The sequence below is a fragment of the Solea solea genome, chromosome 6 (genome assembly GCF_958295425.1).
Source record: "Solea solea chromosome 6, fSolSol10.1, whole genome shotgun sequence".
Classification (NCBI taxonomy): Eukaryota; Metazoa; Chordata; class Actinopteri; order Pleuronectiformes; family Soleidae; genus Solea; species Solea solea.
In genome coordinates, this window is record NC_081139.1 from 7,767,611 (window position 1) to 8,055,968 (window position 288,358).

At 39.5% G+C, this 288,358-nt stretch overlaps 1 protein-coding gene and 1 long non-coding RNA gene across 5 annotated transcripts; both read right to left on the reverse strand.

Moving 5' to 3' along the window:
* Positions 1-1,277: 1,277 nt before the first annotated feature.
* On the reverse strand, positions 1,278-76,760 carry LOC131461094 (uncharacterized). 2 transcript variants are annotated; one of them, XR_009240441.1, is made up of 3 exons: positions 76,377-76,760; positions 55,910-56,054; positions 1,278-3,700 (listed from the first exon to the last, which is right to left on the reverse strand). It is a non-coding gene; the product is annotated as an uncharacterized LOC131461094 (long non-coding RNA). The 2 variants fall into 2 exon arrangements; XR_009240442.1 differs by lacking the exon at positions 1,278-3,700 and adding an exon at positions 47,677-47,732.
* Positions 76,761-80,155: 3,395 nt separating this feature from the next.
* LOC131461224 (cadherin-22-like) lies at positions 80,156-225,379 on the reverse strand. 3 transcript variants are annotated; one of them, XM_058632306.1, is made up of 17 exons: positions 225,037-225,379; positions 220,236-220,352; positions 219,770-219,902; positions 203,950-204,039; positions 177,865-177,988; positions 142,828-143,849; positions 132,090-132,384; positions 121,147-121,266; positions 117,778-117,945; positions 114,362-114,543; positions 113,738-113,994; positions 111,287-111,423; positions 102,718-102,839; positions 89,939-90,056; positions 87,467-87,616; positions 87,076-87,177; positions 80,156-82,657 (listed from the first exon to the last, which is right to left on the reverse strand). In XM_058632306.1, exons 6-17 carry the CDS (start codon positions 143,062-143,064, stop codon positions 82,128-82,130), a joined length of 2,418 nt encoding a protein of 805 aa, XP_058488289.1. In that variant the 5' UTR covers positions 143,065-143,849; positions 177,865-177,988; positions 203,950-204,039; positions 219,770-219,902; positions 220,236-220,352; positions 225,037-225,379; the 3' UTR covers positions 80,156-82,127. The 3 variants fall into 3 exon arrangements, with proteins under 3 accessions (XP_058488289.1, XP_058488290.1, XP_058488288.1); XM_058632307.1 differs by lacking the exons at positions 219,770-219,902; positions 220,236-220,352; XM_058632305.1 differs by lacking the exons at positions 219,770-219,902; positions 220,236-220,352; positions 225,037-225,379 and adding an exon at positions 219,249-219,496.
* Between the last annotated feature and the right edge of the window lie 62,979 nt (positions 225,380-288,358).

The window sequence follows — 288,358 nt, forward strand, 5'->3', positions numbered from 1 at the left end:
GGTTTGACAAATTATCTGAAACATGAAAATTATGCAAATGTAAAATTATGCAACTGAGTTTGACATGTCACATCATAAAATACCCATCAGTGTAGTTGCTTAGTGACAATAACACTGCATGAAAGTGTCTTTACTTCAGCAGATGCTCAGTATTAACCGTAGTTATATATGGCTACAAACTTGAAAAACAGGTGTATATTTAAGTGTTGTGATTTAATGAGCACAGCACGGGGGGGGGGGGGGGGGGGGGGAGGGAAACACACCAGGAAAATTATAGTTTACGTGAATATTTTGGATTTTTGTAAGAATTATGGCTTAATTCAAAGACTATATTCACCACTACCACCACGACCGCCCCCATGTCTCATGTCCTTCACGGCGTCCTGACACCAGTGTGGCAACCACTGATTAAAGCTGTAACCACCAGTAATACAAGAGTTGACTATCAAGTGCTTGGAGGCCATGACATATGGCAAATTAGGTAAAACATGATGAAAATACTTTTCAATCTGCATAATAATTGAAGAAAAAAGAGATAAAAGTAATTGATGTCACCTCGCATCTGTGATGCGAGGTGACGCCACAAATGCACGCCACATTGCGCCACAAATGCACAATGTCTCACATACTCATTATTACAGAATTATTAAAGAGGTCCTCGTGAAAGCTGTCAGATGAATGTGTATAAGTTCTTTTCCCGGTCACTGTAAATACCCATTCTTGTAACATCACTATAGTGTTTTTTTCTTTTCTTTTTTTTTTACCAATTAAAACCGACGTGGAAAGGACACCTTTATGACGAGGGTGTTGGATCAGTGCCGTAAAGAACAAATATCACCTTATTTCAATAATTCATGTGATGAATAATGGAATATGCATGACCTCTTAATACAGCGGGTATTCATGAGCTCCTTCACTTCGGTCTTTTCTGCTTCTGCAAATGACAGTGAGAGGTGTCTTCTTATATCGCACGACCATGTACAGACATAGATCATTTATAATATGGATCCCGGCGAGCAGCTTGATGACGAGATAATCCTCGTACCTGATCAAACATCAACGTCCACCGTTTCTTAAGTCGGGCTTTACTAAATAGACCCATTGTGCTTTATGTCGAGGGAATCAATTTCAGAGCGTTTCATGGCCGACTGCCCCTCTTTCACTTCATACGTAAGAGGCACAACATCATTTTTTCTCTTTCAAATGTGATTTGAAACATGAGGCAGAATAATGATGGGCATATGTCTAAAAAACAAAAAAAGAAGTGATGAGGAAACCAAAATAATGCAACTGCAATAATATGCAATGCATGACAGTCTTTGAAACATAAGTCTTTAATTATTTCAATTATGAAGACAACCACATACATACAGTTAACTTAGTTATCTTTGGAGAAGTAAATAAGGAGAAATTCACTATTTCAGTGTACTGTGCATGTACTGCACATAAAAGCAGGTCAACTTTATTCACAAGTCAACGCAAACGCTTCCAATTCGACCCTGACTAAAGTCGAAGTGGTCCCAAAGGGACCTGAATATATACAGTATGTGGTGTGTTTCTTTATTTGTATACATATTTATGTATACTTGTCTGTATACAGTAGGAGTATAACACCAACACTAGACACTGTAACCTACACAGAATTATATTCACTTTTAGCAAACTCTAATGGCAGCTTCAGTCCAAGAGTGAGACATTCGGATTCAGCTGTCATGCAAATCATTTGTTAACTTCTGTCTGGAATTAGTCACAAAACTTACTTTACTTCAATTATAATATAACAATGGTTTAATTCATTTTTATGTGGGGATTCTATTGTATCAAGTCTTGATCTATATGAATGTGTGTGTGTGTGTGTGTGCCTGTTTATAAGTAGAGCAAGGTGGGGGTGCAGCAGTCAGGCATATAAAGAGACCACCTTTGGGAGCTGCAGTCTCCCTGATGGATGGCCTACCCACAATACAACATGCACCCTCGTGTAATACCACCAACCCAGCTGCTCGTAACCCATGTTCCACTGGGCTTCACTGAAATAAAACACATTCTCATCTCTAAACCTGGGGCTGCTGCATATTTAAGTTTAGATATGGAAAACTATCTCTACGGCACAGCCAGTAGTGGTAATATATATACGTATTTGTTGCTGAAATACAGATTTTTATTCCGAATGAAACCGTGAACTTCGGCGTTTTGCAAATGAAACGTATTACAAAGAGAAAGAGTCCCCTTGTTAGACGCCGTAAGGTAGGATTCTGTAGGAGTGTGAACAAGGCGGCTGGTGTGGTGGTGGATATACTGCGTGCACAGGCTGAAGACAAAGGATTTCCATTAGCTTAACAGTGGCATTCAGAACAATTTCCCCCGGTTTTATTGTTACAATGTATAACCTACGAGCGGACCTATATATTAACTTTTATAATGAGCACTGGAAATATAGGAAAATCACAAGCATCATAGGCAGTGGCCACAAGGACGTGATGAGCAACACAGACTGAAAAGAACCGTCGGAGTAATTAGTCTGCACCAAACAGGAGGCCCACTTGTTACAGGTCATTAACAACTATGAAATGTATAATGTATTTGCATCCCTGTGCCAGAGCCTTTAATTTGTCCGCACACATTTGTGCTTATGTACGTCAGAATTTAGGTTTTGTACAGATTACTTCTAATGATGCAGCACTTTAGAGGTAGAACACGTGAAATATATGAAAACAACACCACAGTTCAGTCACGAAGGTTACACTGAAACAATACAAGCATGCAGTTCAGGCTTCGTGTTGTTATTATTATACGTGTTCATTTTATTTTTTTTATCTAATTTTGCTTTTTTCCTCATTAGGTCTTATGAGTGTTATTACATTACATGTCATTTAGCAGAAGCTTTTATCCAAAGCGACTTATAAGGGGTGGAGTTGAACTTGCGACCATGAAGTCTTTGCACACAGGGTCTTAAACACTGGCAGTCTTAACCACTGAGCCATTACACCATACAAATGCTGCGTTTTAGTAAATGCATCGGGGGCACATCAACATATAATCTGAAATGACTGAGCTACACAGAGTATTTTTTCAGAATCATTCATCAATAATACCATAATAACCTTTCCGCAAAATTTAAATCAAGGGATTTGAGAGAGAACATGTGTGCCATAACCAGCAGCTTTGAGCAATCAGATCACATGGCGGTTCAGAGAGAGTACATGCTCTTGTTGGTAGTTGGTCTCCACATTCCCTGCTTCAAGGTCAATTCCAGTGCTAGAGCATAGGTAAAAACATCTTATAAAAACACCCTTAATCTCAAAATGTGACTATGTAATAACATGTAAAAGGGAACTACATGAAATCAACTGTACTCTATCAAAAAGAAGAGGTGTTTAACAATCAACACGATTAACATTCAACACAACAAAATGCACTAAAATGTAAAAAATCCTATAAATGGTCAAAATAGTTACAGCACTGAGGAGGTGATGATGTAATCTGTCCACCAGGAATGGGGCAAATCTAAGTGAGGATCTGCAATTGTCCTAACATTTAGTACACATTACATACTGTACCTGTGTGACTGACATCGGCATTAAGTCTGTCACACGTAAAATTCACCTTGCATTATCATCAACATGCTGCAGAGAAACCGGTGTCGAGATGCAATGGGGAGGTTGCTGCCTCACACCTCAGCCGCTGAAGGATCCACACTTTTCTGCAAAAAAAAAAAAAGAGAGATTCTGCACAAGCAAAATAAAAAAAGGTATAAAGGTAAGTGTGTGTGGGTGTACTGATAGTACACATTCTTATACAGATTGACAGCGCTTGTTCTACTGGATGTGAATAATTGCCTGTTATTAAAGAGACCAAATTAAATTGTATATTAGATGTACTGGAGATACTGAAAGCCTATTATTTTTACCAAAGAATGTCTAAGAATTGCTGAAGTGTTGTGTAACTGAAAACTTACTTAACATGTAGTGAAAATGTTTAAATAGATGTAACAGTCTGTAAAATAATGGGATGGCTCTCTGTGGTCAAGGGCAACAGCAGGTATAGAGGTACACCATTATATAATGGTACATATAATGGTCTCTGGGTGAAGTGTTGACTATTTTGTCATTTTCTGAATTGCAGAACTATTTTTACCTTATTATGATCATAATGGGGGAAATTCAGTGCTTGCATGATGCACATCGGAACAACACCTTTATACAATGTTCGAAAACCAAACTGTCAGCACAAAGCTGCACTGTGATTATTGACATTATTACAAATAGTATGTAACACTAATGCCATTAACATTAACATGAGTACAGAGGGTTACTCTCGCTTTCTCTCTGCTTCAATTCCTGGTCCTTCACTTCCTTGTTGCTCCTTTTTGTCTGTGGATTAGTTATAACATGTTCGTTTGAATATGCTTTTCATTAAATCTTAATCTGAGGTCATATTACACTTTTTCTCTGCCTCTGAATGAATGAAGAGGCAAACACAGCCATTACATTTTCTAACAATGCTTTTTCATTAAACAAGTGGATAAACAGTCAAGGACACACAAATAAATTCTACTTTACTTCTCTGCAAACCATGGGGGATGTTGTATTTGTACATTTTGTACAGGAAGTTGAACTTGTTGAACTTGCGACCATGATGTCTTTTGCACACAGGGTACCGGTCTTAACCACTGAGCTACCCCACCCCTTAACCATGATCCAGATGTGTTTATTAAACCCTACAATTATTTTGTGTATTTTTGTCATGGGAGAGAGATTGATGTTGTGAATGAAACACACATTATTTCTCTAGCCCTAAATAAATGTTTCTGTGCCTGAAACTAACCAAATCTAACTTATCAGAAACATGAGCTCACGTGTATCTGTGGTTTGCAGAAATGTACATTCTCAACATATGACTGGTTTTTGTAAGAATTTACATTTTGATGGATTTTCCTGATAAAGTTCAGATGATAGTTATTATGTTACTAAAGAAAAGAAACGAACAATCTATTTTTTTTATAGTAAACATATTTGCTGTTGTCGAAGTAAACAGAAACAAGATAGTTTGAGACAGGGTTGGACGCAACGATAGATGAGAAAGTGACATGGCATTATTTGAATGTTTACTTATCACTTTCAAGTTTAAAAGCCCCTTTGAAATATACCTCAAAGGTTAATCTTGAAGTTTGTCTTCCCTCAGTAAAAGTACATACTGCATCTCTGTTGCCCTTGCTTTAGAATATTTAAATTCCCACAACTTCACTTTACAGAGTTTGTTGCTCAAGTTCTAAAATATCTAATCAGAGATTTACAAAGTGGGAAGGGGGGGGGGCATAAAAAAGGGAATTAAATCTATTTCATTAAAGTCACTGACCCAAATAGAATTAACCAGTGGCCTGGAGGAACCAAGTATGCATGAACCTTCAAATATTAGGAGGATACTCAGTGCTCTGAAGGTGGCAGAGAGCACGGAAAACAAAGACGGGCTGAAGAGTAACATTGTTGGTTAGTTTCCCCTGACTTTAAATTCACCTGTTGGTGTTACATTTTCTGATATTAACTAGATTAAATAATGAGAATACTCTTTAATATTCAGATTTTAACCTGGTTAAATAATCAGATGAAGACAATTCTGATATTAATTGGATGAAATAATCAGAATACTGATTATCTTTCATATTCTGAAACTAACCGGATTAAATTATCAATATGATATGACTATGTTTTAAATTCTGATATTAACCAGATTAAATAATCAGAATTCTATTTTAATATTCAGATTTTAACCTGATTAAATAGTCAGATGAAGGCAATAATCGGAATACCGACAATGTTTAACATTCAAATACTAACCAGATTAAATAACCAGAATACTTTGTGTCATATTCTGATATTAATTGGATAAAATAATCAGAATACTGATCATGTTTCATATTCTGATACTAACGGCATTAAATTATCATAATGACTGTGTTTTAAATTCGGATTTTAACCTGATTAAATCATCAGATGACAACAATCTGATTACCCACAATGTTTTTTTTAACATTCTCATATAACCATATTAAATAATCTGAATAAGACAATCATGAGAATACCGATTGTGTTTAACATTCTCATACTAACAATATTAAATAATAAGAATACTTGTTTAATATTCTGATATTAACCAGACCCAAAATAAAATAAATAAATAAAATACTCGTACATTTTTTCAAGAAATGGGAACAAGAAAGCACTCCATTATTTTCACTATGATTTATTAATAATTAAATATATGCAAAGTGTTTTACACCGTGGTTAGTTTGTGCACGATAACATTGCATCTTATTTATCATTTTTTGCTTTCTCTACTGATCGCTCTTTGAGTTAATTGATGACCTTGGCATGTCTTTCCTCTTGGCCACTGTCTGATCAGAGAAAATGGCAAAATCATTATTAGTGAGATCAGTCGCTCCTCTGCTCCTATTCACCACTATTCATCACATCAAGACTTAATTGGATTGCTAATTGATGTGTAGAAACCCATGTAATTGCACTAAAAGGCACTTTTCTGCTGGCCTACTATTCGCTAAGGGGGTGGAGTACACTCAAGCTTCCAGGCATACAACCCATCCAACACGGTCACATGGTCAAATATGTGACATCTTACCACACACAAACAGCCCATCTGCATCAAGGTTTGATGTGTTGTGTGTTCAGATATGAATTCACTATAATACCATGGTTGTTACGAGTGGTTATCATTGATGTCTATCATCTCAAAATCTGTTTGGCTATTCTCCTCTGACCTCTGGCATTAACAAGGCATTTTAGCCGCTCACCGAATATTTTCTTTTTTGGACCGTTCTCTGTAAACCCCAGAGATGGTTGTGAGTCAGAAGCCTTGTAGATGAGCAGTTCCTGAAATACACAGAGCAGTCTGTCTGGTACCAACAACCATTCTACATGCATCCATTTATTATCTACTGCTTTGTCTTCCACACGAGGGCCACAGAGCTGCAGGAGACCAAATCCCAGAGTCTCAGCTGACATGCAAAAGGCTGTGTACACCCTGGACAGATCACCAGTCCATCGCAGGGCCAACACACAGAGCTGACACTCTGAACAATAACATTCACGCTTACATTCACACATACGGTCAGATTGGAGCAGGGGTGTCAAACTCAAATGACCTGGGGCCAATGAGCATCTAGTCTGGTCAAGAGGAGGCCGGTCTAGGGAAGAAAAAGGCAAGAACTTGAAATTAAAACACAATATACCAAGATATTCATAATGATATTTTGCAGAATTTCAAAGTAAAAGTGCTAATTTTGATATGGGATGATCTATTTCATAATAAAAGCATTTTTATGATGCAAAATAAATCTCTCTCTCTCTATCTCTCTCACTTTATATACATACATATATATATATATATACATACATATATATCTCAAAAACAGATAAATACATTTAAAAATCACAATAATGATGTTGTCATCTGTAATTAAAACATCAAACAAGCTTATATGTGTGATTTAATTCAGTGTTGAATGTAATACATACAATAATGTGATAATTATGACCAAATTGAAAACATTGCTAGCAAACATATTTAGTTTTATATTGTTTAGTTTTAGTTTTATATTTTTATATATGTCTTATATACCTGCATGTTTTTTGGACTGAGGGAAGAAACCGGAGTACCTGGGTAAAACAAAGGGAGAACATACAAACGTCATGCAGAAAGGCCCTTGTTTGGACTGGGTTATGAACCCGGGTCTTTTTGTTTAAATGCAGAGTTGGTTTGATTGGATTGACCGATATTATGCCTTAACAAGCAGTTGAACTTGAAGTTCACAAGTGTGCCTAAAAAGTGGCCAGTGAGGGTATGTATCGTTACCCTCTGACACACAAGGGACTGTGCTCTGTGAGAATTCTACCAGTTAACTGAGGGCATGCATTTAAAATGAACACAGTCAATCAACCATGTAATGAACCACTCATTAACGAGTGGTCCTTTTCACAAGTCAAATTTTTTTTTCTAAGTCCGCTCTGTGACATTATCTATGACACAGAGATGTGGAAGTTGCAATTTATTTATGCTTCAAAAACAGCTGGAGGGTTTACAAGATTTTCAAATTAAAAAAGTTGAGTTTGTTCCCTGTTGGCATTGAAATGTTTGTATTTATTTTCTTCCATTGAATATGTTCATCTTATCACAATATAAAATTCACACAGCATTTTCCTGGCTTTGTACTTCATTATGTATGATTTAGGTTTGCACGTGGTGAGATACAGATAATCAATCACGGAATGGTTAGGGAAGATGGCAGCCAGGTAATGGCATTCATTTGGTATTTCAGCTAATTAGTTGTGAAACCAGAATTAATTTATTTACTACCTTCTTTCTCTTTCTAAAATTAGACACAAATGTCATTTTCTCTGCAACCACCGCTACTTTCAGTGAAATGTAGAGAGGCGACAGAAGGAAGGGAGACAAATCTAGGGAGAGAGACAGACACCGGCGACGCGACTGTGCAGATGTTACATAAATGTCAACATTGGCTTCCATCTCCAATCTAGCGAAAATCACATCATCAAATATTTGCTAGAGCCGTGGATTTTCCTCTGTGTGTCAGTTCTCACCCAGTCACTTCTTGTCAGTGTCAGACTTAACAAGGCAGGCAAACTGCACAGAGCCAGCGGACTGTCAGGTGCAGCATATCGACACCTCATGGGGCAAAAAAGTCAATCTGTGCTGACAAATGCTCACTGCTGCAGTGCCAGTCTGGTTGAACCCCAGGCATCTGAAATGGCAGGGAGGACAAACCACAAGTCTGCAGAGGAAAATTAGAACAAACTGTCAGACCAACCATGAAACTGTCTCTATGCAGGAATTTGAGAAGGTGACCCCCCCCCCTTGTGCAGTGTAGGCATTTTGTTTTGACTTCTGTCCCTTTACTTTCTGTCAGTGTTTTGTTTGCCACGGGTTACAGAGCAGGGACCTCTTGACCCATAGCGAGTTGGCTGCAAGGTGCCATTCGGAAAGTGTCTGCCATGGCAAATCACACTAAACAGGGGCTTTGTCTCTATTGTCAGATCCACATTCCTGCCAAATCAGGAGCTAAGTCACACCTGATATTCATGTTTTGGTCATGTCATGTCAGTTTTTAAATCAGAGGTTCATGGACATCATCTGCAGCCAGGCTTCGATTGAATGTTTTATTATTTTCCTCTCAATGGGAATAGAATTTACAAAATTGACATCATGTGCTGTTGAAGAGCTGAAACCGAATTGAGCCAATTCACTTCTCAAGAAAATATTTGTTGATGAAATAAATCAAGTCAGAAGTAGGCTGCTTACATCCTACTAACGCAAGTCCATTTTATATACAGTCTATGAATAAGCAAAGGAGTGACCATATAATAATATTATATATTATACAGCAGTCAGAGGGTGCATTAACACACACATGAGATCTGCACATGAAAGCACAAGCACCTGCAATTTAACAAACATCTAAAAATAAATGTATTCTAGCGAAGATGATCAAATCAAGAGGGTTTGGATAGTCATAAGATTATAAAGGTACCTGAGTTGCCATTTCAGTGACTGGGTTATGGCAGCAAGACTTATTGTTCTAGAGGCCATTCTTGTGATCTTCCATGTTGAGAAAGCTGGCAGTGATTTGGAGGGAGGACACATCAAATCAGGCAGACAACTGAGGTCAAAATGAACCCGGACCATTCTATAAAAGTATGACATTTATGGAAACAATACAGACAAAGTACACTCCAGCTCTATGAACGTGTATGAATTCCTCCAGCTGCATGCTCTGCTCATTTCACAGTTCAGTGATTTAGAGATAAAGGTAAAATTAGTTTTCCTTGATTGGGCAGTAAGTGGACTGATCTTGCATCTTTCCTCAGGTGCTCTAGTCGAGCTTCCTCAAGATAAACCAAATGTGAAATGTGCTATTTACACACAAATGTCAGTCACATCTAATTGTCACAACCGTATTGCAGATATATGTGCTTATAGTTTCACACATAGATGATTTTGTGTACATTTCATAATTTGAAACAAGGACAAAAAAACATAACAAACCTGTGATAACTGCCTATCCAGTGTGCATTCATATGAAAAAAAACCTATGGGAATAGTGTCCACAACAACATAGTATGGAAGGTATGATGATTTGCTATTCAATCACAACTACATGACTGGAGCAAGTGAAGTATTGAGAGGGAGGTCACTGTTGCCTTGTGGGAGATTGTTGCTGAGGAGTACAAGAGTGCTGCATTCTCAGCTTACATTAGCGCACACCTACACATGCCATTCTCTTTGGGACAAGGCGACGCATACACAAAGCATTCACTTCTGCACAATGGGACTGCTAACCCTCTCTCATCTTGTCCTTCTCACTCGATTCCTCCCTCCCTCCCTCCCTCTGCTGCCACATCCTCTTCTTGCCTCTTCTGCTCAACCTTTGCTTGTGTGACAGCGGCAGACAATAGTTTGTTAAACATTTACAGGAGTTCCACCTATTAATTAGCAAGAGTTCTCGAGGCCTTTGATCCCATGTCCCGTCGCTGTGGATGGCTTCTTGCTCTTTGAAGGTGGCTGTGATGGAAAAGCTGCTTTCATCTACCCAAATCCTTTGGCGCTTGCTGTGTGACTCAGCTTACCTCACCACAGGCCTCTCAGGGGGAAAGACCTGCCCCTACAGTTGTGCACTCTGCTTTGCCGCAGCAGTGGAGTTTGTGTGTGGTAGATACTAGACAGGGAATCTGTGTGCAGCAATGGCACATTTTTAAGGATGCGTTGATTGCCCACAGCTCTTCACATGGCGAGGGTGTCAGAGGTCAAGTCTTCCAGCTTTATGTGAACATTTTAACCTTCTTGTGCAAGCAATGCACAACATATTCACTTGTATTACAAGGTCCATCTGTTGTATATACCTCGAAGCGCCTGCCCTCTCTCACCCTCACAGTCTGCGTCTCAAAGACTACACTGCAGGAGTATGCACCTGTGATTAATAAGGGATACTTGAAAAGGGACTGGGGCATTAGTTAGATTAATTAGTTCATGAGATCAATATAAAAGTGGATGAATAATGAATGAAAGAAAATGTATTCGTTCAGCACGAGGACTTACTGCTAACAGTCGAATGTGAGCGGTTGTGCAAAAATATCTTTGGCATGAGCAGAAGTACAGAACATGTCACACAAAACACTTTTTTGAGCGTGCTGCAAGTCTGCAACACTGGGACAAATTGTTGAAATATTGAATTCAGATGGCTTCTCTTTCAATATTCCTCTTATCATGCAAATGCTACACTTCCCCAGGTGCACTGAGTGGCACAATGCAGGATAAAAGGGAATAGAACTTATTATTTTTTCTCTATTTTTCAAAGGCACATTGTAAGCTGCACAATAGGGGTGAACTGCACCATTTACAAATCAGTTAAGCCTTGAGGGAAATCTACTGTTGGATGACATTGAAGTTGAAAATGTAGAGTGAGGTGGATGCTCTGCAAACCATACATCTGAGTAGTTGTACCGTGCATTAATTTAACGGGGAGTATGTCCCCCTGTGCACAAAGCTAGAGCAGATGCCTCAGAGAAGCTGCTACTGACAGATATCAATTTTTAGATTTGACTACAATGAGGGAGACAGAGATATATGAAATTCAAACATAATCCATGCCAGTTTAGAAGTAGTGCATCGATTCTGTCTGCAAGACTGTGTTTTATCCTCTGTCAAATAGTGGTTTTGCCCACTAAGCTCTTTCAAGATGATGTTACTCACAATTGGGGCTGTGTGCTCAGTCTGATGCAAAATCAAAGCAGATTATATTCAATGCTCTAGCTGACAAAAGTGAGTTTGTTAATGTGGACTGCTTATGAACCCATATGTGTGTGTGTGTGTGTGTGTGTGTGTGTGTGTACAATAGTAGGCTGGTGCCATGGGTTTTGAGTAGTGGAAGCAGTCATTTCAACTTTCCATGACATTGGAACATTGTGTTTTTCCTGCAGAATTGCAGTGTGCAAGTCAAAATTACACTAAACCTGTTGTGCCATTGCACATGTTTGGATTTGATTCAACCATTTTTAGACTAACTTTCACACTGTGGGCTTATGACGATTCCTCTGTTCAGTTTTCTTTAGAACATATTACATTGTTGGTTGATTAGCAGAGCAATTAAATCCCACTGCATGTAACCACAGTCATAAGTTATGGTGTATTATTCATCAGCATGAGAATAGAAACAAAATACTTTTTTGTTGTAGTTGTTTCTCTTTAATATTTTATTTATTGTATCACATACTGCATGATATTCCATACTCCTCTTCCTGCCCTTGTGTAGTGAGTCAACTGTAGCAGTAGCCATGGCAATAATGATAGCACATAATTAGGGTCTCATATCCCATAGTTCCTTCCATAATTACAGTCTCCAAACCCAAAATCTCAATTTGCATGTTTCTCAGTATGAGAGAAACTCATTAATTGTAGACAATAAGGATTAGGAGAATGCAAAGTCTAACTGTAATGCTGGAGCCAAAACTGAATAGGTCTTTCTGTTTGCTGTAGCACAGACATCGTCATTAGCCCCACCTTCTTGAAGTTAATTGTGATGAAGAATGTGCAGATGTAACTTGGATGTCTCTATCCAAAAAGCTGAATATATTCAGTGAAGCATTCCCATGCTGTGTTTATGTGTTGACTTTTCGTTTGATGAGTTGACCTCATTTGGCCACCCTTTTTTCTTGCCCACGATTACATCTGTGCTCTCCATATAAATGTAGCTCGGGGACGCACACAATACAACATATTACGTCCACCCCATGCTTGTAAGACAGACCAAGAAGTGCAGTGATGTAAATTGACAACGTGTAGACTGTGCACCCACATGTGTAACCAGATCAGGTAGAGGGGGTTGCAGCTCCACAAAGATGGATGTTGCTTGTACCAAAGAGTGTCCCAGAGGAGAAAACATTTATTATCCTGAATTTTTCTTTCAGATCATTTCTCAAATTAAATAAGTAGGGTGCTGCTGCAATACTGGCTATAGAGAAAATGGGTGAAATATTAATCAGGAAAAACTCTATTACCAGGACAGGAATTAATGTAGGAGGAAGTTGTGGCATGATGAATGGATAAATGAAACATGGACAAAAAAAAAGGACAAAAGCTTTATAAGAAAAAAATGCAGAACCAAGTAAACCATGACAAGCGCAGTCAGCAAATCCCAATGTGAGTGTCCACATACTCCCTCAAGAGTTACTACTCCATTTATTTACAACTGCCTGTGGGAACACAAGCAGATAAACAACTACAGCTGTCCTATGAGAGTCAGAGTCTGGTGCCACAGCCAGGGCCTAACCGAATGATTCTGAAATGCATGATCAAACACACTGTTTGTAACTCTATTGCATGTAAGTACCAGACACACACAAATGCATGGACAGCAAAGCGAAGCAAAACCCCTCCCTGTCTAGCGCTTAATTTCCAACCTGACAAATACGCGTACTCAGCCTTCCAGAAAGCCTCCCTCTCCACAGATGGAAATAACACTTTCTCCTCTGAAGTATAATAGCAACATCTGTCTGTGGTTAATATGTTTTTGATAAACTTCCATCAGGAGATATCTACACTGGATAAATAAAAAAAATAAAAAAAGTAAAATGAATGAGCCGTTTATTTGGGATTATACATTCAGCAGACACTTTATTAGGTCCACAGGACTCCTAATAAAGGGGCAACAGTGGCACCTGGTGTGGTCTTCTGCTGCTATAGCCCATCTGCTTCAATGTTGTGCGCCTTGGTATGCAGATGGTCCTCTGCATGCCTTGGTTGTAATAAGTGGTTATTTGTTGCTGCTGCATTATCACCGTCGACTTTGTATTATTTCAAACCAGTCTGGCCAGTCTCCTCTGACATTTGGCATCAACAAGGCATTTTCACCTAGAGAACTGCTGCTCACTGGATATTTTCTCTTTTCCAGACCATTATCTGTAAACCTTAGAAATGGCTGTGTGAAAATCCCAGTAGATCAGCAGTTTGTGAAATACTCAGACCAATCTGTCTGGCACCAACAATTAATCAATTAAATCATTCTGATGCCTAGTTTAAACTTCCGCAGGTCATCTTGTGCATATCGACTTGACTAAGGCCCCCCTTTTACTCCTGACATTGCAATGCGCTTTATGTGATCAGACAGAGCTTCACCACATGGTATTAACACTGGTGTCCACACTAAGGTCAAATTTCTATCTAATCACGGTCATTCCCCCCTTATGTCACCTCCCCCCTCCTTTTCGCTGCTTTCACATTTTGCCAGCAACATATTTCCGCTCACGCCGTTGTTGTGGGTGGAGCGGAGACGCATCAGAGACTCGTTGCATTTACACATCTGTTCAATGTGGTCACAATACATCTCTGACCACCTCCCAAAGTGGTTTGGAAGATCAGAAAACAATCCCTCCTTGGGTGTATTTACACCTGTACTTACATGTGGTCAGGTGCTATCCAATTGCAATCCGATCACAGAAAACGCATTTTAATGTCAGGTGTAAAGGGGGCCTGAGTTGCAGCCATGTAATTGGCTGATTATTTACATTAACAAGCAGTTGATTAGATGCACTGTACCTAATAAAGTGGCAAGTGAATGCAGGGGTATTTTAAGACTTACAGTGCTTCAAAAGCCCAGGGGTGGTTGTGAGTTTGTTGATATTTTCACCACAAAGACTCAGCAGAAGAGGCAGCATCAGCATCCTTATCTTCATAATTGAACATAAAAACATTTATCAATTTACCTTTAGCTCTACAACTTTGAGGGCATTATAATAACCCACAACACCACAATAGCATAGAAACACAAAAGTGTATTTGTTCCATATTGCGGGGTTATCTACACTGCTCCTGAACAGATGTCTCTGATCCCCTACAGACTACCCTCCCATTATGCATTGCCAATGCAAGATCTGAAATTGTTATTGTGTGTATCCCACAACTTAACATTGGGGAACAGGGACAAAATTGGATTAAATTGATAATCTAGAAGCCTGTTTTAGCATGCATTGAAGGATATATTCAAGAGGGTGGCAGTAGATTGTTCAAACAGATGGACTGGCTTGTATGAATGTGCCTTTTATTCTACTCTTCAAATTCTGGGAAAGAAATCATACGATATGGAAATCATGTTAAATTTGTTCTGTGTGAACCTGTGGATGAAAGATTGTGCAGTTCCATTAGAGCACTGGCTGACAGTAGCATTGACAGTATGCAATTAGAAAATGACACATACAGGAGTATGTGGTTGTCGTAAAGTGGCTTTCAGTAAAAAGAGGTGACACGTTTGGCAACTGCTGGTATGTGTAGGTCCTTTTTGGAAAAATGAACCACCGTATTTATTATTTACCGACTTCATTGTGACAGTGTGCAGAATATGCAATAAACAAGAAGCATTTAGAAAAGGTCAACTTAAGTTGGAGCTAAAGGATGAATACAATAATAATAATAATAATTCATTGGGAAAATGGATAAATCACCAAATGAAATGGCATATTTGGCTCTTTGCATACTTTTCCTTGATTGTGCAGAAGTGCAGAAGGAGTAACAAACGTGGTTACAGCAGTAAATCTACTCTAGAGGAATCTAAAATGTTGCGTGTGCGTTCAAAATTAGCTTTCACTGTCAACTATTAATGATAAGCTAAACAACAAATAAACATTATTATCATTATTCTTGTTATTATTATTCACCGTCACACTGTGGACATTATTTCTAGACATTGTCACTGTCGAGAAGTAATGATAATGTTCATATTTTATCTTTCAGACACCACCTACATTTCTTCAGACGCTGTCTTTTTACCGCCAGTTAATTATTTTGTAGCATTTACACAGAGGTGGGGATTCAGATCATGTTGGATTTGTGCTCAGCTTTGGGTTAAGAATTTGATTACTTGGAATTTAAAAGAAAACACTTAACATTGATGACTTGCTGGGGATTCATTTGGACTTTAGCCTAATGACTTAATTCTCCCCAAGTTCACAGCAGAAAGATCTTGGTCGGCAGGAGCAGCATTTAGAGAATGGCATGGAATGAAAACCTAATTTTGCTTGCACTTTTTTTGGAACAAATGGCTGTAACTTCATGTTCAAGTATCTAGAGGGTAGATTTTATGGTGAGAAAAAGAGAAGCGGGTGATTTATATAAGTATTACAGCGATGATGTTGACATTCTATTAAGTTCAAGTGACACAAAAGTGACTCTCGCATATCTTGTATTTCTGAGAGGGCTGTGTGGGATTCAATCTTATTACAGAAAGTGCTGCTTATCAACTACAAAATTAAAAAAAAGAAAGAAGAGAAAACGATAATAATAATAAAAACGGCTGTTTGAGAGCAAGGGTGTGAAAATGTGTTATGTTGCAGTGGAGTATTAACCTAAGCATATTTTGTTTCTGTCAAAACCAATCAAAGCTTCAGGTTGTGAACCCTGCAAGATTATACAGCAAACCTGAAATGATTCCCCTTACACAACTTCAAAGAAAGTGGTACAAATTACATATGACATATTCTCCCAAAGTAATTGTCAAAAGGAATATTGTGAAGCAGGGTGCAAAGAAATTATCTTCCCTGCAGTCTTTTTTCGGGAGACTGGATTTGAGTGTTGATGCGGAGAGAGAACTAAGTAGTCTGGTTAAAAAAAAGCACCCCAAGAGACATTAAAAATGAGAAGAAAAAGATAGAAAGGGAGAGGAGTAGTATTACAAATCAAAGTTTAAAAACATTAAAAAAAAGAAGTCTCCCATTGGGCCCTTTAAACACCGTTGTCATTCTAAGTTTGTTTACCCAAATGTCTGTCAATGTCAAAGTATTCCAGAGCTGCAGGACTAGACAGCTGTGAATTGAAGCAGTAAAAGAGGGCCTTATTGATCATACCTGTCTATGCTAGGGGACAACTGAGCTGAAAACATCCAATGTGTAGTGGATGAGTGCATCCTCGCTGAGCAGCATAGGTCACATTGTGATGCCAGTCCAATTTCTTGTGGTAGAAGCTTGGGTGATTCCTCATGTTGTTTTATTAATGTTGCCACTGGCAACACTACTTTTTATTTCTATTGTTGTGTGTAATTCCAAAGGTAGCTACATGCTTCATTATCACTGTGACAACAAAGCCTATTAGCTGCCATGTGTTTCTGTTGTGGTGACAATACCACAACTGGTGTGTGTGCGTGTGTATTTGTTTTAAATGAAGCTCTGGCATAAGTTAAGTCAGGAAAACGACACTGATGCCTGCTTTGATCATTATTTCATTATCATACTTCCTGCTTTCAGAACCTCTCAAGAATCTCACGGTTAGCTGTCCATCAGCTGGTCTCGGCAGCCCCAATAGCTCTGCAATGCGCCAAACTCGTAAGCCAATCATATTTTCTGTCTGCCATAGTTATTTAATTCTGCTGTCTCATAAGGTCAACTCTCACCACTGTCTGGACTTCAGAGATTTTCCAAGCCACTGCTTCTGTCTTCGCTCAGATATCTCCCTTCTTATGTCCAAGTGCTAAAGACTCCTTTAAGTCTGTCGCTACACTATTCTGTTCAGTTAACATATTCATCTCTTCAATCTGTAATACATTCCATTTCATTCACTCTCCTGATTGAACTGCCTGTTTCGGGTACACCATCATAACTGTGGGGTGTGTTTGATTGTTGTAACTGCCCGTTGGTTGAGCTCTTTACCTTATATGATAGTACAGGTTACTTGTCCCGGACCCTAAGTTATGGTCTGTGAGAGTGTACCAACAGCAGACCTCCTTTGACGCGATGCTAACAACTGCAAAACCCACACAATTGTTTCGCCTCTGAAATTGGATCAATACCACTTGGACAGGGAGTTTAGAAGCATACTGCAGTGATTGCTTGTGTTTTCTGTGGACATTCTTTGTCTTTTCCCACAACTGTTAAGGCCACCCACTGGTTCGATTCCCAGCCTGGGACCTTTTTGTGTGGAGCTTGCATCTTCTCCCTGTGTCTGTGTGGGATTCGTCCGAGCTCTCCGGTCTCCTCCCACCATCAAAACATGCATTGAATGTTGGACACATTTGGTCAGGTTGGTTGCTCAGTCGCAGCGGCTCTGATCAACCCTCCATGTGACCTCGTCATTTCTTGGTGCAATTTCAGTTTTATAATGATAATAATAATAATAATAATAATAATAGTACTAAAATAACTTAGACAAATCCTTTCCTTCTCACTGCAGTTGTCAAAGATTGTAAAAATGTAACTGCTTTCTACAGTATGCTATTGTGTAACTGAATGTAGATTCATATTCAACATATTCTTTAACACAGGTTCCAAAGCCTTTCAGCCACCAACCCGGAAAATAATGGTGCCAGGGACTCAAAACCTTCATTATCCCCAGGGGTGGTTTAAGCCTGAAAAGGAGATTGATTTTTGCAAGTTCACACAAAAATCACCTTTGTGCACATGTAACGTCGTTTTAGTGGCACTGTAAATGGACCTACTGCCACTGATGCTGTTACTAATCTGTCATTATCACCACAGGGTCCGTGTGGGGATAAAACTAATTGGGTGGCTGATTAGTTTCAAGGTTTAATTTGAAGTTTAACTAATTTACCAACCAAAGCGTTCAAAAAGGTAAGGTATATAAAAGAAATAGTCGATAGTATAAGGTTGCTTGAAATGATAATACTCACACAAAGTTCTACTCACATTTAGGCACTATGTTTGCACCTCTAATGGTTTGCCCTGTTTGATTATACACAAAAGCAATAGCTTTACCAAGGTGCAGACGGTCCCACTATTTACAACCTCAAAAACCTCTGGTCTTCTTGGGCAGTTATGACAGCAAGGTGAATTGCAATAAATGAAAGAATTGGTCAATTACCCCTCAATTTATAGTTGTCTTTGATTGGGTGGATCAGTAGCAGCTGCTCAGTGCAGGTGGCACACTGCTAGGGCTGCCGACTAAAGACTCCACCTGGATTGTTTTACATTTTTGGCACAGAAGACGGACCCCAACATAGAGTTTACCTCAAACCTCAAAACGAGCCATTTTGAACATACTGCAAAGAATACTCCTACTGCAGGAACCTGCATATTACAAAATGTATAAATATGCTTTGCTGCTTTTGAGACTTCAGTCAAAAATATGGCAAACTAGTTTAGATGCTTAACAACAGTTACACCATTTCCTACTCAAAATTGTCCCAATCCTTCATCAAATCATGACCCTTTAAAATGTTCACTCGGAAGTTTACTGAATGAAAAGAAGTAATAACTGTAATAAATGATGCAGTTATTACATTTGGCATATGTTGCCATTGCCAATATTTGATGGCAGGGTAGCTGTGTTCAACAGATTGGCTACACAGGCTGATTTCTGATTTTTTTCTTCGGCACACAATGTGACAGAACATCTTTTTCTTTTTTTTTTTGACACAAGTCAATAGTCAGCTCCATCAAAATAGTGTGATTGTATTCAGTTTTGGCATCTTTGCTGCTTGACCTGCTCTTTGACTGACAGTTGCTGTCCTATCAGGTGACCACGGCCAAGTGACACTTATACTCGCAGGGTGAGTGAAACAGGTCTGCTCACAGCTGTTATTGATGACTATAGAATCATTATTTTCCCTCATCAGTGTGTTGACCGAGAAAAAAAAGAGACTGTAAAGCTCCTCCAGTGTCCAAAATACCTAGAGCCACAAATCAGATTATGGATAATCCTCTGATTTAGCTTTAAAAGCAAATGTAAATTTAATGCAAGTGGGAGAACTTGACCCTGAAGGCAGTGTGACTGCTATCTTTGACAAGCTTCCAAGCCAAATGACTATGTTACTCTTGATTTAATTTTTTTTGTTTCACTACAGTAAGTGACAGGACTTTTTTGTGTCTCCCCTACTCTATTTCCTTGTGTCTCATTTGCATAATGCCTGATGAAATTGAGTTATCAGTTTGTAGCAATCTAATTGTATTTTTGAGGAAAAGAAAAACAGTGAGCTATACAGCGTTGTAAGAAGTACTGATTTAGAAAATTAGGTAATGGTTCTTTGAAAGCCCATTTCAATAAAGATCCCACCACCGAGGTCCAACGTTAGGATTTTAGGAATCTAATTTCTACTAGAAATTAGGAACGCTTAGGATTCTGCAAGCAGAAGTAATAAATCATCCTCCAAACTTATTTTGACCACATACTTGAATTCTTTTTTTTGAAAACTGTGGGCCTGGCAAAGGCAGCCAATGCAGTGACCTCCCCTCTATCTCTGCCTCCCACGCCTCTTCTGTCTGAAGAGTTGCAATGGAAGATAACTGCAGTGGCTTTGAACGAGGACATGATGTTATTAGTAGTGGTAATACAACGCTCTTGACATGCACATAATTGTCTTTGGCATAATGTAAAATCATCACAACCCAATGTCAGGAGTTCTCATTTCCAGCAAATCGAAAGTTGAGTTCAATTACAAAAAGTAAAACTTTGATTAATTACAGTCTGTTACCATCGCTGGAGGGGGTGAGGTGGAGTAGTCGGCAGCTTTCAGAGAAGCCATCAATTTGCCTTCAAATGGAAGTTTTAAATTCAAAGCTTCCGTTTTTAATGCATGTTCACGTCAGAAAAGGAATGTCTCTCCTTGCAAGGAAGTGTGTGATATTACTCTGTCACTCTAAGTTCCGGTTATCATTTCCTCTCAACCGTCCACACTGGAAGAACATAATGGCCCTTGTCTCATCTCCTCAGCCTTCGATCCGCCTTATTATGCCCCCGCCCATAAACCCCCCACCCCCACCCTTCTCGCAAAAAAAATGGCATTCTGTTTTTCCTTGGCTTCACAATGAATAAAATGCATACTTTTAAACTCAAGGGCATCTCAGCCTAGTTTTGAATACCAAGATCCCTCTGTTACAAAATGAATATCAGTCCACAGTTGAATCTCAATCCACTTCTGGAGGGTAGGGTAGGCAATCTTATCCTGATGGGAGTCCTCTCTTTAGGGCGAATACTGTTAGCTCCACCATTGATAATGTTAACTGCTTGAGCCAAGTTTAAATGGCCCATAAAATGTACTTACTAATTGATGCAGTGTAAAGGGCATACAGCACTGGCAGGGACTCAGCCAGAATGAGAATAGGCCAGTTTAATTTATAAAACCACATTTAGGGAGGTGGTAGCACAGAATTTTACATGATGATGAATTGTCCTTGTACACTGAGATTCTTAACTTACAATAACATTTATTTACAATAGAGCAAAGGCACTGAGTGTATTTACTTAGTGCTTATGCTGTGGTGCCAGACGGTTTTGCAACTGTAAATGTAACACAGAAATACAGTTTAATATCAATTTACCAATTTCTACTGATTTGATACCTCCGATGGCCTTTTCTGATGGCCAGGACAGTTACATGAAACATAATCTCTACTGAATATTTCCCAGATGTGCACTCAGTGTGCTACAATGACAATGTGCTGTGATAGCAATGGAAAGAGATAGGATGACAGACAGAGTGACTGGTTGGTTAATTGGTTGATTGGAGTGGGAGCTGCATTCCACAGCTACAGTGTTCAGTCTTTTGTGGTGTTAATAAAACACATTTTACAGCCTGTGGCAAGAAGTGGCCTTTTTGTGGTTTTTTTTTTGGTTGGATCTCTTTCCAGAGGTAAAGGAGGAGCATGGCAGTGTCTACAGTGGGGTGGGCTACGCTACACAACTGGCCTTCATAGCCAGCCAGTGTATATGTATGGAAACATTAATATGACTTTATTACATGTCATCAACTTTGTTCTTTTTCTCCAAACTTCGTGCCTTTCCTCTCTCTCTCTGTGTCCTCATCGTGCAGGCTGCAGGATCCAGATCCAGTTTCAAGGCTAATATTATTATTATTTCATTAGCAGTAGTAGTATTGCCATCATTATTATGCTATGATTAAAATTTATATCAGTTTAATTTTTATCAACAATCTATGCTACTGCGTGCATACATGACATTGTAGTACTATAAACATGTCATAAATGATTCAGAATTGTCCTGTCTAAACTTCATACAACTGTTATATATCTGCTCCTGGTCTCTCTCCTCTGTCCCTCGTTCCCTTCCTTGCAATGCCAGGCTTTTGTGAATATCTTTACTTATTCCCAACCTAAAATAAAACTCCATCACACTATGTCCATCATGCAACTTCAGCCCTCTTGCGTTCCTTTTTACTTACGCAGCGCTCAAGGTAATTCATGGGAATGATATTAACATTATTAATTTTGTGCTCACATTAAACCTATTTTGTGGCCACAAATTAGTATTTTGTGCTCATGTTATATCTATTTTGTGGCGACTACTGAGAGTTTTTTTCCCCCCATGTCATTTTCTGGGGCTCCGTTAATCATGAGCAGCTTAAGCAAAAATTCACATTTCTGACACTGAAAAATCAGTTAAGTAAACCTAATGAGTTTGATCGCCCGATCACAAATCTTATTACACAAACTGTTGAGGTCTCAAGAAAGAGTAAAAATTGATATGTTTCTTTACTTGCTGTCTGATATATAACATCTCACACAATTAATTGGAATGAACCACAGAATGTATTCCATAGACATTGTGATTCCTGGAGAGAAATGGAATTACTCAGACACAAAAGCAAAGGTGCATCCTTTGCAAGCGAGCCCAGTTTCATCTCAGTCTGAATAATGCACTCGACCACAGAGATGAGATTTCCTTCTTAGCTACAAAACCACAAGCTGAGCTTGTTTCAGTTGATTCAGACAGGCTATTGAAGGTCATCATTCCTCATTTCCATTTTAATTCAAAAAACTCATCTTGCTGTTGAGCTCTTCATACTAAAATCAATTTCTAATTGTCACTTATTTCAATAGATTTTGACTTTGGTGATGATAATAATAATGATATATATAAAAAAATCGGCTTTTCATGCCGTCCTCTATCAAGTAGAGATTTTGTAATTTTGAGCCACCTCACAGAAATTATGGCTGAATAGTTTTGTCACTAATTATACATGCAAACACAAACAAACTCACACATGCCAAAATGTAGATCATGGCAAAGTGCTGACACTACTGCTGTTGGGTTTGATAGTTCAGCCAAATGACAAATGAGAAATATGACAGTGTTCTTGGACAAGCATGCAAATTAGTTTTGTTCCTAAATAGAATGGCATATTTGCCAGCCAAATACAACATTATATTCCAAATGGATATCTAGTTTCATTAATCACGTTTGGTTAAACATTCATTTGGTGTCTGTACGGAGAAAGTATTTGATACATAGTTCACATTAGCTCATAAAGTGCCACTAGGAACAAAACAAAGGTAATAGGCACAATTTTGGAACTTTTCTGAACTTTTTCATCACATCTCATATAGTCAACTAATTACCATAGCCATTTATTACATTCTGACATCTTCCAGCACTAATTAAATACAACAGCTGGACGGGTTCCCAAAACAGAGGCTCAATTGCAATAACAACACATAGAATGTGACATCACTCCTGCTCAAAACAACAGGAGCCTATACAGTATATACAAATGTAACATGTGTTTTCTGACATGTTGTTCGGGGGAATGTTGTGTATTGCACCTTTATTATTAATTTTTCATTAGTGTGATGCCATCTTTCTCTGCTGGTATTTCTTAAGAGAAATAAGATAAGATAGTCCTTTATTTGTCCCGCAGTGGGGAAATTTACTACTGCTTAAACTTACCCTCTTAGAGGCTTCTTATACGTGTAAAGGATGCAGCAAAACCTCAAAACTGGGGGTGGAAAAACAACTTTCAACTTTCAAAAGAACAACTCGTAAAAAATGAGTGTGTACTGCACAGAAAATGGTCACTGCTTCTAATTTGCAGTCGTGATCATTGTGCTTGTAGAGCATTAGAAACTAGACCAACTAATTGCTATACATTTGTTAATAATATTTTGATAAAAAGGTGTGGATACATTGTCATATGTAGACAGGAGTGGCAATTTCCCGCAGCCGCTAGAATGTTATGTTAGTTGTGTGCATGTCAGGGAGACTCAGCGGACCCCGTCTGATATGGTAATTACACTAAATGGAGCTGGGGTTTTATGTTGTTGTTGATTTTTTTTTTTTTTTTCCTTAGAAGATAAACAAGTCTTCATTCACATACTGGAGAAAGTGAAAGACGTGCCTGCAGAGACAGTAACATTGCTAGATTTCCATAACCTCCAAGACAGGCTTTGTGTAGTAACACAAAGGTTGATTGATTACCTCTAAATGTATTTTGTCGCAGCGGTACAAGTATTCCAGGCCATATAGCAGCTAACCTTCAGTCGGCTGAGAGCAACAATTAACTGTTGTCAGGAAGACAAAAAAAAGAAAGAAATGCGGGTTAACAACAATCTTACTTGCAATTTGTGGAGCCTCTTCTTTAGACAATAAACAGTGTTTCATCAGATTATCGTTCATTGCTGTTTATCCCCAATGTGAAATGTCTTTGTGTCATGTCCCCTTCCTATACATTTAAAATAATGTATTTCATGTGACCCTATGCCACTTTATCAGAGTGTCTTTTTTTTGTATTATTTAATGACTGGCAAAGGTACAGGTTGGCAAAATGAACCGTTGAACCTATATGAACTGCATTATTGTGTGATTTATGGGGAAATGTACTTAATTGAAGTGAGTAAAATAACTTAAATCTGTTAAGTAATTCCAATTTTCAAACAGAACAAAATTATGTAGAATTTAGTTGAAAATGTCATTACAGTGAATATTACAGTCATGTAAGAAGTACTTAATATTTTCATGACTGTTTGTTTTTTTTATATGAATGTAATCACGTAACATTTACTTCATATTTTCATGATGGGTAAGGTTAGTAGTATGTACATTTTACTTGATCCTGACAAGTCAGTTTTACTCAAAATTACAGAATTACAATTTACTTATAAATTGAGTGCAAATTGTTACAAAGATTTGTTTTAAGTAGGTTATTTGAGTGTGTAGCTGTGCATCTAATTCCAGAACCGTGGTAAATTTAAATCTTAGATCTGTATTTGATATTTTCATCTTATGCATGTGGCTTCTTCTTTTTTTTTTAACCTTCTTTGCTCAAGCTCAAAATGCTATAGTCTGCTCCTTATCTCTCTGTACAAATTATGTCAAATGTATTTGTCTGTTTGAATTGTGAGTGCTGACAAAATGTGGTGTTACATGTTGCTTAGTGACAAAAGGCCCAATGGAAAACTATATATATTTAAGTTATATTTTGGTAGTGCACACTACAGTAGGTTTGTAACTGCTGCAGCGTGTCAGATATAAAATGTGGAAGATTCAGACTGGCGGCTCTTCCTTAACTGTACTCTTGATGTGAAGACAAAATAAAGGGTCAGGAAAATGCTTTGTTCTGCTGAGGAGGATATAATGTGTCATATATGGTGGGTGTATGAGAAAATTGCCAGAGCAACACTTTTCTCATCTCCTCAACCCCTGAAGCTGTGGCACATGGAAAATGTTCAGAAGGAATTCCATATCAAGTAAGGACAGTGTCAGTACTCTCTGAAGCTTCTCATGAAAACCCCATATGCACACAAAGAGCTGTAGGCTCCCAATGAGACCAGCAATTTCACACACTTGGTCTCTCAGTTGCACGGGATAAAGATGCAAGAAACACTTCATTTCAACTTAAAAAATAGAAAAATAAATAAAAGTGATAGCAAGTTCCGAGACTGATTTTTAAACTTTGTATTTATTTGGATTATAGGTTTTGCAGGCAGATGGCAGCTTTCAGCACAGTTGACATTAAAATTGTTTTCGGGAACCATGCTCAGGTTCAAAATCAATATAACACTTTTCATACAAATATAAATTGTAGCACAAAGTGTTTTACACATTAAATTCAAGTGCCCACCACATTATAGACAGAGACATACAGAGACAAACAGACACACACCAAAACAGCAACACGGTGTTCGGGTGACAACACACACAATGCTATGGTGCCAACAAAAAAGACAAGAGGCAAAAGAGATAAGACACAAAGCTGTCAGGAAATGCCATTATCAACACAAATTAACACAAACATTGAGGGATTTAACCTCAAGAAGCATACAAGGAAATCACTTAAATAGCTTTTATTATTATACATTATTGCACTTTACAGGCCAAACAGAGGCCATTGATGTTAGTCAGTGTTTAGTATGGTTTCAATAGCAGTTTTAGGTAGGCTATGTTGTTTTCGCACTTAAGGTGGGACATTACACAAAAAGTAACCATGGTAATAAATGACATCATCAACTACCCTGTGTTATCTCCCCAAAGGCAATCTCATTATCATGTAGTGTATGAAAAATATTACATAAAAAAAATAAAACAACTGGCATTTAAAGGATTCAAATGCTGAAAATGCATCTTTTAAGCAGTGTATTTCAAAATGACCATAGGCCATGTTTCATGTTTACATCGGAAATTTAAAGTGACATAATTCCTTCCTTAGTGTTCTGTCAAACTCTTCAAACTTCTTCATCCACCTGGCTGTCCTACTTTTTCTTTGCCATCCTCTTCCTTTGGATACACTCCTGTACTTCCTTGTTCCCCCACCAAGTTTCCTTATCTTCTTTCTTGGCGGTTTCCCTCACCATGTTTGCTGTACTTTCCTAGTCGCCTCTAAGAGGCTGTTCCAACTCTTCCCTGAACTCTGCACAACATTCTTCCTTTTTCAGCTGCCACCATTTAATCCTTGGCTTCACCTTCACACGCTCCATCTTCTTCACTGCCTTTTCACAAAATCTATGACCATCTGTCCTTCTGCATTTCTCTCCTTAACCCCATCCAACACCTCCTCATCACCTCTGTCGCCTTCACCAACAAGCCAATTGCAGTCACTACTCACTCTCCCCGGGGAACATTCTTTACCACTTTATCCAGCTTACTCCCGAACTTGCCTTTCTTGTCTAACTGACAACCAACTTGCGGGGCAGTTAACAGCTTGAATCCACCTCCAATGCGCTTTGCTGCCCTTCCACCTGGTCTCTTACCCTCCTCTCTCATCATATCAGCCAGCTCTCTCCCTTTTGCCAGCTGTAGTCCCGACATTTAAAGTCCCTCCTCTTACCTCGACACTCCTATCCTTCCTTCTGTCTCGCTGTTTCTCCCACACACTGGTGTGACAAGTGATTATTGTGATCGATCACTGAACATGTTCACAATTTAATCTCATGCACTTCGCAGTAGCAACGATGCACTGTCACGCAGAGCTGAAGGATAAGGTTCTTCAGACTACACTATTTACTTTTATTTACATGGCTTCAGATAGCGTTTTGCTACACTGACACTGTTCAGCATTATCCAGTCTTTTGAAAATTCTGGAGACCATCCACACGAAAGGCAACATGAAGCAGTTCATGGGTTCTCTTTTAAAGTGTTTCACGCTTGGTAATATTTTTGCTAATGCTATCATATATTACTGTGCCATCTCCCTCAGGCCAGGTTTTTGTTGGTTATCTGCTTTCCACTGCCTTAAAATAGCAATTTTCCAACAATGACCTACCTTCTTTTTAGAAAAACATATCCATGAGCACTCTGATGGGCACAGCAGTGTTTGTGTTCCACAAATAATTCCAACAATAATGACAACTGTGTTGATCTATTAATAAGCAAAGACACTTGTGTTGTCCCTTTGTGCTGGGTATAAGCTCCAACCCTATCTGAACACACAAATAACCAACTAATCTTCTTAGCCAGCAATGGAGATTACACAAACTAAGATTTGAATCGTTCATTCCAAGAAGGGGTATTATAAGCAAAATTAGTAAAACTAAAATGTGAGTCTTTAGTTCTTATGCAATATGCTGAAATGTGATAGTGGCAGCTAGAAGGCAGGTGGAAAATGACAGAATGCCCTGAAAACATTCTGCAAGGGCAAAGAGGATGACATTCAGCATCTCACTCACACCTCACCCACCCTCAAGCACCCAACAATTGGCTCCATCTTCAAGAGTAACAGAGCACCTTAGTTGCAGGCACTGGCATATGTTTATTCTGAGTATCCTGTTTCCCAGTCAGAGCTACACCATTGCCAGCCAAATTCCTTTATGTGTTAAAACTGGCGGAAACTGGTACAACAAAAGTCAATGCATACACTGTATGGACCTATACATCTATTCCAAGTGGGTCGCAGACATGAACACAAATCCACTCGGGCAAAAAATGTCAAGCTCATATCTCCAACCAATTCACAAGTCCAAACCCCCGCGCAATTATGGACAAGAAAAACAACAACAGAATAAATAAATAATGAATAAAAACAGCAGACCAAAACAGATACAACTAGACTGATCACCCTAATTAGCAAACATGTGTATGCTATATAGTATTTAGATACTAGATAATTAGTATTTATGTCAGTCCAGAAATGAACCATTGCGTTTCATCTCAGATGATGAAAAGAACAGAATTGAATAAAAAGTTGTATATGCTCTTCCAAACATGTTTTCATCTGCCAAACTGATTTTTCTTGTTAGGAGTTGTATGTGTGTCTTGTGTGGTTTTGTTTGTCTTTTCACAGGCAAAACAATAAAAGCTAAGGATATTTAGGTATTATTAATGACTTTTGAGACACCACCTGAGCCAGATAACTTGAGGTGGTGCTGTGCTCAGTAGCTAATTTATTTGCTCACTTTAGGTTGCCAGTGCAAATTTGGCACTCTTTTATTGCTGGCAGACTCACTTACTCATCATTTGCTGCTATTCAACATGTTGAGGTGACTCTTGATGCATTCACACTGAAATGTCCACCCAACATCCACCTAGTTTGGTCACCTAATGCAATCCTGGCAGGCTGTAATGACGAGTATGGAAAGTCTAGATTTACTGAGCTAATGGGCAAGAACTTATTTCAGGACTGCTTTGACTCATGCTTCCAAATTGCTTTTTATTTGAAAAATCTTTAACATAAAAAGTCAAACTGTCTTACTCGATTACAGTCTTTGCACTGAATGTAAAACTCAACTACAGCATAGTTCATTATTACTTGTCAGCCACCACATAAAACTCAAAACCCAAGATCGCCAAAATAAATATGTTCACAAACACTTTCCATGTGAGCACTCATGTAATATATGGCTAATCTGTTCATCTCTAAAGAAGAGGTTGTTGGGCAGTTAGTTTGGTAAAGTGTGGTTTACTCATGCTGTCATTAAATAATTGCTTTTAAATTCCCAGTGTGACCTTAGTTGCTCATTGTATTACACAATCAATTAGAACTTAAACAGAATTGCATGAAAATTGCAAAGTAGAAAGCGTGCACACAATAGCCATTATATCATTTGTATAAATTAGAAGTATTGATTATTTGAGGGTATAAATTCTGTATAGTATGAAAAAAAATAAAAGAATTACAGTGCATTATTTCATCTGATCAGTTAAGTTTGCTTCCTCCCGTTAAGTGTTGCACTGAAACTGAAACAAATAGACAAATGTGAGGCCAGAATCATGTTTATATCATGGAGGTAGCATTACAGAGTTGATAGAGTTATGAGTTTAATAGAATAGAATAGAATAGAAATACTTTATTCATCCCCAAGGGGAAATTGTTTAACTGATAAACTGCAAAATAGATCACGACCTGTGAGAATGGATGTCTCTGTATCTACGCTGTGGCACTCTGCAATATGAATACCAGCCGTATTTACAGCCGAGCCAGATTCTTTGGCAGTTTTCACATGTAAGGTTTCAGTCTAACTTGTGTAGAGAGAAGCGAGTTGTATGAGTACTTTGATAACTGCAGGATATTCTTCTCCCTTGGCAAAACCTTGTTTTTCAGGAGAGACCCAGCATTCCCTAGTGAATGGTGCAAATAAGTATCTCTCTAGCTTCTGCAAAGCTGTTTGCTTGTAGTGTTCTGGCAGGGAAATAGAGAAGTAGGCTAGAGGTCATCTCAGCCATATCGCTGACAGAAATGTTCAGAAATAGAGAGATAAAGGAAAATGGAGGGACTGAAATCTTGGGGGGGGGGAGCTCTCTATATATCCAACCAAATAATGGATAATTCTTTATTCTTTGAATAAGTTTGCACATTTCATTATCAGGGCCTTACGGTCATATTTTATTCCTTAACACTGGAGTGCTTCACCACAATGTTTTATGTTGACCCAATATCATTTTTTGTGGTCCTAATTGCCAGTTGGCTTGGTATGAGACATTTCTGAGGTCAGTTGGAGATCATGAGCATAGGCAGTCCAGTATTACTTTTATTGACACATATATATAGATATAGATATAGATAAATATATGTATATACTGTATGTATGTCATTCATTAGCATTACATGTTGCATTAGAGCACTAACAATTTAGACTTCATGGGGTACACACACCCCTGGCTTTCTGGGAGACGGAAAATTTAACTATGGGTCGTACACAGGAATCACAGCCCATAGGTACGTTTTTAAAATAGGCGCCCCCTAGCGGTAGTATGAGTAGCTTCGATGAGTTTTCCACTGGTAGTTCGCTTAGAGTTTAAAGCGTACTTTAGTGTGGTTGACATGGTTTTGAGTCCCACGGCCGTGTCTTTTTTAGTCCTAACCCGAACTTCACTCCGTCTGTGGGAAATGAAAAAAGCCAGTGCGCTACACAACATAGCTATGGGTCGTATTCAGGGGCGGACCAAAACAACCCATAGTTACGTTTCAGGTGGAGGACTAACCTGAATGTACAGTACGAGTTCGTTTATGTCATAGTGAATATCCTTGTGAGCCACTGTAAGCTGCTATGGTGTAATGACATGTATGATCAAAGTGATTCAACCACATTAGCTTTTGTTCCTCTCTCCCTGGTGTTTTTGGATGTTTTGTGCAGTTGCCATGGCACCACAGTTGAGACAATTACAGTATCTAAAGTCCTGCCATATTGGAAAAGAGACTGAATCATTCCCCCCTATTCACTCTCAACAACCTCAACAGCGTCAGTCCTTTCTTCAGACCATGTTTCCCCAGGCTACCGCTTCATATATAATAAAAGATTAAAGAAGAGAAAAATTGCTCCTTGTATTTTTAATTGAAGGTGTGTTGGCAGGTACTATTGTTGGTCAGTGTTACTCACTAACTTATTTTGCTCTGCAGAGTACTGAGATTTAGGTTCTGAGATTTAGACCAAATTAAGGTCTGCAAAAGCAATCAAACAGACCTTAATATGTACTCCCCACATTATCTACTAGAAGGAAACAGGGTGAGGGAGTGTGATGGACTGAGCTGGTGAGAATATTTCACGTCACCAGTTTGTTCACACATTTCTGAAATAGGGTGACAAACAGGCGAATGCCGTTTGTGAACAGGCAGATTGTGACAGGATTTCTGTCAGGGCTGGCAATTGTAATTAGCCGAGTAGAGCGGAGAGGCTGAGAGTGAGCAACACTTACTCTATAAGGGTCACCAGGTCAATGATACCTTCCACCATGCACATAGAGTACAGTACAGCACACACATGCAAAACAACACACACACAGTCACAGTTGACATTTGAGCAGATTCCATTACAATTCTCCTTGTTTTGAATGGATGTCTTGGATGTAAAGTGCGTAGAACTTGTAGTGTCTCACATTTAATACATTTATTGTATCCAAAAGCATTCCCATAACGCTGTAAACAAAGTACTTTTGCCGTGTTTTAAGCCTGTGGTTTCCCTTTGTAATTCAACTGTCAAGGAATCTGAATTGACAAAAATGCATGACAACACATGACCGTTTACATTGTTTAGTCCGTGTGCTCTGTTGTGTAAAATTATACTTTTGGGCCCAAATGTCACTGGTCTCATGAGAAACTCATAAATGTGAATTCGCTAAAGCTGCTACTGTGACGTTGAACAGGGTTTATGCATGAACTATACACAAACACATACACACAGTCCCAGCTGACATTTGGACAAATTACTTCACTAATTTTCTTCTAGCGGATATCGACGTCTTGGATACAAACACACACGCATACATACACAGTGACATGTAGCATTAGTGTTTTTTCTCAGATACAGAAAATCACATCCCCATGTATGTGGGGCCCGAGACTGGAGAAAGTGCACATGAGTCACCAGACCCTGCATGACCGCATGCCCCTACAATTTGAACCTGAGGGACTCTGTGTGTTCAACCCCTCCCAACACACACACACACGCACACGCACACACACACACACAAAACTGCTCACTCAGCTGGGCCGCCGCCTTGCCTGCCCTAACTCCAACAAACTGATACCCTTTAAAGGCTGCCTCAGGCAAGGCCAGTTTACATATATCTAAGTCGACAGGCGAGCCATGCAGGAAGAAACAAGCGCGATGACCCACATTTTATTCAACAATTTGTTGCTTTTGTCCTGAAGATATTAATATATATGTGACAGTACATGACTTGATTATGATCATTAAGTTAATGAAATATCTGTTTTTATTTACAGTATTCCTGAATTTAATGGGTTTTTTTTTTGCAGCAGCAGCAGTTAATACTGTTTTGTTTGAATTCTCAATTCATTCTCTGAATTAACATTGTTATCCGTCCATCCATGGAATAATACTGGCACAAAATAAGAGAGACAGAGAAGAAAAAAAAGCATTTATTTAATTGAGCTGTGGTTGTCTTAACCTAAAAACAAGATTACGGAGAAAAAGGTTTGACCAGTCATTCTTTTTTATTATTATTTTTATTACTGAAATTAAAATGTTCTGTCAGTGTTTAACTGCAGAGGCTGCCAGAACATTGCTGCCAATGCAACAAGCCAGTACAGAAGAAAGGTGACCTGCATATGAAAGGGTTACATCTGTCCCATGTTTTGTTCAGTGTGGGTTCTAGGCTGATTTCCATCTTCAGATACGTTAAGTGTTGATTTATGTGTGAAATCCATGCAGACAAAAGTGCAGTCAAAAATACAAATAAAGCTATGTAACCAAACTATTTGTTCAGTTATTGTTTTGTCTGTTTATTTTACAATGGTAAAAATAACCACTTTGTCAGTTAAGTATTGGGAGGAGTAACTCTCACCAGACCAAATAAATACACACTTTTTAATACAGTCCGCAACTTACAGATACCCGACATGTATTGTGTCATTCGTCGAGATTTACTGTGTAATTTAAAGAAATGATTTATACTGTAAGTGCTTGTACTTAGTGACTACCTATGGGGTATTTAGGGGAAATGGGTATTAAATTATAGCACAACCTTTTCTATACAATATTCACACATGTTGATATTTAAAGACTTTGCATTTCGTTCTCTGCAAACCCTTGTACCTTTTAGCGTTTTATCCACAAACCCAATATGGACTTATTTTCCACCTTGATATTTGTATATGATAATCTGATAATGTAGCCGGAGGTTATGCTTTTAACATAACATCGTAATTACTGAAGTTAAACTGCAGCGTCTATGCCACTATTAGATAGTCATAGCTTCTTGGGCATGGAATGGTTGAGGATAGTTTATTTGATGGACATTTTATCTTTTGTGTTAATTAGGGGTAGATTTGGAAACAGACTATCAGGTTAATTACAGTCACATCCATTAAGATGCACAAATGTACTTTAATTGTTGTTCAGTGTCATTATCTGCAACAATATAGAGGAATTAATTGGATTTCACCTTTGGCTTAATGACCTGTCTGCAAGAGATTTTATTTGGGCTTGCAGCTCCAGACACTGCTGTCTGGTTGTAGTCGATCTCCCATTAATGTTCGTGCTTTGTCGCCGCAGTAATTGGCAATACCTCCACCGCGCAAACACCTATCTAATTTGGAAAGCTACCCACAGCTTGTAAAGACATCTAAGAGAATTTAAAATTTGATTCTGTTCTCATTTAAAGCTTAGCGATATCATTAAATCTAGTTGCTTTAAAGTGACATTTATAATCATATGATCAAGGTTGTGGCTATGTAGTCATTGCAATATATTACAGATTGAATGGTTAGTAATTGAGCCTTGCCTCAAGGTGTACATTTTTTACTGGTGTAATGTGTACACAGCTATTGAAACAATGATCTGTAAAGCATGCGCTCACATTGTCGCTCAGCATTCTTACTGTGGACACTCATAGACGTAATACATTCCTTCTCCCCCTTACCCAAACCTTAACAGTCACAATTAAATGTCAAACTCTAACCCTTAATCTAAACCTAACCTCAAAACCAGGTTTTAACCACCCAAAAGCCCTTTGAAGCTGTGAGGACCAGACAATGTTCTCCCTTTCCCCAAATGTCAGGTTTCTATGTTATTTGGTCCTCTCAAAGATACACATAAGAACACACCAAATATACCCGCAAATTTATAGCTAAATAACATAATCCGCTATTTGTTTGCTCTATATGAGACAAAGTTTTTTCCATTTTCTTGGAAAATAGGGGACTATAGAGGACTGTTCAATGTATCCAGGAGCCCCCAAGAGTCTTCAAATTATAAAAGCTTTATAATGTTGTTGTTTTTTTGTACCATGCACTTCACAGCTGCCATAACATCATATGCATTCTGAGCAAAACTGAGTTGAGGTTGAAAGAAAATTTAAAGAATCTCATCTGTCACAGTCATATAATAACAATCTAGAGTGGTATTTCACTTGAGGTATTTGGGATAAGACAACTTTTGTCAGTATGTTAACCCTTAGTGTATATTACACACCTCTTATGTGTTGTAGAGTCAAAGTTATGATTCATTTTATATTGCATTTCTAGCGGTGATATAAAGTAGTGCAGAAGTCACAAAATTAGATCATTTTTCTTTTCTTTTTGTATACGAGCCAAGAGAATGTGAACTGTGACGCATTTCCAAATTTCACAAATTCAATCCGATTTTAAACATTTTTAAACTTTTTGCTCAGGTGTGTTTATATAGTTGGTGAAAATGAAGGTTTTATTTTGTCAGATTGCCTAGGTTGTGCTGAAAAAAAGGATATAACGCACTCTATGTTGCACATTCCTATAGCCTCTGTATGTTTAAACAATCTGTTTCAACGGCAGTTGTACACAATACGCACCCTGGATGATGATAAAAAAAAAAATTGATAAATAGGTTATTGCTGTTAGTAGGGGGATTGACTGTGATAGGTTGTGTTGTGTTGGTATGCTTTTGTGTGTATTTGTGAGTTTACTCAGTGTCCACCTACTTAAGGTCCTCCTTCTAGTTCTCTGCACTGTGAGGTTGGTTACCAATTAGGGACTAGAGGGATATATGCTGCAGGGAGCATCACTCAAGGGCGCTGTGTAACCAAGGTGGCAGTGTGTGCTGCATGAGCCAAGTAGGTGTAGCTTCTCTAGTAAGAAGTGTATTTTATTTCATCCTTAATTACTGGTTTTACTGAATGGACTAATATCCTTTCTCCTGTTGTGTCACTGCAGACATATTGGCTTCTTCCTCTTGAAGAAGCTGGTTTTTGGTTGATTCATTTGCTTTTGTTAATAAATACGTAACAATATATGTTACTCTTCCCCTCATCCCTTAGACCTTGGGGACGAAACAGTGGCTAAAACCCTCCTAATTGGTTCAGATCTATTCCCCTTTAAAACCGAGAGGAGCATTTTTTTCTGTCATATCTCTTAAAAAAGAAGTGGGACTGAGAAATAGCTAATTACATATGAATATACAATTATACTAATAAAGCCATGCACTTCTTGTCCTTTAAATTGAAATTAATAATCCGTTAAATTTCTATAACTTAACACCACAAGCTGGATAATAAAACCGGGAGGAATTATTGTGTCAGCATCATATTATGTACTGTACTGTCGTTTGAAATACTAATAATGTGAAATCCCTGCCAGTCTGCCTGTGTTCACTAATGACATTCCATCGTCATATCAATGTAAAGATCATTTATATGTTGTCCAGGTTAGAAAAGAACGACCTTTAACAACTCCTCAGACAAGGGTGGTTGAGAAATTGGAGATTAATCACCATATCTTTCGTCTTAATCATGAATTCACTGTCAGGGTGATGTATGAGCTTTGTAATAGGATTGGGTGGAGAGAGCTTCATACTGAGTGGTTATAAACTCACATTTCAAGACACACCGTCAAAAAGAAGAAAAAAAACATCCTGGAAAAGAGTGAAAAAATACAGAAACATGCCCGAAGGAAACGAGATTCAACTACTCAAAGACTTTATAATTGAAACTGACCCAAAGAGGACGATCCAGTGTGCAAGATCCAAGCCTGGATAAATAAGGTTTGCATCAGGATATCCAAAGGTGCATCTGGTATAAAACCTTTGCTAAATCAAATATGCCGATCTATAGACCCTTTTCCACCAACATTTCCAGGAACCTTTATTACCAGGAACTTATGATACCATGGAGAAAAGAATGGTGTTTCAAATTCCATTTTTTTTTTTTTTGTCCCAATCAGAGTGTTGACGATGATTTACAGCCAAAACATAAAACATTTTGTGTTTGTTTCTCAAAACCTGTTTCTTTTTAATAAACAGGAAAATGCTATAAAACGATTACAAGACGTGTGGAGGGGGGTTGCAATGGAGCTTCAGTGGGACAGTGTGTAAATCAAGCTTCAAAATAGTTTTTATGTTCGCTCTGAGCTGCAGTAGCTGAGTGACTGTGTGTGTGTGTGTGAGAGAAACCTGCTCTGGTTGCAGACAGACTGTGATGTGATTTTTCCCCCCTCGTCCTTATAATTTATCGTGCTTGATGTGCATAGGAGGGTGTGTCATAGTTTGCCTCAGAATGATTTGCACTTTCGTCCCATCCGGTGTGCAAAGACCTTTAGAACAATATGTGTTTCCAAAAGTCAAACACCAGAATAACACCAGAAAGATTTTTCACTATTCGCATTTTTGAAAAAAGAGTTTTTAGAGGGGTCTGAATACTCACTAAATCCACCCATCAAGTATTCTTCAGCACACAGCCCCTGTCCCTGATTGCATGTAGGTACTTCTTTTGGTGAAAGTTTGGTGTCAAGAGAAAGTTTTTCCTTGGGTCATTTCAGTGGAAACACACCATGTTTTTTTTTTTTTTAAATACCGGGTAAATGAGAAAAGTTACTTTGGTGGAGGGATAAGGTCAAATGGTAGTAGATGATCCACTGTGGCGACCCCTAAAGGGGGAAACCGAAAGAAGAAAATACAAGCAAATGTGTGTCAGAGTCATACATAGAACTGTACTTGATTAATACAGAATGTAATCATATTAGACAGGCAGCCAAAGTGAGATGTGAATTAGACCTATAGTCTCCTGTAACAACTGCTACATTTGTATTTGTGCACAAAGGGAAGATTAAAGGACAAAGAATGTTCACCAGCACTGTTATTAAGCATACAGCAAACATAACCAGTACGATTGAGGTCTTTAAACAAAGTCTGCAATTTGTGACAAAATCTCTATTTTACAGTTCAAAGTTTTTGGCAAGTGTTTATTTACTGTTGGCTGTGTTCTTCTTGTTTTTTTTTGTCGTTTCCCTGAATAATGTCACTTATCATGGGAATTCAGATCTTGACATAACCAATTTTTCAGCCCACATAGCCTGTAACTTCCAATTCCTTGGCTCTGCAATTTGAAGCGGCTCCTCATTGCAAGCAAAACAAAAGAAGAAAAACTAATGAGTGTTATCGTGGACACGAATAGCTATGTAATGTGTTCATTTTTCCATCAAAGTCTTTTCTCTGCAAAAGAAAACATACAGATTAACTGTTGAAGGTGGTATTGGTTCTTAGGCGAACTGAAGAAAAACCCTTTAGAATCAAAAGGCATACAGCATGGTTGTCATAAATTATATTGTACTGTATTGTATTACACATTGAAATATTGTCATGGAGTCAAAGGAATATTCGGGGCTCTGAGCAGCTTCCTCAAAATTTGTGAATGTCCCATTTTCAGCTCACATTCATATGTAAATTGGTAGTTGCAAGTAAATGGGGTAATGCTTGTAACTCCATGATACACTTTCAAATACAACACTCTATAAACATGAGGCAGTGCAGCATGTTTGACTACTTTAACAAAGCAAATATTTGCTGTTCCAAACCGAACCACAACCTCCTTGGTGAAGCCTCCAAGTTCCAATGCTGATTGAAATTCATCTGAATGTAACACTTGTTATGTTTCAAACACTAGCTATTTACTCATGACAATGTTGACATTACTTTTTAAGAATGTCTAATCCCTGCTAAATAATCCCACAGACAATGTTAGTCAAGCCTCAGTCAGTCCAACCCATTCTTGAGCTTTAAACAAGGGATAATGACGTAAGTAAGTGTATTGTAAAATATGTTTAAAAAAGAAGGCCCTGTCCTCTGGGGGTGATGTAAGAAGGACACACTCTCTCCTCCAACAACTCTCCACTCTCCACATCCACATGGAAACGGCATGAAACATAAATGATCTTTTTCTTTGCCGTTTTCAGAAAGTTCCCCCGTAAACACGGCATTGTTTCAGGAAATATCCCAAACCCCAAAAACAACTCAAAACACTGTAGTACATATGCCAGCACTGTAAGTTGTACTGTAACGTTACACCGAAAACAGAGAGGAAGACGTTGTTGTACATTACAGATATAATAACAGAAACAGAGACCGATTGAACTGGGCCATGGGAAAGAAAGGGAAATAAGGTTTGTTTGAATACAGTTAAATTTCATGTTGTTGCCGTGTGCATAATTTAGCAACTTTACAGAATACTTTCCGAGAAGGAAATGCACATTTCTGCTGCACAAGTGAGATCCATCTAAATAATCTGTATTGTTTATTCACGTAAAAATAGACTTTTCAACACTTGTATAAAATCGTTAATCGTGTTCTAGTGACATCTAGCATCTTTTCATTGACATTAGTTGTTAAAACTATCAAACAATCTCCAAACACAAGACAATGAATGACAGCGCAAGAGAGAGCTGGGAACATGATGTCATCGTTTTCCTGAAGTAGCGTATTCTCTGTCTACACAGAAACGTGAGGTTGGCGTTTTGAGAATTCCCCCTCTGGTTTCAGGTCCCCTAAAACGCAGTTTCCGTGTGGATGGAACCCCTCCCCAACAAAAAAGTATGCGTATTCACCTAAACCCTCTCTGACTGAATGACCCCTAATATCATTACGAGTCAATAAGTGTCAGTATCAATAAACAGTTATCACAGATATCACCAGATAGAATCATTGCAATGCCTATCCCTGTATAATAACACATGTCCATTCCAGTCCATAAAGTTTATAATACAGTTTAATCCTACTACCTTTATTGCATCGCAAGTGTACCCTCCCTATGAGAAATGAAGTAAAGATGAAACATCTTCTATTTTGTCTCTGCTTAGCATTTCTATCAAGATTATACTGCCAAAGCCTGAGGACCCAAAGGGAAAATGGAAGGAATTTAGACAGGACTTGCACATGGACGCAAAATCAACACACTTAGGTTTTGTTGAATACGAAATAACTCATATATTGGGTATCTTTATGCACATGCACACCTTTGAAACCTGATCTGAATACTGAAGGTTTAGAATAATACTAGATTGATATAGCAGTTCACCGTGCCTGTCTGTTCTCAGATCACTTTTAAAATGATGAGAATCTATTGTAATTAAATGCAATGACCTCACTTAGTAATAACAGTAAAGGTAGAGGTATATCAAGCTGTCGCACCAAATACTTTTGATGAAATAAATAATCATCAAGGAGTAATCTGACTGACAGCATTAGAAATTAGTCTTTGTCAGTGTTTTTTTTTTTTTCTTTTTTGGTAACACAACTGGCTTTGCAGGGACCCCAACCTTTGTAGATTACTTGGTAATTATAAAAGGCAAGGCACTGTTGAAATAACATTATTATGACAGTACTGCATAAAGAAATACTCCACATTGCAAAACCAGAAAGTGAAACAGTGGAATCAATGGGAGATTAGCACAGATCATAACACGCTAACTTATTTCAAATTGTTTACCAAAAATGTTTTATGTTTTAACACCTATGACGAGTAATGCATGTCCCACAAATTGTATTATTAGAGTCGTCAATTTTTAACTCACTGAACTAAATGCAATTTCTCAGGACACCTTGATCCCGTACTATATATATATGTATATATATGTATGTGTATATATATACATATATATATATATATATATATATATATATATATATATACATATATATATATCCCTGTCAAGCTGGTAAAGGAGACAGTTTCCAGGTGACTGTGAAAAGGGTAACCAATTCTGCAAGGACACTTCTCACGTCCATTCAAAGTTGATAACCTCTGCCTTAATGATCCTGTCAGGGTCATTCAAATTAAAGACCCGTGGGAAGCTAAATTAGAACGAATTGAGATATAATCCCAAAATGCTGCAGACTTCATCAACTAGAGGCCAGTGATATATCTCTGTTAAATGTATTTTATGTGAGAATGACAGAGCTTTCCAAAGACAAACCTTTTATCTGTCACTGTTCAAGGTTAAAGCCAATAGAGCCATAGAAATCAGAATTGGAAAAGAGGGCATTTGTACATGCGCTTGGGTTTTTCGCATATCTGAAATGTTATAGATGATCAGTGTCATTATGACTGATGAGGCGGCACTTTCAGTATTCAAAATGCGAGGATTAGGTGAGAATGACTTTCATTTCCTCCCCAGATAGCATCTTTTCTGTAGCTTGCACATGTAGATGAGGTGGACGGAGACTTTTATAGGGTGACCTGCAGCCAAGTTCAGCATCGACCACACTACTTAAAATAAAGGGTAAAAGAAATGGCTGTACAACGGTGGGGCCTGGTATGTAAATTACAGATTAATAAATAGGTACATAGAAAATGTACTGCAATTACTGCTGGAATTGCATAATAATTTTTATATTACATGATAGTTGATTCAACTATTCAACAGAGGAAACTCTGGGAAACTTTTGCGTGTCTGTCTTTTTAATTCATCAACCACAGCTCATCCAATCAACTTGGCAGGTATATTGCTGGAGACACAAGGAAATGTAGTGTTGACTTTGATTTATTAAGAGATTAGAGATTGTGTATTTGCCTTGCAATCCATTCTCTCCTGCTTTATCCGCCAAATGAGGGACACAAGAAGAGCTGGAGTCAATCAGCTGACATAGGGTGCGAGCTGATTGACAGGTCGCCAGTCAATTCTACATTTTGTACAAGAAAAAATAAATATCAATTGCTCAGGCAGTTGACAGAGAAATAACTTTAGAGGTTTTAGGGGGAAAAAAAGCCAGACATTGTCTTGTTCCAGCCTCTCAAAAAGGAGTATTTACTGCCGGGTTTTGAAACAAAACCAGACATTTGTCATCGTCCTGAACTCTGGGAACCTGTGGCTTTTGTCTGTCTTTTTTCTCTAATGTATTGACAGTTTGTAGTCTAAACAATATATCGCTTGACTGAAAAGTACAAATGTGTCATGCTGGCAAAGGAAAAGATGACCCTGTCATCTAAAACTTGCTGCACTGGCCGACTTTCTGTTATCTGCCCTTTGCAGTTTTGAAGTGATTAGTGATTATGAGTCATTATCTGGATCGTGTTGTCAAAGTAATGAAGCTGGTTTTCACACATGTTGACTTGATTAAGTGATCTGGATGTCTATGCACTGGGCCACTGGTTAAACGGCTACATTCAGTGTTCAACTGAATTGGTAAGGCGGCAGCTTTTTCTTTTCTTTTCTTTTTATATTCAAAATGATGTCAAGGCAATTGTGAAATCAGATCCATCATATACTTATAACTTAATTTAATTGCAAATATTCTCCCACTCAGTGCTTTCTGCACTCAGCATGTTTATTTTTTTTTTTTTAACTAATATATTTCTAGCTGGCTGACTAAGCAATACGTTGGGGTTTTACTAATACATTCTGTCAAGTGAAACCAGTAGATCTGTTTAATACTCTATGCTATACCAGGGATAAGAAAGTATTTCTTATTTCCCAGTCGTCCTTGCCTCAGTAGATAATCAAAACATGCTGAGCAATTGAGGAAACTGCAACAGGCGCATGTACTAATCATTCTAACTGGTATGGGACAGTCCAATACTTTTCCCATTTTCATTAGATGAGGGAAAACCTCAGAAATGATATAAATAAATCTGAAAGTGTCACAGAAGAGTTAAAACAACAACCTCATTGTGGCATTTGGCATGATTTTAAAATATGTACATGCATTAAAACATGAAAAAAATTTTTTTTAATGAATAACGTCTACTTGGACACCGAGAAAGAACTTGCAGATAGCCAGGTGGGTGTATATGTGGCATATTGCTATTATGAATGAATGATTTTCTGCTGAGGATACAGATCTGCACGTGCACAAGGTGGTGGCACACAAGCACAGGTTCAATAACCGCACCATGTAGCTTTGTTAAGGATGCTTTTACTGCCTTGCTTGAATCCAACAGTATTCACACAACAGCACATTATGTGCCGTAACTCTTAAGGTACAGTAACCTGTCACTTGCAGAACATAACTTAGCCAGGCCCAACAGGACACGATATATAGAACATCTTCAGACATAACACAGCAAGAACCCTTCACTGAATGATAGGTGCGTGATCCTCGGTTGGTGAAACCTCTACCTCAGGCATCTTCCGATCGTTCTTGAACCGACATTCAACCTGCATTTAACTGATGAGGATGTTTTTCCAAAAAACAAAGGATTAAACAAGGACAAAATAAATCAGTATAGTGACTGAAAACAAAATGAAAGTGACAAAACCATCATCAGTCAGACAACGTCTAGAATGGGAGGCTATTTCACAGACTAGGGGCAGCAACAGTACAAGTCCCTTCTAAACACTCTATAAATTAGAGAATGGTACTGACAGGGGCTATTGAATGACCGACTGTAGCACATGGTTACGAGATCAGTTGTGTACAGTTGTGAGAAGCAAGACCATTGAAAGCTTCAAAGAGAAACAGTAGAATTTTAGTCCGATAGTCCCACGTACAAGTAGTTACAGTAATCTTATCTGACGGAGATGAAGGCGTGAATGACAGTTTCGAAGTCTGTCATGGATGAGCATCATTTTAATTTGGCTATGATTCATAAATGATAAAAGACCCCAGCCAATGGGGGCCACCACATCCAGTGTACTCCAAATGTCGGTCCCTAGCCTGAATAAAAGCGTGACCCTTTAATAACACAATACAGGTTAGTGTTAGTCTGTGCAATTTGTCATTGTTCTGTTAAACAGTTTGTTGCTTATTGAAATCAAATGAATCACATACCCCAAACAATGGGATGTGTTACATGCTGGTGAATGGTAATTGTCAATTATACCAATCAAAATCCAATTGTCCAAGCACAAATCTTGCATTATTGAATTCGAATCTAATGTTCTCACTGAGGCTGACCCATTATCAGATTACATGATCCTCTGTCGCTACACGTCCTACCCCCATGTGGAAAGCAGAAAATAACAATGTAATTAAGACAGTTCTGTTAATCAGATAAAAGGGAAAAGCAGACTGAGAATTAATGGTTCCAGTTTTGACATAGAGGATCCTGTCCAATCACAGAGGTCGGCTCAAGCAGCCTGGTAAACATTTTTCAAGGATGCATGACCACGCTTGCATTCATTCTCAGTGAAAACACTTTTTTTTTTTCCAGTGGGTGCTGCAGGCTTGCCAAAAGAAATGACTTTGATGTCAGTGGCAATGTCAAAAGCTTGAATTAAATGATATCCCCAAACATCTTTATTTATAAACAATATAGTCAGCATTCAGACACTTACAAGACACTGGGGCCAGCAGGCAGTGGCCTAATCAGCCAAGCAGAAAAAGTCATTCCTCTCCAATGCCTGCAGATTACGTGTTCACCCAGGAGTCATGTTTAAAGATTTATCCAACCGCAATGAGAGTGCAGCCAGGTTTATACCTACAGTATATCCTCTGCATCATAACCCCAAGTCTATGACCACAGGTCAGGTATGAGCAACTTTTGCCCCATCAAAGGCAACTTCATTTTTTTATTTGAAAAGTTGCTATTGATGTTTAGCTTTGTTATTAGGTTAAATTCACAAGACATTTCTTGATAGGGTAGTTTTTGATGGATGCTAGCCAGCATGAAATAGTGGTATGCTCCATGGATGGCCTTGAAACTGGACCAAATTTCAGAATTTTGAGTTAAGCTCAGTCCAGGTAGTTACATAAATGCTTCAAAAACAGTGACAGAAAAATGCCACAATATAGTAGATGATGAAATACTGATGAGCTTGCAGTTGAATCAATTAGAGATGATTGACAAGTTTGTTAAGTTAAAGCTTAAAAGTCTTTCAGCACTAATATGAAGTTTGTTACATGTACAGGCTTTAAGTACAAAACTGATCAAACGTAAAGCTAAAACCTAAAGCTTTTCAATAAGCATTAAACAGTACTGAGTAAGTGCATCTAGTGTGCATTTCTTCAAAAAACAAGTTCAGCAAACGTCCCCAGATTTGTTTCCTGACCAAACCTGCCACAAGGGAAAGGAGGTAATGAGTTTGCAAGGAATATCATACACGGAAAAGTTACTGAGTACCAATCTTTATCTGTTTTATTCAAAATAGGTACTTACTCGATTAGCCCAGAGTAAAAAATAAAGTGTATATTTACAATAATTTAGCATGTACAGAGTTCATATACATGTCTTAGTGATAGTGATAACTGGATCTGGTGTTCAGATCCAGTTATCACACACTCAGTGCGCTGATATTGCCTTAGTGTGCCAATTGGATAAAGTGGACTTTTAACAGAACAATATTTGGGCTTGCAAGTGCTTTGGTTCAGGATTTATAGTTTTATCACAGTTGAAACTTATTTTCACTCAGCTTGCAGCATCACTGCAGAATGCATCACACTTTATTGCACTTTAACCTATTACCTTTGGGACTGTTGAACTATTTCTTGACATTTCTTTCACAGCACTATTCTAATCTGCCTAAATGAAGAGCACATTACTTTAAACTACAGTATATAGTATACTGTGAATGACTAGATGGTTGTTCTATAACAGAGCAAGTGAAAGTCTGTGGCCGCCACACTTCAATTTATCTGTTTGGCTTCGGACAAACACTCAAATTGACCTCTAACTCAAACACACTGCTATCCTGTTGGATGTTGCTAAAGCCTTGGCTTAATTCACAGTTGATAAGTAAAGAGCAAGAAAGCTGATGCTGCTGCTGCGGCTTTGGCAGTGCCACTAGTTGGAAGAGTACAGACAGCACACTCATTTCTCTGACATTGTTTAGATTTTGCTGATAGCATGAAAGGGGTTTGTGACAAGGAAGTGATTATATTTAAATAACTGTTCTCACTAATAAAGGGGGGTAATGCTGTGTCTGTGTGTGATCACGAGTAATATACTTTTAATATACAAAACACTTTTAAAGCATTATTGTCCGACTTTTAACCTTGGTCCTTACAGAGTAGGTCACAAGTTGGGGGAAAATGAAGGTCACTTTAAACATATAGCACACACTGACCGGGTCTATGGCCAACAGCACAGAAGGACGACCAACTGTGATGGTACCTCAGTTGTGTTGGGGAAAGCCATCTTACCTCTAACTTGAACTAATAACTCAGAAATGAGGTTCTGCCTCATAGTACCAGACTTTGGACTGAACAACACACATATACATACACAGAGATGCATGTCAGAGGACTTTGGACGTTTTCCATCAACCCTTACCCTACCCTCAACCATCATGACTACACACACACTATAACACTATGCCATCAGGAGTGCAAAAGTTACAAAAGGATTCATGACATTTCTGATGAATATGGAGAAGTCTTGGATATAGAAAAAAATAAAATGTAATGTCTTACATTTAGCTGTTGCATAAACTGCATTAAATGTGAATTTAGAAGTATTGCCAATATGCTTGAATAAAGTACTTTTGAAACAATGCCAATTTTAGGGTCCAGCATGTAAGAATTAGTAATATCTAATGGTGAGACTAAGTGATTATGCAAGTGTACAGATATGCTAATGATATTTAATTTCTGCCACTAAACCCTCCTCAATGTTACACGCAGCACTTTTAAAAATACATAAAGAGGTTTTACACTCGCACACAGAGCACAGGCTGAAGTGATGTTGAGGCTCCACCATTTGTACCATCAAATGTGCTTTTTGCTAGTGTGGATGATGACAGAGACTATATATCAAAATGCATTGCCAGTTGGGTTTTGTTTTGCAGTTTTATGATACTGTAAGATACACTGGCAAAGTGCAATTTGTATGTGGTATGGTGTTTCACGCACTGGTACTTCACCTTGCAGAATTCCAAACTTAATGAGCCTTGGTCTTTCTCTTTGAACATTTTGAACAAACCTCCAACTACAGCCACTGCTTCTGCCGCAGAGAAGGAGTACATTATAATTTGCCATTTAAAAACACTGGGAAGAAGGAGGAAGTCCTAATTGCTTTGTGAGATTACCCCTCTGAAGCAAACCAGGAGAAGACAGATCACTTGGCTGATAGGGACCAAAGGTGTAATGACAGGTGCTGTTGACTGAGCTGGGCTAGTCCCCTATCCCATTCACATTATCAGCCTATCAAGATAGGAAAGCAATTTCCCAGCCTTTCATTTCATAAGCTATGCATATCAATGCTCCATTAATCAAATGATAAAGTTCCTAAAATCCACCCATGCAACACATCCTTCTCTGGCCCTTTCAGGTAGTGTATACAATCAGGACTCAACTCAACTTTATTGGAATACACTGGTAATATTTCCCTGGAAAAATAGATTTTACGTGCAAATACTTGAAAGTATAATGACACATTTCTGCAAATAATTATTCCATGTAATCTGCATGTGGGTAAACAGTATGTTGTTGCAAAATGACCTGATTGATTATTCAGTAACTTTCAGTTTCAACTGTAATTGATCAATTGCATGAGAGTGAACACTGGAAACGCACAAGATGAAGATTGACAGATTATAAAATCACCACATTATGAAAAATCATCACATTTTCTCCTCTTCACTGACTGTTAAAAATGGTTGAAGCCCGATAACGGTGCCTGAGTTGAAAGAAAAGATGGAACAGTGTCCCTCAGCTATTTCACGGCTGGATAGTATGACAGGTAACTAGTGAATGGTATGATTGATTGCCACTTTGTTAAACAAAGCAATTAAGCAGGAGAGTAGAGGAGTTGCTGCCGTGGAACACAGAATGGCTTAAATAACAGCAAACACTGGAAAGACCTGAGCAAGAACTAATTAAAATGGATGATGGAAGAATATGCCTAAACGATTATGACTTGTCGAAAAAGTTATACTTGCAGATGGAGAATGCCACTTTGCACATGCATTTGGCGCGTATCAAGACTTTGGATCCCAGTAAATAAGATTATATACGTCTAAATGAAGTCTGCAATGGACTGATGACCTGTCCAGGGTGTATACCGTGTGTAATCCTGGGTTCTTCTAGGATCAGCGGTTACAATTAAGCGGGCTATGGTTATGACAAAAACATGGGGAGAGCATCTTTATGGAGAGTGCATTTAATCGCCTTTCACCACATCACTCTTATCTTAACCATATTATAAAACAGGATGTCCCATGTAATATAGTCTCTGATCCACATGAAGTAAAGAAAACACCCTTACACCCTGCATCTCATCTGATGTCAGCTGATATTGGTTCCTGCTCAGATGACCTGAAAGAATAAGTGGTATATGGATGACTAGATTATTCTTTACTTGCACAATATATACATTTGAAAGTTTAAGGATTTCATCTCTCACTTGAGAAAGGTTGTTTCCCCCCAAATTATCTAGGTGATTTTGTTTTTTCCATAAAGTGTAGAGGACTGGAAGGGAAAGCAAACAGACGGAGCGAGCAATTAAATTAGGAGGAGACTATCGTGTCTGTGATGTGCACAAACAACACCTTTTTTCTTTATATCAACAATGACACGGACACAGCACTTTTGCAAATTAAAAGCGTGTCCCATCGCTATACTTTTCAATCTGGGCAAGTTAAACATGACAACAGGAGTTCCATTTGCAAGTAGACTGCCTCACACACCACAATGCCCTTTTGAGACCTGGTATTAAAATCCCATCTGAGAGATTTGATAATAAGTGGACAGCTTTAAGTTTATCAGTTCACACATTTGGAATTAGAATGGATTCTGAAGGTGTTTCCTGTGACCACTTGTGATTGGATTTCACAACTCCAATCTACATGCAAATTCAAACTAATTTCTGTTTGCAATAACCAAATATTGTTTGTATCTAGTCTGACGGTATAGTACAGCTCAGTGTCAGTGTCGGCACACGCAAGAGAGCAGAGGAGGGGCCCAGTGAATCCATGTGCTGCACACGGATCTAAAAAGATATATTACTTGTAAAAAAAGTATTATGTGGTGGTTATTGGTAATATAGCAGAGGCCACATATGAATCAGTGTATGGGCACTGTGACGTTTCTATTTATAGTGAAAACGTGGCAAGTCAGAGGATGTCTGCTGCGTCAGCGAGCCTTCAACATGGCACATGACACATTTATGTTCACACACTGCACCTGTGAATATACTGATCAGATCTCAGTTCCGCCTCGATGCATTTTGGGTGCATTTACACCTGTACTTAGAGCTTTTCACCTGCGATTATTACTAAGGATGAAATGCGATACTGTGCATGATCATGGAATAACTCAATATTGTTGATGTGTCCTTCAACCTTCAAGATTTTTGTTTTTGGAGCCACATAAAGGACTCCACGTTTTAGATTAAAAAAAAAATACCATGACCTACTAAAGCTTCTTCATTTTGGTTCTGTTCAATGGGAACTCTGAGGCACACACCCCAACACCTTGTGTGCTGGGGTGTGGGTACAACAACATTAGACATGTAATAGGTGTGAGAGCCAGCACATTGTCCATTGACATTACTTAGAAGTGGAGCACAACACTTAATAGACCTTGTTTAGTTTCCCTTGCTCGAAGCTATTGATTTGATTTTACCTTTGGGTGTCCCTTCCCCTCCCCTGCTCACTACCAGCTACCCTAGTGCTGAAGGAGCTCTTACAATAAGTGATTTAGGAATTGCATAATGGAGAGAGTTTAATGAAGGCTCCCAGTCACGTTGGGAGGTTAACATTACTTAATTAAACAGACAGGGTTGGGGTGTCCACAGAGACAAAAGAAATGTAGGCAGATAAAAATGACAAACTACAGTACAAGAGGTTCAAATTAAGATGGGATCTGATTTTGACCAGTCAAGGAAGATGATAATTTACGTGCTGCTAATAAAGCTACAGTCCATGATAGTGTAATTGGGGATAATGATGTCTACCTATCTACATTCCACATCCATGCGTGATATATTATGAGTTAACAAATGATTAAAAATGTTGAGGAATCCTCATACCCTCCTCGTTTCCACACACTAACCTTTTTTTTTTTTTTTAGTACATCTAAGACAGCAAATGTGCAGTATTTATACATATAATTGGTCTTTCATATTGACTTGTTGGGAGTTGTGAAAGGCAGAGATTACAGGCTTAGCAAGGTCTCAAACCTTTCCAGGAGCACAGGGGATTACGAAGCAAAGATTATATACTGTCTTAAATAAAAGTCACCTCCCTGTTCCTATTTTTATATCTGCAGGGTAAAAACGTCTAACTTTTCAGGACAGCATGGCTGGGTTTAATAAATAACATGCACCACAGACACTAAAGAGAAACCCAAATTTGCAAACCTCAACCAAATTTAAAATAATTTAACATTTGGCAAATAATAATTAATGGATGGACATTGTGCAGACTAGAACAAGCAAAAGAAATAAAACAAATCTGCCAAAACCAAAAGTGTTTTTTAATTGAACATCTGCTGCAAAACACAAAATAAAACTACTGATATTGAAAATCATTGCTGTTTTAATGACATTTAAGGACAATAATGTATTGGGAATAACAAAACAGCTCTTTGTCTGTGTTTTATATAATCAATCCTATGCTACACGTCACACATGAAGGCTTTACACACAAGATCTGCAGAATTTAAGTCTATAAAATATAAAATCTAGTGGAACACATTTCAATAGACAACCTGGTCAGAGCAAAAAAAAAAAATCACCCTAAAAACATTCTGTGCAAAATTGCTATGAGAAATCCAGTCATTTTGAATCAAAACCTCATTAAAATAGTGTTGCTGATGGATTCACTGTGCCATGTAAGGGGTGCAGATGTCATGAAGAGGCTCATATTAAAAGGGAAGCTTTTTTGTATTACAATGCCTCTGACATGGCAACCTTCTATAGCTCACCACCCACAGCCTGGAGCCCAGTGCCAGTGATTCAGACTCTGCTGTTTCATCAGTCATCGTGTCTAAAAGCACCATTGTAAGTAGGGGCCCACACTGTCACAGGAAATATTGTGTGGAAGCAGAAGAGAAGGCGAGGGCAGGAACACCACTATGCCCTTAATGCATTTCTATGATTAGAGAAGAAAAACAGAGAGGAAAAAAGAGAAAAGTACACAAATGCATCCATGTCCCCAAAGGAACTACTTAAAAACGAGGGGAGGAAAATGTGCCGGGAAGGAGTGATGAGGAAAAAATGCATAACCCAGGGTTAGAGACAGAAGACAGAGGTATGTCCTCAAAGTCATTAATTGCCTGTGTGGATGGGTGCATCCTTCAAACCCATTTCTTTATCCATGCGCTTGCCTCGCTTGTTCTCACCCCTCCTTCCATGAAAACATTTAGCCAAAGGTTTAGCTAGAACCTAAAACTATTAAAGCCGCGCAGCTTCAGTGAGTAGCCAGACTAAAGAGAAGTGACAACATGTCCCAGGGGAAGGTTGACAACAGAGGACAAAGGAAGACAAGGAGAGAAACGGAGAAAGCAAAAGGGAGGCAGAAAGCAGATGGAAAAGAACAAAAGGAAGAGAGGATTAAAGTAAGATGAGGTAGAAACACAGATTCAAGGTGGTCGGGAATGAGCACCACAGGTTAGAAAAATATTAGAAGGACAGTAAATGAGAGTATTATTGCCCCATGGTCAAACAAGATATTTAGGATAATTACACCACTTTACACTGATATGGTTTTAAGCCAGTATATTTAAACCTTACTACTCACTAAAGTTATTAATTGAAAAACCCAAATGTCACATCATTGGTGAGTTTTACCAAAGGCACACCAGACTTAGAAAAAGGTCCCTTCCACATAATGCAAATCCCAGTTAAGTATTAGTCTGTTTTAGGAAGTCAGAATTGTTTTTATATCAAATTGCTGTGCTGACAATGCAGCTTGATGTTTCCAAATCAGAAACCCTGTGTATCGTGAGGTCCAGACTCACCTTTAAAAAAAAGGCAACACCGCCTTCAGATCAGAGGACATGGTACAATACAGCACTGTCAGAGCTGAACAGAAAGGAGGCATTAATGGGACAACAAAGGCCTACAAGAGGAGGATTGAGGGCCAGCTGTCTCATAACAACACACAGAGGATGTGGCAGGGGATACAACATCTCACAAACTACAGAGGCAGTATGGATAGCACTGTGAATGCTGATGCCTGCTTGGCTGAAAAGCTGAACCACTTCATCGCTCAGTTTGAGGTTAACAGCCCAGCACCTCTCTCATGCATTTAATTGATTTTAGCTCTACCTTCACCACCATCATTCCAGACATCTTGGGCAGTAAACTGTTGGACCTGGAACTCTCCTTCTCCTTCTCCATCTGCATTTGGATTAAAGATTTAAGACTGACTTACTGTCCTCAGAGCGTCAAACTTTTCCCCCACACATCCGCTGCCTCTGAGCACCGGAGAGCCTCAAGGCTGTGTGCTGAGTCCGCTGTCTGTACACTCATGACTGTATGCCCACCCACTTGCCCAACATCATCATTAAATTTGCTGATGACACAACTGTTGTTGGGCTCATCTCGGGTGAAGGAAAGTTCAAGTGCAGAGACTGTCAGTGTGGTGTGCAGGAAATAACATTACCTTTACCACAACTAAGGCAAAAGAAGTAACCCTGGACTATAGGACTAAGCATGACTCAGATGTAAAAAGTGGAGAGTGTCTACAGTTCCTCGTTGTCTACATTTTCAAGGACTTTCCCTTGTCAATCAACCCACCGTGATTGTAAAGAAAGCTTGACAGAGACGCCACGTCCTGAGAGTACAGCGGAGAAAAAAACGTGGAGAGGAGACATCTGGTCACCTTCTGCCGAGCAGCCTTTGAGCATGTTTAAAGTGTTGTATGTAGGCTGCTCAGCAGCACACAAAAAGGCACGACACTTTCAAGTGAAAAAAAATCATTGGCTGCCCACTGCCCACTGCCCTCCCTGGACCACATTGCCACTTTTTGCTTCCTCAAAAGAGCTCAGAACATAATCACACTTTCCATTCCAGTCACTTTATGTATGAACTGCTGCCAAAACAAGCACCTCCAGATTCAAAAATGGTATACTCTTAACTCAAACATACATCTGTCATAAACTATTCTTTTTTTAGCTCAGTCCTATAAACAACACTGCTGTTATAACTATGCACCTTATTGTATTATCTTCATACTTAAATGCACAGATGTCCTTTTTAATCTATTTCTCCTTTTTTTATATATGTGGTCATTTTCTTACTCACTGTTTATTATTTTTGATGTCCTTTATGTCATATATAATATACAGTATAACACATATAATTAATATTGGTTCACCAACAATTTCTCATTAAAGGATAACTTATATCAATAGTTTACCAAAAAACACATCTATATTGAATTATGGATAACCTTTATGATGATGCGTATTTTATTTAGGTGTCAATTACCTACCATTATAAGGAACATTAAACGTTAATTTCACACTGTAACAACATTTGTGTTTGGATTGTTTCCTTATAAAGCCTTACGATGCAAGTCCACAAACGAGTATTGCTCCGTTTTTTTTTTCATGGTCACTTTTGGCTCATAGATTGGTTAGCTTTTTCAAGGGTGGCTGATTGTGTAACTGCCTACTCAAGCAGAAGTAGCACAACTAGTAAACATATTGGGAAAGAAATGTAGAAAAGTTGGAAACTTGGAAATCAATTAAGGGAGACCTTCATTTTCAGTAATGCTAGACACAAACAGGCAAGAAAACAATGTACTGACAATGTAAATGCCTTTGAGATGAGTTTGTTCTGTGGTTTTTGTCTTTGTGGGCATGTTCGTTGGGCTTTAAATATCAAGAATATCACCATGAATATCATGAATAAGACACTAGATGGCTCCAATAATATAGACGCTGATTTCCATGTTATTAATCACTTCACTGATGCATTGTAAGACATTGGCTCATGCGTATACATCCCAGCAACACAATATTCACCACCTAAAACAAAAAATAAGTATGCATAGAAAACTGAAACATATTCTCTCAATTCACCAGCTCTGCACAGTCACGCAGGGCTGATTACCATTGTCAGGGGACTGCAGACTCAACACTTTTTCACTTCCAAAGTTAGTGCAGCTCTGTTGGGCATTATGGATAGCGCTCATGCTGAACTCTCCCTACCTACCATGGTGACATAAACTAAGTATGGTTCTCATCCTCTAAGAAATTAAAGGCCTGTGTTCAGCAACGTAACATGAACACCACGTTGGAGACATGTATGCATGCAGAGAGAGGCTGCACACATCACCATGCTGTAAAATGTGTTCATTCCACCGTAACACAGATACAGCTACGACACAAGGATGTAGTTTTATTGTTTACATGCACGTCTCTTTAAATGTACATGACTTTTCCCTGTACAAGTCATTTCAACAAAGATTAATGTAACCTACAAAAAGCCATATACGGTCCTGGTTGAATGACTTGAATCCTATCAATCACTCTTGAAAGCTGCATGAAGGAGAAAGACGTGTGAGACTGGCAGACGGTTAACCATGGAATTCACTTTTACTGACATTTAGAGGCTTGCAATTTTCCACAGCAATTGAGTTGATTGTGTCACACTCGTGTCACGTCTCTCTTGTAATCCCCGTTTGCAAAGTTTCCTTTAACGAAACTTGATGCAAAATGCCTGGTTTCGAGTTCTGTGGAGTGACCAAAATGGCGTACTCAGTGCACTTTTAACTTGGCAAATAGAGACTGTACTGTAATAATTACACTACTAATGAGTAAAAAGTCTTGTTGCCTGGTGGTAGGGCTCAAGGCAGTTGAAATGCATTGCAACACCACACATTTTGGTGGCAAAAACTCTCACAAAACTGAAATTAATTTTCTCCCTCTTTTGTTCCCAATTAGGATGTTTTCCAGAGCATGTTAATGACTTTTGACAACCATTGCTGGAATCTCTCTGCCCCTGCGCTGCCCAAAAGGTCATTTCCTGGTAGTATAGGGATATGTTCAGAAAATTTCATGGATTTTCATGAATGTCAACTTTGAAGGCTCAAGGGTTCTGGTTCATCAGCCTGGCCAGCAGTCATAAAGAGGGGGAGAGGATCGGGTCATTGGCAGCCTCCGACTTAACAGGATATGTATCAGACTTGGAGACACAAACTACCCTGATAGGAATAGTAGTCACTTACGGAGTTGGGCGGGGTGCGGGGGGGTGGCAGCGATTCCATTGCTCTTTTACCCAGTTCTGGATTCCCTGCAGCATGAATTAACATTTTATATTCATAGCGGAATGTAAGTTGCTCTGGCACTGCTGAGGGCTCAGTGAACTCTCAAAAACTTGGCAAGCTCTGCCGGTTCCTACGCTGGCATTTATAATTAGCCATCCACATCCACATGCAGCCTGTGGGACACTGAATATCTATTTTATTATTATTATTATTATTACCGAGACAATAGGATGTATTACCTTTTCCCCTGAGTGCTGAGTAATTCTTATTTTTCATATGAAAATATGGCTGTGGCGTGTGTATATATATGTATATGAAAAGGGAAAGCGAGTCAGTAATGGCAGAACACCCTCGAACCTGTCAAACCGCACAATGTAATTGTTCATTAAATTAATTAAAATGACTGTACCCTTACAGCCAGCTCGGCTTTAAGTCACATTATAATATATAAAACTATCTTACCTGAAATTACAGAGTACAGAGTGATTTCCGTTTTGACGTTAATTTAGTGGGACTAATGAAATAACTAGCTAGTGCCACAATTGATTTTGATCGTGTTTTTTTTTTTTTTATCATTATTATTTATGCTATCATGGCAGCAAATGTGTCTGAGAAAAGTAATTATTTCTTCATGTTTTCCATGTAATTCCTTGTAAAGTTTCATGTAGAGGCTGACTTTTATATATCTTCTCTATCTTGCCTAATTACCATGAACTATTACCAAACCTGGAACCTTTGATACAGTGTCTTCATGCAGCAGTGTGGTGTGTATGGGTGCAGACACGGCACACCTACATGCATGAATACATGACCTCTGCTGAAGTCAAAGCAGTTACTCTGTTGGGGGGTTTGTTTGTGTGTGTGTGTGTGGGGGGGGGGGGGGGACTTGATGACACGCTCCATATCGCAAACAATGTCGTTAGGAACAAACAAGTCCTGCCTCCCCCATCATTGATTGGGAAGATAATTGTTGCCCAATTTGCATAAGAACCGATCGGGGTCTTGAGCAAATAAACACATGCATAATGCCACTGATGCGTAATTAAAGGTGAAGAGTTATTGATAATTAACCAGTGACCTTCACAAATGTCAATCAGATCTTCTGTTATCCTCTGATCAGAGAACAAAAGCAACAAAAGCGAGAGAAACAGCAGATTGTCCCTAGACTTGCACGAGTTTGATCTTGGGATCTCTTTAACGTTTCAGTGATATTTAATAATTGATTAGATACACATGAGTGGTAATAGTTCCCTTTAGAGTGCATATTTTTGTGTGTAATGCAGTTACAATCCCTTATCACCCAATAGGTCTTCGGCTTTTTGGGTGAACACAGGTTTACTTGATCAAAAGTACCAGTACAAAAAAAAAAAAAGAAGAAGAAAAATCCAGTTTTTAACTCTGTTCAATTTCATGATTTCATGAACTAACCTTCATTGATTCAGGACTGCCTCTCTCCAGCTGGCATCAATCCATCACCAGTGCTGGTTGAGCAGAATGTAATACAGCCACCCAGTAGACGCGCTGCATACCTGCTTCTGCTTGCACTCCTCCGCTCTCCTCCCCTTGTCATTTCCTGTTTGAAAGACAGATTATATTGGCCCTCTCTCAACACGCAAAGCCCACACCCCTCAGCTGCATCATAACAAGCTGTAAATGAACTCAAACGCTGCCATCAACTGAAGAGCAAACTGAAAACAGACATGAGCTTGTTCTCCTGTCTTACTCTTTTTTTCTCTTCTCTAGTTTTTTTTTTTCCCCCACCATGGGCAAGGAGTGGGATTTATTGTTTTAATAAAACAACCATAATTCTTCTCTTTCTATATCTACCAGCAACATATTTATGGAATCGTGAATTACTCCACCAAACATTGTGCCAGTAAAGCCAGAGTTATGAGGACATCATTGCACATCACCACAGATGTATCATTGTAATGAAAAATGACCACACCAGGCAAGGCTGCACCGCTCTTCCACATGGGTAAACTGTCACGTGCACACAGTACAGGGCGACAAGCGCAAAAAAAAAAGCTCGGTTTTGCTGTACGTTGTTGCTCATGTTGTACATTCAACAGTCAACGCAGACATCAGTCATCGCTGCTGTGTTTCCCTCTACAGCCTCCCAGACAACGCAACAGGTCCTCAATAACAATACCTGCCAATAGCGGCTCATTTAATAAAAAAGTCATTTGAGTTGTGCTTCTTATGTGGCTAAATAGACTCTTTAAAACAATATCAAAGTAGACATAAAATTCATCGACATAGGAGACGAGGAAAGAGGAATTTCAAAACAGCATTTCAGTTACAGTCGAATCCCAGCGGTGAGAGCAGACTCTTCATAGATCCTCTCTGATGTCAAGTGTCTTTGACATTTCGCACAGGAAAATAAACGAGTTATCAACACATTTACGCTGACTTTTATGGCAACGTTTGCCCTGGTCCTTCTAAAGATTAATGAATGTGTTTATTATCAACAGGTAATCAGTGTTGCCTTTCTAAAGGGTACTGTCAATAATGTATGAAAGAAAGATTCATTCTTGTGGAAGCCACTCTGTCGAGTCAGTCCGACCCATTTTCAAGGCCAAAGACGAATCTTATATCCCCTTCAAATGTACTGCTGTGCTGCAGTGCAGTGCTTTTGAAATCAATTACATAACATTTATTAATATCTCTTTTGATCCATGTGGTATCTTTATGAGCTGCTATATATACTAATGAGAAGACTATTAAGTATAGTCTCTACTTGACTGTAACTAAGCTGCTTGGGATCAAACTGTCCTTTGTTACTCTTAAAGCAGGCTTATTATGTAAAGTAAAAAGTGAAGTCAAGTGTTATTATTGCTTTCATTTGTTAAAGATAAACCAGGAGAAAACTTAAACGCTAGACTTTCAATTAATCTGGCTAATGTGATTTGGGATTAAATGTTAGTGTTGAATCTATAGCACCAAGTCACACATTGACAAGATGCTAACATTTTCATTAGTCCGGATTTAGTTGCTCTACACTTCCTGTTACATTTAGAAGTGGTTTCTAATTCCGTATGCAAAGCTCTTGATGATAGGGACCTTTTTTAAACTTCTTTACCTATTTGACTGCAATAAACCTGCAATCATCTGCTTCAAATGTTTACTAGATGTTCCCACCAACAGCCAGAAGAAAATGCTGTCATCTATATCATCATTATTTGGAACACATAACTTATATCAAAGAGGATAATTGTACAATATTTTTTTTAGAAAGCGCTGACCTCTATCCTTTATCAATTGTGATTTATTTTCCATCTTAACTAAACATTAATTATAGCATTGTACATGCAATCTGTGTGCTGCAAAGCGCTTTGAGTTGCATTTCTTCAATGGCTTTTCTCTGAAGGTGCTTTACAATTATTATCATCATTATTATAGGTACCAGGGGAGGTACCAGAGGGTAAAAATATGTCATTACATAATACATAATACACTGCATATTTGTCATTACATATTTTTCACAGGTTTCTATACTGTATTCTGAGCTATAGCTCCATTTACAATGTATAAATAGCCTATCTGAGGTTAACAAATGGATAATTAATCCTTAAGTAACGATTCAAAGAGCAGGGAGAGCATATTTTTATGTCACTTCTCTATAATAATGTTGCATAGTATAATGTTATAGTAATGTAAAATTATTCTGGAACTGTTGGGGTGTATTATATAGCCATGCTCAGTGCTGATGATCTTCATATGGATCATCAATATTAGTTCAACATTAACATTTAGAATACAAAACGTAAAAAAAAGAAAGGGGCTATGCTTGCAGTTTTACCCCATGCTGTCCTCCTTTCCTGACACATCCTCCCCCAAATCTGCTTACTCATCTTGGAAGATCAGCTCAAGGTCTTTTGCTGCCATAACCTCCATTGCCATTATGAGCCTCCAACCCCTCTTTTACATTTACATTTACATTCAGTCATTTGGCAAATGCATTTATCCAAAGAGACTTTTGACTGATCAACAGATTATGTAATAGAAAACATTAATTAAAAGCTACAATGCAATCAGAGTTATTCATTAGAGTGAGAGACCATCGGGGGAGTGACATAAGTACTAGGTAAGTTAAAGAAGGTTATGGTGCCGGGTAAGACAATGCTGAAGACTATTAGGGTTTGTTATTTAGTCTTACCTAAAGAGATTGAGTGCACAGATTGCCTTGTGTGCAGGGAGAGCAGTGCAAGACAGCGTTCAATGGAGGAATGCAGTGGTCAAAACGACAGAATAACAGAGTTCAAGTACATTGGTATAGACCCAAATGTGACTTTATAGTCAAGGGTCACTGACTTCATTTTGATTTGGCCTGCCATTGGCAGCCAGTGGAGGCTGATGAGCAGCAGAGTGACATGTGCCCTTTTAGGTTGTTAAAGACCAGCCAGGCAGCTGCATTCTGGATCATTTGCACAGAAGTCAAGGCGGTATATAACTATGGTAAAGGGTTGGGTAGTGTACTGAGTCAGGTAAGGCCTGATCTTTCTGAACAAGAGATAAAGTTGGTTGTCTTTAGCATGCAAGTGGATGATTGGACTCATGATTGTGTAAATTACACAGAGAATGGTCCCCATTACTGAGCCTTGGGGGACTCCACTGGTAAAAGGGGTGGGGCGAGCACCCCATGAGGTAAAATTTGAACCAGAAGAGCACATACCCTGAGATACCTATGTCAGAGTTATGGCAGGTCCAGGACAGTGGGCTGACCACCAGTTCTTCTGTTTTCTTTTTATTTTAGGTTAATTTTGCCTTTCTCATGACTGGTTCAAGGCACTATCCAACTTCTGTTCATGCTGTATTATGACCACTCCTATGGTGTTGTACTTTATTTCACTGTTTCAAGATTCTCCCTTGACCTTTTAAAGACCAGCAGGTGCATGTCTCTGTGGGAACCTGTGCAAATGTGTTGGAACCTGGGCAGTTCTTGTGATACTATGCTGGTGTTTTGGGATTTGTGTGTGTTTTCAGTTTTGCATCATTTTGTTTTTGCAGCGTGTTTCTGTCGATGCATGTGTCTTGGCTTTCTGCAGATCATTTTTCTTTTGCAGCGCATTTCTCACGTTGCATTTGTTTTTGTTTTTGTTTGTGCTTTTGAATCTTTGTGAGCATGCAGCTTGTTTCTCCGTCTGCAACTATTTAAATATTTTTCTCCCTCCATTTGATGAATTCAAGTGAATATAATTAACCATATAAGCAGAAGATGACACACCATGCAAACTGTGCATGACATTATCTGAATCTTGGCCGAAGCTGTTCGACATACAGATGCTCTGCAGCTGTATGGTCAGCAGAATGACCAGGCAGCTAAAGGATCCCAGTTCATTCTGTGAAACTTTAAGCCTCGTCTTCCCATTTCTGCAAGCTTTTGCTAGTAACTCACTCTATTATAATGCTAGACATGTCAATCAGAGCTCTGAGACAGAACACTCATCTCCCAAGGAGATTATATGTCATCAGAGGATGGTGGAACTTGCAAATCCCCTTTCCTTTCATTGCTCCTGTTAAGGGCCAAAGGAGTAGCCTTCATCTTCTCCTCTGTGATTAAAGTGGGAGATGGAGTGTATTTGGGCAGCACATAGAGAGGCTCATTACAATGCGCTAGCATGTTGTTGGAAATCACCCTGGCCAGGAGCTGTAATCCAGAATGTGCTTAATGAGGGGCCACCCAGGCTCTTCATAGGCCCAGGGAGTCAGTGAGACCTGGAGGGAAGAAAGAAGGGAGGGCGAGGAGAGAGAGGGGGAGAGAGAGAGAGAAAAACAGATTTCTGCACCATCTTATTAATCTACAGTGATTGAAAAATGATAATAATAGAGCTCACCACTGATATTTCAGCCTCTCTGTTCTTTGCTGCCTTTGCTTTAATGAGATTCAAGTAAGATGCCTGTGAGTGTTAGTGTGCCAGCAACTTGTAAACAAAAGACACTGCAGGAGAGGGTCTAATGATCTGTTACATAGAATGGGAGAATGCTAAAGAGACAATTGGAAACGTTTTATATGAGTCAAGGACTATAGATAGCGTATTTAAATGTTGTGCAAAATATGTGGTTTTATTTTAAAATACTGTACGTGTTTGTTTTTTTCAAAATAAAAAGTAGGTAGAAGGTAACATAAAAACACTAGAAGTCATGGCGACACTATACCTCCATCTGTGTGCCCAACTAACAAGGATTGATATGTATAAAGGGATGTGTTTCAGACATGAATGCAGCCACAACTGTCAAGGAAGGTCACACGTTAAATGAGAGAAAGTTGTCTGGTAGGAATTACCCAGAAATACCCAGAGGCAGAGAGTGTGTTGTTGCTCCAATCGCCTCAGACATCTGCCAGTCTATCATTAGAAATTGCAGGGCATAATAATCATAATTATAATAATAATAATAATAGTGGTAATAGTAATGCCATTGCTGCCGTTTCTACTACCTCCACATTGTGCCTAGCTGGTTTCACTGTTTTGACCCACTGGATGGCCCCCAGTAGGCATATCACAAATCATTCTTAATTATTGATAAACCAATTTCAAGTTAAAAGAGAAATAAGGCATGCACATGGGTGCAACAGCCAAGCACAATAATAAATCTGATGCAGTTTATTCTTACTCTAACATCAAATGAGGAATGCTGATCTTTTATAGTTTAATGTGGCTTGAAATATTGAAAACAGTATGAAAAATAATGGACCAGTGTGTTGTTTTGTCAATTTAACAAGCCATAACAATCCAGGGTGGTCAAGCTACATTCATAATATCTCATACTGATTGCTGATACACTATATAACCTGTACTAAACATGATTCATTTCCCCCAAGCCCCCTACACACACACCAAAAACGTGCATTGCACAATTCAAAAAATATAACAATGTCTTTTTTCATCGTAACATTAACATCAAAGGATAAGCAAAATAATATTTTCAGGAAACAAAATAGTCCTGATTTAAAGAGATTTCACACCCAAGTAAGTCCCAAGCTTCCAGTGTTATAACTATCTGTGGAACAATAGACTGATACATAATTGAGAGAAAATGAGTTTTTCCTCTGTCTTGTTTTCTCAATACATCTCCCCACAGGAGGACCTGCATACATATCTCTCAATCCCCTTATTTTGAGGGTCTTTTCAATTAATTTACTTAATATATTTTCATCCCCTGGCTTCCATCTAGTCACAAGGAACTGCCTCCTTGTTGCCGGGAGACCAGCAGTATTATCACAGTCATTCATCCTCACTCCGCTCTCTTGGGTCAGTATGTGACCAGAGTACTGTGCATATAGCTTGTTGAGTAGTGACATACTGCTTGCCATTTTCAAGCCACAAATTAGCAGAAACATTTTGTTTTCCGAACAATTAGTGTTTAGAGCTAAAGGTGGGCGTTAAAGATGACTGCAGGCAAAGGTAAACACCGGATTAATGGTAATCCATGTATTTTGACATCATTATGCAACAATTTTAATGTTCTGCAACTGCATAGGACTACTGCGTTGTGTGCTCACCACCATTGCTCTTGTTCTTCCTGGTTGTATCAAGGGTTTCAGATTTTCTTCCAGAAGCTTGAGGAAAAAACACCCACACTTCCCAGACATGACATGGGGGACAACACTTTGATTTGTGGCCATGAAATATTCATTTGTGCGCACGAAACACTAATGCATGGCCAGGAAATAAGCATAACATGCGCACAAAATATGAAATTGTGGTCATTTGTTGGTTTAGTGTCATTCCGATCAACAACTCGGCAGCTGGGTAAGCAAATGGAGTGCACCCTCGCTTGAAACTGTGACACTATACACTCGGACACAGTGGTAATTTAACTCTTTAAGTGTTGATTTAACACTGCAAAATTTACCGTGTAATGTTCATCAAAAAGAGTGGGCAAAACTACAGTGATCTACACTGGCAGTACCGTCTACAGCGTAAACTGCCATGAAACTCACCTGACGTGTTTCCTTTGTCTACTTATACTTTTTCACTACACCACTCAGTGTAAAAAAAAATATGCTTTTATATAATATTTATTTGTAAAAATTGTCACTAACGTCACTATAATGCAGTGTAGTGTCATAAAAAATTCTGTAAATGTCACAGTGGTACAGTACATGATACTACACCGCTCAGCTTGAGAAAGATATGCTTTTACAAAATATCATTTTAATAAAAATATGTCTTGCGTGTGTGTTTCAACAATGTTTCGTTTATATGTTATGGATCACGGAAGTTCGAATCTGTGAATATCTTTCAAACGTTACTTAACTTCAGTAATAATGATTTCTTGTAATTTCAGTTTTTTAAGAATATCTTTGTAACTCCTTCCCAACCTTAAATAAACCTCAATCACACTATCTCTGTCCATCGTGCAGCTTCAGCCCTCTTGCACCTTTTTACTTAGGCAGCTCTCAAGGAAATTCATGGGAATGATATTAATATTATTAATTAGTATTTCGTGCACATGTTATACCTATTCCGTGGCCATAAATTACAGGGTTTTTTTTCCCTGATGTCATGTCTGCAGCTCTGTAGTTCTCTCTAAGAAAGAAGAAAACTATCAGAGCAAGAGAAATAACTGGGACGAAGGGATAATGAGGGTTACAACATATTCAGTGCACGCATGTCAGAAAATGTGCTAGTTGAGTTGCTGACGTGACACTGAGTGACATTTAATTTGAGATGTTCACATTTTGTACTAGTAGACAAGCAAGTGTATAGAAATCGACATAATAAGAAACATGGCCTTTCTGTTTTGTTTCCCGTGTTGCTTTTGTAGAAGCAGAGGCCGTGTATATAGATTATGCTCAGACGCTAACAATCAGCCACGTGTTCAATTGGCACTTCCATACAACAGAGATGCATCAGATGTTAAGAGACACTCAGGCTCGCACAAATGGCGTAATTATACCACTGCAAATGTTTGAGATGCTGAGGTGCTGTATCTCGCAGTAACACTAGTGAGAGACACGAGGAGCAGTGGGGCTTATTCTGAGCAATGGATTAGATCGTCTTTAGCCCGTACATGCGTTGCTATTAGGCTACTAAAAGGTAACGCAGGTAACGTGGCTGTAGCTACTGCAGCAAAGTGTTACTAAATGGATGTCCTTTGTTTGAATGAGCACAACTGTTAAAGTACTGGCTAGTCAGCTGCGTGAAGCAGTTCTCTTTTCTGCAAATAGCAGACGTCTGTCAGTCATAACGTGTGTAAGATTTTCTTTTCCTCTTTTACTCATTGTTGAAGCCACACCTCTGCGTACCACTGCAACCTAAAGCTTGGTAATAAAGTTGTCAGGCTTAAAGCTGGTTGTAGTGTTTTACTGGGGTGCACAAGGGCGTAGGTTTGCAATGTTGACAATATTTGGAGAAAAGCCAGATTGTCCTTACCAATATTAGAGACAGAGCAATGTGTATGTGTGTGGGAATGCTGTGAGAGGAGACCGACAGGGAGCGAGCGAGCGGATTTTACGAGCATCACTGAATGCATCACAGTGTTAAGTCTCTCCCCTCTTAACATATTATATATTAGAAACTTAGAAAATAGAAAATAGTGTTTGAGAACCTGTGAAGAAATTGTGACTAATGTTCTTATGATTCAAAAAAAAAGTTCAAAATACTGAATATACCTCCGCTAAGTTATCACCATCCATTCTGTTATCTCGCTCACTGAGCTGGTGTACGTTCAGTGACACAGCTACAGCATCCAACCATGTACAATGTAAGAGGAAAACAGAGTATTCTCGTGACAAAAAAGGTTTGAGAGAGAAACAATAATAAAAAATGAAAATAAAAAAAAAGTCCATGTAACAAAACAACTCAGAACTTAAACTGTAGACCTAAAGAATTAGGTGTAATAAAGTGGCTCTTAAACTTCTTATACCAAGTAACACCTGAGAAAATATTGAGCTCTCGAAGTAACACCATTATTGCCAACGTTAAAATATAGTGTGGTGTAAATAGGCCGAGCAAAGTCGGCTACAGACTTTTCACAGGAGGCAGATTTATTCCCAATAAGATCATTATTTGCTCCCTCTTCATCATCCTCCTCTTCCTCACATATACTTTAGACACTGGTATAGTGAAATTAGATTAAGATGGAGCGAGAGATAAAGTGACTTTTTATTATTATTTTTGTTATTTGTTTAATTTTCTATACAGAATTCCTCAGCTCCACTCTGAGTACATACCCTGGTTTATACAGTAGAACAGTACCACCAGAGTTTCCACAGTTGGTATTAAGTTAAGTTAAGTCAAGTGCCTGAATGTGTTACCTTCAACACTGTTGCTGCAAATGTAGTTAAAAAGTATTGGTCAAGCATCCTACTTATATCTCCCTGTTTATTCCTTGTTGATTGCTTTACAATGTCTCTGAAAAGCGGCATAATATGAAATCTTTGCCTCTGATGTATGAATTGGCAGGTAAGAGTATTTGTCGCCACACAGAGTCAGTTAAATAAAGTCGTGATATAAGATAACATAATATCAACCAGAAGTTACATTCCTCTTGACCTCTTTAGGGACCAGATTCACTGTTCAGAACAGAGTGCTTTTCAGAAATTGAGTGAAATTATCTCTGTGCCGCAGAACCATAAAAACACAGGGGGGGGGGCATGGAGCGACTGGTGGCTGGATGCCAGGTGAAGCTCTCCTGAGAGGACCATGGGCAAAGTGGCAAAATGATCCAGCCAAAGAGCTTTGTTGTGATAAATCAGATTCACAACCCTATTTTAAGTCATCTATAAATCTCACTGAGGGTGGGTGTGGGGGGGGGGGGGGGGTAAATGAGCTAGGGAGCCATGGAGACCTCATGTAGGCAGGAAATGAGCAAGTTACTGCATTGGGTGAGCACACTCTAATGACTATTATTTATTTCTGCTGTCGTCCTGGTCCTGGATTCTCATCTGCCGCAGATCTGCCAACCAAAATGAGAAGATCATCGGGGATGGGAGAGAAAGATGGAGAGAGACGGGCAGGAAATGTGAGGCAATTACCGTGTTTGTTAATTGCGCTTCTCATGGCAATCACAGGTCCCTGGGAAACAAATACAACAATGGTGATGCTGAATGCTGGAGGTACATTTCTGGGGATTCTGTTGTGGCAAAAGATGAATTTGGCAGTATTTCATATGCCAGCACTTGTAATGCAATTATTCACAGGATTTAATCTTGGCTGCACCTTGAAAGTCATACTGCAATGGATTCCTGCTGTACAGCAGATGATCCATCAGCCGAACATAAAGAAATCCATTTACATTATAAAGCAACAGCTTCCTTTACAGTTTATGGGGAAACCAGTAAACTAGTGATGTATTGTCAGTGTATAAGTGGTCAGTCACCTCTACAGGCCATAATTAGAAGTAATATTTACCGGACTGAACTTGTTTGAGGCTGGGAATGATGGGACACAGACAGACTTTATACATACAGCGATAGCCGACTGTGGTCATACATCTCTCCTGCAAGACCCTCGTGCCTCCCGTCATTAAATACATGCACAATTAGGGGATTTTTAAATTAATGAAATCATGTGGAGGACACTTGCTAATGAAGCACACAGTTTATGGTAATGATTGGTACTTGTCCATAATTTAACTAAGCCCTCTGCTTTGACAAGCATATTATTGATTGCCTGTGCAGAATGTACCAGGTCCACTCTATCTGAGTCAAGGTTCATTATTTCATTTTATTAATTTTTTGCAAGCATCTACTTTTTTTCTCCCTCTCTCTCTCTCTTTAGTCATAGAAAATGCTTAATGATTTGTTTATCTGTTTTATCAGTGCATAGAGGAGAGCCAACTTACTTACAGTTGCAGCTGGCTTTAATAAAAATTAATGATGTACGAACACTTATAATTAATAGTGTAGCATATCTGCCTTTCAACACCACCTTACTCAGCAAAGAGCAAATACATGAATATGCTGGTTGCTCCGATGTATATATAAACGTGTGAAAATGCATTGTTGCATTAACACTGGTTACACAGTTTCTCTTTATTATTCATTTTATATGGTAACCCTTTACAATAGGTTTACCATATAAAGTAGGCTAATTAACCATTAAGTAATCATTAGGTAATAAATGATTTGTTAACCGTTTTTCTCTGGCCAGACATCTGATGTAAGATGGTTGTGTTATCTCATGGTTTGCGGAGACAAAATCAAACTAAACAGTAACTCTCAAAAGTGAACACAAGTCTACAGACCAGGTAGAAAAAAATGTTTTTCTTTTCATTTTTTTTTCTCCACTATCTTGTGCCATATCAATAATTCACTTATTTGAGACAAGCTGATATTTGACAAGTTTTACTTTGTCCTGTGCAAGCAGCTATTCCGCAGCAACAAGATGGGGATCAGGGTTCATCTTAGAGTTTAGTGGAAAAGTGACCTTCTATTGCATCAAACCAAAGCAAGCTATAGTGGCACTAGGTCTAGTCATGGTGTTTCCAACAATGTCATGGCACTATCCTCCTCCAGACACCAACATTTACCCAGAATTGTAATTGCTGTGGATTAATATAAATTACCTGTTATCAAGGTCGTGCTCTCCATTCGGAGCCACAGGCAATCGCTTGCATTGTGTTGCAACACCCCAGCTTGAAAAAGGCTGACTGTTTGGGTGCCCAAAAATCTGCACAGCTGTTAAAACCGTCCCTGCAAGAAACTCATCAATTTTAGCTGCAGAGGTTTTAAATTGTTATATGCTTTAATTACGTGGGAAAACCATTTGAAGTTACCACAACAGTCGTACCACTTTCGTATTCATCTTGGTCAATTTCTATCATCGACTACAGAGGTTGCATCAGTCATTTATTTCTCTTCACCAAAACAGCTGAGTGCCCAAAATAAATATGACACTACCCATCACCACGTCAAGTCGCCAGCAATGGTCCCTAGGCAACCATATTAACAACACAGTCGTGTTGCAGAGTGTCAAACAAGAAGGGAATTATGCTTACACACACATTCCAATGTATACATTTTTTCTTGATTGATGTATTGTGAATAAATCACTCTGTAAATCTGGAGCTGCAATTTCTTTTCTTTCTTTCTTTCATTGTGGTCATACCATTTGAGGATTGGAGAATTGTGTTTTCCATTGCAGGTTACCAAATCTCTCTCAAAGCAAAGGGATTAGGGGTTCAGGTTTAGTGGTTGACTCAAAATGTCCTTTATAATTGTATCATACAATTATAGACCACCTACAATTATATACCACCTATATAGTACCTTCTTTATATAATTATATAATCCATGTATGTCTTTATTTAAAGGTTTCTGTACAACATGTGTAAAGAAAAATTACTCCATTTTAGGCGTCCAGCTCCAAGAAGCAGTGGTCGGGTGTTTATACAACACCTTTCTATTGCTCTACACTGTAATTCTGCTGTTCGCACATTCATGTATTATTGCATCTATATGCAACCCTTTTCTGTGACCACACATCATTCATACTTAATCACACGCTGCCAGCACAGCCACCAGGAGCCATTTGGGGTTAGTTGTCTTGCCTGGGGACACATTGGCATGTAGATTAGAAGAGAGAGGGATTGTCGAACACAGCCACGACTGTCCATGACATACATGAGTAAAATGGATGCTGCAATATTTTTTCTGCTCGCAGACATCTCAGTGAAGAATTCTTTCCACAACAATTCACTACACACTTGAACATTGTTCAGTCTTTGTTGAAGGACTGAGATAAAAACTATATAAAAAGCGACCGCAACGACAGAGTCGCTGGCCTCCAATATGCTGTACTCTTTTTTTACTCTCTTTTGTACTACTTTGAATGCACTACAGCACGCTGAAGGGCCAACACCACTTATATGAATGTGAAAGCCATTGGTCAGGTTTGTTCTCCTTATAAGAAACATGCACAGGTGCAAAGTTTGGTTGGAAATGCTTTTAACAGATGAAGATAAACAGCTACAATAAGGGAAGTGGTATAGAGTTGTTGGCCTGTTGCTGTAGATGATATTCTTTTTAATGAACTAATCCAATATTTTGAAAGGGCACCAGACTGTGTGAATGAATGTGAACCGCAACAACTCACATCAGCAGATGAACACAATGACATTTGTTGTAGTTGGCACATTCATCTTTATTCTTTGATGGAATTAGAATTTGATGGCATTGATTATACTGGTGTATTTCCCCCAACGGCAGTGACTGCACCAATGTGTCAGATTTATTTATTCTTTAGTTAATAATTGAGAACTTAATTAGCAGCTGACTAAAGGAGGCTCTGAAGTTAACACTCAGTTTGATGGATACATTTGCTGCTGGACAATTTGAATATTCAAATGCTTTCTGCATTCAGGTCACAATATATCACTATCTAGTCTCATTTCTATAACATGTTTTACCTCATTTTTTGAAATCGTATTCATGGCCTGATAACCATTAAATGAGTCTGAGAGAGAGAACAAATCAGGTGTCTCTAGTCTGTCCCTCCTAATAATGGAATAAAAATGACCAGTCATTTCTGTCTTAACAAACTAAATGATTCACTGGAGTACCTGTCACTCAGCAACCTCTCTACCTGCACAGTTCTTTATGATAATGTTGGTGATCCAGACAGGATGGACTGGTCCCTCCAACGCTCTCTCTCCTCCACTAAGCTTCAAGCAGTGTGTGTTTTCAGGTTACAGCTTTTAAGTCAGAGGTATTGCAACCTTTTCTAGACTCCTTCTATTCCTGATTTTTATTTTCTCCCCCCTCCCGGCACCTGTATTCATGGATGACTTTTGGGACTTCAACAAATAAATAACAACTCATAGATGCTGCCATTTTTTAGCAAAAGAGATAGGTGCTTGTGATTGTTTTATTTGACTCTCTTACTGACAGATAATTTGACGTATTTACTTTTACAGTATATAGTTCATTGATTCATTGTCTACCACCTTATGCTCCACATGAGTGTCACTCACAGCCGATCCCAGTAGACATAGGACAAAAAGCGAGTCCTTCGCAGTGCCAACACAGAGACAAACAACCATTCGCTCTCACACTTACCATCAATTTAGACTGTGTTTTTGGGAGGAAAACCAGAGGACCGAAGAAAAAAAAACCCACAAGCCAACAACTACTCCACTGTGTGGAATCCACAGAGTCCCTCACCTCTATCAGGCTACACAAAATCCTCCTATTGAAAATATGATTTGAAAGCCTTGAGCTGAAAAAGCTTGTCAAGAGAAACCCAAGAAATAAGAGTTGGCAGCATTTTGTTCTTGGCTGAAACTGAGGCCATAAATGCCATAAACACACTTCTTGTACAATATGTCTTGACAGCAAACCACTTGGTATTTAATAGGTCAAGTGGAATTTTTAATCAGCATTAGGTGACTCATCACGACACAAACAAGACAAGTGGAGGCTCAGACAATTCAGTTTCACTCATTATTCTGCAATCGCTATTCACGTGCGTTTACAAAGCAAATTGTGGTTGCAAACGGACAGATACAGTACAACAGTCATTTTTGGAAGTGTATTCAATGGCGATGCAGACCAAAATGACTGCTGAATGTCAGTTGCACTTGTGCATAAAAAAAATATATACAAATTCTCCCATGTCTGGGATGATGTTAGCTCCATTTGATGTATCTGCAATGACCTCATTATTTCTTTTACAAAAAGAGAATAGATCAAAATGTAGAGAAGGGGATTGTAAGGACACACAGGACTGAGTAATAACCTTGCCAGTGGCATTCATATCTGTATTTAAGTGTGTGTGTGTGTGTATGTGTGTGTAGTGAATGCATACTGGGGCAAGCACTTGGTTTGCATGGGAAGGGGTGGCCAGCTGTGACAACTAGAGAACTTCCCAGTGTCTGCCACACACACACACACACACACACACACACGAAGACAAGACCACAATGAAGCACATGCACATCGTGTAAAGAGAGGTTGTGGCTTTGTCACCATGGGGTCTGTCCTGTGTCCTCCAAATCACTTAGCATACAACTCAATAGGAAACCCTTTAGTCAATTCTGTAATTAAATGTTTCAAGGATATTGAAGGCAATTTCAAAGAAAAGCGAGCTTGTGTGGTCTGTGTTAAATGGGCATCAAAACAAATTCACCTGATAAAAAATCTTCTCCTAAAACTCCCAATGTGAAATGTGAAAAAAAAACAAATTTTTAAATGAAAACAAAAACGCCTTTCATCCATGTGCCGCAGTGTAAATATTGCTTATCACAGTGGAGCGGTGACCACATTTCATGCAGCGCAGCACTGGAAATGTAAAATGATAATTTTATTATTTCCACATCACAATCTCACAGTCTCCAAGTAAGTAGAAGCCACTACATTGCTGTAAATATTACATGAGCCAGGTCATTGAGAAAGTAATTGGCTTTTAGAGTTGGCTGATACTGCTTCACTGTCTCAGCCCAGATTTATAATGTTGACTTACAGTACAAGACAGAGAGGGTAATCACTGAGACAGTTTATCCTAAAGCTCCATCTGTCTCTCACCCTCTGACATTGAGTGCGATTGTTTTGGGGCAAAACAGGTGTCAACCTTAATCAGCTTGGAACGCTTCAAGGATAAAGAAAAAAAAAAGGCCAAAAAGAAAGTAGATCAAGTGAGAAACTAATGCTTCATTCTAAAGGCATTTTGTTGTGTTTCCTTTTCATCTCATTCTAATTCATCTTGTCCAGGCTCCCATTTTGCTCTCTACAGGTTTAAGCTGAAATTAAATTGATTTGCATCAGGAAAGGAGATTTACAGTATAAAAGGTAAAACAGAAGATAAAAAAAGGACTTAACTCTTCTGGGGCTGGATTGGGTATGAGTCACAAGAGGAAATGAACAAAGCCAGAAAGAAAGAATAAAATGCAATTATGCAGCTTCAATAAACCCATAATTCTAGAACATACAAAAATACCCAAATAGATGGTTCACAATATTTCACTCAACACATCTACGGGGGCTCATTCAAAGACGTCATAAGCCGTACAACACCACAACTTGTCTGATCAACGGTGTTGGAAATGAGAAGAAATTAGAAATTCAAATAAATAAAATTTAAAAAAAACCAGAAATGATAATGTTTCTAACCCTGGTGACAGCCTCCACTTTCTAACTGTTATTACTTATTACATTTATTCTATTATCATGGTAATCTGTAGCAGCCGTCAATAATGGATTTTATAATTATTCTGTTATTTGTTATAGGTCTGTTCTGGGTGCTATTCTGAGGTGAGATTGCTTCTAATTTTGATACATCTGGGCCTAAGATTTCCCAAATGTTGAATATGAATACATGTTCATTAGAAAAAGTCAATCAAAGCAGTTAAATTAGTTTTGCTTCAAACTGTTTTCCGACTATGATCACATAGTTTGTTGGATAAATGAAGGTGTTTTCTTTTTCTACAGTTTGATGAACTTTGTTAATAGCTCGCTCTCAGAATAACATGGCAGTCTCCATATTTTTTCCCCTCTGTTATGTCTGAGGAATCAACTCAACTCAGTGAGAAAAGATGTGAGCGTGTTCACTGGATTCATATTCAAAGACCTGCCGCTGTTTCTCTCCATTAAGGCCTCTCTTCTTCCCAGCAATTCAGTTAGTAATGTATGAAGCCATGTTTGCTGACTCCCCTCAATGCTGAAATGTCAGAGGTAAGTAGAAAGAGGAATGACTAGGAAAAAGCAATTCTTATAGTAGCCTACACCATTTAAAGCAGCACTGCATTATACCTACACATAGGCAAACCAAATACACATTTTATATTTTTCTTATTCCTCAAAACTGGTGAAAAGCATTTGCTTTTGCACTTTTGTGTTTAAGATCAATTGATACAAGAAACACAAGGGCTATTCTGAGACCAGTTCATGTGATCACCTCTAGTGCGTCACAGAGAAAACCATTAAACATGTTTATGCCATATCAATGACAGCATCCCAGCATGCTAGTTATATAGTTTGTAAGCTATTTACATACATGTTTCCTTAATGTCATGGAAACAGGTTAGTCCCACTATCAAGCTAGTTTTAGTCAGACTAACATACCTGGATAATGCAATTCGTAGTGGTGTTGTGCGCACTTGTGCGTTGTGCGTGTATATATGTATATATATATATATACACACATACATATATATATATATATATATATATATATATATATATATATATATATATATATACACATACATATATATATACACACACATATATATATATATATATATATATATATATATATACACACACACACACACACACATATATACATATATAAAAACACCGAAGTACAAAGGTCCCTGCAGCGATCATTTTCTCAAAGGTAAGTGAATGCAATTATGGTGTTCTTGTAATCACAGCATCTTTGATATCTTATTGTAATCATTTTGACACGTTGGACCAACGTGGTAAACTCAATTATTGCGAATGGTTTACAGTTGTTTATTAGCTTGTTCCCATTCGCTAAGTGTTGTCTGTGGGTTATTTGAACGTGATATCCTGTGTAATTGTTTTATGAGATCTGTCTGAGGTCTACTGACACAGTTTAGCAATCGTCCTAATTCTGTTATAAGTGCATTGATGACTGCATGATTTGTTGATTACTGTGCGCTGTCCTAATTCATTAAACATAATAATAGTATTCAAGAACGATAGATTTACCAACACAGTGCACAAATTATATTACAGATTTTAGCAATGTTGACCCTTTCTTCCGGTCAATGTGTTGCCATAACTGTCATAATATTTACTTATTGACACTGAATATAATGACTCCTTCTCCCCTCCATCTTCTCACACTCCAGACACCAAGAAGCACAAAAGAGGGAAAGACACAGGGAGAGATGAGCAGCACATGAAGACACTGACTTCAACACCTATTCCAAATTGGATACGGTTATAATGACATCATGTCTACAGAATGGTACAAACTTCTCTCATTTCCAGCAGCTGTTCTAACACTTGTGAACATGAAAATGAACCTCCACCATTGATTTGCTTGGTTGTATCTTGATTATCTCAGTTCTCACTGCAAACAGAATATTAATCAACATCCAGTTTTATCCATCATTGAAATAATGACGCTGACGTAATTACATTTACTTTTAGTTTTATTTTGCATGAGACCATTGTGATAAGTCAATCATACATATTTCTTGGAAATGGCTGTGGAAGCGAGCACTAACTAATAGCAGGTATTACAGAAACGGCAGGGAACATGATCATGAATGCTATGCACACATTTGCTCATCATGAAATGTATATATTGTGAACAGAAAATTGTAAGGACCCCATGTATAAAGTGGGAAACACTGAGTTGCATGTGTTGAATAAAACATTTCAGGTTTCTACTTTGTTCAGGTGCATTCCACATGTGACGTTCATAAATGAGGTGTGTCAAACTTAAGACAATGTACTGTGTTTTACGGATTCCAGATTTGTACTGTGGTCTGTCTTTATGGAGCACAGGCAGCCCACAGTAACAGCCTGTTTTTAGATGGTTTGCTGGCATCCTGTGATATATGTATGCAGACATCAACCAAAGTCGAGCTGAGGCCGACACTTTAACGTTTTTCTTCTTACCTTCATTTTTCTTCGGCTGTTAGTCGATTTAAAGATTTTTCAGACGCCAGTTCAACAGTGTTTCAACTGTTATGTGGGACACAATATTATTTTTTTCTCTCCAGGTCCCGGTGAAGTCACATGACATGAAAACATAACAGTTGGACAGCATAAAAATGCATGCCATACTTAAGTCATCATGTTTTTACTCTGAACGGACCATCATTTAAATCAGGATGTTTCAATCCTGGTCCTGGGGACCAAATGCCCTGCATGTTTTTAGATGTTTCCCTGTTCCAACACACCTGATCAAGAATATGGGTTTCAGACAACTGGCCAGAAGATTATGTCCATATGATGAACAGTATGGTTACATACATGGTTATGTAATACGTGTATAGGGTCAAACGTCAACCACATTGAGAGCCAAATTGTGACTTGTCCATGTCAAGCAAAGCAAAACAAAACAAATCAGAAACATTCACACCGTGAGCTCCAGTTCTGCAGTCTTACTATTTATTTAATTAAATATGATATGATCTCCTCCTTTTTTTTTTCTTAATTAAAGGACTTGTCCATTGTTCAACCACTGAACTGACCACACCTTAATTAGGTTGTCTCTTATTAATGCAGGCACATGTGATTTGTAATGAAAAAGTGAGGCTAAAGCGGACGCTGCCTCTCTCGTGTGTGCTCTTGAAGTAGCTCCTTCACAACCCCTTTTCCGCAGAAATGACCTTATAACATCATCTGAATGACAATTAATCGTAACAGCACTGGTTGCACCAGTGACATTCATATCTATGCCAGTGCCTTTCCTAACAACAATGCTTATTTGAGTCAAACAACAAAAGTCAGTGACATATTGTACGTTAGTTTTCCTTTATCTTCACAGCATCTGTCGTGCCAAATGCCATTTTATGGACGATTTTTAATCACGAGTGTGAAATCAAAGTGTTGGCAAGCTTATCAAAGTGGCAGTACAAGGCTGTTTATCACAGCTCTGTTACCATTTACTGGAGTTTATCTTGCATAGTTATTGTATATTGAATGCCAATTCTAGTGATTAGTCATTTTTGTTCACTAGCTCATATTCCTAGGGCCACTATAAAGGTTTGAATAGTCAATCATGAGGGAGAGAGCATAAAACCCCCTTAAGTGTCCAAAAATAAATCTCTCTACACAAATTTAATCCAATACAACAAAAACAAGATGATTTACAGAGTCAGTCTGCAAATGCAGGCTTTGAAGACAAATTTTGAGAAGCACAATGGGGCAGCTCTACGCTTGCCCTTGTGGAGTTTGGTGCCTTGTCAATCCTGAGCTGAATTACGATGCCTATTTAGAGGACAATTGATCCAAGAGGGGCAAGAAATGGTGGAGGAAAGTGGTAGAATCATCTGCATGGAGTGATATATGCTCTTCTGGTGTCTCCTGCCCATTACTGAGGCTAATACAGTACGGCTTGAGGCACAAGAGACTCTATCTACCTCCCTGAGGGAAAATAAGTTCATGCTTGAAACACATCGCAGTGCAGAGAGCAGCTCCCTGGTAACCCTATTAATGCAATGATAAATCTTAAATGTGAACATCTCAGATGAACGGTTGCATGTTGTTTTATGCGATAACATTTTGCTAGTAGATATAGATATAGATATATACTATATAGGGCTTCTTTGCGAGTTGCTGGCTAAATGGCTGGATTAAGAATATAGGTATAAGCACTTTGTGTTGCAGGTTTCAGATGAGAAGCTGCAGAGTTGTTTCTCAATTGAAGTTCTTGTTGTTATTTAATTATTTTCTATTATTTTTTTTAAACTAGAATATAGTGGAGTGGAGTGGAGTGTATGTCTTGTATGTGTATGAGTCGGGTGACCAGGTGTACCACACAGCATTTCCTTCCCTTGCCCGACATATTAAGATGATGTTCCGCATTTAATCGGATCTATACTGATGCCTTTCTAAAAGTAACTGCATACATCTGATCTATTGACTGTAAAAAAAAAAAAAACAGGGCAGCTGTCACTGCTGAGCTGCTAGATTGATGTCAATCAACCTTAAACACCCTCCCTCTTGTTGAGGGAAAGGTTGGAGTCAGTCACAAATTATACAGATTTTTTATAACAATTTTCAGGGAGAAATATGATGGTAAATACAGCAAAAAAAAAGAAAAGAGGAAGATACAGGGACAACAAAGCACAGGGAAACTACTCACAACTGGCTAAAGCAACTGAAAGACATTTTTGAGAGTGTTTTGCCTTTTCTGATTGATTTTCTGAGACATTTTTTGAAGTACAGTTGTGTGTATAGTCATACAGTTCAATGGATTGTGGAGGAAATAAAAAAAGATATAGAACATTAATGAAAACTCACCCCATATGAAACTGAAAAGTATTCCTTCAGACTTCATTGCCTTCATCACAGGCTTCTTGGTGGATGTCTTCATCTCAGAAGTAACCACTTATTTTTATGTCCTGTCACTCTCTTTCGGCTAGCTTTGCTAGCTTAAATGCTAACGAGTTATCATAAAGTACGGTAGCTTAAATGCTAACGAGTTAGCATACAGTCGGCTAGCTTAAATGCTAACGAGTTAGCATAAAGTTCGCCAGCATAGCAGAAGTGAATTCCTATGTCTTCTGGTAAACCCCAATGTAGTTCCTCTGCAATGTGTTTTTCCTTGTCCGTCTTCATTCATGGGTGACACGCAGCGTCTTGAAGCAGCAGTGACAGTAACAGGCAGCAGTAACCGTGAGGAGCCTCCAGCAACGGCTGCATATGAAGTAGCCATGTGTTTTCTCGGTGAGGAGGAGCTGATTGGCCGAAACACCCTAACAAGAAATCGGTTCACTGCAATGAACAACCGTAGTTCAAATACAAAGTTTATGGTTTTAATACCCACAGTACTGTGATTTGAAGCATGTAGTGGCTTCTTCGAAACTTCAACTTGCATCATTTTGAAATTTTAACACAAAAATCCCTAATTTTGTGAAAAACAATCTAGTTTCTTTATATACTTGGTCTGTGCTGGGCTGACTTGTTGCCATGGTGGGTCACAAATATGGCAATATGAAATAAAATATTATTTTATATTAAAAAAAATTATAAAAAAGAGTGAGCAGTTAGGAAAATGTAAAACCGAATTCTGCCTTCACTGTCACAACAGCTGTGAAATGATGCACTCCATTGGACCCACTCAGCATGCATGTCAACAGACTATGCAGGACCAGCGTTCCTCACTTTGTACCGTGAGGCCTCAGTGTGATGTTCTCCTTTATTTGAAGTGACAGAGATGCTGCAGAGGCAAACTCAAAAGTAGTAATGGAGACAGCGTCAAATCAATTGTGTGCCACACTGGCAATGTGCAGTGAGTTATACAGGAGTCACCGCTGACCTCTAAATCAGGTACACACACTTCACACTGACTGCTACAAAACTAAGAGCAGGTGCAGTTTTATTAGTGTCTCAATCTTCCTCAGATCTCCACAACTAGTGGTGGCTGGTGTCAGAAGTACCTTGAGGGCAACAAGTATAGTACCTGTAAAAGTTAGTGAGGAGTGTTTTATTGTTGGAACCAATAGACTCTTAAAAATGCCAAGATTCCTCAAACACTCTTCTTTCAGTCAGTTTCCTTGTCTTTGTAACTGATCAAACACACACACACACACACACACACACACGGACGCTGCATATCCTTCTCCTCACACACAGGCACACACGTGTTCCCAGTGAATAGCAAACCTTACATTTAATAACACCTTCGGACCACAGATAATGTCACTTAAAGCTGCAGTCTGTAACTTTTAATTGCTGTGGAAATAATACACAACTTATATGGACATCCTGGGGTTGTGTGTTTGTCGGTCACATATTCAGGCTTTAAAAAAATTGGGTTTTCTTCTTCGTCTTCATTTAGTAAACGTTATGATTTATTTTATATCACATTTTTAGTAAGTGATATTAAGTAGCAATAATTGTGCAGAAGTCACAAAATGAGACCGTTATTCTTTCATTTTTTATTTAAATGAACGTCCGTTCATTTAAAACTATTGTTAGCTGAGTTCACACGATGCTGATTAAAGCTCCACACAGCTCCACACAACTCTGTGTTTCTCAGGATAGCAGAGACTCAGTTAAACAGATTAAGACGTCATCAAAAATCCCACTTGATCACATGACAAATCTTGGGACCCTGGGGCAGTTGCATATGGTTTGCCTTTGCTGCTTTGTTCCTTGTCTGAGAAAACGTCCCAGGTTTTCTTGGGAGCAGTGCTTTGCAGACACTTTGTGTTTCTCATTATTTATCTAACCCTGCCCTGCGTGCAGTGTTGATTCAGTTTGGATGTGCGCGGCGGCTTTGGACACTTTTTAATCTCTGAGACAAGCGTGGGCGCTTGTGTAATTACACGTTGTACTACAATATAACTTGCTGTACAGTGACACCATGACGGGCATTTCAATACGGACACAGCTGAACCGGACAGTTATAAAACTGAAAGGTTGGGCATTAATGCACAAAGTCCTTATCTGATTAAGGACCTTTATACTGTACGTGTACCTTGTTTCACTGGTTGCTCCGGCACTCGGACATTGTTGATACATTGCAGGAGCTTCTGAGCTGAAAGTATCTGACCAGTCCAGTCTTGTCTGGAGGAAATGAAATAGCCGGGAGGATCGAGCCACTCAGACCAACAAAAAGAAGAAAAAAGCCATTTTGGGGACCTCTGAATTGAAAGTAAATGAATGGTCCAGTCATATGTGGAGGAGCTGCAATAGCCAGAGAGACTGAACCACACTAACCAAAAACCCCTTTGGGAGAAAAGAACAACCAAAACGGATAAAATCTGTAAAGGGCTGCTGCTTTCAAGTGGGATATTTGGAAGTTTTGATCACATCAAGATATATCCTTGTTAGAAGACAGTCCTGAGTTATATAATGAATTGAAATCATCTTTCTCAATAAAAACTTTTATTGATGCCTTCGTAAAACCATGTCTGTCACTACAGATACTACAGTCTGTCACAGTCTGTCCACATTATTGTGTCCTTCTGTGAGCCATTAGACAGCGTCTGATCCTGCACCAGGACCCTTCTGGCTCATCTAACGTTTGGAATTAAGGGAAAGGGGTAACTGGCTGTTTCCATCAGGGCCTATGTGATTTGCCTGAGGGGGCAATAACCCAATCAATACCCTCTTAACTTTTGTGTTTTTAGTCAATCTTGGCACTGTCACCGTAAACTAAAAATGTCCCATTTTTGAGAATCCACAGTTTGCCTTTTTTCTGTCAAGATTGCATTTTGTCTCTGTAGGTTTCCTCCTACAAGCTTAGCAGACCTGTGTGTGTTAGTCCAGTATAGACTGGACTGTCTGCACAGTGTGGCCTCACTATGTCTGCATGTCGGCTCTGTGGAGAAAATGTATGTTTCTTACTAAGTGAACAGATGGCCATTTTTGCACAATATATTATTGCTAAATCCTCACAGAAATGTGCTGTTACAGCAAAAAAAAAAAAAAGGCATTACCATCATCCAAGCAGGGGATAAAGTCCTTGTCTGGGCAAAGGTGTCACTTTGAGAAAAACAAAACACTAACATTATTCTCTAACTAAGTGAATTGTATATTTATTTGTTTCTTTCTGAAAAGTTAGCTATCTTCCTAGAGAAGTGCCAATCACGAAGCATCCAACTGCATAACTAATGATGGAGTTTGGAGTTTGGCGGGTGGGAAGCCGGTGGGTATTCCAATCAGGGCGGTCACTCATCGATGACATTTTCTCCGACAGTGACAGAGAGTTTAACTGAAGGCCTGTCGCACAGAAAAGAGATATTTCTACTTCTTCCCGTGAACATGCGCTGACTTTGCACTGGATTAGTCACATGACCGGACCTCACCTCACTCATGCTGACGTGTCGCACACCACCACCGTAATGATGTCAACCATTAGTTTGTGACCTGCGGTTTTGTTGTGAGTTTTTTGCAATCTAGCGCCAACGTGCTGATGTGGTAAATCAAGTGGGAAGACAGATCGTTTTTTACTCACTGTAGACACAAACATATTTCTTTGTGTAACCAGTGGAGTCACCCCATTGGTTATTAAAGAGGAAACACTTTCAGACTTCAATTTACAGACGCAAAACAACCTCAAATCTTTTTTAATATACAGTCAATCATATTCACCCAGACCATGATGCCATTTGCTGGTCCATTCGCAAATGCAGTGAGGCTAAAGGCGATGATTAATAATGGATGGCTAAATCATCTCTTGGCAAAGTTACATGAATACATACATACATACACTCAAGCAACGCAGCTCAATAACAGAGTATGTTGTAAACTGATAAAGGAGCTAATGCAAAAAAGGATTTAAACTGTGAAATCAGTTTAAGTTCCAGCTTTAACTTACAGTAATTACTCCTCATATATTTATTCAATTACACTTATCGGGAAATTATCCAAGTTGCTGGAACTTCAGCTCAGTGAGAGAACACCAACAGTCTGTCAGATTATTTGTGTTTGAAACACAGTTCAATGTCAGTTCTCTGCAAACAATTAGTGGATACTAGTGACACATTTAAAAAAAAAAAAAAAGCCAGTTATGAAAGCGATTGAATATGAAAGGCCCTGCACGACTGTCCGTTGTAGCGGCAGATCATAAAGATGATAGCGACTTCATACGCTTCAACATCCTCTAGTAGTCTGACAGAAGGCAGAGAGGGGAAGTCACAGTGAGAGGGGGAGACTTTCTCTGGCCTGTACTTCTGTCTGTTTGTTTCCGTCCTATTCTCTGAATCCAGCCCTGGTGTAAACACAGGATTATTCATAACTAAGGTGACATGTGACACAAATGGATCATGGCTTTACTTTCTCCACGTAAACCACAGAGTGTTACACTGAGATGTAAGGTGTTTTTTAACCAAAAAATTAAGTATTTATTCATTTAAATCTTTTTTTTTTTCTTTTTCATTTTCAATACATTTTCAAGTTAAGGTCAACATTGAATAATTTGTGGACAACAGTTGGATCAGACCAGTCCATTAATCACATATTATCCTCAAACCACTCCCGCTTAATTAGACACAAAACATTATGTTGTTATTCCCCAAAAGGAAAGAAAAAAATATCAAAAGCATAAACAAACATCTTAGGATATAAAATGAATGAATGCACACAGATACACACACACACACACCCACACACACGCATCTGGAATGAAGATTGGCTGTCTGCGGGACAAAGCTGGCCAGCGGCCAATTCCATGAAACTGTCATTTTGATTAGTCTTAAATCACTGCTGCAGTTTGTGCCTTATTGCCTTACAAATGGCCGTGGAGAGGATAAGAAAAGAAATTGTTAACACACAGTTGTCTGCAGTTTGTGACCTTCAAAAAACATTCTTAATAAATCACCAAAATACAGCAAAAGTATGTCAGCCTCAACCATTCAGCGCTGAATGCTTTGCTTTTCATTATCAGCCTTAAGTTGGTTATTTTACAAAACTGGTCATAGAAAATAAATACAAATATTTTCCAGAATGTCATTTCTTCACGACCCAGACGGCACTTCTGCGACAGCGGGAGTTGAGTCCTCTGCCCCCAAGAGTCCTTTCTTTGTTCTTTGTTGTCTCTCACTCCGACTGTCATGGCGTCCTCCTCTCTTCCCGTTTTCTTCAGCACTTCGACAGAGTCCACTGTTACAAACCCACGACCATGGCGTGAATAAATAAATAAATATATAAAAACAAATAAATACATAAATATTCCCCTCCTTAAATAAATACATGTTTGTCATGTTTGACTTTTTTCTTCTTCTTCTTTTTTTTTAAACTCTCTAAACCTTGAAAACAGTCTTACAGCTTAAAATAAGGATTCTCTTTAATGGGAGATGAAATAAAAGACGGTCGTCTCCTCACACGTTTTGGTGAGTGATTAGCTTTCCATCAAAAAAAATCGGAGTTCAAACTTTGACACTGGTAACTTTCTTTCAAAGAAATAAAGAAGCTGTGCTCTGTTTTGAGTACACAGTGCTGGCTCTGATAATCTCGATAGAGTGCCAGGGGGTAACAAGAGGAGGCAGAGAATGAGAAGAAGGAGAGGGGGTTCATATGTCTCTCAGCAGGGGAGAAGCTATGCTAGGATCCTTCCTCCTCAGGGTTTCCTGGAGCGTAGTACCCTGCCAGTTGCCTGAAACGTGGTCCCCAGTCGCTGAGGTAGGAGAAATCCTGCTCTGACGTGGTGGACAGCGTGTGGATGGAGCTGAGTGAGAGCGCCGGGGAACTGGTGCCCTCAAAGGCATACGTCTGAAAGGAGTCATATGGCGGGACTGACAGGTCAGCATCAGCCTGCTCCACTTTCTTTCGGATATAGCCTTTAAATAGGGAGAAGTCCGCCATCGCTGCCGTAGCTCCCTCCGCACCTCCAGCCGCTCGGCTCGCTTGTACCCACTGTGGCAGCGAGCGAATGTCCGCGCCGGATTCACAGTTCTTGGCCTCTGGGAAATCATAGAGGTTCCTCAGGGCACTCATGTCGTACGCCTGTGTATCCTGCTCCCCTCCGCCCTCGTCATTGTACTTGATGACGTTATCCCTCATGTCCTCCTCATCCTCTGCCATCCTCTGGCCTTTCCTGTGGCGTTTCAGGGTCAGGATCAACAAGACGAGGACTGATGGAGAAGGACAGAAAGCAAGACACAGTCATTTCCAGATTAAATATGCACATGCCAATTGAACAATAATAGTCATAAGAACAAATCCTCATGGGTTTATACTAACAGCATAAATGTATGTCTATGTCATACTGATGAAACAGAAGCCAGAGGAAAGGCAGGATCTTATTTAACAGATATTAGAATTGAAACAACTGGAAATCTGCAGCTTTTACTCTCATTTTGCACAGACGTGGATTAAGAGTTGTTAGGCTGAGTTAAAAGAGGATTACAGCAATATGGTACGCCTCTTTAAGTGGCTAAGTATAAGGGGCATTCTGTAATTATTATATTGATATTTTCTATCTATATTAGTATAATTTCCCCATTTTCCTCTCATTACAATTGCCATTATTTCTGTTCTTGGTTGTTTTAGGTTTTACTTATTTTTATTTTCCTTGAAGTATGCGACATATTTCATCCAAGGTATTAACATCATTAATATTTTCATGTGCGCACACGGTTCGACACATGAAGCATGAACCCCGCGTGACGGATTTGCAAGACGTGTCCGTGAAAGAATACCACTGAAACTTAGTTTCACCTCTCAGGGCCAAAGCACAGCAGGGGAAGATAATAAATGATTACGTTTTACATTAGAAATGCATGAACATTGATTTTTCACAAACCCGATTGCTTTGCCCAGAAAATATGATTCAAACAGTCTAACGGAGACCAATCTGTATATCAATACTCATCCAAGTTGAATGAAACTTTGTGGTGATCCCATCACTGCCTAAAACAAGAGGCAGTCATAAAAACATAGGAAAAGAGGAAAACAAAGGGTGTCTGCGTGGATAAATCATTACAGCTTACATATTTTAATTGATACTAACATCTCTGATTACACAGAGCACATTTTCTTCCACTTTATCCTTCACATGAGGGTCGCGGGGGGTGACATAGGGCGGAAGGCGGGGTCACACACTGGACAGTTCGCCAGTCTATCGCAGGGTCACAGAACCGTGTTCCTGCAAAGGTTAAAGGTTAACCACTACACCAACCGTGTGGCCTGAGTTTTATCAAAATAGAGTGAACCTCTCTCTTATCAAAACATGACTATGGAAGAACAAGGGGAGACGAAAACTCCACACAGAAACAATAATAATATAATATCCCATTCAGTTCATGTGCTTATTTATTTATAATAGCTAACTGAATGAGGGGCTGGTGTCTGTTTTAATGGATAATCCATACACGTGCAGAAAGATGCTTAAATCTGTCAGGATTTTTATTGGTTCATTGACTGACAGCAGGATTTAGTTGTGGTGGCCGGTCAGCTATGGACACACTGTGCAACCACACAGAATCCCCTTCATCTTGAACAACACAATTTCAAAAAAAGATGCCAGTGGAGGGACATTTAGATAGATCATTAAGCAGTGGGTACCATGCATCTTCTGGAACAGATAGCCTGTTACCTAAAACAAATGCCTACAAGCCCAGATAGATAAAAAGACTATCAATTACACTGGGACCATGCAGTGTTTTCCAAGACAGCATGGATTGTTTGATGCTCTGAATCCTCTCGTAAGTCAGAGTGAATAAATGTCGAGCATTGTGTCCTGTGTACGTAAAAACGTGCACATTTAAGCACCCATTGCTTATTAGCATGCACAGTAAAGCCCACAGACAAACTCTCAAAGTCACCGTGAAAGGATATGACTGTAAAACACCGTTTTCGCCTTTGCTTTCTTTTGCTTCCAAGGTGCAAACAAAAAGCACAACATCTGCACAAATGACTTGTTGCTGCTCCCGGTAATTGCCTTCATGTGTAAATGGCCCAAAACTAACTGGCGGAGTGAAAACACCCGATGTGTTCCTTTCCTGAACAGCTGTGCCATCCTTGAGAGCCATGCTGATCTTGAATGGGGATTGTACGCAGTATATCTGACAGATAATGTTGAGTCATTCTTCTCTCACACTGTTTGCTTGGCTCCAGTAGGAAAAGAGGGTGTCGGTAACTGTTGTGCTTATGCACCTCCGCCATGAATGGGGCAAACTAATTGCCACTGGGTGGAGAAAAAAAACAGTCATGCTTTGCAGTAAACTGCTGCGCACGCTGCCGTGCATACTAAACAAGCAGTAAGACAATTACTCTAAATTCACTCTAACGAGGAGTAGGAGGTAACAGGAGGTAGAAAGCGTCATTTTATGAACTCTGTCATTTCCTACAAATCAGCTGCTGCAGCCGTGTTCCCCGACAACACCGGTGTCATTACCTATTACATGTACAGATGCTTGAACTGTAAGCCATCGGAAACCTATTTAACTTGGAAATTAGCATGCCGCTGGCAGTCTTACTACAACACTATGTACAGATCTTACCTATGTAGACAACCACATATGCTAACCCCCCCCCCTTTACATACAAAGCTGGTCCCCATGTGTACAGATGTTGTGAAAAGTGTTCCAGACAAGATGGTTAATTTACCCTGAGGCTGTGACGGTTGCCCCCACCCAGGAGTTCATCACAAGCAGATGGGAGGTAATTGGAATGGATGCATGCAGATGCTGCGGCGCAATGGAATGAATTCATCACATCAGGTCTATAAATGAACTGATGGAGGGACTGTTTGTTTGTAAGGTAATTAGGCAGAAATTTGTTTTCATTTTTCTCATCATCCAACAATTGATGTAATAGAGGTGGTCCGGCCTCTTGAGAGATGGAGCGCTGGCTGGCTGGTTAGGTAGTCTGTGTGTGTGTGTGTGTGAAAGAAGACAAGGTAGATGGTATGCAGTAATGTGCTTAGAGAGAATGGATGGCATTGCAGTTAATAGGAGAAGAATGATTCACCCAAGCAGGTGGATGTGTGCTAAGCATGCACGAGTAGACACAGTATTAAATTTGTTAATTTGGCGTGCGCGCGTGTGTCTGTGTGGGTATGTGTTAAGCAAAGAAGGAACAGGAAAGAACTGTGCAATGTGCAGTCGATAAGATGAGATTGCTGCCACATGCCGGGCTGCTGTCTGTTATTCGCGCCACACGATAGCTGTGAAAACACTGCTCACGCTCCCTGATTCCAGCACCTGCAGTCAGGAGAATTTACTGACCACATTATGACTGGCAGAAGCCAAGTGCTCTGACTTAGCCTGTACTCCACTGCTTGATGAAGCGCGTTCAGTCAATTTTCGACCAATCTCTATCATTCTCTCCAAGTGGAGTGGGCTTAGCACTGATTAGAGTCACTGACACTATTAGAATCGTAGCATCATTTGATTGCTGGACCCAGTGGCACAAAATATAACATGGCAATCGCTCACGGCCTTTAGCATGAGCACAATGTTCATCGTCTTCCTGAGTTAAAAAAGAAAACTCTCTACTTAGTTCTTTCAGGGGATCTGTCCCAGGATGTCAACGTCGAGACACACGGCAAACACGGTCTTTTTTTTACAGGCAGCTGGTTGCCTCGAATTTGTACATAGCATTTTCGTAGAGGCTTTTTCAAAAAGCATGATGAATAAATTATGCTCCGCTTTTAAAGTTCACTCCAGTAGATGGTTCGGTCAACGGAGACCGCATTTTTAACAACTCTCATTAGTATCGCTCTTAAAAGACACAGACAGGAACGCTGGGCACATTTACAACTGAGCACTGCCACACAGTCCATCATTCCCCGCCCGCGTAATGTAAAATGTGCAGCGGCAGGAGCGGAGGAGACAAAACAACATGACGGCAATGTCTTTTCGCGCTGTCACCGAGGAGTGGGCTGCTAAGATGTACAGAGGGGAAGAAGGGGAAGCTAACTCATAAAATTTTCAAACATGACAATACCAAACCTCTTCAGTCTCTGAGAGGGTGAACGTGTGCGTGCATGTGGATGTTGTGTGCATGCGTGTGCATGTCTTGTGTATAAAAATCAAAGAATGTCTGGAAAGCTTAAAGCCCGCTGTTCCATGGGGACGTGGATGCTGAGGCAGCTCTTTTCTCTATTTGTGCTCTTGCACCACTCTCCTCCCCCCTCCCCTCCCTCTACCTTACTCCCATTCATTTAATCTCTGTCTCTGTTTGTAGAATCAAAGTGGCTGGGTGTCATTTCCAGGCATCATCTATCCTCCTGTACTTAAACGAAGGCCTCTCATAAATGCAGTAACAAAATATTCAACAAGAAAGCCACTCAAAGAGATCAAAAATAGATTGTACTTGTTTTAAGCCACTCAGTCTTTGGTTGTCTTCCACTGCACGTGCAAGCCCATTCATGAAATATAGATTACTTCTAAATGCAGTCGGTCCATTAAAAGTCACAAGTTTCATTGCATAACTTTACGAGTGAGAGTCATAGCCTCAGGTACATCCTTCAGACGGTACTTCTCTGTGTTGAACACACACATCCATCCATCCATCCATCCATCCATGAGTGCATCCATCCGCTTACCAATAAGGATGAGCATGCAGACCAGTAGTGCTATAAGTGCCCCAGGGCTGAGCGCAGCACTCATTACATAGGCTGTGGCGTTGCAGGATTGGATGGCTCCCTCTGTGTAGAAGAACAATAAATAAATAAATAAATAAATCTCTTCAGATTCAACAAAAGCATTTCCATGGTCAGGTTAGTTTTAGAGAAATAAATCATTTTAACATGCATATGTTATTTCCCCCCTGCTTGGATTTGTGACAATGTGATATCTCATTTATTTATTTATTTTTTTTCCTTTTTTCCAAAAAAACTAAACGACATATAAACTGAGAAACAGACAAAAACAATGCCACTTGGAAAAAAGGCATGACAGTCACAGTAACAGTGCAGGTTCTCTAGTAGTTCTCACCTGTGTCACAGCCACAGACATGAATGGTCAGCGTGCCTGTGGAGCTGAGGGAGGGAGGCCCACTGTCGACCACCAAGATGGGGAGGAAATACACATTTTGCTCATGCCGGTTGAAGCCTGACCTCTGGGTCCGGATGCCAGCTGTGTTGTCTGGGTGGAAAGTGGAGAATTGCCTTGGTGACTTAATGTTTCAAGCAGAAACAAAAAAAGGGTGTGTGTGTGTGTACTTCTATTTGTTACCTCTAAAGGACTTTTTCTGGCATAAACACTGACCTTGTCAGAAACTCATAGATTTGAATTGTGGTTGGGTTAAGGTTAAGCTTTAGCTGACATTAACTGGTGGTGAGAAAAGGTTTTGGTTACACTGTTCAGATGAATGGAAGTCAATGCAGCTGTACAAATCTGTGTGCTTTGCCAAACTGCTCTAAAATTGAGAGCTTTCGCCATCCTTTATGTGTCAAATAAGTAGAGAACAATATTGCGTTGATCATGCAGAACTATTTGACATACCTAAAATGTCAGGAAAAACCGTGCTTACATAAAACGTGATATTTGACAAAGAAGTGTGTTTGACATTTGATTTAGAACATCTGTGGAAAGAACTTATTCAACAATTGATCAAAAGTGTCCGTGTTGGGAAACAAAAAAAAAAAGAAGTCAGAATGAATCATGGTAAATAATGTAGTTCAAGGACACTAAACTCGGAAGTGCCTAGCTTTTGTGGCTTTCTTTTCACGTGGCAAATAAAAACATGGGAGAGGAAAATGAGTGAGAGAGGAGCCGTTTGAATTAAACCTCACTGGTATGAGACGTCTGCGAGAGACATAGATGAATGTAACAAAGAACACAAGAGGAGGCTTTGACAAATCGAGCCGGAGCGGCTTCGTGGAGAGACTTACATGGTGGATACCAAGCAATCCATCTCCAGAACATATATCACCATTACCCATATCACTCTAGAACTCCTCTGGCACATGCAGAACAATCTTCATATTACCGTTTATGTACTGGCCCTCTGTGCCCCTACGTCTGTCATTTTGACTGTGACATAGCATTGACTTCAGCGGCTGTCTGCTTCAGAAAAAAACATCCTCTCTGACTAAAGACAGTGGCTTAGTTGGCCATTATTTACAGATATGTAAATTATATTGCTGACCTTTTTCACCTTTATATTGCACTGCATTTTCCAAGTAATGGGGGGGGGGGGGGGGGCGGCTTTTCATCCTTGTGTGTCAAGGCTTGGAGACAGAACACGATGTGAGGCCATGATAAGGAAAATAAGTGACGGATTGAAAGTGACAGGTTGACAAATGTGTCCATGAAAAGAGACACCAGAGTGGAGGGAAAGAGCGATAGGAGAATAAGAAGGCTGTGTAGGGGTTTTGTGTCTTTCAAATAAAGAAATAAAAAATAGAAATAGGATACTAATACAGACAATAATAGGAACTACATATACGTGTGTGTGTGTGTGTGTGTCTTGGTTTATTTGTTTATCCATTCATGTGAGAGGAACATCAGCAGAACCGCCCTGCCTCCACACAGTGACATTTCCTGAGTGCAGGCTGCTCCCGTGACATTTGCTTGGTGTCACATCGATCTTGATTAACCAGATGTCACATTTACTTAGGTAAACATTGCTAAACATGGAATGTGCACGTATGTTCGGCAACAATGCAGACACGCATCTAAAAAAAACAAAAAAAAAAAACAGCAAATATTCTTCCCGACAAAGCAAAGTCATCTCTAGTGGACAATGATGACAGTTTTCCCTGTGCAGATATACGAAAATACAAAAAATACTAGTGTGTTCCGAGAGGTGATTTACTTAAAGGATAATTTAAAGCATTGCAATTCACAGTATTCAGCAGTCACTCTTTTTCAAAAAAAAAAAAAAAACTGTGATCTATCTTATGTCAAATCCATCGGCCATCTGGCATCTGAATGAGATAAATAGGATAGTGAAATTACTGGAGAGCATTTTTGATGGGTAATTAGACATTTTTGTAGCAGCAGTATTTTAAACCAAGTCATTTTTACTTTGAGGTCTACATTTGCAAAGAATGCCCTGAAGCATTTAACCCCGAGTCTCACACTGCCAATCACTCTGGGGAATGTGGAGATCACATAAACTCTTCCATCTTTATGTGCTTTATCATGATGCTGAATAAGTGTCAGTCAAACTCCGTCTTGCTGTAAGTATGCACATTTATAAAATGTGCACAGTATACGAATAAATAAAAATAGGGAGCCTAAACCCGAAGTTACATATTGCCAATGCACACAATGCAAACCTGCTCAGGCTTTGCCAGAGGCGCCATTCAACCTGTTGTAAGTCGATGTACGATGAAAATACTCTTGGAGACATAATTTGAAGGTTAAAATCCAACATCCCGTGATGCTGAGAAGGCAATAACACCACACAAATACGGTCATTTATACACATCACCACAAAGTAGACCAGTAATCTCTCACCTTTAACATCCCAGAGGGTGAAGTGTCGATTGCTAGATGCCTCGGGGGCCAGGGTGAAGTAGAAACGATGTCCAGATTGTGGTTCGTCTCTATCGACCACACTGATGGTGTGAATTAGCTAAGAGAGGAAACAAAAGTGGTGGAAAAGGACAATTAAGTATGAAAAAAAAAAAAAAAAAAAAACATAGCTTAGATTTTCTATACTATAGATATACTATAGATATGAAACACAGGCAAAGGGCATTTCAAGTGCCCTTTTCATGAGGGAGAGTGTGAGGTGGAGTGAATATACTTGGATGTAACATGGAGGGGTTTCTATGGAAGTGCAGTTTAAAGGGGGTAGAGTTTCAAAGAGATAAAAAAGAAAGAGGAAAAATCTTTGTCCAGAGAGCTAGCACGGCAATACAGAAACATCTTTATGTTTGAAATGCAGAATATTATGAAATGCCTTTTTCTGAAAAAGCTTTTTCTATATAGAAAAGGGCAGAGTATATGTGAGGCTGCAACTAAGAAGGAGCAAAATGAAAGAGAGGAGAAAGACAGGGACAAAGGGGGGAGGGGGGGTGGTATATTTCTCCTATCTAATAAAGTAATGCACATTCATAGATGAAACTGAACTGTGATCCGATTTCAAGCACTTTGTGTGGACACAATAACACGAGATATGATTCACTGTGAGGTGAACGGCTTCAAATGGTCCCCAAAGATCATTTCACCTTAACACGGGGTCTCTCAGTGAACAATCCCTCCTCCTATTACCATCATTATTCTGCAACCAACATTCACATCATAATGGTCATTGATGCTTCATCTGTCGGCACAATAGTATAGTCCCTTTCATTATTTCCTTCATATTTCTTTATGAAAAAACAGCTAATATAAAACAGTACATATTTGAAAAGAAACCTACAGTATGGATGTTTTCTTTCTCATGTAAATCCTCCAGAGCCAGAATCACTAAGTTTTTGAGCAGGTCTATTACTCCGATTGGCTTCAGGCTATCGAGACAGCTTACACAACAACAATAAAGTATAGGTGAGCGACTGGGCAGAGTGTGAGGAGAAAGCAGACAAATTCCCTCATACTAGTCCTGGTATTTATAGTGAATTTATGTGTCGTCGAACGTCCATAAACTGTGTAAGCCTCGACTAGGAAATGCTTTATTATATTAGTATTAGTGTTATAATGACAGACAGCATGCAGTCACAATGCTTTATTTATTTATTGCCAGAGACCTCAACGTTTTTGTCTAGATACCACATACTGTTAATGCTAATAATGATAATTTTACTTTCTACTACTGCAATTATTTAAGTATCATTTTGAGCCTTTGAGCCACATGCATAATCTGGTTCCCATGACTTGAGAGGACATTACATTGCCTTACATTCATTTCCAGGAGACTTACTGTAACCATAAGGAAGACAAGTTCCCATTGTGTGACTGGGGACTCAGTCCACTCGCTCTATATTCACTGTTATGACTTTTCCTCTGATTCCTTGTTCTTAGCATCTCCTCCAAAGTACTCTCCTAATAATCCCCTCCTTTCTGGAAAAAAAGGTGTCTCGCATTTGTCATTCAACTGCAGACCAATGATTCAAAACAGCAGCACCTTTCATCTGCTTTTTCTTTTCTTTTCTTTTTTTTAAATGTTTTAATGTTGCCCATGAATGTCAGACATGCCCATGAAGTTTATTTCATCCGTAGCAATGCACTGTGAACCCGAGTGATGCATAAGCATTACACTGACTAAGCTACTGTCGAACAGACCTCCGGGCCTTGTGTTCCTTCACAATGAACCACTCTACAGCAATGACATCTCATCATGGAACAGGCTTAGTCATATCCTCAGCTCAGTGGGTCAGCGAGTGTGTTTGGAATAATAAGGCTTATACCTTATAATTACAAAATAGCATGGCTTCACATTTTTCTCTCTTAGCATGCTGCAACAGCCACACTTGAGACACACAGAAAGGTATGGAAAAGAACACTAATAAGAAATTATTAGAAAAAAAATAGTTGCCTATATTATAATAATATAATATTTGATTTAATTTGTCATATGAAACCCATTTTGCTCCTGACTGAAAGCAATACACACCAGCTGGGAATCCTGTGTCAACATACCTAATAGCATCTCTGCAAGTTGCAACTATCGTGAAGGTCCCACCCATTCAGATTTGAACTTTAAAAAAGTCAATGCTGCTTAGGTGAGCCCCGGAGTATCTTCCAGACAGGGAACACACTGGATGCATGCACGATGCTTGACAGCTGTGACGCTGACCTGCTGCGTCTCGTGTGGCTCTGTCGTCCGCACAGGGAGCAGCAGCATGATGGACATGTGTGTGGTCATCTGCTGTGGAGCTATATGTTTTACAAAGTAAAACTTACATACTTTCAGATACTCAAAATATAAAACTTTGTTAGGTACTACAGTGTTTTTATTTCGAAATGGGATGTGTGTTGTATTTGTGATCAGATATAGAAGATATAGACGTTGAACCAAAATAGGGCAGAGGTCTTTTTTTCAAAAAGTCATTATTGTTATTATTATCAGTTTTATTATTATTATTATTATTATTATTATTATTAGATGTTTAGGTTTCTCTTTACTTTTTGAGCTCTCAACCTTAAGTACCTTGAAATAATTAATGCTGTGATGTTTTGATTTTGCAATAATGACTTGCAATGCATATACTCCCTCACTGAATAGGAAACTATTGTTAGTTGTACAATGAGTGTTTACATATGACTTACTATATTCAAGTCAGATAGAAAAGCATTGTAAAGTGGCTGTTTTTGGAGGTATGTCACTGGAGCTAACATCCTTGTGTTTGCTCCTTGTATAAGTTGGCCATGTTTCATTGCATGTAATGCACACATGTTTGTTCTCACATGTAAAGGCAAAGCAAAGTGAGACAAAGCAGAGACCATTTATTACATAGTGATCTGTACAAAACTATGCGTTGAATATCAAACCAGACTTGATCTTATCTTCTCATTGCTTTGTCCTTTTCAGCTTTGTGTCTGAAGGTAAAGGAATAATGAGCAAAGAGTCGGAACTGTTTGCAAAGGTTCTTATGAAACCATTTCTTTGAAGAAATAAGAACAGCAGTGAAGATGTAATAAGTGAGCTATGATCTGAATTCTGTGACTGTGCTCTCAGCAGGAGGGACTCTCAGGCGGCATCTAGGAGTGAGCATGAATTGCTGAGGGAGAAAGAGAAGCAAAAGAGGGAAATGAGAGAGAAGACGAGTGAGTGTGTGGGAGTTTATTGAGTAGCTAGTGAATCTCCCTCAAGCACAATCACCTAATTAGGTTTTTATCGAGCAGGCCCCTTTCCTGACCTCCTTAAATCGCTTGCATCCCTGGAAAACTAGAAGGGGAGACCCAAAAGTAGAGCCCATCTGTGCATAAGGTGTCTGGAAGGTCAAGGTCAAAAGAGGGAGGCAGCGTTTTCATTTAGTGCAGAAGTACGTGGTTAAGATTGGCAGCAAGTGGGAAATGAATAAATAAAATAGAAAATACACAAATACAAACAAAAGCCAAGCCGACAGACAATCATCCCACAAACCTGGAAGGCACTGTCAGCAGCAGAAGTACTATATGCTTTTAACTGTATTCACATTTCTTAAAATCACCGCTCTGAAATTGATTCAGTTTCCATTATGCCAAGATAAAAGGCATTCTTGAAATTGATTCCAAGTGTAAAAGATGAAGCTACGCGACACTTCATAAATTTTTTGGGGAAATTATCAATTTTCTTGCCATTGATCACTTCTAAGTATGTCCACATTAAATACACCCAGGGCTTTGTATACACAATACATTGTGGTGACCTCACTCAGCTGCATAAAGGTAGCTTGTCAAGCTCAGCCTCAAGAGAAAAGACACGAGTGGACGAGTAAATACTGTAAGTTTATGTCTCTGAAGGCCACGATAAATCATGCTCACCCGAAGACTTACACATGACTGATAAAAGTGGTGATTATTAAAATATCAATGAACTATAATTGTGTACAACTGTTCAGTTAACAAACGTTTTGAAGTATCATTGTTCAACATTGGAACTTTTTTTTTTTGCGACAATTGTTTGTGCCATAGTTTTGTGATTTGACCCAGACAAAAAAAAACATCTGATGAAAATGATTTAAGCTTGAGAATTTTCCACCTACACAGAGAACAATGAAACATCAAACTGTATGAAAAATGTATCGGGCCCGTACGTTTACTCTGAAATCACTAAAAGTGTAACGGTGACTGCATTCCACTCTGTGTGGTCTGATGGTTCCTTCGATTCAATGTTAACTATTAAACAACAAAAGGGAAAAGGCATCTGGCGAGTATACAGGGGAACCGGAGGGAGTCTTCAACTTGTAAAATACTGCAAATCGGTCTCAGTTTGTCTGTGTTGTTTGTCTTTTTCTTACACCTTTTGTGCCGTGTGTTACTTTTTGTTCCCTTTCTGTAAGTGGAAGTGAAGTGAGTCGGTGTTGGGCTCATAAATGATGGGAGCGTTGGTGTTTGAGACAGGCTTTAACATTTATACACTATTTCAAAATGACTCCCAGCACTCGGAGGGCATGGTCAAACTGAGGTGATCTGTCACAGTGACCCACTCGGCCAGCTGCGAGTGACCACAGCAGAGCTGACAGGCCTCAGTTACCCCAGGCCATACTTAGTATTTGGCTTTCCAGCCAGCTTTTCCTCCACACACATGTCACAATATGATATGTGTCCCTCTGTATTTAGCCAGATGAATACAACAAGGTGGACACTGAGGGGGCTGAGAGACAAACATTGTGCTCATGTCTTATTAATGCAGAATGGTGGGAATCAGTAGGGAATTGAACTTGCCCGTGAAAAACAAAAACATTATTAAGCTAAGATTTGTATTATTGTTTATCCAATACATGGCCGGTGGTGATTTTTTAGTTAAACTGGATTGCATCTTAAAATATTTCAGACCCTTATATGAATTGTGTGATTTAGGGCGGCCCTTTTGCACACCAGGTAGAAACTATACCACATGACAAATCTTTGTCTCTACACTGTTTATCAAAACAATAACTGTACAGGGGGGAAACAACTGAATATAAAGTGTAGAATCTATGTTTTTTACACAGTCTACATTAGAAGAGGTGAATCCAGTGTTGGCTTTGTTTATAAACATTTATGAGCAACATAACAATAAAAAAAATCCTATTCCTATTTAATGGATTTACATACCAGTATTTGCCAGAGAAACGTGCAATTACTGATACAGCACAGCATAATTAGTCAGTCAGTCAGTCAGTCATCATCTACCGCTTTATCCTCAACCAGAGGGTCGCGGGGGGTGCTGTGCCAATCTCAGCTACATCGGGCGATAGGCGGGGTACACCCTGGACAGTTCGCCAGTCCATCGCAGGGCCACACACAGATAGAGACAAACAACCATTCACTCTCACACTCACTCCTATGGTCAATTTGGAGTGTCCAATTTACCTATCCCCACATTGCATGTTTTTTGGACTGTGGGAGGAAGCCGGAGAACCCGGAGAGAACCCACGCACACACGGGGAGAACATGCAAACTCCATGCAGAAAGGCCCTTGTTCCAACCGGGGCTCGAACCCGGGTCTTTTGCTGCAAGGCGAGAGTGCTAACCACTACACCACCGTGTGGCCCAGCATAATTAGTATGAATATAAACTAGATTTCCGCAATTCCGTGCCGAAATTTCGAGTGTGCCTGCAGTTCTTGCGGCATGTGTCTTCGCGTGCAGGACTTGTGCTGGTAAAGGATTGAGTGGTATTTTGGCGGAATCACCCTTTGAAAGAGAATAACTCATAAACCCCTCCCACTCCCTGATGCCCCCTCCCCCTTCCGAACACCTGCGTTATAAAATCTAAAAATGTGGATTGAACCTTTAAAAGCATTTAGACAGAGTGGTATTTTGGTGGACTCACCCTTTAAAAACACCAAGTTTTAGAGGAGATAACAAGACGGATCAGAGAGGACTCAGACGCAGAGGCCTTTTAATGGTCTTTATTGGCACTCGTAAACAATTCTCAAGGCAGGTCCTCTTTACTGAGGAAAAACAAAAGCGTGGCTATGAAAACCTATAACAAATTGCGAGCGCAACGCTCTACAAGAGAAACGTTGTGGAACTATAAACGTGGAACAAAAAAAATCACTCCGAAGAGGAAACATACTCGGACTAAGGTTATCATGTAAAACTTAAACAGAAAACTCTCCAAACGGAGGAAAACACGGCTCTAAACACTTCAAAACAAAAGCTTACTCAAAAGCACAATCCTAATGATTTGCGATCCTTAACCAACTAAGAATGAGATAAAAAACAAAACGCAATCTAAATGATTGGATCTAACTAATAAAAGGTAAGTCATAGCCTAGTGATTGGAGTTCCTAAAAGGCTGTGAAAATTAACAAACAAAAAATCTCTCCCAAGGAGGAAAACAAAAGCTATAAATCTTAACTAAGGTATCAGCTAACAGGCTATGATTAGAAAACTTACAAAATAAAGCATCGCTCACCAAGAGGATCAAAAACTTGAGGATTCTGGGGCTGTGACGAGGCGCTATGGTGATCAGGCATGGACGAAAACACACTGGCACTGAAACAGGGGAACAGGGAGTTTTTATAGTCCACATGGCTTAATTGTCAGCAGGTGTGTGTAATCAGGGCCGGCAGAGGAGGGGGCGGGGCAAACTGCTGGAGTGACAGGAGAGAGGGAGAGAGAGAGATTCACAATCCCCTCTGTTTCCCATTCTCACAGAGAAAACAGCATGTTTTAAAGTTGTCATATCTCAAGAACGGTTGATGATAGAGATAAAATTTTTGGTTTGTGAGCGCCAGGAGGCTTTCAGCAGCTCCCATCTCAAAATTTGTGACAAACGGGCGTGAATTGACAGAGAAATCACAGTTTTAAAATCACCCTCATCTTGATTTTCCACAACTCCAAAGCAGACATTTTAACATGGGAGTGAATTGAGACTGTGACCAGAGTTCTCTGTGCTTTGAGGTGATTTTAAGAAAAACTACAAGTCATATGAACATGACAAACACACACAGGGTTAGACGACAACCATGGCAACATTTTGATGTAAAAATTGTCTCTGTAGGTTGGAAATTGTGGGCAGGAGAAGAGTTTGTTTAGAAGTTTTTCTGATTATTTTGCTGGATCTTGCTAGAGTGTGTCACTCTAGCTCACACCTAACGACCACACACACACCCATTATAAAATCAGAAAGCTTTGAAAAAAAGTACAAAACTTAAACTGCGATAGTTCATAAACCGTAACATGTATCAAAATGTCGACTTAGGTCAGAAAAGTCCCAAGTCTTGTGACCCGTTTAAACTTCCAACCACGTTTCTACGTTAAAGTATGACGACACTGTGATGCTCCAAAGCGGGCTTGGTTTTTTTCGGTCTCCCATCCACTTCAATGTTAATTTTTGTTCAGTTTTTTGTAAATATTATCCCAATGGTTATATGAAAATCTTAGAAAAGTCATAGCACACCATTCCCGGTCAAGGCGCACATTTTGATATAACTTGTGTTGGGGGTTTCTCAAAGATGCAGGAGGAGTAGCGTGCCGAAATAACGGGAGGGCGCGAGAATAAAAAGCAGAATAAACGCGCACGATTACAAGAGATGCCTTGCAGCGCAAGGCATTCTAGTGAGAACCCTAGGGTTCTCACTAGAATGCCTTGCAGCTGCAGGCACTAATAAGTTCAAAAGAGTGTGTGTGTGTGTGTGGGGGGGGTTAGAAGACAGAGTTAGAGGCAAATACTGCTAGGACACCCCTCTCCGCTTTTTATGCAGCCATTACTAATGACAAGGACTTGCTTCCAGTCAAATTGTGAGTAAATTAAAAAAAAAAAACATTAAAAGATTAGAACTGGAGCATGATGGAACAGAGCTAATAATAATTTGATGTGCAATGATAGCAGGCACAGCCTGATTGCTTTAATGTATGCTTCACAGTATCTAAATATCATATCTACAGTAGTGCAAGTTTGGTCAGGATCCGTCGCTTGCTTCAGTGGTGTTATTTATGTTCCATCCTGTCCGTCAATCTCATGCGTGCATGTGCACTCTCAGTATTTCCTGAGGCTAACATTTTATGAGATCAGCTGTTCATCACTGGGTCTGACTCTCCAGAAACTCGGCAGCGAATAATCTCCGTTGCCCCATAATCTTGCTGCAGTCTTTTCAAATCAGCTGTTCTCTTACTGCCTCAGTTCATTCATGCCGCTGCAACGCGTAACAACTCCCCATCATCGCCCTGTCTTCACAGTATCGTTAGATCCATCATTCTTCATTCTAATCCATAGAATCTAGACTCCAGGAGGGGGGGTTCACCTAATAATGGTGCTCAGGCCAGATGCCTTCCATCGCAAAATCTCCCTGCTGAGTCCAGGCGCCAAAAACTCTATAAAAATTTCATCATCACATTTTATTTTTACAACATAAAACATATAATTATTGTCATTCACTTGTCTCACATGGTTTCTTTAGTGTTATCACAGTATAAATAAACTATACTCGGAGATTGTGAATCATTCTTCAAAAGTTTGAAAATCAGGTTTCAGACGGATGTGAAACTAGAAGATTTAGAGGCCCACTGTGTAACATTTAGGAGGCTTTATGGGCAGAGAGAGAATATACTACCCATCAGTATGTTCCTGTACAGCAGCGAGTGGGAAAGTGTTTACGTCCCTTTCGGTATATAAGGGCCACTATAGTTCCCTGACATGCTTGGGAAAGAGGGGTGAGCAGAGGGCTCTGTTTGTTAGAATCCTTCTTACAAAGTCTGTTTCTCTGAAAAGAGAAGCAAAAGAAGACAAAACACATCTATTGTTGCTTCCTAATGTGCTAATAAGTTTTGTTCTTTCATAGCAGGATGCTAACGAATCCATCTCAAAACACCTTTTGTGATATTTTGGTTTCATCTAGCATTTCAACGAGGGTATTTTCATGCCAAAAATCAAAAAAAGAATGAAAATAAATATGTCTACTGTGCAGATGAACCTGTAACGGATGCTCTAAAAATACATTCCTTGCTGGCATAGATGGGCACTAGCACCATATGGTACAAAGAGATACAATGAGCGTGAATCCAATCTGTATTTACCTTGAGAATTACATTCCCTAAATGCTCCATCACTGGACATCAAACACAGACTCCGACAAGGCCCCATGAAAATGTTACTGAACACATTCACTGTCATGGCTCCGTCTTGAACAGTGTCCCCAAGCAAAAGCTCCTTAGCCAATGTCACCCATTTTTTCTTTTTTATTTATTTATGAACCAAGCCTTCCCCCTCCCCACTACATCCTTTCTCCCTCGAAACACAAACAAAATAGGCCATGTTGCCAACTCTCAAATGAGATCAAATCCCACCGCAGTTAAAAGGCTTAGGTTAATCTGATTTTCTCTGTGGTTCCATGGAAAGCCCGACCTGAGCCAGGGAGCTGACACTCCATAAACAGAACTGGTGATAACACCGCACACAACAGGAGACAATAGCGCGCTCCTCATTAACTAAGTATACCGGAGTTGGTCTGAAGCCTGTAGCAGTGAAGAAATGTGAGAGCAGCATGTGTGTGGGTGTGTGTGCATACATGGCTTTACTTGACTGGGAAGTATTCAAGAACAGGCATGCATGGCTGTGTTTATGGTATCATTTATGGTAATTTAACAGAGAGCCCAGATACATTCTGGTTCGCTTAGCGGAGGATTTTCAACACCGAATCAAACTATTTGAGTATATTTTGTTTTTAGCTTATAAACAGGTCTCTCTTGAAAATGAGACCCCGTGTCTCAATGGGATAGCCTGTATAAAAGAAGGTTAAATTAAAAAAAGGAGATAAAACAAAGTAGATACTGAAGAGAGCAGCAATAATCATTTTCTATATTTTAACAGAGAAGAGATGAAGTGAGTAAAGTGCACGTTCTCTGTGTCTGGAGACATGCATGCAAAGAGAGGTGAAAGAAAAATGTACTTAATTATGGTTATTTCCAAAAGCTGCTGCCCAGTGTTCAAGCTTTTTAAAGTGATTTACAACATTCTGGGATGCTGAAACAAAATTGAAACTTATTTCACATGCAAATATCTGTGGGCTGATGCTTTCACCTCGAGACAAGTCCTTTGGCAGCCTATTTCTCACTAAAGAAAATAAGTACATTCTGGGAGGCAGAAGACATCAAGGTATTTCAGCAATTCAGTGCAACATCCCTCAGCTTTAACAGATCCTTGTATTTTTGACCTCTGAATTTGTAACTAAAAAGAAAAACGCTTACAAGGGGTTGAAAACCTTGTTTAAGTTACAACTCTATTCCAGGCAGAAACAAATATCTAACATTTCACTCTTTTCAGATAATGTCTCATATCAGCCGAACAGAGTGATGTAACATGATTGTCTGCATAGACCAGCACTTACCTTTACCTGTTTTTCAGCTTATATTTTCTAGTGACTACAAATAGTAGCCAAATACATAATTGGTCAGAATAAGTGTATCTTATATTATGTGACAAACTTAAAAACAGTGGTACTTCATAGAAATGGGCCTGTGTATGCAGGACTGTGTTTGTGTGGCTGTTGTTTCAGGAAAAGTAACACAAGAGTAACTCTAACCTGCAGAAAATATGACAGACATTGACAATGGCTGTGTGACACACACAAATGTCCATGAAAAAATAAAAAAAATAAAAATAAAAATACACACATACACATATATATATATATATATATATATATATATATACAACCAGTGCTCAAATTGCTCTGATTGGATAGTTGCCAAGCAACTGAATTACACCTCAAGAGACCATGGCTGAGTGCCAACACCTGATTTTCTCGGAGTATTGTGATTCACATTTTAAACTTCTTGACAGGGATATATTCAGTGGCATTAAGCCGACTATAGGTTGCAAAGCAATTTTTTGGTTCAGTGCTCCTTATCTTATCGGTATCTAGACATTTCTTGGTGTCTCTTCAGTGGAGGAAAAACACAATATTGTATTATATTAGAGTTAATCATTCGTCATTTGGTAGGTAACCTTTTTTATTGTCTGATGTTGGAAGTCCAAGAGAAAGTGCAGAGTTTATCAGTGAAAGTGCTATGAAATAGCAGCTGAACACACACCAAATCCTCCGATTCGGGACATTTATGTCACAACTTAAGGTACATTATGTAGTGTTTTTTAATTGTTATTCTAAGAAATAGCATGGTGGCTACCCCTTGAGGCTGAAAATGAGTGTCCATTCAATCTCAGCAGGTGACTCAGACAGTGCTCACCACAACAACATCAAGAGCAGAAAGACAAACATTAAAAGAGAGTATTAAATAGACAGTATTGGGTGATTGTTGTATGTATGTATGGATGGATGGATGGGACAGGCACAGGCAGATAATGTGATAAAATGCTATATTTCCATGTGTGTACTTTTAAATGCCTTACTTCCATTTGCAATTTGAGCTTGAAATATTTCATTGCATATTTCCCCTAATGAGAGCATTAAAAACCATTTCTGTTGCATAGCTGGGAGCCAGGAATGATCTTTTTGGAGGAAGACTAATCATCTCTGTGTGATTAGAAGCTGAAGGTTAATGTGAGCTCTTGCAGATGGGAGACAGAATCAAGACGGGCAAAGAGAGGAGAGGCCAAACAATGTTGTAGAAAAGCACAGGTGGGTAGCTTTACAGAGGCACAGGGGGGGAATAAGTGGTTAAGAGTCTGTCGATCGGGGCAGGCTGAGCCTCATTACACATGTAAATGCAGCTTCCAGCATGGAGGCCCCACTTTAAAGCCTCACTTTTTTTTAATTATTCCTTTGCTTTGCACATGATAATTGGGTCTAACTTAGCCCAGGGCCAGTTGACAGTGTAAGTAGAATAAAACACTCTAATGACTTTGTCAATTTTTAATGATGATCGGTGGAAGGAGCTGGACTGGTACTGTCTTTGTCCTAATTTTTAAATGCTTCCAATTTGATTTGTACTGCAGTAATAATGGACATCATGCTAGGATTGTTCATTGCAACATTGTCCTTTAGTAGGTGACGGAAAACTATTCCAACCCAGTCATGCAGTTTTAGAAAGATACCAAATAAGCTGTTGAGCATGAACGGGGAAGGGGATAAAATTCTATTGCATTGCTATTTTTAATTCAAAATTGACTTCAGGTTTACTTTTATTTTTTGTATAATTGACGTTAACATGAACATATTTCAAACAGAATGAAGATACAGTACACTAATTTTAAAATATTACTCATACTGGTTATACAGTATATGAAGGGCGAGCGTAAGTAACTATTAAAAAAAAACAGACCTGAAAATATAATATGCCAGTTTTTATTCACCATAACAATATTAATATTTATAGTGATTCTACAAATCATCATTTTGAAGTCTTATTTCAAATTACATATAAAAATACTTCAAAAAGACAATTCATATAAACGTAGAACAAATTGAAAACAGTAGACAGTAGCAATAGAAAGAGATCTATATGTTCTCTGTTTTCTTTCATGTTGTATGTCAGCTGATTTCTAAACACCTGATGCAAAACAAAATTATAATTGTTCTAATATTCAGGCCACAGCTAAATAGACTTCAGCTCCATTCATATCATTCCATAATTAAATTTTGTTTTGTGCATGAATAAATAAGTTGTGCTTAGTACTGTGTATTATGTGTGCTACTCTCAGTGAAGCCATAAAGAAAACTGAAAATCTCAACAACGATCATATTAACAAAGCCTTACCTGGCCTGGTTTGGCATCTTCACATATAGAGGCTTCGTACGGTGTGGCCAGTTCAGGAGGATTGTCATTAACATCCAAAATCCGAATACTCACTGCTGAGTGGGAGGCCATAGTATGGTTATCTGCAGGTAAGACAAAAGAAAAAATACATCAGCAACAACAGCCTCACTTCATACACCGCAAAGAACTGCAACAGATGTAGCAGCATGTGCTTGAGCTTGATCTGGAGCAACATGTTAGAGTTATAGACTGACGGGAATCAGAGTTTAGTTCATTTTGGAAAAGGATGAGGCAAGGTGAGGGAAATACAAACAAAACAGAGCTTGGCAAGTGAATGAGCAAGGATGTACCCTGTGTACACTGACTTCTTTTGGCCCTTTTCCACTATGGTCCCAGCTCGCCTCGCCTCGCCTCGGCACAGCACGGCACGGCACAGTTTAGGTTGGTTTTCCACGACAAAAATAGTACCTATTGTTCAGTACTTCCTCCATGACCTGGAGCACAGACAGTCGCTGGACTGAAATACAGCGACAGGGTTTGTGATGGCGCTGGGCGGTCGCGATCAGCAGTGCTGTCGCTAAATACACCAGACTCCTTTCCCTGGTAAATGTTTCTAGGATTGTTAAGTCTTTTTAACTGATGTACTGGTGTCAGGCGTCTCTTCCTGCGATGGCACTCTGACCAATCAGTGACCGGCAGTCTGAAGACGTCACGCATAGTACCTACTCAGCTCGCTTGGAACCTGGTACCAGGTACCATGCTAGTGGAAACGCAACATAACCGTGCCGTGTCAAGCTGGTGGAAACACGGCATTGTTTTTTTTTTTGTATACAACGAAATCATGTTCATGCAACAGCACATTTATTATGCATTTCTTTTCATCAGCCCAGTTATCTGCACAAGATTCAAAAGATTTGATTGCACATTACACACAACCAAAAAGCTAAATGTATGTTTCACACTCATTTTCTAACGATATGCTGTTATGTGTAGAACTACAGGGATTGTGAGCTGCATTAACTGACACCGCTGCCTCCATGCAGATGACCTTCCAATTTTGCCCTGCAGAGGTTGGTGTATACAGGGTTTCAGACTCCATGGACAAGACTTGTTATGTGTTTCTAGCCTAGCCTTCATTAAGAGTGAGGAAACAGTCAGGGGGATGTAATTTAGCAAAAATAAGCAGAACCTAGGAGGGCTTAAATGTAATGTCTCCTGAAATTGCACCAGTTACTTTCTAACACCAGAGTGACATGAAGATTGCAGCATATAATCCATCACTTCTTCTTTTATTATCTCCAAGTTCTCTTTATCTGATGCCTTCACAATAGCATGTAGCTGTTTAATAGCCTGAGCGCATCAGTATGGTGATAATGTCAAATACATGTTTTTATTGTTTTTTTGTTTTGTTGTAGTGTCATGATTTTATTTCTAACGGTGTTTCAAAAAGACGGAAAACAAGGACTAACACAACAAGGTACTCTCAAGACAATTTTCCCTAATATGCTAGAATTTAAACATGGGAGTGGAGAAGATTAGATAATTAGTACAATCAAAACCCCCTTCAAATTAACTAGACTTTTTAAATCTTTATTCCCATTCTTAATCATATGATAATGTCTGACGGTGTTTTCATTTTACTCATAAAACACTACCATGCAGAAGGAAGCCTGTAGTGTATCTGCATATGTGAGTGTGTGTTACCGAGGGAAAGAGAGAGAGAAAGAGATTATCCCCGTGTTAAATGAGTGGTGTAGGTGCGTCAAGTGTTGGTCTGGGTATTCCGGCTAATTTGAGCGCACATCTTATGAATAAATAAGTGCACACATCTGTCACCACCCCTGCATCTGAGTGACACGCTACAGAAAATGTAACACCATGCAGTCACTGACAATTACCCCAGGATTAAAAGCAAACAAACAAACAAACGAAACATGCATAAGTGCACGCATAAATCTTTGCAGTCACTAAAAATCCAGCAAATTCATTTCAATTGTTGCAATTATGTGACTATAGCAGACAGTTAAGTGTAAGCGCAATTATGTGACTTCACTCTCAAGAATGACTGCTTTCATATTAAAGGCAGAGAAGTGCTCGAGAGGAAGCGTTCAGAGAGAGAGAGAGCAAACCTCTTCCAGGGCTGCCCAGTTTTCCCAGAGTGTCAAACTGTCTCCTGTCTCATAGGGTTTTGTTTTGTTTGTTTTTGTGTGTTTTTTTCCTATATCTGGATCCACACATGGATTACTACTAAAATCTTTTATTTATGCTTTTCACAGACAAAAGCATGGCTGAAATATTGCATGTTTGGTGAAGGCCACTGATTGACACAATTGATTTAACAGTTTAATTGTAGACGTTGGAGATAGACAGCAATTTGACCAACATAATTAGGTATGTACTATGGGTAATGACTAAGTTTTAGTGGATAAGTCATGACTGTCCTATAACTATAGAGATATGAATAAATGTGATAAAAATACTTTAGGAAATTTAGGAAAATACTATGTTGTGAAGGTTTATGGATGATAACATTCATAGATAAGTGATCATTATATTGACTGATGTGTTAGATGCATCTGTTTTTGCAGTGGCAATAAGTTACAAACAACAAACTTCACTGAACACAGTGACTGGTCCTGAGAAAGCTACTAGTGACTTTCTCTCTATGAATAATTATATGCACAATCATTTTTGAGTATGAGGTACTTAATTACCTGTCTCTTAGATACAGCATAATAGGATATGTATGCTTTGGATTTGCTGTCACAATATTATGTCAGGGGTAAAGCTCGCCCCTTCTAAAAACAAAACACAACAGGAACCTATGGGTGAACTTGGAGGCACTGTGTCTCCGATGATCTACCATCTCCAACCAGAGCTGATGATAGAAATGTTGACAGCTGACATGCAGGCGGGCCACATGTTACGAAAAGCCTAATTGGAGTTTAACAACAAAGGCAAGTCAGAGCAATAATCATCAGACTAAAGACATTTTCTCTCCCTCACTAACAACACACTTCTGTCAAACAGCGGTGCAGCAGAAAATGAGAATGCTGCTCTGGACTAATAGCATAATCCTCACATCAATGCTGAGTTTTAATTGACTGCTTTTTGCAGGAACAGCAAGCACATAAATATACTGAGAGCTCCACCAGTGCTCGCTTCATCCTCTTCTTCTTCTAATTTGGTCTCCACATTATGCTGCCATCCCCACTCTCTCACTCCAGAATGAAATCACGAGATGCTACACATTTTACATTTCAATTCAAAGGATTGAAAACGGATGAAACAATAATGAGCATGCCCCACCCATGACCATGCCAAACTCTCCTCATGGGGAAAAACAAGAGTATTCAGCAATATAGGTTCATTCATCTGGACCAAGTGGTGCTGTTCTAAATCTGTCTGCAGATAGCGAAGGAGAATAAAAGGATTTCAACAGATTATTGGCATGCTCTGCCTCTGCGAGGCACACACCAGCTGTTGCAAATCTTCCAGAAAAGTAGATCTTTCAGGCACTGAAATATACTGACATAACTTCAGGGAAGACAGAGAGAGTGGGAGACTGTAAGTGTGTCGGTGAACGTCTTTGCATGCGAGTCTGTGTGTGGGTTTGTGTCAGGAGTGTCATGCTGCTTTTGACCAAATGGTTCTTTGCTGGAGGAAAGAGTTTGGTGTAAAGTGTCACTTTTGGCAGGAGGGGGAAAACGAAAATACAGCTGTACAGTGCCTGCTTCTGCTTCTCTTTACTGAGCCAGAGACCCAACTATGAAGGCAGAGGCTCTGGAGGAATACAGTCATTTGTCTTCAACTGCACACTTCCAACATTACACAGGTTCAGTGTGTCAGACCAAATCGACTCATTATATTTTCAGTTTTTGTGTGAATGCTCCTGATGTTCACAGCAGCACAACATATTTCAAATATTTCACACTTTTCCTCACAACGGTCACAAACGTTGACTCACTCATTTTCTGACATTTAGCAATTGACTTGCTCATTTAGACTAGATATTTTTCTTTGTCCCAAAACACAGCATCACTTCAGGAGATAAATAGTCTGTATTTATATAGAGTTAGTCTTGATGACCACTCCAAGCTGCTTTACACTACAGTTTTGACATTCACCCATTCACACAGTGCATCTGCATGTGCAGCACATGTTTCCATCACTCATCTTTCACGCTTCACTCTAAACACTGTAGTGCATATGCTAGGCCAGTGTGTGGCGCTGCTACAGGAATAGACCTAATCCGGAGAAGGAGCCGTGTATACGGCATGTGCACTAACTTGTTTTTTATTCAAATAAGTATACAAAAATGTATACAATTACAGAAACAGAGACAGAATGAAGAGAGAGAGTCGAAGGAAAGAAAATCAAAGTTATCATGAAAATGAATGGACCAAAAAATCTCCAAATACAAGAAGGGGAAGATGACAAAGACAAAGATAGCAACAGTGAATGCAAGCGCAAGAGAAAGGTGGGATTATGAAATTTAAAAAAAAATAACAAAAAAAATTTCAGGAGTATTAGGGCCAAACTGAAGAGAAACAAATAATTATAAAACTTAATATTAGAAGAAAAAAGTTGTAATGTTACCAGAAATATTACACGGTTGTAATATTTTGAGATTTTTTTTATCATAATTTAATTTAATGTATCATTATTATGAAATAGCAACAGGATATGGACTGGAGGACAGGCCCGGTTCCATTCCTTCTGGAATCCAAACATTGCATTTATTGACTCTTTGAACAGCACACAGATGTAACCAGTGGTTGGAAGTTTTGCAGTCGAGCAGTACCAGTCATTTTCTCCTGCACAAAGGAGATGATTTTTGTGATTCTTCCTTCGAAACAGACTCCGTTTCTTGCACAAACTTTTCAAAGTCCTGATGCTAATGACAATGTGATGCTGATGTGCCAAAAGTATGCCCTTATTTGTGAAGCCCAAACCAAAATGCACAAAATGCTCCGCGTTCCTCATGTTGCGACTGCATTATTTCGACTTTATTCTCAAAATATTATGACTGCATTCTCACAATATTAACACATCTTAATGTAACATGAGACTGTTAACACCATTACTATAGAAGTGTGTAATGCTGTCAGAGTTGCCCTCTTCATAGAAAAAATATTTAACATGCTTTTTTGAAAGGTGAGAGACCTTTGCCACACACACCTCTGATGGTGACTGAAAACTGTGAAGAGCCCTGTCATTCAACATCTGTGTTACTTCTGTGATCTAGGCACATGCAAATCTTTCAGACCTTTGTAAAAGATGCAAACACGCCAGCGTACATATGTCACATACCCCGTAGAAATAGCTAGGTGAAGGCCTAAGGCAACTGCTGATGAAAACATTCACTGCAGACCAAATACCAACCAGAGCTGAAGTCAAAATGAGGAATCAACCATTCCCTGCATTGTCAGTTGAAGAGAGAATTATCTAGATGCTATAATATTCAGGGTTTCTCAACGACGTGTCCCTCCAAACAAAGCAATCATATTAACATGCCGGTGAAAGCGTTATATGACACACTGCAGATTTCTTCATAACAGTCATTAGAAGTGTTGCCCTGGTGTGATGCATGTAGCGAGTCTCTGTGTTTAAATGAAATTCACTAAGAGGGATTTGAATCACCAATGAAGAGAAAAGCCAAATAAAAAGATCCCTTTATGTATCCCCATAGGCCCACGTAACACATCAGTAAACAATAAACAACCAAAAATGGGGGGAAAAACTGATCACACTGACTGTTTCTGGATCCATAACACTAATTACTAATACACTAATGCAGTGCAAGCTAGAAACTCGACTGTGTCTTTCTCTGCCAGGGATTTCTCCACAGCATCGTTATCCTGTATTCACTGCATAACCACGCTTTGACAAACTAATTATGTAAAACTACCAAGTGTAGGAAAACAAAACACAAGTGACTTTTAGAGGATTGAGTTTCTCCTCCCCCTTGATCCTCCCCCTTGATCCTCCTCCTCCTCCTCCTGCACACCATGCAGACATTACAGCAGGTGAGTGATTATGAAACAGAACACACCAGCCAGGTCACAACCTCAGGTCCCTGACTACACATTATTATGTTTCCCTGCCCAGTTGACAAATGTGTCTAAGCAGAGTACTTTAATACCCATGTGGTGTGTATTTATTTTTTAAAACAATATATAAATAATAATAGCAATACTAATAATAAAAATAATAATACTGTTATAATGTTCTGTACCTTGTTAGCAAATTCTTCCCACTTATGAGTTTGGTCTAATGTGACATATTTAATGTATTCTGAACATGGAACTATCTTTTCCCCTTTGCTCTTTAGTGCACATTTTGTTTGGCAGAGAACGAGTTGGAAAAGTTAGACTGTAGAAAAGGTCTTTTCCCCTGCAACAGTGCTAGAGATAAAGCCTTCCCAGCCACTTCGGTATCTTTTCGCCCTCAGGGTGATTCTCTACCTGTCTGGGTAAGAAAGCAGTTTTGCAAGGTGATATCATACTAGCTATCAGCCCTTGGAAATTATATGTCACTCTAACTTATTCTGATATGTTTCTATGGAGAAGACCTGTCAGGAACTACTGCTGATGTCAGTGTGGTTAAATACTAGCCCTGTGCTAAGTCGTGCCTATGTATGTTGGATGGGTTAAAAGGACTACACACATTTGAGGTTATGTCATATTTTAGTGTGATAGTATCTGCAAAAGGAGAGATGCTAATAGCAGTGATACAGTGCCCTCCTATAGTATTGGAACAGTGAGGCCAATTCCTTTATTTTTGCCATTTGGGTTTAGCAACTCACACACCCAGGTGGATCCTATTCCATTGTTTATTCAAACAATAAATACCACTGAATATCTATGCTCAGTTTCAGATTGGGTAGGATGGGTTTTGCACGTGTGAATGTCCTTAAGAAGAAAGAAACCGCTGGTGTACTAAGCAACAGATGACGAACAGGTAGACCAACGGAAACATCAGCAGTTGATGACATTGTGAGAGCTGTAAAGAAAGACCCTAAAATAACTGTTAACGACATCAGCAACAACCTCCAGAGGGCAGGAGTGAAGGTCTCACAATCTACTGTTTGCAGAAGACTTCATAAACAAGGGCAGTGTACTTCATTGGTTATAAACATACTGTGTGTGCCTACTTACTTATCCCCCACGCGCAGTATTTAACATTTAGTGTATTTCTTGCCGGTTCTTTAGCTGGGATTAATCCCAGGGCACAGAAATGACGCACTGTTGTTACTTGTCCTATACTGATTTGGTGGCAATACGACAGTTCAATGGTCAGTAATGGACTTGAGGAATAATTAAGACCTGTGCTGCAAAACTCAAGTTTCAAGACAAGTTAAATTCTTTTTAAAAAAAATAGTCTATCTTCTGCACAAGATGATCCCTCCCCCATTTCCCCCATGACAATCTCTCATGTTTTTTTGTCTACTGTGCACATCTCTCAGCTCTCAGGACTCTGTGAGTGAACAGGTGATAAAGAAATATTGGGGACGGCGACTGTGATGGTGCTGACTGCTGACTCTGTCTATCCAAATGCTTCATTGAAAGGCAATGTGAGAGGCTTTATCTTTCACGCCCATGCATGTGTTTATGTCTGATATTGGACAGGGTCAGGCTGCTTTAAATGTTCAATTAACATTAAAATGTGCCTCTGACATAAAACTAAGCACAAAGAACCAGAGCACAAAAGCGCCCATATTGCTCTGGGAATTGCATGAAAAAAAAAAAGAAAAAAAAAAGTCAATTTTGTCTTTGTGTTGTGTTTCTGTGCAGATTCTATTGATTATTGGAAACATTAGAGTCTGTGGCTTTATGAGAGAGGAACAAATATGGAGACATTTTTAAAATAAGTTTTGTTTATTCGCTTTGTTTTCTCCTTCATTCTTATGTGCAGTGGTGGTTACCAGTTAGATACAGCATGCAATATTCTTTGCATTCCCTGCGATGCCAAAATTACATCTGTATGAGATTAAAAAAAGTGGGGAATAGTTCTCCTCCTCCTCCTCCTCCTTCAAGTATTCTTATAATGCTATTATAACTTTCCAATTTCCCCAACTTATTATATTCTTAATGTTCACTGCTATTAAAAAAGAAAGTGAAAAATAAATCTCTGTAAGCACTTTGGTCAGGGAGATAATGAACTTGATGGATAGACAGAACAACTATGGTTTGGTTTTGTGTCTGTGGTGACACTGAGATGGCAGCAAACTTTACGTTAAGGAATTAACCCCTGTTCTCTAAAACACGAGTGAGGTCATGAGATGCCAAAACGAATGTTAAAAGTGGACGGTTGGAATATGGACCTAGAGTTGTTCTTTCAGAAAGTTAATAATATTCTGTTCTTCCATTTACAATGTGTGTTGACTTGAGATCAATGCCTACACAAATTACACAAATCAATGGCGTTGCAACGCATATTTTTCTATAATGTCTATAATGAGAACTAGACGGCTTGTACATTTTTTACATGTGCGTGTAATCCAATACATCGCACATGAAATGTCAAAACAAAACTTTGAAACATGTGGTTATGCATTTCAACGTACCTGCTTCTACAGCCTTCACAGAGATATTGTGCCAGCCCGCCGTCTCGCGATCCAAAATCTTGCTCAGCGTGATAGCCCCTGAATCAGGATCAATATGGAAGATCATCTCCTGGTCTGTGGTTCGATCAATGGAGAACCTGTTACAACAGGAAAAAGTAATTGTTGATGTTGAGGAAAGAGAAGCAGTGCTTGACTTTGGACTTGGAATTGGTACATTAGAAAATACACTGATATAGAGAAATTACAAGTCATATTTTATGTATATTTAAAAGCTAACAAGGACTTAAGCACTTACTGTAGCTGGCGAGGGTTCAAGTATTAAAATTTAAAATGAGATTCATAGGAGACTTGCCACAGGTTTGGCATGTGAATTAAAGCACTGTGGGTCTCAACCGCAAGAAGCTATACACTGACTTGCTCTTTGCCTATTCAGAGTAAGAAAACAAACATTTTCAGCATGCACTCGAGAATGAAAAAAAATGAAACAGAACAAACAAACAAAGCGCTTTTCCTTCTTTTGGGTACATTGGCCTCTCACGATTGGTGAGTTATCAGAAATCTGCAGAAAGGATTCATTGTTTTTACTTCCTCTCCCTCATCACAAACACAGCTGGCTGCCTTACTTATGCCCACCTAAACTTACAGTCGACTTTCTCCAGCCTGTCTGCTGAAAAGCATTTTCTTGGGTCTCATAAGAATGGGGTACAACAATGGGGCCATGTGGTAATCTAATGTATTACAGAAAACCAAATTATTTTTCTTAAATAACTGTGGGTTGTTGATTTGCAGGTGTATTTCATTCATGTCACATGCCTGCTATGGTATTTCTTGCACTGTTTGTTGGTTTATGTGAGACTAGATTTGAATGAAGGCCCTCAAAATCATCTGTGGTTGTCTGTTCGCATTAAAACCAATCATTTCTATTTTTAATGACACCACTGTAGTTAACCACTGTGTGTGTGTGTGGGGGGGGGGGGGGGGGGGGGGGGGGGGAACACGTGCCTCCAAACAGGCACAATATAATACATGCATTAAAATATCCCAGTAATTGCCAGTTGTGGTGGGAGAAAAGTGGAGGGTGGTCTCTTACTATACTATTATTACTCATGAACATAAAGTCTTCCACATCAAATCCCGCTAATGTGCTCAAACATCTGTGGCACAAAAAGACATATTTGGCTGCTTCACACATGCCTTCTCGTATGTGAGCTGAATTGACTGTAGAATAAAAAGGCACAATAACCCCTGCATTCTGTAAAGATCCTTTCTTTTGACAAATGTATCTACATGTGAATTGTCCACCAGTTGCACGATTGTATTGGTTAGATACTAATCCTATCTCAGATTTTGTTTGTTTTATTTGCTATTTGTGCGGCTTGCTCTCAATGTGGAGGAATGGATCTCGCACCAGAAAGGGGGGCCCTTTCATTCACTCACACAATCACTCAGTTCACTTACTTTAACGCATGCGCACGCAGTCATACAGCTTGCACAGGCATCAGACACGCTCCCAGCTCTGGGCTGCCAAGACGCTGTTGAACGACAGCGCTACCACTGTGTTGTACTTTATTACACCTGGATCTCTGAGCCTCATGCATTTTTAATCGAGGTAATTTGCACAGGCCCTGCATGCGTCGGTGTATATTCCGTCAGTGGAAGTGCCTTAGTCCTTATCTATATTCCCCTCTCATGCCGCAATTGCTCTTCTGAGGACCTACAAACCACAGAGCTTGGTAAAGTAGATGATCAGATGATACTGTCTTTATAACATAGTGATCCAAGCGACAAAAAAGACACCTTCCACTGTTTGCCGGGGCTTTCACTCATCACCAAGACGTATTGTTAAAAGGACGTGCTGTGCTTTTAGGCCCAGTGGCTGCAGATATATATTCCAAAGATATATTCCAATAAAGACAAGGTCTACAATTGCAAAGCAATATGTAGCATAGGGTATGTGCATGATGTGCATGCTTGTAGAGACGGTCTGTGTTGCAGTGCCACAACCTTTTGACCTTCCACATAAAAAGAATGTATTGTGATGAAAAACTCTTGCCATAGCGTTTCATTTATATATATATATATATATATGTATATATATATATTTGGAGTTTAGATCTTTGTTCTGGTTTTCTGATTCCCTTGCCTTTGTTGTTATTTGTCTTCATTTGTTGTATTCCTCCCTGTGTGTTTTGTTAACGTTGCCTCCTGTTTTATTCAGTAAAAATCTCCCTTTGGTTTGTTTTTGCCTTCTTGACTTTGTCTTTTTACCTGTCCCGGTCCTGTTTTCCCCCAAATCCTGACATCCACCTACTCATGTAAAAAGCAGCCATGCATCTACAGAACTGATGTATTGTTTAATAATTCCTATAATTTGTTTTAATTTTTTTTTTTTGACTTAAACAACATTATGCGTTTTTCATTAATTTTTCTAATTGAATTGACCCTACATACCTGACGGGTTTATTCTTCATATCTGGATCTCTGGCAGTGACGATCCCAACCAGCGCCCCCACTTTGGTGTCCTCCTGTACTTCCATGATAGTGCCCTCTGCCGGGTGAAAGATGGGCGGCTCATCCATGTCTGACACGCTGACTCGCACAATGGTCTGGTCTCTGAAGGTGTCCAGGTTTTGGAAGCGAGGATCAACATGTTTATTTACTGCCTCCACCACGACATTGTGTGTGCGCTTGCTCTCAAAGTCCAGTGGCTAGAAGACAAAAAACACATTTTAAATGAGCAGCTGAACACAGCAGTTGGTCATTCATGCTCATTACTGACAATGATAGTACAACAATACTAAGGAATGAGTATAGAGAGTTGCAACATAGATTAGTAGTAGTGTCAGTAGTGAGCTGGTACATGGCTGTATCCCATCATACTCATGGTGGTGGTTATTGTGATGCCAGTTGCACCAGAGAAACACAAGGTCATCACTTCTGGTGGCTGGAATTATTGCTCCTGGCTAAATGTCACATGCATCATATTTTGCTCTTTTGGAGATCCACTTCAAACACATGGCGTTCTTAAAAAAAAAAAAAAACAGCAACAACACACAGTTGATTTCCATGCTGTACCTTTTTGATGACAACAATGGCTTCCTGTGTCTCGACATCAGTAGTGACCTTGAAAAGATCCCCTCCCTCTTTGATCAGATAGCTCATGTCCGTGTTCTCTCCCATGTCTGCGTCCGTGGCAATGACGCGTCCAACTGGTGTCCCAAGTGCTGCTCCCTCTGATACTGAATACTGGTACATCTCTAGTTCATGGAGAAGGTGGTGGCCAGGGACGGCAAACATGTGGACAGACAAAACATAGCGAGAGTTAGCTCTAGCAAAGTGGTGAAAGAGAGGTGAAAAAAAAGTGTGGGTATAAATGTGGAAAGCACCAAAATGATAAACCCAGTGGGGGAAGAAAGAGGAAAAAATGCTTGGTCCTAGATATAAAAAGGGAGCATGTAATGAAAGGATATTGGTAGTAATGGATAGGGACGAGAAACAGGAAAGTATAATGCGGAAAAAGATTAGACTAGAAAACAGGGGACAGGAAGTGACTCACATGGTATTATAATGGAAGAAGAAGACAGGTACTCTGCAGGCAGTTATTGTCAGTGTGATGTGTGATCATCACATTCACACATAACATCTTCAAGTACTTGATCACATTATCTTATTAACACATGAAGGTTTGTCATCCTTTGCTACAGCACCAGCCTTTTCTTCTAACCTATTTGTAATCGACCGTAGTCGTACATCAGTGTTAAATCATCATGCAGCAATGTGATAAAATGTCAAACATTTTCAATCTTTAATTAGTAAACATTGTGAAAGTACAAATATGAGGTAGACTGTATTCAATTAAAGGCATGTGGTGTGTATGCACATGTATATATCTATGCTAGCCTATATTTAAATGCCAAATGACTGACAGCAAACAGGATGTCTGCCACTCATTTTGAACAAAATTAAAAGAGGAAAGTAAGAAGGAACTGTAAAATGTTATTGCTTCGCCAAAGGGATATTATGTGGGGGGAAAAAAAAGTCTTTACATACACAGTGTGCCATCTTCTTTTGCATCTTATTCATGAATCTGCCTTTCCGAACTATAATCTGTTCGCCATAGCATTCAGTGGAGATGCTATAATCCTTCAGGGTTTATCCCTCTGACTGGGTAAATATGATTTACTGAGATGAAAAAGGGATTTATACATAAATAAGAAAAGGTGTGTGAAAACATATCACATAAAATCAACCACATTGACAGATGGTGTTCCGCCAATAAGATTCAAGATTCAAGATTCAAAGTGTTTATTGTCATATGCACAGTAAAGAAACACGTTTCCCTGTACAATGAAATTCTTACTTTGCTGTCCACTCAAAAAACACCAGCATAAAGTAAAAAGTAAAAAAAAGTAAAAAAGAGATGCTTTTGTAAAAAAAGTATAAATATACATAAGAAAAATATAAATATAACAAGAGACTAAAATAACATATATGCATAAAATAAGTGTAAAAATATGAACTGTACATAAAGTGAACACAGATTTAAAGTGACAATGTTTCAGGTTTTAAAGTGACGGTAACAGATTAAAGTGACAGTGTAACCAGGTGACAGGATTATTGTAGTCCCGTTCAGCTGTTGAGGATTCTGATGGCAGTGGGGTAAAAAGAGTTCTTTAGACGGGTTGTCCTGCATTTGGCACTCCTGTACCTCCGTCCTGAGGGCAGGAGTGTAAACAGTCCATGTTGTGGGTGGGTGCTGTCTTTGATGATGGTGGCAGCTCTCCTGTGGACTCTGCGGTGGTAGATGCTGTGCAGTGAGGGCAGTGGGGACCTGGTGATCCTCTCAGCTGTCTTTACCACTCTCTGCAGGCGTTTGCGGTCCATGGCTGTAGTGCTGCCGTACCACGCGCTGATGCAGTTGGTCAGACTGCTCTCCACGACACAGCTGTAGAAGTTGCTGAGGATCTTTGTCGACATGCCAAACTTCCTCAGCCTCCTCAGAAAATACAACCGTTGCTGTGCTTTCTTGAGCAGCTGTGTTGTGTTGGTGGTCCATGTGAAGTCCTCAGTGATGTGGACCCCGAGGTACTTAAAGCTGCTCACCCGTTCCACTTCAAGATCCCGGATAAACAGTGGTTGGTGAGGTCTCCTCTCCTTCCTCATGTCCACTATCATCTCCTTCGTCTTGTCTGTGTTTAGGGTGAGGTTGTTGTCCTCGCACCAAGAAACCAGACTGTCCACCTCCGTCCTGTAGGCCGCTTCGTCCGCCGCAGTGATGCATCCTATCACTGCAGTGTCGTCAGCAAACTTCAGGATGATGTTGTCTTTATGGGAGGCGACACAGTCATGTGTGAACAGGGTGTAGAGGATGGGGCTGAGGACACATCCTTGTGGAGTGCCAATGTTTGTGATAATGCTGGCTGATGTTTTATTGCCAATCCTAACAGTCTGGGGTCTGCCAGTCAGGAAGTCAAGGAGCCAGTCGCAGAGGGTGGGGTGAATGCCAAGGGTGGACAGCTTGTGGGTGAGTTTGTAGGGGATGACCGTGTTGAAGGCGGAGCTGTAGTCTACAAAGAGTATCCTGATGTAGGACTCCTTGTTTTCCAGGTGGGACAGTGAGTGGTGGAGGACAGCTGTGATGGCGTCGGTGGTGGACCTGTTGGGTCGGTAGGCGTACTGCAGGGGGTCCAGTGAATCCGGGATGCTGCTCTGAATGTGCGCCAGCACCACTCTCTCGAAACACTTCATTATGATAGGAGTGAGTGCTACTGGTCTGTAGTCATTCAGGCAAGTGGGTGGGCTCTTCTTGGGGAGGGGGACGATGGTTGTTGTTTTGAAGCAGGAGGGAACGGTGCTCTGGTTTAGGGAGAGGTTGAATATGGATGTGAAGACATCAGCCAGCTCGTTAGCACATGCTCTGAGTGCACGGCCAGGGATGTTGTCTGGTCCTGCTGCCTTGTGGGGGTTGATTTTCTTCAGGACTTTGTGGACCTGACCTGAAGAGACTAAATAAAAAGCAATACTCCAAAGAAGTAAATGTCTAAGAACATGAGGAATTTAGTTTAAACTAGGTTACACTCACTCATTTCGGGATGTAAGTGGCATGTGCATGAAAAGCCATTTAGGCCAAAAACCACCTTAACATGACAATTATATACAATTACAATGACTCTACCCTGCATAGGTGCATTATGTACTGTATAATGATTAAATGTGCAGTGGGAAGAATCCATTTTCTACATCTGACTGGACCATAAATTTAAGTTCCCCATCGATGTCAGCAGGCTGCAGGTCGTTGTATGTATTTTGTCAAATTCCTATGTCTTATCTTTCATACTTTCTCCTGTCTCTCACAGTTCTCGCGTTCTCATTTACACTCAGTCATTTCCAGCTCTTATGTCTCCCCATGCATTGCTCCATCCCCCCCGTAGTGAATCCCCATTTTTCACGCTTACTGTCTAAAGGAAGCAAAATGTGCAGGAGACACTCACTCTGTGGGAAGCGCGGCGGGTTGTCATTAACATCTGTGATCACTATGGTCACCGTGGTGGAGCCAGAGAGACCGCCCATTTGTCCTGCCATGTCTGTTGCCTTGACGACCAACTCATAACGATCCTGTGTCTCACGGTCCAAATCTGCCACTGCTGTCATGATGATCCCTAATGATTGAGGGATGAAGGCGAGAGACATAGAGGTAGAGTAGAGGTGAGTAGAAGTTGCAAGTGGGGCCAATGAAAAGGTTGCATTCAGTTACTACATTTCCCCAGTCAGTTTGAATATCAACTTCTGCTAAGCACTGTATTATGGAGGCACAAGTGCAGCACATTCAATTTCACCCCCACAGACATGCTGGATGGAAGAGATTGTGTCATATTACACCTCAGCCTATACACCATTTTATGGCTCAACTGTATTAAAATGAATAATATATCGGGGCAGAATGAAGGCATGCCTGGGCCACCGTGAACAGCATTACAACTCTGCCATGCTGGATGAAACTGTGCTCAAAGTGGATTTCCAAAGAGAAAACAAGTGACATGGAGAAAGAGCTATAATGTTGATGTGAGAGAGGAAGCGCCCACAGAGAGGCAATAGAAATGTAATAACTCCATTTATGTTGCATTTTAAGAGAGTCGATGCACGGAAAACATGGATACATCAGTCTTTTTATTTTAATAAGAAATGACCAGGAGTTCAAGTGATGTTTTCAACTTATTTTCAGCTACATTGACCAATGGATTTCTGGTAAATACTGCTTATTTTTGTAGGGGTAAAAATGTATGTCTGTTTATAAAGTTTTGTTGCGTAAAGAGTCATCACTTTGGTCTCGCTTTCCATTCTATGCCTCTTTCTCTCACTTACAGAAGGTCTATCTTGGTTTAAAAAGACATCCCCCTTATTGGCTCAGTGGCAGAGGCATCAGTAGCTGGCTGGTTTGTTGTGCAGTAGTAATATAATTCCACTTTACCCCTTGGGACTTTCCACATCAGAATCTATTGATGCATTTCCTGGGCTTGTTGGCTGTCTCATTCCCAAAGGTTTGCACTGTGCTGGGTACACAACTCACTGATTCCAGTCACATTTAGCCCTGAGCACTCTTCTATGAGTATCCAAAATACGGTATATGTGGCAGTAAAGTTACAGAGCAAGGCAGATAACATGCTCGTCTTTCATCCACCAAAGACCGGAGGGGATGCATCTAATTTGGATCTGTCAGAAATACAGTGGCATTCTGAAGCTAGTATATAGCACCATTGCCCGTCATCGTCCATGTAGCATCAATTAGAATGGTTGCCTCTGGAGAGGGAGGTTAGTGGATTACAAAAGATATGTGGAATGCCTCCCTACAGCCTCTCTGCATACCAATTAGGGAGTTAACGGGACAGGTGCCCTGCTAAGAACACTAAGAACTTTCAGATACCCTCGTTTTTGACTGTGGTGGCCTGCTGGATCAGAGCAGCTGAGTTTGACAACACCTCGATGTTGTTGCCCTCAAGCATTAACTCTTCCTTCTGGGCAGGTGAGGTTGAACAGATCATTCAGGTGATATAAATTCTCCTCATCATCACTGCATACTATGGAAACTGACTGGATACTTTTCTGTTATGATCTGGCAAGGCAACGTAGAATCTATCTGTTCACTTAGGAGCTGTTTGTCAAATTGGACCTTCATGGCTACTGTAAGATTTAAAAGCCATGAAAGTAGTTTTGGCAGGTTATGGTGTTAGCTTGCCTTTTGCTTGCCAGAAGGGTCATTTCCCCTGTCAATGTGCACACTGTCAGCAACCAGTGTATGCACATTTTCAGAGAACTTTCCGTTGTACTCTGACACTGCAGAGAAATTTGTAGCATGTAGGGCAGACACCTCAGGTGTGGGGGAAACAAAAGAAAAGGGGCAAATTCATCATCTTTTTCTTCTACCCTTTCAAAATGTGTGTTCATATAGAGCCTACTACTATTATTATTGTTATTGTTGTATTAATTGCTCCTGTGGCTATTAAGATATAAACATATTTTATTTACTGGTTTGTTTTGGAGGGAGACAGATAAGGTAGGCTACTGTAGGTGCCTTGGTGTTAGCACAGATCACAAATCCAATCATCAACAGGGAACAGCACACTGTGTTTCACACAGTATAAATTAACAGCCAAGCACAAAAGGCATCCAGAGGCTCTAAGATGGACTCAGCAATATCTTATACCTGTAAAACGACATGTCAGGGACATTGTTAACAATAATAACACTTTTTTTTTTGCTTGCAGGTAGCAATAAATAAATAAATAAATACATAGATAAATAGAAAAATAAATAAATAAATATCCTTATGTAGACTGTGTGTTTCACTGTGACCCCATTGACTCAGATACTCGAAAACACCTAGAGTCAATTCTACGATGATAGAAAGCAACAGGAAAAAAAAAAACACTGACTTGCTTTTCAGTTTGTTGTCATGGTGAGTGAGAGTGATATTAATAAGGCAGATTTCACAGCTGCACCATCTTCTCTACATTCTGACCTCCCTGACTTGCACCTATTAGGCTAGCCTGTCTGCCTACAAAAAGGAGAATGGGGTGGGTAGAATTGGGGTCGTGAGACAGAAGCTGGAATGAACCATCCAGTCTCCTGGCTAGTCCCACCTAGGCAGAGCCATTTATCATCCAGGCACCAAGGCTGACCAAATCAAAGCGGTGGACACCAAAAAAGGAATCATTATAACTTTAGTGCTTTTCCCTTGGGGGGGCATGTGAAGGCAACACTGATGCTAAGCTACTCCTGAAAGACAGTGGGTCGAGCCATATCGCTTGTGTAAGCTCCAGACCAAGAGGGAATGGGTAATTTTTAATGGACAAAAAAGAGAGTCTTCATAGTGTAAATCTGGACCTGGTGGAATAATAACCCTAACTGGAATTAGTGAGGTAAAACATTTAAAAATAAAAATGTGCAGTATGTCTCAGTGCCTCAAGATACAATAACACAGGTGGCCCCAATAATACCAAAGCACTCAAAATACATGTCGTCTGTGTGTATGTTCTGTGTACATTTATTCTTGTATTAAATGCCCAGTGTTTGGCATCATTAGCTATGCTTATGCCTTTTGCTCATTCTCCAATAAAGGTCAAGCTAAATATAGTGTTGGGCCAAGCAATGAATGCCTTATGTTATGTGCATACTGTACTTGCTGAAGAGCAATTGGTTGTTATTGGCTTAATACATTTATTTTAAAGTTTTTGTCAACACATTTTCATTGATCTGAGAGGTCTTTAAACTCTAAAGAGAGGAAGGGGCAAAAAAATCCTGTGAGGAAAAAACAGTGAGTGCATTGAGTGCTGAACGTGTAAGATGACATTTATTCCTCTTACCAGTGTGTTTATCAACAGTGAAAAACCTTTCGCCATCCAGTACGCTGTACACCACTCTGGCACTGCTGCCGTACGTAGGGTCATCGGCATCTGATGCAGTAACCTTCATAACGGACGTTCCTGTTTGAAAGAGACAATAATATGTCAAAAAAAGGAAACATGAAAAGCATTGGAATCTTAAAATGTTAGTTTACTTCTGACCAAAGAAAGTTTTTTTATTATTTTATAAGAAAGGATGGACATGTTAATGTACATGATATTCTTTCTAAGAATGAGTAGGTGTGTCAAACTGTTGACCATTGTGAGTTTTAGACCTTGAGGATATTTAAACAAAATTATGAAGGTTCATCTGAAAACAATGCATCACCTTTATGGGCATTTCAAGCAAAAATACTAACTGACCGTCGTTGGGTATTATTTCACATTTATTCCTAGTAAAATGGGCTATGTGTTTCCTCTACCATTCAAACAACACTTTTGTTTTCTCTTTTTTTATTTTCAGGTCAGTGTGTTTGTAGTGTTTCCTGTCTTCCTGTTCCACTGCATTGGAGACACACACACACACATACATGTGGAGGACGGATGAGGTGGAGTGAAAGTTACTTAAATGTTTCTCAAAATGTAAAAAGGACTAAACTTATCATGAAAGCCAGGCTGAAATAGCAACCTTTGTAAAACCCCTCCCACTCTCCATAAACCTGGAAACAGAGCTGTTACGCAGCAGAGGCTGCAGCTCTGAAACGCCGCTGCTGTGGAGACATTGTGGAATATTGTATTGCAAACATCACTTTGACTTCTCTGAGCTGTTAGAGAGTAAATCCTGATTCTACAACACAAACCACAGGTTTATACTGTAGCACTCAGACTGTGACTGTGGGGATGAAGAGATACAATCATCACTCTCTTAATACTCAATCTTTTAAATATACCCACAATTATCCACATGGATAATGGTCAACAAATCAAGCATAATTAAATGTTCATGCCAATCCCTTGTTAATAACGGGTATTCACTACTACAGTGCTTGCGTCCGTAAACATAAAGGTTACTGCAATTTGGACACCGCAGTGTCAGACAGCTATCTATGCATATTATATTTCAAACATTTGATTTGTTGTTACAAATCATATTTATTTATTTTCCATAAATTGTTCTCTTTGATGAAAGGTAACGTACAATCATTAAGTGGCACGTGTCAAGTCAAAGCGAAAAAAAAAATAATCTACAAAATAATGAACCTTGATTACTAGCACTTAAGCAGAGAAAGGAGTCATTTCCACATGAAACCTTTAAAGTAGGATTTGTGGAGCAACAGTACTCAAGTCATTATGTCCTACTTTGCGTATTATATTCGTCAAAAGTACCCATACACAAGCATGGACACCAACGCACAGCTCTTAATTTAGTCACACAGTTTAGTTAAAGCGTTGCCTAAAGAGTATGAACCTGTAAAGGTCTTCATATTTAGAGGGGGAAAAAAAAACGGCTCATTTTCAAGGTAAGCACACTGCTCTCTATAAATACTTACACTTATGGGCAAAAGAAGATTAAAAAGGGAGACGTTCCTTGGTGCCATAGGTCGTCAAGGACAAGGAGTCAGTCTTTGTCTCTGTCCCTCTAGCCAATGCTATGGCTAATTAGTGACAGCTGGTGTTGTCCACCAAAGGTCACTGCTGTAGCCTTTCTCAGAGCCCTGTCATGCTACTGTCCAGCCACATAATGGCTGTATGCTAATGATGCTAATTAGTGGAAAGTGTCAGAGCACTGTTTGTTTCCTGTCATCCAACAGAGCTCCTAAGGGGGGATGAGGGAGAGGCCAGTGGATTATCATTAAAGTCACCCGGCCATTAAATCAGACAGCTTAGATCACTACCCTGCTGCTGTCACCTTATAGCACTCTTTTGTTTTCTATGAAGGCAGCTAGGAGCTGGTCTGTTTACATGCTAACACAGTGCATGCCTTTAGCTTAATGATGCAGTACTCTACCTGGTCTATGATATGACTGAAACAAATGAGGGTTTTCTAATCTGCAGCCACTCCGAGAAACCTGGCAATGTGACAAATGAGCTAAATGGCAAATTAATTATCCTGAGAAACAACTGATGCTAAACACAAAATGGATGGACCTGGATGCAACACCACCAAATCACAAAATCTTGTGAGGTTCTCACGAAATCCTGATATATTGCATATGGATATATATTCCATTGGATTCAAAGCACTGCATATTAACTTGGATGGAATGAGCTTTAAATTCATATACAGTAGGGGTGTAACACAAATTATGCAAAACATACAGATGCATAAATAAATACATATACTTCAATGTATTTATACTTTGTAGATATAAATGTGCTATGAATCAATCAGTACGTTTGTATGCACAGTTTAATCGAGCTAAGGCCATAGTCCGACTAAGAGAGGCAACAGGACAACTTGCCAAGCTGTGTTGTATCTCTCTATAAGCTAGTGTGTACTGAGTCAGTTTCCTGTTCACCTTTACATCACAGAAAAACAAACAGTGAACCGTGAGATGGCTCGTGCTGTGGTTCTGTATGTTTCGTACTTGCTGTACATGTTAATCGTGATACAAATAAGCACCCTTTTTGATTGGAAGGGCACCCATAGGATACGAAGTTGCAAGGGCATCTTATAAGGCACTGCATCACTTCACCACTAAAAAGGCACTCCTATAGAGACAATAATTGTTTTAAATTTATATTTTGCTTTAGAGGCCACATATAAATAGCTAGGGCTAGGCCACTTCCTCCTTTTAACCACTCTAGAGGGCACTCTTTCGCATTTTTGTCCCCCCCCATTTCATTTGATTTATTGTTCCCCCCCAGCCATTTGATTTAATTTGATTTACTTTAAACAAAGAATTGTATTTCATTAAATCTAATTGCATCAAACTATACCAAATCATTCCATAATAAAATTCCAATCGAAGCCCATTTATCGAGATACATATCAAATTGTCCTCTGAGATAGAGATGCACGCCCCAACATGCAGTCATAAACTCATCCAAATATGCAGAACTACACTCCAGCTTAATCGTTAGAATATCAAGCAAAAATGTCTACCTTATTGCATTAAAAACTTAATAATGTATACACATGACAGACAATGCATTTTTATTGAGGTCTGTTAAATCGACCGAGCTGGTTGGCTCCACTGCTGTGGGTCCAATAAAGCCATTTTCATCCCAGGGATTACTCTCTTATCTTAATTTTCCCCAGGTAACAATCAGTTGAATACTCAGCTGTTTTTTTGGGTACTGGCTGGCAGCAATGTCAGGTGGCTTGGGAGAACTATATATATGCAAATGCTTTTTTTTTATTATTTTGTTTATATTAAAATGAGTCGTGAGGAGGTGAGTTTGCCACTTAAGGTCTTATTAAGCTTAGGCTTGCATGTGTGTTTGGGAGCAGTCATTTGTTACATTATCTGTCAGCTTATCTGTGGTGGTTTGGTGTCTCAGTCAAGCAGATTCTGCTTTTGATGGACTTTTGTGACTTCCATTTAAAGGATTTACCGTTTTATTGACTTCATTGACTTATTAACTGTAAAAAAACAAATAAAGTATTAAACATGTCAAACATAAAATACATAAACAAGTATGATTAACTAAAATAAGTTGCAGATATTCATGAAACAGTTATTTTCTTTCATGGAGTAAAATCTGAAGAGTCTCTTTGCTGCACTCTCTTGTGATAGATTAACACTTGGGAAGATAATATTTTGCTGGCACAAAGTGTTTTTTATGTTTTCACCTTGATCCATTAGTGACAAAATAATAATAACAATAGCCACAGAAAACATTTAAACCCAGGTGAAGGAGGACTACAGAGCAACAGGGGTGATACATTTCTGACAATCACTTGTCAGAAATGTCACAAGTGCAACTGTCGAAGTGGGAGCCGCTTAAAGCTTTGGCCAGGTTTTAACACTGGGTTGACTAATAAATATTCAGTCATTTCACTTACTCATGCTGGCAGTGCCTCGGTTTTGAATAAAATGAATGTATGCCGCCTGCAGATATTTGCATTGCTTTGTTTTTTGTTTGTTGTGTTTTGTTTTGCCGTTTCCCCCTATAGCAGCATTCATGGGAGCAACTCTGTTTAGCAATATTTCTCTCCAGTGTCTTGTCGGATCACGATGGAGTCATCAGGGTTACACCGTCTTATTGCCGTGCATTGAGGGTTTGGCCTTGTTATTCGATGCTAATCATCTGGCAGAACACACTAACTGGCAAATTTATCGAATAGCTATGGTTCTATTCATAAACTATTATAACTCATCTATGCATATCTACTGTATACTCAGCACTTGTGGCTAATTAATGGAATACGCTGCCACGTATAGTAATGATCATGATGATATTGCTTGTAATATTTAATCTAAATATTGCAGGGAATATTAGTTTCTACTTACCCTGCTGAAATAACAACAGAGTCATGGTAAAACAGAACCATGGAAATAAACGAATCAGCATTAAAATAGTAATGCAGTTTGTGTTTGTGCATGGTATCTCTGGTTTGTGCCCAATGTCCCATGAATGATAAATAACATTCAGATTAAAACTAACGTTGGAACTTCTACTGGTGAAATGAAATAAGAGGATGGAGTTTTTTGGGGGGGCTCGAGGTTGGTTGATGATGGCCATATAGGTAGATTTATGTGCGAGTTTGGTTTAGTGGTATCAACACATTCTGTTGGAATGGCTTCTCACACCACTTCACCACTCTGGGAGAGATAGTTCAATTACTGTGAGGGAAGCTGGCGTAGTGTGCCACGTGTGAGACACTAGACTGACAGCTATTTAAGAGGCAGCCTCGTAAAAGAGATTTGTGCCTATCTCAGCTTGTGCCGTACTGGTGCGAGCTTTAGTGTATGGGTCTAACAGCTCAACGCTGCAGCACAGAGCCCCTTTCCCACTCCAAACCACCTTAATCTGCAGGACTGAGTGCTCCCAGCCCGCATTATGGATCATTTAGTAAAGCCATAAAAGCTGAGGTGTTTTCACATGAAAAGTAATTTCTCCACTACTTCCACTGTGATTCATTCCTCTCCCATCCACATAAATGCCCCAGGAGAGTGAGAGAGAGAAAGGTGGAGAAAGTGATGGAGAGAAAGGACGGCGTGAAGAAAAAAGAAGTATAAAGAAAGAAAAAAAAAATTGCTATGTCATAAAAGCCAATGGTCTGCTTATATTGATCCTTTTCAAGATCTCCTATAAAGAATTTACAGATATTTTTCATCTTTCCTGACAAAGACTGTAAATCTAATCTTTGTTAGCCTCGCACTTTGTACTGCATCTTTTAATTGATTGTGTCAGTGTTGCATGTTGACTTAAAATCTTTACTACTTATTAGACAAATTGTAATTAAGCGCTTCCAAAGATTATGAGAAAAGGGGCATCACTTGATGAAACTATGAGAAACTTTAAAAAAAATTGTAATATAAGTGAGCCAAGTATCAACATAATGGTCTTGGACAGTGTAGACACGCTGCTCTGCTTGACTGTCATTATCCAAAAATAATAACAAAATCAGAGCCTAAATCAATTTCACAATTGCGACTTCATGGTGCTGCTGCTGTCATAAAGATGGTTCATGCCTCTTCTTCACACACAGAATCCAACATTTTGCCTCTTGCTCCCTCTGGCCCCCTCTCCCTCTCCCTCCCCCTCCCCCTCCCCCCCAGCACTGATTCATATACATGACCACACACAGTTCCGCCAAAATCAATTATGTCAGGCACCGTGGTTGAGAGCATCATGGTGGATGTTACCGGTCACATACATAAAGGTGGTTGGCAGAGAATATTGATTGTAAGTTGCTCCTGCCTTGTTGCGTTGCTCTCTCCTGTGATCTCGCTGCTCCAAATGTCTCATCTACTGATAGCATGACAGGCCCCAGCTGTCTTGATCATGACTCCACCAATTTGCAGCCTCCTGGGTAACCTCTCTGGACCATGGCAACAGGAAGGGTGATTATTACTTAAATCCCCTTGTGGAGTTCTCACATTACATACGAAAGGAAAGGGGGCGTTTACCTTGAGTGCCAAGTGTGAGAGGGAAGATGAGGTGGATATCAAAAGAATTGGAGAACAAAACCAAAAGAAATAAGATGTGATGGTTGTTTTGGACAAAGGAGTAAACCAAGAGTAAAGGTTTTATTTTGTGGCAATACAATTTAATTCCCCCAAAAATACCTCTTCGTTCTGTGCTAGGATTTCCCAAGTGTCTACAAGTCAGCCATCAAAACATAAAAATGGTCAATAGATAACAGATTAATTACGGAGCGGGACGTTGTTTTAACTGCCTCATTTGTTGCATCATTGATTCTACTGCTACTCTGTGTCAGTAACCAAGGATGAAACATTTTGTGCCCGGTGTAACATCAGTGCTATGTTTTTGTACACACTGATAGTGCAGTGACCTTCAAGAAAACACATTCCACGATGCCCTTCTCTGGGCTTTCAGGCGCGCCATTGTCCATACCTGAACTCAGGTATAAAGCAACAAGAAAAAAATTCTACTCTTACTCAAAGTAAACCCAGACTAATGCATTGATCGGCTTTTTATTGGCCAATAGAGAATATATCACAGCTGAGCAGACAATGCCAGCCATGTTCATAAATATACTGGTGGAAAGTTAAACAACAACATCATTTTATCACTTTCCATTTGCTCTCTCTCACTCTCTCTCTCTCTACATATATATATATAAAGTGTAGAGAAATGCAAGAAAATCACTGTCTTCAAGCTGTCTTCAAGGCCTTTGTTTCTCATTTTCTGCACCCTTGCTTATTATGTGATTGTACCTTTGATACAGAAAATAATAAATGTAACTTTCAGGGAACTGTTGTGCAACTCTGAACTGTGTTGTTTACGTTATGTTTATGGTAATTATACACAACATCCGCTTGTGCCATTGGGGGACAGACGCTGAGGATGGCGGCTTAATGTCCATGATCAGGCTGTGCTGTCTTTTTAGTTACTTTTACCTGAGGTTGAGTGATTATGACACAGACGTCATGTTGTGCCACGTCTCTGCTCCTCTGAGGTTCTGAGGTCCACGCTAATGTAGCCACATCAATCAGAGGATTAACACCGTGGAAACTTTTCACCCTTTTGGACCTCCGTCCTTTCTGTGTCTCTCTCCTGATTGCCATGCTTCTTTTTTTTTGTACTTCTTTATTGTATTTTCGCTAATTGCTGTGACAAAAATAAAAAGACTGTACGTGATCAAACAGTGGCATGGAGAAAAAAGAATTTCATTGCAGAGATAAAGTGTTATTTTTTTTTTGCCCGTGACAATAAAGCCTTTCAATCCTTGAATTTCCACCCGACTTGCTTTGCTGTCACTCGACTGTTCAGTCATAGGAAAGGAAGTCTGCCTCAATGACTGAATGGCTTTAAAGGCAACAAACTGTGCTACTTTGTCAGTCAGCTTGCATAAGGACTGAGGAAATGAGTGATGGATGTCTTAGTATGCATCTTGTAACACGGTGTAATACTGATTTCAAATTGGAAAAGGCCTGTCTTTATTACTTCAATATTAGCCGGGCGTGTGGAGCATAAACATTAGCTTGGGGTGCCACTGTGCCACAACCAATAATGTCTCTGCAGTCTGTGTGTGCTAGGAATTGTGTCTCGAACCTCACCCCATCCAGTTCTTAAGTGAAGAAGATGCCATACTAGTTTGACATTCCTTTAGCCTCTGGGTTTTAAGCCTTTTGATGCCTGACTCAAAGCCACATGAAGGGGGAGGGAGTGCAAAATGCAGGGATGAGGTCTTTTTTCTATCTTTAATTCCAGAGTCACATTTATTGCAGTTGCTGGTTGTTGTTTTCTGAAAACATATAGACACCAAAGCTTAAAATGCACTGATCCATGTAGGATAAGATAACGTTATTTTCACTACACAAATATTGTACCACCATCATGCTATATATGAGCAAATCAAGAACGTTAGTGTCATTCGGACTTAAACTAAACGACTGGACTGAAGGCAAAGCAGTGCATCAAATGTGATGCATTTTAAAATGTTATTAGGGTATTATGTAGCAACAAGGGTCAGCCACAACAAAAACTAGAGACTACATACAGCACATAGTGTCATATTCGACAGCACAGTCTAACTGCAGACAGAAAGCCATACAGAGAGGCAGACAGGAAGCCACTGCAAAAAGGAAGGGAGCGGTAGGAGCGGAGGCTATAAAGCTATGAAAAAGACATGGACTGGGAGACTTGACAGGAGTGATAAGTAAAAATGAATATGCCTCAGGCAGCGGACTACTGATTACTTTCTTACTATTATGGCCTCACGTTTTCCGAGGCAGTTTGCTATACGGTCGGCCGTAAAACAGCACAGTGAGCACATCAATGGTGTGGCTAATGCTTGCAACCTGCTTTCATCACAGCATAAAACACAGCCATGGTTTAGATCACAGCAGCTGTGTCCAAATGACATAAAAAGTACTGATGCTAACCAGGTTTGAGTATAAAGTGCAATCAGAAAGGAAAAGAGTCAGAATTAAGTATACGGTACTAAAGATGTCAGGAAGCGTATCTATCATTTTTGTGGTGTTAATGAACTCTACAAAGTACACGGGGGATGTAGGCGCTACTGTACTTATAGCAGGAACAACTTAATTGTTGAAGGTACTAAAACAGTTAGGGACACGTCCCAAATCAAAGAAATGAACAAACTAAAGAGTAAACCTTAAGAGACAAGGAGTTTGGCTTAAAAAATGGGGGGCTGGTGCTTCTAGTTTTTTTTGCTGTAGACTTCACAATGAAAAAAAAATATTTTTAATAACTTTGAATTATTGCAGATTACTGAAAAAAAAAAAAAATAACCAAAGAAAAAGAATGAAGCCCTCAACTGCCTTTCTCGAATGTGACAGGGAGCTATGTTGGCCTTTGCATTCCAGAAATGATGCTATTATTCTTCACTTTTAAAAGTGAGTTTCCACTTCAAAACGCACGTTGTGGACTCGGTTAGTCCACTTGATCATCAATGAAACATGGTTGCACATGTTGGCAGCCTCTGAGAAGCAAGGCTGTTGCCTAAGGTGAGTATAAAAGGCTTATGTGACTACAAAAACCAAATGATCTTTTTTGGTTATACAACTACACAGACACAATATGGTTGTATATTCAGTTTCTGCCAATAAACTCTCAATGTTACACACAGGACCTGCCTCACAGTTAACTTGTGACTGTGTTCTATAAACTTACAGAAAAGTCAGTGACCAATCAGAGGTCAAAAGGACTTTAAAGCTGTTATTTTAAGGTGACAAAGTTACTTTGTGTTTCTGTAATGAAGGCTATTATTTACAGGTATATTTGAACAGATTTGACATTTGTCCATGCAGCAAGTATTGACTGTACATGAGCAGAACATTGTGTGCAAGACTGACCACACAGTGTCCACATTCATACAATCAGAACTACAAGAAAAACTCACTGTTTCTGTGCAGCTCAGTGATGTGTGTGTGTTATAGTCTGTTGACAGCAGCAAAGATCAGCAGCTATCACGGTTAGACAGGTAGAGCTTGTTAGAAGTGGCATTGGAACCCGTCTGTCTGGCACCTTTATTTAATAATTTACTAATTTCTATCCAGTTACTGTTGTTGGTACATTACCTTATCACTGAAATGCCAAAACAATACAGCTTGGCCTCGGTGATGTTTCACACAAGAACAGCAGAAAGAGAAGAAATATGCTTGACTAAGCACAAGCTGTTACCTCATTAGGCTAGTGTACCACAGCAATGTTTAAAACATGAACTTCACAGTTGTTTAGTGCATAATTTGACTGAGGTGCAAAAGGGTCAAACAAGCACAGCCAGTGTTGAAGGGTCTTGATCGTTAGGGTTCTGGAGGATTACAGTGACTGGCATTAACTGAGCATCGTTTCTATGACTCAATATCTCATTTGAGGGGACAACTTTATTTCCTTCCTGGGGGTTTTGCATCTTTTTTTCCCCCATTAAAACTCTCTTACTTACTCCCTCTGTCCTTGCTGTCTCTAACTCTTACTCATTTCCTCTCACAAACACATGCACACATGCCTCATTCGGTCTTGGAGAGCACTGTAGGCACCGGTTTGCATCAGGCTGAGGAAGCAGGAATTAATTCTAATCAGGCTCCAACAGGAAAGAGCTATTCCATTTTTCAGCACTCCTGGAGTCACTCAAACAAGAAGCCGCCCCAACTCTACTACCTATGACGAGACACACACACACACACACACAGTATTATGATAACGCTTGACAGCTACACAGAATTTTGTTTATTAAACATCAGCTGGGGTTTGACATTAATGCCATGCTAATGAAACCCTCGACACCCTCATTCACCTGTCTTTTCCATTTCACTGAGAATTTTAAGCAGCCATGGGGCCCTGCTAGCACTCACAATAAAAACATGTTTGTCAAGATTAAAAGCATTGTGGTTTCAACGTCAAGCGCCTGTGTAAATATGTGGCGCACTTTTGCTATTATCTACTCCTCTGAAGAGGCCCTCCTTTGCTCCTCTTCTCCCCCTTATTCCCCCTTTATCATTTGCCTCATAACAGTGTGTCAGAACATAGCCACAAAGCTCATTTGGGAGAACCTCTCCGTTCTTTACATGCCAGCACTGTCTCCTTCATTTTCTATCTCGCTGCTATGGCTCACAGTTCTGACACAGTCCATGTGGGGATCATTTCCTTAAATGTCCATGTCACCATCCTACTATTCATCCACAGTGAATTCTCTCCACATCTATTTTCATCTTGCATCTCCAGAATTTCCCCATATTGCACTTTCTACTTTCCCAGGACATTATGTTGGAAATAGCTGTAATGTAACTAGTAAATCTGTACAGTGAACCTTTCAGCTCAAACCTGCTGTTACCTCTCCAGGTGGTACATGCTTTGTGTCTTACCTATGGGTGACAGCTCTGCCACACTGCCGATATATGGTCCCTCCAAGAACTTGGGCTCACTGTCGTTTATGTCCTGGACTTTGATGACAAACTCGGACTCTGGTTCCAGAGGGTCGTTGGAGAGTCGATCCCGGGCCTGAGCCCGGAGCGTGTAAAAAGCCTTCTCCTCGCGGTCTAGTCTCTCTGTGGCATGGATGTCTCCTGTTAGCTCATCAATGATAAAGATGGAGCCTGCCCCTTCCCCAGAGATGGTGTACTTGATGTTGCCCTCGCCTTCATCTGAGTCCGTGTGAATCTGTGAATTACAACAAAAGCAGTAATATTAAGGTTCTTGGAATGAATACGTTGGTACTAGATAATATTAGGTCATGTAATTGATTTAAAACATTACACATCATATGCACCACTGAGCTAGCTCAATCATGGTGCCCATTTTACCATGGAGATTGTGATGGCAAGTTTGACGATTTCTAAACAGATATGGAGGAAAAATGCAGACCCAACCATCACTGCAGAAACTGAACAGCCAAGAATTACAGCTGCCACCACACCACGGTGTCACAACATAACACTCACAAAGAGTCCATAAAATCATCACTGCTCTAAGAGGCTGATAAAGCAATGTGTCCATTCATACAAAAAAAAAAAACGTTTTAAATCATATACCTGGATAAAAACCTCTGACTGGGAAACTATCTTTGGACATGGTCATTTTGTGAAAGTGGGAAAACATAGCCTTCATGCATTCGAAGTCAGTTCCAGACACTAAGAGGAAAAGGTGACTTTTAATGTGTACCACACTTCACCAGACCAGAAATGGTCACATTGGGGTAACTGACAAGCAGTTAGAGGGCAGCAGGAGAAAAGATCAAAGAGTCATTTGAGATCTGCCGCCAAAGGGTTGTCATTGAACTAAAACAAAGTCTTATAGTCTTTTCATTACATACAAGTGCTTGTTATCGCATGACCTACATCCACACTTAGGTCACATGACGTGAAATGAGCCGGCTCCATTTACCATTGACACGAACATGGATGTCTGAGTTGAGGTTATTTGCGGGATATTTTGCATAGGAGTTTCTATTTTGGTTTCTAAATGTGTATACTAATGGTTTGTGCAACTGATACTTGTCAGAAAATGACTTTTGATCATCAGCCGTGACCAAAAGAAATGAGTATATTTCTTCCAATCATCCCCTTATCTAATCCGCTAATAGTAATTGCAGGTAAATGCCTTCTCTGAGCTCCCAATAGAACATCAGCATCATCAGTGAAGACAACACCACATTCTACTGATGATTTACATTGTTTCTGCACATTATGCCCTTCACAGGTCGTGACACCCAAATTAGGAGATCAAAGTTGCTCCAAAGATTGGCAAAGGTAGAGACATAGAGGTAGTCGAGCTGGAGAGGGAACTTAAAAGAGTACTTATAAATCAAAGCTATATTTCCCCCCTAATGTGATTAGAAGACATTCCGGAGGCAGCAAGAGGAGAAGTATTGGTCCCCTGTCCCAACCTCCCCTTTGGCTCTTTAGTGAACATATCTACTCTCACTGTTTCTTTCTCTCTCACTCACCTTCCATCTGAAATTATAATTCAGAGCTGTCTATGCTGTGTAAGTCTGGTTCAATCTACTGAGCAGACCGGGGGAGAGGGGAAAGCGCCCTAGCCTCCCTGCTTAATATTTTATTAAAGCTTAATTAAATACAGGCTCCTATCACCCTCACGGGGGTTTTCATTAAGTATTTGTCGTAAAACCATGGAATAATGCAAGCCTCTGCCTTCATATTGCTTCCCTCTTCAATTTTCCCCTCCCTTTTTATCTATCTGTTTGTGCCTTTTCTCACCATTCTGAATCATCCTGAAGACTAATACATGAAGAGTCAGAAAAAATATAATGCTGGATATTTTGGCTGCATCAATATTTCAGATATAATAAAAGAAGTTTCATTGGTCCAAACTGTGAGAGTTATCTAATAAAAGTGCATACTCATGCACCACAAGATAGGTTTCCCTCCCTTACCCTCCATCTGTATTTCTGAAATCAAATTCTGAAGACAAGAACGTCTGTGAGATGCTGTCATGTGTTAATTACATTGCACAAATTCTGGCAGCAAATATGCGAGTTCCTACCTGCTGTACAACAAAATGTGCATGTTGGCAGGCACAAGCATACACACACACACATACATGTTTACCAGGCTAACCGGGGACTGTCATTATATATCAACCAACAGTGGACTTCTGTTTCTAATAATAATAATAAAAAAAATAAAATAATAAGAATAATTTTAAAAAAATAGATTTGTTTTTATTTTATTTTATCATAATATCACTTCAAATGTGCTTTTTACTATAAAAAAAATAAAAAAATGGCCAGAGGGGACCTGAATCCTTGAGCGATTTCTACATATCAAAAAGGGGCCTCCAAACATTACAGTAAAACATTAGCCTTTCTCTGTTTCTTTCAAAGGTTATCTTAAACTTTAACTACATTTAAACCTTTCACGTGATAAATATATTACAAAAATAATCCCGGCCACTTTAAATGAGAATAAAAAATGTTTTAACTTCAATCAAAAGGTAACTGGCCTGTATGCAATAACAAGAATTACAGTATTAGCACCAAGGCTGACTTTATCTGGAATTTAATTATATAAAATAAAATAAAGTAAAATATAAAATATTCATCTCATTCTTCAGGGAATTCATAGTGTCCTGTCTTAGTGTTTATTATTTTTATGACCTGTGTGGAATAGTTTAGTATGGATTTCAAAGAGAACTCCCTTCATCATAAATTTAGCATGATTTAAAGCATGACTAACAGTGGACCTGAAAAATGTCCCCTGTTGCCATGGAGGTACCGTGTAGACGATGCAGAGGTCCACTGTTGGATAGGATAACGAGTACACACGCACACACACACACACACAGTGAGTTCATCATTCTGCTGGGATGATGCTATTTCTCCCCCCTCAGGCTGGGTATACCCATCCTTCAGTGTGTCCTCATTGGACTAATTCAAGTTGGCAGCTTGAAAAAACAGACTATGCTTAGTGAACATGTTTTCTGCAAACTTAAGGTCAGAGCCAGGATGTCACTTCCTAAGCAAAAAGTGACCAGGAGGAGACCATGCAGTAAACACAGGAGAAGAAGGACAAAGCTCAACTCTCAGCACACCACAGTACAATGAGGGCTTGACTGGTCAAATATTTGATTAACACAATACACATATTCCATGCAGTAAATGTTCCACATTAAATCCGCTCAAAATCTTCTAATTCACACTGATTTTTGTTGATCTTAGTTTGTGCAAAATGAGGAAGTGGATTTCCTGTATGGAAAGAAAATCCACCTTCGTGTTTCACATTTTTAACTTCTACTGGCCATTGAATCATCATCAATCATAAAAGGTCCTCAGCTACTGCTACACATTAAGAGTACAGGTATATTTTTAATCACTGTTATAATCTTGTCATTAAAAGGGTGATTAAATATATACACATACTCTCTGAAATCACTAATTATATGCAAATCAAATTTTTCACAGTAGCTTAGGAGCTATTGTGATTCAGTTTGTGGTTTGAGTTAAACTTTAAGCCAGTGGTAGTTAAAATGCCTTGGGGTTTACAGTGGAGGGCTGTGGGCTGACTCAGGGGAGAATGAGGTTGTTAATACCCTGGATTCCAGGGTATTAACAACCTCATTCACCTTTGGGTCATCCCTGAGTGTCAGACTGTCACTGCTGCCTGTCCTGCTAAAGGGGATGACATGTGACTTAGATGCAGTGACGGGTTGGGTTTGTGAGGTACAGGTCAGGTTCGGTCACATCAATTGACATGGTAATTTCAAGTTACTTTAGTAAAATATAATGTAAAATAGGGTAAATTTCAATGGCTTTTTTAAAATTGATTTATTGAAAATAGGGTGTAAATAGTCCAAGGATGTGCTCACACCAGCCTGGTCCAGTGCAGTTAAATCACCCTGGGGCATTTACTCCCTCAGAACTGTTCGTTTGGACCAGTGTGAACTCTGGAGCAGTGGCTACAGCCTCAGCGTTCTCATCCACATCCGCAAAAGAAAAGGAAGGGAGAACCAGGAGGAGAGGCGATGACAGACGGAAATTAAAATGGCACATTCATCCTCCGTGCCTGGAAGGTCCCATCTCTTCCTCCTCTGCAGGCAAAGTAGCACATTTAGCCAAGCATTGTCACATCGGAGTGCCGCAAAACCACCGACTTGCCACTGTTTCTCACCCACGGGCAGTAAGAAAAGGACGAGGGCAACATCTGTGGCTCAGGACCCTCCTGCCCATGGGTGAGAAATAGCCGCGGCGAGTCAGCGGTTTATCGACACTCCTGGCCAACCATGCTAGCTCGGCTAAATGCACGAGCTTACCTGCGGAGGAGGAAGAATTGGGGCCTCACAGACCTGGAGGAAAAACCTTTAATGGCATATGTCCTCTGACTCTGTTCCCACTTCTCAGTGGTTATCCTCCCAGTTCTCTCCGCTCCTCACTGGGGAATGTGGCCTACGGGGCGTTGTTAATTACCAGAACAGCAGGGCAGATGAACATAACCTGACTTTGGTTCACAATTTAGAGTTTTTGACATTTGCCTTTGTGAATGTGAACTGAACCATTGTTTAAAAAATTAAACAATGTATCAAATTTACATCAGGTGCAAACCAATGAAACATACTATTAGGTGTGAACGCAACACTTGGTTTCTATTTACAACAGCACACGGATCGCAGTGCACAGAAGATTGAAGCCATCGTGGATGTTATCCTTTTCCTCCACAACATCTCACAATAAACAATGGTTGGTCTGTGTAAATGGTTACCGTTGGTTACAGTTCAACAAGCATTAATAAAGAAGAACTGATGGTCGAGTCTGACATTTTAAAATATTCATAAGTGTTGCTGATAACGCATGAGGTGTGTGACTTGTGTGTGTCTGTGCAAGCAAGTGTGTGTCTAAAGGTCTGGTATTTACTTCCCTCTAGATGCAACAGTAACAGTTGTTTTTCTGCAAAATGAATAAAGGCTAACAACCACCTACGTGACAGTATGCTTCAGCTTACTCTAACCATCAAGGTCAGGTCGGGCTTGGACAACAATACAAGGCACATGTTGGGGTTGGGTCAGGTTCAGTCAATATTCTCTCAGGCTTGTTCAGGTTTGTACAGAAAAACTCAGCCCGAGCTTCTATCTAGTTTTTCATGTTCTAATGAGAAGCTCAAAAATAGAATCAAATAGAAGACAGTTGAGAGGAGAAGAACTTAACATTTGTTGTGCTGACAGCAGAACAGGGGCTACACTGAAGCCTTGGTTTATTGAGGGATTCAAAGCAGGAGCAAATTGGTTGTCTTATATTTAAGTCGGTGTAATCAGGAGAAGACCTGCCACTATTCACCGTGGCTTGTCAAGCTGTCTGATCTGAACAGCTTCAAAGCCTTAACAAGGTGACTTGTATCAGAGACAACCAAGGAAGAAGACAGCTCCAGGGGAAGGAAGGGTAGAACGAATATGGTGAACAAAGTCAGAGACAAGAGGGGAGACCAAATGGCAGAATTGCCGAAAGGTGTTAAAGAAAGCCAGAGTAACAAGGGAAATTAAGAAAAAATGTCATTATCTTCTTCAGTCTCTGCCATTAAATAAATTTTCACTCATGTTCTGTGGCCTTTTTCTTGCCAAAGGCGGGCGAGGAGTAACCTTGGTTACAAGCCATGTCACTTCCTCTTCCTTCTTCAATTTGTTTACCTTTTTGTCTTCCTGTTTCCCACACTCACACACGATCACAGACATGTTACTTTATTGTACATAGTATTGTGTGCCAGTAGTTGTAGTGGATATCATTTATTCATCCAGAATACTCGATTCTGAATTGTGTTATTTTAATTGAATAAACTGTTATTTGCGTTCAGAGAAACTATTACAGATATTATAGTCCAGAAAAGGCAATTTTGCTTCGCTGAATTGCTGGCTTGAAGCATTTGAATTTGTATGAATAAATTGAATTGTATGTGAATTTGTCTGCAGAATAAACTGAAGCTATGCTGTGTTGCTGGCTTCAAGCAGTTTAAGTTTTATAAAAATGTGTGCCATTTTGTAGTTTTATGAATCGGTTGAAATGTCCATGAAATTGTATGGAAAAAGAAGTTAAAGGTTTTTAAATAGTGAAAAATGTTGACAACGTTCAAGTGGTTTAAATGAATTGAAAAGGCATTCAAGTAGTTACATTAGAAGGGTGTTAAATGAAAACATTGTGTGCTTTTGTGGAATAAGTAGTATTTTTGTGGAATTTAAAACTACAAATATAAAGACAAAGTAAGATTTTGGTAGAATGTACCTTTAAATCTTCGAATATGTGTGTATTTGTAGAGCTGAAATGTATTCGCTGTGAGTGTCAGAAGACTTGGCTGAAGAGACTTGTGAAGAGAGTCAGAAAAATGGCTGAGAAAATACAGTTTTAAATTTAGGGACGTTTGTGCTTGCACAGCAATTGTATAGATTGTTTGTTGAATAGAAGTTGATTGTTTTTCCCTTTTTTCAGGGTGGTAAATTTAGGCTAGTTATTATGAACAATCGGATTATCGCCAATAACATTGTCCCCAACATCGGAATGGAATGGGATGTGCACTTGCAGAAGCAGAAGACAGAAGATTACAGTAAATAAACTGAGGAGAAACAAATACATCTGTGACATGGCATGTTTACAATAGGTGGAAATAGAAAGTTAGCATTCTTGTCCTCAAAAATAGAAAATATAAGCCCCCAAGCATCAAGCCGAGATCTCTTTTGCATCTGTCTAAGCTTGAACTGTTTTTTCTTTGATAAAAACCTGGTGATTTGCTGCCAAATGGACTTAAAATCTGACTAATCACAGCTTGCGTCATTACAATGAAAAGAGCTGCATCACAAGGCTCAGTATGTCAATTTCTCTGTAGCAGTCCACATTTTTATCATACAGCCAAGCATTACTTAAACGCTCAAAATAGCAGATTAAATAGTCCAGTGATTTCTCCTATTTAGTTGTTTTTGACAACATCCCTTTCCCACTAAAACGTCAAGACTACACATTACCAAACCAGCCAATAAAAGTGCCTTTATTTTCACAACTCAACAGACAATTCTACATGTTTAACAGTACACTAAACCTGCTACAGCCAAAATCCTAAAAACACCATAAATCAAACCAGAAAAAAGGTGAACAAAAACAATGAGGCAGCCTGTTTCACTTGGCTCCACGTTGAATGCTGAGAGTTGACAAAGAGGTATTTTGGATGTGGACGGTACCAGCACATTTTTCCATTTTTCACAGTTCATACTGTGGTGGTGTAAAGAAAACCATGCCAGGTACATCCATAAAGATCAGAGAGCTGAATGTTTACAAAAGAAAAAACACTGAAACGGCACAAAGACCCTTGCTCTGCCCTTCGAAGGAATAGAAATGGATGTGGACACGTTACAGATTAACACACACTCTCTCTCTCACACACACACACACACACACACATTGACTTACATTAATTTCCTGGAGACTTACACTTTAAAAAATGTCTTCACCTTAAAATATAGTCATTGACATTATGGGGACTTGATTTTTGTCCCCATAAGGAAGACAAGTCCCCATAATGTGACTATGTAAACAGATTTGGGTCCCCACAACACAACAGGGATATCAGGTACACACACACAGACATGCTCATTTGGACAGCCTAACTAAAGTCCAAACATAATTCACATTGACTGCTAACTTTAATCACTGCAAAAGAACATGGTTTCGGCTTTGGTCTTCATGATTACTGGTCCTGAAAAATGTTAAGGGGTAACTAAATCTCGCTCAGGGTCTCACGCTGACAACGTTTGTCAAAATAAAGAGCAGAGAAAAATGTGCAACCCCCCCCCCTTCCCCACTTTTCACAACAAGCACTTGCGATGATCAGAGTTCAACAGTAATTCTGTCTTGTACAAAAGCACACTCCCAGTGTGCTCCCTACACTCTTCCCTTCATTACAACGCAATTTTGAAAGCAGCTGGCAAGAAACATATTTATCGTTGTCATATCGTTTAAGTCTGCACGAATTCATTATCTAAATGTACTGACCAAAGCTGCCAGTTTAACGTCACGTGAGTGACCATTTTATTTGTAAATCGGATTTCATTAGCAGAGTAGTGGTCGTTGTTGCAGCATAAGACAGAACAGGCTTGGCATGTTTCCAGAGTCGGAGTTAAGTAATATGAAGGGGGGGGGGGGGGACAACTCATAGCAATTATCCAGGACTGAAGCATGTTGCACACCTTTAATCCTCCACTGCACAAATGTAAGTGTTAATACTGAAATATCCAGCGGAGTCTGTACATGTATAAGTGTTTGTGAGAGACTCACACAAGTAAAAACACATAGCATTGGTCAGTATCCTATGAAATGCAAATCTTTACTTCTTTTTTTTTTATCAATAAAATCTTCTTCCTCCTGTGTGACTCCCTGCAGCTCTCTCCTTCTATATCAGTTCTCCCCGGCCCTCTGTCCTATAATGAATCACGACATATGCTGAAACCTCTTGGTTGCTCTGCCTTTCTTTGCAACCTTCCCTATTCCTCAATTCCTTCCCTCATGTATCAATGAGTTTCCCTCTGTCTGTTGGCTTTGTTGTTGGCAGTCACAATGGCAGATAAATAATGGCGGCAGGAAAATTACTCTGTCACGCCTAGCTATGCTGTGGGGAGCATCTGCCTTTATTTGTAAGAATACATGGACATCAGTGGATTCAGATGCAATATCCGTTGATCCACTGCCATGTCTAAATGAGTAGAAACAAGGGGATTGATGTGTGTGTGTGTGTGTGTGACTCATCGCCGAGTCTCATGCCATCTGCATTAATATTCGATTGTTTCACATCACGTCCTATGTAAGGCAATCAAATCGTACACACTGTCCACTCTCATCAACTCGGTGAAGTTCATCTGAGAAGCAGCTGACAAATGGGATGCGAGTAAAAGAGGGAGGGAAAGAAAATGTTCCCAAACACATGCATGGCGGAGACGCTTTGCAAACTGATTGGATTTGACGTTCACTCATCGTCTCTCATTACATTAGTCAAATATAATTCAATAAGCACATTTCACATGTCAAGACTGTGTCCTCAAAAGCAAAGAGAAGGGCATACGGTCTTCTCTGCTGCTACGTCCGCACATTTTTGTTTCAAAACACATCAGCGACTCTTTCATTTTTGTGTTCCCAAAAGAACCTGTTGGCTCTGTTATGGATTCAAAACTTCAGGTCTGCGTTTGAGTCTGGACAGGCAGAAAAAGAGGCCTTTGAAAATGATGAAACAGTTACCCACATTTGTTTCCTGATCGACTCTCACCACTCGACTATCAGCTGAGAACAAAAAAGCCCTATCAGTTTCATTTTGTTATGACTCCAGGCTTGTGCATTCCTGTTCTCTCTCTCTCTCTCTCTCTGCTGGCGAGTGTGAGTGAGTGATGGACTGCAGGTGTGCTTGATCGATTGTGTGCGAGTTGTTCAGCTGGATCCTGAGAGGTGATTGGTGCTCAACAACAAGTTTCAGTGCAAGAGGTCAGAATTTGCCAGCTTCAGTGGCCTTCCCTTGAACCACTCACAGACAGACCACCAGCAGACATCTCAGGCTTGTTTTTTTAAATAAACCTTTAACATTGATTGTTTTTGCGGTTGCTGGTTCATTATGGGCACTTGGAAAGGAGGGAGTCTCTTTCTCTCATGCAGTGCCCAGGTTTTGTGTCCCCTCGGCCTGGATGTAACACAGTTTCCCCTCAATGTTGGTCTAATTGAAGAAATGTATGTGCTAACATGTCAACAGTTTTCTATTCTTACTATGCACAATGAAAAAAACTACTTCCTTTTTACATCTGAATGTTTGCTCGATATTTGTGAATTATTGCGTCATAAAAAGTTCCAGGTGTGGGTTTTTTTTTTTTTTTTTTTAATCGCTATAGAAAAAGAAGTGTTTTACTACATAGTTACAGAACATCTCATGCTCATGGATATTTTTCTGCCATGTCATGAACTTCACCTTATGGATTCTGTCTCATGATATGATTAGATTCTGATCTGGACTTCTGCTCATGCACGAGCTTCTAAAGTAACTAATATTGTATTCATCCTCATGATAAAACAATGTACACATCTGAGTGAATTTTACTACAGTCTGTCATATAATTGTTGTCAGTGTTAGGCCAGGGGTCCACACTGGATGCTTGTTACTGTGTGTCTGTGTCAAGGAACATCTGGCACACACACATGGGACCTGATTAGAGCAGCCACAATGCCTGCATGAGACTTGGGTCTCAGGTGCGCCTCATGCAAGTTCAAGGTAAAAGCACTCTAGCAATTTGGTTCCCTGCGTCCATAATTTGCTCGTCGAAAAAAAAAAGAAAGTTACGTAATATTTGCAGGTGCAGCTGCAACAATCCTGACATTTATCTTAGTACAGAGGGTTATTTTACTATGTATAAAGATTTTTTCATAAATGACAAGGCAAACCCTCTGTAAAGAGGCTTATAAAGAGGGTTTGCTCACAGCAGAAACAATTCATGTCTAAACAAGATGTAGCAGGTCAGTAATGCAGCTGCCATGTACTGCCAACACGTCTATTGTGGACCGGGTCAGGTAACCTTGGCTTTTCAAAGCAGTTTTTAAGGATTCAACACTCATTCAAAGTTCGATGGAAGATAATGTATTCTTACCTTTCCTACATAAAGTGGCTCCGTGCCCGTGTACTCCTCCACCACAAAGAACTGGTTCCACACCCATCCCCTCTTAACTCGTTCAAGTGATGAGGGTCCTTGCTCTTGGTTTCTCTCTCCTGTGGTTGAACCACTAGTCCTTGATGTCTCACACCAACCAAAGTTACAGCAGCTAAGAAAACCCAAAGCTGCCAACAGTGTCCAAGGTCCTGTTGTACAAAAGGGAGCCATTTTCATTAAAAAAAAGAGAGGAAAAAAGATATCCAACCTGGATCTATAGGTAATATAAAAAATACATAAAGACAAAGACAGTTTTTTTGGTTGTAGTTTTATGCCATTCAAATCTCACTGGGCAAACTTAAAAAAAATGAAAAACTATGTGTGAGGACTAGAACATTAATCCATGTGATCACAAATCAATCTAAAGTTACGTTGTGAACATGGCAGGTCATGGAGCATATTGGCTGTCTACCCCCTGCAGATTAACGGCTTGTTTTATAACATTGTCCATCATTCTCCTTCTCTTCGAAGATCTGCCCGACCTTATAGAGTTTCTGATAATGTATCAAAGTATGACCTCGGGAAACAAGAAAAAAAGACTCCAAAAAGCAGATCTTTTCTATAGAAACAACAAAATACACTAGATTGGCACACCCAGTCTGGGAAGTAGGGGGAAACTTCCCATTTCACTTCCAGGCATGTCACTTCAAAAAGTCTGTGCACGTTTTTCAACTCTAAGCTGTCCAAAAATTATTCTGTGGAACAGTCTGGGCTAAAAAAATATCTTCTGCGATCCAGTTCCTTGGAAAGTCATGACTGGTTTTCCCTCCTGAAGCAGAATCTTTGAACTGAGAAAAGGCCAGCTGATTTTACTGAAGGTGAGTTTGTTTGATCTTCAGTGGCTTTTCCCTCCAGAACAAACCAGTGGTTTGGAAAGTTCATCCTTCAAAGCGTCTATGGTATTTCTTTGGCCATCATGAAAACTTCATCAGTAATTCAAAGGAGGCAGGGAAAGGACAAACCTGTAAAGCAGAAAAGAAGGGAAAAAAAATGTTATCATTACTGTGATTTGGACTGAATCTGCAAATGTTTTATGACTTGATACTTTTAAAGGTCATTTGTGCTTCAGTCAGGGTTTAGAATGCTACTCTGAATAAAGTCTGATGACTCTGCTGTAATTAGCATTGCCGGCTTTCAACTCATCTTTTTTTTTTTTTAACCTTTGTAGTTTGCTCAGAACCACAAAAGCCATAATGTCTTTGTGAGGATTATCCAGAGCAAACCGTTTTCCATCGCCGATTTTATGTTCAGCAAGATTCTAACGACGTGCTGCTGAGCTGGAGAGCAAAGGAAAAAACGGTGAAAAGACGACAAGAAAGCAGGTGTGCGGTAAATAGGAAGTGGAGATGGGGTTGGGGGGGGGGGGGGGTCATTGTTCATCACACATGAAACCTAAAGCATCTGTCTGTCGTCTGACTGATGGAGCAACCCTATCCTCAGTCAGCTGGTTAATTGCATGAGGGAGCACTAATTGGATAAAAGTATTAATCTATTAACTCTATCCACTGAGGCAACAAACCCCTAATACTTCAGACAAACACTGGAGAGTAGTATGGGGAAACAGAGTGCACAGTGTGTGTGTGTGTGTAAGAAACAAAAGAAAAAAATAAATAAATTAAGTAATAAGTGAAAGAGTATGATGACACATTCTGTTATTGTGTGCCACAGGTTTGATTAATGTTCTCCTCAAAACATTTAGAGCGCAGGTTATGCGACACAACAAAAGCAATATCATTTACTATTTCTTCTGGCCTCACAACCTCGGAAAAACTGGAACACCAGTTGTAGGCAAAAAGCTCTTCAGATCAGCGGGAGATTTAACCAACTGAGTTTCTGCCAGGTGGGCGAAGACTTCTAATCTTGCTCTCCTTCTGCCCGCTAGCGAGCTTGAAGCTTCCGGAAATAATTCCTTCTCAGACTGTTGGTCAAGGCACTGTCCGTGGTATTGGAAAGTGACTGCTCTGGGGGTGTCCAATCTCCAGAGCAAGCAGTTCAAGAACAACATAAACAGCTTAGAGGTCTTCATTCACTTGGTTGTTAGCAGCAGCTTAGCAGTTAACACTAATAATGTTACAGCATATATATACATATAGGCTGGTAGGTAGGTCAGTAGGTAGGTAGGTCGGAAGGTAATTAGGTAAGTAGGAGGGCGCGGTATTCATTCATTTTATCACCCTGTATGTCCCACATACTCTAAATAACGTTCACTACAATTTAAGAATCACTGTGTGTGCGTCTGTGTGAGCCAGCCTTCTTAACAAGCTCGTGCGAGCGCTTTGAGTGCCTGTCCTTCAAGCTGCCTCTTCAATAGACTGTAGCACTCATAACCACTGACTCATAGAACACGTGCAGCATTTCGCTCCAAACGTTAAAAACGACCTGAGCCACCAGAGGGGTAAAAAAAAGGGACATTCTCTGCCCCTTACGACAGGCAGGGCCAGTGTTTGTGGACCCCGTAAAGCTTATTGTCCAGGTTCAAATCAAAACAGGTGTAAGTCCGCATTACTAGACTGTCGTCCAATAGGAATTGGTGTTGCACCAGTCACAGAAAGACATTATGTGCTCACACTCTTTTCCTTCCTGAATTGTGCCTGTACTGCACATGTATAATATACAGTATTAGTGCATAATATGTAGTCACAAACAACACCAAATTAGTGTATCACAGTGGTGCGCACTAAAGACGGACTTCCAAAACTTTACAGCCATAATAAGCAACAACATTATGTGATTATGTGACAATGTTCATATTCTGATATTATGCAGCTGTGACGTTTGGAATTCCGTTTGTACACTCATTTTAATGTATTAGCATGATCATTCACACAAAATCTAAAGGACATTCTTAGATTAGCAGATACATGGATAAAAAACACAGGCCAAGGATACCATGATATCCCATTCCGATTAATCGAATAATCGTTTGGTCCATAAAATGTCAGAAAACGTTGATCAGTGTTTGTCAAACCTGGAAATGACGATGTTCTCAAATGACTTGTATTTGTCCGCAAACCAAAATGTTTCACTTTTAATGATTTCATTGTTATATGGAGCAAAGAAACAAAATATTCACATTTAAGAAGCATTAAAGCAATCAGAAATATTGTTTTATTCATGAAAAAAGCTTCAAACCGATTAATCAATTCTCAAAATAGTTGACGATTAACTGAGTAATTGTTTCAGCTCCACATTCCATAGTTGTACTATTGTACAGAAAGAGCTACAGTGAGGTGGTGTGTCGAAGATGTTTGCACAGGTACAAATATGTATCACTGTGTTCATAGTCTAATACTGTAAATGATTATTCTTATATTTATTTCGGATTAGGATTAACAATTAGCCTCGAAGTTCAGAAAATAGACGGTAATGTCAATGATCTGCAGACAGACTTACTGAAGTACTGTATGCCGCACACTGCATCAGATTGATCAAGCCTGAGAAGGTGTGCAAACCTTGAGTCAGAGGTTACTTTAGGTCCAATTTAAATGAAGGTCTTCTCCCCTCACTTAAACAGGCGCAGTCTGCTTGTGAACGGACTTCGCTGACACAATCTTGGCTGTGGGTGAGTATATTAGCCGCAGCACACATTTAGAGTGAATGCTGAGTACAGGCGGGATACAAGCTGTGCAGCAGTCAGAGGAAACTGAATGTAGTATAAAGTACAGCAATATGAAAATGTTTTGTTAAGGGCAAATATTGTAGTTCACCATCTAGATAATTACTGAAAGTGGCATCTCTAAGATGTACATAAAACTTGCATCGCTGTGGATCTGGAAACAAATACAAAAGTTTGTGCAAGATAAATGAAAGCTTGTTCGATTCATTTGTTTATTTGGAAAAAGGAATGTGTATCTTGTCGCACGTTGAATGATAGTCAGAAAAAGAACCGCCCGTTCTTGCTCGACTTAAACCGATTAGACATATCTATTTTCAAGTTTCCTTTTAGATAATGTGTGCTTGAGCTGTCGCGTATGACTTCAAAGAAATAATAATAATAAGTAAATAAATAAATAAATGAAGACACCATGTATTTCTCTTAGGCTCAAAGGCAAATAGAATTGGGAGGATAGAACTAATTCATTTTTGCTTATCTACACTTTCCCTGTTCCCATATAGGAGATGACTTAACAGTATGGCAGCCGTTCGGAATATGTTTAATTAGAGAGCGTTTGTATCAAATAGTTCTCAGTGAGCACCGACGGCACAGAATTTGCTCTTCAAACTGAAATATGTTGAGTACCAACTGCTTAGTATCTAAAAACAAAATCCACCCTCTTCCAGATGAATCTACTGCCTCTGCTCTGCTTCCCCACTTAGGGAATCCCATTAAGTGTGTACACATTTACCCATAATTAGGTCTAAAAGTAGGAAACTCTAATGAGTTGGAGAGGGAGAGAGAGACAACGATGATGGAGTTATGGAAGTGTGCTGCAGTTGTACTCTAAGTTGGCAATCGCGGCAGTGAAGTCACAGACCCTCACTACTATCTGCTCATTTTTGGCACGTCAATTACTGCACTTTATTTTTAAATTGACTCCGCAAAACTTGCTGATGACGAACATATAGTTGACGTGGACTATAATACTACATTTCTCCCTCCCTTATCTCACAGTCTCTTTCCATCCACTCGTCGACTCATTCTCCAATCCTCAGCTATTGGCAAGCACTGTGCAGCCATTCGTGACCTATTAGAGAGCTGGATTGATTCTAGAGTGTGGCTGCAGCCTCTCATCAGCGGGCATGCCTAGAGCAGGCCCTTTGACAGCTGGCAGAAGACAGACGACAGCCAGGCAAGACTGATTGCTGCAAACTGATAGGCATGCGGCCAATGGCTGACAAACAGCCCCGTCTTATGTAGCAGGGATTGTGCTACAACACGCGTGACCAAAGAAAAGTTGTCAGTTGATGTTACATGTTGAAGTTTAGGGTTAATAATTTGTTCAATGTAACATAATTGAAATGATAAAAAGTGTGCTGTACAGCTAAAGCTAAATAATCCATATGGATAATAATAATACTAATAATTACTATTATTGTTGTTAGTGGTATAAGAAGTATTTAGTAGTTGTAGTAGTAGTATTTTATAAGAATATAATGGATTTTTTTCCTCAATGCGAGAAAACTGCTGTCATTGTGCTCAGTGTGTCGTAACACTTGTCTTTAAATATTGTAACACATGTACGGAAAATGTCAACGCTTACATCATTTTGATTACTGGGCAAATGGCAGTAGATTAGATTAGGCTCATTGTAAATTAGCTGTAATAGGATAAAGGCTCAGTGTGGTTGAGGATAATGCAGTTTAGTTTACATATAACATATTATGATTTAGTCATTGGTGTATGGTTTACTGAAAATTGTTAAAAGGAGTAGGACACATTTGGATTTTTTTGTTTTGTTTTATCCAAAACAAGCTTGTACCCTCTTGTTTTCTTGTTTTCATACTGTGAAAAGCTTCTGCCATTAGGCCGTGTTCCTTTTCTGAATAGGTGCCACAGCGAGTATGAAGTGTGTGTCATGAATTAGTAAATTATATATATTTTTTTTTACTATCTATTAGTGATTTCAGACTAAAACAGATCAAGCAACACTCTACACACCAGCATTCATTACAGACACAGGTGGCTGCAACAAAAGCTAGTAAACTCATTCAGTGGATGAAAGAGGTTTCATCCACATTCAGCAACTGAATAATTCATGTAACAGACTTAGCATTAAACATATGAGTACCATTACGTTTATTGCAATAATGTATTTGACGTTTGAAAATGTCTTTAGCTTAAACTTGAAATCGGAAGGTTGTGCTCTTACTGGTATATTTACAATGTTGTGCAACATTTTAGCAATGTTTTAGCAATGCTGTAATAACCAGTTATTATAATACAGTATAATAACTTTGTTATCACTTTATTGGAACACAGGTCTTCAGAGTTGTCTCCACTTGCTTGTGGGATATAATAGCATAGGCATCCGTTAGATCAAGCCAAAGTAATGTCAGGTTCCCACGGTTCCTCTTTGAGGACACCAAGAAGAAACAAGAGAATATTGAGATGGATAGAAATACAAATTGGAGGATAAAGTAACAACTTGCCACCAGCCAGAAAGTTCTTCTACCATGCCATATTTCGACCGGCATCTCCTGAGCCTCTCACATTTGTAGATACTGAATGTGACACGATTAGTCCCAGTTTTCTTGAGTATGTCCTTCACTACCTTACAGCTTTAGTTCAGCTCAGTCTGTTTGATGAATTTCTCAGTAACTCTCAAGCTGCCCTCCCTCCTTGGGTCACTGTGGAGTTGATGATCTTGTCTCCATGTCCTCCTTTGTTGCTTTTATTCGACACAGTTTGAGTTGTTCTGCACTTTGTATGTGAGAAGTTGTTGTCTTTGTCATGTGCTTTATGTCTTTTACTTATTCTTATTTGTTTACTTATTTATTTGTACCACTGTACAGGATTACATGGAATTTTAGAGAGTGCTGGATTCTCATTCCCTGGCCTCTTCAGCCTACCGCAGTTCACCTCTAAGAATAGTTATCTCATCCAATCCTTCTCTAATTATTGGTTTTCTTACTTTGGTCTGGTTTTCAGCTCCTTCTTACCCCCCCCCCCCCCCATTCTCTAGATGATTGAAGGCATGGCCTTGAGCTCTTCCCCCCACATCTCCTGCAATTGCTGCCTCCAGCACTTGGTCCACATCAGGGTCAAATGCTTCCCCATCCCTCCCTTGCCGCAGTGGCATGCCAGTGTCATTCTAAGCATCTGCTGTGCTGGTGCTTGGCACACTTCGTGTGTACTGGCTGGCTTTGGTCACCTTCTGGTGCCTTGTCTCTTCTGCTACATCAGCAATGCTTTTCTTGACTGCTTCTGCATCGTGTGCTTGGAGATTCTGGGGACTGTGGTTTGGCTCCTGGCCTAGCCTCTCCACTGTCTCATCGGGTTACCCTGTGCTTTTCACAAAACCGGTTGGTGGCAAGCACCTCATCCTGAAAACATTCTCTATTATATGATCACCTTAGGGCTCTCAAATTCAAATACAATATGCCTGGACTCGAAAGAGCTGAAGCAGTGTTGAACACCTTTAAAGCATTTATACCTGTATGTTTTCAGGTTGTTGTTTTTTTTCATCTTTGATACAGCATATGGGTATTTAAAAATATATAGGTTATTAGGTAGGTCAGTAGGTAGGTAGGTCAGAAAGTAGTTAGGTAAGTAGGTGGGTACTGTATTCATTCATTTTAGTATCCTGTATCTCACACATACAGGATACTAAATAAATATTTATTTATTTATTTGAAATTCACAGTAAAACATTCCATTTTTTTTTTTTTTTTAAAAAAACAACCTTTAATTCTTTTTGTTTCTCCCTTCAGGGGTTGCCACAGTGGATCATCTACTTCTGTCTTGCCCCATCCCTTGTGTCCACCATGTTAACCCGGGCCTTGACTGATCTGGTATGGCAGTATTGTTTTCAGTGATCGGCATATTTGATTTAGGTTTTATGCCAGATGCCCTTCCGGATGCAACCCTCCCCATGTATCCAGGCTTGGACCCAGCACTAGGAGTGTGCTGGATGTGGTCCCCCCACGGGCTGGGTTTTAAAGACAATTCAGATGAAATGTCTCGATACATTTTTAATATATTTAACTTGTATTGCATTACATTTCTTCCATACAGCAAAGGTTAAAATGCAATGTTATGTGTGGAATGCCTTCATAAGCATGATTACCTTACCATGGGTAATAAATACCATTTTTAATGCCACCATTATGTCAGAATTGCAGTTTGTCTTATGCTTTCATTTATATGAAATACAGACACACTAATGTACAATACACACAATGTCATCATGTTGTCATTAGCATAAAGCTCAATGTACCACCTTGACAAAGTAAAGCCTCACAGATCTGCTAATGAACATGAACATACACAATTTAATCTTTTTTTTTTCTTCAAGTTTCAGCCAAGGCTGATCTTGATGTCCTCTAACTTTATTACTAAAGGGATGCTATGATAGTGCTACAAAAAATAGCTTCACAATGGGGTTTCAAGGGCATCACAGCGTGAACTACAAAAAGGTTAATATGTCAAAACTTCACTGATAACGAAACAATCGTGTTGTTCAAGGCCTCATTGCTGTAAAGCTGTGTACAGAGATTCACTCCTGAATCTATACTATAGCCTACTACCATATTCTGGACTATGCAACACTTTGAGGATGCAACAATATAACATTTCTTATGGAACTGAATCTGCCCAGTGGAAAATGTCATTTTTCCCTGTCATTGATGCGTATTGGGATGGGCCAAAAATCAAATGTTCTCCTGCTGGGTACAACCATATTTTTTTTCTTCGGGACGTTGGTGACTTACTGCATACAAATATACACTGTGCACACATACTCATTCCGTCACTAAAACTTTTCATAACATATGCACAAATGCAGACTTAAGTATAAGCACACTCTACCAAGCAAACAGAAACACACTCCCACTGTTTACCCATCACTAGCCCCATTCATTCCCCTTCCTCCCTTCCCCCACTGACTAAACATATTCCACGCATCTCTCTGCTTTCTCCGTCTTCCTTCATCTCTGTGTCTAACTCACAGTCAACATCTAAAACATATTGCTTTTCAGTATTTTTGCACTCCTCTGTGTGTCTCTGTTACTTTGTTTCGTTGTCCTTTTGACTTTCTACTCACCCCAGATACCCCGTGCTCCTGCCTTTACAGCTTTCCTGTGTTTTTCTTTCTTACTTTGTCTACCCATCAGGACCATCATTTCTCCTTTTCACTCTACCATCATTTTTATTTGTCCCTTTATTGCCTTCCCCCAACAGTCTCAGCGTTACTCGCTCTGTGGTTTGTACTTTAGCTTTCATCTTGTACTTTTTAACTTGTCTCTCTTTTTTTTTTAAGATATTTTGTTCTATGCTGTGACACTTTTAAGTGAATAACTGTATTTTAACACAAAAAAACATGCATGCTTTTATCGGCACACTGCTATGCTGCATATGCACACACACACCCACTCAAACATACAGCTCGACAACTCGGTTAAACATGGTCTCATTAGAGAATAACGCTGCATCCCTCTCCCTCACTCTGTCTCTCTCTCTCTAATGACAACTTCTCATTTTAGGTTATACAGCTACAAAAATGACACAAGTGATTACTATCCGAGGTAAGAGTTGGGAGTTTATATTTGGAAGTTAATAGCCTAAGGTTAACACGTTGCCATTTTTACTTCACCTGGCCCTACCTGCTCACCAGAGTATGTGCACTGATTCTGCATCTTCTCAAAAGCTTTCTTGTGCACCCACAGATGAGTATTTGCAGCTTAACACTCACATAAACACACACACACACACACACACACACACACGCACTGTTGAGAGTGAAACATACCCAGCTCCATTTTCTCATTGCCAGAATCTCCCCATCAGATGGTTGAAAGCTGTCATCAAAGCCAGGCCCAGGAGTTCACACAGTCTGCTTATTCGAGTGAACCTAGCACCAGAGTCCAATCCCCTCCACCATGCTTATTAAATAGTCTATTTCTTTCCATTTTCAATCCCAATTTGTCACAGCCATTTGGCTCAGCGGCCCTGTGCCATGCTGCCACAGAGGGGTGAAAAAAATGGAGGCACAGCAGAAAACATGTATCTTTTTTTGTAAAGTGTTTATGTTGCAATGCTAAAGTTTTAATGGGCTGTTTGCTTTGGAGTACAATAAAGTTTCCATGAAAACAAGAGAACTGTATCATGGAGATTTTGTAAGTAAACATAAATGGGCAGATATGTCGGAGTCTGTTACTCAGGTAAGCTTTCAAAAATGACAAATGTCTTTATTTTGCGCATAGTTATCCATCGTTATTCTTGGAACACTACGGCACGATGAGTTGTCCTATCTTTTAAATTAAACTTCAGTGACTAATTATAATCTAGTGTATATTGCATATCATTCTGTGATGTGTTTTCAGAAAGACATATACAAAAATAATTCTGTTCAAAGCACAATCCCTCATAAACAAAGTCTGCAAAAGTGCCAAATGCAACGTTGATGCAAATCACCTATAGATTAAAAAAAAAAAAAAAAAAACACAATGCAGTGCTATGACCACAACATACCAGCCTGACACATTTTATCTATATGAATTAATCCGTTCCACAGTAGGTTAACAAGAACACAGATTGTGTTTGGCTGCCAAACATCCTGTACACCAACAGCATGCTAGTTAGACCTTGCTTTTGTTTGGGTCTCTCGCTCCCCTGACTGGACTCTATATTCAGAATCCAAAAACCCCCATGTTGTATTGGCAAGTCAATGATATGCAACCAAGCATGGCTGACGAGAACAAAATCTGCATTGACACGGGGAACTGTCTAGAGAATGGGTGCTGCCTTGCATTAGGCTGCTGTGTTTGCTTATGGGTTATAATGAGAGGTGACATATTGTCAGTGCCTTGCTAAAGCTGGTCTCCTAATTACGCTAATTGCTGCTTTTCCACCGCCCCCCCCCCCCCCCTTCACTTTCTCTTCAAAATCTATGCCCTCCCCTCCTTCTCCTCCCCCATGTTCCCTGCTAATCTTCACAACGCTAAAGCTTCCACATAATACACGGATGTACCAGTGCCCATTCTCTCATTCTGTTTACATCCATTAATCTTTCTTCTATTTATTTATTTATTTATTTATTTTATTGTACTTTTCAATAACGACCCTGTTTCTTTCTCTTCTCGTACAGGTCCCCATGCCTGGGCTGCCAGCTACACATTTACTAAATCGCTCATCTCACGGGTGGTTGGCCCCCTGTATCCTCAGCTTTGGCTGAGAGAGAGAGAGAAAGGAGTCAGTATATGAAACAAACAAATAACCAAAAAACAGCATCAGGATCTGAAGGGATAGACTGACCTATAAGCACCCAAGCCTAAAGCATGTTCCCCTGTGTGTGTTTGTGTGTGTAAGATGCTACTGAAGCGCTGCTCAAATACAACAAAATAAATGCACACAAAGCCAAAGAAGCAGGTCTCTCTTGAAAATGAGACACCAGGTCTCAATGGGATAAATTGTATAAACAAAGGTTAAATATTTATTTGTGTATATATATATATATATATATATATATACATATACAGTATATATACATATATCACACACATCACCAGTTCAAAGCGGCCCACCCTTTCGGACATTTACAGCCAACGCAGCATGAGGAAGGCACAAAGATTCCTCTCTGACCCCAGCCCCCCCAGTTACAGGAGCAGCAACAGATGCTGTTCAGAGGCAGCCTCTACCCACAAGCCATCAGGCTTTTGAACTGCCAAATTGTGGATTAAGGTCAGGGTTAGGCATTAACTGGTTATGGTTAAGGTTAGGGATAGCACTTTGTTTAGACTACCCAAATGAATGGAAGTCAATGCAGTGGTCTAAGAAGAATAACTGTGCAAACCTGTGTGTATATTACGTAAGTCAGTGCATGTGTGTACATGCATGCATCTAAGGCATGTGTGTGTGTGTGTGTGTGTGTGTGTCTGTAAAAGACAGTTGATGGCTCAGATAGTTGACAGCTGTCAGTGCACATGGGGCCAGGATGGTAGAAGACCACCGGTGTCTGTCAATACACTGCTCTGACTCTGCCCTCATAGCTTGAGGCGGACTACACTTGGGACCCTCTCAGGACAACCGCAGACCACTGGCGCCTTTTACAGTTACTTGTGGCCAATGTAAATGTAAAAGATGCAGGTGCTGTCAACAAGTCTTCAAGTGCAAGTATGACAGGTTTCTTTAATGTTTCTATGAAAAGAGGCTGGATGTGGAGGATGTATTTCATATGCTGGGCATTTTAGAGCAACGCAATTATTATACACTCTTACAAACAAACCTTTGGTTTCACCTGACATGGAGTTTATATTATAAAACTTATAAGGGGTTAGGTTATAAGTGCCAGTGTCCTGAGCAGTCTCTATGCTACATCCTTGAACAAAAACTTTTCTAATGGCTTTATTAATTCAGAAAAAGGTGAATTTAAACAGTTGGGTTAGATGATTACTGCAACCTGTGCTATCCGATCTGTTGTTCTGCTCATTACCTTCTCCAAACAATACCATTATCTACACAGGATAAATTCACCTGGGTCACCTGTGGCAACTGTGGTGTATCCTTAAGCTAACGCTCTGTGCGATTGTCTAATCATGTAACCATCTTCAATGCATCTTCCTTAAAAGCATGCTCATAAAGCTAACTTGAATCATTTGTGCTCCCTTTTGTTCCCCTGATCTCATGGCCTTTCTGGAATATAATTGCTAGAAATGTGTCCGTTTAATAGCGGTTTTATTTATTAATAAAAATAACAGTAATCCAACCTGTTTTTATTCACTAAAAATAGTTGAATTGGAACAAATACCTAATTAAAATCTAATTAAAATGGAAAACCCAAACCTCTGTACCCTCAGGCATTTACTACCATAACTCCTGAGGGCTATAGAGCCACATGAACAAAGGAATAAGAAAAGTACTTGTTTTCAACACTGAACAATTATCAGTGTGTGCATTATTGTTCAAAAGTTGTCCCTACATTGCTTTGGCAATTGAATCAAATTTATCTAGAGACACCGTAAATGCACACTAGCTGTGTGCTGGAAGAAAAAAAAATCTCATAAAACAAAAACAGGGCCTTTAATTGGACAGGCATATAATGTTTTGACACTTGAACACTTGCACTGGGTATGAAACCTGTAAAACATGTCTCTTTAAGATCAAAATGGATGTTTACTAGGCAGAGCTCTCGTAAAAAAAACCTGGGCCAAAGCTCATGAGTTTGGTAATGTTTTGTTTTCATTAATTAAAAACAAAATCTCATTCTGGAGTAATCTGTTAATCCTTTTTATAATTTCTGTTCATGCCTCACCTTCACTGTCCCCTGTGCAGTGTGTGTGTTTACTTTCTTCCTCCTTTTGATCACACTCCAGCTTCTTTGTTCATAATCACGTTATATGTGATTTCTAATCCTTTACTATCAGAGGAGTAAACATTTCAGCAGGACTTCAGAGGCAGGAACATGCTAATTTAACTCCCCTCATTATCGCTGCACGAATCCTGCAAAGCCGTGTGTTGTGACAACACAGAGCGTGCACCAAGTAACAAGAGAAGTGTTTTGTTCCGAGTCTTCTCTGCCATAAAAAATTAATGACAAAATACATCACGTGTTCCAGAGATGAATGTGCGGATGACAGTCAATCAAAGTCAATCATTGTCCCCACAAGAAAAGGAATGAAACAGCAAACAGCAGCAAAAAATGTGGTTAACCTCTATCTCGATTCAATCTTCATTTTTTTCACTCACATTTCTATCTCCTCCTACCATCCCTTTACAATATGACCCCACTTGTCATTTCATTGCAGTTCATAACAGTATAACCATAGTCTGCCTGCTATGTGGTGCATTCAACCAAAAGATTCCCATTAGGCCAGATTGTGGTTCGAAAAGACCACACCTGACCGTGTGATTCTTCTCCGTCTGTCCCACCCCACTCTCATTTACCGCCGCCCCTTCACGCACAAGGTACCCTTCCACGTGTGAAAGAGGCACACTGGGCTTTTAATGGAAACCCACCGGTGGCACATTTAGATGACAGTCAGAGTACGAGGATAGGGTTAGGGATCAGGGGAGGACTGAGGTTAAGGTTAGGATAAATATCCAGGTTAGGCTAAGTCCTTCACTGTTGGCTCACACTCACACATTTATTTTATTAGTATCAACAGCATTCCTATGGCCAACAATAAATCATACATAATTATAAATAATAGAGTATTTATTTTCCTTGCTTGGTACCGACTAAATTCTCACAGCAACGTTAAAGTTTGGATGGACACTCAGGGCAGCTGCTCTGAATTTCTAAATGCGCCGGTACCCGGTCTCTTTCAAACGGGGAACGGGGGAACGGGGGAACGGGCTGTCCACGCTCTGTGATTGTTGTGTTGAGTTTTTGAAGACCTCCACAATTTGCCTATCTCAGTTTCTACAGAGCAAATATTGGCACGGAGTAGCAAAGGTATTACCATGAATGTTGCCTCTTCATACGTAAGGACACGTAAACACATTATTGCATTGCATTAACACACAGATTACTCATACGCATGTCCCTGTCTTCTGGAGGTTGTCAATGAATGGCTTTTTTTTTTTACTATGCGGGGTGACACAGAATATGCAATTATATTGCTGCTATTGCCAATTATAGAAAAGACAAGGTTCTAATGCTATTAGTTTCATGTTGATTTGCAAGAGTGTTGACTGCCTGCTAATGTTCGGACGAATTATTGACCTTCAGTGCTCTGCTAAAGTCTCGGGGCACCGTCGGCTTTGATGTTTTTGAACGTACATCAAATTCTGTGATCTTTGCCATTTGGGTTGCAGTGAGTCCAACCCATGCAACACGTGTAAGTAATGAGTAAGTAATAAACCTGGCGTCAAGCACCATTTTCACAGCAGATAGTTGTCAACATAAACTGCATAGATGTGTTTTATTTTTGGTTTTTTTTAAACTGCATACATGTTTCCCATAGGGTGATAGAAATAGAATTATTGTGTATGTTCATTTTAGCATCACTTAACCTGTTGGTAATTGTTGTAATTTCCCACAGTGCTGTAAAAACTACCTCAACCTTTGTCTTAATTTAAACATGACATAACACAAGTTAATGCTTCTTTGAGTCTAGCACTGTTTTTCCATATTGTCCTTTGCCCTGAGCTGAGTATAAGCATCTGAGAAGCATCTCTTAAAGGCGACATAGAATGCTTGTATCACACATATATGTTAGTTATGGAGGTCTACTTACATATATTAACTTGTTTTCATGATTAAAAACCTCCTAATCGCTGCAAACGAGCCGATCAAAATATCTCCTCGCTGACGCTCTCGTCAGCCGCGCTGTTTCAGACCAAACAGTTGCTGTGATTGGCCAGCCAACGAGAGCTTTCCTACTGTCCTGTGATTGGCCAGGTACCTGGAAGTGACGTAATAGATAGGCCAGCGCTCAGATACACAGCTCCCCCTCTGGCACGGTGGATGCTCTGCATCTCAGCAGCTACAACGAGACTAGTTCTTCTTCTTCTTCTGCGGTTGAATGTACGCAACCGGATGTGCCCGGACTAGTGCCCGCACCGGGAGGCGCTACGGTGGTGAGGATTTCTGATGACGACATCAAATTAAGGAAGTGTCGATCCGCTTCGCAGAGCCCAGGAAAACAATACAACACTATTTTCTCAGCAGTGGCTGAACTGTTTGTTCTGAAACTTTAGGGTTTCATAAACGAGGTAATGACGCAGATACACACAAAAACGCAGCGTTAATTGGAGCTTCCGGTCTATGTCACCTTCAATATGCTTTTGTTAAGTGTGTGTGTCTGTTGGGTCAGAATGTGTCACATTATTGTGTTAAATACATACGTGAAGTTCACAGTGGCACATTACCCTCTCTACAAGTTCCACTTTTATTATCTCGTCACCTGCACGTGACCTCTATCCTAAAACAAAATCAAAGAACTAAAATTGCTCTAAGCAGTGTTTGAAGCCACACTTGTTGAGCATTAGCATTACACCGACAACAACAGGCTGTGTTTAAGGGGATTAAGAAGCAAGGCCATTAAGTGTTTCTACTCACAGCTGCTAAGATTCTAGTAGGCCTACATGAACCTGCGAACCATGTTCAGGCACTGGTGTGTTCTTAAAACTAGAGGATTTGAATGAAATGGGCTGCATCCTAAAGAGATACAAACCTAAGCTGTTTTGGTGGACTAGAAGCAATGAATATAAAGTACACAGGCCAACAGCAACTGATTTCACATAATAGCCACTTCACGGGACACACCTTCTCATCATCTCAGTGAGAGCCTTTTCCAAAATCAATAGCTGGCTGAACATCCACTTCCTCACAGTTACACACACACACACACACACACAAATACAAATGTCTCCCGCTCTGCATCATCTGCACACATGAACACACGCATAACGTATAATATCTGAAAAACAAACATTTCAAAGTATTCTTTTTTCTTTCTTTCTTCCTTTTATAGCAGCTTTCCTGAAGCCTCATTAATGTTTTAAGTCATTCCCCAATTTCTCTCCACTCTCAAAGGAAGTGAAGAAACCCATGAACATATTTAAGGGTAAACACGGAGGCGCGCCAAGTGAAACTTAATATTTATCACCCTTGTTATAGATAAACAGAGCACACGTCCTTGAATGAATACATAGATCTAAAAACCAAATTGCTCAGCTTTAGATTCCAAGCCAAATCTTTCGAGCAGCAAAATAAATAGGATGACATGGAGGGTGTAGGTTTATAATGCACTCATTCACACTGACGTTTCTATTTGTCATAATGTATAAGCTGCTCGTGTGTCTTTTCAGAATTTAGATTTGCAGTGGATCTCAATTAACTGAAATGCGAAATGCATTCATTATTTCACTTTCAACCACTACAGCAGTTTCCATCTCGGATAGAAGTCACGTATGACGTGTGCAAAACCGACGATTACATTTTTCTGACTTGTCAGTTCATTATGATACTGCTGTATTAAGATACTTCCCTCCTCTGCCCCTCACTACGCCTAGAATCTACGACCAAAGTCATTTTCCTGCATGGGATTTTCATGATTGGCAGCCTCATTACCCCATCCCCATTACGATATTGAGTCATCACTCTGCTCATCGCATTCTTCTCGAGACAGAAAAAGGCAATCTTTTGCAAAGAAATGTGCAGGGAGGTTTGCAAGAAGAAATGATGAGAGTGGACGAGTGCTAGGGTTTAATTTGCGGCTCAGCAAAGACGCGGCATTTTACTGGAGAATTGATCAATTTTATTGTCAAGATGTGATCTGTGTAACTTCCCCTTCCGGTCTAATCTAACTGGCTCAGTGAATAGCCCTGACAGCCGCGATGGAGATGTTACTAAATGGATTGACAGATAAACCTGGATGTAAAAGATACACCAACAAGAAAAAAGCAAAGAAACAAAAAATTTAAAACACTTATAAGCCCCTTTCCCACCTACGGTCCCAGCTCGCCTCGACTCGCCTTGGCACGGCACAGTTTAGGTTGATTTTCCACTAAAAAATAGTACCTCCTCAACCTGGGCGGAGTCGGCGTCATCACTGCACGGCTGCATGAAACTGCCTTGACTTCGCTTTAGACACTACACACGGCAAAGAGTGACTAGTGACTTGTAAAGCAGTTGTTTTCAGTGTAACTGAATCATTAGAATCAGTTAATTAAAACTATTTGTTCAGTGCTAACTCCATGACCAGAGCACAGACTCTGGTCACTCAGTCACTGGACTGAAATACAGCAGCAGGGGTTTGTAATGCAGCTCGCAGGTCGCGGTCAGCAGTGCTATTACTAAATACACCGGACTCGTCTGTTAAATATTGAGATTTTAGACATTTCCCTGGTAATTGTTGGAGATTAATCCACGTTTTAAGGATTGTTAAGTCTTTCTAACTGATCTACAGTTCTGCATTGTTCGGCTTGATTCTTGTGTCGGACTTGCTCATTGCCTCTTCCTGTACTATTATCTGATACTGATACTATTCCCACAAATAGTATCGTCTCAGCTTGCTTGGAACCTCGCCAGAGTAGGTACTTAAAAAAAAAAAAGTACCAGGTACTATTGCTAGTAGTGGAAATGCAAAATAACCGTGTCGTGCTGTGCCGAGCCGAGCCGGCAATAGTGAACTATAGGATCAAACTGAGAAGTTCACAAAGCACAAAGAAGATGACAACCGCCCACATGTGCTGCAGTGCCCTGCACTCCACTGTGAGGTAAATCACACCTTTGAAGCCAGCTCACTCACTCCCCGCTGTGGTTACCACACAGCTATCAACACAATATTGGGAGAGTGAGTTCCCAGCATTATCGCGGTCATTAGGAAAACACTGAAGTTACTCTTACCATCATGAAGATAATAATGTCCATTAGAAGTCGATCAGAATCACGGCATGTGGCCAGGAGTGGACTGACAAGAGGAGGGACGGTGGGTGGCTGTATTACCTCAGCCATTACCCCCTTTTTTCTTTTTTCTTTATCAGCAAGTAAATATACTCAGTTTCACATGTGTTCAATTGAGTGCAAACAGATAATGATTATGTCGATACTGTTTTGCATCAATACAAAAATATTACATATTGTGGGACGCTACTTCAAATGTACTGATAATGTGAAAGAGCAGTTACCGGAATAGATTTGAGTATAAACATTATTTAGAAATGAAAGTGAGGTCAGAAGTGTGGGTAATATGTGACTGAAACACACAAAATAGACAATATATTATGAGATATAACACTTGTCTGACAAAATACTGGCATTTCTCTCATCCAATCAAATCCCTTGCCACAACTGGTCAGAACTATAACTGTTGTATACTTTTTTTTAAGACCTCCTAATCTTTTTGACAGTAAAATTAACCTCATAGCGCTCAGTAGTAACAGTGTAGTAAACCTCATTGTACTGCCCAACCACGCTTTCCTAAGTCTGGTCTAGAGGAATTCCATCATTTCCTTTTCCATGTGCGTGTTTTGAAAAAAAAAAAATCTACAATAGAAATCTTGGCAGGCTGATTAATTTTGAGCTGTCTGCTCTCTGCGTTGGCCTCAGAGAATAGCACCGACTTGGCTGTCAATGCAAACCCCTGTTAATACGTTATTTCAAATACAAATCCACTTTACTTTTTTATTATTTTGAAGGGCAAACTCCAAAATTGCTAAATGCCTAAATCTAAATTACAATAGGCGTCACATATGTATTGACCCTGGCATTAGCAGCACTAGGTAATGAAAAGGATTCAAAGGTGCACCCCCTCTTTGTGATGGAAGGTTGGGTAAGCTGAAAAATCTCTTCCTCCAGCATTTAAGCCTCTGGTGGATTTCTAATAGATAGTTTCTGATTGAGCGGAGATGTAAAAAAAAATACAGGAATTTGCCAGCAGTTTAATCTGGCATAATCCCAGGCAATGTAGGACATTTTTTGTCGCATTTTTGGCATCTACATTAAATCTTCATTTATTTAATTCCAGTTTTGAATGTGTCCGTGACCAGCTGAAGTGTAAAATGAGTCTACATCCACATTTACTGGGCATCCTGCAATGCCCAGCAAAGGAAAATAAAATTGTACTTGAGGCTCTTTTGGTAATAATATGTTTCTAAATAGTTTTTCAAGACTTCCAGCTGTGTTCTTGGCGAGAGCAATGCTGCTGCACAAGCAGCAGAGCAAACCTATTAACCTTTGCATTCAGTGCTTGATAAACTCATAACTAACAATCTTTGACTTTGAGGTGGGTTTCCAAACTGGTTTGAGGAGATGATTTGATGCAAATGCTTTAAAGCCCATTGTTGCAGCCTGTTGCCTTGTTTCGTATTCATGGAAATATCTTTGTGACCTTACACAGGCGACCTATGAGACATGATTTAGGTCGCCATGTTTGTCATCCTCAAAGATACCAAGTGCAACTTTAATTCATGAGTTCAACAACAGTGTAAATGATTCAACATTAATCTGTTATTTATCTGCATTACCGTAATTACGCAACGGTTTGTGCTATCGGAAAAATTCCAACGGTTTCCGTAAGCTGAGAAGTTGCAGGTCAAAGTAAAACATGTGGTTATTACAGTCATTTCACCTGCGCTGTTGCAGGAAGCTGGAGAAAGCAGCGTCTTTGTCGTTGCAGTTTGTACATAGTTTCCATTTTTTGGCCTGTTTTTGGACATTGAGACATAAACTCACACGTTATTTTAAATAAAACTTTTTGTTTTTCTTCAATTTAAAATGGTAATACACTATTTTAATATGCAGTAAATGGTAAATAACTGCTAGATATTGAAAGTTATTCTGGAAAAATTGACCAAAGCACTTAGTTACAGGACATTTTCTGGCCCTTTTATGGTTAAAATAAGCAAGTCCAAGTAAAAGATAGTCCTGATGGACATTTTGAGGCATATGTGTTAAAGGGTTAAGAATTGATTAATTAATTAACTTTGTCAACGTCTGTTTCTTTTTTTCCTGTCAGTCGTTTCTTTTGACATCACATAGGGTTTTGTTACTTCAATCAAAGCACTTGCGTTATGAGCAGGAGAAGAAGATGCCTGGATGTGAAGAGAGCTGTCTCAGAGCGACAGAGGACAATGCAACAACATCCTCGATGCTGCTGCTGCTGCTGCTGCTGCTGCTGCTGCTGCTGCTTGTGGATCACTACTTTTCAAATGCATCTAACAGCACTGAGACAGAGGTAGAAGAAACTTCCTCCAAGACAAACTCTATCTCCTCTGGATGTAAATGTTGTTGACCGATGTAAATCAGAACACAAGTTTCCCCAGATTAGTCAGGTTATTCCTGTGTATCACAGTGAGTCTGTGTCATTAGAGGGAGAATTGCTCTGCAGCCTGATTTAAGGACCACACAAGCTTGTCAATTTTCACGAAGCTGACATAACTCAAGTGCTCCTAATGTTCAATGTTTGCAATTCAAACTATAAAAATGTGCATCTCTCTCATGTATTGTAAACAATTAGCCAACCATCAACTCACCAAAATCTTGACAAAATTGACAATAAAAACAAAAAAATCTAACTTGATACGAGAGGTGAACAGAAAGAGGGAGAAACAGACGGTGAGACAGACAGATCTAAGACCTGCAAAGTGTAAAAGCTAATGAGATTTAAATCAAGGAGAGCGTGCTGGAAAAGTATAGCCTATGCCACACTCCCACGTCAAGGAGAGGACAATTATAGTGTGCATCCATGTCAGCTTTCAAACTCCACTTCCTTTCATTTTTCTTAATTACCAGGCAAACACTCTCTCCTCTTCTGCTTCATTAGCTACTTTGTTGAGCAATGAGTGATGTCAAAGACATGATGGAGGGACAGAGCAGTGAAGCAAGAGAGGGAAAATGATATCACCAAGAGCCCTTGTCTTTAGTCTAAGATTAGGTCCCTTAAGAGGGCCTTCTGAGTGCCGCCAGTCTCTATAACTCAGCCAACAACTCTGACAAGAAAATGACTGTAGATTATGGTTTTGATGGGTGACCCACTCCTGTCTGGCAAAGTTAAAGGGATGCTCAGGCGTTATGAATTTCAGTGGGTTATCTCTCCTCACCAGGCGCCTCTCCTTTTAGGAAAAATGTCCTTATATTGGTACTAAGCCATTGTTTTGGTTGAGTAATGCAAACAGTGCAAACACAGCGACAGAACAAATGAGGCAGCACTGCTCATCCAACACACACATTAGGAAGCAAAAGATATGGTCAACAATCAACGTGACTCGTATCAAAACATGACAAAGAAAATACTTTCAGTTCATCAGTTCTACCTGTCTGAAAATGCAAACCCTTATCTCCTTTGAAAAACCCACAGGGATTCTGACTATTTTCTCCAATTTAGAGAAATACTGTTAAGTCGTCCGCCTGTGGAATCTGTTCACTTATGCGTGCCTCTCTCTTTCCTCCTCTTCTGTCTTTGAGACCTTCTTTGTCTCCTCTTGCTCTCTCTTTCCAGCGCCTTCCCAAATGGTGCAGCGAAATTGTTATTCCCAAGTCATTATCTTATTTGTGCGTCTCCACTCAGCTGTAAATCCTCTAGGTATTTCTCTCTATTCGCTATTAACTCTACTGCAGCCAAGGCTCAGCTGCCAATCATGGAACATTGCTGAGAGAGAGGAGAAAAAAAAAAGAGGAATAAAGACAAAGACAAGGAGACAAAGAGAAAGAGTCATGGGGACACAGAAATATGGTGGAGAAAAAAAAGCCGGGAAACCGTCAGACACACAGGATAATTCACAGCAGTTGCGGAGGAAGAAAGGAAAAAAAACAAAAGAGAATGAATGATACAGAGGACCAAAAGAGTCTTTTAGGGCTAATAGGGGCTACAGGGCCAAACAGTGTCCAAATGAGAGGTCAGGAACTCTAGTTTGCAGGCTGCCATAGAGGCAACTACAAACAGAGATAATTCCATTCCTTTTCTTTTTCCATATTTCTGTGGCAAGGATAAGACTCAGCATAGTGGGTTATAAAAATAATTCTATAATAACACTGACATTAAAGTGAGATTTGAAGACCAAGACAGAGTTTTTAAAACCGATCTTTTATTTTATTTACAAGAGATTACAAAGATGTTGGCACATATGCACCATACATATATATATATATATATATGTATATATATACATATATATTTATTTATTTATTTATTTATTTATTTATTTAATATAAGCACATCACTTTTGATTTTGTTTTCCTTAAATTTAAGTCAAATATCTTAGATTTCCCATATGCAAACAAAAAGGCTTATTTCTCTCAAATTTGGTTCAGCACTACACCTTAACGACAATATTCCATCTACTTGGTGCTGATTAAAGGGCATTATTATTGCACACGAGTGCCTTGGATTGGTCACAATAAAATGTGCAGTTCATCATGCAACACAATGCCACAGATGCAACATGTTTTGCTGAATGTTCATTTCACCACCATGTAGACCACATGTCCTGCCATGCCAGCCCGGGACCATGCACCACATCAGGTTTCTTCACCTAATGAGGTGGCAATGTTAATGTTGTGTAAGAATAGTGGCCCATGGTGAGGTTCTAGGTTATGGTATGGTCAGCCGTAATCTATGGACAATGAACACAGGTGCGTTTTACTGCTGGCAATAATGCGCAGAAATGCGTGATGGAATTCTCAGGCCCATTGCCTTGCCATTCATTCGCCTTTCCATCACCTTATGTAACAGCCTCGTAATGCACTGCCCTATTATGGTCTGTTCCACAGACCACAATCGATAACCTGATCAACATTATGTGAAGGAGATGTGTCACACTGCAGAAAACCAATGGCCGGCATAGCAGATACTGACAGGTTCTTTCCTCCTCCTTTCCATTTCAGAGTGGCCTTTTTATGTGACCACTCCAAGACTTATCTGTGCAATAATTATGCTCTTTTATCAGCATCTTGAAATGCCTCAGGTGGATGGATTATCGTGGTGAAGCTGTAAAAGTCACTCGTACAGATTTAAATGTGTATTCTGACATATTTAAATTATTAACTTTTAATGATTTATTTGTTATTCAGAGCAAAGAAATGAAGAAAATATTCACATTTAAGGAGCTTAAACAATCAGAAATCATGAAAAATTAGTTTAATTAATCTAATTAATTTAGTAACCAATTAGTAATCGATTCATCTGTATACTTAAGGATATGGTGAAAGAATGAATGCAACACAAAATCACATAGTCAGAGAAATACAATGACAACAGACAGCTTTTATAGCCTCATGTTCCGAACATGTAAATGCTGAAGCCAATCCACCAATCCACTTTTATATATTCTAATGGAATTTTTTTTCGTTTCTGATTCCAAACAAATAATTATTTATGACCAAATAAAATGAATTAGACTGCCTCGACAGACTTCTCTTCTACTGTGTCTCAGTTTAAACAAGGCACAGTGATGCGCGTGTGGTCATTTCAGTGACTATTATTATTGTACAGATGCCCTAAGGCAATGTGAGGAGAAAAAGACATGTTGTTTAAGAGTTGGTAATTACAGCTCACCAACCAAACAAAACTCACTCTGCTATTTTAACATTTGAAGATGCTGGAACATTCGAGCCAATGCAGTATTTCTGCAGGCTCTTGACAAGTGTTGAAAAAGCTCAACTTGGAGAATCTCTGCCCCCACAGCTAAGAGGATTACTAAATGTAGTCAACCGATTAGCAGCGTTTACAGCAAAAGATTCGGAGAATTAATGACCAACATAAAGCACAAGGTCTCTTTTTTGCCAAAAAGAGATGATCAGCTTGCCACAGTTGCTTTATTTGGATTTGCTTCATAACCAAAGGTTATAAAGGTTATGCATTGAGGTTGCGTCTCTTTCTATAGGAACAGAACACGCGTGAAGAGTAACCTCTCCTCGACAATGTCAATACCAGCGTGTGCATATTCTTGCATAAATGTATTTCATTTAAAGTGCGGTCGTGACAAATGGAGATTCATACTCTTGCTTTCAACTGTCCTGACAGTGGAACAATATTCGGCAACGTGCAAGGCCAAATTAAAGTACTACTGTACAGGTGTTTTCACACTTAAACTGGAAACCTGAACTTTTCTCAACAAAACCAGCCTTTGTAAACACCTGTGACTGAGTCAGTTGAATGGACTTCACTTTGCCCTCGTACTGGAACCCAGAATAATTCACATCTGTTGATGATTATTTTTCACTCCAAACTAATCGTTGACTAGAGTTCACTTTATCAAATATATCTGAAATTAATATTTTGCACCAAAGGAAAAAAAGTCAAACCCTTACTTATGTATTGGCAGACAATGTGGGCTTCCCAAACTAAGCCCCACTGCAAAATTGTATGGCCAGTGTGGAAATATTTGCCGAAACGTAAGTGACTATGTTCTTAACCTTTACAAATAAATAGACTGACTGTTCTCATTCCCCATCTCTTCCCTTGTGTCCCTCTTGTCATCTGACGGGATTCACTGAGTCCAGTTCAAACTGCTCTCCCTGAGTGAGGAACTGGTACTTCTTGTTTGTTCTCCTCATCTAGCTCAAATTGGTAAACACAACTGTTGTCTGTGCACTGCATGGCAATAAGATGGGGAGCGTGTTCAACCCTGTCTGCTTGAATTAATACTTAACAGTTCAAGGTCAGACACATTACAACAATGCCAGCACGGTAATAACCATGTCAGAAGATTTCACAAGCTCTAATTTAATTTCCAGAGTGTTATGAGACAGGGTTGGGGGACAGAATAAGGGGAGAGAGGAAAAGACAAGAGGTGAAACAACTTAGTAGTTGAATTAATGGCGGGGCTGCTGCAGGACCTCTCTAAACTCCCTCACATATCTGAATGTGGCAATCAGCTTCATTGGAGAATTAACAAGAGCATTAGAGTGGAGGACACAAGCAATCAGTGTCGTCTAAGTCTGACGTGCCACCTTGCCAAAATAAAGCATTAAGGCTCGTCTGATCCTTCTTCAGAGAAAACACATTTCGCAGGCCGCAATGACACAAACAGCAGGAGCAAAGCTTTAGGAAAAATTATTTCTAAACAAAGCGTGATGATTTAACACAAGGAGACGCGACCATGCATTTGTTGGCCGTCTTACGGGACCTCTGCTCTGCCTTCACTTCTTGTTATTGCACTCAATGGTAATAGCCTTATATATCCTGGTAGGCCGGGGTTGTTAGAGGGGATCCCTGCTGGAAATTGAAAATCTCTTGTCAGGTTTAAGGGATATTTTAGTTATTTATTTTTATTTATTTATTTTATTTTATTCCCTATGTTCTTGCTATTGTTGAAAAAAAAAAGGGTGAAAAGGGCTTGTAGGTTTTGAACGATGCAATGATGCAACATCGACATTTTCAGTTTTGACAAAAATGAAATTAAAGTGATGTGACTGACTGTCACAGCCTCCATCAGTGTCATAATATGACAGTATACGGACATATAACTGTCAAAATGGGACATTGATCATGTACTATGATCTATGAATATGATATAGAATTCCTGATAGGCAAAACTGATTGGAATTTAATTAAATAGAGTTAAGCTGTGAGGGTGGAACACTATCAATGTGAAATTATAATATCTTAAATGCAAATATGCAGTGTGAGTGATGACTAGTAACTCACTAGTACAGCAGGTGCATAGAGGTGAGTAAATCATTAATTTACACACGCACACACACAGTACATGTCACTGTATACGGGGTACATAAATCCTCTAATCAATTAATGTTGATTACAAGCAAAGATAATTGATGATCACTCAGGTAAAATCCATTACAAACTAATAATGCGACTAATACAAGTCCTCACTTCATGCTTCAAGGGCAGATGTGCATCTGTGGCTTAATTCGCTTCTTGGCTGATGATATGAGACGAATAGTGTAATATCACATATTTTTGGTGACAGCAGTGTTTTTTTTCTTTCATGTTTTTTTTATTAAGCAGACGAGTACATGCTGTATGTGGCCTCAATTACCTTGACACTGTGCGCAGTCGAGTTGAGCTTACCAGGAGTGTTGATTATTGTGCCTTTCATGAACAAGGTTTGAGGCTTTCTGCATGAAGAGATTAGACGTCTATGTGTTTATCGATAGGTTGAAAATGTGGTTAGCTGTTGATCTGACAGAAAATCCAAGAAAAATAACTCTAGAATAAAAAGAAAAATACTGCCAAATACAAACAGATGCCCCTTTGCTGTGTTCAAATGTCTCCATCTTTGAAGATGGGTGCTATCAGCACAAGATGAATAACATTAATAAGCTTTTTTGGTATAACATATAATTTAGATGTCATACAACACACGCACACTGTTCTATGGCTTAAATGTTTTAATGAAACTTCTTGGCTAATGCTAAAAAAAATACTTACTCCATTGACAAGATATAAACAAATCCCTAATGCTATATGTTCACAAACTAAAATTGCTTTCCCACCATGTCATGCATTAATTACCCATCACTAATCACACTTCATTTAAACCAACCATTTCCTATTTTAAGAGACCAATCATATTCACTAAAACACTACCACGAAGACAATTGTAAACAGACTCATTATTTGAATGATCTGCGTTGTTAATCACATAAATAACAACGTTCACAGCGGGATTCCATCAGGTCAGCAATTCTACATGTGTCATTTGCTTAATTTGTGTGAAAGTGCAGCTAATTGAAAAGAAAAACACCATAACTAAAGACGGGAGGAAAAAAAAAAGAAAGAAACAGCAACAGTCAATAGATCCATTCCAGTAATGATGTGTCTGAACACAGTATGCACTGCTCCCGCAGGGGCCAGCTGGCCGTTTCATTTTAAAGCCACACATGCACCATAGTAGCACACATTTATCATAGAGCAATGGGAGGTTGTGGACCCTGGGAGAAAAGAGCATTGTAGATTACAGGCGTGTGCACACACGTACACTTTACACATGCTACACAAGCAGAGGTATGATAAATATGAAGGCACGCACACACAAGCATATATATATACATATATATACGTATGTATATATATGTATATATATGTATATATGTGTCCCTTTTCATGCTCATACATACACAAACACAGCTGTGAGCCTGTGGTAACACAGGAAAAACAAATAGTCACAGCTGCTAGCTATATAATGACACCCTGTTGGGCTACTATGACAGTAATAGCCCTCCAAACAGCAGTGGGATATTATTGCTAGTCACACAACACTATCAGCAAAGAAGTTTTCAGACCCTGACACCAAGCGAACACTTGGACGATGGTTTTCATTATTAACGAGATATTGCCCCTCGGTTTTACAACTAGGCTAATTAATGGTTTTTTTTCTTCCTTGGATCAGTGCATATGATTAGTAACAATATTCATCAAGTATCCCACTGTCACTGCTAGAGTTGCATTGAAAGTTAAACTCTACCACATAAAAGGAACAGTCATTTTTTTCCCAAAATCTTAATCCTGTTTTGCTTGAGTTCTGTGTAATATATACATATATATATATATATGTATATATATACAAATAATATATTTTATATAAATAATATGGGTGATTTTAATGTGCAATCTATAGGATTATTATATTTAATAGCATATATTATATATAATAAACGTAATTTGTAATAATGTGTAACTGAAAATGGCAACATAAATTCATATAAATAAAAAACCATATATATGTATATACCGTAACCAAGGTTACATTTTCATTCTTTCTTTTGCCATGCACAGAAACAGATCTCTTTACATAATTCCCCTTTGCGAGCATTTTCAACATGGAGACACCTTGTGAAGTACAGGCAGGTTGAGCAATGGCTTGGCACATCTTTCTTATGAACATCTACAGAGCAGGCATTACAAAAGCTACTTGACAGGTACGGTAAACGCTGCCAGCCCAAAGGCTTGAAGGCCTCTTTTAATGACAATCTATGTCATGCCGAGTTTACACAGTTTTGCTCAAGCAATGCAACACATCCCCTGTTGGAATTACACAATTGAACTGGAGCTGCAACTAACGACTATTTTTATCATCGATGAATCTGACGATTGTTTTCTCGATTAAACGAGTACTCGGTTGGTCCATAAAATGTCAGAAAACGTTAAAAAATGCTGATCAGTGTTTGTAAAACCCGTAAATAATGATGTTGTCTTGTTTTGTCCACAAATCAAAATGATTGCGTTTTTAATGATTTCTTATGGAGCAAAGAAACAAAGAATATATTCACATTTAAGAAGCCAGAATAATCAGAAATATTGTTTTAATAATGAAAAGAGCTTCATACCGATTTAGTAATTGATTAATAATCGATTAATCGAGTAATTGTTTCAGCTCTAAATTGAACATTAACTTATATTCCTCAAATATTATTATTTAAATAATTATTATATGTAATACTGTTTGTTTCTGCTTGTTTTTGCATCAACAACCAGAACAAATTCTGGCTTTACCTGCCAATAAACCTGAACCTAAATGTTATACTTATTTATCCACTTACCTGTCTTTATTTACATTATGAATTATGCATGCATTTATATTATGTCAATATCCTTACTCTTTGGTTTGTTTCCTCCCTTCTCATGAATTAACAGAATAATAGTTTAAATATAACGTAGAATTATTGACTATAAGCAGAGCTGTACACTGTATATAACAACTGATTGCCCAGTGATGACAGATAAACACATGCACAGTCCACAGAAACACAGAGGCCATTATGAGTAAATACACACTCATGTGTGGCCTGTCGAGTCAGAGTGATCATTTTCCATATTTTCTGCGACTTTAGACACTTACTCAGTGCCGCCATTTGGAAAAATCACAAAATCAAAGACGCACAAATCAGAACACCAAAGGAGCAGAGAGAGAGACTTGTTGAAATCGAGACGGTGGAAGGCATTTGCTCAAGCAGTGCACTTGTTAAAGATAAAGAAAACAAGAGACGGCTGAAGACGGAGGAGAAAAAGGACGAGTGCAAGAGAGAGGGAAAAATCCAGAGGCAGTGGCTAAGTGATCATTTGTGTCTTATTCTTTACCCCCAGTGCAACACAGGGCTCAAACAAATTCTTCTAATTCTTGACCGTGCATTAGCTTTGCAGGCAGGGACCTTGTTTCACTCCTTCAATTAAATGCCCACCTGCACATAATTAACGACGGTTTTGTCCACAGATCAATAAAGAGCCTGTTCATTAAAAGTCACTTTGCCTCTACAAATATCCCCTTCCTTGTTCACTATTGCATCTGAAGAGGTGGCAGAGTGCCTGGCAGAATTTCCATTCCATTTTAAAGTCTGTTTTTGTTGTTGTTGTTTTTTATAATTATATATATATATATATATATTTCTTCAGCTGGCACAAGAGGGAAGACAAAGACGGAGTGAAAGCTTATTGAAAGTTAAAAAAAAAAGATTTTGAAACACAAGTGACAAGACTTGTGGGAATTTAGCTGAATTTAAGAATCATATAATCTCTTGTAAGAGGAACAAACAATATCATTTAGTACCACAGGGGAAACAACACAAGTGTACAACAACAATAAACTCTTCAGTTTGTTTTGTGGTTGCCTTTGATAAGAGGTCAGCAGCTACCCATACGTTAAAGAAATACAAGGGCGCGCAGAGTTTCGCAGGGGAAACTTCTTCAGATCTCTATGCACGAACCGTACGCACACGTCGTGCCAAATTCACACACGGTGTCTGCATCAGCTTCACAGCCGACAACTGTCATCGTTGTTTACAGATGCGAAGAACAAAAGACCTGTCTTGAAAGATTAAAGATCGATAAACCCAACAGCGGCAGAATTTAACATGGACCACGCCTAGCTGCCAACCACCTGCCACAGCTAACACACCGAATGATTAAACCAGTGGTTTCTTCATTCTCTCTGGTCACAGACACATAAACCCAGTTTGCCAAAAAGTAATGATCAATGCACCCATACTGTTGCTTCTCCCCTCTTCCATCTGCCATGGAATCACAGCGTCTCTGGAGATGGATAACAGAGTTTGAGCAAAGAGCACTCTCAAAGTGTACTTGGATGCGTTTTTCATTGTGTTTATAAGATCATTCATCTGAGGCAGTTTCTTTGAATTAAAGTATAAAAACCATGTCATTTCTTTGCACTGTTGTACCAAGACAAGGTTGACCACTGATAACATTTGTGGTAACAAGGTTATTTCTGCTTTTTTTTCTCTATGATGTTATTTTGTTTTATTTCAACCTCACATTGTTGCCTGTGGGGATTTGTACTGATTTTTACTGGACTGAATGGCAAGGGGTAATCTTCATAAAGGACATATGAAATCAGTACTTTCTCATTTTTTACATTTGTACATTTTGTACAGAAAATAATGCCCGAATGTTATGTTTTTGGCAAATGGTTACTTGCACTCATATCAACATTTCTATATTTGTTTCTGTATATAGCGAGCGAGCAAGAGTGAAACCTCCAGTTCATGATCCAGTAGAGACCAACCATCACCGTGCCATTCTTGTGATACGGGGTGATTAATTCCTGCATCATCGTGTGTTATAACAGATTTCACTGTGTTACAAGTTCAATCCCATGTGTTATATTGCATTATTGAATTGCAAAATTCTGTTTTACACTACATCATACGTGTGCTTTAACAGCAACATATGATCCTGGCAACTGGGTTGATATTTTCTCGTGTGAAAATCCCACAAAATAGGTGTATTTTGCAATTCCCTTTTATAAAGCCCTAAATAAATACAAGGTAAATAAATGATTACACAGTGATATGTTGAAAAAAACAAACAAATGTATTTCCTTGGTCCACAATTGTGCTTCCATCACATGTGTTAAAAATCTGCCTAGTTTGTAAGAGGTAATGAGAGAGATATGCTGAATTGAAAATGTTCTGTTCTCTCAATATTCCCTTAATCTTTCTGTGTGAGAACCCAATTTTTCTGCACCAATTTTGAATCAATCCACTCTGAGTCGGCTTGGCCGTAGATGGATTGCCTTGTGCAACATCTGGCAGTCTGCAGGCAGTGTGCATCCTCTATTCATTCACATCCTCATCAGTTGGTGTAAAATTCGTTCTTTGAATCTTCTCCATGGCAGATTTCTCATTCAGCAAGGATTCATAGTATAAATCTTCCTTTATTTTGTTTAATTTGCTAAACACAACCACATGAATTCTCTCTGTCTGTGTCTTAAGTCTGATGAATGTGGCAGAATGGCTCTGAATTCCCCAGCTCCCAACGCTATGATGTGTGCCAGTCTACTGGATTAGAAGACATATGGAGGCACATGAGAACACAAGCATGAGTAAACAAACTAACAAATACACACACAGTTACATAAGCACAATGCATACTGTATGTACATGTACTGTAACCTGATGAGGGAAGAACCTGTATTTGAACTCGTACAGATGATCTGTACATACTTGTGCTTTTTAAAGATTGCATGTTTCCAATTTTACTAAACTGTGAGCCTCTGAGATTTGGAAGTCATTAAAAGCCATCTATTACAGGCACACGGACTTAACACACACAGTAATATTTTCATTTGATGCAGTTAATCCAAATCTTTGGTTGTTAAACCTCTGAGGCTTGGGCAGCACGCTCTAAAAAGCACCACACTCCCTCACACATTTCAGAGCGCCTGCAAAACTGTTCTTCAGGACCAAGTTTGATTTGAACATATTATTCAAACACCCTTCCTAACAATAGGGTTCATCAGTATGTGTACTATAAATAAACATTGTTTTATAGTAGACCAAGGGCTTAGTATATGCATGAACACGGCAACCTCAATTTGAGAGCCACATCTGGAAGGTGATCAATACAGTATTTTGACCTTTTAGGTTCATGATTTATTATTATTGTATACATATATATATACAGTACCGTAGTTTAAAATAAAGAAATAGAAGTATGAAAAAAGAAACAACCTAGAGGACAGAACAATGCCATCCCCAGTCAGTTACTGCTTTCAGAGAATGACTCTGTGTGTGTGTGTACCTGGTATTCCTCATGTTGTGAGGATCTAAATCTTTACACAGTCACATTATGGGGACTTGTCTTCCTAATGGAGACACAATTCAAGTCCTCATATCATAAATTACTACATTTTAAGGTGCATACCTGTTTAAAAGTTAGGCTGATCAGGGTTAGGTTAGGTTAAGGTTAGTGTCAGGGTTAGGATAAGGCCAGTAGTAATTATGGTTAAGGATAGAGTTAGTCTCCAGGAAATGAATGGAAGTCAACGCAATGTCATCTTAAGTCACAGAAACCAGTGTGTGTGTGTGTGAGTGTGTTTGGTACCTTTTTAGGAACTTTATAAACACTGACCTTGTCAGGACCAGTAGTCCTCATCGAGACCAAAACCTTGTCCTAACGAGGCAGAACCTAATTTCTGAGGAACCAGTTAAGTTTAGGGCTAAGGCTTGAATTGCGATCAGGTTAAGGTTAGGGTCAGGCATTAACTGGTTATGGTTAAGGTTATGGATAAGGTTTTGATTTGACTGTCCAAATGAATGGAAGTCAATGCAATGTCCTAAGAATAGTTGTGCAAACCTGTGTGTGTGTGTGTGAGAGAGATAGAGAGAGAGAGGGAGGGGGAGAGAGAAGCTGTTTGTGTATTTGTCCCAGATTCTGTAGGTTTGTGCACAATAAGTCTGGTTTGATCAGTGCTGAAGGATTTAGAGTTAGTAATGCCGTATCCTGGCTCGGTACCAGTGTCATACGCTCACCACTCTACCTCTTTGAACTACACAGCCACCATCTGAAAAAAAGGAAAACGTACCAATTGACTTGTGACATCTTCTTATCATGTATTTCTGGAGATACCGCTTTGAAGTGTACTGTGGCTGCTGCTTTTATGATGACAAATGCTGTTGCTGAACCTTGTATAAACAAACAAAAACCATTCTCCTCCTGTTTGGATATTTTAAGCAGGGTTCACCAGAACTGCTCGCCGAGATAACCTAGTGCTCCACGGAACAGAGAATTATAAATAATAAAACAATGGACACAAAAATCTAATAACAAATATAATAAATCAAACGTAACCTTTGACCACTGCCTCAGGCTTTTGTCTTTTAAAGGACCATACACAGACATAAAATATGTTAATTCAGATGTATGGATATAATTTTGGGCAGAAACAAGACGACTTATTTTTGTGCAAGACTTCCAATTTGGCATTTCTGGTCAGTGGCGAGGTGGCTTTACGCAGCAGACAGGACAACAACTTTTAAAGATAACATGGCTTCTAGGAAACAGGTACTGCATGTGTCATCAGGGTTTGCTATAACAGCTATAAGCCTTTAATTTGAAGAGGCCACTGAAGTGTCCCTTTGTCTGCCCATTTCACTCTATTGAAAATGAACATGCTGGTACTAAAAGTACCAAATACCAAAAGTGCTGGAGAATGACTAAACAATAAACCGTCAAAGGCAAAACTTCCAAGGCAACATCTCATAAGGACATAAGCAGCCGTGGGTAAAACTCCAACTAATTATGATTAAGTGTTGTTAGTGGTTTGAGTTGGTGTCCCAAGTAACAGTTTATATAGCAGTGTAATTAAAACTGCGTTATATTGCCTACTTTCACTCATTCAACTGTCTACACTGAGTGACAGCACAAATTAATTCAAAATATCCTCATATGTTATATGAGACCACATGTCGTCCTCCCACTCCACTAATATGACACGGATGTGGAACTGTCATTGATAGTTCACACGATTATTCACAGATGTGAAGGAAGCAAACACCAAAAGGGCCACACAAAATAAACCTCTAGTTACTTCTCCATTCAAAAATAAGGACTATAGCATCCTGCACCTTAATAAAATGGAGATAATATATAACCATAATGGGTTAAGACTGTAGCTCAGAGAGTATAATTCACTGTCAGTCATTACAGAGCATCTATGGGCTCTAGAACACTCTAACGCCACACATACACACAGGAATGCACGCACACAAACACACACACACACAAAATAACAGCAGTAGCAAAACATCACCCCCGGATGTATCAGATTATGCCACGCAGTACATTCAATTACATGTGATGGCAGATGGTGTAAACCAAATCAAACACATAATGTAGAAGATTGGATCCCTCAGTCATATATTAACCCTGATATCCAAAGACCTGACACAGGACGAGACATATTACGACAAGGAATGATCTGTGGAGGCTCTAAACTAACTCTGCACTATTTTTTAAATAAAATCCAATCCAGATCAATGGGAAAACACATGTTGTGGTGAAGCACTAATGAGGGAAAGAATACTGAATACTGAGTGAATCAGACATTGACAGGAAACACTGTCTATTTCCTTGTTTACTGTTATCGACTCAGCTTTACATGAAACTAACTCACTCGTTTTATTATGGTAATCAAGAATTAATTACCCCAAATATTATGCAACTGCTGTGTTTGTAGTGAATGTAAGTGATTTATTTGTAAAAATAATGATTCACTCTAATGTATTTATTCAGCGAGAGATTTTGCTGCGATTATATGCTATTTCAATTTGCCTATGGCATTAATGATATACCTCTACAGTGCTTTATAGTTGTAAGTATTGAGCCTAGCTTTCCCATATCAGACCTGTATTCAATGGCCTTTCAACCATTTACCATATGCTGTATAAAACTGCACATTTAATGACTCTTATCAACATTAGCTGTGCAGGCTGATACTAAATCATATTGAATGCGTTTTTCTTTTGATTCTCCAAAAAAAAAAATATTAGCGATATCATATTTAGGCTAATGCGTGCCTGAAAGTACATAACAACCAGCAAAATTAAAAAAAGATCTTTTGGTTCCATTTTCTAACGGCTGTCTGAACAGTTTTTCTTTTTTTAAATGATAAAGATAGGGAAGCAAGGCAGACCTTATTACTTCATAGCTGATGGTATATGCAAATAAGAGACTCACCATTCTTTTGTCAAATGACCTTTCTGCCACGCTCTGCAAATGATGGCTCACAGGACCTTCTGCTTGTCTTTAGTATGCCCAACAACATGAGTCTTCCTCTATCTCTGCAGACCGTCTCCAAGTTCTGAAAAACAAAACAGGCACCGTATGAACTTTATTGTTTGTCCCTGTTAAAATAAGTATATTCCACAGTTACAGTCGAAGGTGAAGGTTAAGGGACAGTTGGGCAGGTGGAAACAGAAAGAAGCAGGAAGGAGGGAACAGAAACAACAGGAAGTAATTTGCTAATGGAACATGGAGAAAAAAATGATGTGGATCCACATTGAAAGAGGATGAAAAAGAGCATTGGTATATCTGGAGAGAGCGAGCTATAGGGCAGGAGCTAAAGTGATTTCAAAAACACCATCATTAACTGCCATCCTCCTTTTAGGTGCAAGGCTGGAGAGCCAAGGGTTAGAGAAGGGAAGAAGCAGATGGAGAGGAAAAAAGCAGATAGTGTATTTGCCCAGGAGATCATTTAATGGCCTACAATCTTCATTTAATTACCTGCCTCGGGCCTCCAAAAGAGTCTTCTTTCCTTACCTTGGGTATAAGATGCAGGGGTCCTCAAGAGATTGTGGTACAGCTATTTAACTATGTTAATTAAAGTCTAACTGGAATCTAATCAAACAAACTTGTGATGATGGCTTTGCAAAAAAAAAGCTATCCCCAGATACAGAGTTGCCCTGTAAGTGTGTCCAGCTTACAAGCCACAGACTCTGTCAGCAAGATGAAGCTTCAGGATTTAATGTTCTTCATTCATTCATTTTCTACCACTTTATCCTCCACAGGAGGGTCACAGGAGGGCCGGAGCCAGTCCCAGCAGACATAGGACGAAAGGCAGGGTACACCCCCCCCCCCCCCAAACATGTCACCAGTCCATCGCAGGGCCAACGGTCAATTTAGAGTGTTCAGTTTTTAACCCAATCCCCAATATGCATGTTTTGGGACTGTGGGAAAAAGCTGGGAGGAAATCATGACCAGATCCAAACCGGTAACCTCCTTGCTGAGAGGCAACAATTCTAGCCACTGCATCGCCGTATAACCCACTCTTAATTCACTAAAACATAATTTGCAGTCTTGCTCAACTGGCAGGAATAGAGGTCATTTAAACTGAATGGATGTTTGGCTGAGTGAAATGCAAGCACATTACATCAAACATAATTTTCGAGACCTTTACAGACAGGAACATCCGGTTGTGAGACTGTGCAGTCTGCTGCATGTTTGCAGCAGTGACACTATTAGTATTATTACAGTTACAGAGAAGCGAGTTCAACAATGTGTGCAGAATAGATAAAAACCACACTCAGGTTGTATCTTTAGATATTACACGTGCATAAACTTCCAATGTTTGAACATTTTTATTAAGCCTTTACACAATTCATTAACCTTAAAGAGAGCTATAACCTTCCTGTGCGAGCTAAACCATGCAGAAACTACATACTGTCATGTATTGTAAGTGTTTTCTTTAAATCACAGCAGAAATTCAATTTCACTTTAAACGGCAGTGCAAGCGAAGGGTCCTGGAATACTGTTTTTGTTTCTAGTTTCTTCTGAGGAATGAACACATTGCTTCCACAGTGCTCTGTCATCTTAAGGCTTTTAAAAAAAAAAACTGAACAATTGCGTATAAGATACCATACGGCATTTTGTCGTAAGCAGCCAAAAGAAAACACACTTAGACGTGAGGAGCAGAAGAGATTCTCCCGGAGCATGTGTCACAGAACAACCCAGGAGCACTCCCGTTTACACCATCATTAAAGACTTCTGTGGGCCATATCACACGCCTGGTTAACCACATCCTTCTAATGGCCTGTCATGTTATCTGAGAGTACAGGTGATTTTGATCAAGTGGCGGTGATGTGCAGTCGGGGGGAGGGGCCATGGTGAGCGGGGCGTCACTAAACCTAAAAAGGAACTGCTATTGCATGACACATTAACATAGCATCACAAGATAGCTGTGCAGCTACAAATGTGTCTTTTTGAACAGTGTACTATACATTTACGACCGCTCCTGAACGTACCCCACTCAAAGTTGTGGGAGATGTTATACGTGTCCCTTTTCTGCTAGTTTGTGTGTTTATGTACTAATGTTTATGTAGATTTGGCCATGCACAGCAGTCAGTTCTCACTCTGTGCTGCACGATCAACAACGAGGCAGAGACCGACCTTGCCTCGTGTCACATGACTGATCTACTGTATCTTGCTTGCGTGAAACCAATCTTACACCTTTTACCACCACAACTGTGGGGGAGGAGCTTTAGTGATACATAATAATGATACATTGAAAATGAGAGATTAGTGTAACTGAGGAATGCACCTAAAGGCTTATATTCATTATAAGGAAATAATTAATATGAAAATCATTCAAAATGAGATCTTGACCAAATGAACAGTCTTTCATTTTTCGGTTTATCTTGATCTATCTTAAGATTTCAGTCCTTTCTTCACAATTTATAATAATAACACTATCCATAAACGACACGAAAAAACGTCAATGTCTGATGCAGATTCATTTTTGTGGGGGGGGGGGGGGGGGTTTGTAAAGGTTGATTATTTAATTATACCTCAGCTCATTTTGCTTACTAATGTAGTGTGAGGTGTAGCTTTACACAGGATTAGAAGGAACCTTAATCTTAAATTATCCAAATGACCCATTTACACGTTTATCTGTTGCTTATCTTCATGCTGAGTTTACATGAACACAATGTCAGAAATACCTTTTCACTTTTGTTTTACATCTTACATATTTTACTTTTCTGTGTGGAGTTTGTGGGTTTTCTCCCACAGTCCAAAAATGTGCGGGGTTGTGTGAGGTTAATTGACCATAAGTGTGAGAGTGAATGTTCTCTGGCGACCTGTCCAGGGTGTCCCCCCGCATCTCACCCTATCTCAGCTGGGATTGGGACTCCAGTCCCTTGTGACCCTCATGTGGAGGATAGGTAGGCAATGAGTGAGCGAGTGAATCAAGCGTAGTGGCCCTCCCCAGAACACACGGGATGATCCTCTGTGATTATGTGAAGCCTCTGCACCCCAAGTCTGTATTTTTCTTTTTCTCCATACTTTGGCTCTTAGGAAGTTTTTCTAACGATTCCCAGGGGGCGTCAGTCTATTTTTACAGGGTCCTAGAACAGGGTAGTCATATGCAGCCCCTCACGGCGGCAGCTTTAGGTGACAATGCTGACACACAGCCACATGATAGTCCAATCTAATCTTTTAATCGCTACGGTAACTTGATGTCTACGGGTGAGTTGGGGCAAGCTAGCGGTGGGGATTGTATATCGTCTGCAGAGATATGATATGATCCTTGAACACATAACAAAAAATACACACTAACTCACACATACACACACTGTCTCACCCCACCCCTAGAGAACTGTGGTAAAGCCTTGTGTATCTGCGGGAATTAACAGATCAGTGCAGAGGAGCAGCCACCCTGCTTTTTAAGTCTTTTCCTGAGGTAGTGCTTCAGAAGCCTGCTGCAGAGGAGGATAAATGCGTAGCAGTCCCCCAGGCCCAGCACCTCCTCAGCTCCACTCAGCTCTCTCTTTTACTGGCCCCTCCTTTTCCTCCATCCATCCTTTATCCTCACACCCCTTCTATTGCTCATTATTTCTATCCCACTTCTTTTTTATCAGCATCTAATTCTTCTTGTCCTACTATCTGTCCCTCTTCCCCTCAGGCCTCTGTTCCATGCTTCCTTATCCTACTCCCCCCCCCCCAGTTTGTGTCCCTTTCCCCCCATCTTTAGAACTCATCCATCTGTGTTCCCCCAGATTTCAGTAATGACCGCGGCTTATGGCCAGCTACAGAGTATAGTCACTGTGCTCATTGTAACCGTAGTTAACAGAACACCGGCTGAGCCTTGTAACGGGGACTCAAGGCCACTCGCTGCAGTGTCTGAGTGTCTTAAAGGGCTAAACTCTCGTGATTTATCATACATCACGTTTTAAGTGACTGGCAGATCACGAAAGTTCATGAACTTACAACAACCTCTATAGATGTGACTGACTTGTGACGCCGTTCAGTGACATTTTCTGAATAATTAATGAACAACTAAGTGATCCTGGACTTGCTGCTTAGACAAATTTAATGGCATCTGTAACGCAGACAAATTGCATCGCTTCCCAAAGAATTAGATTCCATCAGTTATGCGTGGTGCTAAACCAGTTAAGGGTCATCGGACTGTGAAGAGTACAAGTCCAGTATGTCCTCAAGCACACACAGATGATAGGTAAGCAGATCTGCTAAGTGAATCTGGCAAACAGACGACAGATTTATTAATTTGTTTGTGCGCTGGTCCACTGGCCGGCTCATGAGACTGCTGATGTCCAGTCTGGATTGATGAAAGTATTGAAATTTGGATGGATGAGTGGATATGAATGTTATTTTCATTTGCCATTTAAATACATACATTTTATATTGTATATGAGGAAGAGTGCATTACTGTGTGTGTGTATTGATGGGTTAATATGTTACATCCGCCTGCCAAGTGACCACAGAAAATGAGTATCATCTGGAATGTTAACGCGCACAAAATAGAATAAAATAATAATATTAACAAATATGCACACATACAACTGATGAAGTGTATCTGTGTGTTTTAGCCAACAGCTCACGACTTCCATTACTTCAAGTAACCATGATTGACATTCCTAGAAACAAAACAATTAAAAAATAAGGATGCTTCTGACAAATCTCCACAACTGGCAAAGAGACCACTCTATGACAAAATTAGATTTGTATCGTCAGAAGAGGATGTGAAGTGAAAACAGTTTCACATATCTTAAAAAAAAAAGTTACTTTTTCACACATTACCCTTGTTATGTTATTGTTATCAGTGAGTTTCTGAGGTGGTCCTGAAGATTCTGCCCCCGAAAACACAGAGGGAATGCTACAGTCGATAAACTGCAATAAAAACATTGATACGCTGCCAAGACATGGAGAGAGAATGAGTTCATCACATGTTTTTTAAAAAAAGAAAACCAAAACAAAACTTTGCTTTAAATGGACGTGCGTGTATGCAGTAACATGTGGGTGGTAATCTTTGCTGAACACCAAACAGAGGGGTCTGTGTATTACTAATGTTGTTGGGACGAGTACTTCTCTTTCTTAGGGGGACAAAAAGTAACAATGAGTGACATCATTCAGAATGAGAAGGAGTTTATTGTCATTGCACAAGTACAATGCAATTGAGCAGCTTTCATACCCCGTATGATTAAAAAACAATAAGCAACGCAATATTTACCTGGAAATACAAAAAACAATAAATCAAAATAAGAAAGAAAAGAACAAGAGCCCAAAAGAGATGAAAAAATATGAAATAAGACCTCAGTGTGAGCTAAGCAAGTATTTACAACTAAAATGAACATATATGATAACAATACATGAAAGTCTTCTCACTGTGAGAATGGAATAGAAACAGAAGCTCGCAATGGGAATGTTGTGCCAAGTATAGGAATATTGCAGTGGGAAGAATTTCATGTGTGATGAGCACACAAATATGTGTATTGCACATATACTGGCGTGATGAAGGCATGTCAAAAAGTTTGACAATAAAGCTTTGTGGACAAAATGAACGATTCAGAGTGTTCAAAATTTAAAAATGTATTTTTGTTTAGGTTCTGGGGACACCCTGGGTCCAGACGCTACCCACCTAAATGATACTTTTTGCCGGGATCTCCAACCCTTTTCCTTTGATCTCTTTGACAATGACATTTTGTTTTTCAATTACGTATAATTTGATTCAAGCTGTGGCGTCCATATATGTTCAGTCTCCTGTTGAGCCTTTCTGATTTTCCTCGAGGAGGCCGTAACACAGAGAACTGAAAGGGTAAACTGCTTTTACTTTGTGACGGGCGCAAGTGACATGTGGTTAACACTTTGTACAGACTGCCCAAATAAATGAAAGTCAATGCATGTCCTTAAAAGACCAGCTGTGAACTGTGTGTGTGTGTGTGTGTGTGTACGTGTTGTCTCTGTCCTCATGAGGACCACCATGCATTGACAGTTTATATCTGTTTATCAATACTCAAATGAGACTTGAAATGCTTTCTAACTAACACAATCCGTTTTACTCTGCTCATCCACACGTTTAACGAAACTGACTTAAACAAGTGATATGACCAGTCAGGTTATTGATTTGCAAGTCAAAATTCTGCTGTCAAATCTGACAAGGTTTGACGCTTGTGTGCATCGTAAGTTTATATTTCAGAAAAAAAAAACTTGAGTAAAAGTATGTGTTTCGTGACAGTGTGCGTTTCAGAATGTTGCAGAGGTTATGATGTGATTTGGTAAGTCAAATTTTGAAGAACACATCACGTCAGGTGAATATACACTGGGAGCTGAGACCCACAAGGTTTCATAAGCCTGTGCCATACTTCAAATAGCAATGAGAAAGCAAAACAAACTTCCAAGTCAATCAGCCACCCTCTCTTCTCTCTCATCAAGCTATCGCCTTCAAAAAAACACATACAAGGTAAATGATTACAGGGATGGTTATCCACCAACAGAATCTCAGTAATACCTTCACATTTGATGAAATAAGGTCTCACAGAAGGATGAAGTACACACATTCAATCAAGTTACGTGTATAGAAGGCCAAGAGATTTACAGATTTAAGTTTTTACATGAGCTCCAACTTCAAACACATCCTGATTTTCATAAAAGGCTTTCAACATACTGTTGAACTCGAGTGTATGCAATGAAAAAGCATTATTTACTACTAAAGAAAAGGGAAAGGGTAGCTCTAGAGTCAAGAAGACAGAGGCAAGGGGCAATTTCTCTCACTCCCTTATGCAGAGCAGAGAAATAAAACATGGGCTGAGAGACACGACAGTATCCAACAGAAGTGAGAAAATGTGCCTTGAAGATAACACAATCAAGGAAAGGGAAAGGGTTTGCTCAGTTGCTCTTGGTTATTCCTATCTGTTTATGCAGCCTGAAGTGAAACAATGTTAAATTGGTCTATCCAACACACACACACACACACAAACAAACACTTTTTTTTTTTTACTTCAATGCATGAGTCAAGTTTTACCAAATAAGTGAGTCATGTTCAGCTATAGTACAACAAACAAAACACTCTCCAACTTGCCTGAACAAATTAATTGCAACATTTCAGTGCTTAGACCTTTTAGCTTGATGAAGCATTGAGGGCTACACTATAGATTTGTCGATGCAACCTGGAAAGTGTGCTTTGATTGTTGTTTTTAAGTCCTTTCGCTGCAGAACTTTGCACCCGTCTCTTTTTTTTTTCCTTGAGAATATGGACACCGTATTCATGACAACAATTTTGGAAAGCACAAAAACTGTATATTTGTGTTCTGGTGCTGACTGAATGTGTTTAACCCTTCTGGTACCATCCTGTGGTCACCGGGCAGGGTTTGACATACGTACTTCTAGATCGTTCAGATATCTAGAAAATTCAAAAACTATGGACTGGCGATGTGTCCAGGGTGTGACCCCGCCTTTTTTTGGCACACAGCACCCCGTGCAACCCTCATGTGGAAGATAAAGTGGTAGAAGATGGATGGATGGATAACGGAAAGAAGAGAAATGTAGCTTTGCGCTTATAGACCTGTCATTACGGTAGTCCCCAGGACTTCCGGGGAAATGACCGTCCAATCACAGACAAGATTCACCAGCCCGTCACACGTTTGTGACGTCAGCTTCTGAGCACCGTAATTCCTAAAAGGTTGACTAACAGCCAGATATTGAAAGTGAAAGTTATCTTGGGCAGAAGCACTCACTCATTGAGCACTTTTTGACAATTCTACAGCCATAAAATCTAAATAAATCCAGGTGGCCTGATTATCATAATGATCATAAGAGGGTTAATCATAAGGCAGTGTGTATCAGCTTAACTGATGAGTGTTTATGTTTTACATGAGAGGACTGCATCGGGGATGGGGTGCCGTGGAAATCAAACACAAATCTCGTGGGATTGGGAACATACTGAGACTGCTGCGGGCAAACAAAAAAGAAAATATCAGCCAATGTGAACCAACCAGTGCAGTGAGCAACAGCAAAAAAGTATTTTATTATAAAAACAGCAAAAGGTGAGAAGAAACTGTGACACCTCCTGGCATCTCTCTCTCTTTTTCTGAATATGCGTGTGTGTGTATGTTGTGTCTCCAAAAGGTTGAGAACCACTTCTCTATTGTGACAGATGGTAATGGAAACAAGCAGTTATTTGTCATGTGTGGTATACTCCACTAAGCAGGTAAGGGTCAGAAATCTTAAAGGAAGTGGGATTAAGAAAATATTCCGAAGCAGGGCTCTAATTCATGTGCCTTTTCAGTGCATCAATGACAATATTGTAAGCAATTGGAGAGTCTGCAAATTATGCAAATATGTGACTCAATTTGCAATCAGCAATCAAAGCAAGGCATTTAATTCTAAATGAAAAAGGTTACAGTGTAATAGACGTTTCCTTTGTTAACTGAGTGTAGTCGGCCTTGTACTACATGACTACATGATCTAAGCAAACAATAGCAAACTAAAGCCAGTGTAATTTAATGCTAAGAATAGTTTAACCCACTGCCCAGAGGGCCTGGCAGTGGTAGAAATGTAATGAATGCTGATCTTGATCAACTGTAATACAATAAATCATTGTATAAAACTTTGTATGAATATGTCAGGTTCAATCAAATAAAGTTATCATTAATTATTGTGTAAAAACAAATCATTTGTTTAGTCACAAAACCGTCAACTGGAAAACATGGTTTCATAGGTTTTAATAATGCAGCGCATTAAAGGGCAATCAAAGCAATCTATGATGTAGAAACCTAAAAATATTTTATTCTGGTAGTTTGTTTTCTGGAATTAGTGATAGAGAGGAAGAGAAGCCATCGCAGTGAGGATTTACAGAAATGTTTGTAGTAGGATGTGTGTGCAGGATCAGCTTCTTCTTCCTTCCCCATTCTGATGTTATCCACATATGATCAAACCCATGTGGTGTATCAGCATTGTTTGTCACAGAATAATTCATGTTTGGCAGTGTAAATACACTGAAAATATTCTTTTTTTTTTTGAGTTTCTGAGCTTAATATTGCAGCGACTCCACCTGACAGAGCCAGATAAGAGTTTGTGGAGCGCTCTGCAACTTCTCACGGCAGCTCAAGAGTTGGCAAGATAGTGGGGTGACATAAATAAACAAATAAATAGATAAATAAAAATCTATACAATTAGGACATTTCCTCCCACAGTAGCCACCGCATAAACTGTTGTGCTGTTATGGGGATTTGTTCTCCCTTCAGGAAGATTCTTTCTGCAGTAGATTCTCTGAAACAGCTTTTCTATGCTCAGGCCACCTCTTGTCTGAGTTACTTCATGGTTCAGTCTCTGTTTTGGAACTCGGATCTGTGCCAATTTTGTTTTTGTTGTAGGAATGTTGTCCATGATGTGATCTATGTAGAATTTACACGCATTTTCCAGGGTGTCACACTCACACACGCAGTGTTTTCCGGTCCAAGTGGCGCTCGTGACAGCACATCAACTGCAACCAGCTGTTTCCCTGGCATATGAATGATCCTTTACTGGAATATCATTCTCAGCCTGAATCTGAAAATACATGGAAGTAAGTCATCCAGTGGACTGGTGCCTCAACAATGAGATGAGAGGCTTATGATCTGAACGTACGGTCAAGTCTAATCCCAGGAGATAAGCACTCAGTCTCTCGTATGCCCAGCTCATGGCAATGTCTTCTTTCTCGATCTGTGCGTATCAGGTTTCAGTGGGTGTTTGACTTCTGGATATATGCACCAATAGTCTGAATTCCCAAACTTGCTGTCTCTGCGTTAACACTCCTCCTTCCTTGAGCTAAGATGGCGGGTGGATCGCATGGAAAAAAATTATATTTGGATGAATTGCCGGCAGGTCGTGGTTGAAATAAATAAACAAATAAATAAATAATACGTAGGCAGACTGCGACAACAATGAATGATAATCGGGTGGCGGACGTGTGTGGGTTTTCATTGCATTTTCAATATAGCTATAAATAGTGATTTTTTAATATAAAAATATTAATGATTAATCGAAAATGGATCGTTAATTCTCCCGACGATCAATTAAGAAAATTTAATCGTATGCTACTTTTGTGTCCCAGGAATATACACCTTTTCAAACTGAACTTGCATTTTTTATTTGGGGTCAGACCTGCACTCTGAAAATTCATGAGAACTTCGCACAACCTGTCGTCAAGCTCAAGTTGGTCTTTGCCAAACACTAAGATGTCATCAGCATTGCACAGTGTTCCTGGTCTGCATGCAACAAATGTTTGGGGGGGTTGAGGAAATCCCAAAAGGGGATCTCCTGAAACAATTCCTCCCAAAAGCACCTATGAACATAGTCAAGGGCAAAGGGTCTTCATGAAAGAGTATTTGCCAATTGTGATGTGGCAATCCAGTTTTGAGAATACCACTGCTCCATCTAGTGTGTCATCCACAGCAGGAAGTATGTGTTGCTCATGGTGCACGCTTTCATTGAGCCTTCTCAGATCGATGCTGATACTGATGTTTCCATCAGGCTTAGGGACGACCACCATCCATGCCCACCACACACCTTACTTTATTCGGTTGGTTCTCAAATCTGTCAGATAATGCCCATGTTTTCCATCCTCTGGAGCTCTGACTTCAATTTGTCCAAAAAGAGCAATGCTACAAGTCAAGGAGATGACAGGAGCTCCATCAGCTAACTCAATCTTATAACTACCGTGCAGCTTCCCTACGGCTGAAAAAAACTTTTGGGAACATCGTTGTGAATGTGTTTCCCATGGTTTGCACTGCTGCTACCAGTTGCAGCAGCGGTAGACTCTGGATGGCAGGGAAACCTGGCGATGGCATTACAAATATTTCCTACTGTGTTCCATTCAACTAAGATCTTTAATCATTTCTTCTAGCTGACAATGCTCCATGAACTTGTAAACATCAGTGATACATCTGCCACTGTTTTCCTGGTTGTTCGGATCTGCTATTACATTTGGCTTTCTCGTTTATATCACTTAGTGTTTCCCAGTGAAATGTCTTTTTAAAATAAAATTTGAAAGGGACACAAATGCAAAAGAAACAGAAAGATAAATAGTGACAACGGCATATTAAGGCAAAAGTTTATAGCACCATCACTTGCAGAGTTGAAACCTTTTGTTTTCAATAAAGTCAGGGTATGACTGTAATTTGTGTTCCTGCATAAAAACTCGAGCTCGATTTTAAATATTCCTCTGAACAATTGGGACACAAGTGCTACAGCTTGAGCAAGTCTGCAGTACAAAGTCCATTCCTACGATCACCTTTGTGAAGAGAATGGCACAAATCTCAAGGGAACAATAAGACAACAAGGTATTACAAAATTAATGTCTCAGTCAAGCTTTATTATTCCTCGGTTTGGTGTGTTTGCTTTCTCTTTTTTGTGTTTCCCATTATTTATCTGGACAGTGGTGGTTCCCCCAAATTCTTATTTGTCCCACCTCGGTTTCATAATAAACCTATTTTTCTTTTTTTACATTTGTCATAATAACATATGATACCTCTAACTTGGTGTTTGGCTCCGTTGCTGCACTGAAGAGCTGTGTGCATTCACACTGCTGCAATCGTCCATAAAGATTTTGCCGTCTAAAGCAAGACCTCATATTTTCTGCTGCAGTTGTGCATATACCTACGTGCAATGCACTAATCTCCCATGCAAAGCCTCCTTTAGTCAGTGTACCCGTCACTTGGGCTGTGTTGTGTGAGAGGGTGAACTACATGCATGTGCACCTTAGCTACCGCCACATATTAAATAATTTTTGGGGGAAGCACTGCTGTGTATCCGGACATTATTAACTTTAGAAAATGCCTGCCGACGCTTGATGATAAATCTACCTCTATAAATGTAATGGAATGTGACATTCAATGAGAAATAATTATGTAGGGAATAAGAAAACAGAAATGTGGGGTCATGAATACTAATATGTCCTTAAGCCTAGCTAACTCTACATGATTTTTCAGCTGATAATCCTCTTGCCAACAAGTTTTACAAGTCACAGCTTATCACCGCTAATCGGCTTGCGATCGACATTCGCTAAGTGGGAAATATTCAAAGACGTGGCTCATCGAGATCCGCTGCAAACACTTTGCCAAGTTGAGGAAACGGGAACCAAATTTGAAATGTGGAGGTCAAACTGTAGACATGAGGACTAAGTTAATTTAAGCCTGCTATATGCATCATTTCACCTGTCACTTCTCACGTGTGACTGAGATGTGACTGTGACATGTGACTGAGATCTGACGTTTTTTCAGTGAGAAAATCGTCAATTCTATTTTTTAAAACAAACTTGTACCCGTTGTGCTGAGTGAATCATTTCATCGCATAATGCTCGTATCAAAATCCATGCTATATCTCACCCACAAATTAGCTACGATAGCTTTTGTTTCTGGATATCAATATACTGTAGGTACATCTTACCTTACTTATGTCCTGCTTCAGCACCACAAGATCTCACAAAATTACAATTTCTGTTGTTGTTGTTGATGACACATGCAAAAATGTATCCATGTGCCCCTACATAGTGTCTGGGAGGCAGTCACATTCACATGAAAGTCAGCCTTAGTAGTTATGAATGTGAACCACCAAATCTGATCTATATTCAATCACAATTCAATCTGATTCGTCCAATAAGCTTTCATCCATAATTATACACACTTGTAATGGGGGAGTGAGGTTGCTAATTTAACAGTCCAACAAACACAATTGTGCATATGGAGCACAGCAGTGCATGCTGTGCAGAACAGAGCGACAGGGTAGAAGTGAGGGATGACTTGAAGAAAAGGTACAAAGTTTCACCTTTCTGTGAGAGAAGGATTTACTCTAAAGATCTTCTAATGCCCAAACAAAGCGTAACCGATGCTTTAATGAGAACAGTGGCATTTGGGGAAATTGAATATCCCTCGATGATGTCATCCCACATGGCATGTCAATTATAGACATGCTATTCAAGGATGTTTCTGACAGAAAAGTAAACGCTTCACATATGTGATCCTGAACGATTATGTCTAATTAACCCTACAGCTATTGCTTAAACTCATAAAACACACCAGGTACCCCAGTGCACTCCCGACTTTACGCTCATTCAACAGCAGCATTTCAACGCCACCACAAAATTTCAACAACCGTCAAAGTGTTTCTCATAGTTTTCACTTGGGGTGGCACTTGTTTATTTCAGTGCAGTGTGTGTGTCTGTGGTCCATTTTGCTGTCCTTTCTCCCACTCCTCCACACTCGCTCTCATATTGGCATAGCCACAGACAGCGTTGGTGCAGCTTTCCTAGTGAGGACAGTCATAATGCATTCCCTCGTCCCTTACTTTCACAATTAAATGACTAAATCCAACCCTAACCTAAAAACCCAATTATATCCCTAAAACCAAGTCTTAACCCTCAAAAAAACACTTGCCCTCACAGCTTATTTGAGACATGCACACACTCACACACAAACAGAGCAAAGAAGAAACAGTTGGAGTGAAAGTAGGTAGACAAAATCCTTCAATTACAGTAAGTGCAATAAATGCTTCTCACAACATGTTAAAGTGCGGTTTATCTGACCACCGAACAACACGTCATTCAACCTTTACCGGGTTAGGCCACGAGCACCAGCAGCTCTGCTGAGGAAATGCTAATAAAGATGCATACATACATATATATATGCATATACTGTAGCACTCAGGCCACAGTTACACTCAAAGCAAAGCGAAGAGATAGAATATCGATAGAGTATAACACTAAATGTGTGCTACCAATTGGCATATAATGATTTTTTTTTTCTTTTCTTTCGGTTTCTCCCTCTCTCGGGGTGGCCATAGAGGATGATCCGCACATTTGCTTTGGCAACGATCCGTACACCAGATGCCCTTCCTGACGCAACCCTCCATTTTGAGTGTGGGACCGACCAATTAACAATGAGCAGCAATGAGGATTGGGATTACTTTGCTCAGAGGAACCACGGCCCTTGACCTGGCATGGAGCCAAACTGGCAACCCTCCGGTTACAAGCCAAGTTCCCTTTTCCGCTTGGCCATGGGCTGCCCCACATTGAAAAAATATATATATTTCTGAATACAAATACATTATTTTATTAGATTTATAAAGATAACCATGCATAGTGTTTTAGGCATGGTGTTTTAATTACAGCTGTCACTGCATGCAGATTATTTATTTAACTTATTATAATGTTTTGCCCATTTTAACTATATCTTACATTAACTTTACATCTTAAGTGCCTGTTGTTTTGAACTGTAATAAGTACTATTATCAGTACATAGTATAAGTACTTGACAATGTACCAAAATGTTGAACAAAATTTCACAAAGTTACTCAATTTAAGAGGATTTCTGCAACAAAAAAAAAAGACTGACAGCAGAATGTCATAAAGCACCATATTCTATAGTGGTTATACCATAAGAGCATAACCACTATGAGACTTTGTTAAATGCTTTTAACCACAGAGGATCCTTCAAATGTCAATATGGACTTCTTCAAGAAATGTGAAGAATATCCATCAACAACAACGAAAAAGCATCAGAAAGAGCAATGGACACGACTATTTATTTTCAGGCTACTTACTGCCCACTGTGAGTCTCATGACACAATATCTATGGACACTCTCCCTGACGTGATTAACAAAATGAAGCCTTCATTGTGTACTATTGACATCCTGCCTGTGCATTTCTAAAAGAAGTATATGGAGCCATTTCACTATTGACTGGTACTGCTCCTGCTCCTGCTTATTTTATTTTATTTATTTATTCAGTAGTAAAAAAAAGAAACATGCCCAATCACTGGATAATTTTGGACCTGAAAAACAGCAAGATTTTACAAAAAGCTGCAACAATTGACTACTTAAAAAGAAAAGAATAAAGATATTTCAGTTGGGCTTTCGGGCATATCACAGCACAGACGGAACCATGTGCTGGTTAACCATGCACAATCTTTGGTTTTAGTTATTATAGCTCTTATGCTACGTTCAATACATTCAGTACAGTGTTTTTCCTCATTCAGTTTGAAAGTGTTTTTATGGTTTCAGGGAAGCTGAATGTGCGCTTTCATTACTATGCAGATCACACTTAATTATTTAGCGTTTAACTTTGTCAAATTAATGTACTAAATGACTGCATCCTTGATCTCAAATTCTGGCAGATCAGTATTTTACGGGGTAATTTTTTTTTAAGATAAGGAGGCGATTGTGAAACAATCAGTGTTTTATATCTCAAAGCATTGTGGCTTTCAGTCCCAAAATACAGCACATAACAACAACTCTATGGAGCAACCATGCTGAGGCACTTTGCCAGAAACATTTGGACAGTGTTCAATCTCATTCTGATATAGTCTGAATTCACTTTGAAGTTGTCAAGTCCCTTCCAAAAAGAATTCAGGAAGCCATTTCCTTGGTTCTTATTGCATTATTATTAAGTATTATTTGAAAGATTTTTGAACATTGTTTATTGGTTTTCTTGTAAAGAACTGTAGATAATTGTAGGATTTTCTTATGATTATAGTATGGTTATGGTATGATTATCATTAATTCATCATTTTAATGAATAGATTACAATTACGACATATTAGGCGACCAGATCAAAAAGGCTCACTTCCTTGGGCAAAATGTGTGGTCTGTTCAGTGTTGATGAGAAAATGACCATGGTTCAATTTAGCAGCTGATCATGTGGAGAGAAAAAAACATATATCACATCTTGAAAGCTACAGTGGCTGTCAAACAGAAGACGTGCCTTCCTTCCTCTCTCCCTTTCTTTGTCTCCCTCCGCCTTGTGAAAATTAAAGACTGCAAAAAACAATGTCTCACTAACTACTTTATGAAACTAAATCTACGGCAATCGTAATACTCCTCCCATCAATATCAGTGATTTCCCATTCCGTTAGCATCCCCTGGCAAAGTGTTGGTGACGGTCAGTGGAAATAGATGCGTGGACGGACACCGGCGCCGTCTCAGACACGTACACCAGCTTTGACGAGGACTGAAATACAGTAGCTCCATGTTCAAATGCAGCCGTGACCAAAGTTTAAACTTCAAACTTCTCTAATATCAAAACCTGCCAGTCACAAAGCAGGGAAGCTTTCTGACAGCAGAACAAGTACCTTGTCTGTCAGCTGTCTACTCTGCCTCTTTTATACTTCCCTTACTGTCCCGTTGCTGCCAGAGGCTCTAACCTTGTGTGATGTCCTCCACTCAATAGGCCACTCACAACACTCTCCCCACTTAATGAGAGAATGCCACTTGTTAACCAGGACCATTAGCTTGAGTCTCTGTCTCTAATTCTCCCTGAGAAGGGATTTTGACCCCAAATGTTACACTAACAACTGAGAAGGAAACAAAGAAACTAACAAATGTATCTGCTACATGAAAACAGTGTGTATTTCTAGTCTTGATGACCACTCAAAGCTGATTTTCACTACAGTTTTGATATTCGCCCATTCACTCACACTTTCATACAGCGCATCTATGTGCGGCACATTTCCGATCATTCATCTTTTATACCCATTTACACACTGCCGGCACAGCTGTCAGGAGCAACGTGGGATTAAGTGTGGACACATCGACTAGATTAGTCGAGCCGGGAATCAAACCTCCTCACGCACAAACATATTGCTCGGGTCTCTGACGCTCCACTGCATGCTCTGATATGCACTTGGGGTAAGGGAGAAAATTGATACAGCATAATATTTGGATATTTTGTGTGGTGACACAGTATTAATACGTTTTTATGAATTCAGTTGCCGTTGTCTCAGGTACACTGAAAAGTAACTTAAATGCTTCTCAAAACAAAAGATGGAATACACACCAGCCCCAGTAAGAATGTTTGAACCACACTGCTGCTCAATATAAACCTGGAAACAAACACTGCTGCAGCAGAGACTGCATCTCTGAAAAATGCACCTGTTGGCACCGATACGTGTCATAAATTCTGTTCATAATGAAAGATGCACAACAATCGAGAGCGAAGTTAAAAATCGGGCCAAAAATATCCGCATATTTAAATGCACTGTTGCACACTCTGTTTGCTGCAGCAAAGGCTCATTCACGGAAACTTGGGAATTTGAACTTGACTCATTACCAAATTACTTCTGTCTGAAATGGATCATGCATAAATTTAAATGAGAATAGACTCATGCTGAGCACACACCTGACTATTCACAGCCCGCCAACGTTATAAAGTCACTCTGTCTGTCTGTCTCCCCAGTCAAATGTCAGTGCACGGAAAGGAGAGCAGATGTAGGTGCAACAATAACGTCAAAGTCTAAATTCTGCAGAAAAAAAACCTCCTGGTTTCAAAATGAACTCACGGGCCTTTTATCTTCACATTGAGTCTTGTCTATTTTTGTACACCTGAACTTCAAATTCTCCATCCATTTGATTGGAAAAGGGCAGCACTCTGACTCTGCTAGAACGACCACTTATCGACCTGTCCAAATGGAGCCATTGTCTGTTGGGAAAATGTGGCTGTAGCTCCCGCAGCCACAATATTATGAAGAAGATGATGGTTGTAACTATGTCGGAGGTCTTTCAGACATCCTGTCTCTTCACCTACGTCCTGATGGAGAGGCACACACATTAGGGCACACAGTCTTTCCTGAAGAATCTATACAACTAAAAGGCAAAGTGGAAAAGTTCAATATATAAAAAAAAGCTGGACCATGTGAAACTTCAAAATTCCAAGTGTCATGAAGGCAGCCTAAGAAATATTTTGTGCATGAGTGAAAATGATCTTTAGCTGCAGAAAACAAATCCAGTCACTGTGAAGATGACCCGCCTCTGATTCACTAATCCCTTCAATGTGACAACCGCTAATTCAGCTTATTTAACCGAAACTGATCCTACAATAGGTGGTTTGGATTCATTTACCTTTTTCCTGTTCCCTCTTGTACACAAACTGAAAAAGAAAGCAAAGGTTCCAGAAGAAAAATCTCACAAATGCTCAGAAAACAACAATTGTCATGGGCAAAATGTTAAAAAACATAAATGCCAAACTACTATTAAATAAAATACTTAATTACCTGCCACTTTAATCTCAAAGCTTTTAAGACAGCTTTTTTAGAGAATCAGACTTAATATAAAATAATGTAGAAAATTAAGAGGAAGAACCAGTATTTTTTGGAAAATTCTGCTCATTCACAGTGTTGTTTTCTCTTTTTCTTTATCTCCCACTCTCCCTCTCTCGCTCTCTCTCGCTCTCTTGCAAAATAAATATTAAATAACTAAAATATTCCTCTGTCCCAGGAGAGGTGACCTGCTTATGTTGTGTGTTTCCCCTTTAACCTAGCTGTAAGCCATTCTCACCTGTCAGATCATTGCCGTGTGTGTGTGTGTATGAGAGAGACAGCGGGAGAGAGAGGGGGGGGGGGGAGAGAGAGAGAGATCCACTTATGAAGCTTCATTTAAATGGATTATATGGAGTTCATTTTGTGCCTTTAATGTGCAAGCAAACAGAATAAATTTAAAAACAAAACAACAAAACATTTGCAAACAAAACTATGATCACTTTTTGATCGTTTTCAACTATTTTAAATGTTTTGTTTGCAAGTTCAGAAGTTTTGTTGCAAATCTTTATTTATTTTTTTGGCATGCATATCGTGTGCATATCCTCAAGGGCGGGATCCTTATTGGTCAGCAGTAAGTGAGGGAGAGACAACTAGATGTTCAGGTGAGTTTGTACGTACATTTTCCGTCATGGTAAGAACTAGTGACACCTCAGATGTTACATATTTGAAATGTTATTACTCTGATGGAAAAGGTTAAGTACAAACTCACCTGTCCAGCTGTCTCTGGTCCACCTCGGGCTCCCTCCCTCCTTCCTGTTTTACTGCTAGTGCAGACGTTGTCAAGCTGTCGTTCTGACTGAGACTGACTGATGAGGCTGCTTCTTTGGTATTTTTAGAGGAAGTTCCGCCCACAAGACGATTTGCAAGCAAAAGGATTTGCAATGTATTCCCTCGCTGTTACCCTAACCTTAATCATAACAACTAAATCCTTAAACCCTAAACTGAACCCAATTCTAAAACCAAGTCTTTAGCCATAAACAGTGCTTTTAAGGTGTGACAGATCGTGGGGACCAGCCAAATTGTCCTTACTTTCACAAAATGTCCTTGATTCCTGTCATCACAACCTCACAAAAATCACACAGTATTAGCCCACAAATTATAACTGATATACAGAGTCTTTTTTGGTCAGGATACAACAGATATTATTTATGGAAATTATGTGAGTAAATAAAAAAAAGCATTTATTTTGGTAATGCTTGGCTGCTCCTCATCACTTCCTGTCAAGTTCCCCAGCATCTGCGCTTGTCTCCTCCCCTATGATGTGTTTCACCTGTGCTTTGTTGTCTTCACTCCTCCCTGTATATATAAAGTATTTCGATCTTCTTCGCTCTTTGTCAGTTTGGTGCACTGAGTTCCAGCCATTTTCTCTTAGTGTTTTCCTCCACAGTCATTTTTGACCTTTGCTTGTTTTTTTGACCTGCTTTTCGTCTGACAATTTTGGAGTTGTTTGCTGATTTGGACTGTTTTCCCATGTTCCATCTGAGCTTTTGGAGCGTGGATAAAGAAACAAATTAGTTTCTACAGTATATATATATATATATCTATATATAGTAAAACATAATTTGTAGATAAAGTACTACATACTTGCTCAATAATGTAATTAATATTACATTATATTAATTCAATAACCTTTTAGAAAATACTGAAATGCCCCCTGTTAGAAAAAGGTTTCCTCAGCCCTGCTTTAACAATGTTTATTGATGTATACTTATTATTGCTGAATAGTAATGAGGAGGAAAAAGCAAATAGCATTTCAGTTGGGATTACGCCACTAAATCCTCCGAAATCAAACGGAGCAAATATTAACTGAATAAATATCTGATGATTGAGTTTGTGACCAAAGCCTTGTCGTCAATATTTGCTAAAAGAAAAGGGGAAACTAAATCTGCAATATTGACTTTGAAAAATGTAAAGGGAATCCAAAACTGTGCATGAACATATTTTTTATTAAGCTAAAAAAAAAAAAAAAGTGATTATCTCCTACAATGAGAAACTCAGTAACGGGAACAGTGTTTTGTTTGGGCTTGTTCTTAGGTTTGAAAGCTAATTAGGAAAATGTATTCACACCATTGTCTTGAATGTGTCATACATTTAGAAATCCACTTTTTTTTCTTTCTTTCTTTCTATTTTTTTTTTTGTAATCTTAGCGATCATTATTTTTGTTCAAAGGCCGGAACTAAATGTGTGTATTTTCACCTTGAGTCTGCCAATTGAAAACACCAGAGGAGGACGAGCTGAGGGTTTTACAGTTGTCAAAACATCTATGTAGTTAGACAACAGTAAACACTGCAGTGTTTTTGTGGTCATTTGTCAAAAGCGATTGTGGAGACCAACATCAAACTGCAAAGAAACATTCAAGTTTATGCAAATTAACCACATGAGAGTTAGGCAGGCATTTAAATCTTGAATTCAGATGGACGCATGAAAAGAAAACACACACACACACAATGACGTGTGCACAGAGTATTTAAACCCATGGCGATTTTACCTAATTGAGGAAGTGTTTCTTTGTTATTCTGCCATTGTTAGCTCGAGGTTTATACTCATGCATCCATGGAATAGAATTCCTCTGCTTCGCTTTATATCACCCACTTGTTTCTTTTCAGGCTTGGCCAATAGAGTGTCTATAAAACAGCATGAATGAGTGTTCCAGTATACCACCTTACAGGCCTGAGAATGCATAATGTTCTTACTGCACCGAGTACTCTTTAATGCCCTTTCTTGCTCAGTGGTTTGTCAAATCCATTGGAGCACACTGCCAATCACTCGCCCTTGCTTTTCAACAAAATGCAATCAGTGACCCCAGTTGCCAAAATTCATGCACACAAGAAAAATAATATACTTCTGTAACACTGTTTTGTTTTTCTTCAAAATAGTTAAAAACACAATCAACACAGAATGATGGGAGGAAAAAAGACTGAATTTCCACTGCAGCCACATTGAAATATCATAATATTAAAAATAAGATGAAATAATAATTATAATTCCATCTGTGTGCAGTTTGCTGCTGAAAACCTACCCTGTGTGACCTGTCTTTGGTCAGAATTGAGTCTGTTTTTAGAGTTTGTGTCTTCTTTTATTTTGTTTTTGTTTTTTATTCTACCCCTGGAATTTTGTGATACTGCATTTATTTGTTTACAATAAAGATGTACCAGAAATCACTACGAAAAGATATAGAGAAAATAAATATAACTGGATTGCTGCATTGCTGTTTCAGTCTTGGTAGAATATACAATATACAACCATTTAGTTCACGCAATAAAGTGAAACCATCTCGTTTTTTATTATTATTTAGTGTAACTAAACACATAAACCACTTTTTTTCAGGTAAAGACCAGTGTATGTTGGGTAATGTTATTTGCTGATCTAGGTACAAATCTTCATAGTGTACAGTGTTGTGGATGAATGAGCTTATATTGAGACGTGTGTTTTGTTGTTGAGACAGAGTTATGGAAGTGAGACGAGCTGTTTTGGCTGACTCAAGAGTTTTGGAAAAAGTAGCCCCAGTATTGATTGACCAATGCTTGTTATGTTAGCAAATGAAAAAAAAACTGTAATCTGAAGCTTGGCAATGGATGGAAAGAGAGGTGTGCTGTAGGAGAAGAGAAGAGACGAGAAGAGAAGAGACAAGATGTTCTGTCTGACCTCTCATCAACAAAACCAGAATTGTTTGAAAATGACTTTCTCAAGTTTTCTGTAGACCAGGTTTTATTCAACTTTGATTGATCCAGTGATTGCTTTAATATGTCTTTTTTTCTTTCTTTTTTTTTCCTTTTGTGCCACGGTGTCACATGCATGGCGCAGGGATAGAGGATTTCAACACGCAAAAGAAAGTTTAAATTAAGGGCATTATTTTTTTGGCTATCTCTTATTCAAACTTGGTAAAATGCCGTATTTTCAATAAAGCACATTTATTAATAGCAACACAGCTAATGCAGGAACAAGCTAAGTGAGGTGACACTGCAGAACTGATGAGACAGTGCCTCTGGCTTTCTTCTCCTAAAAGGAAAATGCATGCTAAAAAGCTCTCATATTTGACAAGTTCTCACATAGACAAAGTCCTTACTGCCTTATATGTACGAACAATAACAATCTGTACAGGTAAACGTTTTGAAGAAAGCATTAAATAATTATGAATATCAGAGGTTACAGTTAACCGACTATTGACAGCAATGTCAATGTGCAGTGTGTGTAAACGAGCTCACGACTGTCTCATTGGAAAATTAAGGAAATTTGATTTAGATTAGTAAACAATGTAAGACTTAAGTGAATGCTTTGCATTACACAGGGGTTTTAAGTGAGAGCCCATGGGACGTGATGAGCTGAAAGAGATAAACGTGCAACCCAAGAACTCAACATCTCCCTGTGTAATTATGACACACTTCAGGGACTCTTTGTCTCTGTGAAGTGAGTTGTGAATAAAATGAAAATAATAAAATGAGATAATACTATAGCAGTTGTGCCAAAGATATGCAGCCTACTGATTTTATGCAAACTAAAATCATGGACAAACAACATGGTAATGACCCGTTACGTTCAGAAAGAGGTCTCGTTTTCCAGCTCACGAACAAGAAGTGCACAGAATTTATTCAAAAGAAAATTTAAAAAAAAGAAGTTTTCTTTCATCCCCTATTGTATATGCCATGTTAGAAAAACATACATGTTCTCTTCATGACAACAGGGAAGTTGCCCTGACTTTAATTCATACAGTTGCTGATATATGTAAGGCAATCAGTCCCCCGTTAGGCATTTAGTGCTTGGCTTTAATAAAGTGTCACCTCTGGGGCTCAGAGGCTGAATGGAGCTGTACTACTAAACCTCCTGCATAGCAATGACACAGAGAGGAGACCAGTGATGTTTCACTGATTTCCCTTACACCTTTTTAACATCCACTTGGAAGGCTTATTGATCCTACATTGTACATTGTTCATTTTATATACTGCCCTTAATTATGACAAATTCAGTACACGGCAAAACTCTGCAAGTTTTATCGTGTTTCTGTATGACAAATAACAAACGGTAAATGCAGACTCCACCTTCACGGTGACACCTTAAAAGTGAGACGGAGCAAGAAAGAAAGAAAGAAAGAAAGGAAGACCACTCAAGTGAGAGAGACAGATAAATCAGCTGCTGTGTTGGCAGCTTTCAAGCAAAAGCCAGTGGAGTAACAAAATAGGGGGACATTCCCTGTCTTTCTTTTCTTTGCCGGGTCTTCTCAGTTTTGATCTGACCCTGATTGTAACCCCCGCCCCCCCCCACATCTCTTCAGGTCCTCCTCACCTCTACCTGAGCATCACATTTCCCAAAGGGCATTACACTCACTGGCCCTGTTTGATTTAGGCAGGTCGGGAGTCAGTGTTCACTACAAGCCCATGGTGAACCATGAATAATGGATCTGCCATGGGTCTGAGTCCCCCTGGGACTCCCAGCTGCCCCCTCTCCTCACTCCTGCTGTGACTGGAATAGTCAATGTCTCATTAACAGCAAATGATTCATAAAGGTTCTCTCTGCCAGCGAACAAGAAACAGGAAATGTGTGTGTGAGAGAGATCAGATAATAGATAATGTACCCCGGTATATGCATTCTACCTCCAAGTTTGTGTCTGCAAAAACACAATGAGAGAAGAGATTCTGGATTACAGCTATTAGACACATTGCTTTGTTGAAATAGGTAAAGAACCCACTACTTTTCTCTCTCTCTCTCTCTTAAAGGACAAACATCTGGATTCTGAGTTTCAAAAAGTAACCAACAGTTGGTGTGCTTGTTTATGAAATAAGTTTTTTAGGCCTTGTGATGCAGTTTTACTTGTGGTTGTATGGAGGATTTCAGGGCATCCAGCTTTGTTCTTATCCAGGTCATGAATTCAAAGTCCCGCCTCCAGCTTCAAAAGTCCTTGTACCTTGTTTGCATAATCTTTTGTTGATAATTTCCTTAAAGTTTTGCAATTTCCTTCGCTAATTTTATCGGGGGCTCAAGATTTAAAAGTGTGTGTGTGTGTGTGTGTGTGTGTGTGTGTGTGTGTGTGTGTGTGTGAGTGTGAGAGTGGATGGCTGTTTGTCTCTGTGTCTCTGTGATGGACTGGTGACCTGTTCAGGGTGTCCCCTGCCTTTCTCCCCTATGTCAGCTGGGATTGACCCCAGCTCTGGCACGACCCTCATGTGGAGGATGAAGCGGTAGAAGATGGATGCTTAGTTTTTTGGGTTTTTTTTAGGTTTCACACATAATAATGAAGCGTTGTTACCAGTGTTGTGAAAAAATGATGACAGCTGCTTTCTGCTCTTTTGTTTAGAGTGTACATGCTCTCTCGGTTTCTGTTTTGTTTGGTTTTTTTTCCTTTATTCCTTGGCATGCAATCTTAAAAAAAAAAAAAAACACAAGTAGCTAATTTTGATGTATTCCCAATAACAAGTCAGAGCATAACTAAAATATAATTGAATACATCTTTTTTGGGCACTCACAAGGGTGGACTTTACTAAAAGCATCTTGAGTAAGGTTTAAGCTGTGTCAATGCACCACATACTGTACTTTCTTAAGTCTATCCTATTTCTGCAAGGACACTTCCAGTTGGCCCCAAACTTCCCCAACGGATTATCCTCAACATCAGGATGATCAATCTTATCCTGGACAGGGATGTTTACTGTGGTGGTTTGAAACTGTCTTCTACTAATCCACAGCAGCTTTACCAGCAGGCAGGTGATGTTATGTACACTTTGTCATTTCACCTTCAACATCCTTACTCTCTTTTTCATCAGCCTGCCGTTTCCTCCCATGTGACACCACTGCCGCTTACATGTTGAAACATGACCAGAAAGAACAAGCTGAGGACAGGTTCTCCATCACACTGATGTTGATAACTTCAATTTCCCCCACGGCTGCAAAACTATAGGGACAAAACGTATATTTCCAATTTACCAAAAATATAAGATGATTTTTTTTTTTCAGCAAGCAGCTGTGGTGAGCAATTAAATACCATTTCAATATTTGCGACTTGTTTATTTTTTTTTCCATATACCCTTGACTCCAGTACAATCAAGTCTGTGTAGCCTTTGATGTGAGGGTAGAGGATCAGACATGCTAGGGTGGCAAAATGTGTTCATGGAGATATACAAACATATTCCCGAAGCCTATCTGAAGTGTCATCACTGCATTGTATCCCCCACAGACAAACACAGTGAGTAACTCTGCTGTTCTGTCCTATACTCAAATGGTGAGCATATTCAAAGCACCGCGACAGGTGCATGCACAGTTCTCATGCACACTGACAACCCAGTCACTGTGGACACCAAAACCTTTCAGACATCACAAAGACCCAGGTGCACACACACACACACACACACCTACATACATGCACACAGACACACTCGCCCAGTGTTTCACTGTTTCTTTGGCACACATACTCACAAGGAGGATGACATATAAACACACACACGCATCACAGAGTCGAGAATCCATTCCTGAGACTTGATATATAAAGCCTGCAATGCCACATAATCCCTTATAAGCATGCAGGTACGAGGGTAAAGATTCATAAAGCTGGAACCTGTCTTTCAAATCACATCCCCATCACTAACAGTACAAAGGAAGAATATGGGGGACAGGAGAAAATGATGCCTCTTCACTTGAGAAGTTTGAGCTTGGGAACAATTCAGACAACTGCGCTCCCTGAAAACAATGTAAATCAGAGTAGGTGGCCAATGCAATTTCAGTTGATTCAGGAGGCAGAATGATTTCTAATTCAAAGTCGTGAGTGCTGAGACGAAGAAACACTGATTTTCTGGTACGGTGGAGGCTTGACAGACAAAGTTTCAGCGGGATCCATCTCATTACCCAACTATAAATGCAATTTTACAGCCACACATGAAAGACACATATGTGATATCAAAACAGAGAGGGACCTGGTGGTCCAAACCTTATTGCTCCATAAGCTGATGATGTGCTCTTTTCGATTTCAATTATTGTACTTACAGTTATACAGGCAAGTGTTGTGTCCAATCGTGACCATGGAGTTGCAGGAGCATACAGGAGCGATTCATCAGGGACTGGTTTTCTTCACACCTGTATGAAGAAGGAATACATTAAAATACGCCAACCAAGAAATGACTCACTGGCATTATTATATGTAATCTGTGAGGTTATGACAGCTCTCTTCATTGTTGGATAGTGCTGACCGATTTCGAATAAATATCTGTGTTACACCAGTCGTCCAGCAGGCACTTTTGATACATTTCAATGAATTGTTCAGTCCTATTGTTGCATATTGAATTTTAATAGACAGCTATCGGTATACTTGAGACCAGTGAAGCAAAATGATTGCTAACCTCCCAAACAGGCATTGTGAACGGACTGAGTAAAAATGATGGCCAATAAAACCACAAGTGGACAGTGGCTTCAAAGGTAGATTGTTGAATAGATGGATAAAAACAGGCTGAATGGTTGACTTTATAAACAACAAAACTGAATAAACCGCAGACTTGATACACAATGGCGTTAACGTGAATTACAGCTCAAGAACTGGAAGCCAAAATGGTACTCTCATCCTGTTTTCTACCTCCTCAATATATTAATTGGCTGGATAAGCAAAGTGACTGGCTGAGAAAGTGACTTGCTAGGTATAAAATTAACTGCTATAAGATTGTGGGGCAGGTTAAACTATGACCTGTCATGAAAAATGGAGGCCATACATTTTATGTTTTAGTGCCAAATGCCCTTATCAATACCAGCTAAAGGAGCTCGGAGCATAATTGTCAGCTTTATCAGTTCTATTACAGGCCTTCTAGAGCCATCAAGCTGGGGCAATAAATAAACAAAGGTACTGCAGAGTTACAGTGCAAAACCCATTTCACTTGATATATCTCCAATAAACACTGCATCCCTCACAAAAAGGAATTATGCTATCTATTTCAGCGTCTTCTAGAGTGCAACGTCTCTCATATCAAGCAATTACCCCAGGAGCCTGATACATGCCTCTGTCGAAAAATCATCATTAATACCTTAAGTTGTCCAAGGCGAATTCCACTGTTATGGTTTGAAAACATTTCTTCTAAAACAAAGCAAGTCCATAGTTGCAGGAAAATTGTTTGAGATAGCAAAAGAGTCATTTCTTTAATTTTAGCAGCAATTTGGTATAGCAATTATATGCATCGCTGTGCATGATGGATTCAAAGTCACCACTGCTTAACGCAAATGAAACATCATAGTAAAGATGTGAAAGAAAAGTCAATGGCTTCAAATTCATCATAGTGTTGAATTGTATTTTAAGTGTGATACAATCATCTGGACATTACATCAATAAACAAAATGAGACCGCAACAAAGGTCAAATAAGGAGAACAATAACAACAATGCCAGAGCACAAACTGCCATTCTGCAGGCAAATAATTTATCTGCTGGTTGTTTGTTTATGTTTTTTGTTTTGTTTTGTTTTGCCCCTACAGGACAAAGAGCACAGTGTAGCACAGCATAATTTCACAGCCCTTGTTGGAATTTGTAAACCACTTCATCAACAGTAAAACAAACAGACATTTCAACATGAATTGTTTCTGAGTAAGTGGGAATGATTAAAAAAAAAAGCACATGCCATCTCTCATTGTTCCTATCCCTCTAAAGCTTAATAGTATCACCACTTATTTTACTATCGACGAAATACATCTTAAAATGAAGCATGAGCAGAAGCTCTGTATATGGTGGACGGATGGTTAACCAGGCCTTCATAATAATAACGGTGAAATGTAAGTAGCCTCTTCTGTAACTTTACATTTGCAAGTAATGAATGGATAAAAAAAAAAGTAAATGCATTCATCTTTTTTGTCTTTTACTGCACTTTCCTTATTTGCTCCCTAAGCAAAAAAAGGTTTTGAGAAATAGCAACTGCTAATGTAGTGTACATGTGGATTCCGCCGGGTTCCCTTTTCTGATGTGATAAGGAAAGCATTGCCGAGGATGAACCTATTTTCACAATGAGTGCCATTGTGGGAGTGAATTGTACAGTGCAGAGAAAACAGCTCAGAAACAGTGAGAAAAGTGATTGAAAAGAGAGGAGATGATGAAGTGAGGGGGACCATAGCAGCGATTAATATCATTTGCCGGTAAATCCAGGTTTTGCAGGTTTTCCAATCACAACTGAAGCTCAGAGCCAAAGCGGTGCTGTGAACTGGGGCAGCTTCACAATCCCCAAGCTCAGAAGCATTGTTGTGTCTCTTGGGTATTATCTTACAAAGCCCATTATGCCACAGAAACAAAGAGGAGACACAGGCTCAGAAATGGAGTAACTCTACGAGCACACAAATATATAGACACACAAAACACACCGTGCCACATGACACACAGCAGTTTAATCTTAGCAAAGATACGTATTATCAGTACAAATCCCATGGTGTCTCCGGATTACTGATATGTGCATGGAGCTGTGCACTGCTACAAAAAGATGTGACATTTTTATATCATAAATGTCCCGACAAATAATGTGAGTGTTGCAAATTTAGCAATTTCTAATTGATACATAAATTCTCTTACACTTAAACCCTTAGTACAGTATAGGTTATAAGAATGTGCAATATAGAGTGTCCTACGTGCTTTTTTTCCAGTACAACCTCAACAATGTAATAAAAAAGTGTAATTTTTACCAACTACATAAACACACCAAAAAATACTCAAAATGTTTTAAATCGGATTGAATTTGTGTTCACTTGGCTTGTTTTTATGAACAAAAACAAAAGAAAAACAGTCAAACTTTGCGACTTCTGCACAATTATTGCTATTGTATGTCACTACTAAAAATGTGATATAAAACGAATCATAACTTTGATCCAACAACACATAAGACAAAAAAAACCACACCTCTAAACACACACCCCCTGGATGTCCATATAAGGAGTTGTGTATTATCCCCATGGCAATTTACCATGGGTGCACCTGCGGCACAGATCCGTGAGCACTAAGGGTTAACCCAGCTTGTAATTTCGTGGATGTGGATGTTTAGTGAATTAAGCCAGGACAGTCGTAATCACTGGTGCTGTCAGAGGCAAAAGCACCTTCTCATTCAGTCGTGAGCCTGGAAAATTCTTAAACTTTAATTGACAGAAATTTACATTGCATGGTACATAAAACAACGGTGGACATACAGAATTAAAAGAAAAAGAAAATCAGGGAGGACTTTGCAGTATGTATGTCTTAAACAGGACCTAAGGGACATCACTGCCTCGATATATCACCTTATATAAAGACAATATAGTATGTGGACACTGATGACTGAAGGCTGTGTTTTAAGTCCCTCCCTGCCCCATATGACCAGCCAAGGCGGCTGTTCCAACACATTTCCAAATTTTTGGTGGATCTCATCTTAATTTAAAGCTTAACTATGTATTTGCACAGAGTCAACATTTCTCAATAAAAAAGTGCCTCAAATCCCCAAACAATCTTTGCAGATCTGCTTCATAACCGAACTGACTTTGATGGCTTTGAGCCACTGAGAAGTTTTTTGCACAACTGCAAAAATCTGGGAAAGGACATACCCTTGAGGTCGTCATGGTCCATGTGATACTCCAACTGTTTTTTGTCTTTAACTCTTATTTGCTTTGATAGCACCTAAGAAATCTACATTACACTGGGTGACTATGACTCTGAAGCGGACAAATCTTTCTTTTCTCCTGCAGGTTTAAGGTTGCTTAGTTGCACAGCGTAGTCAACTCGCAAACCTTCAGAAATCACAAGATGATCCCTCAATATGAATTACAAAAATTCACCAAGTGTCCTTAATTATTATCATCTTCTTATTAAAGGTGTTGTTTTGCTGTTGTTGTTGTTGTTGGTTTTTGAAGTGTGGGTTAATTGAGGTCCACATAATCAGGGTGGATTTTGTAGTGGGTGCCCCCTGCATGCCACCAGCTCTTACTGAAAATATGGCTGCCAGTGGGGTCACAAAGAAAAATAGCCATGACTTATTTCTCTGATTAGGCAGCCTTTTCCAGATGGAGAAAGGTGTGACTTCTCAACAAGCCCACAAATAAAGTCAGGGATTTTACATCACAACACCAAACAGGTTCATTTTTGTGATTACTGCCACAGCACTGATTACAAATATTTCAGTCCTTTCAAGTTTCAAACAAGTCATTTCATGAATAAAGGGAGTGTGAGTGTATTTGCTGTGAGATTAGCCTGCCTAATGCCAGACTGCATCTCACTCTGTCACCACCTACTTTCAAGAGGCGTGACCAACAGGTGTAGATTAAAATGCCTCTGTATACAATTGGATTGACCAACAACCAATTAGACCAATGATCCAGACGATGTAAGCACAGTAACAAGCTTTCAAGTGGAAGCAACAGCCGAATCAAAAGACAGCAGCTCTTTGGCTGGGTTCACCACTGTGTTCGCCACTGTGAGACGATACACTACATTAGAGCTGGTCGAGTCACAAGTCATCTAGATCCGAGTTACGAACCCGTCTCCATTAACCCGCATCCATCCAGCCCTAACTACACGATGACGAAATTATAGATCCCATCGCGTACATAACTCTTATAAACATGTCAAACTCATTACAAGATCAATATAGCCATAGTAGCAATTATAGCTGCTAAAACTGCATAAGTTACAGTTCGTTTGCACCAGTTGAACCCTCCTCGTCAACTACGGGAGTCCTGTCATTCCATTCAGCCGGTTACAGCCGGAAACATACACGTTTGATGCCAAGGCAGGCATTGATCATTAGGTTATTTGCAGGAATTACAGATCCCAGGCACAATGAATGTAGAGCATAATGTCATTTATAACATTTTGTTCAATATAGCGAGAAAACACACTCGTGACTTGCACACCCGGATCTGTTTAGTTAGTGACTCAGAGGGAGCCGAATCCTAAAAATAAACCAGTTGTGTGAATCTGTGATTCCCAAACTGTGGGCCGTGAAGGTACTGCAGGTGGGCTGTGAAAGTCATCAATTACAAATAAGTAATGAATGAATAAATAAATAAATGTGTTTTTAACTTTCAGTTTTGTAATTAAGTTGTAAATTGCTGTAAACCATGCATGATAGATTTGAAGGAATACTTATAAGGAATAAAACAGAGATATGGCATTCAGATTATGTGTCATTTTCCTTTTATCTGACCTAGTATAGCAGGTAATATGTACAGCAATATTGTGACATCTTATGTGTAAGTATCCGGTCTTAACTGCTCAGAATACAGGCCTAACATTTCAGTATTTGCACTCAATGTTAATTTGTGAATTGCTACTTATATTAATGGTTGATTTATGTTGATCACACACTTTGAGAGTGAGCACTTAGTTGTGAAGCGGAACCACTCAAATATTACGAGGAGCCCAGCTGTAATAACCACATACATGTGTTAAAAGATTATGCTTGAATTCAGAAATAAAGAGAAGGGGAATGATTTATTAATCTGCACTGGATTTTTGTATCCACATGTTCACATGAAAACAATAATATATGTGGGAATTATTGATCCTAGTCTTGTGTGTTGATAAAAAAATGTTTTAAGTCTGCATAAAAAGAAAATGGGCAACCTGCGGGGGTTAAATTGAAAAGAAATATTACGGGCTGCACTATCCCACAATGGTTTCAAATGAAACCGTAAAAATAAACTTTAATATGTCATCTATATGACTCAACATGGCACCTCAGTGGTCATTAAGCCGACAAATGATGGTCTGGGGCTCAGCATATCTCAGGCTGTTGGAAAAAGTTGCATGTTGTTGCAGGAGACGAAAAGAACCAGGAGAAAGAGCCAGAAAAATCAGCTGTCCATCTATTATCTATAGAGGTTATTCTCTCTATATTCACACAGTATATACACAGGGAGAGAAATCCACATGGACTGTGGGGCATAATCACACTCATTGGTGGAACACAGTCCAAATCCAGACCCAGACAAACTAACGGTACTAAAAGGAATTCAGTACAAATACTTGGAAAATGACCACCTTCCAACACTCGCCCAATCATTTCAGTGAATATGGCTGCATCGCTGAATGTCTTGCTATTCATTACTGGACAGCTACAGTGCACAAGTGAAATACTCTTCAGGTTCATTTGCAGCTTGTGAGTGGAATGAGCAACTTAGCCACACTGCTTATTTAATTGATATCTGTATAGATTTCTGTCTATTTTTGGCCCGTTTCACAGCAAAAAATTGACGAATGATCTTTCACCACAGACTATATCTGTTCCATATGCTACAAAGACAACACATCCTGTTCCTGTTACAAAGTAAAAGCACCTTGCCATCCATTCATTCATTGTTTTCAACAATAGTTTAACTATGAAATACTAGCAGCACTGCCAGATGTTGACAACACACTGATGCTGATGCACATATTTAAATATACAATGTATTGGATTTAACCACTTAACCACATACACCGGTTAGACATTATGATGTTTCTGACCTTTGCTTGAGGGCATTTTTCTCTATCTGGATTTTAATTGACTATCCCTGTTCTAGCAACCGTGTCACTGCGAAATGCAGATATAGACAAAGTGAAAAGAAGAGTAGCAGAACATTTAATTTGGACATGAAACAGAGAGAGACTGAGACAAAAAGGAGACAGTTAAAAAAAATATAATTAGTTTTAATATAGTGTCTGATCTTGTTCTGTAATCTATACTTCCATATTACGCAGGGGCTGAATTTTACTTTAAGGCAGAAATAGTGTTCACAAAAAATTAACATTACAGTTACATTCTATTTAATTTTGGTGACATTCAGGCCAGTATTGGTTTCTGTAGTCTCTTAAGACACCAGACATTCACAGCACAGTAAAAGCACTGCGATACCACTGAATAATACCACTTGTTCAAGATTCTCTTTGTATTCTTTCATCGAAGCCACAAGGATTATAGCAAAGTTTCATGCCTTCTTAAGAATACAGATTTTTAAACACATTTGCGTACGTGTCGAGGGCTAGTTTTCCATTATTCCCTATTGTGGGGTATTGAAGCGCTTATGCATTTCCTTTTGAAAAGGAAAAATAACCTTAGGGGAGCGGGTTTCCAACAATGCCAGCTCCATCAATGGATTCTTGAATATTGCCTATGATTATTCAGGCAGGCTGACCTCAGTGTATGTTGATAATATCATGGAATAGCCTGCGGGGTAACAGTGGACTAAAGAGGTGATTAAATTGTATAATATTCTTGCACACATGCGCTGTAAACGCAGTATTTGTTTGAAGCAAAGTTAGTGCAGAGTTGAAATTTGCCAGTAAGTGCTTGCTGAAGCTCCCAAAATTTTACCCAAATAAGAAATGTTTTCACAGGGGACTAAAGTTTTTTAATCTTTTAGTATAAGGCTATGAAGTGATGTATTGGTGTGTACGTGCGTGCGTGTTCATGCACTCATTTTCCTCTGTGTGTGTGTGTGTGTGTTTTGTCGAGTGTGTAAACACGCTTTACCCAGCAAAAACTAATACCATTAGTAAGACTGCACATCTATCCCCGAGAGTGTGTTCTCAATACATAATTCAGCAAACGCATAAAACTTTAAAAAAAAAAAAATGTGATCCTTTTTGGTGTTTGTTTGTCTGCTACTGGGTGGCAGTAAAATGAAAGAGCATCAAATAGTATTTTATAAAACCATCATACCATGTCCAAACTATTAACTCTAACAACCCTGTCCCACAAAGGAAATTGCCACAGTACAATCAAACTTGCTATTTTCGCATCACATCTCGCTTAATATGGAAGAGGGGTCATTTTCTCAGCTCAATATCACTTTAACAACAATTATTTAGGGATGTCTTTTCCATTATCCCTCTGCAAGATGCCGACAGAATTGCATTGGATCAAAGCGTCCACTTCCAAAGAGTCCCTGAAACGCTGTAATAAGAGTTATTACTCTGTCTGGAGCAAGTGATATCCATGCAAAATGGAGAAGCGTTTCTTAAAGCTGCTATTTACCACACGCCCACTGTTCGCTGTCAGTCCCGATACAATGCAAGTGCTATAAATTACACCAGTGTTAGAGTTCCTAAAGCACTGCACCTCACCTTTATATGTTTAAAACCAAAATGGGGAGAGATGTTCTACTGCAGTCCATAAAGCAAGAAATGTTCACGATATTATGACTTTAATTTCAATAAGTGCAACGACTAGTGTACTTTATCTGATTTTATACAACAGTGCCTACAGCACTTAACTACACTTAAAACATCAACGTTATGACTCTCTGCAAGTTTTTCTTTTATTTTTGTCACATCAGATCAAAAATCTTCCTGTGTTTCTGCAATCAGTTCTGGGTAACACACAGACGGCAAAAAAACAAGCGGAGGATGAAAAAGAGAAAGAGAGAGACAGAAGGAGAAAAAAAACAAAAGAAGAAAGTAGCCAAAGCCTGTAATAGCCACTCATAGGAGCCAACTGTCTGTTGCTAGGGTGTATTAGCAAACACTGAATAAAAAGCTTTGGAGGGTAATTCTGACAAATACACGAGTTGTTTATTGATGTTTCCTCACGCAGTCGTTGTCTTATTCACTTAATCCCACTCTGGGTCACAAGGTGCTGGAGCCTGTCCCAGCTCAGATTGTACAGAAGGCAAGAAAATATTCTTGACAAGTTGCCAGTTCACAGATGGAAGGACATAGATAGGGACTCGCTTGCACTCACATCCACATTTATGGACAATCTGTAGTCTCCGGTCGGCCTAGCATGCATGAATCTGAACTGAGGCAGGTTACTGGTGCAGCTGGAGGAAACCAATAAGTGAGGATTCCGCTTGCTCTAAGCACCAGTTTCGAACTACAGCGCTGCACTTTTGTGTACAGCTGTATTAAAACAACTGCTCAAATGGGAAACATTATATATCCAGACAGTGCACTAAAACCACTAAAATACAACTACATGGCCTCACTATTTATAAAACATGAAAATGTGCATTTTCTATGGTCAGACATCTGGCTTCTATGTCTGCCACCTTCTCTCTTAAAAATAAAGAGACCTAATTCATTAACAAAATATCCCATGGTCTGGTTTCAAAGCATACTAAACAATAGTGAGATTTCCTCTTTTCCATCATGGCTGTACGAGAATCACTCAGCAGCTCTTTGAAGCTGACAGCCCATCATAAATCTCATTTCAGGGACACTCGCTGTCAATGAGCATCTTCAGCCTGGAAAAATGTCACCTTACACTGCCAGTAGATAATCGGAGATGAGACAAGAGTTGAAAAAACATGAGCTTCCCCTGTCAAACAGAATGAAACTCATATTTACTGGCATTGCAGTCACTTGCCAAGTAAAGAATAAAATTAACAACTTCAGAATGTGGACTGTTTGATTATTAAAATGACCCCAAAGTCTCCTCTAACACTGAGCTGCATGCATAAATCAGAGAAAAGCAAACAAAACAATGTGATATAATAACTCATTCTTCTTCACATCACCTCTAATCCTTTGTTCATTTCAGTCTCATTGCATATAAAACAATCCTCTTATATCTGTGCACAAACGTGTGTGCGCGCACGCACACAAGCATGTGCAGTGTGTGTGTGTGATTCACCGCGTCTGTGTGTCTCAGAGCGCATCAAATATTTCAGCTTCAAATATGTGAATGACTCGGCAGCCTTCATCCCTCCAAAGTCGACACTGATGCAGAAATACACCTCCACATAAGCTCTGCCAGTGGGGTTATGCCAAGCTCCGAGTAAGAACCTTTGTGAACCGTAACATCCAGGTGAAGAACTGCCTGTTTACAAGTCAGTTGTTTTTCCCACTCCAACACAAGAGGCACAAACCTCGACGGCAGACAAGCTAGAGGAGGCGGTCTGACGACCTGGATCCCATCACCAGAGATGGAGCCTTGCCTCCAGAAGATAATACCTATTATGTAGAAAGACAGAGGAACAAACAAGAGCACACGCCGAGTGCAGAACATGAAGTAGGTTGCAACGATGATTAGATTACGATTTACGAATATTAAAAATCCGCATAATATACAGTATGTTTGGCTCTGATCATCTTTAACTATAAAGCAGACACCAATGCAATAAAAACACAAAAAGTGCTATCATCATTCTGAATATTATGGCTAACAATTTATTTTCATTTTTTTTGCAGTCAACACTGCTGTCAACACAAATGTAATACAATTTAATTGTTCTTCCTTCCAAAACAGTGCTTCAAATTGTTTTTTTTATACCTACCTAAGGTGTTTTTTTTCCCCCTACAAGTCTCTACTTCAATTCACTGCCAAAAGGTTCTTAGATCATTTCATTTTCTGCACATTTGAAGACTTGGATTCAGATTTTCTTTGAACTCTCAATGCAATTTTACCCGTTTGGCTTCTTATGGCAGAAGAGACTGAATATACAGCAGCTGATTTTTCTGTAACATAAGGACAAAGTAATCTGTATGAATATTATTATTGGCCACTTTCTCCTCTTGTTGCTTCCTTCCTGGTTTTATAATTAAAAGAAAACATGTGAGCTTTCAAATGCACACATAAAATGATCAAAGCATGAAAAAGAACGCAGTAGGAATTCAATATTGTTGACGGAACTGTCCGAATCACAGAATTAGCCAATGACCTGACTTCTTCATGCATGTAGAGGCATACCAAAAATGATATTCAAGTTAGAAAATGAAGATGAGCACATAAATTCAAATGTCACATCAGTATGCTAATGTTGCAGACAGTGCCAGTAGGAAACAGCTTAGCTTAGGAAAAAAGACTGAAAAAAAAAAAAAAAAAACACCTTCTATCTTCCAACAGCACCTCTGAATTTTATTAATGAAGCTACCACAACATTATTTTCAGGACATAAACTCTAAACAAAAGTACAAATATGTCTTTTTATATGACTGATAAACAGAAATCTTTTAAAATTAGATATTGTGTTAATTCATAAAATTTAAGAGATGCTGGTGGATTTTTTTCTCAATAAATAGGCAAACTGACCTTATTTCTGGAAATGCTGAACTATGCTTTTCACCAATAACTAGTGATAAAAAAACAGGTGTTAGCAACCTTACTCCAACTCAGCCACACAGCAATTTAATCCCTTACACAGCTGTAAAAACGACAAGAAAGGATCTGTATTAACAGTCTGTTTCATCACAAGTAAAAGCATTTTTTTTCTCAGAAAAGTCATTTAAAATGGTTCCATCAAAGCATTGCCTGCAACGCTGTCCTTGAAATCAGGTGCAAACAGGGCTGGAAAATGAACCATGGAATCTGTCCACAGCTCTGAGCTCTCCGTCTCCTCCTACCTACTGACTCCATCACAGAGCTTAGTGTGTTGTTGATGCAGTCCCTGCCCAGAGGGGATAATGAAGTGACTAAGGGCTGACCGTCCCTGACCATCGACAAGACAGCAGGAGTGAGTCGAGAGAAGTGTGACTGGGAAAATGAGAGAGGCTGTGTTTGCCGTGGATGAACCAGGGACCACGGGTCGAGATCAGTTAGTTGGCCTAATCAGTCCCCTCTGTTGGCCATAAAGACCCTCTGGTTTACCCCTGAATCTGTCATCTTTACGGCCACACTATCGCCATCTGTCAGCCTCTTTCACTCTCTACTCTCTCCCTCTTCTTTGCCCCCCCCTCCACCTCTGTCTATCCAAGCCATCCCTCCTTTAACACTACATTTATGCCCCAGCTTGGTAAACGGTAATCAATGTCTCACACTGGTGGACTGCTTCATCCTAACGATTTCTCAAGAGGGCTGTGTGTGTGTGTGTGTGTGTGTGTGTGTGTGTGAAAAAAAGAGTGAGAAAGAGATCTAAAAAAAGAGCGGCAGAGCAAAAGAACAGACACAGTGACTGAATCAGGGAGAGATTTTTTACCATACATACTCCGAATGTGTGCAATTTGTCAACTAATTGATTTAAAGCTGCGACACTCACTTGTCAGCGGCATTCACTTCAGTTAAACTGTTCATAATTTATTAATGTGCAACACGGTTATCAGCTACAGACAGCGCGCACATTCAATCTACACCAACGCCTGCGTGTTTAAATCGGGATGTGAAAATAATGTTTTGATTTTGAATAATTAATCACAGAAGAATTATATATACATCCACAGCATTATAAATCACACACCGCACTGGCCTTTGACCTTGTACGGATAATGAAAGAATTCTCATCTACTATACGTGTCTGTAATTGCTGTCATTTTTACCTGACAAACTTTGCAGTCATCTTTCAAAAGAAATCATCCAGACCCTCCTGCTCCACTGAGGGAAATTCAGGTCAGGAATCAGTTGGAGATCTCGCTTTGAATCAGACAGCCCTATACTTTGCATTTAAGTGGCTGAGATCTTTAGAATAAAGTGATGCCACATATTGTGGCGCTGTGGCACAGAATCCGAGGGGATATGACGTGGTTTTTTTGGTTTGATGCAATTCAACACACAATGTTCACTGGATTCATTTTGACTGATAACCAAGAATATAATTAATCCAATTTCAATTCTGAATCAGATGTTGCCCCTCGTTGAAAATGGGCAAAGTGAAAAGTGGAAGAGATGACCATGATCCTGAAAGCAGAATAATTATTTGGATCCAAATGTTTTTTTCAGTTTCAAATGGCTCTTTAATAAAAGCACAGTTTAAAAGCTTTGCTTGGGTTCTTACGTTTAAATTTGAATAGTAATAAATTAGAACATGCCTGGTATGCACACACACACACACACACACACATCAGTAGCACAACATAGTTGGTAAGTTTTGTAAGTGAATATTTATCTTGTGTATCTATGATTGGTGTGGGTCTCTCTCGGTGTGTATGGTTGTTTAAAAATGTGTTGAAAATGCCTGCCTGGATTTGGCACTGACTGCAGGAACCCACAGTAATGCATTCACTTTTGGTACATAAATCACAATCAGCCCATTCTGCCATCTGGGTTACTGCTACATGGCCCTTGTAATGTACATGCTGCTTAGACCAGCGGGTGAATAAATGAGGAGACCAGGATGCAAAGCAGATACATGTTTGTAATGGACAGCAAGGTGGCAAAATGCTCTCTTTTCACTTTTTTTTTCTTGCAATTTAAGTTTTGTACTCCTCATCACCTCCCAGCTATAAGATTTGTGTTTTACATAAACAGTATAAGCACATAATGTATGTGTGGCTGTGCATCTCAGCCGAGCATGTTTATAAAAAGTCCACATTGCCTATGGTGCGATGATAGGCGTGCTTACGTAAGATTAAAAATGTAATAAGCACCATAATCAGAGGGATTTGCACCATTTTGTAATTCCCATCATCTGTTAAAACATTTTTAGTTCAGTCAAATAAAAACATGAAACATTCTATTGCACTGATTACATCCCTTAAAAGGATACAACACTTTAAACAATACATCTATACAGAGTAATTCTGCCTTAAATTTGACGTACATCTTTTTGCTGATCTACACACAAAAACATTTCCATCCTATGTTGTAACCTGCTGAATCAATTTTCCAAACACGGGGTCAATAAAGGTCATGGTCTGCACCCAGAGGTCCCACCTCGTTGACTGATTCCTGTGCAGATCAGCATCTAATTGGAAAATTAAACTCATTGATCTGCTATTGGGACAAGAGGGATTTCTCTCACTTTCCCAAACACCAATTAGTTGAGGATAAATCGCAAACAGAGGCATGCCAGCAGCCTCACACACACACACACACACACACACACAGTTTGAATATACTCACATACACACACACGTACACATCAATGGAGTAAACTTCAGCATTTCTAACCCCAGCCAAGGTCACTCTTCAATATCCAGGCTTAAAGTGTAAACTGCAACCCCACGGTCACAAATCATAATCTGGTCATATGAAATGTACACACACACATGCACACACACACAGAGAGTAAAACATGGGTTGTATTTCATTCAGATTCCACAGAAATGATAAAAAGTCCGTCTCCCCAACAAAGCAAATATTAGGTTTGTAAGTAAATGTGATCAGCCTTGTATCGGTGTTATGCACAAAAGTGCTGCGTCTTACAGGGGGAAGCTAAATCACATCACGTTAAAGCTTTTTCTATAAGACTAAGAGCTTCATGTGCCATCTGTCTCTTTCATCAATGACCGTTTCATGAGCTACACAGATGTCAAATGATATTCAAGTCAATCTGAGATTTACTTCCGCAATAAAATTAGGTGGTGGAGTTTCATAAATCCACTTGATAGAAATTGTAGGCAACACAGCACAGTAAATGAGAGAGAGTGTGTGTGTGTGTGTGTGGGGGGTGGGGGGGGTTCAAAGAAACTGTGAGTGCAGTGGTTTATTTTGTCCAACAGAAAATGTGCTTATCATACATAACACAGAATGCGCTGTTAATACTTACCATAAGTGATCAGTGATTATGTGAATATGTGCACAGCAGAAATAGACAGACCGTTTTTAGCACCACGTATCCTCCACAGAGACACTTAAACGTTTATAATCTACAATCTGTGAAGGATTATTACTAAAAACGGATGCGCAAAACCCACTACTGTTACCAGATGAAACCGTTTTTGATGGCAGTAGATGCATTCAGTCAGTCTTTAGTGCACAGTGGCACACGTCCAACTTCCAAATGCATCCTGTTGGCGCATCAAGTGGCTGCAGTGCCCGCTGTGTGGGAGATACGAGCAGTCACTTTCCACTTGTGATTTTATTTATGAAAGTCCGCGCTGCTGCAACTGCTGCGATTATTGGGCCGCCTCGCGTATTTACACACATTTCTGCGTTTGATCAAACGCAGCTGGGAATGTTCTTTGCAGCGAAACATTTTTAAATGTGCACATGCAGCCAGGCCAGCAGCAAGGCATGCGCACACGTGCTGCCAAAACCTCTGAGTGGAGATTTGACTGAGGAGATTTGCTTCCCTAAATTTATGTGGCGCCATTATGAGTACGCACGACGTGTGCGACCAATTGCATGCTTCACAGTATAAAAGAAAGAAAAATGAAAAAAAAATAAAACATCCATGAAATATCACTATCTCAATCGTTCCATTTGACCGGGATCACAAATGTTCTCCCGGGCAGCTGCTCTGTGCAAACCCGTCGTTAATTGTGTCATAAGTGGCAACAAGTTATGTGGCGATGCTCAGTCCTGAGGTAAAGACGAAAAAGGCTCAGTAAAAGATCATGTTTCATTATACGCATACAAGCAGACAAAAATCCGCCTATATGAGCATTTACACTATTTATCCCTGGTGCTGTGCACAGATATGAAAGTCCACAGCGCGATGTGAGACGGCGTCATTATAATTTCATGGCACAACTTTGTCATCCAATTAAAAACACGCCGTAAACTCCTACCTTTCTTATCCCGTGTCGTAAACATAATGGCTCTGGCGTGACAAGTTGACGAGTGGATGTAGAGACGGGCATTTAACTTGCAACTCCTCCCGGTGGAAGAAAAAAAAAACCGTATAGGATCCTCCCGTTTGATGAAAATCAGAGGGAAAGACGCTCTGTGTGTGCGCCTGGTCTACCGCCGCGCGTCTGGAGTCTCGGTTCGGTTGCGAGGAGCGCAAGGGGAGAAGAGACGAGAAAGCCAAGCCGTGGTCGGCACGGTGCAGAGTGGAAAGCCCCTGGTGGTGATGAAGTGAACGTGCGTGAGTGTGTGTGTGTGTGTGAGAGAGAGAGAGCGAGAGAGAGAGAGGGGGGGTGGGAGGGGGGGTGGATTTGTATTTGTCTGACAGAGGTGTGTGTAAACGCTGATATGTAGATCTCTTTACTTTCAAATACACCTTATAATGATTTTTGCTTGGAGGGATCGGGGACTAGGGATAAGAATGTGACAGAGAGACTGAGACAAAGAGAGGGAATGAGGTTACCTTTTGCTTTTTCTTTGCCTGCACTTTTTACCCACGAGCAGCTGAAGTCTCCCAGAAGGTGAACGGGTTAGGAAGCTGATGTACCAACAAGGTTTTTAAAAGCCACTGTGTGGATGCTGTTCACAGCAGTGAGCTAAGTGGAAGAGAGAGAGCCACAGAAAGAGAGGGAGTGATGGAGAGAGAGGGGGGGGGGGGGGGAGATGTGGCAGCAGCAGAGGAGGAGGAGAGAGGACCAGAGAGACCAAGTCAGAAAAACCAAGTTATCTTTGTTTAATTTTCATCCCAAATGGTTAAATGAGGTACTAGTGCATAGTCAGTGCTGAACTGAGCTGTGCCAGCATTGAAAACATGGCTGGCAGTGCAGCTCGAAAAGGAAAACTGATTTTAGACACTTTATTAAAGACTCGACATGTAAAAACGACACCTGATCAAGTCTTTGACAGCTCAAGAACACATTTGCTTTTACCGTTTGTAATCAGCTCACTCTTCTGTACCAAAGTCCAAAGAGAAAATCAGTGTTTTAATGGAGCACAGACACAGAAGCTGCTGGTATTCTCTTCCACCTTGTTTGGTAATGAAGGATCTGAAACATCAAAGTCACAAATGAACATGTTTGAACTTTTTCATGGAGGCAGCAGTGGATGATTCACAACTCCTCTTTGCTGTGATGTGAAATAGCAGGTTTTCATTATAGACTTTGGTGTGACGAGTATTCAGTCACAAAAGCATTTTCAAGATGTTATTTAGGCATTGGTTTTCTTTTGTGAGCCTTTTTTTTTTTTCGATAAGTAGCTAAAATCAGTTTCTTTGTGTAGCCACTGGCAGCCATGTTTTCAGTGAGGGCAAGCACTCTCGATGCACTGGGGCAATGTGTCATTACCTCATAAAATGGGCAACATATTGGAGTCAGACAATTGTTGAATCCCCAGCATTAAGTTTTGTCCTACTGTGCTTTATCAATGTTGCTTGTCTGATTTCATGATTTTTTTTCTTTGTGTGTGTGTCATAAAGCATGGAATTAAGGTGATGTGCACATCACATAACAAATGTCACATGATCTTTTTCCGTGTTTAGCTCAACCATCGCACCCTGCCTCTGTATATTTGCTTACATGTTGTCCCTGGTCATTTTACATAGCCAGCTCTTGGGGGGTGGGAAGTGCTGACTAAGGGCATGTCTTTTTAATATTACATTTTTCCTTAGCAGCGAGGTGTTGAAACAATGCCTTTGCCTATTGCTCAAGTCCATAATGGGAACCGGAGACCAGCATCTACGAACATAAATATCTGTAGATATAGTACTGTAGGACACAACCAGCAAGAGATCAATACAGGGTGGAGAGAGGGTGAGAGAGAAAGAGACAGAGTTAAGATAGGTTGTAGTGCTACTGTTACCTGGACACTCCACCACAACTGCACACAGCCACCCATGTGCAAACTGACAATACAGGAAGGCACATGTCAAATGTCACACAAGCAATCTATTTTGTCCCAATAAATATGTGTTCTTCTGCAGTGGGGTTTAAAAGTCCTACATAGTATTACAAATCTCTAATGACAAAAACTGAAAATGTTTGTCTTAAAACACAAGTTATTCTTTGTTGGGAAATAAAGTAGAGTAGAGTACTGACCATTATTTATTTTGTTTTCTTGAACTGTATCTTTGTGCTGTGGCATGTGTTCAGATTAAGTGGATTTTATCTCCATATCAGTGGCCAATTCTAGCAGCCGGTGTTCACCTGTTATAAAAAACGGCTGCGCCTCAAGTTTCCAGCGCATCAGTGCTTACCAAGCAGCCCTGTGATTGTGCGAAAAATGACATTACAACTAAGTGAAAGTGTCAGACGTTAGATTGTTTTCTATTATTGCAAAGACAGACTTTCCCATTGTTGAATCATAGAAAGACGAAAGGTTCCTGACTTGGCACATTGTGGAATGTATTTCAAATGTATTAAAAGCCCAACAAGGCAGAGTAAAGGTGACTATAATACTGGAGCTGTTTGAAATCAACGTCATCACAGATACAGAATTTTTTTAAGAGAAAAAAATAGAAAGCGCAACTTAAACAAGGAAAAATGTCAACCACTTTGAGTAAGCTAAAAAAAAAAATACCCACATTTCACACTTTACTGATAAATCCAGGTTTAAGATTTATGGCAGAAACATTACTATGTACGTGGTGGGGAGACAAACAGGAGAAAAAACAAAGATGCAGTCGATCAATCCAATAGTGAAATGTGGTGGTGGAATTATTTCATTCAGCCCATTCTAGTGTTTGACAGCTGCCCCAAATTGACCCTGAACAAGTAGAAGTATAACTCTCCAGAGGGAGAGGTATACCAGAAGGATTATACAACAGGATATTGACCCCAAACACACTCAAGGTTTTGAAACAACTATTTTTTTTTTTTATTTTTTTTTTACATTTATTGGGGCACTTAAAGATTAAAAAGCCAAGGAGTCTATGGTATCACAAGAAGCTCTTAGGGACATTGTTGTCATCAGTTTTTTCACAAAAATGTGAAGTCTGTGCCATGTCATTGTGTGTGTATGCAGTCAAAGCAGTTAAAGCAAAAGGGGACACACTGAATATATTTGTTAAGTTGTTACCATGTTTCTATGCTGCTCACAGTCCTACAGCCAACAGTAATCACCATCACTCCACTGTATATTTACCAGACTTTATTGAATCTATGTAATGTAAATTAACTTGGTATGATTATATGTACAGAAATGAGAAACTACTGTATATTTGCAATATTTTCACTTTCACAGTATTTTATAACAGCAGGTAGGTTGAAAATTCTGAGAGCTGCTGTTGGTGGCACTGTGCCCAAATCTGTGCTATGGACAACTCCATTTACAAAATGGAAAGAGGAAAAAGCATGGACAGTACAGTCAATTCCCAAACAGCAGGCTGCCAGAGACTGTGAAGCATAGCTGCTTCAAAGCTGATCCCAAATCAGCACTATGTAGATTACCTTATATAAATGGAAAGTTAATTCCGTGTGTGATCATTTAGCAACAGCTGTGTCAGAAACTGTAGTTAAAGAGCTGATCCCAAGTCAGCTCAATAGGCAAGTTCTCCTTCTAAAAACAGTAGGCTGAAGGCAAGAGCTGCTTGCAGGCCAATTCAAAATCAGCACCATGGACAGCTCCTCATTTTCAAATATGAAGACAGTAGGCTTTAAAACGGATCCAAAATCAAAACGAAGGACATTTCCCACATAAAACTATGTATGACAGAGCTGCTTCAAAGCTGCTCCCATATCTGTAAAATCATTTTCACATGGAGAAAGTGAAACAAAGTTTCAAAACTGATACAAAATCAGGAGACTGTCAGGTGGACCTGCTTGAAATCCAGTTCCAAATCATCTCTTTGGAAGACTTTTCATATTCAAATTAGAAAATGGGGTGATGGAGCTGCTTCAGAACTTGATCCAAAATCAGCACCATGGACAACTCCTACAGCTGCTCCCATATCATTACAATTCCCAAATGGAGCACTGCAGACATGAGTTAAATTAAAGCAGATCCCATATCATCCTTATGAAATACAACCTCACTCCACCAAACAGAATTTTTTTCTGATGTCATCAGAAGCCACCCGCAGAGTCTTACAGTAACACACAGTGACTTCTTTATCCACCCCTGTGTGCTTCCTCCGGGTAGCCACATGTTGACAATGAAGTCCAGAAGCAAAATTTAAAAATTGACATCCTGTATCGCATTCTCTTTATAGCGCCCTTTTTAAAAATTACTCAAAGAAGCTGAAAAAAATGATATGTCAGCAAGGGAGGTGAGGGACCTAAATGTCTAAAAGCAGTATTGTTCCCTTACAACACATACAACGCAGCCATATGCACCAACTAGATCATTGTTTTTAAAAAAGATCTAGCTGTGCTGTGTGTCAAATTAGGAGGGCCTTGACTCATTGAGTGTGCACACCAGCCATTGCCAGGGCCATTTCACTTAAATTTAATTCAATCCAATAAACTTTATTTATCCCTGCAGGCAAGTTTTCATATTGGATAAAAAAATACATTAAAACAACACACATTATGAATAGCGTTTCCAAATCACTGAGCACTTATCTTAACCGATACTGAATTCTTACGTACTTAAGCTAAAAAAAGAATTTACAATTAAATATTTCCGATCAAGTCATGGGACTGCATATTCACCATTAGCCGTAACCTTTGAGCTTGTGAAGTAGATAAGACATTCAGTCGCACATTAGCCACAAAGTAAATTTAGCCCTGGAGGTCAAATTAAATCAGGGCTGCAGACACATTAATAAATATCTTAGATCACATAAGAGATTAAAACAAGACACTGAAGCTCATACAAAGTGGAGCAAATGCAACCTGGAGCTTCAGTGCAGCTCCTTAGTCTAGCTCTACTTCCAGATTCTATCTATAGGGGTACTGTAGTATTTTTTAGCTGTGTCAAAGTGAGCTGCAGGCTCTAGTTTAAAAATCAACACAGCTGCCAGACATACCCTTCACACTTTTGAGAAATCAGAGAGGACGAACAGAGGCCTAAATCAATAGTGCATCATTTGTGTTTTACCATGGGTATTTCAAGAAGCTACCTCCTGCTTACAGTCACCCCCTACAATGTAGTTCAAGTGAGAGTTCTGGGTTTAGGATAGACATACTGGCATCTATAAAGTTTGTAAAATTAGTTATTCTTTCAAAAACCCTTCTTCTTTTCTCAAAAAAGTTTCTTCCTCTTCCCTGTAAAAAGGGCTTTTGTGGAGTTTTTCCTCACTCTATGTGAGGGTCTAAGGATAGAGGGTGTAACTTGCTGTACAGACTATAAAGCCCTTCGAGGTGTGATGTTTGGCTCTATGAATAAAACTTGACTTGACTTCCTCAGTTACCTTTACCTAAAATTGTTGAAAACTTGACCTGCCCTAAACTAAACCAACCGAAATGAAGAAACAAGCTCCGGTTCCTAACGTCACACAACCAAGTTAGCGCCCCCTGGCAGGATACTACACCATTCACCTCTATAGGCATATATACTAGACACATAAATCAATAAATTGTGCCCCAGGATGCCACAACAGTTGAAGACAGGCTCACGGGAGAATATTCTATTGCTATGAAACGTGCTCACAGCGAGCAGAAGATGAGGGGCAACTAACTCTCTGTAAATAATGGACTCAGTTTAACTGACATACAAGTGTGCACAGCAATGTTAACACAGCAATTATTTACATTACACTGCACATTCCTACTGTTATGTTGACATGACACTTACCCATCCTGAGTTGAATGTCTGTCACAAAGCCACATTACGTCTGTTTGTTTCCCTCCAGGCTCTTGTAAACCTTCAGTGACTCTCTGGAGTAAGATGAATGGAAGTTAATTGGGAAGTTGAAGGTCCAGAATATTGTCCTCTCTGGCTTTTTCCAAACTTGTAAAACAAACATTCCAGTGCATTATAGGGATGAGATATATCCAGTTTCTCAATTTTTACGACATATATATCGATGTCTTTCAACACAGCAACTATTCTGTATCTTTTCTTTAAATTTTTGTCTAAATGATTAGACAAAAAGATTAAAAAAAAACTGGATCATTTTGGTTTGTGGACAAAACAAGACATTTGAGATAATTTCCAGGTTTGACAACCACTGATCAACATTTTTAACGTTTTCTGACATTTTATGGACCAAACGACTACTCGTGAAAATAATCGACAGATGAATCGCTTGTGAAAATAACCGTTAGTTTCAGCTCAGCTTATATATGAAATGCACGCAGGCTCTCTGTCGCAGCCGCTAGCTTACATAGCATAATACATTAGCTGTGAACTTTGCAACCACTCAAACAATAAAACTCAATCAAACATATCTCCCATTTCTGCTAAATAACTATTATAAAGCGGAGACTACTGAAAATACATGTTATTGAAAGTGTTTATGTGCGCTAGTTAAGTCAAAGTTAGTCAAAGAAGTTGCCTTCACCTGTTAGTATTGAGTGACGTAGAGGTGCGCCGTCCAGCTACTGGATCCCCAAGGCATTACTAGCAGATCGATCAACTGCACACACAAGGGTCTGCATCTAATACATAAACAAATATGAAACTACGAATTATTTGGTGAAACTACACATTATTTGAACGCGATATTGCGTTAAATTAGTCACAACATAGCAATGAATCACCTATCCACCAAACAAGAATTGACTAGTGATGTCTGTTACATACCACTTGGCACACAACCACCTGTCTCATCGTCCCAGCACAAGATATCCTGCCAGTTGAAACTATTTACAAGATTCTCTCACTGCTGTTCTTTTACGTCAGATAAACAACACTGGGGCACAACATCACATGCAGTCATAAAGTCTTACAGTCAGTGAGAATTAAATGTGATCAAAGTCTGACTCAATACTAACCAGTCCAGGAGACCTAAAAATAGTCTTTCATATTTACCACATTAATCTTTCTCCACGCCCTAAGAGACATTATAGTGGGGGTAAAATCCAGTTATTTTTCCAAAGACAGTTTCTTTAGTCATATAATATTACTGAGGCATTGCATTACATTGTGTATGTGAGTGTGAAGGGGAGGGCTTGTTCATAACGCGGAGGCAATTTATTGCACGCCAGCCTATTGCACTGAGAGCCTAAGATTGTGTGCCGAGGAAATATCAGCATTTTGTGTTCATAGCACAATTCTACTGTAGATCCATAGCTCATAAATAGAAACAGATGCAATATTCTACCACATCCTTATATTGTCTCTGTGCGAAAGTACAGTTAGGCATTTGCACATGAGGGACACATATACCATGAGGAGAATCATAAAGAATCTCAGATGCTGTAGGATCGCAACATTTAAGGTTCTTGTAAGGTAAAAGGGAACACATTATGTCAATGAGCATCTCTTAGGGAATAGTGAAGCAAGTGTGTGTGACATTGTGGCAGAATATCCTGAAGACACATGCAGTGGTGGGAACTAACTGTGAGGCAGGTGTGAGTAATGTGCTTTCATTGACTGTTTGTTTGTGACAGACCTTGTCACCATGATAACATCACAGCCCTGCAGGCAAGAACAGCTTTGCAGGTTTGTAGTTATAGAAAATGTACAATCACAAAACATACAAAATGTACAAATAAATATTCAAACTACAGGCTCCGACTCCGAAAATGGGTGTGCACCAAAGCAAAGTCCTAAGTCTGTGTATCCCAGTTTCAATCATTTGCATCTATTTTTAGGTTAAGCTAGAAACCATTATCAGTGTTGTTGCTATGTTTATGTGTACTGTAATGTAACCTGGTATAGTGAGGAGCTGCACCCTTTCTTTTAATTTGATGTATTAGCCTATGTTGACATTCATGTGTATGTATATATTGCTCTGTCTGTGTTTTTTCCCTCTAATTTTTGTTGTCTCTGTTCTGCATTACTTGTGTCTTGATGTGTGGTATTGTTCTGTTTGGGTTTGGCATGTAAGTAAGTAAGTATGTATGTTGTATTTTTTCCTGTTGAAAATCAATAAAAAAGAGAATAACGGTAAAATAAATAATGTCAATTTGAACAAAGAAAAGTGATAATATCTGTCATGGTGTACTTATATATTCAGGCTTAGGTCATGTGTCTCAAACTCTTGGGGGTTGGACAAAATAATAGTGTATAGTATGAAACAAGGTGATCTTGTGCAGGCTAACCAACACGTTTTCTTGTGTAACAGCTGAATGTATAATTATGACAGCCAATTACTGCTGTCAATGGCCTAAAGCTATAATTTAAATTTTCAATCTACCAGTGAATATATTGGTAGAGGGGAGGCAGATATGTGGGAGGGAAATCTAAAACGTTTGTAATTTGTGAAATAATGTGGTTTGGGAAGGATCATGGACCAGTGTGAAGTCAAGTGTAAGAAACCAAAAAAAGCTCCTCCTTGTTGACCATTGTGGTAGCGGGACCTCCGCTGCATTGTCCTCTGTTGCAGCAGAGGAGCAGTTTAATTTGACACAAGGTCGTGGTTAGCTCTGATTGACGCGCACGACTACTGCCTTTGCCACAGAGGGGTTTGTCTTGGCAGCACCTCCTTCTTTACTCACCTCAGACGGTCATCAGTCATTCACGAGTCCGCTTCCACATGACAGTCTGACACAAGCGGGCAACCTGATAGATTGACCAAAGGAGGGATGGAGAGATTTTATAAAAATGTCTGACTAAACACTATGCGGGGATGTCCCCAAGAAAAAGGTACATGACAAATACACAGAAGACACAGGGATTACAATATGTTTTATACATGCTGCTATTTTATTGATTTATATAACACTTTTAAATATAAACCTTGAAACCAAAACAGTGCATAACCTTATTCCAGGGATATGTCACAATATTCACACAATTTTAAGTACATTTTCCCACTCAATAATGGCTTTAATGGAATTGAGCAAAATCACAAATGTATCGTGGTAGCTTAATGTTTCCATTATTGACACTTACTCCATTAGATGAGTTTGTTTATATTACACAAAAGCAGAAAGAGATCATGTTCTAGTCCCTCGTCTATTCAGGGACAAACTATTCCACAGAATTCACTGTCAATACTTTTTAAGAAGAAGCAAGAAGAAGGAGACAATTTAAAAACATTTTAAATGGCTTTAACCCTTAGAACTCAGAGCATTTCAGCTGCTATTTTCCATTACTATAATTTAAACATACAGTATATACAGAGGCTGTGCAATATAGAGTGTCTTATATCCTTTTTTTCCAGCACAGCCTATATATAGGCAATCTGATGAAACATTTTATTCATTTTCATCAACTACATAAACACACCTGAGCAAAAGTAAAATTGTGAAATTTGTCACAGTTCAAAGTTCACTTGGCTCAATTTTATAAATATTACATTACATTACATGTCATTTAGCAGACGCTTTTATCCAAAGCGACTTACAATAAGTGCATTTAAACATTTGGGTACAAATAAGAGCTAGAAGTAAGTAAGAGCTTCAAGTAAACCAAACTATGAAGTGGTAGTCGTATAGGGTTTTTTTTTTTTTTTTTTTTTTTTGTCGTCGTCGTCATCAACTTAGTCGAGGTTCTCTCTTCAAAAAGAAAAGATAAAAAAAAACGCTCTATTTTGTGACTTGTGCACAATTATTGCTACTTTATATCACCACTGAAAATGCAATATAAAATGAATCATACCTTTGACTCATCAACACAAAATCAACACATGTCTTAAAGCCTGAATATGTGACCTATAAACACACACGCCCCCAGGTTGCCCATATACAGAGTTGTGTATTATTCCCACAGCAAATGACCATGGATGCACCTGCGGCACAGACTCATGCCATGTGAGCACTTAATGTTAAGGTATAACTATACATTTTTTCTACAGTCAAGACCAAAACATTATTACATTTCTTCCAACAAACAGATTGCATTTGCAGTGCTTCTGGAGCAAATATTTTGAATACAATTTGTACAATTAAGAGTTCCCTGTGTGGTGTTAAAGCACTACAGTTACTGGCCACCTCCCATCTCTAATAGTGAAACGCAGCTGAAAAAAACTCATTTACAAACTGAGCCATTACCTCTTTTTTCAGGGGTTTAGAACATTTGCATGAAATCACATATATGAGAGAAAACGATGGCAAGACAGTTTTCACATTTCACTTCCAAGAAAGTCATGCTTCAGTATTATATGGCAATTACAGACATGGTTCACCTCTATTGGCTTTGCCATAAACTCTAATTCTCACAGTGAAGTGATTAATTTGATTTTCCTCAAGCTTTAAGGGAAGCTCGGCTCCATAACGTATTTAAATTTTTATGGGGTAAGAAAAGAAAATCTACTTCAAAAGAAGCAAAAATTCACAATGACAAACACCAGTGGACGTTTTGCTTCCCGTAATCCTTGTTAAATTTGTAAATTATGTCCGGCAACACGACAAGTAAAAATCCTCATGCTGAAGTAGAGGATTCTCGTATAACGTCTTGTGAGCTGGTGACAACACCGCGTAGGCTGTTTTGTATGCACAATAGCTAAAAGCTAAGTGTGCTATTAAAGTTGTTTGTGGCGCTATTACAGGCCTGTCTCTAAAACTGGCATGTTATGACATTAATGTTGATGGTCGTGATTCAGAATCTGCTGACCACGTAGGATCCCAGGCGGATCAATACAGACTGCAAGTATGTAAATGTAGTCATTAAATCTTTCTACAGTTAGGTGTCTGGATCCAGGAAATATAAAATAGCTATTGTGAAAAAACACAAGAGACGAATAACTCCCACGAGTGAGGGGAGAACTAAGTAGACCAGGTTTGCTTTGACGGGACTGTATGTGTCATCGTTTTATCTCGGCACAGGACATTTTTTTGATCGGGTGAACTTAAGCATACGACAATATGTGCCACTGTTGAATGCAAATTTGCATGTCCCACTCGTGCTGTCTACAGTAACAGCAAGAGGATGGAGTTGGATCTTTATGAACTATAAGTCCTCATCTGTATTATAGAAACGAGGATGCATCGCATGAGCACATTTAATCAGAAAGCCGTGTAGTATCCCTAAAGCCTAAACATTAGTTACCTATGCAGCTTGCATAGTAATGTTCCTATTTGGTTAATGTGTTTGACCTCAGGTACAGTACTTTTTTCTCTGTGTTTTGCAGTCTGATAGTTAGTGTTTGAAGTTAGAAGCAGCGAGGACACTTGCAGAAGTGGAACGTTGACTGCACTACACTGTCTGACCTCAATTATTTTCTCCACAGGTAAGATAAGACCCACAGGACCGATTATTCTGTATTTTTTAAACACTCTGCTAGAAATAAGGAGACAAGTTGCTTTCGGTTTCATAGACAATGTTTTTATTATAGCATATTTTCTGTGAATATGCCCCCATCATCTTTTCTTTTTAAATGTTTAAACAAATGCAGTTAACATGTCTTATTGCACGTGTACATCAATTTACACTTAAGAGAAAGCTGGCTGGACTACATTTGTCTTACAGTCACAAACTGACAATAACAAATGACTGGAACAAACAGGAGTGTTGCAGTTCACTGTATGTTCCGTGGATGCTCCACATACATACACATGTTCCACTGCTGTAATTGTTCACCATCACCGACTATATGCACGTTCTATTGTGTGGCTAACAAAGGCCATAACAGAACTGCATTTCTGCTTTATATAAAAAAACTGCAAGGACACATGGCAGGAAGGGGCAAGCATTGTTGCCTCACAGCAAGAAGGTCACCTGTGATTCAGGGTTCAACCAGGGCAGTGTGCATTTTCTCCCCATGTCCACTTCCTCCCACAGTGCAAAAACATACTGTTTGTTGATTAGGTTAACTGGAGTGACTGGTGGCCCTGCAATGGACTGGTGACCTATCCAGGGTGTATGATTAGCTCCAACTACACAACCACCGTGAAGGATAAAGCCGTAGACAACGAGGAGAACTGCAGAATAACGAAAGCCTTATTCTGTTGGGAGTATAGATTTTAACTCCCTATATCTTCAGCCCTCTTTCCTCTGGTCAAAAAGCACATTAACGCCCACTTGCATCTGGAACAGGAACGGATCAGTCAGTCTGTCAGGGAAACATTCATCAGCTCTAATTGGCAGCGCTGGAAACATGACACCTGAGTAAATGCACTGACTTCTTCTTCCACAGCAGTGCAATGTAATGACGCCGCAATCGAGCAGCGATCTAAAGGACCTTAAGTGAAAGATACGTGTGTTGTCGTGATTGATTTGTGACAAACAGGACCCACCGGAGGGAAATTTACAGACAAACTCCTTAATGGAAGAGCAGTGTATCATTTATTGTAGATTTGCCTCCTGCTAATTTTGATGTAAAGGACGTGTGCAGCCGACTCTGGAGCTGACTGTGTGTGACCACCAGCTCTTTCGCCTCCGTTCAAATCATTCATGCATCTGTTTCTCATCAGGTGACACAGCTGTGATGTTTACACATTCGACTAACCTCTACCTTGTATCTTTTTTAATGGAAATAATGCTTTTTCTACCACATTTATTCTCGCACACACTTGTTCATTTTGCTGTTAACGTTGTGCCCAACCTTGTGTGTCTCGAGAACTGTGTTTCGCCTAAAAGAGTCTAAATGTCTGCCAGTTTCTAACATATTCTTCAGTTAAAACTGTTCTCGACGACAAAATGAACTCAAGTGATTACACCAGCAAAACTGCCTCTGAGCTTGAGGTGATTCTCGCAATACTATGCAAGAAGAGTTTATTTATTTAGACCTGCTGTTGCATTTAGAAAAAATGATTGTGTTTGGGATTAAATTAACCGGTGCTTTAAGAAAAAAATAAAGCCCCGCTCAATATTTACAGCACCTTTTGTCACCTTAACGGCAAACATGGTTCTTTTTTCAAACGTGTTTTCAACACCCATATCACATTTCAGTGCTTATGAGCTGAATAAAGATTCTGAATTAAATCCCAGATTACACTGCCACAGCAAACAACTTCTGTGTGTGGTTAAGATGTTTCTTAACCACACACTTTGTGTCTATGTCTGTGCCATTCAAGTCACTTTATACACACTGCTCTCCGCTGCGCACTGATGAATTCACAAGCTTTTAATCTCCCAAAACATCACTATGCTTGATCACCCCCTGTCTTGTGTAGATAGAGGATAAAGACATTTTTCATTCTTGATCAAGTACATAAATTGTTTACGGTTCACATGCATGCCCACAAATTCCCCCACACGACAATAACAACAAGGAGTAAAGCTGATTTCAAAAGCTACATTTTAATTATGTGTTCTGTGATTCAAGATTCAAAGTGTTTATTGTCATATGCACACTAAAGAAACACATTTCCCTGTACAATGAAATTCAGCCTGCAAGTTCAGTCACATGGCCTGGGGTCATCACTCTAAGCATAACCTGAATATTTATATTAACCCTAACTTGGCCTTGGCCCTAACCTTAACCTCATACTGACTTTTATTTTACCACTGCTCTGCTCTAAGTGTCTAAATGCGGCACCGGTGGGTTTACATTAGAGTCAATTGAAAGCCCGGTGCATCTCTTTCAGACGTGGAAGGGTAGTTTGTGCGTCTGCCAGGCGACGCCAGGGGACATGACAGAGTGGCAGTATATATTGCTCTAGGAATGAGAACAGGTCGGAGGAAACTGTCATATCCTGATTTGTAAATTATATCTGAAAGAATAAATTTGCACTGGAATATTGCTGTTTTTTTCCCTCAGGCAAAAAACATGCTTAATAGACTTCCAGAGAGTTTGTTGGGACACTTACCCTCATTTTGATGCCCACTAAAGAGAAACTTTCTCATGATAAACCGTATCCAGCCATCATCAAAACAGACAGATTTCTGACCAAGTGCTGGTGCTGAAAATTCAGCGTCGACATGGTTGGCAATAGTTATTAATTCCCTTTAGCGAGACTCATATTTTTCAAGAACATTAATTCTGCCAACTGATTTGCTTTTGTAATAGTCTAATCGTGTGCCACTGCCATGCTCACTCGCCTGGAACTGATAGAAAGAAAAAAATATCGATTGAGAGAGGACCTCACAGTGTGGCTACACATTTAATGGAGAGATTTAAATGAGATCTAATTTATTTTAAAATCATCATTTTTAGAACTACTCTGTCATTAGCCTCATAATATGTCAAATGAAATGTTAACCAGGAACATTGTGTTTTTTTTCTTGTCGAAAGGATTTTCTCTTGAAATAATTGCACTCTTATGAGGGGGTCTAATCTGAAGAAAGGTGCACTGAAACAACATTGTCCTTTTCAGGTGAGCTGTGCACATGACATTTCTCCAGCATTATGTCTGTAGCCTGCTCAAAATGTGATGGCTGCATGGTTTCAGCAGAACAGGGATTGCATTATATTCTACCCGGGTTGTGCGAAGAAGAGGACATTTTTAAAACCATCTATCTGATGATGTTATATCTTTTGTTATATCTTTATATCTTTGTTATATCTTTTTAATAACAGGGTCGTTTGTACAGGGTAATGATCACCAGGTGAACACAATCAGGAAATCAAGGCGACACAGAACAAGACAGACAAGGTGCTCACAGGAAGTGGAGAAACCCCTTACCAAAATAAAACAGGAAGTGACACTGAACTAAAACTAACTAACACAAAATAAAACAGGAAGTGACACTGAACTAAAACTAACTAACACAACTGACGGTGGATGACAAACAACTAAAACACTCACATAAAGAACTGAACATGATGCTCACATGAACACACAGATGACACGCAAAGCAAACTCACAGGCCCTCATTGGTGCGCGTGACAACCACGACACAGAAAGTTGAGCATGCAATCCCCGACTTCATTGTCACTAATATTTTTGCTAAAATAACTCATATATTGCTCAAACCTTTATTGGAAATCCTGAGTATGATTGACGATCAGCGTGCAGCCCATAACCTGTTTTAATTCCCATGTTCAGGCAGCTACTGTTAATAAGAAATCTCTCGAAGACCCTTGGCCTGTTAGCTGTCCAAACCAAGATGGCAACCCTATCATCAGAGATCAATACTTAACGAGTTAGATAAATAAATAAATAAATAAAACATTTCCATCTTCATGGGGCCACGCTACAACCTTGGCATAGAGAGGTGCAACCAGTAATCAAAGTGATAAATAATTCCTAAGCATTCTTGGCTTTGTCTAGCTGACATATTGTGGAGCATTCTGCAGCTACAGAGCCAGATGTTTCCTCCAACAGAAGGTAGAGAAGAAAACCTTGCCCTCATTCTTACCAGCTACACAGGACGAGGATGTGTTAAAGGCGACATAGAATGCTTGTATCACACATATATGTTAGTTATGGAGGTCTACTTACATATATTAACTTGTTTTCATGATTAAAAACCTCCTAATCTCTGCAAACGAGCCGATCAAAATATCTCCTCACTGACGCTCTTGTCAGCCGCGCTGTTTCAGACCAAACAGTTGCTGTGATTGGCCAGCCAACGAGAGCTTTCCTACTGTCCTGTGATTGGCCAGGTACCTGGAAGTGACGTAATAGATAGGCCAGCTCTCAGATACACAGCTCCCCCTCTGGCACGGCGGATGCTCTGCATCTCAGCAGCTACAACAAGACTAGTTCTTCTTCTTCTTCTGCGGTTGAATGTACGCAACCGGATGTGCCCGGACTAGTGCCCGCACCGGGAGGCGCTACGGTGGTGAGGATTTCTGATGACGACATCAAATTAAGGAAGTGTCGATCCGCTTCGCAGAGCCCAGGAAAACAATACAACACTATTTTCTCAGCAGTGGCTGAACTGTTTGTTCTGAAACTTTAGGGTTTCATAAACGAGGTAATGACGCAGATACACACACAAACGCAGCGTTAATTGGAGCTTCCGGTCTATGTCACCTTCAACTTCTGGTTATACATATAAATAAATAAGAAACAAACACAGGGTTACGCCGACCTTGCTGCCCCTGCCATTAGAAAGTCGACATGTGCATACTTACAGATGTCTTTATTGCACTCTAGCTGCCTAACATGTTTTTACCCTTCACGGATCTCAGGCTCGGAACAGAAGAGGCTTTTATGTGCTTCTCCTTCAGCTCTAATACCTATGCTGTGTTTATTCCTAAAACACTCTCAACTCTCAACTCTCTGTGTCTTTATTACACCGTGTTTACATTACGTAAGGTGAGTGTTGAGCTTCTTTTTTTTCTTAAATAAGACAAACACAGATTTTATTTGATTATTTTTAAGAATTAGAAAACACCCAGCGTTGCAGATTCAGGAACATAGACAGGATAAACAACAACAACAAAAATAGTTTTCATACCGCTGGCTTTGGGACTTATGATGTTGTTTTTTTAGGGTTCAGCAGTTAGTGAGTATCTAGAGGGTAGATTTACAACTCCTTCCTTTGATTTAAGCTACATCTAAGTCCTGAGTCTTGTGTATGCACACAACACACACACACACACATACACACCTGATATTATCAGGCTTGGAAAGAGACTGTGTATACTCACAAATCTCCACTTGCTTCTTATACTTATACTTATACTTATAATTAAACTGAGAGGTTCAAGCCATTTCTTTTGAATTGCAGTAATTGGTCGCTGTTTGAATTCAAATTTGCCAGGCAGATTATGACGCTCAGAGACAGACTGCACATGCATATACGTGTGTCCAGCCTCATTAATATTCTATCACCAGAGCCATATGAAAGTGTCATTTCCCCATTTTCAAGTCACCCTACCCTCTCGCTGCGGCTGCCCTCGTCTCCTTCTTTGCAAAGGTCCTGATTGTGCCCTGTGGGCAGCTATTAATGAGTAACTATGTGGTGACTCAGTCCTATGAAACGTTAATGACAGACAGGCACCTGCCTCGATGTCAACGCTAGTTGGGCTCAGCCAATCATCAACACAGAGAATCTTTTATCCACAAAAAAAAAAGGGTCCCCTGTTGGGATGGATCCTTTCTGTGATCTTCCATCTGCGGTTTGCATCGGAATGAGACATATTAGAGTTATATAAAATGTTTGGGTAAGCAAACACCTGCTGCTGTCCACTTTACCTTCCTCAGACATATAAGAACACAGCAGGGATTCTGTATATCGCAGATTGTGAGCGATTTAAACGCACACCGTGTTATTTCTGTTGCTCAGGGTCAAAACACCAACGGCAGACCTAGTTTGATAAAGTTGAAAGGTGGTGTGGAATCGCGGGAATTGCTTCTCTCACACTTCAGCGGCATGCAGCAACACAGCAATGGGTAGTTGTGATCCATTAGAGACAAATACACACAATTAAAAAACAACAAAAGACAACAATGGATAACTAGTGGATGCGAATATTTCCTCCCCTCACCGGGAAGTTATAGCAGAGACAAATAAAAATGACATAAACGGTGACTAAAATGAAATGGTCTGTTACCTTGAATAGAAATATGTATTTCTGTGGATTTAAAAGCTTTCAGAAAGATTGATACTACTATGCACTATATAGACAACATTTCACATCACATTAGTTTTGCCATTTTTAGGTGCAATAATACAAATGTTACATATCACGTCTTTGAATGGGCCTACGGTTTGGATTTGATTTGACAAAGCCACACTGCGATGATTTGGCGACAGAGGAAAGAAGTGATGGACGGCACTTTGAAGACCACGGCAGGTGAGAAATGCTGCAGAGCACCAAACTGCTGCAGGAGAGAGCTCGATCATATGTTATTCCGTGTTTACATTCTTTTTGAAGCACACCCCGGTGAGACAAATAGTTCTCAGAAACCGTCTTCCTCCAGAGCCGACGTTGTTAGGCCCGTCACACTTTGAACCCGTCTACTCTTTGGTTGGACCAGTTTCAAAACCTATTTGAAATGTGTCTGTTCTCCATATAGATGTTCTTGTATGTAGTTTGTCACGGAATGGGAGTGAAGCTGTGTAATCTTATCTAGCCAGACTCCTGCTGCGTCATTATATCTCTTCTTCCATTTTCTCTGGGTACCTGTGTCTGACAGAGCGATGATGTATGCCTAATGTCAGGTTGGTAACTCTGACCTATTAGTGTTGATGAATGATTGAAAAGCTCTCTGTCTCCCCACTGAGGTGTGCTGCTCACTTGTTTCAGACTGTGTAGGCTGCTCTGGGAGACATAATCAGAGAAATTGGCTCTATTTAAACATTTGTGGATGAAGAACAAGGAACTTAAAGGATGCCAGTTTCAGTCAGTAGGTTAAAATGTAGTGCATATTGGTTTCAACAGTAAAATTTACAAGTGCTGCTTTTGGAATTACTGGACCCCGATATGTTCGGACCCAATATTTAACACTGAATCAAATCAACGATAAAAAAAAAAAGAGCCATTAATCCCAGACATTATTCTGCTCAACCACTTTCTCATTTTCTTTTGTTGGTATATGTTCGGCACTCCGATGCAGTGGATTAGATTTTCATTAGGAGGAAACTACAGGAGAGTGAGAGCTAATATGTGCTTATCTCATTTGATATCATGGATTTGACAAGGCAAGGCGAGGCAGAGTTTAGTCATTTAGTGCTCTCCAAATAAAAAGAACAATTCACAGTGCTTTACATGAGGCATAACATCTCATTGATATACCGTTTAATGAGCAGACACAGGGCCCAGATTTAATACAAAGCAGCAGGACACGTTGAAAAAAAAAAAAAAAAAAGCTTAAGTCCTGATTTATAAGGTTTGGAGCAGATGCCGAGGTCCATAGAAATTAAAGACGGTTTTAGAAGGCTTTGTTTCTAAAGCTGGAACACAAAGTCCAACCATGTCCCAGTCGAATTGAGTGGTCTGAGCAGTCAGCACAGATCACAGCTTTATAGATTCTGAACCAATATTTTATTAAATAAGCAGTGCTTTAAATTCAGGCCTCTGAACCGTTTGTAGGCTGTTACTTTTTCCACGGTGACTGATTCTCGATGTAGGTCACCGGGCAACCTTGCAAGACCTTTGTTTAGTAACCTCAGTAGCTGAATGCTCCCCATGCATTTCACAGAGATATGAATAAATAAATTCTGCTCGACCTGCAGGTGTGCAAAATGTCTGAAAGGGACACGGGCTGCATATTAGATGTGCATTTTGTTGGTTTACCAGCAGAGCTGAATCAACAGTGGTGATCATCCGACGTGTTGTATAGTACTTTGATTTTCTAGAACCTCGGGCCATGCATCAAAACATTAGGGTGTTCAAAGCTATTCACATATTTTTGGATAGTGTTAGATTTCTGGGGGCTTTTGATCAAAAGAGTCTTTCTATATACAAAGTTTTTTTTTTTCCTCTTCTTCTTTTTTTCCCCCCAGTGAAAGACTATGCTCTGCTTCAAATGCCAGACGGTCAAGGGAATTGTCCCTGTCTTGGGTGAGTTGTTTCTGGCCTCTGCACCCCAGCAGGAGTGAAGAGACCTGTGACTCTGCATGCCCAGCGGTAGATGAACCAGAATAAAAGGTGTCACATTGGGATATTTCCTCCAGAGGTTGTTTTCAGGTGCCCTTGTGTATTTCCAATAGCCTCAGGGTGTTTACTGTAGGCTTACCCGGGCCAATCCAGGGTGTAACTTTCAGATTAGCAGCCTGAGAGGAGCAGAGCTGTGCAGAGCTGTAGACTCAAGGTGTGTTTCTCAAAAGATTGGTACTGGCTTTGGAGAATGTCAGCAGGGGATCTTTAGGTGTGTGTATGTGTGTGAATGTAACAGTATGTGTATTCTCTTTCATAAGAGATAAATATCTCTGTCCTTGAGACATAAAGTTTTAGATAGTAACACAATTTACAGTTTCGACATGTGAAATGAGCAGTGTATGGTCATTTGCCTGTAATATTTAAATATATTTAAATAAATATTTAAAATATTAAATGCTTTTTTTTTCACAGTCAAAAACAACAACAACAACAACAACAACAACAGCTCAATAAGCAGGTGGACTAAATGGTTGATTTGGAGCTTTAGGCTGATTATTATTGAACACCATATGAAACACAAATTCATTTTAAAAGGAATCACTGTCTTTGACCAGTTGTAAAGAGAAATTAGTTGAGATTGCAGTACATTATTATTAAGGATGGCACAATAACATTTTTTTTTTTTTTACGTCCGATACTTACTTATCTATAACCAGCCTCTGCAAATACATAATGCTCCATCAGCATGTTGCCTGTGGTTATTTACACTATATTTAGAGTTTATGGATTTTACTTTTCCCAATATCCGTTCGAGTGATTTTTGACCAGTATTGAACAGATACCAATATAGACCATTGTATAGGTTAATTTCTACTATATGAATTCCAGTTGTTTAATAGTTATTAATCTTGTTGACCTTGAACACCAGTGTGGAAATCTAATGTATGTGATGACCTGAAATTAGCTGCAGTCCAAGCCAACCAGTGGCCAACACCAATTTACAATGAGGACAAGCATGGTGGATATGTGATCCATTGCTGATGCTCATATACAGTGTGTGGGCTACAATACTGTGCTACACCATCATACTTCAGAAAATAGTCAAAGCAAGTCTGCGATTTGTATTTAGCATCTGGTGTCATGACAACCTGCGGGAGCATTTTGACAAGGGACCTGACAATAATACATCTGTGACCTTTCTGTTCCTCAGATAAAAACAAATGACTGCTGCATCCTCCACAGACATGATAGAAAGAAATAGCACAAGACAAAATGGTCAACTCATTTATAAATCTTTATTTGGTTACGTAAGATTCCTAAACTGAAAGAATGCAGCTGTGGCCACAAAGCAAACATTGTCAGGACCGTTTGGTTGAGCTTTCCTTCTGAATGTATTGCAGGTCAATTTCACTAAATTAGGTTCAATACTGAAACACTTACGGTCTAACATTTGTTAATTTTGCAAAATGGCATTGCAGGGATTATTTGATTGATTATGCGGCTACGGATAAAATTACAGCAAATGTGCAAAATATGAAACAAACATTTGTTTTTTTGCATGCATTAGGTCAAGAACATGCACAAAGAACTAGGTCAAAAATGGCCCATCTCAGTACGTCCAGTTCAAACTGCAGGATCAGACTAAACCATGTTATTTTTTATTCATTTCAAGTCATATTTCAGTCACCATACCTGCATCCCCTCTCTTCCCTATATATATTCACGGACAAAAAAAAAAAAACACCCTCCAGTCTACATGACATATATTATGTCACATTGCATGTGGGTTATACAGCAATTGACAGTTCATTTATTAAACTCAATGTGTCAGTGTACCACAGTGGCTTACGATGGATTGCATTCGCACACTGAAAAACACAGAAGGTTACAGTCACAGACTGCATTGACTGTTTACACTTCTGTGTGTATGCTTATTATATGTAAGCACTACACTACAAAGATACAGATAGACAGACAGATTTAAAGCTGATCTGAAGGCAAAGTCCAGGCCTCATATCATTTCATCTTTTTTCAGAGACAGCTTTTTTTTCGCACTACAAAGGACTTGTAAAGAAAAAAAAAAAGGCCTCTGTGAGAACCAAGTGTTTTCAGAAGTGAAAAAGAAACAGCATGGATGAGAAGCTTACTGAGGTACAGAGTGTGGAGTGAAAATGGCACCTTTAATTTACTTATTTAGCCTAAATTGCACCACGTTGCTTTGAATCACACTGGGCTGAACAGAATACTGTCAAATCCTGCTGCATCCACAGAATGAGTGATTTGAATCAGAGCCATTGCATCAGACCGTATTACCATCAAGCTGTGTATCACCTCTGTGATTGAGATGTACAGCCATGAGTCTGTGGTTTTAGATGATTGAGTTATGACTCTGTGGCATTTGTGACAAAAATGTCTCAATCAGATAAGGATGTAAAAAAAAAGAAAAGATCACGGTTGGAACTAAAAAAAAACAAGTAAGCCTGGTAAACAGTACTAAAATACCATAAGTAGAAATTCCCTCCTCCTCATCTATAAGGGAGACTATTAAAGTTGGACCACTATTAAATTATTCATAAGTCCTGTGAGAAGCCATAGGCTACTACATCAGTCAAGCGTCCAGTACTGGATTAGTCTGTTGAATTTAAATAAATCACAGTATGGTGTGACCTCTCATCACTCAGATATCTGACATTGGCTGTCTGTGATTACAGCAGTGGATAATGTCAGGTTGAAGGGCACTTGACCAGCTTGATACTCCAGGTTACACCAGTTTTACAAATGAATGGAAAATGCCAGAGCAAAAAAAAAGCCATCAAGGTTTTTGCCAGAAAACAATATACATTTCACCATTGTTTCATTCTCGAGAAGTACCGTCTATTGAGTTTAAAAAATTTGAAAACCTTTTAAAAACGCTTATTGCCACAGCTAAAAACATATTATCTAGTAAAGGAAGTATGAGTTGGAGGTACGATTTCGAGAAAGTCCAAAATTTACTGCCTTTAAAACAAAAAACAGCTTAAAATATGGTTAAAAATCAACAAACCTGCAAACATTGACATGGCACATTTAATGTAGTAGTTTACATTCATACACTACATTACATTTTATATACTGTTGTACATATTATAGTGTTATGTGTACGGTGAAACTGCACTCGCTTTGTAATGTCTCGTCTCCGTAATGTAATGTCCCAATGTCGTATGCCCTTTTATGTTTTGAGGAGTGCTGATGGAAATGAGCTTTTAGCTAAATCCGGCATATTTACACAATGTCATGCATTCGCACGTGTGTAAAGAACGAGGGTTCATTACTGTGCACCAGTAACTGATTTTAAGGTTTATAACCTCACCAAATAAACAGATAAATGAAACGAAAATGAATGAAATCCTGTATGTGCATCATAAAGTACCGAATACATGACACACGCACACACATTATGCTTTTCTTATTGTCCAAAATTAGGCTGAATGTTCATTATGCAACATGACACGGAAGAGCAGCCCAGTAACAGACGTGCAGAGGCTTTGAACAATCAAAAACTCATCTATTCAGGTACATTAGCCTGAATCTGCTTACATTAACCTCCTGTTGTTGGTGCCGACTTTATGTGCGTAACTGTGCACGGTGGCTCCTTTCTGTGCAAATCCAACCACAAGGAAACACCTATTTCAGTGGATGGATTAGCAAATGCAGTCAAATCCAAGCAGACATGGCACAGCAAGCAATTTAACCACATCAGAAATTCCACTCATAGCTACATGGGCTGTGCAGTCAAGAGTAAAACCACTGAGAGAAAAGTGGGGCTGTGCATTCTACCTTTCTCCTGTCTTTCGTAGGAGTGAAATGGTCACTAACCATGTTGTAGATTTTCCAACTGGCTTTTAGGGCCTCCACAACAACAGAGTCAATAAATATTTTGTGCCCTTGCAGAAAGTTACAAATGATGTGTGATACCACAGACCATATACTGTATAAAACATGGCCATAGTCTGACAGCAACACAGAAGTGGCAGTTTGTTTGAGGTAAATAACCCCACGTCTCACCTTTTGTAAATCATGTTACCATTCAGTTAAAAATAGACAATAAAGCTTTAGGGGTATGGGGACTATGTGATTGTGCATGCATGGTTGCAGGTGCACTGCCTTTCCAAATATGGTTTAATTCTGGTTTAAAAAAACAACAACATGGCTCTGGCCAAAACACTAAAGTCAAGGCATTAAAATGGCAGTTCACAAACTGGTTGACATGATGGCTGCCCATAAATAGCTCAGAATAACGCATTTGCAAATCTTTGGGTGGAATTCCACACTGAACATTTGTAAGATGCAGCAGTTTCGTTGTATCCTTCTCGATCTCTCACTCCAGGTTCCTCCCGAGCCATGATGAGAGAATGTCTGGACTGTTTTATCATAGAACTGAATGTTTCTGTGCATATGGCTTTGTGAGTGCTGATGCGTTTGATCCAAACCTGGAAATGCTTGATGCCCACGAGAGCTCTATCAGAACTTGGAAGAGTTCTGATAGATGAAAGAACCCACTGCTTCAAGGGCCACAGTCTGTGCAGTGTTCTCTTTGCTTCACCCCAGCTTTGTCCATCTCACAGGCTAAAACTCTGGGGTCATGACAGGCTTCGTCAGCTTCATACAGTAACGCCAATCCAGTGTGCCCAAATTTAACTTCATCATCATAACAAAGGATGATTAGCACGGGGACAGTGGGATTTCACAGAAGCCTTGCATGCTACCGCGCGATCCACTCATGCAGTCCATCATAAATGTGACAAATGAGTATATTTGTGGGACTGTAGTTCCCAGTCGATCTCATCACTTAGGTATTTTTTTTGCATCTCTATCTGTGCTGACATGCGAGCAGACTCACAAGCAAGCATGACAAACGTCAACATGCACTGCATTCGTGCACTGACACAGTCTGAGTATGACTGTTGACACTTGAAATGTCTGATGTGTCAGTCACGTCAGTGAAAGGGGACATCTTTATATCTCCATCAGTGATAACGCTCCCATGGTTGCCATTCTGGGTGACATATAGTGCTGTTGATAAGCCCAAGTGCTCCACATGTATAAAGTCAAAAGGCAGCTGTGGCTGTATTGTGGTCGCTGAATGCTTCTCCTTGCCATGGAAGGTTCAAGGCAACAACAATATTAGAATGTTGTTGATATTTTTTTCGTCAGCTGTTCATTGTGCATCTTCGTGCCACAGCTTGTTAGCCAAATCTAGAGCATTGCCACTCCTAATACATCCAAAAAGCTTTGATTTTACAGTACAAACTATGTGACTTTGTAAATGTACTTCCCTAAGTCACAAGTCCTTGCCACAAAGAAGACACAAACAACTAAATAACTACCAGGATTACCAGCCAGCTGGCTGTAGCCACACTTCACAATCATCCAATGCTTCCTTTTTTTCCCCTTCATGTGTACAGTTCTATTATGGACATTACTAGTTGGCTGTAGTGTTGTGTTTTAAAATATATTTTATTATTTTGTTTCAATTTGCTGTTCCTAATAAACCTCCACTCATTACAACCACAGTTATCTCCCATTATTTGGCATTGATAACGCTAAAATCTGCTTGGTGTGAGGCCAAATTGCACCTGCTGTCCTTCAGCATTAGGATTGTACATACCATACATTCATCACACAAATATGAGAGGTTAAAAGTGTAAAAGGGCCGCTTGTGTTGTAGCCTTGTACTCACCATTTTGAAAGGCATACATCTTCTCGTCTTATTTTCGGCAAGAAAGTGAATAAGAATATTTCAAAAAAATGTCAAGCACAGGTCTAACATGCCCTGATGATAGAGTGCAACAAAGAACAGGTTGTTTTTTTTTTAGTGTGCATTTTTCAGCTTGATTTGGTGCAGAGTGCACTTCATCATGTCGTTTGAATTTTTCTATATACATATAATTATGTGTGTGGGGGGGAGAGTGTTTAATACATCAAATGTAAAGGAAGAAATAAGCAATCACTATGAACACTAAGTGTTTCTGTTGGTACAGCCATTAATCTAACTGAAAAATGAATCCTTTTTTTTTTTTTTTTTTTTTTCCCCTTACAGTAAAATAAAAATGTTAGGCCCTGAAACTCAGCAGACCTAATCATAATAATTGTTGGCAATTATTTTAATTTTCTAATAGTGGAGAGAGTGGGAGAGAGAGAGTCCATAAAGCCTTTTGACAGATTTTCTTTAAAGCTTGCATAGGTGTTGTGTGTAGTTCCATGCTCGGTTCAACATCCCCACAAGTTCAATCCGATTTTAAACATTTTGACATTTTTTGTTCAGGTGTATAGTTGGTGAAAATGAAATATTTTTTTCATCAGCTTGCCTCAGTTATGCTGAAAAAAGGATATAAGAAACTATATATCGCACCATCTTATGACCTCTGTAATGGAAAAAAGCAGCCGAAATGCTCTGTGTTCAAAGGGTTAAAATGAATTATGAACAATAGGCTGAAAAGATGCTGATATAATATATATGCTGATCGATGCTGGCGCCCTCTCCGACATGCACAACTTCTTTTAAACGTGATCTAAACGAACAGCGAAGTTGTTATTTGCAATAGCTGCTTGGCGTCTGTGATGAGAGACACACTCTTTTAACAACCCAGATTCGCTTGCCCATCTGAAGAGCCGTCATCCCAAACGACATGCGGCTGCCAAGGCGAAGGAGGAACAGCTGAGCAGGACTGAGCGAGACTTGCCAACAGCCTGTCTTTAAATACAGCCAGAAAATATAACCATGACCATCTGAGGGCAAAGGCTATCACTCTAAAACTGATGGAGTGCATTGCTCCGGACAAAACAGCCCCTTTCATTCGTTGAGGATGGTGGTTTTTAACAGATTTGTGGATTCTATTGAGCGTCTCTACAACTTCCACAGTCTGAGATTATTTTTTCGGCTGTGGCCTTGTCCGAGCATTGATCTACAGACACAACAGGAAGCTAATTACCTTTGTCATTTCGGCAAGTTTCACCTCAGACATTTGGACATCAAGTGTTAGCCCCTGTTAGCATGTCTCACAGTACAGTGGATGGATGAAAGCTTTGCACTTCAGAAGGCTGTTCCATGTACATCGGTGCCACGGATCTCCCACAGCCACTGCTATAGCAACAGCATGTTTGGAAATTGTCATACAGCCAAAGACAAAGTGCATGTACAGTAGTGCACACACTTGTGTGTGTGTGTTGTTTGCTTGTCTCAACAAGTGTCTCAATAGTTTAGCCACATAACGGGTAGTCCATTAAGCACTTTTTGCCTAATAAATAAGGTATATGTAATGTGTATATTTACCTGTGGACAGGGGTCACATTTATTTCTCTTTAAAAGTGTTATCAATACTGTAGCTGTAGAGTTGTACAATGCACATACTTTAATATAAGACTTAATACTAACTTAATATTGCTGATAAAAACATATCCGTATTTGTATTGGTTATCAGCCCGAACACTCCCAATATATCAGTATATCAAATATCGGCAAATCGAGAATTAGCATCTCGATCACAGACACAAAAAATAAGAATTGGCCTTTTATCAGATTTAATTAGATTTAATCAAGAGAGAAATGTAATGTCAGAAACTCTTATTGCATTATATGCATGTCTGGGGAGTCCCTGTGAGTCAACCTGGTTCAATAGAAATTCTACATTCAAATAGAAAAACAAACAGACAAAAGAACAAAAACTGTCTTGGTGGAGGTCATAATACAAGATGGTGTGAAAATGTTTCCAAACTATCTGGCCCGACATATAAAACAAAAAAAGGTTTGTAAATACAGTTTGTCAAAATAAATATATCTCTGTACTACTGCCACTATATGTGAAATGTATAAGGTTGCGACATTCAATAAGAAACCATGAATGGGTTATTATTACATACAGCATGCATAATCATTGATGGAGGCTTCACACAGTGTGTTCAGAAAAGTTATTTGGCTGCCAAAAGCAGCCATAAAAACCATACTATTTGTGCACAAGGATGACAGATGCTGCATTTCTGTGCTTTGGTTCTCATTTAGCACCACATATACTGTACATGCACGTCAGTGCTTGCACTTATACTTGAACATTGGCAACACACAAAACAGTACATGAAAAAAAATGAATGTGTAATAAGTTTGTTAGTTATTTGTGATTTACCAACAGACTACAACTAATGTAGTGATTCCCAAAGACTGGGTTGGAAAACACAGGTGTCGATTTTTTGAGGGGTCCTTGAACAAATTTGCTGCATTTTCCCAACCAAGATTTATGTGTACATGTTTGAAATTACATGTCTAAAATTAGGTTTTAATTAAATTACTAAAGGTCTATTGAAAATTATTTGTTTATCAATATAAAATGATATTAGGTGTTACAGATGGCTGTAAATTAGTAGCTATATAATGCCCAAATGTGACTGATATTGGGGATTTGGGTCACTATAAGATATCTTAAAATAGTGGCTTCAGGTGGAACCAGAACTACTATGTAAATGCTAAATGGTCAGTATTTATACTGTGCTTTTCTAGTCTTGAAGACCACTCAAAGCTGGTTTACACACAGTTTTCACCCGTTCAGACCCATTCACAGCATATCTATGGTGCAGCACTCTCTCTGTCACACATGTCTCATAACCTTTCACATGCTACCAGCATAGCCAACAGAAGCAACATGGGGTTAAGTGTCTTGCCCAGGAACACATCGATATGTGGACTAACGCAGCTGGGAATCAAACCCTTGACCTTCCGAGTGAAAGAAAACTCATTCTACCACTGAAATGTCATCAACGTCTATGTTTTTCTCCCTCTTCTTCAATGAAACACTGGATTATTATCTGTGGACGTACACGTGTAACGATGCACCACAGCCATAATCTGGCATGCAATTTTAAATAATTAAACCAACGACACCTGGGAATTCAAGATTCAGTGTAAAACTGTCACACTACATTGTCAGCCTATTACTGTTTGATATGTACACATGTCATCAGAAACATCTGTATATAACACTTGTGTGTACACTGCCACAGAAGACTGGTACGATACAAATCAGAAAACAGTCCAGGGTAATTCAAGCAGACACTGCTGACAGGCACCATGCCAGCTGCAGACATCTGGCAGTAAATCTTTGAATACATGAGGCTGAATGAGCGCTGTAAATGCATCACAGCACATGGGGGAGTGTAATTTCAGACGGAGTTTGGCTTGTCTTCATGTACTTCTTAAAGCCAGCCTTGTTTAACCTGTGGGGTTTTGTTTTGATGTTGTTTTCATCCAAATACCTGCAACACTTTGTCATCATCCACTTGAGCACCACATCGCTCCAAAAACCTCGTCCTGACCAGTTCTGATTCCCGGGAGGTGTAGACCATTGCATTCTCAATGGGTTTCAAATGGTTGCTCTCCAAATGGAATAGCCTATTGTGAGATCTCAATATCCCCATCTCGAGATTCACTGTTCTTTTAGACCAGTCTGCTTCAGTGTTGGGATGTAATACAATGCATTTATCAGCTGTATACTCCTATTCCTTTCTCCTAGGATATTATTCAACAACAGAGAAGTAATCCAAGGGCCAGCGGACAGTATGGCCCAGAGTTGAATCTAAGGCTAGATGTGACACCACTTCTTTCAGTAAATGGATTGACGGATAAACTGTGCCTTTGGAGGAACGGGTTGTTCCATCTGTTAAGTGGCTTTTTGTTAGTTTTGTCCTGTGTTGGCTCCGTCCACATCCAGACATGTCCCCCCTCGTTCTTTACAGCAGCCGATGAGCATAACTGTGCTTCATTCAGCAGTCGGTGTAATAGCTGGGAGAGGTATGCAGGCCATGCCATGACAAAGACAAAGACCACCTGGACTTTGATCAGTGCTCATCAAAATCCAGCTGCAGCCAGATCTTTACTGGCCTACCGCACCATATCATTATCGCTTGTCTGATATGCAAAATGTGTTGCAATATGAAAACTTGGGGTCATTTAAAAAGAAAAAAAATTCCAACTCCACTATGTAGTCTATTTATAGCACTGTGTGCAGCATACAGGGAAGAGCGAACAGAGGTTTACTGGTGTCAAATACATGTACTACAAAAACACCACAATTGTGTATTAACATTCAAGCAATCTACCTTGGGCTTAACTATAACTAGTGTGCACACTTTCCATGTCGTCCATTCAGATCTATACCCACAAGCTGTACATAATAGTACAGTATATAGTATATATATGTGTGTGTGTATGTATAGAATGTATATATAAATGTATAGAACGCCTCTTTTCAGTTAAGTTAATGTAGATTGTGTTTGATTAGAGTAATACTGTATATGATCATGGATAAATTATATATATATATATATATATATATGTATATACACACATATATATACACAATAGTGTTTAGGGTAGGGCAAACCCCAACCTTAAATATGAACAACGGTATGACTTTGGTTCTCTAAAAACTGGAGTGGAACCCAAATGAATGTTACTAGTAAAACCTGTGTTTGTCCTACTTTTCATGTTCACGTCAAGAACTATCTTCTGTGAAAAAAGCAGGTTTATTATGTGAGGTTTATTCAAGACATTACATACACGTGGTGTATGAGTTTAACTCACTGAAAACTATATGATATATATGTATACGTACATATACATATATATATATATATATATATATACATATATATATATGTTTAAGCCAACATTCAGTCACATCATGACAATGATCACAGAATTGGACATAAAAACAACTAAGCTGGTGGTAAACCTTTGCACATTAATGTAAATATGTATATAGAAAGGAAAAATCGACCCTTATTTCTACCTGGACACACTGAAGTAGGTCTTTTTTGAAAAATAAAACCAAGAGACAATCTTCAGAGGGTATTCAACTCGAGTGTTAGAAAGAGTCCTTTCACAGGTACAGATGGTACAGTACCAAGTTTAATTTATGTACTGTGTGAGATGTTGGCACATTGACTGTGGGTAAAAGAAATAAACCAGACTTTTACTAGGAACAAGAGGCGGATCTAAATGCGTATGTTGGCTAGACGAAAATATCTTCTACCAAGCAAGCGCAAGTATTCATGACCATATGTCCTCAGACGAGGCTGTGTTGTGTTAATCTACATATTATCTGGTTTTATCTTTAACAGGACAGTCCTATAAGTAACTTTGAGGACACCGTTGTAAAATGTACGAAAGATATTAGTCAAGGGGAAAAAACATCAATGCTTGATTATTAATGGAGATAATTATCCTCATGAGCATGTGTGTCTGAGGGAGAGAGAGACATGGTCAGAAAACCACTACGACGGAAAATGGAGACTGTACCAAAAGGTGCAGGAACACGCCTTTTTAGAGAGTGAGAGCCAATGAGGCCATGCTGTCACCTAATGGAAAACCATTGGTCTTTTATCTGGGTCTCAATTATTCAACAAGAAAGCAGCCTCCCCCTCTGAGAAGAGAGCAGATATTGGACTCTACATTACCTTTCGACAGGGGAATAGTGGGACGGCAGTACATTCCACCTGAGAGGCTGTTCTGGGACCAGGCACCGGCTGTGCACCTAATGACATCATCCATTTCTCAGGGCCTCCTGGAACACGATTATGGTGATTTACAATTTATTCACATCTGTTGTTGTGTTGAATTCCTCTGTACTCAGTTCAGCTTTTTTTAAAGTTATGTGATCTACTTCTCCCGGGTTAGCAGCATGCAAACAGCCAGTAGAGACGCGGTAAAGACCATATTAAAATGTTTTTGTACAGTGCACATATGTGCACTGTAATGGATGAATGTGATTATTGCATTGCTGATATACACCTCACATCTGTCGCTGTAAATTACCTATGTGACACTAGAGCAATTATTTCGAACTGCAAATTTCAATTAAATTTATTGAGGTAGACAGATGTCAAATGTATCATCCTCCAATGATTCAGCAGGCCACACTCTGTGCACTATATTGAAAGTAGATAATACTACAGTCGAGTGTAAAATAATGATGTTTACAGTAGACATGTCATGTCAGTGTCATTTGCCCAGTTAGGTGGCGTCATCTGATATGTTGTTAAGTCACTCAACATCTGGTCCACAGTGAGAAAGGACAGGCAATTTTCAGACCAAATATATTATAATAATAATTGTTTGGCTGGTCTGAATAGGAGGATGATTGGTGAAGAACAAATCTGTTAAAGTTGCCCCTTGGTTTGGTGGGGTTTTTTTCCACAAGGGAAAAACATTTTTAAACTAACAAATCCCAAACAAAAGGTCTCATTAAAACCCATTTGAGAAAGCCCATTACACTTGCTGTTAGCAGTGTCTGGAGCGGTACTCAAACAGCTGACACACGAAGAATGAAACAATTTGCAAAAATATCAAGAAGGCAACGCACTTCATTTCCAGTCCAGGATGGACATTGATTTATTCTCTGGCTAGCTGCTAGAAACAGATTGATTGATTTTGCTTACACACTCTCAGTATGCAAAGTGGACCTGACTATGGGATACAAAAACAACAAAACCCCCAGAATGTACCTTGTAATCAAGTCAGCTTTGGTCAAACCATTTCCACTAATGCTGGGATCAGGCTACACAATATCTTCCACGATGGTCAACCTGTCAGATTATCAATCACAGTTGTACAGATTCTTGCCATGTCATCGTTCACGACACGGCACAAGTTCATAGGTCATCGGAAGGCGGGGCAAGGAGTTGTCAATCATGGCTACCAAACCACTGTTGGTGATGCTCATGGTCTTGTGCTCAGACACAAACAAAAGAAAGAAAGAAAAGATTGTCGGCCCATTCGTGGGTGTCACGAAGATGACAGTATGGACGGTCTGTCCTTCAGAGAGAACTTATGTTATACAGTCAATGTTAATGTCTGTATGTTACACCACATCTGAGCACTCATGTCATTCAAGTCAATTCAATTCCATTTTATTTGTATAGCGCCAAACCATAACATACCTTATCTCTAGGCCTGGTGCATATAAAGCAAAATCCTTTACAATATTATAGAGAGCAGAGAAACCCAACAGTTCACACAATGAGCAAACACTAGGCATCAGTGGAGAGAGAAAAAAAACAACTCATTTTTAACAGGAAGAAATCTCTAACAGAACCAGACTCAAAGATGTGTGGCCATCTTCCTTGGCCGGTTAGGGTGAAATGGGGGACAGAGGTGAGGTGGGGGGAGAAAGTGAAAGAGGGATGCGAGGTAGAGACGAAAGTAAGAGACCAGGAGTTGATATATAACAGTTGTGTGGTTTAGACAGGACATTCTGAACCAGTTATGGTATGTTTATCAATGTCATTTATACAAGCAGCAGCAGAGATTGTTGATAAAAAATTAAAAAAACAATATCAACTTTAACTACAGCATAATACCAACAACAATAATACGACTGCTAATGATAATAATAATAGCCTTGAAACTGGATCTGGATCCTGCAGCCTGCAAGATGAGGACAGAGAGAGAGAGAAAGAGAGAGGACAGGAAGGAAAGAGTGAATGTGCCACATAATTTCCCCCAGTCTAGGTCTATAGCAGCGTAACTAAGAGTTGCCCTAACTATTAGCCTTAACAAAAAGAATGGTTTTATGTCTAACTTTAAATACAGAGAGGCTCTCCGCCTCCCGAACTGTCACTGGGAGCTGGTTCCACAGGAGAGGAACCTGGTAACTGAAGGCTCTGCCTGTTGTGCTCTAAAAACTCAGGGAACCACAAGTAAGCCTGCATTTTGGGACCGCAGTGATCTGTTGGGATGACATGGTAAAACTCAGACCTTAAGGTCTGATGGGGCCTGATTAAGTGCTTTGTATGTGAGGTTTTAAATTGAATTGAAAACAAGAGAAGCTACTGTTAGTCAATATAGCATCATAAGAGATGACAGACTAGGCAGGACAATAGAAAAAATTCTAATCTGTTAGACTTCTCATTAGGGTGATGACAGAGCGTCCCAGATGCCAAATATCTTCATTGATAAACGGGTCTGACACTGAAACTGTGTTGATCATGACCAAAACACTTGAAAAGAGGCCTGAATTCATATTGTCTGATCCTGGCATAAAACATTACATTACATTACATGTCATTTAGCAGACGCTTTTATCCAAAGCGACTTACAATAAGATAATAAAAGGTTTCAATACAGTTGTGTTGGTCCACACTGTTGTGAAAGCAAAATGAACCAACCACTGATAATAAATATGAGATTTCAGCATAGGAAATCAGAGGCTAACCTTCTAAAAAAAAAAAAAAAATTATAACAAAGGTGCAACCCACTTTTTCCAACCCCATTTAAAAACCCTCAAAATAAGGTGGAATAGTAACCCTAACCCGAACGCCTGTGAACGTTCATTACCACTTGTTTCTCTGTCAGCTCTTTGTGATGGAAGAAAACATAAATATTCATATAAGGTGCAGTCAGGTGTTTCAGGTGTGTGACTTCCTGTGGTGCTGCAATTTGATTTTCTCTGGGCGGGCATGCTGCACAAATTATGAACAATGACAGTAAATGAAACTGTATGAATGAAGAATTACCTGTCAGTCTGTATGACTTCACATTAACAGCTTTCTTTGTACAAAGTGTGAATACAAAGTCAATCAGGCAACATAGGAGGCTTCAGTCTTTCCTTAATCCAGTGCATTTAAAACATGACTATGTCTCTGGGGCTGGAAAGTGAAGACAATATGGAAGTGTCTTAAACATGTTTTCTTCTGAATTGCCACCAGGGGACGACCCCATCGGTTGCTAAAAGAATTCAGTTTGTATGTAAGTCTATGAGACATTTGCCCTGTACCTGTAAACATTTTCCTATACATGGTCCGAAATACCAACAATAGCACAATACAACGATTGTGTGATAATCAATACATTGCAAGACAATCATATCTGTGTGACTGAATAAAACAAAACATGTGTGAAGAGTTAAAAGTGCAGGATTTCTCTATTTATTCACAACATAGGGAACAAAGTGAATAAAGTTGATGTTTTAAACGTGGATGGAGCATCTTTAAATGTAGCTTTCTCCACCATGCATGATCCCGCTGTAAACTCCCTCTTCTTCAGCCAGGTAACTTCAACAAGTTTCCCTCATTTAATAAAAAAAAAATTGAAATTTGCCCCAGTGTATCGATGATCACATGGGATGAGGACGGATGACGGTATATCACCTAATCAATGTTTTGAACCCACGGTGTGTCACCATATGTTCTTGACAAAATGAACCTCTATAATGAAAGTGACCGTCCACACATGACCGATGACAAATGCTGTGTACATGCGTTAAATAACTCTTAAAATAGAAAAAAACATGTGTGTCAATAACCTTTTTTTATTGAAAAATAACAAAGGACTAAATACGTTCAGTGAGAGTACAGCATGGAGCAGCGACTTATCTTTATCATTCGATCTGTTTTCTCATCAGATAATAATAAAATGTTGACTGCAGGTTTAGATTGACTATGTACGACAGAAAATAACATTTAACATATCAGTGAGACATTTTTAAATGTAGCGGACAAAAAAAAAAAAAGACTGCATTTAAACTGATCTCTGACATTTTCAATACACTGGGTCACATGTCGTATAAGGACTCGCTGCAGTAGTGATAATTTATATCATGGTGTTGCCAGCTGTTAAATTCACCTTGGTTGACCTTTGTTATGACAAACCTGCTGAGTGAAACACATCACGCCGATCTGATGTATTTCAAATACATATTTCTTGTAGTCACACTGTATGCACATACACATACACACACACAGAGACACACAGGAGGCTGCCAATATAATCTATTCCATCTCTACTATCTCTAATGTGCTACACTGGTGTGAGTGATGAGCACATACTGCGAGTGACTATGACTGTTGCAGAAGCAATTTGAATTTTCCGATTGCCAGTAAGGGTTTTGAGGGGGGAGGGTGGCATGATTTGAGGGTGAACTTCATTCTGCAGATTTGGGTCCCCTCCCTTATCCCCCAGCCTGGAATCGATTGGTTAAAGTGGCATGATGACTATGCATTCAATGACCGCACAACACTTGTTACCCACAGGCACTGATAGAGCTGGAGAGGGAGAAGGAAGAGTAGAGCGAGATAGAGGGGCTCATTTCATTTTCTTCAGAGGTACTTCAAAGACACGGGACATGAATCTGACAGACCTTCAATGAATGCTTGAAGATAACCACACCTGCAATTCACCGGATTACTTGATACTATACAGTAGATAACATTTTTTAATATGTAATCTTTTCCAGTTATTATTCCCTGCAGATCCACCTTGTCGTGTAATGTGAATATTTAATCTGTTCCTCATTTCACAGCCCTCTCAAACATCCTGACTAGCATGTTTGTTCATTCAGTGGCATGGTGTGGAAATGCAGAGCATTTTATTAATACCATTTTTGTATGTATCTATCCAATTTTGCTCCCTCACTTTGAAAAAAAAAAAAGGGAAATAACCCCAAGCTCCCTTACCAACAATGCACATACAAAACTGACTCTGTTTACACATCCACGTACAAGAAGAACATTTCATTTTAGAGGGTTTATTACGTCTTCTGCACTTTCAAATGTGTTTTACGTATACGTTTACATGTGTTTTGTTGTATAACATTACAGCAACTTAAGAAACAATGTAACGTTAAAAAAGAACCGTGATATCAGACCCTCTCACTGTATGCCTGTTTGTCTATTTGTTTGTTTGTTTTATCTCTTGCATTTATTATCCAAACAATGGTCACAGATAGATGAATGGAAGCTTTAATGTGTCCAGATGTTGTATGCGATGGACACACTTGTGTGTTTCAGTCTATGTATGTACATGTCACACAAGATTGACTTCATGTGAGCAACCAAGTTGCATACTTCAAAGAGCAGCAGCAGTGCAGCTCAGCAGGGAAGTGACTTGGGCCAAAAAGACACCATGGGGAAGAAATCAAACAATCTGCCTTTTTTTTTGCGACCAGCCAGCCTGACAGAGGTTATGCTTCCCATTCTTCCTCTCAACCCTTCCACCATCCTTCTTTACAGCTATAGCGTGAACCTCGAATTAAAGATCTTATATATTGTTTTTGAAGCTTGCCCTGCAGATGGAGCACGCTGAGTGCAATAAGCCTCTACAGTATACCATGGAGATCAGACTCTGTTTCTGGCAGACAAAATGATGTCCAGCATTAATGCTCGTGTGAACCTCTGGCACTTTACAACTGTAGATAACCAGGAAATAGAATCATATTCAAATGGATAGTATGGGGAACTAGTATACAGTTAGATCACTTAACACCATGTATTTAACAAAATTAGATATGCTAATTAAAATAGCTGATTTGTTATTTTTAAAAAAGCAATGCAATTTCTTAAAGGCGACATAGAAACCCTAAAGTTTCATAACACACAGTTCAGCCACTGCTGAGAAAATAGGGTTTTATTGTTTTCCTGGGCTCTGCGAAGCGGATCGGCACTTCCCTATGCTGATGATGTCATCAGAAATCCTCACCACTCCTCTCACCACCGTAGCGCCTCCTGGTGCGGGCACTAGTCCGGGCACATCCGGGCACATCCGGTTGCGTACATTCAACCTCAGAAGAAGAAGAACTACTCTCGTTGTAGCTGCTGAGATGCAGAGCATCCACCGTGCCAGAGGGGGAGCTGTGTATCTGAGAGCTGGCCTATCTATTACGTCACTTCCAGGTACCTGGCCAATCACAGGACAGTGGGAAAGCTCTTGTTGGCTGGCCAATCACAACACAGTCCACGTTCTGGGGGTGTGATTTTGGTCTGAAACAGCGCGGCTGACGAGAGCGTCAGTGAGGAGATATTTTGATCAGCTTGCTTGCAGCGACTAGGAGGTTTTTAACCATGAAAACAAGTTAATATACTGTATGTAAGTAGACCTCCATAACTAACATATATGTGCTATACCAGCATTCGATGTCACCTTTAAATTTTTTTTTTATTATGTGGCCACAGTCATATCACTTGTTTGTGCCTCCTGGTATGTGTGCATGTACAAATATAAGGTATATGTGCTTGCAATGTCTGCTGACAATGCTATCATGTCAAAATGGAGGGTGACAGCATTGATGAGTAGGGACAAAGCCCCTGTAGTGCTTTATTTTTTTTTTTTTTCTCTGAACAGAGATGCTTTATTTGCCACAGGCAAGTCTGACAGTCATGTACAAAACAGCATCATTGGGCTACCGAGAGGTCAGAGGTCAACTTTGAAAAAACATCTCATTTCCATTTGCCATACTTATTCACATTTCCAGCTGACTCCCAGACAGAGCGACTTCTATTCAGAGAGATGATTGTCACTTGTCCTACTCAAGGACACATTGACTGGAACTTTCTGTGCGTGCGTGTGAAAGGACAGCAGTTATTGTTGGGGTCACACCGGTGACAGTATCATCTCTTTAACGACCAGGCCTGAGGCACAGTGTTCTGGAGAGAGCGACGAGGGGTCAGTTTTTGCCTATATATATATAAGATGAAATAAGATAAGATAAGATGCTTCTTTATTTATGTACCATATTTTAGCACTAACTCACACAGGTAAAAAGTACAACACCAGTGTTTAACATGAATATTTGAACAGTGTAAGGGATTGCACATGAAATAATATTGCACTGATGTACCTGTATTTGGTGCAATTATGTGAATTATGGATCTAATTTTCTAGAAAATGATGTGTTATTATAACCATTAAGCAGTATTTGAATGAATAAAACTGCTTGTTGTAAAGTTGTATGTAAAATCTGATTGAAAAGAAGAAATTAGCTGTATTCTTTCCTCTGAAATGATGGAGGCATGTGCTGTATGCTGAAGGCAGAAATATCAGTTTAATTGTATATTCAGAAATTCTGAGCAAAGAAATCCGAACATGGCTTTTCTATAGTTTGACCAGTCGTGGTGTTAGCTATTTGGTAGCTGTGTTGCTCCCTGAGTTAAACCCCTGTTTCAGTTACACACAGCAGCTTGCAGGAAGCCTGGTTTTAAAATACATGTCTGGTTTTATCAGAAAGGACAAACCATACCCCCCTTAGCTGTAAAGCTCGCCAATCAATGAAATCAGCATCTCATAAAATCCCCCACACTGTGTGCAAACAAAAGATCTGGGCTCAAAACAAAAGCCCCACTTCATTCTAACAACACAAGCTATTACCTACGATGTATAAAAGCCCAGAGTTCAGCTCTGTATTTATTTTTTCTCTGTACAACCAAACATCAGTGAATCAGCAGCTGAAGCAAAAACAACAGTTACTTCAAACAGCGATGAACATAAATCATGTCTTACCTTAGCTGTCAACACAACTCGCCTTTTAGACCAAAACTCTGCTGTTTGCCGCTCATGTAGCCCTTGTGTGTACTGTCTGTGGCTGGAGTGAGTTCAGGGTGTGGACTTTAAGCCTTTGTGGTCTTTCCATTCCAACATCTGAACCAGAATATTTGAGAAAAATCATGAACACAAAAGTGATTTAAAATGTTTCATGATATGACTCCATAAAATGTGTATGTATGCTATAACCCGTGTTATTTGATGGTCTAAAGTTACAGAGGTTCGTTGAATGCACTGCGGGTCAGATATTCTGAGTTAGAGAAGGTCCATAAACGCCTCATTAGTAGAGAGCTTCGGTAGAGTTTCGGGGCCGAGATATACGCCTGTGGTTTGCGGAGCACAGATGCAGCACAACTTTATTTTTATTTTTTGAATCTGAAAATAAATTATTCGACGTGGAAAAAATTATACAGCGTGAGTGGTGAGATGAGCTCTGTCTCCTGAGTGACTGAGGAGAGACAATTTGTCATTGTGGGAACTCCAAACACGTGGCACTCTGACAATTTAGCATCACGTTTGTGACAAAGGATATGATATGCTGTCATGTGAGTGAATGTCTGGCCATTTTTTACTGGAACTTTGAAAGTGTGGTCACGTTTTATTGTTATTTCTCTCTGCGGAGCTCCTCCTACAGTACATGCTTTTATGACACCACTGTGAACATCCGTCCATCAAGCTACTGTCTACTGCTCTGTTCGTACTGTTGTAAAAACCCAACACTGCCTCTGTGTTTTTCGATTCTCGGCATCCAATGTGGCCCCTCACTCAGTCAAACAGTTATCTCCTCTTCCTCTCATCCTTTTTTCTGAGCATCTAGCCGGTACCTGGCTAGGAGGTGTGTGTGTGTGTGTGTGTGTTTGTTTAGTGCCGTGAAGCAATTCTTGTTTCTCGCAAGACTCGCCTTCACCTCACGATTCTGAGGACTCTGGGTCGGCGACCCTGATCTTGCAAATGCTGGTTTTTCCACTAACAGATGGTAGGGGCCGAGTAGAGACAGCCCCCAATCTCCCTGCAACGAGCCATTCAACCAAATCTGTTAAATGAGGGTGAAACCAATCCTGCGTACCTCTGCTTTAATGTGCAACCTGTTAAGACGTGAATGTGGATCAGCTAATTAGCCACTTAGCTCTGCATGTACCTGCATGTGTCTGCAACAATTTTGAGGCTGTTTGATGCTAGTAAGATGCAGGTCATTTATGCATTTGTGCACTCTGATGGAGTGTTTTGTACAGAGCCCCAGACATGACATAGGGAAAAAAAATTTCTGATCTGTGGCCTCGAGGTAATTAATTCCCATGAATGATAAAGTAGGCACATAATACCTATTTCATGGCCACAAACTAGTGTTTTGTGCACAGGTTTTACCTCAGCGAAAAAAATTCGACAATGTCATGTCTGGGGCTCCATTGTATTGCAACTGTTTTGACAGAAAGAGATAGAGTTTTAGGATTTGAGAAATTGTTTGGACTCTTGGTAATTGCTCTGCACACTTCTGTGCTGTTTTCTTTCCTTAAGAGGAGACTTCTACAGACTGTTGTGAGCTATTGTCTGAGGAAAAATGACCATCACGACTTCCTTTCTGAGTGTGCTTTATTCTGGACAACACACCGTTCACGGAAGGACGGCAGGAGCCTGTTCAAGACAGCTCTCTAAGAGGACCGGTTTTATTTTATTTGTGATCTCGGGTATTTTTGTTTGGGCTCAAATTCGTAAAAACTGTGACAAATAAAGAAGACGAAAAAGACAATGAACTATAAATTTATGTTAACATGTTAAACTGAACTCTTACACTGCTTACACCATTTTTACTGTTAAATATATTGACTCATGTTCTGTTAAGCCTGTTCGACCATTGCGTTTGCGAGTTGGAAATCTAATATCGACCTAGTGATCCTGAAACTTTTAAATATATTAATATTTTGTGTGCAAGCCTTGAAAATCAAGATATTTTCTCCATCAGATTTCCTTTCACAGGCCCATAAAGGACGAAAAGGTTCCACATGTAAACATAGTTCCCAGTCTTTGTACACAGTTTCACAAGAAGGTTTTATGTGTTTAGAAAAAAAAAGAAAAAATCTCTGACTATACTTTACAATTGAGGAAATGAAGGTGAGCCATGAAAAAAATTTCTTGTTATAAATGTAGTCAGATTCACTCAGATAACCCACATTTAGCCATTTTTGCCTGAAATACTTGATTTGTCAAAAACAACACAAAAAAATAGTCTTACAAAATGTCATTAAAAAAAAGCAGTTTAGCTGTGTGATTAAGTGATTTTGTCTGGGGGTGGGGGGGTGGGGGGTGTCAAAACCACACCATAGTGAATTTATTAGAAGGACGTTCAGATTTCAATATTTCATAGTATTTTCTACTTGGCAGCAGTTACAAATTCTGTTTTGTCAAAGTCTGAAATCACAGCACAACCAAACCAATTAACAATTGAGGGCACACCACGAGTGTGATTGACAGACTATTAACAAAAACCAAAATGCCCTTAACATTTCTCAACATGTGATACTTGGATTCTCCAGTAAGTCGTTGAAATGCATGGGCATGGCTCACCAGGAGGTATTTCATTTGCATAGGTAAATCATTTCTTCCCCTTAATGTCTGCGGAACAGACAAAGTGGTGTCTTTGCCAATATGACCAAGACAAAATAGCTGCTGTAAATGAGCAGTAATGAATTTTCTGAAACACCAACTTTTACCCATTAAAATACCCAGCATGTAGTCGTTTTTTTTAATTGGAAAACATTCCCACAAACAAACTGCTAAATATGTCAAATCAAGTTTGTCTTTCTTTGTCACTGTGTGACCTTAAAGGCCTTAAATACCTTTACACTCAGTCTGGTTAAATAATGTTGTTATTTTACTTTTCTCCAAACTATTTGAATTATAATATTTATACATGCTTTGCAGAGTCTGGGCAAATGTTTAATATCATAATTTCATATCAACAAAGTCAAGTGAAAAAGTATTCAGACCAGTTTAAGACCCAACATGGGAAGATTTCTGTTTGCACAGAGAGCTTTTTATGTGTTTTTATGAAAATGAATGTTATCTTTTTCCGAGCCCTTACCAGTTGTCTTTTGCATATTATTTTTTAAAACTAATTTTCATATGACAAAAGCACTGCAGGCAGAACATCTCTCCTCACGTAGACGAGCAATATCGTTTTGGTTTTTCGGAAAAACACATTTTTTGAGCAATTATATTTGTAGTGTAACGCGAAAACAACATATTTGTTCATAGCCCACCTTTTATTTTTCTAGTTTGCTTGAATTTCCTCTGAAAAAGAAAATAACATGAAACAGGAACAGACTGTTTCAGTCACTCATGTACATTTTGCATTGATAAGCTTTGGGCCATCTACCTGCAACAATGGAGCTGCTATTACACTTAATGCTTTCAGCCTGCCAGTAGCCTGATGGAGACAAGAGGGAGAGGGATAATGTGATCTGGTGAATAACAGATACAAGCCCGAGCAATCATGGCAGGCCCACAACATTAAAATCCTTTATAGATTTTTGCATGGTGCCATTTATTGATGAGAGGGACATTTTCAATGGGCTGTGATTGCTTCTGTCAGAGGATCATGGCAGGCTAGGGCGGGTAAAAAAAAAAAAAAGACCTTGGTTTTCGAGCATCACCTAATTTCTGCTTGATATTCATTGTCTCGTCTTTTGTCCATGTCTCTTGTTTTCTGCCAAAATGTCTAGTGACTAGTGTGTGATAAAAGAGGTGAGGCACTCAAACCTTTTGACACTTAAAGCGTGGGTCAAAGCAGAGCGCTGATTCGCCGTGTCAAATATCAGCCCCGAGGTTCCTCTAATATCCATTATTTAAGGAGATAAGAAAAAAGGATTATATGGATATTTCAGCACAGACATTATTGATATTGTAGACATTATGACAGGCTTACTCGGGCTGAATTTTGATGAGTTTATTCAATTTGCATTCCATTCAAATGTTAGTTGTGTCAGTGTGTCTTTAGTTGGAGACAAACTCACACAAGTACTCTATTTTGAATAAAACTAAAGAATTATGAACATATGAGACTGCATACTTAGCCAGAATATCAATATAGACAATACACCGCAGTCCTATTTGTGAGACACACTTGATTACACGAGATATATGGCGACATATATACATATACATACATATATATCTCCTTTATTAAAACCTTCCTGTTTTAATAAAGGATGGTGACACATGCCCTGCCCTAAGTCCTATATCTCTGTTACACATTAGTTATTTGTTATTCGGATTCTAAGACGTATTTGACATACAGCATTAAATAAAAAAAAAACCAACATCACGTCTGTCCGGTTTGCCATGTTCACTACAGTGGGTCTGACATTCCCTCAAAAGGAGATCAAAGGTCCGTCTCTCGATCCATTTGGCATTCACCCTCACACAGTGAGCATCACTGACATCTAAGACACCACACTGGCAGCATGAAGCAGACTTCTATCTTTAGTCGTGTCTGCATGTATTATCCTAAAAAATAAAGCTCACAGACCATGCCTGTCAACTTTATATTACTTCTGTGCACACTTTAGTATTATTATAGACAAGCAATGGATCCTGATTAAATTGGATGCAACATTTCATGACTGAAAAAGGGACTGAATGTGGAGCGCTGCAGTTCTGACAACGTTCAGAAGTACAGATCTGCTTTAGATCATATTCAAGCTCAATCAAGCTCAAAAACCAAAAATATGTTTCCCAATTTTTTTTTTTTAAACTACCTGCATGCTATGTTGTTGAATATTTCAAAGGAATAAGTGATCCCTTGGTCTTGCTATCTTAATTACTTAAAAGTTGAATTGTTATAAAGGAGGGGTTAAGTTTATATAATGTTCTTAATGTTCAAATTTACAGCTATACACAGTAGTTTAACTTTTAAATGGAAACAAATGTCTATTACATTTGAACCACTATCACATGAGCTCACACAATGCTGATTAAGCCTGATCGGCTCCATGTAGTTCTCGCTATAGAAATGTTTAGATCTCTTGTTGCCTGGCAACATTTCGGCAGTGCACGCAGGAAATGATTCATTTTATGTTAAGGCCGGTTAGAGTATGACTGACAACACTAAGAAGTGCCTACAAAAGTGAATGGGCCCCTGGCACAGCAGCCATTTTGGCAGGTAAATAATGAAAGTCATGATGGATGGATCTCAGTTTCAGGGTGCATTCTGGTTATACTCTCCCAACTTGCATGAACTAAACAGAGGCATTGTTAAGGTGATCCGTAACGCCTGTGCTTTTCCTACTAAAACGCTGTACAAATGCTCCATTCTGCTGCTCCAAACACCTGGTCGTTTAGCAATGTGACGCAACCTAACCCTGTGCTGCCAGTAGTTACAGTCAATGTATACTTTATGAGGCATTTGACACACAAATGCACCCTCAGTCCGGTCTGATAGTGTTGCTTGACAGGGCCTGTTTTCAGCTGGAGGACACAAAGCCAGAATAATCCCATCAGGAAAAGGTATGCACAACTGCTTCAGTTGAAATCTCATTTGGAATTTGTGAAAAGCATTTAATCCAATACTGAAAATCGAATTGCTTACAAGTTTATACTTTTTTTTTATACACTTTTTCACCAATTGCCTACCTCCATATCTATACATAGTCTGATCTGAAAGCAAGAATTACTACTACTACTACTACTTTCAATATAGAAATTTTTTTCTTTCAAAAAAAGCCTTTTGGAGAACGAGTGCATTGAAATATTTGTTGGTTCTGTGAAATATCTTGTTTGGTAGTCATTCATTCATCGTCTACCTCTTTATCCACTACTGGTGTCAAACCCAGCTGACAGACAGCGAAAGGCGGGATACACCGTGGATAGGTCGCCAGTCCACCACAGGGACATAGAGACAGACAACCATTCACCCACACACACACAGGGAGAACATGTAAACTCTATGCAAACCTGGGTCTTTTTGCTGCAGCGCTAACCACCATGTGACCCAGTAGTCATTCAATATTTCACAATAGATACAGAGAACAGTCCCTAGATACAGAGAATAGTCCAATCATCTAGTTTACCGCTTCTACTCCATCATTCCTATAATTCTTGGGCCCACAAGTAACTGTTTACTGCAAGTGGAGGAAGATATTCATAATAAATGAAACGAGAAAACTTCAGAAACCCTTTTTTACACTACCTTCTTTCATCTTTTCAACAATACAGCCGGCTTCTCTGAGGATTGTGCCGAAACCACAGAGTTCAACCCTGTAATTCCATATGAATTCTCATTATGCATAATCCTCTTCCTCCCAGGCAACATTCCAGACTATCCCATGAACACTATACCGCAAAGAGTCTCTTATCCAACACAGATTCATGAAATACTCTGATCTGACACGTCATAATCACAAGGGAGTCTTGTTATCTTGGCAGCAAAGTGCCACAGTGGCAGCCCGTTCCCTGATAACTTTGCTCCCCGATGCCAAGCCAGCCCTTATCGGTGCTCATGAGGCCTGGCGAAGCTGAGGGTGATTGTCACCACTGGAATCCATCCACAAGAAAGGTGCAAAGGTCATACCATCCCACTGGCCACTTATCACATGCCGTCTAGGGAGGGGAGAACTACACCAGAGGGAACTAAGACAGAAAGCCGTCTGGCACAACTGCAAATCAAGTTTTCTAATCTTGTAGAGTACGACTACTGAAATCATTTCCTGTTGCATTTAGTCCCAATAATATTCAATCATATCCATAATTGAAGTGTGCATAGGAACAAACAAAAATGGAACCTGCACCAGTTAGTGTAAGAGCTGTTAACTGATTGGAAATATGTATTGATGACTGCTCTTACAATGACCATTTCAGTGTAAAGAACCCTTTCATGGCTAATTGAGGGGGATGAGAGACTGTCTACTTGGGCTTGTCATGAATCCAGTTTTTGGATTTCATGGTGTCGATGGAAAACATACTGTGTCCAAGGGGCCTCACATAATCCTTATAGATGTTGTTATCTTAGCTCCAAGGGTCTGTACTTGTCACCGTGCACAGGGAGGTTTTTTTTTTTTTGCCGAGTGTGAATTGGATGAGAAATGCTATCTCCAAATCTGAGTCTTCCATTTGGAGTTTTCTGTTTGCATTCATTCCATATTGTCTGAGGTTTTCAGTCACATTGGTCATAGATTCTTCAAGAATGCAGTACCCATTTATCTATATCTACACCCTTGAAGATCCGTTCTAAATTTCAACCATCACTTACGGTCATAACCATTGGGTAGTGATGGAAAAGAATAAACATGGACATACAACAAGCTGAGATTATCTCTCCTTTCAGGGTTGCAGAGCTCGGTCAAAGGATGTTTCACAATAATAGATATCAGATGCTGCACAGAATCTCCGCGGCAGGTGAGCAGAGTGAATGACAGATGCATGCGAGACGCAGCAGATCAGCGCTGTTGCTGTCACGCACTGCACACTCATCCAGTGTGAAATTGGCCATAGAGATCAGGACTCTTAAAGGGAGCACAGAGTTCAGCTGCTGCTCCTTCACATCAAATGAAGCCAGTTGAGGTGATGTGGGCATCTGATTTGGTTGCTTCCGTTTACGTGATTGCATGAGTGCCATGGGGTCCCCTTTCAGTCCCTACTCCACTGGACTCTTTTATCCTGCTGTGCATATGCAGAGATGATTAGGAAGATACATAGCAAAAGAAACTGTTTGGTGTGGTGCATAAAGAAATGAAGCCAATCTGCCCTAGAAAAGTCAAAGAAACGGGAGGAACATTTGTGGTAAAACTACCAAAGATGACCACCTTATTAATAGCAAAGAACTGCTCGGAGCTGCACATTGCTGCCATGGTCAGGGGAAGAACTAAGGATATGTGAGGCCCCATGCATATCTGAGTGTTCCTTAGGCCCCAAAGTGGCTACATGATATCGTTCACCCTTATTAAAAAGCAGACAGATATTGTTCATTTTAGTTGTGTTGTTCGCGCCCCAAATAAATGCTCAAACCTGGGTCAAGAGTAAATACAGTATGACAGCACAACAGTCATAAAGACTGTCCCAGTCCTCTCTGCTCATAATGGGGAATCTATTGGAGCAATGTCTGGCTACAGCTTAACCTTCTGTTGCACCCTTGAGTCCAGGGGCACACACACCATACACATACACATGCCTCAAGGGTGTAAGGCATTCTGACTACAAAGTGATTTTTACACTGTGACCGTGTGCCCTGCCATGCAGTGCGTGTGCCTGTGTGTCTGCTGATTCCACCCGGCCTGTGTAGTGATGCCAGTAGTCACACACTAGGCTGTCAAAGGCGGCACTGTGTGCAGCCTGATAGTCTAGCAGCATCACATCCCCAGTGTTTCCACTGTTCAGTCCAGTCCACGAAGCAGAAGCCAGCAACTGCTGCACCGGTGCCGACTGGCGACTACTCCCGAGAGATCACATAGCCAGGACTTCAAGGGTGGAAAAAAAAATGGTCAATGCTCCAGGTGACCGTCTTGTTTTAAATCTATAACCTCCATAACTGCCTGATGGTAGTTTCAGGTTTTCGTTTCTGTTTGCTCGTTTGTTGTGGTTAATAGCTTCACATGTCACCTTTTCATTCAGTTTGTGGCATCACCATGAAATAAACTTATTTTGGCATGTGCGTGGGAGAGATGTTCAGAAAGGTTGCATTCACATTCAAATGTCCTCAGGAAAGAAAAACACCCTTGTATTCTTTCTATTTGTTGACCCTCACTGCAGTTTCAGATGATCAAAAGATGCATACAGTAGCTGAAAGGGAAGGATTGCCTTTGGACAAAATCTAACAAAATAGTCATCCTTATTCCACCCAGGCCCTAGTTATAGTTTGTGTAGTATTTTAAGTAGCACTGATTTCAGTCAGAAAATTACATTTGGAAGAGTTGGTTCTTTTTTGCTACTCACTCTCTCAATGCTAGTTGAGTTGTGCTAGTTTGGCTTTTAAATTATAAATTCAGCCACAGGCCAATTAATTTGAAAAGACATTGAAAAGAAAAACGTTTTTGAGAGAGAGTTGTGTTGTACAGGGATACAAAGGACAGGTTGTATTCACTCATCCTGAATGGGTCAAAGGGTCAGACACAATAGCAGACTCTTACTTAAGTGCATTTAATCACAAGTACAATGAAACTGAAATCCTCAAGTTGAATGTTACTGTCGGTGAACCTCTGCTTAAGGCTGCTGCTTACATATCTTGTGATGTAATCACCAGGGGCCTCAGTTATAAAACTGCATAGGTACGCCTGAAAACTTGGTGTATGTAGGAAACAGACAGAGACAGTGACAAACACATGGATATTCTGATTTTTAAATCACAATTAATGCCCATAGTTGCCAGATTAATTTCCATTGATCAGGAGTGCCTTATCCCAAACACAGAGAGAGGAAGGAAGAAGAGGAAGTTAATACAATGAGAAATCCATCCATCCATTTCCACTATCATCCTCTGTGGGTGCTGTGTCAATCTCAGCTGACATAGGGAGATAAGCAGGGTACACTCTGGACACATCGCCAGTCTATCACAGGGCCTCATATAGAGACAAATAACTATCCACTCTCAAACTCACAACTACGGTCAATTTAGAGTGTCCAATTTACCTAATCCCCAAATCTGCATTCTCCGGAAACCGGAGAAAACCCACGCACACACAGGGAGAACATGCAAACTCCATGCAGAAAGGCCCTTGTTGTGACTCAGTCGCGACCCTGGGTCTTCTTGCTGCAAAGCCAAGAGTGCTAACCACTACACCAACCGTGTGGCTCACAATGATAAATCGAGATGCAAAAAAGGTTTTAGACGGTGCTGGCATCACTTTTGCCAAAAAAGGCATCATCCACTGTGGCCTGCAAGGTTAGTGAATGGTTAGAGGGGTTAGACATCGTAAGGAGGTTGTTGGTCAACTTGGATTTCAGCAATCACCAAACCTAGAAGCCTCTGTGAGCACTTCTCTCTAACACTGGATCTGGACACTGGAAGTGGCTCACAATCCGTTTATCACTGGCCAGCAGATCTTACTGGCCTCTGAAATCTCTCCCCCTCAGAAGCTTCCATTTGCCTCATCCTCAAGTGAAAAAGTAATTTTGCATCATTGCAATTACATTCCTTTTTATGCGCTCCCCATCTGATTGAATCCGAGCGGCTTCAGTTGTGGCAATTAAACTGATGACAGGCTGTCTTTGTGATTAAAAGTCTTATAATGCAGCAATGAAATGAAACTCAAAACATGAAAATATCATAGACGCACAAAATAATTATTTATGGGACAATTTGCTTGGGGTCGGTCAGATTTTCCGCGGAGGACGGCACTGACCTGTCAAGTTTGTTGTTTTTATAAATCCCAAACTCTGCATAGGAAGTGGCACACACGTCCTTGTGTGTGCACACAAGCTTAATAAATGATGCCCCAGGTCTGACTCTGATATTTTCCCCCCTCACATATGACACACAATGCTTGAGTTATGTTTAATGCAAAAGGATTTGGTAAAAAACTGCTTTTGAATAGCTCTTCAGAGTCTTTGCACAAAAGGGTTCCACATGCCCCACAAATCACACTAAAGGGGAGAGAAATAAACTCAGCAGACCCTAAACCCTGTACGAGCTGTCGCTGAAAGTGAGATCATAAGGACCACCTTCTTATCACTTGTTTCCTCTACACCAAATATCACAAATAGGCTACATGATGCTTTTTCTTTCTGTTTATTTCAGCTATTTTTTTTTTTTTTTTACCTGAAGTGAAAATATTCTGATAGCATTAAACCACGATTTAGTGCAACAGGGTCATATTTACATTCCTCAAGTAGATCTTGTTATCTTTAGCTTTCACATGAATTCTTCATCATAACAGAAGGAAGTATCATTAAAGGTGTATTTGCAATTTCCTTTAAAAGTCAGTGCCTGAAGAGTTTTCCCCAGGGGGCAATGGTTTCAGGACTTCACACTGTCTGGTGGGAGTAGAATTGTGTTTCCTACACTGAGTAATGTGGAACCAAAACAACAAGCAAACATCTCTGGTCCCAGTCATTTTTCATACCATGACTTAAAAAAAAAGAAAGTTTCTGCTTCTGGACAGCCTGATGTCGGCGAGACTTTAATCGTCCCAAAGCAGGCGCAGCAGGACAGAACAAACAGAGACAAATGTCTCGGTTTAGTATGATCACTGGCAGATCTGGAGCATTTCCTATTTTGTGTAAGTATTATGGAGCCCCGTGCGCCTCTTCTTTCTCTCACACTCTCGCGCTCCCTGCTTGGCACTGCATTATTTAGTGTACCAACAGCAGATTTATATGTAGTAAACACTGGATATTAGCCTTTGGCTTGAGAAGACCAGATGGCCGATCAATATCTCTCAGCCCAGTGATGGTGATTGAAGGAGGACTCTTTTTAAAAATGAATCAGCAATTGAGTAAAATATGGTACACATGAGCACACTCAGACAGACCGTTACTTTTGTCTCTCCCCTTACTTTCACCGATCACAGATGATGATCCTGATCTGTTTTTCTCTCTGCAGCTGTCCCTTTGCCTTTCTTTGTCTCCCTTCAACCTTTTGGTTACAATCTGCTGATTGTAACTAATAAAATTAGACCCTCAGACAGAATGACCTGTTAAAAAAACAACAACATTTCATTCAGACAAACAAAAAGAAGACTGACGCTTGCAAAATGCCACACCACAGTCTGCCAAATGATTCCAGGGGGCGGGGGATAGTAGTGAAGAGGAGTGGGGTTGAATGTGGAGAGGGGGAGCAGTTTGGGGATTCCCTTGCCTCTGTCAAAGCACTGCAATGCCATTCATCTTGTCTATATTTATTTGACTAAAGAGCTAAACCACAAGCCTGAGGGGAGGACATTAAGGGCCTGACAATGTGAGCTCAGGCAATTGATCTATTTAAAACAGCAGCAGCAAAGCAGTGGTGTGGTGCAAGATTTGTGGTGTATTCATTTACTGGGTATTTCACCCTGTGATTAGATCTGGATGGCCTGTGGGTAAACATTGTCAGTAGATCCTATTCACTTCCTCCAAGGACCAAAATGTGAGCGTTGTACATTTTGGTCTCTAATGGCCGACCAAACTGACAACCTTGTTGGTCTGTCTTTTTCTGTTTTTATAGCCCTTATTAGGGAAAGGTTACACTCCCGAAGGGTGTGATTACTTAAATGCATTGTTAACCATATTTATTCAAGGTCTGCACTTACAGACATGCCAATTACTATTATCTCGGGACTACTGTGAATACTGTCTTGTTTTTTCTCATGTTTTTTTTTCTTAATTGTTTATTAATGTTTATTTATGTCTTTGGGTTTTACTGCTCCGCTTGAAAACAAGGTATTTAACCTCATGGGGTCTGTTCTTGAAATTGTGCAAATAAATAAGCAGATGCTTATGAGATATTTATGAATGCTCTATAACAATCATAATGTATTGCTGATGAAAGATTAAGTACATCTGTGTGGGTGCAATGGCATAAGGATCGGCTCCCCTGCACTCAAAGCACATAATGAGAGCTTTGTGCCGCTACAGTATAGAACAGCATTATCTCTTGAGAATTCCCATTATTGATGCTGTATAGCTATTAAATATTGATATTACCTAATGCATCACAAAGAACAAAACATTTGCAAGACAGTTAAGGTGCAGTAATGTGTTAAATGCATACATTTCAGTCATGTGTCGCTGTCAAGTTCCAACCACATCGTTGAATTATTTCAATAAAACTGTCGTGAGAATTTCGATACATAACTAAAATATATCTTCAAACTACTACTTATACTTTGACGGTCTTAAACAGAGCTGGTGCCAGTTCCACTTGACATTTGGTGAAAGATGGTTGTAAACTCTGGACAGGTCACCGGTACTACTTGACATGGTGCTTAAATTAAAAGCCTGAATGTTTGACCACTATAAATGAAAATGGTCTATATTATAGCACTTTTCTAGCTTTGACGACCACTCAGAGGGTTTTAAACTGTTTCCTTCAGGAGCAATTTTGGGTTAAGTGTCGCACCCAGGGATGCATCAAACACATGACCCTTTGGTTGAACAAGCTCGGCCACTGATCCACGGCTGCATCTGTGACACTTATTCAGCACTGATTCAAACTCAGGTAACATTAACCTGCTATGGATGGAGGGCATGGCAACATTTGGGTAGTTAGTTAGGTTTCCTCTCAAGCCTGGTCAGATCTGGACAGAAAAATTACACTGCACTTTAGTGTCATGGCGAATGTCACTAATTATAAGCTTGGTTTGCTCATGTGAAAATGTCATTTTGTATATTAATTTAAACCATAAGGTTTGCTGTTGTTTTAAACCAAAAGCTTTAGCACCAAGTTCACCAGGTTTAAAAAAAAAGAAGAAAGAAAATGAATGTCCCATCATTCTTACTAGCTTCATGTATTTTCTTTGTAAATATAAAAAAACTGGACTTTTTATCTCCCGCCTTCATTTTATGTTCTTGTCATTTCCAGTAATGACTGAAAAAGCAGACATTAATCAAATACAGGGATACTATAGTGCCTGATGGGAGTTTGGATGATGTGGGCGGTGTGAATGCATATTCATGCTGTATAGGACTTCCCGGAGCCTAAATGATAAGCAGAGAAAATATCACAAGAAGTTAACTTTTGTGTTTTGTTCCATGGCTATTTTTTTTTTTTTTATCCAAACATGGCAAGGTCCCAGTTCCTATAGCAAACTTTTAAAGAAGACAAAGGTGAAGAGATTAGGTCCGAGAGCTCCTCATGTCCTTCAGGTTTTCTGTGTTAAAAGTTAGTTTTGTATCTTTATCTCTGTAATATTCTATTCATCGCTCCATCTCCCCTCCATCTCCCCTCTGAAACCCTTGGCTCACTGTGGTTAATGAGAGACATTTTTGTTGTTCCCTCAGAAGATGTCACAAAATCAAATATTCAACAAAGTGGTGGTGTCTTTCTTAGGTTAAACTGTTGCTAACTGATTTGAATTTTACAATTTTGAAGTGAGCTGCTCCAAAAGTAGCTGATTGGCCTACAAGAGAAGGGAAGACACCATTGACTTAAACCACCAAAGTAAAAATGCACCTTTTTCTCCACTGGAGAAAGTATCACATGTATCATTACTATTAAGAAAAAGGTTAAATGAACTAAACACACAGCCTCCCAAGAAAATACCACTCAGTGGCTCGCGAGCTCACAAACTCTCAGCACGGCTCCAAACAGAGAGAGAGAGCCCCGTCCCAGCTTTTCCACAGCTGTTTATGTCCACAGCTTGATTGCTGAATTGGAAGCACCTGTGGAACAAGCAGAATGGGCGGAGCCACAAAGCACACAGCAAACACAGGAAAAAAGGATGACTCACACACCCCCCTGAGCACGACGTCCAACATGGGAATCAAATTGAACAATGCTGAAGTGTAGATCAATTAAAAAACATGTATTAATTTCTTATATCAAAATGAGTTGGTCGTTATATGCAACCATGTTTCTAAATGTCACTGAATTCTACAGACTTGAACTCAAAATTGTTTGATACATTAGTGGCTTCTACACCCGGATGATGATTTTAAACAAACCTCAAGCCAATCCGACAGCTTGTATCGAATGTTTATTCAATAAATTGTGCAAAGCTCTTTTTTTCCAACCCTGATGAAGGGCGTTAATAAAACAGCCAACATTTATTTATTATTTCTTTTAAAATTTGAAATGAGTTGAGTGGGCGAGCAGGCGGTGCTTCTTTTCTGCTTCACTCCATTACATATTCACAAAGGAGTTATGAGACTCGAACATGTGGCCCTGAGCTGACACTGAAATTCATCTCAGACTCAAATGGCCAGATGTAGGAGAAAAAGACTCATTGTCATGCCAATCTTTACACCTCAAGGCGCTGATGTGTGTTCTCCTGGTTTTGTTATATGTTTTAAACTCAGATATTAAGTGGATACTAATTAATGTTTGGAATAATCTTATCACTGCTCTTCAGCAGTGTTTACGTGTTAGCCTAAAGGGCAACAAAAACCCCTCTTCAGAGGCCAACTCTGCCCGATGTTGAAAAATGCCAAGAGGTGGGCTGAGAGCTGAGGGAGGGAGAGTGGGGAGCAGAGCAGGGGACGTGGTCTGATAGTGAAATCTGACACTGAGTTGCAGCTGAGGATGATAAAAGCTTGTACCAGTAGAGCAAGCGCAGACTATGAAAATATAAGAAAGCCAAAGGCAAAATTTGAATGCAGTTGCTGATGTTTGACCAGAGAGGCCGTATATGTACATGTAGAATTTCCATATTTTACACTTAACGGTGAAGATTTGCACCTGGATCAGCAAATATCATTTCTAAATATTACATTACATTACATTACATTACATTACATTACACAATGTATTGCAGTCGTCTCAAACGCTGTCTCAGTGGAAGGCAGAGTTGGCAAGCGATTCGTCTGCTAATTACGCTAAAAAAAAAATGAAAGGTAAGCCGGACACACGACAAATTATGGACACTCTATGTGAACTATATGGATGGGATGTAAATACATGACCACTAGGCCATCTGTTCCATGTGTCTATGAGTGTAACTTACTATGCAAATCATATTAAAAGTGAATGACAACAGCTTGAAAATCCAGGTATTTGAGGTAGATCTGCTTTGAGTGACCCCACAGTTTTCCACATGTATTAGTTTGCAACTACTCTTGTTTTTCTTTTATTTTCTTCGTTTTAGCATTGATTCCTTTGTTGTGTGTGTCTCCTATTGTTTGCCCGAGAGTATCCCACACATACTAACACTATAACTTTTACTCTGTGGAGGCACGTCTGGGAGAGAGTGCCGTCTTCGGTGAATCACTTTTGCAAATCTAGGGGACAACATGGAGCTGTATTGGGTCTACTAAAAAAAAAAAAAAAAAAAAAAAAATGAATATAAAACAGACACTGCTTATTTTATCAAATAAAATACGCACAAAGAAGTTTGTACCTGAGAGTGAAAAGAAGAATATTTTGCTTAAATATTCATTTATTTTTTACCCAGTAGCAACGAGGACCTGGTTTTTGGACAGTTTATATAAACAAGTTCCTCCACTCACTCTATGAGAGCTGCTGGCATTTTTCCACTGATAACTGGTACGGCATCATTTGAACGACATCAACTTTCACTCACCAATATCACAACTGTTCAGTGAAAAGCACTTTTCCAAACCAAGTTGGTCATTCCACTCATGAGTTGAGTGTTATGGCTCTGTTAAAGCCTATAAATGTACTTGTGAGACTATGAAGCTGCTATTCTGAAGACGTACATGATGGGTATTCTCTCTCGCAGAAGCTTTTTAAACTTTCCGGAGACAGAATCAGTATATTGTTGTCTATCTTTATACAACAATTTATATTTTAAAAGTCTCCTTTATTGCAATCCTGTGGGTTTTATGTTACAGCACGGTGGGTACTTCCTGGCTATTGGCAATAGATTGTCGGAACACTGCTATCACGATGGGGATCCAACCTGGGTCTGACTCTCACTATTCCCCTGGTTGTCATTGAGAAGTGTAAAATTCCCCATAATTTACATTTTAACACTTTCTGAAAGACACAGGCCCATTAAGAGCCCCTCAGGAGGAGTTGCCTGTGGTTTATACTTTTATGAATCTTCCAGAAGGGGTTTTACAGGCTCTGCCTGGCTGCATGTACCAGATTGCACCCACAGCTATAGTGCAGCATATACAAAAGGACTGGTAATTAATAGGGATGCACTGATTTACATTATCTCTCGGGGAGCAGACTATATGCAGGGTATATACTGTGAAAGGGCAAGCAGGGAAATTCGGTGTCAATCAACATTAATCTGTGGCATTTTAAAGGTTTTGTTTCAAACTGTGTGTATTGGAATCATGTATTTGACAAATGAATGGCAATTTAGCTAAATATGCTACCATGTCTTGCAAAAGTTAAGTTTCCAAACAATAAAACTGGATTCTCAAATTATGTTTTGTGATGCTGGTTGAAATCCCTGCCAGGTCAAAAGGCTGAGCAAAGGTAGCCAACACCCGTTGCTCCCCAGGGGCTCACTGTTCCTAATTCTAGGAAGGTAGAGGATTGGGTAAATGCAGAGAGAACACATCACTGTTCCAGACCAAGTTATGCCTGTGACAGTGTGCTTCTTCATTGCTACATTTCTATATTACTTTTAGTTAAACTTAACCAATCAAGCCATATTTTTCAACAAAACCACTTTGTTGGTTTGGAGCGTGAACAACAACAGGCTTTTGGAGAGTGCACATTCATTGCAGCCCAGCCATCCTCTGCACACTTTATGAACTCTGTGACATAAAACATCAACCATGTAAACACTTAACCATCCACCCTCCGACTTCTTTTCTCACCTCATTATTCAGTGTTAGAACTCAGTGAAAACTCTAAAGTCTCCGCTCAGATAAGGGAGAGAGGACGTGCAGACACTTCTTGCAACTCGAGCCCTCACTGTTTCACACTCCCTCACCTTTCTTTGGATGATTAAGCAGCATCTGTCAAACATGCTTTGTTCCTCGAGACAGACTTTTACTCGGCTTATCGAGGGCTTTAAAGTCCTTAAGGCAGTAAAAACATAACACAACACAACTGTGTTTAAGAAAAACTAGTACACCTCGATCATCTTATGCAATCTTCATTTCCTTGAACAAAACCGTCAGTTTATAAGTTTTATGTTGGTTAATTCTCCGCGCAGTTGATGGGACGGAAACTAGATCTGTTAATACCGCCAACAGAATGTTCAAAACAACATCCAAGCATCTGGAATAAATATCAGGGTTTGTATTGTTGTATTGACTGTTGTTGTGATTGAAAATCTTGAAATCTTGATTACAATTGGGTAACTAACCTTTCTAAAAGCTCAATTATGTATGAATACGGCTGGGAATGATTATTTGACAAATGTTAATGAACATTTGAGGAACTATATTGTTAAATTTCATAGTATCACAGATCTGGCAGACAAAGAATAATACATTCATAATCACACAGGCATGACCACCCATGAATTCTATGATTGTTAGGTCTTACAGATTATAATATATTTTACTTTGGTCTCTCTACCCTCGCAGTACCGTATGCTTCATTCCAAGGTTACAAATGAGCACAGAGATCAGCTGTCTTTGTGTGATTGTGGGCATGTAAGAGAAGACATTGCCTTGAACCTGTCCCTGAGTGCTATCCTCCCTCCTCCTGGGAGTTGCACAGCCTTAACCAGAGGTCTCTGTTATCATTCCAGTGAAATGAAACGCCAACAAAGAAGCCAATGCTTTCCACTATTTGATACATTTCAATTTAGCAACAAAGATACCTAGTCCTTAATGTAACTTATAGACAACAGTGTTTGATTACTTTGATCTATGGGCATCTGCAGATCTAGTTTCCACATGTTTGCTTTTTAAAAGCACACAGACACACTCGCTGTGCGTAAAAATGCCACTGGTTCAAATTCCAGTTCGACCAATGGCCTTTCTGTGTGGAGTTCACATATTCTACCTGTGTGCACGTGCGTTTCCCACAATCCAAAAACATGCAAAGGTTAATTGGACACTCTAAATTGACTGTAGGTGTGAGTGAGTGTTAATTGTCGTTCATCTCTATTTGTTTGTCCCTGGCAATCTGTCCAGGGTGCACTCTGCCTTCCGCCCTGTCAGCTGTGATTGGCGACCCTCAAGTGGAGGATAAAGTGGAAGACTCCTGTCCCATCGTTATCCTTGAGTTATATATATTCCTTGAGTTTTGCCATTTTAAACACCGCTTTTTAAGCTCCGATTTTTTTATTCTCCATCCAAGTTTATTGTCATGGATTTGACCACATTGACCAAGCCAGCCCAACCCACCGGGAAGGCGCACAAGTAGATCTGTCTCCTCAGCAGAGAATCTGCTGCTTTTTCTGCCGGAAACTCAGTTTGCACATGCATTGCCCCCACGCACCTAACACACTCTTTGCGCACAGTTCCAAAATCTGGGCCTGCACGCGTGAGCGTTGATGATGCAAATCACGTCATGTGCACCGTGCGCATTGGGTCCATTGAGGGTGTGCGGAAGTATACAAGCAAAATTGGAGTTGGACATGCCCTAGTACTCTTGTGCCATGCACGAGTGTAGACCATGTGCAACAACCATGGTCTTTAAAGGCAGTAAAATTCAATGAATTATTAGTTTACAAGAAACCCCTACTGGAGGAATATGGATACTGATCATTTTAGCCCCTGTGTCTTTTTGTAAAACAAAAAAATGTAAAGTGTGCATGATAGTTTCAAATACACATTAATCGTGGCCCCAACAAGAATATTATCATTATCTTGACACATCTTGAACGACATTTGTGTGTTGTACATTTCTGAAGACAGATTTTTTTCTCCTTGATAAATGAATGTAACTCATAAATTCACATTAACTCCTTCAATAATCGAGCAACATGACTTCTAAATACAGCCTTATGATAAATATTAAGTGGGCTTGAAGTATTAACTGGCAGAACTGGCTTCTCTCTGTCACATGGTGTGTGTGTGTGTGTGTGTGTGTGTGTGTTTCTTTTCCTCATCAGCCTCTATTTTATTGCATATTTTGTCCCTTGGATTCAATGCCATTACTGATCAAGTGGTTAGAGTAGCTTAAGGGGTACAAAAATTATGTGAAATGAACCTCAAAATATACTTCAATTAGCAGGCGCCCGCTCAGTTAAGCACTTAAGGAAGAGTCGGATACACTGCCTGAGATAGTTTACTCCAATATTATGAAAATGCCAAAATGAAAACACAGTAGCTGTAAAGCAACACTCAGGCTAATGGCTTGATGCTGGTGCTCTAATTGCGAAAGCAATATCTTAAAAGCTGAAGACGTCTCTTATTAAAAATCAATGCACATCACCTCCATCAAATGTATCATCTGGCATGATTTTCCGATATGTGGACTACAGAATCAGGAGATACTAGAAGGAAGTTTTAGGCAAAATGGCAACAAGATGGTGGGAGTAGCTACTATGGCAGTTATAGTAAAAATAATAATAATATATGGTTAGCAATACGTGGCTCTGAATGTGGTAAATCTGGAAGTCACTAAATTAAGATGGTGTACTATAGAGAGACCAACAATCTTATGTTAGGGTATAGGAAGTGATGCTGATTTACAAGTGATGGACATGTGTTTATCAGATTTGACTGCATTTTCACAGTTTCACATGCTTCAAATAAATAACAATATGTGTTCCTTCATAGTGGTACCTTTTGTTATTTTAAAGCAAGATAGTAGCATTAGTAGTATTATCTGAGAAATGACAAAGGGAAAGAAGTGATGTTGATAAACCCCTGATGTTAAAGCATAATCCAGCAGCCTGTCAATGCCTATTTATAGCTAATCATGTTCATACATGTTGCTTTTTCACAGGTACTTTGACAAACACCGCGAGGACCTTCTGCAATGCAGTGACAAAGATCTGTCCATGAGACTCCTTAAAGAGGAGGTATGAAACAGCTTTTTCAAGAAGTCTTCAGATTCCAAAGATTCAAGGGGCAGCATGGCATGAAATAAGATAAAAATAAATAATAGAGAAAAATTCTCTCTGCAGCTGACAGAGCTCGTAGAGTAGTATGGATAGCCATGTCAATACAAGTGGCTCTTTGTTTTATGGCCATAACAGCTCGCCATCCATCCTTGGTTTGCATGTTATTGATTACAGCAGACTCACCGTCGGCGAATTCTATTGGTGCGTTCGGCCATGATGCAGAGTCCTTTAAATCCTTTGTCAAGGGCTGAACAACCGTAATTGGTCTTTCCAGAAGCAAATCCCCAAAACATGACAGGTTCTCGTTAAACCTTCATTATTCGACCTTTGTTTTAAGACACACAGTGTGACAGTAAGTGCACAGGTGTCACGTCCTTGTTCAGTCCCTTTTTTTTTTCTTATACGAGTCCTTCAGTCTTCCCGCCTCTGTGATTACCTGCACCTGCCCTAATGTGTCACACCTGTTTCTAATTGTCGCCCCGCCCCTCTCCCCACAGTATAAAGTCTCTGTGTTTGCTGATGTGTGACCTGCCTCTGTTTTGTACCTCTGCCTGGTTTGGCCAGTTTGGATTGTCCATGTACTGGACCTGGCTTTGATTAAAGGGCTGCGTTCTGCTTCAAACACTGTGTCTGAGTCTACACTTGTGGCTCTTTTACTGTCATGTGCACATCGTGTGAACGGATACTGTGCCTAAAAATACAAGGTAACCACAGAAACACAAAAGTGAACCGAAGCTTTTTGAGAAGCATTTATGAGATGCAAGAGTACTGCAAATATGTACTCGAATAAAAGTGCTAATGTTACATAATAAAATGTTTTTTAATTGAATAAATTGCCCAAATAGAATACATTTGCTTTACTAAACGTGCACTCAGATAGATGAACGAGCCAGTTAAAATGTACAGTAAATGTTACTGTTCTTGAATTGTAAATGAATAGCGCAGTAAAGAATATCCTAAATTAATTCCGATGAGGTGTTGTGCGGCCTGTTAATCCATGTGCAACTTGATTATTGATGCAGCGCACCACTGGGTGTGTGCATTGACTTTACATTAAGTGACATAAATAAAACACCCCACCACTTTTTATAGTATGAGCAGCAGAATAAATCAGCAGTAAATACTGAGACGCATGTACATCATTAACTCATTTGACTGCATGGTCTGCGGACAAAACTCCATGTTGCTAGGCAACACAATACAGCATATTAATTGCTGCTCGACGACGGGGCGACGACTTTGGCCAGTTGCTGCACTTTTTTTCAAACATCCCTCACTGAGGCCTCGGCAGTTTTGTCCAAATCCAACATATCTGCTTGTTTTCTCTTTGAGTGAAATATAAGCAGTCCAGTGAGCCTGTGGGTTTGTCGGCTTTAAATGTCTCCTCTCCGCTGCTGCAGCTGATGGTGTGGCACTTTTCATTTGTTGCTTTCTCAGACACACAAACTCAAGTTGTTGGTTTTCACTCTGTAAACATTCTTGAAATAAAAAAGATTGTATTATTTTGAAAATGTACAAAGAAAAAGTACACAAAAAAGTGGATATCTTAACTGTGTCCTATCCTATCTGAATAGCCATACCATGTAAGATGTGAAGGAGCTAAACGTGGTAATTGCTAAAGTGCTAATCATGTTAATAAAAGATGAATGAAACTACTGCTCCAGCATCTGCAGTGTTTGGCTGCAGACGAAAGGCTGCACGTTCATCTTTACACGTCAATGTTTGTTGTGTAGTAAAGCCACCATATGTACTGATGTTAAACAACAAAACAAAATCAGGGTCAGACTACATTCTGTCTTGTTGCCTCTGACTAACACACAAACCCATAAATTATCACTGTATCATTATCAAAGTTAAAAAAAGAAAAGATCTCCCTCTCTTTCTCTTTAATTCTCTGCTTTCTTATTCCTCTCGTTCTTCTCCTCGGCCCCCACCGCTAATGCAGAACAACTTGTTGTTTTGAAGATCAGTTGCTGGCACTGGAGCACAGTTGCAGATTCAGCAACACACAGCCATTCACCAATAAATCATAACACACACACACACACACACACACGCGCGCGCACACAGTGTCAGCTGAAACCTTCACCTGATGAAAAATACACCGCTGCAGATGCCAGAATATTATATATGCTGCACTATATGTGCATACATGCATACCATTAACATCTGCCAGCCTGCCATCCTTAAACCAAACAACCTGCAATGGAGGCAAACAGATTTCCTCTACATCTGCACACATCGTCGTAATGCCACGCAATGTTGGGCAGCCAGATGGCAGCGAGCGGCAGTAGAACAGAACAGATCAGGTTCGGAACTGAACTTCCTTCCTGTCTCGCTCAGAATGGAAACATAGGGACTCATGGGAGATTGCGCAGGCAGTAGGGCCAGGCGGGCTTTTCATGAGGTGAGGCGCAGACCACCTGTGCCAGTGGGGTGAACACAGGCTGCGGGGGAGTTTGTATGTATGTGGGTGGGTCGGGTGCTTGTGTGTGTGTGCGTGTTCATTATGTAAGAGAGAGAGAATGAGGTAATGAATGAGGAGATCTTGCAGTATGCAGAATACAGCCATCAAAATTGGAAATTGCATATTTATTTTACTGTTATTTATTCAGAGGGCTGCAAAAAAAAAGGTACTATGGAATTTCAGTAAATGTTTACTCAGGTTTTGAGCACATTGTGTTTCAGGAGGTAAACAAGCATGGGACATCTACTGCATTACTAAGTTTTGAATAATTTCAACAGACGGTAAACTATAATGTCAAGTCCAAAGAGGCCTCGTGGTCCAGAGATCGTGGAGGTTTATAATGTAGCCAGGTGGGCGGTCGAGGTGAGCCTCCTTTCATTCCCTGGAACTGTGAATGCTTTATTAAACTACATATATCCTCCCAAATGTTAATCCATAACGCCATTGGACGGTATGGAGACAGAGATGAGGACCAGTGTGTTTCTGTGGCATTTCAGCTACCCTTTCAGAGAGAGAAAGACACAGAAAGAGGTGGAAAGACACTTTGACAGAAAGTGATGGGTCAGATGTTGGAGGAGAAAAAAAGAGGCATAGATCATCAAAACTAAGAGGAAGGAGTGCATATATTAGACTTTGGACTTCATCTGTCAGTTTCGTTTCTCTCCATCTGTCCGTGTCTCTGTTCCTTCATTTGATGAGTGTAAATGGGCAGATCTTGATTCTAGACTAGTCCAGCAATATAAATCAGCTGTTAGTGAGATCAAACAATTTTAGTTGAGTTTGCCCTTCAGTCTACACACTTGCTTCTTATCAGACTAGAAACAGTTACAGCTCAACCCCCCCCCCCCCCCCCCTCCCCCCCCCAGTAAACCCTTGGAGAATAAAAAGTACAGTTCTCCAAAGAATAGGAGCTCATGAGGCATCTGTGAAACTTTCTCCCACTCCTCCACAGCTAAAGTCTGACCTCATATTTTCAAGACTAAAGTGAGAATGTACAGAATAACATTGCGATGGTCTCCTGTCTGAATGTCTTGTTTCAAAACGTGTGTAATCACTGCATGTGTAATTACTCAGGTATGGAATTATATGTCTTGTGATGACAGTCAATTATGAATTCAGATTTATACAAAGGTCCTTAAAGGTCAGCTGTGTGACTTTCCATGCAATATGTTTCATATAATGTTTTTTCTCTCCGTTCTTTATTGAAAACGTCTATTCAGTTAGCCAACCTAAAAATATCCTAGTTGTATAAGTGCCTTTATGTCTTCTATCTTCTGTACAATCTTGAAATGGATCCTAAAATAGACAGGGAGCCAGTGTAAAGAGGCCAGAGCATGAGTGATCCGCTCCCTGCGTTTTGTCCCTGTCGAAAGGTGAACAGCAACATTTTGGACAACCTATAAGCGTCAGAGAGACGACTGATCAAGACGAACATATATGGAATTATAGTCATCGAGTCAAGATTTAATAAAGGGGAAGAATTGCCCTTTCAAAGTCCTTCAAGGGAAGGTAGGTTTAAAGGTGCTGTTCATAATCACATTAAGAGTCCTTACAGATGAGTGACAGAATGAACTTATCGGGCCAATGGCACAGTGATAACCATGAAAGAGGTCAGGTTGTCCATATATGTCTGTATGTCTCTGAGACAGTCCACTGAATGGGAGCTGAGCTGTTTGAAGGTAAGGGAAGATGTATCTGTAAACCATCTGCACAAAGATGGAAGGAGATGTTGTTGTTTTTTAAATAGACCCCAAGGGGAGCAGGTACAGTGAGAAAAGGATATGACCCAGGATAGAGCCCTGAGGCACCCCGCAGGTAAGAGGAGAAAAAGCCAAGAAATATTGACCTAGATGAACAGAGAAGCCTCTATTTGACGAAATAGGACCTGGACCAATTAAGGGGTGTGCCCTTAATGCCCACACACAACTCAAGGCGAGACAAAGTAATGTTGTGGTCTACTGTATCAAAGGCAGCAGTCAAGTCTAAGAGCACCAAGATAGCAGAGTTTCCAGAATCATCAGTTAAAAGTAGGTCATTAAAAATACGAAAGAGGGCTTTAAAGGGTAAATAAACCTCCTCTTCTGCAGCTAACTCTGCCAAATGCCTAATTTAAAAACATGCTATAAAGGGCGAGTGCAGAGCAGTGAGGGGGTGTGGTGTGGTAGTGAAACCTGACACAGAATTAAGGAGATTGTTTCACGCAGTGGAGAGAGAAAGTCTACAGAGCAACAGCGCCAGTCCGACTTAAATCCGACTAAGCGTATACATGCAGGAGTAATCGGACTATGAATCGCACTATCCAGGAATGTTAGTCCGACTAAGACTAGCTCAATTTTAGTAAGACAAAAAAAAACGAATTATTGTCTTAGTCCTAAAACAGCTAATAGCAACATTCAGTGCAGTAGTTGGTGTTTGACCAGAGTGAAGCAGTATAATTCCAATACATATCACAATATGTATAATTTCAATGCTTACACTAAACTGTGAAGATTTGCATCTGGATTAGTAAATAACTAATCACACGTACACAGTACACTCCACAAAAAGCAATTTGAAACTGTGCTTAAATCTTTCAATGGCAGGGTAACATTTGAAACGCTTGGTCAAACCCACAGTAAAAAATGTACAAGAAAATGATGTGCACAAAATTAATTGGTATGGGACAAAATATCCAATAGGTATTTCAGCCTAGACCACCATGGTGAACTGACCAAGAGGCAGACAAACATGCCTAGAGGCGTGCCTACTCTCAATATGCCTTTTGGCAGTGCTGCTGGCATTCCTAAATATAAAAATATCCCTCTGATAGATGCTTTTTTTTTTCATTTGTTTGAAAAGCAGCAGAATTTGTTTACATTCAAATTTGATATGTTACAAATCACACGAGAGACTCTGAAGACGTCAATCTAGCAGGATTAAAAAGGTGCAGATATATGGATTTTTTGTTCGTCCTATCTCATTGTATGACGCGCGTTTGTACCGCTACCAAGGTTAGTAGTCCTAATGGGACCATTCATGTGCGTCAAAGAGGCTTTTTTTCAATAACCGCATCCATTACATAGCAGATGTTGTCTTGCATCTTATTCAGATATCCATGCTCTGTTGGTTTGTCAAAGACCCAAAGCTGTTCATTTCAGCAGATGATATTTAGTTCAACACTTCAATTCAATGCCCACAAGTGGATACATGGTCAGGGATTTAGTGTGGAAATTGTGGATCTTCTGCTTTTGTCAGTGCCCATGTGTCAAAATAGATGAAAGTGGGGGGAAAAAAGGGTATTTTCTGACAAACTGTAAATCTCAAGTGTAGGTGTGGCTGTGGCTCAGAAGTCAGAGCAGCTCCTTCCCGATAACCAGAGGATTGGTTGTTCAGTGAAGCGACTTTTTGCAAGACAATTAAGCAGATATTGCCTGAGTTGTGCCATTTGAGATTGTTTCTGTGTACTGCGTGTATACAACAGTGGGACTGAGTGACCGTGCAGATTTGTTCTGTCAGGAGTGGAGTGTAACGAGGACCAAAATAGAATAGAATAGAAATACTTTATTCATCCCCAAGGGGAAATTGTTTCGACATAGCAGCAATACAAGAAAATATTATGAACATAAAATGTAAAATGTAAAATGTACAACAGTGAGGGGAAAAAAAATTGCAATACAAATGTATTTATTTGGTGGATTTACTTTTCAGGGCCAATTCAAAATGTTGACGTGGTTAAATGGGTGTTTTGTTTAGTTTTTTTTTTTTAAATGTGGTTGTTTTGTTCTTTGGGATGGATCAGGAACTATTTCTGTGAGTGGCACACCTTGTTTTGCAGTGTTGAGATTGAGATGGTGGAGTGATATGGAAAAAGGTGATGAGGAGAGATCCCGCTGTGATGAGGAGAAAAAAAGGGCGCCTTTCTGCGTTAAGGAAGGCTTTTTCTCTCAGTGTTTGTTTTTTTCCACACCCACAGCCCAAATCCTGGATTACACAAATATGTAACTCACCTGTAAACTGCCATGGCTTATGTACTTACACTAAATTACTGCACTTAAACTCATGTAACAAAACTCATATTTCAAGTTAGGCCAAGCTCTATAGTTGCACATATGATACAGTACATGCATGAACGTGAAAATTCTGGCAATGATGGCCCGTTTCATGCGTCATTTTCGTGCATTAACCAGCCATTAAAGCAACACAATGTAGAACTAAAATTAGCTTTAATTTGCACACCAATTACTGTGAGTGAATTTGACCTTTGCATGCAACCTAGCACTTATCTGCGCCCAGGGAGCCATGGGGGGTGGGCAGGAGGGTGAATGGCACCCCCGTCAAAGCTTGAGCGGCTCTGCATTGTCGGCATTGGCACTACTGTAGGTCACTTGGGGTTTCAAGTCAGTACTATGATGACACACAAAGAACTACAGCAAACAATGTGCATGAGTATAGGTTAAAACTAGCTGCACTAAAGCTACAAACTAAAGCACAATCGTTCCTTTGTCTTTTTTTGGGGGGGGGGGGGTCAGTTTGCTGTACCTGGTCTAGAAACATGGTTGTTTGCACATAACATCAGTTATGTTGGCTTGTCAACAAATGCATGTTACCCTCAACATATATTGTTGTAACAGACAATACCATTTTCCCAACTGTAGGGGGAGCAAATTCTACATTGTGCTTCTTTAACATAGCTAATTTGCTATCCACTGGCAAAGGGAATGGGAATACTTTATTGTGAGAAATGCTTCTTTTTCTTTTTCTGTCATTGAATGACATGTGTCATGTGACAGTGGTGCAGTAGTGCTCATCGCACCTGCAGCAAAGGGGAGGTTACCAGCACAAAAAACAGTGTTGAAAATAGAAAAACAAATAAAGGTCTCAACCAAACCAATTAGGAGAATTGTTACACCCGTAATTCTGAGAGCAACCATCTGTGGCCCATCACCTCTAGAATCATCAGCCATGACATTCAAAGGAGATTTAATCCAGGAACACGTTAAAGAGACCAGACGCTCGCTCGCTCTCTCCGTGTGTGTGTGTGTGTGTATTGATGATCCCTCTGAGGTCACAGTCACATGTATAAAGAGTCTGACAGTGCAATTAGTCAGGAACATGACATTGCTGTTACCTCCAGTGAGCTACACTTTCAGTGAATTACAGTGCTGCTCCAGCAGGCACCTAAGACCTGCAAGGCTACACTGCCAGTACAATGAATAAAACATGTCTCACTGACAATTAAGTCGCAGTGCTAGCAATTTAACCAGACAGCCACATTTGTTTTCAATGAAAATCAGGTAAATGCTCATGGTACACAGATGATACTGGTGTTAGGTCCCAAGTGTAAAACCAGTGAAATTTATTTACTTTCCCGCTTATAGTGTGTAAAAAAAAGTACTATATGCGTCTCAAATTCAAACCACACTGTGCTGTTTGCAAAGTGCTTTTGATCCAGTACTTCTGGTGCGTGTTGATAGACGTTCACAGTCATTTGAATAATATGAGCTGTTTCATGTTGCCAATTGGCACTCGATTATTTCACAGTTGGTTTATATTTTACGCAAGGTTGTTTCAATATTCACTCAATAATATTTGTAGTAGTTTGGGATCTCTCAGTCTTTTACTTCATTTTTTTTCCTCCCCTGAATTGCTGCAGAGTTACTGTTTTTTTTTTTTAATCTAATGACATTTAGATAAAGTCCCACAGGAAATTAGGTTTTGCTGCCTGTACAACAGTAACACGTAGGAATAAACACACCAAAATGTACAAGTGACACTGATTCCACATAAAACCATTCATGCCAGATATGTACATTTGTAAAGGAACAGACAGACAACACAAGGTCATCAAGGCAATTTGTTTTCACACTGCTATGGCAGACGGAAACAAATCCTCTGCCAAAGAAATCTCTCATCCGTTTTTGAGAATTTCTATTTCAATATTGTCTGATGGCAGACGTGTGAAATATGGATCGAGGGATGATTTGGGGTTACGGGTAATTTACAATGTTTGGGTGGCTTAGCTTTAATGACTGGCTAAGGTGAGGCTGAGTGCAGGGGACTGGATAAATGGAATGAAAAATGCTTTGATTTTGCAGATGATGCAGAGTTTTTTAGCTGGGAGCGCTCATAGTCACTGTGTTGTCAAAAGGATAATCCAAGATATTTGAAGCTCTCCTGTCTGACAAGGCATGAGTGTGGCATGTTGAGTACTTCCTATTGTTTGTCTATACTTAATTGGCAGTAATTGCACCCTGTAATGGAGTTATTAAGCAGTCCCTGTGTAGCAGTGTCATTAGAGTACTTGGAGTGAGTGACATTGGGAGAAGGGTTCATGTACACATTTCTGTAGTGGGAGTAGAGGATGGAATTAAGGTCACAATCCTGTGTGGTTCCAGTGTTGGTTGTGATGTCACTCTCACTGTCCGTACTTTCTGATTTGTGTCACACAGAAAGTTGTGCACCAAGCAGAAGAGGAGATGAGGAAACAGACAAAGGGACATACTTTCGTCACCCTTCAGTTGGACCAATGGTGGCACAATTTTGGAGGACTAAGGGGAAGTTGTTCTGTGCTCCTGTGTGTTGGCTAAAGGGGCTAAATGTAAAATATCTAAAAGTGTAGCCATTTAAAACAGTGATTAAAATCTAAATTCAAAATACTGGGCAGTATTTTTCCCAGATTCAAGACTCTTTTGGATTGTGAGATCGTTTCTGAAAGACATAAACATTTTTGTCCGTACTCATATCCCATACACACACATACTGTACATTTCCGACCATTTGTTTTACTTAAATAAACAATTTTATTTGGTTTATTTTCATGTGATAGCAAGAGGCAGGGATTGAAAGTCAACGTGTAGCAGTGAAGCAGCTCCGAGCAACAGTGGAGAAGTATAACATGATGAGGCAACAATAATTGACTGTAAAAAACATTATGTGCATCAGAGTGTACACCCACTGGCAACAAGTGACAAGACAATTGTTTACGTGTCGAGGTAAGGTCCTGGAATCTTCAAAGGTCTGAGAACTCCTATCCACTTTCAGCTGTCTACAGTTTTACGAATGCATCTCCAATCCTCGTCTTCCTTCTCCTCTGGTTGAGACTTTTTTAGTGTTGTAGGTTCAGTAACAGTAACAATTCCAAACCATAACAGCAGCTCGGTGTGTTTGACTAACTTTTCTGGATGTCAAAATGTTGCAAGAGGCATAGGACGGGTGGCAGGTAAGATTGTAAGGAGGATTGGTCTTTCCAGTGCGATCCTCACTGACCTCTTTTCCTCAGTTAAAAGAAGGATAACTTCCAGCTTCTCTTTGCAGAGGGTAGCAAACAGTAGTAAGTGGGTGATAGGTGTTTGCCTCAGGCTGTAGTACTGAGGTATTATGGATGATCCATGTGA

Coding starts and splice junctions, on each gene's coding strand:
- LOC131461224 (XM_058632307.1), bottom strand. CDS start 143,064: ATGAAAATGGCTCCCTTTTGTACAACAGGACCTTGGACACTGTTGGCA. Junction 114,544..117,777: donor CCCGCCGCGCTTCCCACAGA/GTGAGTGTCTCC, acceptor TCCATGAACTAG/AGATGTACCAGTATTCAGTA. Junction 102,840..111,286: donor TGTGAAGGCTGTAGAAGCAG/GTACGTTGAAAT, acceptor TCTTACCTGCAG/ATAACCATACTATGGCCTCC.